The 220,223-nt window shown below is 45.6% G+C and overlaps 3 protein-coding genes and 1 pseudogene across 14 annotated transcripts; 1 reads left to right on the top strand and 3 right to left on the bottom strand.

Moving 5' to 3' along the window:
- Positions 1–22,423: 22,423 nt before the first annotated feature.
- Positions 22,424–59,681, bottom strand: Dnajc3 (DnaJ heat shock protein family (Hsp40) member C3). Its single transcript, XM_021181622.3, has 12 exons — positions 59,443–59,681; positions 45,443–45,553; positions 43,952–44,076; positions 41,053–41,127; positions 35,206–35,358; positions 33,045–33,226; positions 32,545–32,664; positions 31,015–31,120; positions 30,671–30,791; positions 28,141–28,273; positions 26,569–26,717; positions 22,424–25,381 (listed from the first exon to the last, which is right to left on the bottom strand). The coding sequence occupies exons 1-12, from the start codon at positions 59,522–59,524 to the stop codon at positions 25,224–25,226; spliced, it is 1,515 nt and encodes a 504-aa protein (XP_021037281.1). The 5' UTR covers positions 59,525–59,681; the 3' UTR covers positions 22,424–25,223.
- Positions 59,682–73,346: 13,665 nt separating this feature from the next.
- Positions 73,347–122,928, top strand: Dzip1 (DAZ interacting zinc finger protein 1). 9 transcript variants are annotated; one of them, XM_021182554.3, is made up of 23 exons: positions 73,347–73,601; positions 74,219–74,312; positions 74,642–74,840; positions 75,570–75,818; positions 75,938–76,486; positions 83,142–83,226; positions 85,843–85,967; positions 86,878–87,039; positions 88,817–88,951; positions 91,464–91,526; positions 96,110–96,250; positions 96,674–96,722; positions 98,149–98,205; positions 101,621–101,677; positions 105,747–105,809; positions 108,254–108,390; positions 110,411–110,573; positions 111,020–111,149; positions 112,004–112,057; positions 114,062–114,264; positions 117,237–117,367; positions 118,865–119,033; positions 121,914–122,927. In XM_021182554.3, the coding sequence occupies exons 4-23, from the start codon at positions 75,816–75,818 to the stop codon at positions 121,991–121,993; spliced, it is 2,556 nt and encodes an 851-aa protein (XP_021038213.1). In that variant the 5' UTR covers positions 73,347–73,601; positions 74,219–74,312; positions 74,642–74,840; positions 75,570–75,815; the 3' UTR covers positions 121,994–122,927. The 9 variants fall into 9 exon arrangements, with proteins under 9 accessions (XP_021038213.1, XP_085684966.1, XP_021038212.1 ...); XM_085828840.1 differs by having other exon boundaries at positions 74,720–74,840; positions 88,814–88,951; positions 121,914–122,926; XM_021182553.3 differs by having other exon boundaries at positions 88,814–88,951; positions 121,914–122,926.
- Positions 122,929–123,336: 408 nt separating this feature from the next.
- LOC115029352 (small nucleolar RNA U3) lies at positions 123,337–123,422 on the bottom strand (annotated as a pseudogene).
- Positions 123,423–125,134: 1,712 nt separating this feature from the next.
- Cldn10 (claudin 10) lies at positions 125,135–210,243 on the bottom strand. Of its 4 annotated transcripts, none has more exons than XM_021182088.3 (5): positions 209,793–210,243; positions 137,734–137,895; positions 137,563–137,644; positions 125,753–125,860; positions 125,135–125,263 (listed from the first exon to the last, which is right to left on the bottom strand). In XM_021182088.3, exons 1-5 carry the CDS (start codon positions 210,004–210,006, stop codon positions 125,140–125,142), a joined length of 690 nt encoding a protein of 229 aa, XP_021037747.1. In that variant the 5' UTR covers positions 210,007–210,243; the 3' UTR covers positions 125,135–125,139. The 4 variants fall into 4 exon arrangements, with proteins under 4 accessions (XP_021037747.1, XP_021037748.1, XP_021037746.1 ...); XM_021182089.3 differs by having other exon boundaries at positions 209,850–210,242; XM_021182087.3 differs by lacking the exon at positions 209,793–210,243 and adding an exon at positions 144,385–144,679.
- Between the last annotated feature and the right edge of the window lie 9,980 nt (positions 210,244–220,223).

Below are 220,223 nucleotides of genomic sequence, written 5' to 3'. Positions count from 1 at the left end.
CTGGGTTAGTTATACAGGTGGAGTTGTGTCTTAAAAGATCACGAGTGGACACTGGGCACTGGGTTAGTTATACAGGTGGAGTTGTGTCTTACAAGATCACGAGTGAACACTGGGCACTGGGTTAGTTATACAGGCCGAGTTGTGTCTTACAAGATCACGAGTGGACACTGGGCATTGGGTTAGTTATACAGGTGGAGTTGTGTCTTACAAGACCACGAGTGAACACTGGGCACTGGGTTAGTTATACAGGCCGAGTTGTGGCTTACAAGATCACGAGTGGACACTGGGCACTGGGTTAGTTATACAGGCGGAGTTGTGGCTTACATGATCACGAGTGGACACTGGGCACTGGGTTAGTTATACAGGCCGAGTTGTGTCTTACAAGATCACGAGTGGACACTGGGCACTGGGTTAGTTATACAGGTGGAGTTGTGTCTTACAAGATCACGAGTGGACACTGGGCACTGGGTTAGTTATACAGGTGGAGTTGTGTCTTACAAGATCACGAGTGGACACTGGGCATTGGGTTAGTTATACAGGCCGAGTTGTGTCTTACAAGATCACGAGTGAACACTAGGCATTGGGTTAGTTATACAGGCCGAGTTGTGTCTTACAAGATCACGAGTGGACACTGGGCACTGGGTTAGTTATACAGGTGGAGTTGTGTCTTACAAGATCACGAGTGGACACTGGGCACTGGGTTAGTTATACAGGCCGAGTTGTGTCTTACAAGATCACGAGTGGACACTGGGCATTGGGTTAGTTATACAGGTGGAGTTGTGTCTTACAAGACCACGAGTGAACACTGGGCACTGGGTTAGTTATACAGGCCGAGTTGTGGCTTACAAGATCACGAGTGGACACTGGGCACTGGGTTAGTTATACAGGTGGAGTTGTGGCTTACATGATCACGAGTGGACACTGGGCACTGGGTTAGTTATACAGGCCGAGTTGTGTCTTACAAGATCACGAGTGGACACTGGGCACTGGGTTATTTACAAAGGTGGAGTTGTGTCTTACAAGATCACGAGTGGACACTGGGCACTGGGTTAGTTATACAGGTGGAGTTGTGTCTTACAAGATCACGAGTGGACACTGGGCATTGGGTTAGTTATACAGGTGGAGTTGTGTCTTACAAGATCACGAGTGGACACTGGGCATTGGGTTAGTTATACAGGCCGAATTGTGTCTTACAAGATCACGAGTGGACACTGGGCACTGGGTTAGTTATACAGGCCGAGTTGTGTCTTACAAGATCACGAGTGGACACTGGGCACTGGGTTAGTTATACAGGTGGAGTTGTGTCTTACAAGATCACGAGTGAACACTGGGCACTGGGTTAGTTATACAGGTGGAGTTGTGTCTTACAAGATCACGAGTGAACACTGGGCACTGGGTTAGTTATACAGGTGGAGTTGTATCTTACAAGATCACGAGTGGACACTGGGCATTGGGTTAGTTATACAGGCCGAGTTGTGTCTTACAAGATCACGAGTGGACACTGGGCACTGGGTTAGTTATACAGGCCGAGTTGTGTCTTACAAGATCACGAGTGGACACTGGGCATTGGGTTAGTTATACAGGCCGAGTTGTGTCTTACAAGATCACGAGTGAACACTGGGCACTGGGTTAGTTATACAGGTGGAGTTGTGTCTTACAAGATCACGAGTGGACACTGGGCACTGGGTTAGTTATACAGGCCGAGTTGTGTCTTACAAGATCACGAGTGGACACTGGGCACTGGGTTAGTTATACAGGTGGAGTTGTGTCTTACAAGATCACGAGTGAACACTGGGCACTGGGTTAGTTATACAGGTGGAGTTGTGTCTTACAAGATCACGAGTGGACACTGGGCATTGGGTTAGTTATACAGGTGGAGTTGTGTCTTACAAGATCACGAGTGGACACTGGGCATTGGGTTAGTTATACAGGTGGAGTTGTGTCTTACAAGATCACGAGTGGACACTGGGCACTGGGTTAGTTATACAGGTGGAGTTGTGTCTTACAAGATCACGAGTGAACACTGGGCATTGGGTTAGTTATACAGGCCGAGTTGTGTCTTACAAGATCACGAGTGGACACTGGGCATTGGGTTAGTTATACAGGTGGAGTTGTGTCTTACAAGATCACGAGTGAACACTGGGCACTGGGTTAGTTATACAGGTGGAGTTGTGTCTTACAAGATCACGAGTGGACACTGGGCATTGGGTTAGTTATACAGGTGGAGTTGTGTCTTACAAGATCACGAGTGGACACTGGGCATTGGGTTAGTTATACAGGCCGAGTTGTGTCTTACAAGATCACGAGTGAACACTAGGCATTGGGTTAGTTATACAGGCCGAGTTGTGTCTTACAAGATCACGAGTGGACACTGGGCACTGGGTTAGTTATACAGGTGGAGTTGTGTCTTACAAGATCACGAGTGGACACTGGGCACTGGGTTAGTTATACAGGTGGAGTTGTGTCTTACAAGATCACGAGTGGACACTGGGCATTGGGTTAGTTATACAGGTGGAGTTGTGTCTTACAAGATCACGAGTGGACACTGGGCATTGGGTTAGTTATACAGGCCGAGTTGTGTCTTACAAGATCATGAGTGAACACTAGGCATTGGGTTAGTTATACAGGCCGAGTTGTGTCTTATAAGATCACGAGTGGACACTGGGCATTGGGTTAGTTATACAGGTGGAGTTGTGTCTTAGAAGATCACGAGTGGACACTGGGCACTGGGTTAGTTATACAGGTGGAGTTCTGGGTTAGTTATACAGGTGGAGTTGTGTCTTACAAGATCACGAGTGAACACTGGGCACTGGGTTAGTTATACAGGCCGAGTTGTGTCTTACAAGATCACGAGAGGACACTGGGCACTGGGTTAGTTATACAGGCCGAGTTGTGTCTTACAAGATCACGAGTGGACACTGGGCACTGGGTTAGTTATACAGGTGGAGTTGTGTCTTACAAGATCACGAGTGAACACTGGGCACTGGGATATTTATACAGGTGGAGTTGTGTCTTACAAGATCACGAGTGAACACTGGGCACTGGGTTAGTTATACAGGTGGAGTTGTGTCTTACAAGATCACGAGTGGACACTGGGCACTGGGTTAGTTATACAGGTGGAGTTGTGTCTTACAAGATCACGAGTGGACACTGGGCACTGGGTTAGTTATACAGGTGGAGTTGTGTCTTACAAGATCACGAGTGAACACTGGGCACTGGGTTAGTTATACAGGCCGAGTTGTGTCTTACAAGATCACGAGTGGACACTGGGCATTGGGTTAGTTATACAGGTGGAGTTGTGTCTTACAAGACCACGAGTGAACACTGGGCACTGGGTTAGTTATACAGGCCGAGTTGTGGCTTACAAGATCACGAGTGGACACTGGGCACTGGGTTAGTTATACAGGTGGAGTTGTGGCTTACATGATCACGAGTGGACACTGGGCACTGGGTTAGTTATACAGGCCGAGTTGTGTCTTACAAGATCACGAGTGGACACTGGGCACTGGGTTAGTTATACAGGTGGAGTTGTGTCTTACAAGATCACGAGTGGACACTGGGCACTGGGTTAGTTATACAGGTGGAGTTGTGTCTTACAAGATCACGAGTGGACACTGGGCATTGGGTTAGTTATACAGGTGGAGTTGTGTCTTACAAGATCACGAGTGGACACTGGGCATTGGGTTAGTTATACAGGCCGAATTGTGTCTTACAAGATCACGAGTGGACACTGGGCACTGGGTTAGTTATACAGGCCGAGTTGTGTCTTACAAGATCACGAGTGGACACTGGGCACTGGGTTAGTTATACAGGTGGAGTTGTGTCTTACAAGATCACGAGTGAACACTGGGCACTGGGTTAGTTATACAGGTGGAGTTGTGTCTTACAAGATCACGAGTGAACACTGGGCACTGGGTTAGTTATACAGGTGGAGTTGTATCTTACAAGATCACGAGTGGACACTGGGCATTGGGTTAGTTATACAGGCCGAGTTGTGTCTTACAAGATCACGAGTGGACACTGGGCACTGGGTTAGTTATACAGGCCGAGTTGTGTCTTACAAGATCACGAGTGGACACTGGGCATTGGGTTAGTTATACAGGTGGAGTTGTGTCTTACAAGATCACGAGTGGACACTGGGCATTGGGTTACTTATACAGGCCGAGTTGTGTCTTACAAGATCACGAGTGGACACTGGGCACTGGGTTAGTTATACAGGCCGAGTTGTGTCTTACAAGATCACGAGTGGACACTGGGCATTGGGTTAGTTATACAGGTGGAGTTGTGTCTTACAAGATCACGAGTGAACACTGGGCACTGGGTTAGTTATACAGGCCGAGTTGTGTCTTACAAGATCACGAGTGAACACTGGGCATTGGGTTAGTTATCCAGGTGGAGTTGTGTCTTACAAGATCACGAGTGGACACTGGGCATTGGGTTAGTTATACAGGCCGAGTTGTGTCTTACAAGATCACGAGTGGACACTGGGCATTGGGTTAGTTATACAGGCCGAGTTGTGTCTTACAAGATCACGAGTGAACACTGGGCACTGGGTTAGTTATACAGGTGGAGTTGTGTCTTACAAGATCACGAGTGGACACTGGGCACTGGTTTAGTTATACAGGTGGAGGTGTGTCTTACAAGATCACGAGTGAACACTGGGCACTGGGTTAGTTTTACAGGTGGAGTTGTGTCTTACAAGATCACGAGTGGACACTGGGCATTGAGTTAGTTATACAGGCCGAGTTGTGTCTTACAAGATCACGAGTGGACACTGGGCATTGGGTTAGTTATACAGGTGGAGTTGTGTCTTACAAGATCACGAGTGGACACTGGGCACTGGGTTAGTTATACAGGCCGAGTTGTGTCTTACAAGATCACGAGTGGACACTGGGCACTGGTTTAGTTATACAGGCCGAGTTGTGTCTTACAAGATCACGAGTGGACACTGGGCACTGGTTTAGTTATACAGGCCGAGTTGTGTCTTACAAGATCACGAGTGGACACTGGGCACTGGGTTAGTTATACAGGTGGAGTTGTGTCTTACAAGATCACGAGTGGACACTGGGCACTGGGTTAGTTATACAGGCCGAGTTGTGTCTTACAAGATCACGAGTGGACACTGGGCACTGGGTTAGTTTTACAGGTGGAGTTGTGTCTTACAAGATCACGAGTGGACACTGGGCACTGGGTTAGTTATACAGGCCGAGTTGTGTCTTACAAGATCACGAGTGGACACTGGGCACTGGGTTAGTTATACAGGTGGAGTTGTGTCTTACAAGATCACGAGTGAACACTGGGCACTGGGTTAGTTATACAGGTGGAGTTGTGTCTTACAAGATCACGAGTGGACACTGGGCATTGGGTTAGTTATACAGGTGGAGTTGTGTCTTACAAGATCACGAGTGGACACTGGGCACTGGGTTAGTTATACAGGTGGAGTTGTGTCTTACAAGATCACGAGTGAACACTGGGCATTGGGTTAGTTATACAGGCCGAGTTGTGTCTTACAAGATCACGAGTGGACACTGGGCATTGGGTTAGTTATACAGGTGGAGTTGTGTCTTACAAGATCACGAGTGAACACTGGGCACTGGGTTAGTTATACAGGTGGAGTTGTGTCTTACAAGATCACGAGTGGACACTGGGCATTGGGTTAGTTATACAGGTGGAGTTGTGTCTTACAAGATCACGAGTGGACACTGGGCATTGGGTTAGTTATACAGGCCGAGTTGTGTCTTACAAGATCACGAGTGAACACTAGGCATTGGGTTAGTTATACAGGCCGAATTGTGTCTTACAAGATCACGAGTGGACACTGGGCACTGGGTTAGTTATACAGGTGGAGTTGTGTCTTACAAGATCACGAGTGGACACTGGGCACTGGGTTAGTTATACAGGTGGAGTTGTGTCTTACAAGATCACGAGTGGACACTGGGCATTGGGTTAGTTATACAGGTGGAGTTGTGTCTTAGAAGATCACGAGTGGACACTGGGCATTGGGTTAGTTATACAGGCCGAGTTGTGTCTTACAAGATCACGAGTGGACACTGAGCACTGGGTTAGTTATACAGGTGGAGTTGTGTCTTACAAGATCATGAGTGAACACTAGGCATTGGGTTAGTTATACAGGCCCAGTTGTGTCTTATAAGATCACGAGTGGACACTGGGCATTGGGTTAGTTATACAGGTGGAGTTGTGTCTTACAAGATCACGAGTGGACACTGGGCACTGGGTTAGTTATACAGGTGGAGTTCTGGGTTAGTTATACAGGTGGAGTTGTGTCTTACAAGATCACGAGTGAACACTGGGCACTGGGTTAGTTATACAGGCCGAGTTGTGTCTTACAAGATCACGAGAGGACACTGGGCACTGGGTTAGTTATACAGGCCGAGTTGTGTCTTACAAGATCACGAGTGGACACTGGGCACTGGGTTAGTTATACAGGTGGAGTTGTGTCTTACAAGATCACAAGTGAACACTGGGCACTGGGATATTTATACAGGTGGAGTTGTGTCTTACAAGATCACGAGTGAACACTGGGCACTGGGTTAGTTATACAGGTGGAGTTGTGTCTTACAAGATCACGAGTGGACACTGGGCACTGGGTTAGTTATACAGGTGGAGTTGTGTCTTAAAAGATCACGAGTGGACACTGGGCACTGGGTTAGTTATACAGGTGGAGTTGTGTCTTACAAGATCACGAGTGAACACTGGGCACTGGGTTAGTTATACAGGCCGAGTTGTGTCTTACAAGATCACGAGTGGACACTGGGCATTGGGTTAGTTATACAGGTGGAGTTGTGTCTTACAAGACCACGAGTGAACACTGGGCACTGGGTTAGTTATACAGGCCGAGTTGTGGCTTACAAGATCACGAGTGGACACTGGGCACTGGGTTAGTTATACAGGCGGAGTTGTGGCTTACATGATCACGAGTGGACACTGGGCACTGGGTTAGTTATACAGGCCGAGTTGTGTCTTACAAGATCACGAGTGGACACTGGGCACTGGGTTAGTTATACAGGTGGAGTTGTGTCTTACAAGATCACGAGTGGACACTGGGCACTGGGTTAGTTATACAGGTGGAGTTGTGTCTTACAAGATCACGAGTGGACACTGGGCATTGGGTTAGTTATACAGGCCGAGTTGTGTCTTACAAGATCACGAGTGAACACTAGGCATTGGGTTAGTTATACAGGCCGAGTTGTGTCTTACAAGATCACGAGTGGACACTGGGCACTGGGTTAGTTATACAGGTGGAGTTGTGTCTTACAAGATCACGAGTGGACACTGGGCACTGGGTTAGTTATACAGGTTGAGTTGTGTCTTACAAGATCACGAGTGAACACTGGGCACTGGGTTAGTTATACAGGCCGAGTTGTGTCTTACAAGATCACGAGTGGACACTGGGCATTGGGTTAGTTATACAGGTGGAGTTGTGTCTTACAAGACCACGAGTGAACACTGGGCACTGGGTTAGTTATACAGGCCGAGTTGTGGCTTACAAGATCACGAGTGGACACTGGGCACTGGGTTAGTTATACAGGTGGAGTTGTGGCTTACATGATCACGAGTGGACACTGGGCACTGGGTTAGTTATACAGGCCGAGTTGTGTCTTACAAGATCACGAGTGGACACTGGGCACTGGGTTAGTTACAAAGGTGGAGTTGTGTCTTACAAGATCACGAGTGGACACTGGGCACTGGGTTAGTTATACAGGTGGAGTTGTGTCTTACAAGATCACGAGTGGACACTGGGCATTGGGTTAGTTATACAGGTGGAGTTGTGTCTTACAAGATCACGAGTGGACACTGGGCATTGGGTTAGTTATACAGGCCGAATTGTGTCTTACAAGATCACGAGTGGACACTGGGCACTGGGTTAGTTATACAGGCCGAGTTGTGTCTTACAAGATCACGAGTGGACACTGGGCACTGGGTTAGTTATACAGGTGGAGTTGTGTCTTACAAGATCACGAGTGAACACTGGGCACTGGGTTAGTTATACAGGTGGAGTTGTGTCTTACAAGATCACGAGTGAACACTGGGCACTGGGTTAGTTATACAGGTGGAGTTGTATCTTACAAGATCACGAGTGGACACTGGGCATTGGGTTAGTTATACAGGCCGAGTTGTGTCTTACAAGATCACGAGTGGACACTGGGCACTGGGTTAGTTATACTGGCCGAGTTGTGTCTTACAAGATCACGAGTGGACACTGGGCATTGGGTTAGTTATACAGGCCGAGTTGTGTCTTACAAGATCACGAGTGAACACTGGGCACTGGGTTAGTTATACAGGTGGAGTTGTGTCTTACAAGATCACGAGTGGACACTGGGCACTGGGTTAGTTATACAGGCCGAGTTGTGTCTTACAAGATCACGAGTGGACACTGGGCACTGGGTTAGTTATACAGGTGGAGTTGTGTCTTACAAGATCACGAGTGAACACTGGGCACTGGGTTAGTTATACAGGTGGAGTTGTGTCTTACAAGATCACGAGTGGACACTGGGCATTGGGTTAGTTATACAGGTGGAGTTGTGTCTTACAAGATCACGAGTGGACACTGGGCATTGGGTTAGTTATACAGGTGGAGTTGTGTCTTACAAGATCACGAGTGGACACTGGGCACTGGGTTAGTTATACAGGTGGAGTTGTGTCTTACAAGATCACGAGTGAACACTGGGCATTGGGTTAGTTATACAGGCCGAGTTGTGTCTTACAAGATCACGAGTGGACACTGGGCATTGGGTTAGTTATACAGGTGGAGTTGTGTCTTACAAGATCACGAGTGAACACTGGGCACTGGGTTAGTTATACAGGTGGAGTTGTGTCTTACAAGATCACGAGTGGACACTGGGCATTGGGTTAGTTATACAGGTGGAGTTGTGTCTTACAAGATCACGAGTGGACACTGGGCATTGGGTTAGTTATACAGGCCGAGTTGTGTCTTACAAGATCACGAGTGAACACTAGGCATTGGGTTAGTTATACAGGCCGAGTTGTGTCTTACAAGATCACGAGTGGACACTGGGCACTGGGTTAGTTATACAGGTGGAGTTGTGTCTTACAAGATCACGAGTGGACACTGGGCACTGGGTTAGTTATACAGGTGGAGTTGTGTCTTACAAGATCACGAGTGGACACTGGGCATTGGGTTAGTTATACAGGTGGAGTTGTGTCTTACAAGATCACGAGTGGACACTGGGCATTGGGTTAGTTATACAGGCCGAGTTGTGTCTTACAAGATCATGAGTGAACACTAGGCATTGGGTTAGTTATACAGGCCGAGTTGTGTCTTATAAGATCACGAGTGGACACTGGGCATTGGGTTAGTTATACAGGTGGAGTTGTGTCTTAGAAGATCACGAGTGGACACTGGGCACTGGGTTAGTTATACAGGTGGAGTTCTGGGTTAGTTATACAGGTGGAGTTGTGTCTTACAAGATCACGAGTGAACACTGGGCACTGGGTTAGTTATACAGGCCGAGTTGTGTCTTACAAGATCACGAGAGGACACTGGGCACTGGGTTAGTTATACAGGCCGAGTTGTGTCTTACAAGATCACGAGTGGACACTGGGCACTGGGTTAGTTATACAGGTGGAGTTGTGTCTTACAAGATCACGAGTGAACACTGGGCACTGGGATATTTATACAGGTGGAGTTGTGTCTTACAAGATCACGAGTGAACACTGGGCACTGGGTTAGTTATACAGGTGGAGTTGTGTCTTACAAGATCACGAGTGGACACTGGGCACTGGGTTAGTTATACAGGTGGAGTTGTGTCTTACAAGATCACGAGTGGACACTGGGCACTGGGTTAGTTATACAGGTGGAGTTGTGTCTTACAAGATCACGAGTGAACACTGGGCACTGGGTTAGTTATACAGGCCGAGTTGTGTCTTACAAGATCACGAGTGGACACTGGGCATTGGGTTAGTTATACAGGTGGAGTTGTGTCTTACAAGACCACGAGTGAACACTGGGCACTGTGTTAGTTATACAGGCCGAGTTGTGGCTTACAAGATCACGAGTGGACACTGGGCACTGGGTTAGTTATACAGGTGGAGTTGTGGCTTACATGATCACGAGTGGACACTGGGCACTGGGTTAGTTATACAGGCCGAGTTGTGTCTTACAAGATCACGAGTGGACACTGGGCACTGGGTTAGTTATACAGGTGGAGTTGTGTCTTACAAGATCACGAGTGGACACTGGGCACTGGGTTAGTTATACAGGTGGAGTTGTGTCTTACAAGATCACGAGTGGACACTGGGCATTGGGTTAGTTATACAGGTGGAGTTGTGTCTTACAAGATCACGAGTGGACACTGGGCATTGGGTTAGTTATACAGGCCGAATTGTGTCTTACAAGATCACGAGTGGACACTGGGCACTGGGTTAGTTATACAGGCCGAGTTGTGTCTTACAAGATCACGAGTGGACACTGGGCACTGGGTTAGTTATACAGGTGGAGTTGTGTCTTACAAGATCACGAGTGGACACTGGGCATTGGGTTAGTTATACAGGCCGAGTTGTGTCTTACAAGATCACGAGTGGACACTGGGCACTGGGTTAGTTATACAGGCCGAGTTGTGTCTTACAAGATCACGAGTGGACACTGGGCATTGGGTTAGTTATACAGGTGGAGTTGTGTCTTACAAGATCACGAGTGGACACTGGGCATTGGGTTACTTATACAGGCCGAGTTGTGTCTTACAAGATCACGAGTGGACACTGGGCACTGGGTTAGTTATACAGGCCGAGTTGTGTCTTACAAGATCACGAGTGGACACTGGGCATTGGGTTAGTTATACAGGTGGAGTTGTGTCTTACAAGATCACGAGTGAACACTGGGCACTGGGTTAGTTATACAGGCCGAGTTGTGTCTTACAAGATCACGAGTGAACACTGGGCATTGGGTTAGTTATCCAGGTGGAGTTGTGTCTTACAAGATCACGAGTGGACACTGGGCATTGGGTTAGTTATACAGGCCGAGTTGTGTCTTACAAGATCACGAGTGGACACTGGGCATTGGGTTAGTTATACAGGCCGAGTTGTGTCTTACAAGATCACGAGTGAACACTGGGCACTGGGTTAGTTATACAGGTGGAGTTGTGTCTTACAAGATCACGAGTGGACACTGGGCACTGGTTTAGTTATACAGGTGGAGGTGTGTCTTACAAGATCACGAGTGAACACTGGGCACTGGGTTAGTTTTACAGGTGGAGTTGTGTCTTACAAGATCACGAGTGGACACTGGGCATTGAGTTAGTTATACAGGCCGAGTTGTGTCTTACAAGATCACGAGTGGACACTGGGCATTGGGTTAGTTATACAGGTGGAGTTGTGTCTTACAAGATCACGAGTGGACACTGGGCACTGGGTTAGTTATACAGGCCGAGTTGTGTCTTACAAGATCACGAGTGGACACTGGGCACTGGTTTAGTTATACAGGCCGAGTTGTGTCTTACAAGATCACGAGTGGACACTGGGCACTGGTTTAGTTATACAGGCCGAGTTGTGTCTTACAAGATCACGAGTGGACACTGGGCACTGGGTTAGTTATACAGGTGGAGTTGTGTCTTACAAGATCACGAGTGGACACTGGGCATTGGGTTAGTTATACAGGCCGAGTTGTGTCTTACAAGATCACGAGTGGACACTGGGCATTGGGTTAGTTATACAGGCCGAGTTGTGTCTTACAAGATCACAAGGGGACACTGGGCATTGGGTTAGTTATACAGGTGGAGTTGTGTCTTACAAGATCACGAGTGGACACTGGGCACTGGGTTAGTTATACAGGCCGAGTTGTGTCTTACAAGATCACGAGTGAACACTGGGCACTGGGTTAGTTATACAGGTGGAGTTGTGTCTTACAAGATCACGAGTGGACACTGGGCACTGGGTTAGTTATACAGGTGGAGTTGTGTCTTACAAGATCACGAGTGAACACTGGGCATTGGGTTAGTTATACAGGCCGAGTTGTGTCTTACAAGATCACGAGTGGACACTGGGCACTGGGTTAGTTATACAGGTGGAGTTGTGTCTTACAAGATCACGAGTGGACACTGGGCATTGGGTTAGTTATACAGGCCGAGTTGTGTCTTACAAGATCACGAGTGGACACTGGGCACTGGGTTAGTTATACAGGTGGAGTTGTGTCTTACAAGATCACGAGTGGACACTGGGCACTGGGTTAGTTATACAGGTGGAGTTGTGTCTTACAAGATCACGAGTGGACACTGGGCACTGGGTTAGTTATACTGGCCGAGTTGTGTCTTACAAGATCACGAGTGGACACTGGGCATTGGGTTAGTTATACAGGCCGAGTTGTGTCTTACAAGATCACGAGTGAACACTGGGCACTGGGTTAGTTATACAGGTGGAGTTGTGTCTTACAAGATCACGAGTGGACACTGGGCACTGGGTTAGTTATACAGGCCGAGTTGTGTCTTACAAGATCACGAGTGGACACTGGGCACTGGGTTAGTTATACAGGTGGAGTTGTGTCTTACAAGATCACGAGTGAACACTGGGCACTGGGTTAGTTATACAGGTGGAGTTGTGTCTTACAAGATCACGAGTGGACACTGGGCATTGGGTTAGTTATACAGGTGGAGTTGTGTCTTACAAGATCACGAGTGGACACTGGGCATTGGGTTAGTTATACAGGTGGAGTTGTGTCTTACAAGATCACGAGTGGACACTGGGCACTGGGTTAGTTATACAGGTGGAGTTGTGTCTTACAAGATCACGAGTGAACACTGGGCATTGGGTTAGTTATACAGGCCGAGTTGTGTCTTACAAGATCACGAGTGGACACTGGGCATTGGGTTAGTTATACAGGTGGAGTTGTGTCTTACAAGATCACGAGTGAACACTGGGCACTGGGTTAGTTATACAGGTGGAGTTGTGTCTTACAAGATCACGAGTGGACACTGGGCATTGGGTTAGTTATACAGGTGGAGTTGTGTCTTACAAGATCACGAGTGGACACTGGGCATTGGGTTAGTTATACAGGCCGAGTTGTGTCTTACAAGATCACGAGTGAACACTAGGCATTGGGTTAGTTATACAGGCCGAGTTGTGTCTTACAAGATCACGAGTGGACACTGGGCACTGGGTTAGTTATACAGGTGGAGTTGTGTCTTACAAGATCACGAGTGGACACTGGGCACTGGGTTAGTTATACAGGTGGAGTTGTGTCTTACAAGATCACGAGTGGACACTGGGCATTGGGTTAGTTATACAGGTGGAGTTGTGTCTTACAAGATCACGAGTGGACACTGGGCATTGGGTTAGTTATACAGGCCGAGTTGTGTCTTACAAGATCATGAGTGAACACTAGGCATTGGGTTAGTTATACAGGCCGAGTTGTGTCTTATAAGATCACGAGTGGACACTGGGCATTGGGTTAGTTATACAGGTGGAGTTGTGTCTTAGAAGATCACGAGTGGACACTGGGCACTGGGTTAGTTATACAGGTGGAGTTCTGGGTTAGTTATACAGGTGGAGTTGTGTCTTACAAGATCACGAGTGAACACTGGGCACTGGGTTAGTTATACAGGCCGAGTTGTGTCTTACAAGATCACGAGAGGACACTGGGCACTGGGTTAGTTATACAGGCCGAGTTGTGTCTTACAAGATCACGAGTGGACACTGGGCACTGGGTTAGTTATACAGGTGGAGTTGTGTCTTACAAGATCACGAGTGAACACTGGGCACTGGGATATTTATACAGGTGGAGTTGTGTCTTACAAGATCACGAGTGAACACTGGGCACTGGGTTAGTTATACAGGTGGAGTTGTGTCTTACAAGATCACGAGTGGACACTGGGCACTGGGTTAGTTATACAGGTGGAGTTGTGTCTTACAAGATCACGAGTGGACACTGGGCACTGGGTTAGTTATACAGGTGGAGTTGTGTCTTACAAGATCACGAGTGAACACTGGGCACTGGGTTAGTTATACAGGCCGAGTTGTGTCTTACAAGATCACGAGTGGACACTGGGCATTGGGTTAGTTATACAGGTGGAGTTGTGTCTTACAAGACCACGAGTGAACACTGGGCACTGTGTTAGTTATACAGGCCGAGTTGTGGCTTACAAGATCACGAGTGGACACTGGGCACTGGGTTAGTTATACAGGTGGAGTTGTGGCTTACATGATCACGAGTGGACACTGGGCACTGGGTTAGTTATACAGGCCGAGTTGTGTCTTACAAGATCACGAGTGGACACTGGGCACTGGGTTAGTTATACAGGTGGAGTTGTGTCTTACAAGATCACGAGTGGACACTGGGCACTGGGTTAGTTATACAGGTGGAGTTGTGTCTTACAAGATCACGAGTGGACACTGGGCATTGGGTTAGTTATACAGGTGGAGTTGTGTCTTACAAGATCACGAGTGGACACTGGGCATTGGGTTAGTTATACAGGCCGAATTGTGTCTTACAAGATCACGAGTGGACACTGGGCACTGGGTTAGTTATACAGGCCGAGTTGTGTCTTACAAGATCACGAGTGGACACTGGGCACTGGGTTAGTTATACAGGTGGAGTTGTGTCTTACAAGATCACGAGTGGACACTGGGCATTGGGTTAGTTATACAGGCCGAGTTGTGTCTTACAAGATCACGAGTGGACACTGGGCACTGGGTTAGTTATACAGGCCGAGTTGTGTCTTACAAGATCACGAGTGGACACTGGGCATTGGGTTAGTTATACAGGTGGAGTTGTGTCTTACAAGATCACGAGTGGACACTGGGCATTGGGTTACTTATACAGGCCGAGTTGTGTCTTACAAGATCACGAGTGGACACTGGGCACTGGGTTAGTTATACAGGCCGAGTTGTGTCTTACAAGATCACGAGTGGACACTGGGCATTGGGTTAGTTATACAGGTGGAGTTGTGTCTTACAAGATCACGAGTGAACACTGGGCACTGGGTTAGTTATACAGGCCGAGTTGTGTCTTACAAGATCACGAGTGAACACTGGGCATTGGGTTAGTTATCCAGGTGGAGTTGTGTCTTACAAGATCACGAGTGGACACTGGGCATTGGGTTAGTTATACAGGCCGAGTTGTGTCTTACAAGATCACGAGTGGACACTGGGCATTGGGTTAGTTATACAGGCCGAGTTGTGTCTTACAAGATCACGAGTGAACACTGGGCACTGGGTTAGTTATACAGGTGGAGTTGTGTCTTACAAGATCACGAGTGGACACTGGGCACTGGTTTAGTTATACAGGTGGAGGTGTGTCTTACAAGATCACGAGTGAACACTGGGCACTGGGTTAGTTTTACAGGTGGAGTTGTGTCTTACAAGATCACGAGTGGACACTGGGCATTGAGTTAGTTATACAGGCCGAGTTGTGTCTTACAAGATCACGAGTGGACACTGGGCATTGGGTTAGTTATACAGGTGGAGTTGTGTCTTACAAGATCACGAGTGGACACTGGGCACTGGGTTAGTTATACAGGCCGAGTTGTGTCTTACAAGATCACGAGTGGACACTGGGCACTGGTTTAGTTATACAGGCCGAGTTGTGTCTTACAAGATCACGAGTGGACACTGGGCACTGGTTTAGTTATACAGGCCGAGTTGTGTCTTACAAGATCACGAGTGGACACTGGGCACTGGGTTAGTTATACAGGTGGAGTTGTGTCTTACAAGATCACGAGTGGACACTGGGCATTGGGTTAGTTATACAGGCCGAGTTGTGTCTTACAAGATCACGAGTGGACACTGGGCATTGGGTTAGTTATACAGGCCGAGTTGTGTCTTACAAGATCACAAGGGGACACTGGGCATTGGGTTAGTTATACAGGTGGAGTTGTGTCTTACAAGATCACGAGTGGACACTGGGCACTGGGTTAGTTATACAGGCCGAGTTGTGTCTTACAAGATCACGAGTGAACACTGGGCACTGGGTTAGTTATACAGGTGGAGTTGTGTCTTACAAGATCACGAGTGGACACTGGGCACTGGGTTAGTTATACAGGTGGAGTTGTGTCTTACAAGATCACGAGTGAACACTGGGCATTGGGTTAGTTATACAGGCCGAGTTGTGTCTTACAAGATCACGAGTGGACACTGGGCACTGGGTTAGTTATACAGGTGGAGTTGTGTCTTACAAGATCACGAGTGGACACTGGGCATTGGGTTAGTTATACAGGCCGAGTTGTGTCTTACAAGATCACGAGTGGACACTGGGCACTGGGTTAGTTATACAGGTGGAGTTGTGTCTTACAAGATCACGAGTGGACACTGGGCACTGGGTTAGTTATACAGGTGGAGTTGTGTCTTACAAGATCACGAGTGGACACTGGGCATTGGGTTAGTTATACAGGTGGAGTTGTGTCTTACAAGATCACGAGTGGACACTGGGCATTGGGTTAGTTATACAGGCCGAGTTGTGTCTTACAAGATCACGAGTGGACACTGGGCACTGGGTTAGTGATACAGGCCGAGTTGTGTCTTACAAGATCACGAGTGAACACTAGGCACTGGGTTAGTTATACAGGCCGAGTTGTGTCTTACAAGATCACGAGTGGACACTGGGCATTGGGTTAGTTATACAGGCCGAGTTGTGTCTTACAAGATCACGAGTGAACACTGGGCACTGGGTTAGTTATACAGGCCGAGTTGTGTCTTACAAGATAACGAGTGGACACTGGGCACTGGGTTAGTTATACAGGTGGAATTGTGTCTTACAAGATCACGAGTGGACACTGGGCACTGGGTTAGTCATACAGGCCGAGTTGTGTCTTACAAGATCACGAGTGGACACTGGGCATTGGGTTAGTTATACAGGCCGAGTTGTGTCTTACAAGATCACGAGTGGACACTGGGCACTGGGTTAGTTATACAGGCCGAGTTGTGTCTTACAAGATCACGAGTGGACACTGGGCATTGGTTTAGTTATACAGGTGGAGTTCTGTCTTACAAGATCACGAGTGGACACTGGGCATTGGGTTAGTTATACAGGTGGAGTTGTGTCTTACAAGATCACGAGTGAACACTGGGCACTGGGTTAGTTATACAGGTGGAGTTGTGTCTTACAAGATCACGAGTGAACACTGGGCACTGGGTTAGTTATACAGGTGGAGTTGTGTCTTACAAGATCACGAGTGAACACTGGGCATTGGGTTAGTTATACAGGCCGAGTTGTGTCTTACAAGATCACGAGTGGACACTGGGCACTGGGTTAGTTATACAGGCCGAGTTGTGTCTTACAAGATCACGAGTGGACACTGGGCACTGGGTTAGTTATACAGGTGGAGTTGTGTCTTACAAGATCACGAGTGGACACTGGGCACTGGGTTAGTTATACAGGTGGAGTTGTGTCTTACAAGATCACGAGTGAACACTGGGCATTGGGTTAGTTATACAGGCCGAGTTGTGTCTTACAAGATCACGAGTGGACACTGGGCATTGGGTTAGTTATACAGGTGGAGTTGTGTCTTACAAGATCACGAGTGAACACTGGGCATTGGGTTAGTTATACAGGCCGAGTTGTGTCTTACAAGATCACGAGTGGACACTGGGCACTGGGTTAGTTATACAGGCCGAGTTGTGTCTTACAAGATCACGAGTGAACACTGGGCACTGGGTTAGTTATACAGGTGGAGTTGTGTCTTACAAGATCACGAGTGAACACTGGGCATTGGGTTAGTTATACAGGCCGAGTTGTGTCTTACAAGATCACGAGTGGACACTGGGCATTGGGTTAGTTATACAGGTGGAGTTGTGTCTTACAAGATCACGAGTGGACACTGGGCATTGGGTTAGTTATACAGGTGGAGTTGTGTCTTACAAGATCACGAGTGGACACTGGGCATTGGGTTAGTTATACAGGTGGAGTTGTGTCTTACAAGATCACGAGTGGACACTGGGCACTGGTTTAGTTATACAGGCCGAGTTGTGTCTTACAAGATCACGAGTGGACACTGGGCATTGGGTTAGTTATACAGGTGGAGTTGTGTCTTACAAGATCACGAGTGAACACTGGGCATTGGGTTAGTTATACAGGCCCAGTTGTGTCTTACAAGATCACGAGTGGACACTGGGCATTGGGTTAGTTATACAGGTGGAGTTGTGTCTTACAAGATCACGAGTGAACACTGGGCATTGGGTTAGTTATACAGGTGGAGTTGTGTCTTACAAGATCACGAGTGGACACTGGGCATTGGGTAGTTATACAGGTGGAGTTGTGTCTTACAAGATCACGAGTGGACACTGGGCATTGTGTTAGTTATACAGGTGGAGTTGTGTCTTACAAGATCACGAGTGAACACTGGGCACTGGGTTAGTTATACAGGTGGAGTTGTGTCTTACAAGATCACGAGTGGACACTGGGCATTGGGTTAGTTATACAGGTGGAGTTGTGTCTTACAAGATCACGAGTGGACACTGGGCACTGGGTTAGTTATACAGGTGGAGTTGTGTCTTACAAGATCACGAGTGGACACTGGGCATTGGGTTAGTTATACAGGCCGAGTTGTGTCTTACAAGATCACGAGTGGACACTGGGCATTGGGTTAGTTATACAGGTGTAGTTGTGTCTTACAAGATCACGAGTGGACACTGGGCATTGGGTTAGTTATACAGGTGGAGTTGTGTCTTACAAGATCACGAGTGAACACTGGGCATTGGGTTAGTTATACCGGCCGAGTTGTGTCTTACAAGATCACGAGTGGACACTGGGCACTGGGTTAGTTATACAGGCCGAGTTGTGTCTTACAAGATCACGAGTGAACACTGGGCACTGGGTTAGTTATACAGGCCGAGTTGTGTCTTACAAGATCACGAGTGGACACTGGGCATTGGGTTAGTTATACAGGTGGAGTTGTGTCTTACAAGATCACGAGTGAACACTGGGCACTGGGTTAGTTATACAGGTGGAGTTGTGTCTTACAAGATCACGAGTGGACACTGGGCATTGGGTTAGTTATACAGGCCGAGTTGTGTCTTACAAGATCACGAGTGAACACTGTTCACTGGGTTAGTTATACAGGTGGAGTTGTGTCTTACAAGATCACGAGTGGACACTGGGCATTGGGTTAGTTATACAGGTGGAGTTGTGTTTTACAAGATCACGAGTGAACACTGGGCACTGGGTTAGTTTTACAGGTGGAGTTGTGTCTTACAAGATCACGAGTGGACACTGGGCATTGAGTTAGTTATACAGGCCGAGTTGTGTCTTACAAGATCACGAGTGAACACTGGGCATTGGGTTAGTTATACAGGCCGAGTTGTGTCTTACAAGATCACGAGTGGACACTGGGCACTGGGTTAGTTATACAGGTGGAGTTGTGTCTTACAAGATCACGAGTGGACACTGGGCATTGAGTTAGTTATACAGGCCGAGTTGTGTCTTACAAGATCACGAGTGGACACTGGGCATTGGGTTAGTTATACAGGTGGAGTTGTGTCTTACAAGATCACGAGTGAACACTGGGCACTGGGTTAGTTATACAGGCCGAGTTGTGGCTTACTTTGATCTGACTACGACTCTGCCCTGGTTCTTCCCTCTTGAAATAAGATTTTTTTTTTTTAACATTATAGGGGCCTAACTTGAAAGACTTATGATTTTAAGACTGGATTTTTTTTAAGACTGAATTTTTAAAGTGTCTGAATTTGTAAGATTATAAAATGTTTTATATTGTGATGTTTGCATTAATGTGTGATCTTGGAAGTGAACAAAAAAGGTAGTGGCTTTACAGTGATGTGCTTGTATGTCAAATTGATAAGGGGTCAATTGTACTGGATACTTTTATGTCAACTTGACAAAAGCTAAAGTTATCTGAGAGGATGGAGCTTCAACTGAGAAAATACCTCCATAAAATTATGCTGTAGACAAGCCTGTAGGGCATTTTTTAAAATTGTTGCTTGATGGGGAAGGGCCCAGCCCATTGTGGGTAGTGCCATCCCTGGGCTGATCTTCTACAAGAAAGCAGGCTGCGGAAGCCAATAAGCAGCATGCTATAGTCTCTACGTCAACTCCTGCCTCCAGGTTCCTGCCCTGTCTGAGCTCTTGTCCTGACTTTCTGCAGTGATGAGCAGTGATGTGGAAAGGTAAGACAAGGGTTGCTTAGTTATGGTGTTTCCTGGGGGGTTGGGGGGGGGCTGGGGAGACAACAGAGAACCTTTACATTCTGTAACTGAGTAATTTCTACTTTCTCCAGCCCTAAAGAACAGTATGACACATTTACCCAGGCTGAAAATTAAAACGTGAATACAGCCAGGCGGTGGTGGTGGTGCATGCCTTTATACCCAGCACTCTGGAGTCCTAGACAGGTAGATCTCTGAGGTCAAGGCCAGTCTGGTCTACCGAATGAATTCCAGGTGAGCCAGGGATTTACCAAGAAACCCCGTCTTTTAAAAAACCCAACAACATCCACTGACACTCCAGAACAACAACAACATAGACTAACGCACCAGAGTGCTGGACTCAAAGGTACTGACGACCCCGTGCGCAGAAGCGAGAACTCTGGTGCTGCCCCAGCCTTTATCTCCACCACTCTTACTGTAGTGGATTTAAGTGAAAGCAAAGCTCCAGTAAATATAGAGAGTTTGAAAGCAAACGACTTTCACAGCTTAGTTGTTTATGACCAAAGATGAAGCTGGGATGGTGGCTTGAGCTCCATCATCAGACTCTCAGGGAGCAGAGGCAGGCTTTTTGAAAGAATGATTACAAAATGGAAAAAAGAAAGAAACTGAAGAGAAGTGAGGAACTAGAACATTTCCAGTGAGAGAGGGATTTCCAAAAGGAGGTCACTGAACCTCCTTGGGTTTTGATTCTTTAGGGCCATGGCATAAAGCAGACAAAAGCAGGAAGTGTGCATGCTAAGATGCTGAGAGTCTGTTTGCTATGCACCCAGCTCCCTCCCACACAAGGATTTGCTCAAAAGGAGAGAAAAACAGTTGCTGAGGTTTAAACTGTAAGCCTTAGGATGCCTGGGAAGCCCAGAACTGAGGGCGAGCACTAACAGGAGCGTGTGTGTGTGTGTGTGTGTGTGTGTGTGTGTCTGTGTGTCTGTGTATCTGTGTCTGCTGAGGGAGAGCCAGAGGCTCTGGGAAAGAATACTACGTCCCCTCTGTTTCTCTGTCAGGCAGCGCCGGCCTCATTTACCTGCTGACTTCTCTGCTGTCATGGTATTAACACGACCACTATGGATTCGGAAGTTTCTAACCTTTCTGTAAAAGTTCTATATAAATTTAAGTATTTTGTTTTTCCTTCAATATAAAATAGATAACTGAAATTAGTAAAAGTGCCTTTTTTGTTTCCAGAAGCTATGACACCATGCATGCCCTTCCTGTAACCATGACACAGGTGAACCGTGAGGTCACATGAAGCCACCTGTTACACTTCAGAATGAAAATGAAGGAATAACCTAGTTTAAGTCCCACTTTTCTAGGGCATGGTGTTCTCTGCTCTTCCTGGCAAACTCACATAAAGGAAAGCCCTTCATCAACTCTGTCCCTGATGCTGTGTGAAATAAAGGTAGAAACAGACTTCTAAGATGGACTTTCTTAAATTTTTAAGTCAAAGGCTAAACATGAATAAGAAGCAAGCAAGTAGTGGATATGACCATAAATATTTTTATTAAATGTGAAAATACACGGGCATAAAAATATTGCCCATATTCATATTGCCCATATTGACACATGTAAGCCCAAGTTGAAATAATTTTAGTTCCTTTTTTATTAAAACACTAAATTGAGATGGATTAAGTAAGATGTGTCCCATTTAAAACAAATATAAACTTAAGAGTAATAATTTAACGTATCAAACATCTTTAATTTTTACCTCCCCTGTGCCCTGCATTTCTTTGCACAGGTATTTCAACCATAGATAGTGCAATAAAACCTGTTGTTACTATACACAAAGCCACGCAGTGGCTAAATTTTACTCTTAAATCATTCAGCAAATGAGATCATCTGTTTTTAAAAAAAAAAAAAAGTACCTCCCTTGAACATCATTTGACATTACAGAATCAACCCTGCCACTAATAGAAGAGAAACAATGCGATCTGGGAAAGATGAGCTCTTAGCGATTACCATTTCCCCTCCCTCCTCCTACGGCAAAGTCAAGTGCAGTCAAGAAAACCATCCTCACTCCCCACTTACCCACGGACGTATCTGTAAGGCAGGTCGGCACCCACAGGGCCTGCAGAGTCACAGCTACCTAGTACAGCTTGCCGTCTTCATGGCCCATGCCAGCTTCTGACCCAGGAATAGATAATGGTGACCACTGACATTTTTTACTTAGTTATCTGTAATCCTCTCTCACACTCATTTTGGGGATGTGTTTAAGTTTGGTATTTTTGAAATGGGGCCTTAAGTCACAGTGACATGCTATTGCAGCCCCACATTCTGGGATTACAGGCATGAGCCACCATGTCTGCTTATGTTTAAAAAAAAAAAAAGAATTTTAATTCCATTCATCAGTGACAAATCTGTATGCTGCTATTTAAAAACAGACTTTTAACACTACATTTTTAACTTAAGACGTTACATCCAATTCACATTAATAAACCACTGAGATGGTTTTCAGGTTTTCTTCTATTCACAGTAAGAAAGAGTAAAGTTTTAGAGCTGAGAAATAAAAGGAGTGGCGGAGCGGCCCCCGTGGCCCCACAACAGGTTCCTTTCCTTCTTCCTGAGCGATAAGCACTGGACACAGCCCAGTGACACCGCACTTAGGAAGCTCACCACAGGGGAGGGGACGTCTATGAACACAACGGAGTTCAGCCAAAGTGAACTTTGATTATATTTTTCCCAGAATTACTACACAGGTTACCTGCAGTTCCTAAACAGAGAAATTGGAATGTGGAAGTAGCTCTGCAAACAGGGGAAAGACAAAGGCAGAGAATGCTTTTTCAGTAATGTGGTTCCACAGTGTCTGCCTTCCAATGTCAGGCAGGTAGCAGAAACCACTGTTCTGACGCTGTGACTCGCCTGGGGCAGGCTGGACCCCTACCTCACTAATGAGCACAGGAGGGCTACTTCACTAACCTCCTGTGGCATCTGCCTTTGGCACCAAAATTTGCAATGACAAAGCCTAATCCTCAGTTACTTTGGGTTGTTACAAGTAGGAAAAAGAGAAAAGAAAACCTCTCCGGGAAGCAAGTTAGGAGGCAGCTAGATCTGGGACATGTGTCCAGGCAGCCCACCTTCAGCCCACACTAAGGGCAGCTGACATCGCTCTAAGTGGGAGTATAAGCACCGTGATGCCTCCTTTGTTCTGCTGGTGAACACTGGGCTTTGCAAAGCACAGAGGTGCCGTCACTCCAGTTCACAACTGTCAGTGACATCACAAAAGGAGTCAGACTGAAAGACGTCAGGTAAGTAGTTACCAAAGCACAGAGGTGCCGTCACTCCAGTTCACAACTGTCAGTGACGTCACAAAAGGAGTCAGACTGAAAGACGTCAGGTAAGTAGTTAACATAAGATTACTAAGATCTGAAAAACACACAAAAATGCTTTTTTATTTTTCATTCAATGTTTCACACTGGCTTGAACTGATTTAATATTTTGGTGGAGGCCCTGGCATGGAACTCACTATGTAAACCAAGCTGGCTCAAACTCTTAGGAATCCACCTGCCTCTGCCTGTCTCTACTGCTAGGATAAAAGCTGAGTTTTCTTGCCTGCCTTGAACTGTGAGACACTGAAGCAAAATGAAAGCTGAAAGGTATTTTGAAATGCATTGTTAAGTGTTTTGGTAAGAAATAGGCTCCTAAGTAGAGGCAAAAAGCACTAAAATGTTTTGCCCAACTCAACTTATGTAATTCATGTTCTTGCAGTTAACAAAATCTTTTTCTATATCTGCTCAAGATGATATGACTATAGGTTAACAAAATGATTTGTGCTTGGCTGCTACATTCATGCTTCCTTCCCACAATTAACTAAAATGTTTAATTTCATAAAAGCAATATATTAGACCTTTATGCTTAAAATATCTCACAATGTTTAAAAAAATTTTTTTCTAGAATAGAGGCAATAATTCTTACCAGAGTAATTCTTCTAAGTTTTCAATACAGCATCAGTAGTTCCACAAATATTCAATATTCTTGATTTAGCAACAGATTTTTAAGGCAAAAATTATACAGTATACAAATACTGACTAGTACATTTCTTAAGTATCTGCTTTAAAGTAAGAGGGACGACGGGAATGTCTCAGGAGGAAGTGCCATCTTATTAAGTGAATGATAGAAGGTACACAGCCAGAGTTGAATCGATTTGCAAGCCTCTACTTTCTTCTCACAGAATAAACAGCCAGGGAACAGCCAGTCCAAAACCCAGCAAGCAATACAACAGAGACAGCTGGACAAATGTGTGAGAGCAGGAGACGCTGCCTCACCTCACCGCACTGCTTGCTCGAGAGGCAACCATAATGCTCTGCCCATGTTGACAGAGCAACTTTCCACTTCTAACCAATTTTGTGACAGGGAATTTCTACCAAACAACTTGGAACTTCACTTTCTTAAAAAGTATTTCAAACTGACTTTCAACAGTATTGTCTAGAAAACCACAGAGCCTCTTTCATATACTTTAACTTACTCTGTTTAGTTTAACAATTAAATTCAAGTGAAATTGGTATTCTCCTATAGATATAAAATAACAACAAAAATACTTCCAGTCTATACCTGGACATACAACCTACCACCTGCTGGTAAGTTTCCTGGAAGATGGTCTCTCCCCTCCTGCAGTGAGAGCTGAGGACACTGGTACAGAAATACTTGCAAGTGAATGGACTGACCAAAGTCTAAGCATAACTGTTCCTCCAAAAATGAAGCTCAGCTGTCCACACTCCTTTAAGAATACTGAGACACAAGCCATCAAAGCTCACAGCTCCTCCTCACGGTTAATACACAAGCCTGCATAGAATCTGTCTGCTCAGGGTTATAAATGTCTATTTAATGCTTTTTTCAACACCTCCACAGGATAAGTATCCCAGACCACTTCTCCCAGAAGTCACAAATAAGTATAGGCTGCTTCATCAGAAATACAGTTAGCTCCTTGCTTCCCACCTTGACAGGCCCATCAACCTTAAGTCTACAGTAAGCACAGCTGTTTTTCTTTAAAACAACTCTTTGGTCATGGACAAACTAAAAGATTTGTTCCATTTTGTTTCCATTAGAATCCCAAACAAAATTTGTTTTTAATGTTAAAAATAATAATAAAGCAGAGGAGCAGTAAAAGAGCTGGTTTAATTGAAGTGGAACTTAAATCTGAAGGGTCCGCCTGAGCTGAAGGGGTTGAACCCCTGCCATGAGTTCCAACTCCTGTGGAAGGGGTTGCCACCACCTCCTTGTTGACTCTCTGCATCAAGAGGATCTTCTCCGTCATCAAACTTCTTTCTCATTTCTAGAAAAGAAAACAGCAAGTTAAGTCCCACATATTATCTAAGGTATGGGTATGAGGCTTTAATACTCAAATCCATACCTTCTCATTCCCATCCCGAAGAAAGCAATTGCAAAGACAACTCACAGAGCAGCTCGTCACAACTCTTACCCCCAAATGAAGTCCATCAGGCAAGAGCCTCACTGAGTCCCCTCCACAATCTAACTAAGGAGCTTCCTGGAGCTATCTGGCCCAACAGGTGGAACACAACATTCCATAAGGCTGTTTCCTCCCGAAATATAGACACATGAAGAACACAATGAGGCACTCTCAAGATTGATGGGAGGGGACAGGAAGCATTTAACACCTCCAAATTCCTAAGAAGGAGCCTGGCTCTGCTCTACCAGTACACAGCACTTCAATTTGCAATGCCCTTTGCATCTGAGAAGCAGACCAGCACCTACTGTGTTCAATAACAAAGTGCTTACTAGAGTACAACTAGGGACAAAAGGCATTTCAATGCTGTAAATGGATACACAGAAAAGATTTGCTCAAGACGCAAAACTTGATTTCCTCATTGTTGAACCTTTCTAGCTGAAATTAGAAAGCCCACCACCATGCATAGCAAAGGCAGAGAAGAGCAGTATGGACGAATTCTTAGCCTGTCTCCTTCTCATACTTGTCAACCAGAATGTCTGTTCACGTGACTTGGAGCAAGACTGCTGCTAACGTCCACGGAGGCACAACAGGCCCTGTTGATGATCTACGCTCCTCTCTTCTTTTGTAAGGCAGCTTGACATACTGGGTTCCTCATCAGGCTCCTGAGACACTTGGAAATTTAGTACCAAGAAAGCTAACAGGAGTCTAAGAAATATGTGTGTTATGTTCAGTGTTGTTCTTTCACATGATTGCAAAAATAAAAAATAAAAAACCTAAGAAGTGAGAGGAACTTGTTCAAGAAAGAAAACATATTCCATATTCACTATTCTTTCCACTACACCATTTCTCTGAGAGTTCCCACTCTGAGGCAGGAAGCGGCTGGTGAGACTGAAGCGCTCAGCAGCACCCACAGCCCTCCAGCTCGCCCATGCCGCTCCACAGCAGCACCCACAGCCCTCCAGCTCGCCCATGCCGCTCCACACAGCATTGGCCCCTGCCTGGGATGGGAACAGGCAGAGTCACTCACTGCACCTCTTCAAGAGCAAAGGTACCTGGGTCTGAGAGGACTTCTTTAGCAGCTGCTATGTCAATGAACTTTTTCTCTGCTTTTTTCTTTTCTTCTTCATTCTGGAAATTATCTGGATGCCACTGCAGTGCTAACTTTCGGTATGCTTTAATGATTTCTTGTTTTTTGGCATTTCTGAAGGATGGAGGAAATTATTTAGTTAATTGTCAAGAAAAAAGTATTCCACATTCAATATTCTTTTTACTACACCATGTACCTGAGGATTCCCAAACTCATGTAGAAGAGAAAGGGTCCAATTTCCTCTCATTAAAAAAAAAAAAAAACAAAAAAACAAAAAAAAAACACAAGAGCTGTGCTGATAGACCTGTTTGAGAACTCAGTGGTAGAGAGCTTGCCTTGCATATGTATCAACCTGAGGTTCAGCACAGCACAGCAAACAAATACTATAAGCTCTGTGTGTGTAAAGAGGAGGGAGGGAGGGAGGGAGGGAGGGAGGGAGGGAGGGAGGGAGGGAGACCTGACTGTACACAGCCTTCTTTTTTTAGAAAATCCAAAGATGTAAGTCAAAGATCAAAAACTTAGCATACTGTTCTAGATAGTCAACTTTGTTTTTCCTTCCTTTTTGGGCCATAGGGATGGGTGGGGGCAAATACTGAGAACTGTATGCAAGGCAAGTCCACTACCACTGAGCTAAAACCCAAGGCTTCCTGAGACCCTCACTCAGCATCTTAGACTACAGTACAGGTCTGTACAGCTGTCACTTTCTGAGTCTCCACACTACCATGATTTAGGTTTTTCTGCGCATTAAAAAGACTTTCACACCAGAGATGGTAGTGCAAGCTTTAATCCCAGAAGCACACAGAGGAGAGGCCCAAGAATCCCTCTGAGTTTAAGGCCATCTAGATCTTCATTGTGACTTCAGGCCAGTCAGGATTATACAGTGAGACCCTGTCAATCAGAATAAAGCACACACACACACGTACATAAACTCTATTTTGAACCCCTTACTTTAGGTTAAGTTTACTTAATACTACAAAAACTGACAGCCTATTTGGGTCTGTTGTTTTAGATATCAATTTTTATTTTATGTATATATTGCTTGCATGTGTGACCATCATGTGTGTGCAATGACAGTGAGGCAGAAGAGAAGGTCAAAACTGGAGTTAGAGATGGTTGTGAGCCTTACCATGCATACAGGTACTGAGAGCTGAACCTGGGTCCTCCCTCCACCCTGGAAAGCGGGCCTTACTGTAACAGTACAACTATGACTTCAGGCCCGGGGAGGGCTTCATTTTCCTTCCCACTCCAACCAAAATAAAGTGCAAGTCTACTTGTTAATCTTTCGTCCCAAGAGTCGGGGATAGGAACTATTGGTGCCCAGCCTTCCTTCACACCAGCTCCTCTCTATTAGAGCTCTACTAGTCTTTATAAAAAAGCTGCCTGTAACATACTGAAGACAGATCATGATGCTAAAGTTTGTTAGAATAATAAGACTGAAATAACATGGGTAAACAAAGAGAACCAGGTTAAGACAAAAAGAGCTACGTTAGTTTTAAAGCAGTTGATTAAATACAGCACGCAAGCTATAACAACTCACCTTTTTACTCCCAAGATTTTATAATAATCTCGTTTCTGTGACTGCTTCAGTAACCGCTGGGCTTTCTCTAAGCCTTCCCGAATCTGCTGGTCATTTTCGTTGTGCTCCTGAGCAGCTTCATAATCCTGAATGGCTGTCAAGATATGTTTAGAATAATGCTGTTAGGGGAAATTACTATTCAGTGCCGTTATTATTCTACCAACACAGATCTAAGTCCTCATTGTCAGCCCCTCACCCACTGCTGCTTCTAAGAGCCTAAAGAGCACCATTTTCATAATTTTGTTTAAACTTAATTCTTAATTGAGACCGGGGTTCCTGCTCCTGTCTGACAGAACTCGCTGTAGCTGCCTTACTTGTCCACCCTCCCATGTCGTCTCCCCACACCTCCTTCAAAGTAGTTTAATATTATACAGAGCAGTCACCGCCACTAAGACTTAAATGAGCACTGCATCGCAAAGAAAGTAAGACACGTTCCAATAAACTTACAGACTCTCTCCTAAACTCATAGACTCACTATCCCTGGGAGTCTGAAATCTAGGTGTGACTAGACAATGAAACTGGCCTTCAGTCACAGCCCTGGGTGCTGGGTCTCTGATGAGGCCAAGTTGTAGAACTAAATTCACTGTGTCAGTTTATAGAATCTTAGAAGTGTCCTCCAGAACTCAGTTGGTCCTTTGCACTTTTCTTCCTCCATGAAGCACATCTTAGCCCCTGAGTACAACTACAGGCTAAGTGCAGTGTGCTCTACCAAACTGGGCTTAGTCAGGAAAGCTTGGCACACATATTCTAAACAAACAAATTAAAGGATTTTGAGACCAAATTCTATTATTTGTGGAAAAATAGTAAAGAAAAAGAAATTTCTTTGGATAACATTTATTTATCTTGGCAACAGTTAACTGTATAAAGAGTGTGAGAAGAAACTTGAACAAATGATACAATGACAAGCTTAACAGACTTTAGCAACTTGTTCTACACTGAGAATGAGCCAACAGTATCACTAGACAAGCCACTGTGAGCAGCTAACCTAGAGGCTGGCTAATTTATACCCTTGTGGCATCATAGGATACTATAATTGTGATTCAGCTACAGGGAATTTTTTCCAACTTAGTTCATAAACTATCACAAATACCAGTGAGGTTTAATAACAACTAACATCCACAGCACTTACCACCCTAGCCTTGGAACAAGCACTCTCCGAGGGATGAGAGCAACGTGTTCCAAGATACACACACCTGCTATTCATACAAATTTTTAATTTAAAACACATTTACATTCAACCCCCCCCCCCGCCCCCCAAAGACATGATCTCTGTGTCGCCCTGGCTGTCCTAGAACTTGCTCTGTAGACCAGGCTGGACTCGAACTCAGAGAGATCCGCCTGCTTCTGCTTTCTGAGAACTGGGACTAACTGGTGTGCACCACCAATGCCCAGCTCACATTTTCATTCTTAAAATTAAAAACTGTTATTTCACTTTAAATTGAGGCCTGGGGGAGGTACCCCACACAGCACATGGGAGGCCAGGGAACACCTGCAGTGGTTCTCTCCCAAACTGCATTCAGGTCAGCAGGCTTGCAGCAGGCACTACCCACTGAGCCACCTTACCAACCCCATCCGCCAAGTCTTCTAAGTCGTATTTATTACATTACAGTGTGCGTATTTGTCTTACTATAAAAAGTGTAGAATTATTGGTTGTTTCCTGTATGCACATGATTAAAAACAGGGACTGATTATAACCTAAAATACTTCCCACAAGCATACAGTAGCTATGTATTTTTTGTTTTATTTCCTCAGATTCCACACTATGGGAGGTAATCTTTAAAACAGTAAACAATACATGATTCAAGTCTACCTCACATGCACATGGTCCTGCAAGGCCAATCTACTATTAAAAATAAAAGTTAAAGTGATATAAGGAGGGTGGTGTGTTGGAGAGAATGGGAGATTAATTCTGATTAAAATCCATGGGAAATCATCAAATAGTTTAAAAATTAGAAAAGAAAAAACCCTAATTAAATGTTCATATAGTACTGTTAGAAATGTGGTAAAAGACGTTACATGTAATGTGTTCCATCTTTCAACTATTGTGTATGCTTCAGGATTGCCAATTTTTGAGGTCCTCATAACATCTAGTAAGAAGGCCTCTTAGCTCAGTGTACCCTAATATTGCAGAGCTGGGAGCTCACAGAATCATCCTGCAAGACATATGTATGTGTGCTGTGTATGTAGGTAGGTAGGTAGGTATGTATGTATATGATACGATACATATTTTCATATTCCACTGACCTGGTTTCAATCAAACTCTCTCTTACTTCAGATGCTATACCTATTATGATCCACTAAGACAGAATAATTACCAATTTTTCAAATTCTTAGCCATCTGCAGATAAATGTATTCAAAATAAAATGCAACTGACATGTGCTTGTGTCATACAATTTAACCATTAAACACTGCAGGTCAAAGTCCTCTCAAGTGCTGGTGTCATACAACTTAACTGTCAGACACCGCAGGTCAAAGTCCTCTCCGGGTTACCTTCATCGTACATTTCCTCTATTAAGTAGGCCTCGGCTCGGTCTTTCAGAGCATTCACATTGTCGGGCTCCATCTGTAAAACTTCAGAACATATCCTAATGGCTTCCACAGGCTTCTCATCCTAAAAGCAAAAGAAAGAAAAGCAAAGATGGCCTGGAGGTGCGCCTCCGTGGTAGTGCTTGCCTGTCAAGCACGAGCTCCTGAGTTCAGGACTCCGTGCCAAAATAAACTAAAAACAAGCATTGTGAACCAGAGCAATGGCTCAGTAGTGTGTGCACTGAACAAGCATGCGAATTTTACGTCCATGTGGCTGCTGTCCCCTGCCTGGGAGCGTCAGCTGTTACCTTAGAGAAGCAGTGGCAGATCCTCTCCTTTGAGCGCACTGTGTACTCAGCAACACTGGGCTCTGTTTTCATGACTGATTCATATTTGCTGGTTGCATCTGTGTATCTATGAAATAAGCAACCAGTGAGTAACCAGGAGACTGTTTCCAGAGCTGCAGACCACCTCTCCTTTCTCTGTGTGGCTCAGTAAATGGAAAGAGCACAAGACCTGCCTTCAAATAAACTCTCTAGCCTTAATCCAGAGAAACCTGCTGAATACAGAGACAGAGTCTCTAAAGCATGCACGGGCTGGGGGAAAGAGCAGTGGACAACACTTGTCAACAAGACTGATGACAACCTGAGGTTAATCCAAAACTCACAGGGTGGAAAAAGCCCCAGACATATTCTCCAGGGCATGTATTTGCCTATACTCACCACTAAATAAAACCGTTTAAAGCATGTGGCTAGGGCACACAGGCAGTGGAGACTCTATGGGAACTCATTCTCCATTCTTAGGGGAACCCAGCGGTAGAGCTGCTTCAGGGCCAGCCATGCTCCTCTAACTCCAGGAAACTTGCTACTTCACCAAACTAGCTAAGTGCTCTGTCACTGGCAAACACTTGTTCACGTCTCCCCAGAAAATGTTCACAAAACAGACTGCTCACGCACACGCACGCACGCACACTGTGGGTGGCAGGGAGCAGCACTGGAGAGCAAAAGCACACACTCTGCCACTGAGCTGTCGCTCCAACCTAGATTGGAGAATAGAGGCTCATCTCAAACGTTTACATTGGTTTTGTTTCCATTTCTTTCAGACTCTTTAAAATGGCAAAACTATAGAAACAAAGACTATAGTCACTGTTACTAGAATCTAAGGATAGCTAGGGACAGGGAAGTAGTTGTGGCTATAAAAGGCAACCTAAGAGGGGCTTCAGTAGTGATAGAATTAATCAACATCTTGATCCAAGACATGAGTTTGCAAGACACTAGAGGAAATTGGGTAAAGCATTCTCCTGACAGCTACAGAGGCGTCACAGGGGTGTGGGTATCAGAGGCCACCTTCTACTAAGCAGTAGTGTGTGCAAAGTCTTCTCTCAACAGTCCTGGCCCAGCCCATCAAGCCCTACACCCCAGTGCTGGCACCTTGTAAGAGAACAATTTAACTACCTACCACCTCACTCCAGAGGTTTTCTCTGACTCCAGGCCTTCACTGCTACAGACCGGGTTAAGGGCTCTTCTGCTTCTCCTGTTAAGTTCCACTCTAGCACTTTGCTGTCAGCTCTATACGCCAGCACTGGCATTGATCGCTATGCCTCCCACACAAACCTTTAAGACTAAACACTGCAGTCACATTTCTGCTCTCAGTGTATAGTTCAGTGCCTAACGCACAAAAGACGACAAACCTGAAATAGCATACGGCTGCTAGTAAGGATGCTATGCAGTTACTGCTACTGAGGTCTCGCCGGTTTCAACGTGTGTATACAATCCTGGTGGTGTTGCTAAGCTCAGTGCATCTGGGTCCTAACCAGACAGATAAGGAAAGGCTCTTACCTGCCATCTCTGATCAGCTCTTCAGCCGACTCAATCAGCTTGTTAAGTTTCTTCACTTGCTTATAGTGTGCAAAACACCGCTTGTGATCCTGGTCAAGTTTCAGACATTCACGAACTTCACTGCTCATATAATTTTTAAAAAGAGAAATATTCCAAGTTAAGATAATTATTGAATAGTTCTCTGTATGAAGCAGAGAAATCATCATTAAAGAATTCTTCTTTGGAATGATGAAAACATGCTGACACAGTAATCAAAGTGGCACAGACTTATGCATTGCATACTCCAGTTTAGCTTCAGTAAGTAAAACAGCATCCTCATATTAGTAAGACTATTTCAGGAAGATTAACTGTAGGATGTATATATTATATATATACATAATACCCTAGGGGTAACCCAAGTGGATATTTGAGTGGATATAGGTATTTTTAAAAGCTTTAAAATTTCTATTAACATGATATGAAACCTTAGAAAGACTAGCTATGGATGTGAAGGAGCTGACCTGAGAGACAGCTCATGGTCTCCTAGCTGGTAGTAGAGTGTGCTGATTTTGTAAAACGCCTCTGTGTTGTCATTCTTCAGCTTTGAAGCAGCCTTTAAGTCACTGATGGCTTTCCTGGGCTCTCCTTCCTTTATGAAGCATTCTGCTCGCAGTTCACGCAGTTCTGCATCCCAAACACAAACCTTAAGAAACAAAAGAACTAGACTTTAAGACACATAGTTATACACATTGACTCTTGCACCCTACACATTCATGAACACACTCATACACACAAAACCCCTCAGTCCATGTGATCTGGTCACTGTTTTATAAATGGAGTCAAGAACCCTGACACACTTCCGGGAGACGATAGAGCGTGATAATCTCTTGAGTATGTCTTAAACTCTCAGCAGCGGAGGAGGTGCACATGCAGCGAAGGCCTTCATCCTCAGACTACAGAGTTTACAGCTCTGACTATCAAAAACATAGCATTGGGACACTGAGTTCCAGCCAAGCTTAGTGCACGATGAAACCTTTCTCAAGAGAGAGAAGAGGAAGAGGAGGAAGAGGAGGAGGAGGAGGAGGAGGGGAGGGGGGAGGGAGGGGAGAGAGAAAGCCTACAGCATTCACTATTAGATTATTCCCACTCAAACATTTGAAGAGAATCAATATAATTAATAAAAACTGAGTTCTTTTTTGTAAGTCTTGACTTGTCCTGTTTGCTGAGGCAGGATACCATGCATACTGCTGGCCTCCCATGCCCTATGATCCCAGATCCAGCTAATCCAATGCCAAGCCTCACACTGTGAGCACTGCAAATGCTGGGCAAACTCTACCACCTGAGCTATATCCCCAGACACCATCCTAGGGTCTCAGAAAAATGCTGACAATGCATTGATCACTACATTAAATATTTTTAAGATGTTACATCTTTCCTTCCTTGATAGTAAATCCTTAGTTTAAAAGAAGAAAAAAGGGGCTGGTGAGATGGCTCCGTGGTTAAGAGCACTGACTGCTCTTCTAGAAGTCTTGAGTTCAGTGCCCAGCAGCCACATGGTAGCTCACAACCCTCTGTAATGGGACCTAATGCCTTCTTCTGGTGTGTCTCAAGACTGCTACACTATACTCACATACATAAAAAAAATAAATAAGCCGGGCAGTGGTGGCGCACGCCTTTAATCCCAGCACTTAGGAGGCAGAGGCAGGCGGATTTCTGAGTTCGAGGCCAGCCTGGTCTACAGAGTGAGTTCCAGGACAGCCAGGGCTCCACAGAGAAACCCTGTCTTGAAAAACCCCAAAATAAATAAATAAACAAACAAACAGAATTCCTCTATGTCCTATCACATGATTTCTTCTATAAAATTATCAAGTAAGAGCCAGCAAGATATTTTAGTATGTAAGATGCTTGCATACAAGCCTAGGGACGAGTCTAACCCCCACAACCCACATAAAGATGGGAGAAGGGAGCTGACGCCACAGAATGAATCTTTGACCTCTTCAAGGGCATCATAGTACACACAACTACACACACACATCATCACACACACACAGATAACTGTTTAATTATCAAGTGAATCTATATATCACATGTTTACTGCCAATATTAAGTTAAAGAGCTGTGAAAATGGTAATTACACTGATTATTTCCATTTAGGCTTTCTTCTGAAATCCTTCTGAGGCAAGGAAATCCTAAACTTACTGCTTCCTACTAGAACCCTCCCTGTTGTAGCGTTCTCTCTCTGCCTTCTCCCTTAGAAGGTTCTTACTGTGAAAGTATTCCTCTTTGTTTTCAAACACCATCTTTCCTTCCTCTTTAAGTAACGGGTCTTTTACCCATTGTCTAACATAGTATTCTCCTAAGAGCAGAGGCAGGCAGATCTCTGTGAGTTTGAGCCAGCCTGGTCTATCTACATAGAGAGTTTTGAGTTAACTAGACCTACAAAGAAATAGAAAGACTGTCTCAAAAAACAAAACAACAACAAGATGTAATTCTCACTGGTAAGTACTAATATTTACTAAAAAAAACTTTAGTTCCACATTTATATAACCAATTTTTAAGAGCTAAAAGCCCAAAGATCACTCTGCACCCTATCTTGGTTTGGCAGTCAAAGTTTCTAACACGAGCCTTACTCTAAAAAGCAGTGCCAGACTCGTCATCGGCTGCAGGACCTGAGAAACTTACCTCTAAAATCTTATCAAGGAAGGTTATAGCAGCAGTGTAATCGGCACCGTCAAAGGCGTCGAGCGCTTGGGAGCGCAGGCGCTGCATCTCGTCAGCTTTTACAAGCTGAGACTCAGCTTCCTTCTCCTCGTGCTCACTGGGATTAGATTTGAGCTGCAGCCAAACAACAAAATACAAGAGTTAATCTTATAAATCCAGTACCTGTAACACACACACACACACAGAGATCTTACCATTCCAGATACCACGGCACAAGCCCTGCATGGAAGAGCCAATCAGACCATGCCCACAAACTGAGACAATAGGAAGGGCTGGTAATATTGGGTGATTCATTCTACACCAGCAGGGAACACACACAGGAGTAACATGGATGGAAGTTTTGCCATTTCTCACTGACAAAGTTATGAATATTTTCATACGTATTTTATAACCAGTTGGCCTGTAACATTATTTACGTATATATGTTGTATGTCATAGTATGAGTGCAGACAGCGGAAGCCCGTATGTGGGCTCCAGGGATTGGTCAGGCATAACAGCATGCGGCTACCCACTGAGCATCTCGGCAGGCCTTTTAGGATTACTTTCCAATAAAGTCTAAATCAATGAACAAGTTAGTTACCCAAATCCTGAATTAATCACTTTCCTACATGCTCTGTGCACTTCCTTAACAATGAAAAGAAGGTGACATGTATCAGGGCATGGCAAGGACTCTCAAGTGTAAGAATCAGCAGGCACTACCACAAGTACAAGTTCCCCTTCAGTGCTGGGACCTGAACCCAGGCCCTCACGCTCCCACTGAATCGTACCCCTAACACTTTCATGACTGCTCCGTGATCCATAAATTCACAATGAGGGGAGCTGTAGCTCAGAGACAGAATTCTTACAGAATGCTGTAACAACTAAAAACACAGTAATTCGTTTCCCCTTGAATTACACATCAGCCCACTTTAAAATGTGAACATTCTCTACTAAAGTTAGTTACAGCTATTAAAGTACCTAAATTTGATCCATTTGAGGTAAAAATAAAATTATAATTTAATAGAGTGGTATGTTTATTTACATAATCTGAGTTTTTAGGTTATGCAGACAAAAGGTAAAAAGGCAAATGAAATATTAGGGAGAAGATATAAACAATATTATCAGGTAAGGTTATATCAATAATTCATAGAACTCAAAAACAATACCTGCTATGAAAAAAACAGGCTAAGGCCTTTAACATAAAGAACTTGCCAGCGGGTACACAGAAACGCACGCCACACCCTTCTCATCAGGGAAAGACTGATCAGAACCACAGAGGTGCCTGCCACCCTACACTTACTGGGAGTCCCACTGCAGCACTTAGGACCTACAATGTTCCCTCCAAGGAAGGGAGGTAGGGGGGTGTGTGGGTGTGGGTGTGTGTGTGTGTGACATGTGTGTGGTGTGTGTGTGGTGTGTGTGTGTGTGGGTGTGTGTGATGTGTGTGTGTGTGACATGTGTGTGGTGTGTGTGTGTGGTGTGTGTGTGTGTGTGTGTGTGTGTGTGTGTGTGTGTGGTGTGTGTGGTGTGTGTGGTGTGTGTGTGTGTGTGTGTGTGTGTGTGTGTGTGTGTGTGTGTGTGGTGGTGGTGGTGGAGGGGGGGGGGGTCTCCTCAGGCCGCACTATGGCCGCAGTAAAATGACTGCAGCCTGAGTGACTTGGTGCTGATTCGAAGCTCCGGAGGCTGGACCAAGCCAGTTTATTTTAGACATTTAAATACAGTATGATTTCAGAAAAAAGTTTCTTAGTAACAATTATCCCAATCCCATATCAACAATAAAGCTTAAAGCATGACTGCACTAAAACTCTCACAAAGTACACGTGACCTCTACCATAAAAATGGGTTCTATAGTTTAAGAGCCTAGGATCTGGTGTGGCCTCTGACTGCGATGGGCACAGAGGGCAGCAGGCTAGAAAGGACATGTCACAGTTCCCTAAGGATGGGTTGTGTTGGCTGTGAAACAAAGCTAATGATAAAAGTCTAGGGAGAAAGAGTTTCAAGTCAACACTCTGGGTGGTTTGGGTAAGGCCTGGCTCTCCTTAGCAGGTCAGCAGGTAACTAAGGTCAGCTGCTCCAGACTCCTGGTGGAAGACAGGCCCCCACAACCGCCATTAACAGGACCTCTTGCTGTCTGCAATGCTTATGTATCTGTGTGCTCCATGCATGCGCTCTACACAAGGGCCCATCTGTTAAAGGGGCTTTTCATTAATCCTCCGCTTGATGCTATTGGGAAGTACTGGAAATCTTAAGAGGAAAGGGCCTGTAGATATTTTAGGTCATTGGAGGCAAGCTTCAAGCCTGTTTCCTGACCCTGAGGCAGACAGGCTTCCCCCTCCATGATGGATTGCCTCAGAACAGAGGTAAGAACAAGGGGTCAAATGAGCATGGACTGAAACTTCTCAAAGTATGAGCCAAAATAGGCCACTCCTTCTCAGTTACCCCATGTGCTCTGTTACAGTCAAAGAGAAAGTCGAGCTAGCAGGAAGTGGGATGTCTCGTACATAGAAGAAGAAAGCTACTGGCAGACAGGTAAACTGGTGCAGCAGTTTGGGGAAACAGCATGTAGGTCTTGAAAACACAACTACTGTATGGCCTCCTAATCTTGTCCCTGCATAGTGAGGAGGAAATCATCACTTGGCAGAGTTGTCTGCATGGAACGTCCAGGGCAGCACTGCTCGTAACAGCCCAGACACAGGACAACGTGGGTAACTACAATAGCTTAGCCTGGGGGTCCCCCAAGGTTACATTCATTATCATTTATGTAGCTCCAAGTTCCTTCCAACCAAGGATTGGGGTATTGCTGTGATAGGCCTGACCGTGTGTTTGTTTGAGAAGTAGGGACTTTGGGACTGTGATTAGAAAATCAGGGGAACGATATAAGTAGGGCTTACTAGGCCATCCCCAGTAGGACCGTGAAGGACGGTGCTGCTGAAGGTGATGTGGACTGTGGCCTGGCCTAGGAGGGTCCACAGGAGGATTTTAGTTTATAGTGTAGACACTGTTCCTGGGATATTCTAGTAAAGAACGAGACTGCTTCTGCCCTTGTCTCAAGTGTCTGACTGAGGCTGAAGTGAAGAAATTTAGATGAGCTGCATTGAGGAAGGAAATCTCTCTAAACAGCTTAGCATACACTCTATCTTGTGATTTACTCTTATGGAGAGTGTTTGATCAAGTGCAGCAAGTTTAGAAAGGAAAAACATAAGATGTATCGAATTAAAGGCACACCACAAGATAGAATAGTAAGTAAAGTTCCATGTAGTAGCTAAGTCCCTTGTTCCAGGAGATGTACAGATTAATGGAGTGGTGACCTTGGGGCAAGATCCCGCCCAGCTGAACTTACTGCTTATGTGTTTGCAGTTGAACAAGGGATGGTTATACAACGTTAGGCGCTATTATGACTGGTTAGTGTTTTCATTTGGACATAAGGAGACATAAGTGCGTGTCAAATTGACAAGGGACGGATCGTGACGGCTATGACCTATATTCTATATTCTGCTATTAATGGAGGGCTGACTAAGAGCTTACCAAAGATTTATACTTGACTTTTAAAATTAAATTGCAATTGACAGCTATTTACCAAATATCTAATTTTTACCACAATCAAAATTCAGGTTTTTCTTATACATTGTTGATAAGAATGCAAATTAGTATAGACACTGTGGAAAACAGTATTGACAAAACAGTCTTCCAAAGGCTAAAAAGTAGACCTACATCTGATCAGCAGTATACTGCCTGAGTATATCTGAAAGACAATAAATCAACATACAGAGACACCTGCATACCCATGTCTTCTGTGACACTATTCACAAAGGCCATGATTCAGAGTCAGCACTGATGCCCATCACAGAGAAACAGATTCAAAATGAATGGTATGCATACACAATGAACTATTACTCAGGCATAAAGGAGGAGGCCATGTTATTTACAGAAACAATTGGATGGAGCTAGAGATTACATGTAAAGTAGGTGGCTGGTCATCAGGCTCTGAGAGCAGCCTTTCTCACTCCCCAGCACTGAGACTCTAGGTGCACCATGCCAGTCACAGCCAGCCTGTTCCAGGGGCACTAGGTCCTCATACTTGGGCAGCAAGCACATATATTATATATATATATATGTGAACCATCTTCTCAGTCGCAATATTTCATTCTTTAAGTAAAACAAACCAGCACATATCTCATTACTGTACAGTCTGCCTTTCTTGTGAATAAATGGTAAAATTATTACGGACCCCGAAGAACTGTTTGAAAGTAAGTCCCCTCATTCTCTGTCAGTAAATGTTTGTTTCTGTGCCTGTTTTATACCCACATACCCAGGATTCTGTAACAAGCTACTGAGTGAGAGTCACAAGTGCAAATTGTTCCAGAAGCCTCCTCGACTTGAGGCTCTGTCTGCATCATGTTTTGGCCAACGTTACTAGATGGCCACATAGGCTAAGTTAAAGTGAGTGAGCCTGTAACTGACGGAGTGATCACATACATCAACTGTGGGCATAGTATCTTTCAACTGTTAAAATGATGCTTTGATGACAGTCATTAAATATTAATTTAGGAACTATGATTCCTATATACCTAAGGGTTTTTTTAGCTATAAAATTAATATTTAAATACCTTATTACAAAGAAAAAAATTGAGAGAAGCCATGTAGGAAAGGCTAGAGCAAGCAGGTGAGTTTTCTGGAGATGGCCCACTGTGTTGCACGGCTGTGATGGGTGCACTGTGGAGAGGCCCAGACCCACAGAGTTCGTCCCAGGATTGCTTCCTGCTGCTGCTGTGCCTTTCCTGCCTCTATCACTTAGCCTAAGGATTCCTGGACATCAGCCCACCCCTACTGGGAAAATTCCCCACAGATCAACACGAAGATGAATTGTCATATTCTAATGCTATTTAGATGAATTAATGACTTTACAGAATTCCTGATTTGATTCAAATAATTTTAGGAAGAAAGCTTAAAGAAATGTGTTTAGTTGTTTTATCAGAGAGATGTAATAAAGTTAGACTCAAGAACAGAATGTACCTCCTCGTAGAATAGTAAGTAAAGGCTGATAATAAGGAATACAATGGGCTTTCATGAACTGCACTCAGAAGAGAAACAGGCGTACACATACAAATCTGTAATCAAAGAAAGACATTCATTCTAGGTCAGGTCCAGGGATGAGGCCACAGGTGTGCACCATGATAAAGCAAGGCCATGTGCAACTGTTGCTGTGAACTTATACTGAGCTTAGAGAATGAAGCACTGCTCTGAACTTACTGTCTACATCCTTCTGTAATTGCCTTTTCTGTAACATTTTTATCTGTGAAGTAATTTTATAAAGAACTTTTGTCTAAGAAGCTATAAGGAGGCTGAGAAAAGAAATAAAGTATGGCTGTTAGGGCTCTGCTCCATCCACCAAACGTGTATATATATGTCTGTCTGTACAGTATGTATATATGTATGTTTGTCTACATGTATGTAGATAAAAGTGTATGTATATAACTATGCACGTGTATGTATATAAGTATGCATGTGCATTTGTGAAACTGATGACACTGGTGATCAGGCCTATCCAGAGTGAGTGTGGGAGTGAGAGAGAGAGTGAGAGAGAGAGAGAGAGAGAGAGAGAGAGAGAGAGTGTGTGTGTTAGTGAGAGTTAAACTGCCAGCACCCATCAGTTTCTGGGCCTCAAAACAGTAAGAGAGAGTTACAAGGCCAGAAGTCACCAGCCTTTGACCTTTGTCCAATGCTGTGTCCCATTTCAGTACCTGACTGTCAAGTACCTGATTGGCTCCCAGCAAAAAGTCAATTCTGTGTGTCTCTCTCACTAGTATCTTCTTGGAGCCAGGCACTTACCACTTTCTTGAAATCGTCTTCTGCTTCGTCAAGCTTCCCTTGTTTGAGCAGTAGGTGACCTCGCTGTAGTCTTGCCTGGGAGGAAAAAGAGCGACTGTGCTGAGTGCTGTGGATTTCTAAATCTTCTTTAAAAATAAAGAATAAAAATATAATCAAGTGACTAATATTTCTTTTTCCAATGTTTGTTTGCCTTATTACTGAGACAAATTTCTATAACTACAGAATATGCATAATTCTTATTGAAGTGTGTTTTCTTTAAAAACATTTTGCTCAACACAAAGGCTCTGTTTTGGGAGCTCTTTTGTTTGTCTGTGTGAGACATAAGATCTCTTTTCAGAGTGATAATAATGTCCTGGAACTAAATGACAGCGACGATGACTGTACAGCCTAAAAACATCCTGAGAGCCACCAACTCCTCAAAGTGTGAAATTAATGGTACATCAATTATATAAACTTTTTATAATTAAGCTGGGTGTCAAACACAAGGACCCATAAAGAAGATACAAGATACCTTCAAGATATATTCCAGGCCCTCTATCTTAATTTTAAAAGATACTTTCTGACATCATACTAAATGTTTCCCACAGGAAGTTGCCGTGAGAGTGTCAAAGCTCCAGAACGAGGTTTGCTGTTCACTAAGCCTTCAATCTTCCAGGTCAGTGTCTATTACTGCCAGGATGGCAGGGTCTCTGCCCTTCACTTCTGATAATCCTCCTCTTCTAGTGCACATCACCCCAGCCCTTCAACATGCATATGCCTACTCTCAGATGACTACGTTCTTCTAAAACAAAGAACAGAAACCAGAGATTGCCACGTAAGTTTATGCATCACTTTCACAGAACAGAAAATTTCCCTAACCCTCTATCAAATACACCAACACACATAAAAACAACCATTACGGCCATTTCAGCTAGTTAATGACGAATCATAATGCTAAGAAAATGGGTTATTTAACCTTTGTAAAAGGTTATACTAAGCTGTGTCCAGTAACAAAGTCAACAAAATATGATAGTTGGGAATTCTATTTTAAAATAATATTGCTGCCACATTTCAAATCAAACATGCATTACATGGCTATTAGTCAGCTTGGATCCTTCCTTCTAGGAACGTGGCAAATTATAAATAATGGTCACAAAGTTAATGTTTAGGCCAATTTGTCTGGCCCATATGTGTTGTTATGTGATCCTCCTCAGTTGGTGATGCTACTTTGGGAAGTGGTAAAAACCTTAGGAGCCAGGGCCTGGCTGAAGGAAGCAGGGCACAGAGGGTTATCCTTGGGAGCCATATCCTATCCTGGACTACGGTTATTCTCTGCCTCCTGCTAGCCACAAAGTCAGCAAGTTCCTCTTCCCTAAACTCCCACTGCCACAGTGCCTAGTGTCACCATAGGTCCACAGTCATGGAGCCTAGGACTGTGTACTGAATACTGAAAGCTCTGAATCTGTGAGTTAAAATGAATCTCTCTCGTAAGTTGTTTATGTTAGCTGTGCTGTCACATTGACAGAACTAATTAATGCAGCACCAACGGAGTCCCCATACAATGTGTGACCGCCCTCACAGGACTTACCAGCCCTCAGGATATGAGACTGTAAGCTTCTGAGCCTCTGACGCTTGTACAGTGATGCCAGGAAGAACCACGCTAACAATGCCTGGAACCCACCAAGCCCCCCTCCCCTAAAATGGGTAACTCTGTTTAATTCTTCCTAACTCATTCTTAAATGAAACTGTGGTCAGTTGGCTGAAATCCTACTCAGCCTCTTAAGTCTCTCCACATCATGTCCACATTCCTTCCTTCACATAGACTTGTCTTTCTAAACCACAAAGTTAATACTGCCAGATTTCTGAGAAGAATCACCTAGTATGCCCTGTGTGGTGGCTATTCCTGGTTGTCAACTTGACTACACCTGGAATGCTACAACCGAGAAATGGAGGGCACATCTGAGATCCAGATCATGAGGCTGGAAGACACAGGCTTTTGACCTGGATCTTGATTTGGGATGACATATGCTTTTGATTCAGATCTTGAGCATAGTGGCCATGAAAAATTTAGGCCTAGGCAAGGTAGTACACACCTTTAATCCCAGGAGACAGAGGCAAGCAGATCTGAGTTCAAGGTCATCTTGGGACAGACCAAGTTCCAAATCCAGGTGTGGTGGTACACGCCTTTAATATGGGCCACACCTTCTGCTGGAGGCCTACATAAGGATATTGGAAGAAGGAAGAGTCGCTCTTCTTCACCTGCTTGCACTTACTAGCCAGCACATCTGTTGGAACCTACTTCTTCAGGATTCTGACTTGAAATACCCAACCTCGTGAGACTGAGCAACTGCCAGATTCCTGGACTTCCCATTCCCAGCTGCCCATTGCTGGGTCAGTAGGACTGCAGACTGTAAGCCACTCCAATCATTTCCCTCAATACATAGAGACATTCCATAAATTCTGTGACTCTAGAGAACCCTGACTAGCATATTGTTACTATTCCGTTCAGACCTCTGTTTTGTTTTGTTGGGACAGGTCTCTCAACATAGCCCTGACTGTCCTGAAACTAGCTCACTGGGCGGACTAGGAAGAGATGTGCATGCCTCTGTCCCCCTGTGCCAACACAAGCAGTATCCATACAGACTGCTAATGCCGACAGCACCTTGAGTTTTGCTATTACTTGCTGCCGCTACTGAGACACAATCTGGCTACAGTTCTCAAGCTTCACAAGACCCTGAGCTCCAGGGATTCTCCCAGCTGGCTATGTATAGTTATGTGACACTGACGAACAGGTGACAAGTCTGAATCTGAAATCCTCCAGTAATGCCCCAGGTGCCAATACTCCCTTCAGGAAACAGGTTCCCCCCTGCCAGTGCCCTTGCGCTCCCCACTGAGCAAGCTTGGTAAACTCGGAACTCACTGCAGTAAAATCCATCTTCAGCTCAATCACTTTCGTCAGGTCGGGCAGCGCTGCTTTGGATTTTCCCATGGCTAAGAAGACGGTAGCTCTCCTATAGTATGCGATATAGTTATCAGGGTCACCATCTGAAAAATACAAGAATAAATATTAGCTGGTTTTGACAAAAAAACCTGAGAAAATTACAGTTTACAATTTTATTAAGAATGGCAAACAAGCAATGGTAGCACACCATTCTAATCCCAGCACTTGGGAGGCAGAGGGGAAGAAAGAGATTATTTCCGTTTACAACTCTCAGGTCACAATCAATCACTAATGGAAGTCAAGGCAGGAACCTGGAGGAACTGCAGCAGAGGCCATGCAGGGCTGCTGCTTGCTGACTTGTTCCTGATGGCTTGCTCAGCCTGCACTCTTCCCCCCCCCACCCCCCCAAGACAGGGTTTCTCTGTGTAGCCTTGGCTGTCCTAGAACTCACTCTGTAGACCAGGCTGGCCTCGAACTCAGAAATCCACCTGCCTCTGCCTCCCAAGTGCTGAGATTAAAGGCATGCGCCACAGCCTGAACTCTTATAACATCCAGGACCACCAGGCCAGGGTGGCAACCACCCACACTGAGCTGGCCCCTCCTACATCACACATCAATCAAGAAATACCTTACAAGCTTGCCCACCATCCAGCTTGTTTAACATGACTAAGCCTCAGTTACCTGGTTTTTTTTCTTAGATATTTTCTTTATTTACATTTCAAATGCTATCCCCAAAGCCTCCTATACCCTCCCCCCACCCTGCTCCCCAACCCACCCACTCCCACTTCCTGGCTCTGGTGTTCCCCTGTACTGGGGCATATGATCTTCACAAGACCAAGGGCCTCTCCTCCCTTTGATGGCCAACTAGGCCATCCTCTGCTACATATGCAGCTAGAGACACAGCCCTGGGGGTACTGGTTAGTTTATACAGTTACCTGTTTTTTATAAATGTCTTTACACTCTAAAGACTGTGTGCATGTGTGTGTATGTGTGTGTGTGCGCGCGTGCGTGCCCATATGCCTACATTTGTGTGTGTGTGTGTGTGCAGCGTGTGCGTGCCCATATGCCTACATTTGTGTGTGTGTGTGTGTGTGTGTGTGTGTGTGTGCAGCGTGTGCGTGCACATGTGCATGCAGGTACTGGAGGCCAGTACTCTGCAGCTCCAGTGACAGGTAGTTTAAGCCAACAGTCCTGGGCACTGTGACTTAACCTTAGGTCCTGTGGAAGAGCAGTACATGCTCTTGACCACTGAGCCTTCCTTCCCTCCAGCATCCTCAGTTCCCTCTTCTGTTAGAAACATGTGCATTCGTGTGTGTCTGTTTATTAATCTAATTCACCCAGAACCCCAGAACCCTGAAAATATGTTTAATGGTTTATTTAACAAGTAATAATGGTTGAAGTGTTCCAAAATGGAAGTTCTGACTAGAACTCATAAGAGAGCAACCGAGTGGTCAGGGTTACGATACCAACCAACTGCAGCGTGAAACTGCGATAAGGCGTCGGCTAGCTGTCCAGCTGCGAGTAATTTCTTCCCCAATTCAAGATGCTTCTCCACATCTGCATTTACTCCACACTCAGCGCCTGAAGAGTAACAGGATAATAAGTTAACTTTCCATGAACCAAGATGAACTCCCAATAAAAGTCACAGAAGCTGTTTCATTCTATAGTAAGTAAAAATCTCCCAAAATATACCTATATTCAACTCAGCCAACAAAAGAATAAAACCAGTCTATAGACTAAAAGAGAAATAGACTACAGTATTGGTGAAGCTATTCTGCATGATCAGTCAGTACCACTTTGTTAAAGCTGGCCGATGGCCCAGGTGTTATGCAAGCCTGAGGACCAGGGTGGATCCCCAGCTACCACAAAAACACCAGGAGGGCATGGAAGAAACAGGATCCTCCGGCAAGCTGGCTGGTAACAAACCAGAGAGAAGGCTCTGCACTCTGTGAGAACCAGCCTCAGAAAATAACATCTAAAGCAGGTTTAAGGGTAACACCTAACATTAACCTCTGGCTTGCTTCCACATGCACATGAACAGACAGACACACAAGTACACATATACACATGCCACACATGCATGTGCACCTGCATAAACGCTCATGCACAAATATGAACTCAGACACATATCGCATCATAACAAAAACTGCTTTGCTATGCTAGAACCTCTCACCTTAACGAATGAATAGAGGACAGTCCGCTATGACATTCAGGTACTTACTGAGCATCCACAACATAGCAGGCACAGTTCTGGGATGAGTGAGTCCTGCCCCTTGAGTCCCCCCAGTAGCAGACATTATAGTGGGAGACAGACACAATGAACAGTAAGCTATACAGAAAAGCAGGTAAAATGACTATGGAATAGAACAAATGACATGAAGGGTCAACAGGAAGAGGCCACCCATAGACGGAATGTCCAAGGCAGCCTTCCTTGAGAAGCTGACATGGAGAAAGTAAGAAGCCTGCCATGCAGACAGGAGAAGGAGCTTTTTCCAACAAGGCCCAGCTAAGGCAAAGGCCTCAAGTCCATGCTGCCCAGAGATGGCGAGGAGATCTGGATACCTACAGAAGAGCCACAAAATAAACAATATGAAATCAAACACAAAGCCCTGTATGCCTTGCTTTGGATTTTACTCTTGGTGAAAATGGAGCCTATCAGATACTTTAAATAGAAGAATCTGACTAAGTAGGCCAATTATCTATAAACTGTCTCTTTACTCAGAATCCCTTTTTCAAGGGTTGCACTGCCAATAATAACTAGTGAATAACTAGAGTGTTCAGGCATTTCTCCTTTACTGTGAGGACAATGTTGTGTTTGTCAGTAAAAGGAGCTAGAGAGAACTGCAAAAAGGAGACTTCCCGGTTCTCTGCCCCAGCCCCTCAGCCCTGAACCACCTCCCAACAAGGACAGTGCACACTCAAAATCGAACTTCACAACTCACAGCACCGTCCACACATCCATGCAGATAAGTTGGCTGGCATTGTAATCTGCACCTGCTGATTATTTCCTGTCCTCCCATGCCCTGTAGACCACTCTGGTCAACACTGGCTAGGCTACCACTTTGGCTGACTGTCACAACACATTGACATCTCCTACATTTGACCATAATGGCAGAAATGATGAAACAAGGGCTGCAATAAGAGATGACTCTTTTCTATGCACTCAAGTACTTAGAGAAGAATGTCTCAGCTAAGCCATCCTGTGGGTTTCCATAACAACTCTAGAATAATCACCCCACCCCCACCTCAGCACTCACAAAGCTGGGCTAGCTAAAATCAGCCATCAAAGTGTGAAGATTGCAGAGTTCAAACTGCAGTCTTACCAAGTTCACCTGTGAACACTGGGGCATGAGTGGGTGCCCGGATGCTAGCATCTGTAGTGGGAGCATATGTTTAGATCCAGTTCCTTCTCAACCTTTTACCTGAAGCCGCTTCCCGTTCTTTGTCTAAGGAAGCTCTCTCTAACATTTAAAAACTATAAAGCAGTTTTTTCTTCTCTTCTAGATTTTTACAGCATACAAGCAATCTGATATTACATATTTACGTAAACAGAATTGGAACATTCATCTTTATGCTCCCTATCTGACCTTCACAAACTCCAAAAGTACAATGAGTCATCTGATTTCATGGCAACATAGCTACTTCTGTAAATTCAATAACAATATTTCTTAACTCGACAAAGAACCTGAGTGTGAAAACTGGACATAGTACTACCAGTAAAGCCTGCAATACCTCTCCTGGGCATATACCCAGAAGATGTTCCAACTGGTAATAAGGACACATGCTCCACTATGTTCATAGCAGCCTTATTTATAATAGCCAGAAGCTGGAAAGAACCCAGATGCCCCTCAACAGAGGAATGGATACAGAAAATGTGGTACATTTACACAATGGAGTACTACTCAGCTATTAAAAAACAATGAATTTATGAAATTCTTGGGCAAATGGATGGACCTGGAGGGTATCATCCTGAGTGAGGTAACCCAATCACAAAAGAAGTCACTTGATATGCACTCACTGATAAGTGGATATTAGCTCAGAAACCTAGACTACCCAAGATACAACTTCCAAAACACAAGAAAATCAAGAAGGAAGACCAACGGTGGATACTTCATTCCTCCTTAGAATAGGGAATAAAATATCCGTGGAAGGAGTTGCAGAGACAAAGTTTGGAGCTTAGACAAAAGGATGGACCATCCAGAGACTGCCCCACCTGGGGGTCCATCCTATAATCAACCAACCAACGCAGACACTATTGCATACGACAGCAAGATTTGCATACGGCCATCAGTGGGAAGAGAGGCCCCTTGGTCTAACAAACTTCATATGCCCCAGTACAGGGGAACGCCAGGGCCAAGAAGTGGGAGTGAGTGGGTAGGGGAGTGGGGGGAGGATATGAGGGACTTTTGGGATAGCATTTGAAATGTAAATGAAGAAAATATCTAATAAAAACTGTGAAAGAAAATCTGAGTATGATACATCTAACTATAGTGTATGAGATGACACAGATCAGAAACTAAGGAAGACTTTCTGTAGGGAACCAAACCTGGGGTTTACAGTGCAAAGGTAGCATATGGTAACTAGGCTGACACCTCATGACACAGATGAATGAGGAGTGTCACACACTGGCAGGCCCAGGCAAGTTTAGCTTAGTGGACTCTGAGAAACAACATTCTACCACACTCTCTGAACTGTGCCATGGATGGACTCCAAGTACTGAGTGCTTCAAACTGTGCTAAAACATATAGAAAGTACCACAGCCAGAAAAATCACCTTTACAAAATCAGTACTCCATACTTCTGAAACATACAGACATCTATAAAGCCAATTCTTACATAGCCTAACACTTAGAAAGAAAACAAAGCTAGTAGCACATGAATCTTTTAAAATTGTTGAAAATGTATATACACAGATTCAAAAGGTCTCAAGAGCTATTTAAACTCAGCTCTAGCAGCAAGGATGCAATGGAGAACAAGAAATAAACAAGATAATTTAGTGAGTGCCAGTCTGATGCTAGGTGACAGAATGCCTGAGGAAAGGAGTCATTAGAACACACTCAAAGGCCGCTCGCTCCCCAGGGCAGAATGTCTGCGCTAAACGACAGAGTAACACTGAAGGGCACAGGCCAAAATCCCATCCAAGCAACCAAGCCATTGCAACCAGCCTCACCTCGTAGGGGAAACTCAACCTCCAGGAAACTAGATAGAGCTACAGACAGCAAGGAGGGAAGGACAGAGAACATGGACAAACAGATCAAACTGCAAGCTAGGGAGCAAAATTTAGATTTTTATGTAAGTGATAAAGGAAGCCCCTAGAATGGGTTTTAGAAGAAAGCGAAAGTCTAATATGTATTTTTAAAAGATTACTTTGACTGCAATGTGGAAGACAGACTGGAGTCAGATATGAATAGAGAGTACTGTGGCGATGTCAACCAAAGGCAGCATGCTGGATCCATTATACAGATTTTATTTATGCTTTCAAAAGATAATGCATCTGCTGTACTGATCACTTTTTACAGGAAAAGTATGTTAATATACGATTTATATTTTTTAAATTAGCAAAGTAAACTAAAGAATATGTTTTGTTTACAAGTTATTACTAGCTATAAATATTTGATGAGATGGCTTCTTTGGATAAAAGGCATTTGCCACTAACGGTAGTGACTCAAGTTTGGCTCCCACAAGTTGTTCTCTGACCATCAGAGGGCACCATGGCACATACACAACCGTACTCAAACAGATACAACTAAAAATAGATTTTAATTACTTAAAAGTCATGAAACATTATTGAACTATGGGTTGAAAGTATAATAGAAAAAAAGTATAATAGAATTATTATGTTATGTCATAATATATTACCAACAGGACATGTTGGTAATATGGTTTGTCTTTGTTGTATAGTCCTAGGCATCACACTCAAACCTTATACACACTAGGCAACTACACCACTAAACTACTCCCTAGCCTAGTTCTTACCTCTAGATTTTGATCTTTTAAAGGTAATTTCTAATATAAATTATACCCAAAAACATTTATACTTCCTACCTAAAATAAAAAAGATTGTACATCATTAATGCAAGAGAGTGGCGTGTACAAAACTGTGGTAGAGTAGACTAGAAAATGACCCAGGGTCAATCATGGTGAAAGCCCTGACTGAGCCAAAGACTATCTTTGCCTCAGGGCCCACACCAGAACCCAGATGTGAACACTGAGGACAAGCTGGGGCATGTGTCATTTACAGCAACCTTTGCATGAAGATTTCAAACATTTCCCTGTTACATTCTCTCTCTCAGAGACAGAAACAAATCAAAGTTCTCAATTTCTCAAATGAGGAAGTAAAAGTATGAGATAAACCACTAGGAAAATGAAGCCAGGCATAGTGGTGCACACTTGTAATCCCAGCCCTTGATTGGCTGAATCAAGGGGATTTCATGAGTTCAAAGCCAGCTTAGGCTATACAGTAAGAACCTGTCTCCAAAAACAGGAAAATGATTTCCTGATCCATCCAATGACCAAGAGGGAAACAAGTAACATAAGAACTAAAAGCCTAGCCGGGCGTGGTGGCTCACGCCTTTAATCCCAGCACTCTCGAGGCAGAGGCAGGCAGATTTCTGAGTTCGAGGCCAGCCTGGTCTACAAAGTGAGTTCCAGGACAGCCAGGGCTATACAGAGAAACCCTGTCTCGAAAAACCAAAACCAAAAAAACAAAACAAAACAAAAAAAACAAAACAAAAAAAACTAAAAGCCTAGCATGGACTAGGTACTTCTGTGTGCAAATAAACCTAGCATGGACTAGGTACTTCTGTGTGTTTAGCTAGTTTAATTTTCCTGTAAACATCTTTCATACTTTTATTACTGAAAAAACTGAGGCTCAAGTAAGTTGACAGTTCTGGCCAGAGTCACAATGACGCCAAACGATCCATTTCCAAAGCCCACGTCTATTCCCACACAGTGGATGAGCCTTGTCATGTAGCAGCACTTCAGCACTGCAGGTTCATTCTTAAGTCCAGTGGGAGCCAAGAATGCATTTGTAATGTTCTTTTGAACTGCTATGTCTGTCACATTATACTACATACTGCCCCTAAATATTGGATACTCTTTAAATTTCTTTTGTTTTCTACAACGGAAAGAAAACACTTAGTTTATGACCATACCACTCTGAACAAATCTAATCTCATCTGAAGGAGACATTTCTCATTTCTCCATCCCTTCAGAGTAAACCTATATTTATAATTTTATTCAATCAAATTTCTATTTGGTTATGTAACTTAGTACTCTCTCTATGCAAATTCTCATGATTCCCCTATAGCTATGCAGAGAAAACTGTAATTCCTTTGGTACACTTCAGCCACGTTTCTGTACTAGAACATGCAGCCGTCTACAGGCTGCGAGAGCTGGAGAGCCCTTTTACTCTCCAGAGGTTCCCAACTCCAGTCTTACCTTCTCCCAAGCCCTTCCTCCATGCTGCATCCAGAACAATCCTTTTGTTTTCATATTACTGGGTCATCACGACAACCCTCCAAGTTTAAAGGCAGAGAACATACTTGAGGCCCGTGTTCCCTGATGCTGGTCCCGGGTCATTATCGTCATCCTTCCTCCACTACGTGCTTTCTGCTCTTACAGCAAAGCGGATTGGTTGTACTTCACAGAACGTACGGCACGTCCTCCTGCCTCCTGCCTCCTGCGTTCACATCACTGTTCCATGGAGCAGCCCTTCCCAACTGCCCACCTCGAAAATTCTCACTCCTCAAGATTCTGTCCCGGGACTAGGGATGTAGCTTAGCCTAGGGGAAAAAGGTACTAGGTTCTATCTTCAAAACCACAGGGTACAAAGAAACAAGCAAACAAAACCAAACAGGTCCTGTACAGTGCTGCCTCCACTGTGCACCTCTGCACCTGCCTGGCAAGAGCAGGAGTCCTCTAGCTCCCCCTGTACTATGTATTCCCACACTCACAAATGCACACTTGCTTTGCAGGACACACTTGCTCTCAACACACTGCTCTTCACAGTTAGCCTGTCTCTTACAACCCTGACCCACCCTTAGCCCAGCGTTAATGAAAAGCCAGTCAGAGAGCAGAAACTATTCCTCTAAGAACATCACATAGTTCAGTGTATACATATGGTGAGCACTCAATATTTATTAAATTAAATGAATATTTGCCTTCCTACTTGAATATGTCTTCAAATTAAGTCTATAACACATATAATTACCAAGTCCAACCACTAATAACTGATCATAAATGATCCATCAAGACACTAATGTCTAAAAAAGGTTCCTTATAGGTTGTTGGCTGTCTTACAACATCTATACTCTATGCTGAGCCACAATTTTTATTACATTGCTACACGTTGTGTGAGTACTATTTTCCAAGAGATAAGACAATCAAGTATCATGTAATTTCTGAATCAGCCCTGACTGAGCAGGTTTCTCCTGTCAATCAGGGGTCAACAATGTAAAGAGGAAGAGTAGGAAAAAAGATAGACTAACTAATAATGTTATTCTCTGAGGATTGGGACAGAAGAAAACAAAGCACACACATGTTGTACAGACATATATGCAGGCAAAACACCCATACACATAAAATAAATAGAATCTTTAAAATAAATAAATAAAAGTTTATTACCAAGAGAACCAAAATACAACTCAGTAGCTGCTTCAGGGGCAAATGATGAATGTTGGAGACTAGGCAGATGCAAAGGGCGTGTTGCAATGCTGGAGGGAGAAGTGATGGCAAAGGAGAGAAACAACTTGCTCTGAAGAAAGCCCTTCCTTCTCACATGCCTCCAACCCACCAGAGGCCAAGCTAAGACAGGATGCTGAGCATGAAACCTGCCTGGGAAACGATGCAAGTGACCTAGGACTTCTCAAAATCCAAACTAGTAATCCAGCTAAAACTCCTCAGAATGGTGAGGAGTGTGGGCAGAGATGGAGATAAGTGCCAGAATTGTGTTGTGGAAAAAACAGAAAAAAGATGTTGTTCTCCTCCTCAACAAAGATGCCATCTTAGAATGACTCAAGTGGAGGCCAGCCTTCAGGCTGGCTCTGTGACTAGAGGCACTTTGCCACCAAGCCTGGTGGACTTGAACTTGATCCCTGGACCCCATACCACATGATGGAGCAAGAGACCCAGCTCTGGAAGTTTCATCTGACCTCCACACACTGTGCTAACACACAGCCCAGCTCTGCCCTGCCCTCAACCTCCTCCAACTCGGTGGTTGTTGTTGTTGTTGTTGTTGTTGTTGTTGTTGTTGTTAAGAGTGAATAAAGCCAGTTGGTGGTAACCCACAACTGTAATCCCAGCACTCAGGAGTCAAAGAGGCAGCCTGGTCTACAGAGCTCCAGGACAGCCAAGGCAACACAATGAAATCCTGTGTGTGTGTGTGTGTGTGTGTGAGGGAGTAAGAGAAAGGGAGTTAAACTTAAACTGGACTTGGACATTTAAGGGCAAGGTTTTAAAGGAACTGATTTTTCAAGAACAGACATACTGAAGAATTACAGAACAAGCAACACAGTGTGCAGTTGAGATTGAGACTCAGTAGCTTAAAAGGAGACTAACAATCAAGCTGTCTTTCTCCATCTGTGTTTATCCTTTAGGTACATAAAACAAACTTAAATTTACTGGACCTGGGGATCTGCTGGGTAAGGAAAGCCAAAGAATACAAGAGCAGAAAAACCTAAGAATGTATTTGTAATAACATGGTTGTCGTGATGGCCCACTAAGCTTGAAGAAACTAGATAAAAGGCAAGGCTCTTTTCCCAAAGCATGTCTTACGGTCCCTGTCCTGTCAACTCTAAGGTAACACACAGTTATTGTTTAAGACTTTATTTCATGTATATGAGGACACTGGAGCTGTCTGCAGACACACCAGAAGAGGGCACTGCATCCCATTACAGATGGTTGTGAGCCACCATGTGGTTGCTGGGAATTGAACTCAGGACCTTAGGAAAAGCAGTCAGTGCTCTTAACCTCTGAGCCATCTCTTAGCCTCAACATATTTATTTTGTATACCTCACCACAGCACCATATAGCTTAACCTTAGCTGACACATGACTCTTTTTTTATATTCCAAGACTCCAAACGACTAGCTCATCATATTTAGCAATGTTAAAAGAGCTAGTTTCTAAAGATACATAAAGCAAATAAATTTAAGGTTGAAAAATAAAGAATTGAGTTATGAAGGGCAAGTGATTGGGTTCCAGGGAATTTCTATGTAAACAAAGTTAAACTGTTCATTAATAAATCCCAAGAAGGCAGGTATAGTGGGGCAAGCCTGTAATGCCAGTACTCAGAAGGTGGAGGGGAGAGGATCACCACAAGTCTGAGCCAATCCTGATATACATATCAAATTCCAGAGTCCATCCAGACTAGCCTGGGCTAAAGAGTGAGACCCTGTCTCAACACAACACAACACAACACACACACACATCAAATAGTTAAAAGATCATGACAATAGAAACTGAACTTAACCACCATTAACTTCACATGAGAGGCTGGGCGTAGTGGCGCAATCCCAGCACTTGGGAGGCAGAAGCAGGCGAATTTCTGAGTTCATGGCCAGCCTGGTCTACAGAGTGAGTTCCAGGACAGTCAGGGCTACACACAGAAACCCTGTCTCAAAAACAAACAAAACAAAACAAAAACAAACAAACAAACAAAAGACTTCACATGGGAAAATAAAACCTACTTGCTCCAGGGCATCTCATCTTAGAACAAGTCTGCCCCACAGAATGGAGGCAACTGCAATCCCATCTCAGCAAACACTAGCTGGTGAGATGAGCTAAACGCTGACACTGCTGCTAACCTTAGAATCTACCTTGCGAAACAGTTCAAAATAATTTTAGGAAGTTATCTGACCATCTGATTATATAAACTATTAAAATCATGCATTTAAATTTTTCTCTTCATATTTAACTAATACCAAAGAAATCATACAAAAGGTAAAATATACTGTTAATTTATCGGTTTAAATAAAATCTATTACAACCTTTTGTTTGCAAAGACTTTCAAATCTGTTCTCATGATGGCCAAAATATATGGTTTAATCATATATTTATTCAGTGAATTAAAAACTGGGTTCCTGGTGTCCGATACACGCTGCTCTCTAACAGCGCTGCCTCTTGCTTGGCGAGCTCCGGCCGGCCACAGTGTGGGGTAAGGAGGGGTCCAAACCGTGGCTTGAGTAAAGCACACAAAGCACATAAGGCCTGCAGATCCACCGGTGCTAAAGCACTGAGGAAACAACTGGCTACAAAAGCCGAGCACCAGAGTACACCCTCTCTCTAGTAGACGGGTGAAGAAACCTCATCATACTGCGCTACAGGCCTTGTACGGTGGCACTCCGTGAAGTCAGATGCTCTCAGAAGTCCACTGAACTTCTGATTCACAGGCTCCCCTTTTAGCATCTGGTGTGAGAAATTGCTCAGGACTTCAAAACAGATCTGTGCTCCCAGCATGCAACTACTGGTGATTTGCAGGAGGCAAGTGAGGCCTATCTGGTTGGCCCTTCTGAAAAGGCCAAACTGTGCTATCCACACCAAACATGCAACAGTTATGCCAAAAGATATCCAGCTAGCCCGCCACACACGCGGAGAACATGCTTAAGAGTCTACTATGAGGGGAACATTTCATTCTCAAGAAATTGTTTTTCTTCTTGTTGTTGTCAGTAGTTCTGAATGCTAGATTCCCCACCCACCCCCAATGGGGTCAAAGGTACCTAAGTATATGATTGCGAGTGGAAACATAGGGGACAGAATCAGGTATTGGCAGTTTCTCCATGTTCATTTGTGTGTGAATTTTTAATGTACATGCAAGATGTAAAGCATTAATGCAAGCAAACTGTCCCAGTGAACACAGTTCAACAGTTCAACTTCATAGTAACTATAAATAAACCTGTTAACATTTTCTGGACAATGCCAGCATTGGGATTTTTTAAAAAATAAGTAAATTCCTTATTGGTGGCAATAAACAGTGTCTGTAGCATTGTTAGCATCCAGTAGATTCCACCACTCACTATCCTTTTCTGAGATGTCCTGCATGCAAATACATGCTTTGAATGTTGTCTGTCTTCTGTGCTGTTCCTGTAAGTTTGCTATTAAAATACATGATACTATTAAAAATAAATAAATAAAAATAAACAAACAAACAAAAAAACTGGTTCCCAGTCTACCAAGGTGGCACACACCTTTAATCCCAGCAGAGGCCGAGTTAGAGGCCAGCCTGGTCTACACAGTGAGTTCCAGGGCAGCCAGGCTGCACAGTGTGACCCTGGGGTGGGGGGTCGTTAGTTTTAACTGGGTTCATCGACCTTAGTTTTGAGGACACATGCAGGTCAGGTGGTGCCACACTGCACTTAAGGCTGGAGAGAGAAGACATAAAGGAGAGTTCTATGAGAACAGGAAATGTGATATAGGTCAAGAGAAAAAGAAAACTAAGACAACAAAATGTTTTTTGTCTGTATTCATACTCAACTCACTCACCAAGCCATTAGCAATAAAATGAAATAACCTTATTTGTAATGTGAGAATGCTAAGATGTCTTCCTCTGCTTGGATCTCATGTGTGTCTCTCTGTAGTGTGAGAGAGAAGGCACCCCAGCACCTCGGCTCCCTGGAGCTGGAGTTGTGTGATGCTGGCAGCTGAACTCATCCTCTAAGAGCAGCCAGCCTCTTAACACTGGGCCACCTCCAGTCCCTACAAGTTTCTTTCTACTCAAAAATTCTATTTCTCCTGCTCTAGCTTCCTTTCAAAACCTCTGAGAAAGGAACTTTGAAGAGTCAGTCAAGGATATATGCTTCCCTCCTCTCGATTACAACAGAAAAGCCTAGTTTAAAAGGGTCTTTTAAATCAGAAAAAAAGCAGGCCACTGAGGTGTACCACTACATCTTCTACAGTATGAAACTGTGTTTCACATTTCCTGTTCTCACAGAACTCTCCCTATGTCTTCTCTCTGCAGCCTTAAGTGTAGTGCGGCAGCACCTGACCTGCATGTGTCCTCAAGACAGAGGTGAATGGACCCAGATATAACTAAGCTATTTAAGAAAACAGAAGCTAACAATTTGCTACTTTATATCTTGATAACCTCATCACCAATTCTAGGGTGCAACAAACAGCATAACCTCTAATTCAATTCCTACATATACTTTATTACACCAGTGATTCTCAAAATGTGGTCATCTGGGATCCTCTGAGAAATGAAAATTTCACTTTCCATCAAGACCTACTGCATCAGACGTTCTGTAAGTGTGCCCAGACTCTTACAAGTGAGATTCTCTGTGAGACTGACAGACAATCAAGCTGCAGAACCACTGTTTTGGGAGGAAAAGCAGGTTTTGGTATTTGAGGATTTTTGGTTTTTGTTCTGTTTTGTTTAGGGGAGGGTTGTTTGGTCTTGGGTTTTTTGTTTTGAGTTTGTTTGTTTTTAGACAAAGTAAACAGAAGCTCAGAGTGGCCTAGCACTCTTTAATTGATGACAATCCTCCTGCCTTAGCATCTTGATTGCTGAAATCACAGGTATGAGCCAGCACACCTGGGAAGACCACTACACTGAGCCTGCCAGGAAACCACCCCCCTGTCACTTTCTATTGCTAACTTAAAAGGCTGATTTTGCTCGGCTGTCCGACTTTAAAATGCTTGAAGTGAGTGCTATGAACAATTTCCTGTTCCCACTTCATACAGAGGTAAATTTAATTTTTAAAGATTTTATTTACTCTGTGCGCACACACACACAAGGGCTCCTGTGTGTGCATGTGTTCTCTCATTCTCTCATACCCCACCTCTCTCCCTCTCTCCCCACCCCACACACACACCTCTTTGGGTGCTTGTGGAACGAAGACTCAGAGTTGTAATTACAACTAACTCACAGCATCCTGATCTGGTACTAGGATGCAACTCCAGTCTTCTGCAAGACCAACAAACACACTAAGCATTTCTCCAGTCCCAAGATAAATTTTCATTAAGCTCTTGGAACACCAGCTCCCAGATGTGTAACACGGAGACTATCAGATATCTCTGTGGAATAAGAGCTGGCTTACAGAAATGCTCTTTCCTTCTCCATCACCTGCCATTCTGCACAGGTAATACTCCTGGAAAAGCAACACTGGCTTTCCCCTGAGAGAGGCCACTGGTGCTTTCCTGACAGGAAAACTCGGAGTTTTCTTATAGAAATACCACAGTAGGGAGATGAAATGCTAAAAGTCCTAATCCTGCAAAGAACAGAAACTCGGATAAGGTGCTTGATCTACAAGCTCCTGGATAAGGTAAGGCAAACAAAAATAAGCTCTCCTATGCCTGGAGAATAAGTTAAATCGACACTCAGTATAGCATAGACAGCTTTCTCTTAAGTTACTAAATAAGTCACTAATGATAACTGGGCACGATCAATGCAGATGGAAAGAATCAGAAAATGAAAGAATGTTAGAACATATGACCCATATTAAAGTGGTCCAGGCCTTCAAATTCCAATCCCCTCACTTTTGAGGCTGGCTCCAGCATCCAATTATTGGTCTCAATATTGCCACAGTATACATTCTGATTTGGGGTTCAAAGAACGTATGGTGATCAGGAAGCCAAAACCAACAAAAACCATACCTTTAATGGTAAAAAAAAAAAACAAAAAACTAAGCATATGTCTTTTAAAAAGAGAAAGAAGGAAACCCGCATAGGCTTTTATGATGGTTTCATCATAAACTATTCCCAATTTCAGTTCCTCAATCCCTCCAAATGGAATATTCAATTGTTTACTCTTTCCTTGACAACTATCCCCAGACTTACAGGAATGAGTACAGAGCAGTGCCCAGGACAGATGTCACTACAGCACAGTAACATTGAAGTTGGGAAGTTCAGTGGGCATTTGGGGCTTCAATGTCTAACTCCTCCCCGCTCTGACACCCTAGATAGGACAGGCCTCTATTTTTTGCTATTCTGTTGGGAGTAGCCAACATTCCAGTCTGGAGCCCAGGGTGAAACGTAAGCGCTCCCTATTTTTTTAAGGAGACCTTTTTTTTGCGATGACTAGAAAAAGTAACATCAGGGGGGTAAAAGTTGAATGTCGCCTTGCTGGGAACTGTGAACCCACAGCCAGTCCAGCAAGTTAGGCGCCGGGAGCTCCGAGGCCAGAGATGGGCTTCTCCGGAGGGGCACCAGCCTAAGTTGCGCTCCGGACGCGGGGTCGTGAGGGGATGGGACTGGCTTCGGAAACGGCCCTGGCCGGCAACTTCGGAACCGGGACCCGTCCCGTGCATGCCGCCGTTTCGCCTCCTCCCGGCACCCCCGATCCAGTGTCCCCCCGAACGCCGGACTCCGGCTGCGCTGGCCCAGGCCGCCGAAACCGGCCTCGCGCGCGCGGCCCGCGAGTCCCGCCTCTCAGCCCACGGAACCGGAACCGGGCTCGGACCCAGCCTCGCGCCCCGGAGCGCCGCTCCCGGCCGGGACCCGGACCCGAAGCCCGCCCCGGGAGCAGGGCGGGACTCACCTTCGTACTGCAGGTCCACCAGGACCAGCAGGAACGGGAACACCGCGCCCAGCCGGCTGCCCACAGAGCCGGGGGCCACCATGTCCAAGGGCGCCTGAGCCGAAGAGCAGGAAGGTGCGCGGCCCAGCTGCCCGCGCGGCCAACAGCCCGCAGCGAAGCGCCCCGTCCGCTCGCTCGCTCGCTCGCTCGGTCAGCGCTCGGGCCTCAGCGGCGGCTGGCGCCCGGCGGCGGAAAACAGCGGTAGGCGGGGCCCGCGGACGCCACGCCCCGGGCGCCGCCGCCGCCCAATCGTCTTCCTCCTAGCCTCAGAGCGGCCCAGCTCGCCTGGGTCGTGGTTGGCGCTGATTGGCTGTGGTGGCTGGCGCCCCGCCCCGCCTCTGATAGGATAACGTGGAAGCACAAGACAAGGCTGCGTCCGCTGGTCGTGGAGCTGTCAGCGGGCTCCAAACCGCCGCCGAGCGCCGAGGAGGAAGAGGCTGGGGAGGCCGGGCTGCGGCCGCCGAGTCCGCATGCGCGGGCCCCAGAGCCCTTCTGGGCCGGCCTCGCGGGCTGGCTCGGCAGGGGCGGCGGGTTCCTGGAGCGAGCCCAGGTTCCTTCGGGTAGTGTTGGGGGATAAGGCGCCGCCGCCTGGGCTGGCAAGGCCAGAGAGTCTCAGGAAGTCTCCAGGGACGTCCGAGAGAGACGACTGGACTTCTTGAATGAAATGGGGAAAAAACCCAAATAGCCACTCCGTGGGTGAAAAGGGAAAAAAAAAAAAAAAGTTTATTCCAAACTGCGAAGGCTGTCTCTCGGGAAAGCAGAGAGAAAGAAGCGCTGCGCGGGCTAGGGTGATAGTGGGGATTTATCTCCTGGGTTATATGGGACCTTGACGGGCTAATAGACCCCACTGTCATAAGTTAATGGAAGAGCCAAATGTCCCTTTTCCCAGAGATAGGAGAATGCCTCCACTTAGCAAGTAGGAACTACCTTCACCCCCACCACCACCACCACCACCCCCCTGAGGGAATGCTGGCTTTTGTCTAGATGCCCTACCTGGGGGAAAGGAATTTCTTGGGGGACCTGACACTGTTGAGGTCTGCTAGTGGATCAGAGATGCAAGAGCCATTCTTGCTCAAGTCTCACAGTTGGTCTGGGTGGCTCTCTTAAAATCCGCAGTCCTCTCAGTCTCGCCAAAGAAACTTCCAGAATCACTTTTTTTTTAGGTTGGCTTAATGGTTTCTGGGGCTATTTCCTGCCCTAGACCAAGTATCTGTTGATGCGTCCTTGAAATGCTTCCAGTGCCTTTAGCTCACCCTACATAACAGAGTCCCTGCCCATTACTTGCTCAGTCTTCAGTATTAGCCCTCTGCTTTCCCAATGGCCTTAGTTTGGAATAAACTTTTCTCTTATACACCCACCGAGTGACTATTTGGGTTTCTTTACTGTGCCTATTTCATTCAAAGAGATAAGAATTTGGACAAGATTGTCGTTAAATTAATCAGGTAGGTTTGCCCATAGCTGCTCTGTTTGAACAGACACTATATGACAGCAACGTTTTACACATAGCTAAATAACGTGGGTTTGTTGTTCAAAGCTTTTGATACCTTAGTGTTACTTCATGCTTACAAGGACTTACACATTATGATGACTTTTGAATGAAAAAAAAGACGTGGCTGCTCTTAGGTATGGTGGAGGAGAAAGTTTATTGTAGGTAAAAGGGAGATAGAGACATCTGGGAGAGTGGACATGGCCCTGAGCTATGTGAGAAAAGGGGCAAGGGAACCAGGTGCAGCAGCCAAGAGGGCAAAGGTTACCAAAAAGGAAAACAAAGATGGCTGGCCAAAACGGCTGGGTTATATAGCGAAGCGCCTCTGGAGGAAGGGAAGCCCAGCCCCAAAGCTGGAGAATTCTGAGTAAAGGGCTGGACTTGCCTGCCATAGCTGCAACACATAGGGACTGAGGGAGGTTGGGAGAACTTTGCTATGTTAAATAGGACCTCAGCCATTTGTCCCAAATTTGAAACCTAACATATTTGTGATTTCCTGAAGATACACTACAAAGGGTGAAAAAAGAAAGGTCTTGTTCTGTTCCAAAGAAATAGAATGTGCCATGTGCCGGGCATGGTGGCACAGGCCTTTAATCCCAGCACTCGGGAGGCAGAGGCAGGAGGATTTCTGAGTTTGAGGCCAGCCTGGTCTACAAAGTGAGTTCCAGGACAGCCAGGGCTATACAGAGAAACCCTGTCTCTCTTTTAGATTGGCTTAATGGTTTCTGGGGCTATTTCCTGCCCTAGACCAAGTATCTGTTGATGCGTCCTTGAAATGCTTCCAGTGCCTTTAGCTCACCCTACATAACAGAGTCCCTGCCCATTACTTTCAGTATTAGCCCTCTGCTTTCCCAAGCAATGGCCTTAGTTTGGAATAAACTTTTCTCTTATACACCCACCGAAAAGAGAGAGAGAGAGAAATAGAATGTAAAGGAAATAGTTCCTGGTTGGAAGAAATGAGTCCCTTGTGAGCCTTGATGAAAAGCGCATTATTTAGATTCAGGGAATCAGGGCTATTATATCAATGTCCTCATCTGTAGACTGTAAACCCTCAACAGTGAAGTTTTATGAAGCAGGTTAATGTTCTTCTAAACTGTAGTAGTGTCCAAAGATGTTGCTAAAGAGCAACATAAAGAAGCAAATAAAGAAGCAAAATATAGGAGCAAAATAAAAAAATAATAAAATTTTTAAAAAGGAACAAAATGAAGAAGCATCAGGTGTTGTTGAAATGTGTTTGTTTGAGATACACAGAGACACATGACTCACAAGGTGAAGTGCAAAGGTGGTGGACAAGCCCACTGCCCTCAAGTGAAGACCCCACACAAGTGAGGAACTTCTGGCCAAAGGAACCAACAAAACATTGAAGTATCTTGAATGAGAAAAAAGAAAAAGTGACAACAATTGTGTATGCTCCCTCGATGTGGCTTATGCTTCTGGCCTTGAAAAGAAGAACTGGAAAGTTTCCTAAGAAGAGGAATTGTTTTTTAAAACAATATATTTGTGTTGTAGACTGTGAATAGCAAGGAGTGCTGAGAGCCTCTCAACAGTCACTGAGCAAACACCTAAAAATCCTGTATATAAGAACTACAATACACAAAGCATCCCTTGACAAAAGATGGTTTTACAAAAAATAACGTCTACTGCTGCTTTCGCGGCTGTGACCTGACAAGGAAGAAAGGCTTGATTAGCTCACAGTCGCAGAGGATATCAGTGCATCAAGCATGGAGCGCTTGGCAGCTGCGGAAATAAAAGCCTGAGGAATACCGTCCTCGGTCATCTTGTGGAATTAGGAAGCGGAGATGGGACCGGAAGCAAGGCTGCGCTGTAACTGTCAAGGCCCTAAAAGCCCTGAAAGCCTACATTAGCTAGCTAGGCCCTATGTGCCAGAGGCTCTACACCCTCCCAAAATGGCACTGCAGCAGGGGGCCAGGTGCTCAAAGTACAGTGATGTAACCTGGCCGCAAGAGGTAGAAAGCAAGCGCTACGTCCGAGGATTACGTCACATCCGGCTAAGCCCATGGAAAGGTCAAAGTACTGGGCACGAGATGCAATCAAGAGATGGAACCTAGTGAACGCAATCCAGTATGCTCAGGGGGTAGGGGGGAGGAGTAGGATGAAGAACAGGAGGAGGAGGAGGCCAAGGAGGAGGCCAGCGGAAGCTGCCCCTCTTGCCTCTGTCCAGTGTCACAGGAGCATCACATTGTCTAACTGGCATTGAAACCCAATCACAACTCAGTGTGCTCTCTGTTCCTCGCCACCGTACACAAGAACCTGTTCAAGCAAGCCATCTTGAGCTGGAGCTGTCTTATCAAGGACCTTTTAGGCTGTCAGAAGTAGTCTAAATATTATATTGAAAGCAGGAAGTTACCAAAGGGTTTCAAGCAAAGAACTTACCTCATGGGAGTGTTTGTTGACAAACTTTAGAGGTCAAGCAATGTGATTGGGAGATTATCACACTAAACTGAACAGAAGAGGAAAGACAAACACAGCAGCAGAGACTGAAGCAAGCTAAACTGCAGAACTTACACGAAGCAAATGGTAACAAATAGGGATCAGACCACTGAAAGGATCAAGAATACTACCTTAATAGGGGCTGGCTTACAGGTTCAGAGGTTCAGTCCATTATCATCAAGTTGGGAACATGGCAGCATCCAGACAGGCCTGGTGCAGGAGATGCTGAGAGTTCTATATCTTCATCGGAAGCTAAGAAGCTTCAAAGTGCTAGCAGTGCTAGCAGAGATCCTGGCTTCCAGGCAGCTAGGATGAGGGTCTTAAAGGCCACACCCAAAGTGACACACCTGCTCCAACAAGGCCACACATTCTAAAAGTGCCACTCCCTAGGCCGAGCATATACAAACCATCACAGACATCAAAGAAGAAATATAAAATAGATGGTTGTTCCGCATTTGGAGTTGGGAGAAGACAACAGAGAAGAGAAATTTTACAATCATGAAACATGAGTGGATAAGATCACCTAAAGACAAGGTATAAAGAGAACCAAACAGAACTGTGGGGGTGGGAGGGAGGGAGAGGAGTAGGGCAACAGCACCCAGGACAGAGCAAAAGATGGAGAGCCTGCAAGATGCACCCAGATTAGAAGGAAAGCCAAGGAGGGTATAGATTCCCACATAACCGAAGACTGAAGTGTGGATCTGAAAAGAGGAAGACGTGAGCTGAGAGGCTAAGACAGGAAGGGCAGGGAGACAGAGGATTGCTGACTTTGACCAAGGAGTCTCAGGGTTGAGAACAAAAGCCAACTAAGCCCAGCTGGACACAGAGCAAGAGCTGATCAGATGAATGCAGCAAACACACCTCTAAGCAGGATGTTGACAATTTGAAACTTTCCATAATAAAACCGTTGTTGCTTAAGGAGTACTAGGAGTCTGCTTCAAATGCAAACGTGGATGAGCTTATCCTGAGAGTGGGAGAGTGGGGGTGGGGGTGGGGGAGAAAATCTATTTTCTCCCTCCCCCCCCCCCCCCCGTAGATTTTATAGCATATCTTACAGTGTCTGTGATCTATCTGATAGGGATTCTCAGGGACACAGAATGAGGATTGCCCTTTCTTCAGAGTGGATCCTTGGGGGGGGGGGGGCTCATGATTAGGGAAGCTGATTGCTAGGGGAGAAGTCCTATTTCCCGTCCTGAGGCCACAGGTAAGTTACCACTACTCAAGTAAACACACCCCCAGGTGCCTGTGCACAGAAAGCCGTGAGGACAGGCAGGAAGCAGGACTAGGAGAGCACTGAGAAGACAGCTGTGGGAGTAAGATCAAACCGCCTGAGTGGTTGTGTGTGTACCCATGTGCACTCGTGTGTGTACGTGTGTGTGTGCCTGTGAGGTTGTGTGTGTGCAAGTGTGACTGCATGTGTGTGTGTGTACGTGTGTGTGTGTGTGTGTGTGCCTGTGAGGTTGTGTGTGTGCAAGTGTGACTGCGTGTGTGTGTGTGTGTGTGTGTGTGTCTGTTTGGTTGTGTGCATGCATGTGTGCCTGCGTGAGTGTGGTTGTGCAGATATGGCAAGTGGCTCCTGAAGAACTCAAAGGTGCCTATATCGTGAAAGTGAAACCCTAGATGTATTCTGGGCTATATACCCTATGGTACCCATTTAATTCTAGGCAGAGCAACCACTCTACCTCTGCATTCTCTATACCTGCATTATCACATGCTGGACACAGAGGGTAAAGGGTTGCTTGCCCAGAGCCACCCAAGGGCCACTGGAGGCCACCCGAGGCCTATTCTGCCTCTTGATTAGGCACAGTTTTGGTTTTGTTCTGTTTTTTTTTTAATTGGGCAGTGGTGGAGCACGGCTTCAATCCCAGCAGGCATCTCTGTGACTTGAGGCTAGTCCAGTCCACAAAACAACGTCCAGGACAGCCAGAGCTACACAGAGACACCCTGTATCTTGATCCTATCTACTGACTCCCTCCAACACCCCTGTTTCCTGGCTCTCACAATACAGCTCCCCCACAGCTTCATGCCTTTTCTTTTTTCTTCATAACTCACTGAGTCCAATTAACAATGCCTACATTTACATGGGCATTAGGTTATCCACCAGGGCCACAACCCCAAAGAAAAGGATCTCGTTTCCGAGGCATGAACTGCTAACAGCCTCTCAACTAGGATTGGGAGCTCTCCCCATCCCATGATTTGATTGTTGCTGGCTCTATCTTGGCAAGTCATACAGGTAACCATGCGTGTAACAGCCATGACAAATCCAAAGCATTTCACAGCGCTCCTCCCAGCCTCAGGTTCTTACAGCCTTTCTGCCTCTTCTTCCATGATGTTCCCTGCTCTGTGTGTGTGTGTGTGTGTGTGTGTGTGTGTGTGTGTGTACATGCTTATGTATCTGGGTATGCGCTTGTCTGTGTGTGTGACTGTTAGGGTATGGGTTTGTGTTTATGTTTGTGTGTGTCTATGTCTGTGTGTGTGTATATGTCTCTGTGTGTATGTCTGTGTCTGTATGAGAATGCATGAGTGTGAATGTGTGTGTGTTGTGTATGTATCTATGTGTGTGAGTGTGTATGTCTGTAAGTGTGTGTTTCTGCGAGTGTGTGTATATCTCTGTGTGTGTTTGTGTGTGTGTCTGTGACTGTATGTCTCTATGTATGTCAGTGAGGGTGTATATGTGCGTATATCTGTGTGTAGGTATGTCTGGGTGTATGCTTGTGTGTGTGTATGTCTTTGGGTGTGCTTATGTGTATGTGGTGTGCATGTGTGTGTGTGTGGCAGGTGAAAGTCGGAGGACAGCTTTTGAAAGTTGTATTCTCAAGAGTGAACTTGTCAGGCTTTGCCCAGGACCTTCTTTCCCTGTTGAGCCTTCCCAGTGTTGTCTTCCCCCTTTGGCCCTTCTGCATCAGAGACCCAAGGTGCAGGCATATCTCTGTAGAGTCTAGCTGCACACCAAAGCAAGCACAACAGCAACTCAGAGAAGGGATCTGAAGTGCTCACACAGTATAGATTCCTATCCTCCTCCTGCCATCCCCAGCAGAGAGAGCAAAGTTTGCCAACTTTGCAATGGAGAACTGATGATTCCCACCTCAAACCCCAAGCCCCATTATTGATATGGCAACCAGAATACAAATCTAGCTTGTTCCGGTAGGGTATTGAAGAATTAGGGACTCAAAGAAGATGTAGGAATTTGCTAATTTATATCCTGAAAAACAAAATGCCTTGGGGCTGGAAAGATGGCTCAGTGGTCAACAACACTTGCTTCCAGAGGACCTAGGTTCACTTGTCAGCACACACATTGTATGACTCACAACTGCCTGGAACTCCTGCTCCACCAGATCCAACTCAACCCCCCGCCCCCTTCCTGGCCTCTGCTGGTACCTGATCACATGTGGCATGCATACAAACAGATGTATAAATAAAAATTTTAAGTATTTTTAAAATGCCCCCCATGGACAGTGCTACTCTAAGAAGACATGGGTTATTAAATGAAGCCCCAGTGCAAATCATGGGTTACCGCCCTACAAGTTATTGGTCACGGAAGTCTGAGAGTCCTTCAGAACAATACAGCTATTGCCATTGTTCTTGGTTGATTATCTTAATTAAGTGGTGTGGTGGTTTGAGTCTGCCTAGTCTAGGGAGTGGCACTGTGTGGAGGTGTGGCCTTGTTGGAGCAAGTGTGTCACTGTGGGCTTGGGCTTTAACACTCTCAGGCTAGCTGCCTTTAGAACAAGAGGTGGGACTCTCAACTCCTCCAATGCCATGCCTGCCTGGACACTGCCATGCTCTCACCTTAATGATAATGGACTGAGTCTCTGAACCTGTAAGCCAGCCCCAATTACACATTGCCTTTGTAAGAGTTGCCTGGGTCACGGTGTCTGTTCACAGCAGTAAAACCCTAACAAAGACAAGTGGTAAGGTGCTGTTCCAGAGGACACCACATACTTTCCTTACAGGACATGAAATATAATCTTAACCTGACCAGGAAACAGTCTCCCTGTGGCTACTTTTCATAGTGCTGGAAAGTATTGTGTGGGCTATTGGGGGAGAAAAGACACCCAGATCTGCAGCCTGCATGCTCCATTGCTGGTCCATCCTCCGATGTGCCCACTGCCACAATACTGGCAAGGGTGTTTATTGGATTATCATAGTTATCTTCAGCTGCTGTCTGCTTCATACAAACCTAGATTCAGCTGAGAAGAGGGAATCTCAACAGAAGTATTCCCCAAATCAGATTAGCCCAAGGCCATATCTGTGAGCATTTTCTTTTCAAGACAGTATCTCACTATGTAGCTCTGGCTATCCTGGACTCAACCTATAGACCAGACTGGCCTCTATCTCACAGAGATCTGCCTGTGTGGCACTATGCCCCTATGAGGTATTTTCTTAATGACTAATTGTTGTAGTAGGAGCCTAACAGTGTGGGCAGTGCCATCTCTGGATAGAGAGACTTAGGCTGTATAAGAAAGGTGGTTGAGCCAGGCATGATGGCACATGCCTTTAATTCCAGCAGCTTTCAAGAGGTGGATCTCTGCAAGTTCGAGGCCAGCCTGGTCTACAAAGTGAGTTTCAGGACAGCCAGTGCTGTTACACAGAGACACTCTGTCTTGAAAAAGCACACACACACACACACACACACACACACACACACACACAGGTGGCTGAGCAAACCATGGGAAGCAAGCCAGTAAGCAACACTCTCCTCTGTGGTTTTTACTTCAAGCTCTTGCTTTCAGTTTCTACCTTGGGTTTCCTTGATGATGGATTAAAGCCCAAAAGCCAGAATAAGCCCTTTCCTCCCCAAGTTGCTGTAGGAAATTAAACAGAAATTAAGTTAGAACACAGAGCAGTTGACTACTCTCTTGGTTGGATTTAAGGTCTTCTTCCCAGGAGAGCTTCAATGCTGCTACTGTAAACATAGTCAAAACCCATGGCCAGGGAATTCATAGGCCACATCACAGAACCTATCAGGTATTACCTTGCTAAACGGTCATGCTCCAGAACTGACTGACACACATCGATGCTGGTACCTATACACTACATGCTCCAAAACTGACTTACACACATCGATGCTCATACCTATACACTAGTGCTGTTCTCAACCTTGCTCAAAGAAGCTTCTCATTGCAGAGGGCAGTGCTTAATGCAAAGACTCGCGATGGCCCCAAGGGCTGAGAATATGGGACTGCGAGTGCTCTGCACGACACATTTATGCATGCACACAGACACATGTGTGTACACATGCAGGCACACATAAGTGTACACCGACACACGTGCATGTGCACACACACACGGGCGCATGCACATACGTGCACACACTAAGTGATTTTTAAAACGGAAGTTTGAAACAGTGTCCCCGTGACTTAAGAGGAGCAGAAATGTCCAAGTGTGAACAGTATTATCTTCCCTGACTTCACTACCTTAGTAAATAACACTCACTAGATAACCGCTAACTTCCTTCTTTTAATTTAATTTATTTATTTATTATAGGTAAGTACACTGTAGCTGTCTTCAGACACTCCAGAAGAGGGAGTCAGATCTCGTTACGGATGGTTGTGAGCCACCATGCGGTTGCTGGGATTTGAACTCCAGACCTTCGGAAGAGCAGTCGGGTTCTCTTACCCACTGAGCCATCTCACCAGCCCTAAGGTCCTTCTAAGATGTGAAAGACTTCCCTGCAAACCTGTATGAGCAAAGTGGCCACATGCTTAGCCTTTCTCAGTTACAGTGATGCTCCCCATCCTCTGCAAGCCTTGTAAAGAGAACAGGACTTAGTGTCATTGCCAAACACAAACTTTGGTGCAACAATTAGAAAACAAACAAGGTATGTGCAAGCATCAACATCTTGATGCATCAAGCAACATCCACACGAGACTGTCAGGGACAGCATTGGGGCTACTGTCCGCCATCTTCTCTGACAGCCTATGTATAAAGTCTTCCTCATGTATTCCATTAGACTATAGTTCAGGAAAACCCCTTTGCTTGGTGTCACCTGCCTTGTTGTAACTTCTCGCAAGAACCCTAAGTCTTGGGTGAAGGAAAGAGCTCCATTGGAGGAGTACTTGGCTAGTGTTGACAAAGTCTTGGGCTTGTTATTCAACACTACATAAATTGGAGAGTGCACATGCCAGCAAGTTGAGGTCACCCTGGAATACATGAGACTTTTTCAAAACCAAACAACCCTATACCTTTAAGGGACTCTGGCCAGCTCTAGCATGGCAAGGATGGCTCTGGCAGGTCTTGCCTTCTCATTTCCTCTGCCTTGCTAAAAACTGTTAGATTATGTTTCTAAAGCTATCCCCAAAGATACAACCCTTTGGCTCACCTAATTAACATTCCCAATTAAAACTAAACACCTCATCTTAACAGGGGTGTTCCCTTGTTACCTTTATAAACTGTCATTTGCCCATGTGCCATGTCTGTCTCCTCTCTACCCAGAGGCAGTCCTTTGACCCTCCCTCCCCCAGGAAAGATAATCTGTCCCCTTCTCCCTTGTTCCCTTCCCCTTCTCACTTATCTTCTTCTTTTTTTTTATTTTATTTATTTATTATATGTAAGTACACTGTAGCTGTCTTCAGACACTCCAGAAGAGGGAGTCAGATCTCGTTACGGATGGTTGTGAGCCACCATGTGGTTGCTGGGATTTGAACTCTGGACCTTTGGAAGAGCAGTCGGGTGCTCTTAGCCACTGAGCCATCTCACCAGCCCTCTCCCTTATCTTCTATGTTCTGTTTTTGTCTCTTATTCCTTGCCCTTTGTCCCTCTGAGGGCAAATAAATCTCCTTTGTGCTCAGAACTTGGTCTTGGGGGTCCTCAGCCATCTCTTACACACCTTAACCTTTAGTTGGCTGATAACATTGCCATATTTAATCTATACATAATCTTTATATTTAAAGTGGATTTCTTTTTTTGAGGCATAGTCTCACTATGCAGCCCTGACTGTCCTGGAACTCACTATGTAGACTAGGCAGGCCTCAAACTCACGGAGATCCTCCTGTCTATGAATTCCAAGTTCTGGAATTAAAGGTGTGCACCACCATGCTTAGTTAAAATGGATTTTTTACAGATAACAAACTATGGATGTTTTTGTATAATACACACTATTAACACTTTGAAATTCTTTAATACATTTGTTTAGACATTTAAAAATGATTGTAGATCTATGTCCTGGTGTTGTGTGAAAGGCTTTCTCTGAGGAAATGCAACACGTCTACTTGTCTCAGATCAGAACACCACAGCAGACCAACCTATGATACCCCCAAAATACAACTTGGTGAACCAATGAATTTTATTAAAGTTACTTATAGGAGCAGAAATGACTCTGTTGCACCACCAAGGGCCACCCCTGCATGGGTGACAGCTCACAAAAGTGGGGAACCAGGGGCACACTGCACAGCCTGCAGGGAACTCACCAGATTGGAGAGAGCCCTTTCCAAGCGACTGTTCTAAACTTCTTCCAGGGAAAGTCTGCTGGTTTCTGCTTCTCCCCAGCTGCTGGTCTGGTCTCAGAATCTTCTTTACAGCTAGTCTCATCTGAGAGTCTTCACAGCCTAACCCTCTCTGAGAAGGACTCTCAACTTTTATTGCTTACTATGGTGGGGAGGAGCCTAGTGAATCTGATCAGTTTCAGGGACTTCTTGAAGTTCTTTTGAGTTGTCTACCTTTCTGTTTAAAGAGCTTCCCTGCAGCTTGGAATGTTTCATTCTCAGAGGTAACTGTTACATATCATGTAGTTATTTTCTTGTCGCTGAGATAACAGCTGTCTTAGTTAGGGTTTTACTGCTGTGAACAGACACCATGACCAAGGCAACTCTTATAAGGACAACACTTAATTGGGGCTGGTTTACAGGTTCAGGGGTACAGTCCATTATCATCAAGGTGGGAACATGGCAGCATCCAGGAAGGCATGGTGCAGGAGGAACTGAGAATTCTACATCTTCATCTGAAAGCTGCTAGCAGAATCCTGGCTTCCAGGCAGTTAGGATGAGGGTCTTAAAGCCCACACCCACAATGACACACCTACTCCAACAAGGCCACACCTATCCCAACAGGGCCACATCTTCTAATAGTGCCACTCCCTGGGCTGAACATATATAAACCATAACAACAGCTGTGACCAAAAGCAACCTGGGAAGGGAAGGGCTCACTTGCTTTACATTGGCTTGGTTATCAGAACACAATCTGTCAAGAAGGGAAGCCTGGGTAGTTACTTAAGAAGGAACCTGGAGGCAGAATCTGGAGCAGAGACTTCTGAGAAGTGCTTGCCTACGGGCTTACTCCTCAAGTTCAATCAGATGGCGGAGGGGGAGGGGGAGGGGGAGGGGAGGGGGAGGGGTGAATTCAGGATCACCTGCCCAAAAGTGGAACCACCACAGTGAGCTGGGCCCTCCCACATCAAACAGTAACACAGGAAATGCCCCACAGACAGGCCTTCAGGCCAATCTGATGGAGGCCATTCTTTAATTAGGTATATTCTGTATTCCTAGGTGACCATAGTTAATGTCAAGTTGATGAAAACTAACCAGCACATTATTTTGTGCTAATATCTCCCGCATTTGTGATTTCTTCTAATTCTTCGAATTGAATTTAAATAGATCTCAGTTAACTGAAAGACCAGATATAAGATAGATTTCAGGTTGCAAGGGTCCATGATTCGCTGAAGAATGATACCCTGGACTCAAATAGTATGTAAACGCAGAATGTTTTATTCTGCAGAAGTCCACCATGCTGGGGTCTCCCACTTCCAAGATGGAGAGTCAACCAAGTGAGCTCGCAGGCCTGATTTAAAGCACATTAGGGGATGCTGAGGTAGGTGACCTCCATCTGTTAGGTCCATCTCTATGGGCATTCCATTACCAGGGTATGGGAGCTGGAAACTTGCTGGGGAGGTCTGGAAACTGTTGCTGGGGAGGTCTGGAAACTGTTGCTGCCGTTGTAGCTGAGGAAATCTGGAAACTGCTGCTGACCCATTGTCCTTGCCTCAGACCAGCTGGCAGGGCAGCTTCTGAGGCCTGGACTTCTCTGGACCAATTGCCCAGTTCTTAAAAACAGAGATTTAAGCCTAGTCTCCTTAACTGCTAATCTGAAGCCTGCCATGGAATCAGCCTACCCTTCTCAAGGCAGAATATGGACTTCCATCAAGTGTGTTAAAAACCTACTTCCTGGGCTGGTGAGATGGCTCAGTGGGTAAGAGCACCTGACTGCTCTTCCGAAGGTCCAGAGTTCAAATCCCAGCAACCACATGGTGGCTCACAACCATCTGTAACGAGATCTGGCGCCCTCTTCTGGAGTGTCTGAAGACAGCTACAGTGTACTTACATATAACAAATAAATAAATCTTTAAAAAAAAAAAAAAAAAAACCTACTTCCTGCCGACTTCTGCTCTGTCATCTTGTTAGTTTCGGAATCCAACACTCATCTTGAGTGAATATCATCCCCTTAGATAGGGTGTTTTTATGAGAGGCACTATTGAGCATACGGGGATCCTTTCTCTCCAGCAGGATCATAGTTCCAACTTCAGATTAAAGAGATGTTCACACTTTTTCTTAGCTCTAGAGCACATCCGCATTAGACCCTTGAAGCTCTCTTTTATCTGCAGACATCTCCAGTTAAAATGCAACTTTTCTGAGAAGAAAAATCACACCTGCCCTTCAGAGGAATCAGCGAGCTGAAAGAGAGAATTGCTACCCTGTAGAAGAAGTGAATCTGGGTTCTTTTTGAAAAAGTCTTCCCGGGGCTAGCACCCAGAGCCAGCAACAGAGCTCAGCGTAGCATCACGTGTCTGCAGCAGCTGCGGGATTGGAGGAGCGTTTTTTAGTGCTGCGGTCTAAGCGCGGGCGGTCCCGCCCAGCTGCCAGAGGAGCCGGGTAAGCGGAGAGAAGAGGCCACCAGAAGACCGTAGAGGGGAGGGGGCGGGAGGGGGGTGGGGCAGCCTTAGCCACCCACGGCCTGGAGCCTGGGAGGACAAGGAGCGACGCTGGGCTACCCGCCTCGTCACAACTTGCCCGGACCAGACACGCTTTATCTTGCGCCCTGGAAGAAGGAGCCCGCCTGCCTCTTGCTGCTCAGTTGCTCCTCGGCCTCGGCGAGCCCCGCCTCTGCGCCAGCAGCAATCCCGGGATCTGGATCCCCCGTGACTCCCCGTGCCTTGCAGCGCCCGGCTTTCGCCCAGGAGCGCGCAGCTGGGGTGAGCCGAGGTCTAGGATGCTCCAGGCGTCCGCCGGACTTCAGCCACACAGAGCATCTTGCATCTCTGTTGGCGAAGTCGGGCCTTCTTCCCTATTCTGTCTGCTGAGATCCGCAAGACTGCAGATCTGCAGCTCCCCTCAACCCGGCTTCCCAAGCCTTTGTCTTTTCGGGTTCATCAGGCCAGCAGTACAGTGCAGTGTGCCCAGAACAGTAGGCTGCACAGGATTGGGAACCCAGTCTGGGGTGGGAGTAGGGGAACAGGAAAGTATGCCCCCTGCCTTCCTGTTCCGGCCATCTTGTGGCGGATTCGACCTAGGGGGTAAGGATGGCTAACTGCAGATGCCCTAAGCTCATGGACTGCCAAGACCTTGGGCCTGCACCGGTTCTTACTGGGTCTGCTGCGGAAGCGCGGGAGCCTCTCCCACGTTCAGCTAGAGAGCCTTTGGAACAGAGCAAAGGTTCACCCGTTTAACAAGGCAAAGGCAAAGAAAATAGAAGGGTATGAGCCTGGAGCCATTATCTTCTTTACTGAACACCTAAGTCAGTCGACCGTTTTTGATTTTTGTTTTTTAATTAACCAAGCACATTCTGAACGGCCTTTCCTTTCTGCACTAGGTGCTTGAAACACAGCGGTGAGCGACACACCTCTCCTGTTCCCGCTGATCCTGCCAGCCCAGTGGATGGAGCCCAGAATCCACAAACCTGCCAGGTCCGTAACCCACACGGGGAAACTGAGGGCTAGGGTCAGCAGATGTGTTCTAAGCTAGGCATCAAAAATATGAAAGAACCAGTCTTTAAAACGGTCTATATTCTTAGGGCTTCTGTGCTAGGTTGCAGTAAAATGTGATTTTCTTATTGCCTCAGAATCTTGTGAATGTGTGCCTTATATGAAGTGTATGTTTTATTTCCTGGACACTTTCATGTGGATGTATTTATATTACTATGGAAAGTGCTCAAAATAGTTGGTTCCAACTTTACTTCCAGATAGTTACTGTGAATTGTATTTTCCTTTCTTCTGTTCACGTATTTGGTTGTTAGGAAAGAAAAAAATTTTCCTGATGGTTGGTCCAAGCAGGGCCTCCCTGGTGGATTGAGGAATGCCTGGCTTTTCCTCAGCTCCTTGATCCCGGAGGTAACCACAGGCAGCCTCCAGAAGACCCCTACAATGAGAGGCCTGGGGTCTGCAAGTCACTGCTAGAATTTTTTAAAGAATGCAGCACCAACACAGATTTGTAAGGTAAATACTGTAGCCCGGTAAATCTTGATAGAAAGCTGAAGGTCGAAGTTCCCATCCGTTTTTAACTTCACCATTTTAAGATATGTTGAATGACATTTTTTTTTTAATTTCAAAATTGGAATGGCAAGCTATTGCATACACTGGGCGAGTTATCTGGTTTGTGACCTGACAAGTTGTCAACGCTGAGTTGCCAGCCCACAGAGGGAGAGCAAGACCTTTTAAAAGAACGTTGGAAGTAAGGCATTTAGAGAGGCTGAGGAATGAACAAGTGTAACCTTACTGTGGAGTAATGCACACAACGCACCCTTAATTTTAAAAATACAATTCCATTAAAGTTGGCAAATGTCAATGTATACATCCGCATAATTAATACCACAGTCAAAATACAGAAGGCCCCACCCCAGATTTTCTTCCGGTCCTTAAGCCCTCACTTAACTCTATACTTACTTTGTTGCTACACGTTTCCCCAACCTGTGAAAAAGAGACAAATGTGTATTTCTAATCTCAGAACCTAACGCTAGCATAGGGATGGATGGCCAGAAGACCACAGCTAGGACTTGGAGACGTGACCCCACGCATGTTTTAGGGACTCACTGGGCCCCCTCTTGAAACCAGGGAGGGTGGTGTCAGGGAAGGTGGCGGCCAAGAGATGCCCACCACACAGGTGGACGAGTCCTGTGGTGTCTCCTGCTGGTCCAAGAGGTCTTCTCTGTCTTTCTGGTCCCACAGGTCCCTGGGCGCATGCTGAACGCGCGTGGGCGGACACGCCCTGTACTCCAGGTCGGGGCAGGGCGCTGCCATAGCAACGTCCTGGACGCCCAGATCCTAGGCCGCCGCCGCCGCCGCAGCGGGGGTCTGGGCCATCTGAGGCTCACGAGGAGAGTGGCGGCGGCGGCCCCGAGGCGGCCAGGGCTGGGAAGACGACTCTGCTCCGCCCCTCCAGCGCAAGCCTAGGCGGCGGACTGGCTTGCAAGCATGGTAAGATGCACGTGGCCGGAGGTGTCTGTCCCGGGATGCAGGGCAGGGACGGTCGGGGTTCTCCTGGACTCTTAGCTCTCCATCCCCCGCCTCCCGCCGCGCTGTCTCTTCTTCCGCAGCCCTTCCAGAAACACGTCTACTACCCTCTGGCCAACAGCCCCGAGGGGCCTGACGCCTCTGCCGTAGGCGCGGCCCCCATGGCCTTTGTCCCCCCCAGCGCGGCCTCGGGCCCCCTGCCCTTCTTCCAGTTCCGGCCGCGACTGGAGAGCGTGGACTGGAGGCGGCTGAGCGCCATCGACGTGGACAAGGTTGCCGGCGCCGTGGACGTCCTGACACTGCAGGAGAACATTATGAACATCACCTTCTGCAAGCTGGAGGACGAGAAGTGCCCGCACTGCCAGTCAGGGGTAGACCCAGTGCTACTGAAGCTGATCCGCCTGGCGCAGCTCACGATCGAATACCTGATGCACTCGCAGGAGTTCCTCACCTCGCAGCTAAACCTGGTGGAGGAGAGGCTGCGCCTGAGCCTGATCGACTATGAGCAGAGCAAGCAGCTGCTCACCAAGCAGGCTGGCGAGATCAAGCTTCTTAAGGAGGAGTGTAAACGCAGGAAGAAGATGCTGTCCACGCAGCAGCTGATGATAGAGGCCAAGGCCAGCTATTACCAGGTGGGACATTGTGCAGGGCCAGTTCCCTTTAGGAACCTATCCTTTCCATTATGCACAGAGATTTTTCCCCCTCAAAGAAAACAGATTAAGGCCAAAACGGTCACTTTAATCAACAGCAAAAATATTTCATTGCCTTCTGCAGCCACCAAGGAATTAATAATTAAATATCTAATATTGTCTGCAGGGCTTATGGAGTTATCCAAATGTTGGCTGTTGAGCCTGTTTCCTCTTTACAATGGATGCTGTGAACAGTCCAGTTGTGTGCACATGGCTATTGAAGTTGGCTCCCAAAAGACCTGGAATAGGATTTAAGATGTGAGCCCCTCCCCCACCTTGAATTGAAGTGTTTTTCAAATGACAGAAAAGTGCCAAAATAGAACCTTAGTGGATCCCTCACCCAGCCCCTCTTACCTGCATTTGGCCCACTTCTGAGTCCCCTCTGTCCCTGTTTGGTTCCTGCATAGGAACCATGTCACAGTGAGTTAGACTCCTGAAGTTCTCAATGTGTACAGTTCCCCAGGACAAGAATACTAGCATTAGCACTTAAGGACTTTTTCTATTCAAATCATAATCTCCCTCTGTTATGAATTAGACATTGAGCCCAGGATCCATATTGCAATTTTGAAATCAGTGTACAGGTTGAGAAATGCTTAGGGTCAGAAATGTTTTGAAATTTGGAATATTTAATTAACATTCATCTTACAAGGTACCCGGGGCTGGGACTCAAGTTTATATATGTATATTTGTGTTTATACATATTTGCGTGAGTCTGCATGAGCGTGTGCAGGGGCCTGAGGAGGCCAGAGAGGGTCAGCTCTCCTGGACCTGGAGTTACGAGTGGTTTATGAGCACTTTAATCTGCTTGCTGAGACTCTAACCTGGGGCCTCTGCAAGAGCAGTGGGGGTTCCTCAGCCCACGAGACCCAAACCAAGACCCATCACTTGGATTGGGTGTGGAATTTTATACTTGTAGGGTGATGTCTATGCTTTGGAGCATTTGGGGTTTTAGGTGAGGAGGCTCATCTAACTTGTGAGTAGCTGAAGGAAGGACAAACTTTGATTAAAAAGATAGTAAAGGACAGGTTGACAGAATGGGTCTTATAATACATTTAGGATAAGTGCTCTTTAATTGTCCTTGGGAACGCGGGAGCCGACGACGCAGGTTTCAAGGTTGCAGAAGTGGGTGCAGGGCAGAGAAGTGCCTAAGACAAATCCCAGGAACTCTGAAAGCAGTGGATGGCATCCTGGGGAGCAGCGGCTGGGAAATCATGCTGGTAGGAAGGCCCAGGGTCTGGCCTTGGGTAGACACTAGGAGGCACTCTCTTCAAAGGATACTTGATGTCCTCAGTAGTGACTTTCTTTACAAACACCACGTGAAATTCACACACCTATAAAGAGTGCTGAGGTTGCTTTCTTCTGTATAGCGAAGAGAATCGGTTCTTAAACATTTAAAGGAAGTGTGTTGTTCCCTAGGTTGGGTCACAGTCTAGTGAAATATTAACACATCTAGCAAAATGTTATCTCTCATTCTTCCAGTCGCCATAGAAATAATTGTTAGCAAAGATTTTCACAGGCGAACCATGAGTGTGACTGAAAGCTCTCTAACAAATACGAAGTAGGATTGACGCGTGAATATGTAAAGGTAAGGACTCTATCAAACCTGTGGCGCCTGTCAACCCTTAGCACAGGTGTCTCTCTGAATGCCAGCGTTGACTCTGGTGGGGCAGGTGTGGGTTCATGTGGGACAGATGACATCACCCTTTCCTACCTAGGTGGACAGGTGTTCTGCTATCTGTGAAACGACACGCCTTTCTTTTTTTTTTCTTTTTTTTTAATTAGGTATTTTCTTTATTTACATTTCAATTGCTATCCCAAAAGTCCCTCATATCCTCCCCCCACTCCCCTACCCACCCACTCCCACTTCTTGGCCCTGGCATTTCCCTGTACTGAGGCATATAAAGTTTGCAAGACCAAGGGGCCTCTCTTTCCAATGATGGCCGACTAGGCCATCTTCTGCTACATATGCAGCTAGAGACACGAGTTCTGGGGTTACTGGTCAGTTCATATTGTTGTTTCACCTATAGGGTTGCAGACCCCTTTAGCTCCTTGGGTACTTTCTCTAGCTCCTCCATTGGGTGCCCTGTGTTCCATCCAATAGCTGACTGTGAGCATCCACTTCTGTATTTGCCAGGCCCCGGCATAGTCTCACAAGAGAGAGCTATATCTGGGTCCTTTTGGGAAAATCTTGCTGGTGTATTCAATGGTGTCAGCATTTGGAGGCTGATTATGGGATGGGTCCCCGGGTATGGCAGTCTCTAGATGGTCCATCCTTTCGTCTCAGCTCCAAACTTTGTCTCTGTAACTCCTTCCATGGGTGTTTTGTTCCCAATGCAAAGAAGGGGCAAAGTGTCCACACTTTGGTCTTCGTTCTTCTTGAGTTTCAATGACACGCCTTTCTTAGTTTCACAGTTAGACTGCATAGGTCTGAATGTGATTCCACGGCAATGTTGCAGAAATGTTTCATTCCTAAGCACACTGTCCTCTCTGGAAACAGGGCATTAGCAGCAGCAGCAGCCTGTCAGGATGAGGAGTTCCATGCGATAAGACAGGTAGCATGTGTGAGGGCCCCGTGGAGGCATGGATTCAGTTTTCCTTGCGACTTTCCAGTGCTGAGTTATGGCTTCCTGTTGTCTCTTGTGAACCCTCACACCACTTTAAGAGTTCACTGAATAGTGGAGGTGAAGAAGGCCAAGGTGGAGGTGGGGGTGCACGGGGTGATTCGGGTGTTCAAAGACTACACCTGTGAATGGAGAACGCACAGCAAGTGTTGAGACTCCAGGTGATACTTGGTCGCTAAAACATTTTACGGAAGATACTTGAGTTAGGTTAGTCATTTGACGTTAGGTTACAGTCACGGGTTTTAATTGATTAAAACTGATTAATCAACCTACTGCCAGAAAAATAATCCAACCCAGGGCTTTGTGGCATGTGTAGGTAGCCCTCTACTGGAACATGGGCAAACTACACCACGGAAGAAAACTTGACTGTCCCTCTGCCAATAACTCCTGAGCTAGTGCAGGGTCTCAGAAGCCTGTTCCTTCTCCAGGCTGTTGTGCTGACCAGTTTGATCCTGTTCAGGTCTTATGCTGGCGGCCATGGTTCACGGATGCAATGGCCTCATCATGTCTCGGAGAGACTGTCTCTAAGGAAAGTTCCTGATACCCGGCTGTTGCGATCTATCTTTCTTTTCCACGGCACCTCCCCAGCTGTTGGTTACCCCATGACATTCATGGCACTGTGGCACTAATTGGCGTATCTTTCCAGGGTGATTGCTATTATGGTTTTCAGGACTCACAGCTCAGTAAGATTGTTGATGCCCTTTCTCCCTCAGCAGCCTCTACGGCACCTTAAAGCACCGTGAAAACTAGCCAGCAGCAGAGAAACTTCCAGATTAGTGCCAGAGTGACTTACCCAAGTCCCGTACCCAAAGTGTGGGTCTTACAATCGCGCTCTAGTAGGTAACCAAGAGCACCTGCAATAAACTATTGAGGGTTTCTGGGACCCCTAGCAACTCTGTAGGGTCTCCCTGCACCTGCCCCTGGGTTTTTTGTTTGATAAGGTAAGGCTTCTTGGAGGAGCATTATCTCTCTGCATAGGGATAATTCGATGAATATCAGTTGTAGGATGGATGATAAGGCTGAGCTACATATACCTAATGGAATTTTATTTATCTGTAAGGAAAAATGAAATTGTGAACTTTGTATGCAAACTGGTCAGTATAACTTTACTAATTACTATTCTAGTTTCATGTGTTTTTTTCTACTTTTAGTAACCCAGACCCAGAAAAGAAACACATGTTCTTTCTCGTATGTCCATCCTAGCTCTGAATCTGTAGATCCAGTTTAGCATAGAGTACCTGTAGCAGCCAAGAGACTAGAACGAGGAACCCTTAGAAGAGGAGAAAGTGCATCAGGGGGGAGGACAGACAGTATGATGTGGGGGTAAGGAGGGGAGCGTACGTGGGGAGGGGCAGGGAAGAGTACAGCAGACACAAAGGAAGAGAGGTAACACTAAGGATGTGTAGAAAAGTCACATGGAAACCTACTATGTTATAAGCTTCTGGTTTGTTTGTTTGTTTGTTTGTTTTTGAGACAGGGTTTCTCTGTATAGCCCTGGCTGTCCTAGAACTCACTTGTAGACCAGGCTGGCCTCGAACTCAGAAATCTGCCTGCCTCTGCCTCCCAAGTGCTGGGATTAAAGGCGTGCACCACCACTGCCCGGCTGTATATATATGTGTATATTTTTAAAACGTACTTATTTTGATTTTATGTGTGTGGCTCTTCTGACTGCATATATGTCCATATATCACATGCATACAATACAAGCAGAGACCAGAAGAGGGAAGTCAGATTCCCTGGGGTTGTGGTGATAGACAGTTGTGATCTGCCACTTGGCAACTGGGCATCAAACTCGGGTCCTCTGTAAGAGCAGCCAGTGCTCTGAACCACGGAGCCACCTTTCCAGCACGCACTCACATGCATGCATGCACACACATGTGCGTACACACACATATTTACATTTTTTTAAATTGGAGATGTGTTCTAATGGCCAAGCATTCCTTGTGGCCTTCCATTGCCTGCCAGGAGATTATGATGTCTTGGGGATTCTGATTCCAGAGGTGTGGAATGAGGACCTCCCCTTGTTAAGAAACAGCCACACCTTTCTGATGCTGTGGTTGAGACTATCAACAGAATTAGATTCTGTAGGAAAATGTGAGTTAAATAAGTCTGTCTGTCCTCGGGCTACAAAAGGCTCCAGATGGACTGAGATGTGAGATTGAGAGTGTGTGTGTGTGTGTGTGTGTGTGTGTGTGTGTGTTCTCTCTCAATCTCTCTTCCTCCCCCCTCCCCTCCTCCTCTCCCTCTCCTCTTCCCTCCCTTTCCTTCTCTCTTTCTCTCAAACCCTTCCATACCTTCAGTCTAAGATAATTTGTTGAGGGACTGTGTGCATTTTCAGAGTATAAGAAATCCCTTGACTTAGAAGGCTGCTGTCAGGACTGAGACAGAAGATGGGCGTGTGAATCATTTATGTACTGATGGACACATTCCATCCCATGGCACCTCTCTTCTGACCTGTCTGGTAGACTTTGCTGTAAACTGAAAAGTGTGTACTACTACTGTCTCAACTGCTAGACCTTAACAAATCACCATTTGTACGTAGGTTTCTGCTCTGCGGAATGGAGATGGAATCATACCTACATCGTAGCCATTGTTAATGAGCTTTGTGTGGCCTTGCTTAACATAGTTCTTTTAGCCAAAGCCTGAGACTGCCGTACAGAGAGCCCTGTGGCACACAAGACAAGCACCAGAGCTGGCTGACTGCGAGAGGACAGAAGTCACATGACTGCCAGCATTTTAGGTTTTCTTCACCTCTCTCAATTGCAGAGGCTTTGGGTTCTCAGCAAAGAGATTGAGCAGCCCATGCAGTCAAGGACACCTTCAGACATCCCAGTCCCATTTCTGTATTCCTTCTCTTTGTCTTCATCCCTCTGCTTCAAGAAATCACAGAAATTATGTAGTAAAAATGAAACATTTAAGGACGTCTGCTTCCTGCAGGCCCTTTTCCCATTGGGAACCTGAGTGTGACGTGTTTTATGCAGTCAGAGTGTATAAAGTGGTCACAATGACAGTGTACATTGCCCTTTTTTCCTCAGCATTTTGTTGTATAAATTTTACAATATACAGAAAAATCAAAATAACCATATGCCGGATCTCCATATATAGAAGATTTTAAAAGGAAAAACCATAAGAACAAACCATGGACTGAGTAATAATAACCTAAAAAGAATGTGTAGAACGAACAGTGCAGCTGACAAGCCCCGCCTCCTGGATGCGATGTGCGCTGCTGTTTGCTCTTTTTCCATGCTCTACTTTGGGGAAAGTTTAAGAGAGAGAGAGATCTGTGCGGGACCATCCCCCGGAGTGTGAGCAACCCCCAGAACTCATACCCTTCATTTTTAAAAATAGTTTCCCTCCATCCATTTCCAGAGGAAATATTTCTGTCCCTGTGTTCTCCTTTATGTTTTTTGTATACCATTTATCTTTGAAATGTTTTTCTGAAAGTATATATTCACAGGAGAATGTTTTTAGCTTCAAAACATTTCACACACACACACACACACACCCCTACTACACCTGTATTAGCTAGTACGTCTGCCATAACAAATGCCATCAATTAGTTGGCTTCAGTAACAGAAATTTATTTCCGCAAATATTTGGAAGCTGGAAATCCTATGCCAAGGTTTAATCCTATGCAGGGCTGGTTTCTGGTGAGGTTTCTCCCCCTGCCTTGAACAAATTGGTGATAAGAAGACAGAAACCCCATGTACAAGCAACATCGCCAGGGCTTCCAGAAATTACCAGAAGGTTTGCTTCAGCTGTCAAAAAAAAATATATCCCACTGACTTATTTCAGTTTGGAAGGGCATCCCTTACATTACATAACCTTACATTTGCCCTTTGAATTAATATCATAGCCAGCATCCTGTATCTTTTAGGAAGAAAGCCACCATAAGGCATGCTTCAGAGCCCCAGTTTTAACTGTGAGCAGGTGGGGAAACTCACGGCAGACATTTGCGTTTGCTGCTTTCTTTCCAGTGCCATTTCTGTGACAAGGCCTTTATGAACCAAGCGTTCCTACAAAGCCACATCCAGCGCCGCCACACTGAAGACTCTCACCTCGGTAAGCGTGAACTCTGTGCTCAGAGTTGTTTTCATTCCGTCCTCTTCCCCTTTCTCAAGGAGACGTGGCTCAGGGCATCCCTCAGTCCTCGTGAAAGAAAGTCTCATAGGCTGGGAGTAAATATTGAGCCCCTTAGGTGCGTGTTCACAGTGCCCTACCTACCCCACGGCTGGGAGTGGACTGGAGAAGTCCAGGGTCAAGTCTTGTGTTCTAACAGAGGGCTCAAGAGACACTTAAACCCAGTATGGTGTTTTCCAAGTGCCAAATGCAAAGACAGGACAAAGGGAGAATCCCCTCAGGTTTTCTGTGAAGCTCTCTGAGGAGGCCATGTCGAACCAGCGTGAGATCCTATGAAGAAGCCACAGTCCGATGAGAATGAAGGTCCAGAGTACATGGACTTCAGTACTGAGGGGCGGGAGGAGAGGCTGGGATGTGTGTTTAAGGAACAGCAAGGAGACTGGAGGAGTGGGGTGAGTAAGGCAGAGGTGTGTAGAGGGCTGGAGGCTTGGAGGACTGATCTCAAGAGCCCATGAAGGCTCTGGCCGGTGGGCGTTACAGTACGGGGATGACGTTTGTTGCAGAGGAGAACGATGATGTGAATAGTGCCCTACAGAGACCATTCTGGCTGTCGATGATAGAAGGAGGTCGAGATAGAGATAAAGCTATGGTCTGCAAGGGCAATAGCAGAAGCTGGCAGAATAAGGCAGTGCATAGAGATCCAAGTGAGAGAAGAGAGAGTCCTGGACCAGGTGCTTCTGGGGCAGAGGGGGAGAAAAAGAACACGTTGTTGACACAAAGCCTACAGAGCTATGACTTGGGGGTCAAAGTGAGAGACCTATGAGGACCTACTCATGTTTAGAAGAATGTTTTCTGTGACAGAGGGCTAGGCTAGGGGGTAGGAGGGAGCTTAAAAGTGAGAGGAGATAGGAGAGTTTTCACTGGACACACTTACACATTTACATCTGTGAGTCACGCGGCTGGTGTTTGAAAATGGAGGCCCAGGATAGATGGATAGATAGAAGGATCTGGAAGTCACTGGAGGACTGGGCTGGCTGAAGTCATCTAGTTAGAGATCAGAAGACCCAAGGTCAATACTAGCCCCACCCCCTCACATAACTTTATTCCTCAAGAAGGACAGGAAGAGAGTGGCAATGAGGGTGACCTAGGTAGGCATTGTCTTGAGCAGTAAGGGGAGAAAGGTTCCGAAAAGGTGGCAGTGGTCAAGTGTATCAGATGTTCGAGAGGCAAAGAAGACTGGGATGCAGATGGGGAGCGTCCCGTAGCTGCACAGCAGTTGGCCTTGACATCGAAACATCAAAGAACTGATAAAGACCACATGTCAGTTTGAATGAGTTGAGTTGAGAGCCAGTGAGGAAATGCTCTTAACCAATCTATGTTCTCCATGTGTGCTGGGAAGGAAAGCCAGAGACCTGACACATCACCTCAGTTGAAATGTCGAGACAAGAGAAATTTGTCTTTTGTGGGAGTTAGCATGTTTGGGTGCTGATGGAAAATAACCAGAAGGTAGAGGTAGAAATAAAGACCCAGAAATGGGAGAGTGCTCTGTGGTTTACCCAAGGAGTCAGGCTTCCCACAGGCTCCCGTCTTCTCAAAGACTAGAGCATCCCCTCCTCCCCAAGCAGACCAGACTTTGGGCCACCGTAACCTACAGAAGCGTTTTCAACAATTGTACTGATTTTCTTCCACTGGGGCCAGTCTGTTTGTATTCCTGCCCACAATGCTTTGTAGTAGAAGCAAATCAGATGGCAGAAAGTTTCATTGTAGAACCGCGGACCACCGATGCAAGTAAGCGGTGTATTGGGAACATGGAAGTGTTTGTTGAGCGGTTTGTAAGTGGCCCACCATTCTTCGGTATGAAACTGATCTCTCTCTCTCTGTTTCAGTATCTTACCCCACCTCATACTCGTGTCAGAGAGCGCTTCCGACTCTGAAACGAGTATTGTTTCTTCAGGTCATCTTTGAGATTCTGACTTTCTGCTTTGGTTCCCATACCTTTCATGTCTACACTCACAGCACATGTATACCATTCAGTCATGTGTACATCCTCGTGTAAGTACATGTACAGACGTGTCCTTCCTTTCACCACCGCCTTTCAGTTCTTCGCTTGCGCCCTAGTTGACAGACGACTGCCCCAGCTTGCGTCTCGAATCCCCCAGCCCTCTCAGTGATCGCTGATAGGGGACTTCGGGGATCTTGGGTGGGAGTGCAAATCATGGTGACTCTATAGTTTCAGTACTGTGCTACTTGAAGGTGAAGCCCTTGCCTCTCTGCTTTGAGTGAGACGGACATCTCTGAAAAAGTCCTGAGCACTCGTGGGTCAGAACCACCGGGCTCACTCCCTGAACAAGGATCTCACGGTGACCCTGTTGAATAACCAACCTTAGTACAGTGAGTGGCGGAAAGAAGCCACTGAAACTAATGAAGTGTCTGGTCACACAAAGGGCTCCAGACAAACAGTAAAGAACAGGACTGGGCTCGTGGCAGTCCCAAGGGAGAGAGAGCGTTTTCCATTGTCTTAACCTTAGAACTGTGCCCCGTGAGTGTTCAGGTGAATTCATAAGATATCGTATTCTAACTAGATCTTCTCTTGCACAGAGTATAATACAAAGGCCCAGACCGACAGGCTCCAGAAGGAGATCGACATGTTGAAGGAACAGCTGCAGCTCACTAGGTCTCAGCTGGAGTCTGCACAGCACTCTCATGCAGTCCGCTTCTCTAAGGTAGAACACAGGGCTCTGTCCTGGAGATGGTGCAATGACAAGTACTTTAATGCAGGAAAAGAGGCATGCTGACTTCATGGTGTGTGTGTGTGTGTCAGTGTGTATGTGTCAGTGTGTGTATGTCAGTGTGTGTGTGTGTTAGTGTGTGTGTGTCAGTGTGTGTGTCTGTGTGTGTCTATGTCAGTGTGTGTGTCAGTGTGTGTGTCTGTGTGTGTCAGTGTGTGTCTATGTCAGTGTGTGTGTCAATGTGTCTGTGTCAGTGTGTGTCTATGTCAGTGTGAGTCAATGTGTCTGTGTCAGTATATGTCAGCATGTGTGTGTGAGAGAGAGTGAGTGTGTGTATCGTCTGTGTATGATATATGTGTGTATTAAGCATGATATGTGTTGCATGTATGCATACTCGTATGGGCCAGAGTCCTTATTCCTTTGAGACAATATCTCTCACTGAACCTGGTCAAGGCTGAATGCCCTCAGGCCTCAGCAGTGCTCCTGTTTGTGACTCGCACTGCACAGGGTTGTAAGCTTGTATGGGGCCATTCTGGGTGTGTACATTGGTGTCAGGGACTTGAGCGCAGATCCTCATGCTTACGCAGCAAGCACTGTTAACCACCAAGCCAGAGCTCCAGACTCCAAATGTGGTTTGCTTTTGTTTACTTGCATTTATTTATAGAGTACATGTATGTGGGTGTGCGTGTGTCCGTTACCCACTGAGCCATCTGCCTGTTCCCCATCTGCGCTTTGATATGGAAGAATCACTGGGTACAGGCCAGTGGCTTTGGAAAGTGTTACTACAGGTCTAATTCAAAGAAGAAATACTAACAGATTTGGGGTGAAGCTATGATTTGTTTGAAAAATTTGCACATGTGTTATATCCAGAGCCCCTAGTGACATCATGCTAAAAAAATTTCAGGACTACGAAATGCAGAAAACAAAAGAGGAAGACTTTCTGAAGCTGTTTGACAGATGGAAAGAGGAGGAGAAGGAGAAGTTACTCGAGGAGATGGAGAAGGTCAAGGGGATGTTTATGAGGGAGTTTAAAGAGTTAACTTCTAAGAACTCCGCATTAGAATATGTAAGTATGCAACCTAGACGCCCTCATAGGATTGCTTGCTTTAAGATGGGTGTTAGCATGGCATCATAGCCAGGGGTCAGGTCTTTTACATGCCAAGTATACACCACCCCTCCTCCTCGGGCATCCCAGGTCGCAAGAGGCGCTGAGGAGGTAGAGCAGGTGAGAGCGACTGTTTTGTTGTGAGTGGGTGGTCTGTCCCCAGACCCTAGAACACAACCCCTGTGGGAGTATCTGTTCCACCCAAGAAGAAACTTCCTTACCTGGTTAGGTTTAAATAGCCTTAAACCACAAACCCTTGAACGAATTCTAGAATGTTCCGAGTAGTGGATGGAAAGGCTGATACAGATCACCAAGGCAGGAGAAGAGGAAGAATACTTGCTAGCCCTCTCCTCGGTCCACACCTGTCCTTTGAGGAGGATCGGGTCTCTAAAGTAAGCAGGAACCGGCACGTGGGCCCTGTGCCGTGTGGGAACAGCTGTGGTCCACAGACACCTCCGCATCCTCTGTGCTGCTGCAGATCCAGTTCCTGAGGAGAAAAAGTAGGAGGGAAAGAGGTCGATCCTCGGGCTCCCTCTAGGGGCGGACGAGTTTCAGAAGCAGAACCAAACACAACACCAGAATCCTTTTATTCTCCTTTCCTGCTCAGGATCTCGTCCAAGACGCCATGTTACAGTGGGTCATTCTGACTCCTTAGGCTTTTCTGTGGTCGGGGATAGTTTGTCAGCCTTGTTGTTGTGGAAGCTAAAGATCTGAAGTGCGGGTTGTTTGTGTGGCAAGTCCCGTTGCTGGGGTTTATCTGACTAGTGTCAGGGTGTCGTGATTAGTCACCGTTTACATGGAGTGGATCTCGGAGATACTGTGTCGCTTCGTCGAATTGTACCAAGGTCACGCATGGTCTCCGTGGTCAAAGGCTTTCACTTTGGCCTTCTCCTCTGTACGGAGAAGTTTCTTTGCACTTTCAGCCGTTGCAGTGAACGTACAATGAAGTAGTGGTACACTGTTCGTGATGCTAACTTTATTGCCTGTTGTTGTCTGAGATTTTTTTTCCATAATTAACTTTAGGGAAATTAAAACATTTATATCCCTAGTGGATTTACTGGTATGGCCTCTGGGCAGTGTTCGTCTTCTATTGCAATGTGGTAACTTCTCAGAAATGTCACAGGCGTGTTGATACACCCCTTCAATCCAGCACTGGGAGGCTGAGGCGGGGTCAGCCAGAGTTCAAGTCAGTTTGGCCAAGGCAGCAAGAACTGCCTTAAAAAAACAAAAAAAAAAAAACCAAAAAAACCCAAAAAACAGAGAGAGGAGATATACCCAGTTCCTCTCACAGATGTTTCTGTCAAGAATTTAAAGACCCATCGTCAGAGGCCAGAGGTTGGCTTGGGGCGTGGGTGAGGGGGCAGAGAGATGGCCAGCGAGTAAAGCAGCTGTGTGCAAGCCGGCTTCAGTCCCCTCTCAGTCCCTGAAATGCACAGAAAGGCAGAAAGTGAGACTGGACTACGGTTGTCCTCTGACAGCCCCATGGACATGGGCATGCTCTGGCTCCCAGTAACAGACTACTTAAAAAAATGTCAGTCTCCTTCCCATTTTTTCCACATTCTGGTGGAGATATCAAAGATCAGAGACCGGTAGAAAAAGAGCAAAGCGGAGGAGACAGGCAAGGGGTGTCCGGAGGGACAGGGAGAGCTGAACGCGGCTTTGTGCTTCCGGCTTCTTCGCTGTTGCCGTTAAATCAATGCCTGACGTTTCTCTTGGTGATTCTTTTCATCCATAGCAGTTGTTAGAAATACAGAAGTCTAACATCCAGATCAAGTCCAACATAGGCACCTTAAGAGACGTTACTGAGCTGAGAGAAGACCACCTTCCGTGTCCCCAGGACTTCCAGAACATGCTGCAGCTACTTGACAGCCAGGTACAGCACGCGTGGTGACCACGGCCACAACATGTAATGCGTATCTAATTACGTGTGTGTGTCTCCATGAGCTTATGTGCACGGCATATACGCAGTGCCCATACAGGCCAGAAGGAGGGCACTGGATCCCTTGGAACTAGAATTACAGGTGGTTTTGAGCCATGGCGTGGATGTTTGAACCCAAGTCCTCTACAAGACCAGTAAGAACTCTTAATCACGGAGCCAGGTCTACATCGCCTTGGTTTTTCTCTTAATGAGTTCGTTCCCAGAAAATGTTTTTGTTCTGTTTCTTTTTTTTTTCCCTGTCTCACAACAGATGCCTAATTTATAGTAGGTGTTGACTCACAGATGTGAGTATGGGATAGTAGTTCACACTGTTTCGGTTTCCACCCACAAAAACGTCACTCTGAACTAGTCAGTTCATATTATTATTCAACGTTTTCCTGACTGCAGTTGTAGCTCTCACTTAAAAAAATGCATATTGAGCCAGGCGTGGTGGCGCACACCTTTAATCCCAGCACTCGGGAGGCAGAGGCAGGCGGATTTCTGAGTTTGAGGCTAACCTGGCCTACAAAGTGAGTTCTAGGACAGCCAGGGCTATACAGAGAAACCCTGTCTCGGAAAAAAAAATGTGTATTGAAGCATTAAGCTTCCATTTGGTTTGCATATAGCTCTGCGCTGACAAACCGGTATCTCTTATATACTTTGTTTTCATTTGGAAGTCATACTCCATAATCACTCTATAAAAGTTATTTTATCGCAATGATAAAGGGAAAGAAATTAAAAATCAAAAAGGCCAATGTATAGGTTGGTGGTATAGCCTTGTGAGGCCTGGAATCCAGTCATCCCTCTATGTTGGTAGGAGGTGGGGACTGTGACTGTGGGTATTATAACCTACACATTCAACCATGTCGGAAAAGCCTTTGAGTCAGTGAGATGGCTCACAGGGTAAAAGGTTTTGCTACCAAGCGTGATGACCTAGGTTCAACCCCTGGGACCCAACTGTGGACGGAATGAACCAACTCCCCCAGTTTATCTTCTGCCCTCCTCATGTGGTGCAGAGACAGCCTTTGGCCTTCCACGCACACACACAGATGCCTACGTGCACATACCTGGAAAGCAAGCACAGCACAATTTTTAATAAGAGTAAACCTGTGAAGTTTTTAAGCAGTAAGGGCCTTTTGAAATAGGATTGCTGTTTCTTGTTTTAATGCCACATCTTGCCAGCCTCCCTCCAATGCACCGCTTGCCTGCATGTGTGATTGTCCTGTCTAGCTTGAGTCTTTCAGTGACACAGCCCCCCTCCACTCACACACTTTTCAGACTTCTTCACGAGTAGCAAGGCCCCGTTTCCCACCCAACTGTCCTGCACAGTGATGGTGTCCCTTCAGCCTAACGTCCTCTTTTTAGAACACGGCTCCTTGTTCCCTACCGTGGTCCCACAGCTTTCTTTGCCGGCAGCGACCTCTCTGTTCTCAGAATCCTTCTCTTACACATTTCCTGGTACTACTAGAGCAAACTTCCACAAGGTCTCCCCAAATCTCCTCTCGACTAGACCGTATGGTTGGGTCACCTGAGCAGAGAACTTACACATCTTCAGTAGGAATTCTCCCGTGGTCATGTGCACCCCTGACCTCTACAGTGCACGGTGTCTTTTTGATCCTCTTCCAAGCTGCCAGTGGTTGCTCAGCCACGTGACTGCCGTGAGTAGGAGATTAGAAGCTGACATTTACCTTCTACAGACCACAGTGTCTCCCGTGCACCGAGCTGCCTGTTTTGAACCCAGGCACCCAGCAACCCTAGTTCTTTGACCCCTTAGCGTCTCACACTAGCATCTGCTTTTTTCAAATAATGTCTTACTGGAACACAGCCATACTCATTCACTGAAATCCTGTCCATGGCTCTTCTCCCCTGTGCTGGCTAGTTTCCAGTCAACTTGACACAAGGGTAACGCTGGAGAGGAGGGAGCCTCGCTTGAGAAAACAAGGTCCAGAGGCTGACAAACCCTATAGACCGATTTCTGAATCAGTGATTGATACGGAAGGGCTTAAGCCATGTGAGTGCGGCCATCCCTGGGCTGGTGGCTGAGCAGACCATGTGGAACAAGGCAGTAAGCAGTGCCCTCCATGGCCTCTGCGTCCTCCTCTGCTTGAGTTCCTGTCCTGACTTCCTGAACCTGTGTCCCTTCCCACCCCAGCTTGCCTTGGTCATGGTGTTTGAGCCCAGCAATAGTAGCCTGAATTAGGACACCTCCATACCCAGAGTGTGACAGATTCCCCCGCCCCCACTTTGTATCCTAAAATACTATCTGTGTCGTACAAACATCTACAAATCCCAGCCCCACAGTACAACCAGAGACATGGGTCTGAGCATTACGGCCACATACAGTCTAAAAATGCCAGCAGGGATTTTACTAGCTTTTCAGGTTTCATAGGCACCCAGTAAAGAACAGGCTCCAGAGTGGGATGGGTTTCTGTGTTACAGGCATATCATTTGTTTTGCTTTCCTGCAGGCAAGCAAGTGGACAGATCGATTTCAAGTTCTCAATGAAGAACACAGCAAGGAGAAGGGGCAGGTAAGACAGTTAGTCACCCACCCTGCCGCTTTGTCCCCAAGTGGAGAGTGCAACCCAGGGACGCTCAAGCACACCAATGCACACACATAGACACACACACAACACATGCATATACATATGCACACACACAAACACACAAATGCACACATGCATGCACACACACACACATGTGGTCGCACACACGTATACACACGCACTCACATGCAAACACACGCACATGCAGACACATACACAGGCACAGACACATGTGCGCACACACAGAGACACACATATATGTGCACACACATGTGATCACACAACACATGCACACATGCACAAACTGGTCTTTGAAAAGAGTTTCCAGTTTACTCGATAATAAAAGTGGTATTTTCCTACTTAACATTTCTGGAGAGAGATGTAACAAAATTATTAGAAGTATTTATAGTTTTTGCTACCAAAATTAACTGCTGCTGCTCCTTTGTAAGTTTCTCTTCAGTTTTCTTCCTATACTATAAATGTTAAAAGATTTTAAACCGTGTTATTTGTTCTTTAAGAGTTTCCTACACATATGCAGTATATATCGATCTCACCCATTCCCAGCTCTTCTCCTCCAGCTTGTTCTGGACTTGGACCTTACCAGTGTGTCCTCTCCTCCCCAATTTCATGTCTCCTTTTCAGAATATGTTTACAAAAATAAAGTCATTGATTCCAGTCAGTGCTGCCCCTAGGCACACAGGTATAGGGCATCCACTGGCAACTGTATATGTCAGAAAACTCATTGTTAATGTTTCCACTGGGGGCAGAATGTATCAAGATGGGAAATCTTGTTTATTTTTGCAACAGTTATTATCTTTTGAATACCCTTTGTGTTCTATAAAATAGCCTTCCTTTCACAGAGTTAGTGCTAAGAACGTCTTTCCTACATACAGCACTAAGCAGAACATCACATTGCTAAAGGCTTTATATCATATAACATAGAGTGTGTGCGGGCACACAAGAGCTAGGAAAAAGTAACTGGTAGGTGAGCATAGAATTGTCCAGTTTTTATTTCTTAACAACAGTGGATACAGGGAGAAGGAGGGAGGGAGGGGAAGAGGGGGGGAGGGAGGGAGGGAGGAAGGGAGAGAGGGAGGGAGGAGCAGATTGCAAACAGTATTAAAACTAAATGAAAATAAAACAAAGGAAAGACAAAAGCACATCAGTGTGCAGGCGCACTAATCTGTGGGCATGAGAGTGCCATCGCTGACGAGTGATCCCATTCGGATCTTTACTGAGCAAGAACTAGGTACTACACTCTCCAGGGCTCAAAACGGGTCAGTCCCTGTCCTAAGGGATGGACTCTCCATTGTGGAAGTTGGGACACTGGGGTCGGGAAAGGAGAGACCAGTACACAGTCGTGAGCAGAGCTTGTTCAAGTTGGGCGGCAGCCACATGTGGGTAATGCTTGTGTTGGTCGCTAAAACCCAGCTTTCTGATTTCCAGATAAGGTAGCCTGACAGCGGCTTGGGGTTATCTCTGTAACAGGCTAAAATAAAATTCTTGGGTTTGTCACAGTTGTAGTTCATGGTACACTCGTCCGACCAGACAAACATCTATCCCATGTCTCCCCCTTAACCCTATCAGCCGTCTTTAATGTCCTCTATCTCTCGTCCCTAGGCCGTATGTTTCCATTACCCCTGTCCTTCCTTACCTTAGCCTTTATCATCCTCCTAACAGCTGCAGGCCTAGTACTGATCTCTTTTTCATCCGCTGTCCACAGTGTGAACAAAATAATGTGGCAGATTCCCTCATCCTAACCCTCTCTCTTCCTGAACCTGCTTTTTCCAACCGTAATAGCTTCCTGATAATTTCCAAAATATTCCGAATTTTCAAATATATATGTGTGTGTGTGTGTGTGTGTGTGTGTGTGTGTGAACATGTATGCATGCTCACATGTGTATGGGTATGTATGTACTCATATGTGCACTGTATGTGTCGGCACAGGTTGATCATGAGTCTCTCTCCCCCAGTCAGTGTTCAGCTTATTTGCTAAGGCAGGATATCTTGCCTAACCTGGACCTTGGTGACTGGGCCAGTTAGTCTGGGTAGCTGGCTTGGCCAAGAGACCCACTGTCACCAGCTCCTGAGTACAGCTGCCTGCTGAGCTGTCATTTGGTGCTGTGTATCTGAACTCTTGGTCCTCATGCTTGTGTGTACTTTATCTGCTGATCTTTCTAGCCTCATCCTGGTCTTTTATTGGGGGTGTGTGTGTGGGTGTTCTGGAAGCCTTCCTTTTAAGCACATATTTTCAAGGGCTAACTAAGCAAGACAAGCCCAGTCAGGATAACTTCTCTATCTGTTAGCCGAAATTCAGCTGCTGTGGGTTTTAACTATGCCTGCAATGCCCCTTTTGCTGACTTCAGCTAGAAGCACAGCGTGAAGACCCAAGGCTGGGCTGTGCACAGCGTGTGCACACTCACGCCCTGCAGGTTATGCTGCCCCTTTGTCTGCCCGTTCAGCTGTTTAGAAGCTGTTTGCTTCTCTGTCTCACTTGTACCCTAACAAAGAGGTGAATTCAACCAAATGCAGTCATCTCTGCCTAATTATTCCACATGATTGGTGCCCACTTGTCCCACAGTGCACACACTGTGTTTCTCTGTTTAAGGGAAGTTGCCTGTGCCAGCTTGTTATTGCTTTACCTAGGCTCTTGGCAGCCTTTTTTTTTTTTTTTTTTTAATAACATTGGTAGGAGTTCAAAGGGAGTCACATATAAACCGTGGTGTGACCTTCTGACCCAGCCCAAGAGCCCCGGAGGCATTTTATGGTCATGCAGTGACAGAGCTGGCTGGAGTGAGAACACAGAGGACTACAGAGAACTTGAAATGATAGGTCTCTCTCTCTCTCACACACACACATACACACACACACAGGTGCAAGGATCTCAATCTGTCTGTCTGTCTGTCTGTCTGTCTCTCTCACACACACACACAGGCACAAGGACTGCTTGCTTCGTGAGCTAGTATCTGTCTTGTTTAAGCTCTCTGAATCCTCCCCATCATCTTGTCTGTACCTTTGTCACCTGTTCTTGACTCTGCTGTCACAATGATGTCACCCCGTGATTTTTTTTCCTGGGTTCCTTTGCTTCTTGGGGATTGGCAAAACTCCTCAGTTTGGTGACCTGGTCCAGGCAATTTAAAACTGCCTGTACCCAGCTCCAGACATCTCTGGCTTACTTAGATACCCACCTCGGCATACACGTATGCAACTAGTTAAAATTAAATCTTTTACATGAACCAACAAGCACAGTAGGAAGTGCCCATATGGACCCTCACATCAGGCACATTCACACCCCCACACCAGACACACTCGCACCCCCACACCAGGCACACTCGCACCCCCACACCAGGCACACTCGCACCCCCACACCAGACAACTGAAGCCTGGTTTTCCAGCCCACTCTCTCTCCACATCAGGCATTAGATGCACACTGTCCTGAGGATGCATTTCCAAGCTCAGAAGCAACATTTTTTCCTGATAATTTAGGGAATGCCCTGTTAATGCAATTTTAGTGGTGGCCAAAACAAGAGTGGCAAAGAAAAACAAAACACGGCTGAGCTTGGTATAACCTCCCTTGGCACTAAGTTTCCGTGTGACTTCGTGTGCCGTTGTGAGGAAGTGCAGCAGCTCAGGGACAGGTCGGCACCAGCTGAAAGTTTGAGGGTACAGCCTACCACGGCAGCAGGGAAGTCGGGGACGCAAGAGCTCTCTGCAGCTCATTGCATCACACCTCACAAGAGCTTGCCACACAAACAAGAGGACAGGGGGTCAGATACCTGGGACCTGCATAAATGCTTAGTGGACCTGTCAACTCACCTTGATTTCAGCCTCAGAAGGCAGCCTCGGAAGGCAGTTCAGGGTTGGACGGAGGAGCTCTGCCTGCATAAGGTGAGGAGTGACATTGAAACACTCCCAGTATCAACCTTGTCCCCCACGTAGACTTGGCACACACAAGTGTGTACTTACACGACTGTTCACCCACACACATAAACACCCAGACTGTGCACACAAGGGAAAAAGTAGAGGCTAATCCTCATAGTCTCTAAAGATGCTTTACCCCCTCCATTCATTCCTCCCTTCTTCTCCCTCTTCCTGAAGCTCCTTCCTGTATAGACCAAGGATTAGGCTGATTGTTGGGAATGTAAACTGAATACAATGAGCTCTTGGGCCCACCGTTGCCAGAACTAACGTGTTACATGTAGATGTGAGGGCAGGGGCAGGACTGTATGAAAAGCTCACCGTGGAGGTGGCACCAGGGCTCTGGGAGAGACACCTTTATTCTTAATCGCCGAGCAGCTGTATCTATTATTTTATTGAATGTGCCCCAGTTGACTGTACTGCCTACCTCGTCCCCTTTATCTGTCTCATATCATAAACTCCCTGGAAGAGGGGAAGTCTAGTACAGCCAGGGCCTTGACATAGACTGATGGAAGATTTCCTGAGTCACTTGGTGACACAGAGACCGTATAAAACCGGAAAAAAGGTTAAGATGGGCACATAAAATCTGAAGAAAAAAGAAATCATACGTACAGCTTGCAGACTAATGCTCTTCCCGGTTGTTTCGCCAGCTCCTGTCACACATAGAGAAGCTTCGAAGCTCAATGATGAAAGATTTAAGTGCAGATAATGTCTTCTACAAGAGGCGGGTAGAAGAGTTAGGCCAGAAATTGCAGGAGCAGAACGAGCTGATTATCAGTCAGAAGCAGCAGGTACAGCTGGTGGGGGTTGGGGGAGGTGGGGGGCGTGGTGGGGGGTTCTGCACGGAGGGCCCGTGAGCAGCCCGATCGCCCTAAGAACACAGGTTTAGGTCATGGCATCTGAAGTTGAGTATGACAGAAGTGGACCGTTTCCTCCGTGTGTCCTCGTGACTGCTTGCAAGAGTAGATGTGTTAAAATATATTGTTCCCATAGCTACTTTACACACTTCAGATACAAAACCGGAGGTAGATGAGGGTGCCCCGTGATCACCCGGAGAAGCAGCCTGATGCCTATGTGTGACTCTTCTGCGACGCTTGCCTCTGCTAGGAAGCATATGCTGGGGGGATTTATCGAGAAGGGTACCTGGCTGCGACCAGTCTGTCCCTCCCCAGCTTAGAATGTGAACTGCTAGCAGACTGTCTTATGTTTTGCAGATTAGAGAATTTGCCAGTAAACCATACAGCGGCATCAGTGAGCTGAAAGGTGAGTGGCCGTGATGGCCATGCCCAAGCCAAAGTGGTTTGCCTGACAGCCTCGGGTGCTGATCTCCTGGGCCTGGTGATTTCTGTTCACTAAGGTAGCATGCTACTTGGTATTTTAATCTGGGATAGCTGTCCTTTGGCTGTTTGAAGATTTGAGAGGGTTTTGGGTTCTGTTTTTGTTTTTAAAAATCTAAACTCTTATTTAAAATTTATATATTATTCAGTCATCAGTTATGTGCAATTATGTTTTGGTTAGTAGTCATTTGACTCTCTTAAAAGTTTTAAAATTGCTATATGAGTGTTTAACCTGCATGTGTGTATGTGCTCCATGTGTGCACAGTACCTACGGAGGCCAGAAGAGGGGGATGCATCCCCCTAGAACTGAAGTAACCGATGGTTGTGAGCTGCTATGTGAGACTGAGAACTAAATAAACCCAGTTCCTCTGCAAGTGTAGCAGATGCCCCTAACCACTGAGCCATCTTCCCAGTCCTGCCCTTTATCTCTTGACTTATATACATGAAACAGAGTCAGAAACAGAGGGCTTCGAAAGAGTTTGAGCTCAGCCCCTGTCCTGGCACTTCATGCCCTTTTTGCGAGTCTGTATTCAGTTTCTTCGTCTCTAAGAAATATAAAATATAATAGTAGCTGCGCTAAAGCCTTGTCACAAGGATTAAACGGAGTAACTCGTGAAGTACACTGGTTACATGCCTATCAGAATTGACGCTAAACACTTAATCCTGAAATACTATAAAGACCGGGGCTGCATCCACTCTGTGTTGTGGTTTAGGGTCATAGCTTGACTCTAAGCATCGTGGTAGCACTTGTGACATACGGGCTATAGCAGCATCTCCTGTCAGGCACAATCTAGATCAGAAGGGAGAATGGAACTAAAAGTCAGGCTTGCACCTACGCTTCTGCCTGGCCCCTGCGTGCCTCAACGCTTAAGAATCAATCCTCGCTGTGTGGGAGACACTGGCAAGGGTTTGGTAATGGGATACACAGCTGGCTTTTCTTCCGTCTCTTTATGAGAAAAATGTTTGGTAAGTGAAACAAAACCAAATAAAACATGGGAGGGGGTGAGTTCATGACTTCCTTTAATTTCTCTTAGGACAACAAGAGCTGAAGTGATAAGGAATATAAGTTAATGCTCATTTAGATATAGATAATTGACTAGAAGTCATTCCAGGGAAAAAAAACTGAACTGTGAAAGAATTTGAGTCAGGCTGGTCTTGGTAGTGAACTCCTTAATCCCAGCACTCAGGAGGCAGAGGCAGGCCATGTCTGATCTCTGTGAGTTCGAGGCCAGCCTGCTCTCTAGAGGGAGCTCTAGGACAGTCAGGGTTCCACGGAATTGACCGAAACTGCTGCTCAGTCGTGCTCCTCCGATCCTGCAGTTTTCGTTTTTAACTTTTATTTCTGTCATCAGGGACTCCTTTAACCCGACAAACACTGGAACCTAAATCGGCTGCACTGACCACACCCAGTAAGTGTCAGCGGAGGGTCGGGGGCTACACTACCTTCCTGCTCAGTTTTGCTCACTTGCCCAATTTCTTAGAGACTTTTCTTTGAGAAGCAATGTACTTGGTCACGAACAGTGATTCCTTCTCACCCCAAGCTTTGACTGAGAGTCTGGGATTTAGGTTAGTTGTGCCTGTCACGTGGTAGTTTGACTTATAAAGGAAGGGGTAAAACTTTGGCATCACACAAGTTCACATTGTGGGACTTCCCAAAGCAGCCTTGGAAGATCGTAGTTGGTGGCCACAGCACAGGGCATGACTGACACTGATGCCGAGGCGTTTAGCAGATCCTCCTGTCCAACTGGCCAGGGCCTGGATTTGTCCAGATGCAGTTGTAAACCAGCAAGATCAAATCTTGGGAGATGGCAGTAAATCCTTACTAGGCATGCATGAGGACCTGCGTTTAACCCCCATCACCCAGGAACAAGCTTGGCACAGTTAGCACATGCCCTGGAGTCCCTAGACAGGAGTCTCTGGGGCTTGTTAGCTAGCCAGTCTACTCAAATGTGCAAGCTCTAGGTCCAGTCAGAGATCCCGTCTTAAAAGATACACTGGATAGCCAGACATGGTGGCCCATGTCTTTAATCCCAGGACTCAAGGGGCAGAGGCAAGTGGATCTCTAAGTTTGAGGCGAGCCTGGTCTATGAAGTTAGTCCCAGGATAGCCAGGACTACATAGAGAGGCCCTGTCTTAAAACAAAAACAAAAACACAAAAACAAAAACAAAAACAAAAACAAAAACAAAAACAAAAACAAAAACAAAACAAAACAAAAAACACACATACACAAAACAACAAAAAATAAGCTGGAAAGATAGCTCAGAATTGGAGCTCAGGTCCTAGAACCCATAAATAAATAAATAAATAAATAAATAAATAAATAAATAAATAAATGAGTTGGTGCCCAATTGAAGAAGTCAGTTATTAAGATCTTAATGTAGTAAAGAGTTTACTCTTCAGATTTTCAAATAATTTTATGTTTGAAAATATATATAGTGCTTGTATGGTTTGTGTGTGTGTAAATTTATTTAAAGAAGTATGTGTAAATTTCACATTCTATATGGTGAGAAAAAGTAGTGATGTCCCTGGGATGAAGAGAATTGGGAGGTAGGTGGGTCCATACTCCATATGTAGGGGACCCTTAAGTAGGGGTGGCTTACTCATTCCCAATCTTTCCTCCAGTGTGGAGACAGCTCTAAAAATCCAAGATTCTAGGGGTGACAAGGAGAGTGTTTTCAGGAGAGGAGCACAGGTACCCTAAAATTTAAGATAAGAAAATCCAAATCACAAAGGAAGGAAGGGTCCGCATAAAAGGGATCTAATGCATCCATCTGATCCATTCCTGGCAAGATGGACGACCTCCAATGCCCAACACAAGGCTGATGGATGTGGGCTGCTCTGTGATGCAGACTGTGGCCAGTCATCTGGGACAGATGTTCTTCCCTGCTGTCTGCTGCTGTCAGGAGTGAGGAGTGTAGGTTAGCAAGACCCTGGCGTGATCAGAGCAGACCCTAGCCACTTTGGACCTGTGACTACCTTCCGTCATAAGGGAGGTGTTCTATAGCCTGTAGCAGCGCATTAGCAGACAATCAGTTTTAACACAGTCACGTCCTTTGGCTTTAGATCCTGACAGTACAGAGGCGGATGATTACAGTCAACCATTGGACTGAATGCAGGGTCCCCAATGGAGGAGTTGGAGAAGGGACTGAAGGAGCTGAGAGGGTTTGCTGCCCCATGGGGGGAGGGAGCAACAGTGTCAACAGGCCAGACCCCTCCCCCCCAGCTCCTGGGGACTGGACCACCAAACAAAGAAGGAATAGAAAGGGACCCGTGACTCCAGCCACATATGTGGCAGAGGGTGGATAGCCTTGTTGGATATCAGTGCAAGGAGAGGCCCTTGGGCCTGAGGGGTTCAATGCCCCAGTGTAGGGGAATCCAGGTTGGGAAGGCAGGTGCGGGTGGGTGGGGGAACACCCTCATAGAGGCAGGGGAGGAGGGATGGGATAGGGGGTTTCCGTAGGTGAGACCTGGAAAGGGAAACACAAATAAAGAAAATAAACAAAGCAAAACAAAACAAAAGGTGAAGTACCATCCAGAACCTTTCAGTTGGTTTTCCTGTAAAACGGGTAAATATCGGGATGGTCGCTACTTTATTTACATGGCAAGATGCTCGTCTGAAGCTGTCCAGCTCTGGTATAACATCACAAAGCTAGCTGTAGATGATGAAACAGTGAACTCGGCTATGTTTCAGTAACCATTTATGAAGCATCAGCCGGCTCGATGTTTCCCACGTTTGTAGCTTGCAAAACTTCAATGTAGATTTGCATGAGTTGCAAATGAACCCAGAAGTCCTATTTTCTAAGCTTCCAATCATTTATGGACAGAGAGGAGTGGAACAGTATTGTATTTATTCTAAAGAAAGAAAGTGTAACTCTTTAGAGGTTACAAGGTTAGGACCAATACTTTCAAGGTAGGATTGGGATTCAAGGTGAACTAGTGGAAGAAACCATAAACCACTAGGTAGCTGTTTAAGGGGGCTGGGGGAGGGGGGCGGTCGGGACGGCTGTGCGATCAGGCACTTCCAGGGCTCTTAGGAACAGTGAAACTCTGGAAGAAAGGCTCGGGATCTTTCGGAACTGATCAAAGCTTTCTTCCGAGATGAAAACAGCCTAAATGCCCATCATGTAATAGGCACCTGGGGTCTAGTTAAACACTGGGATGTGACTTGACCGTCAGGTAACGCCAATGGTGATGCACCACACAGCGAAATCATGCGAACTGAAAGAAGCCAGAACATAGTGTGTAGTTCTGGATGCGTGAAATGTTCAGAAGAAGTCAAGTCACAGACACACAGGGGGACAATCATTGTCGCCAGGGTCTGAAGAGATGGGTAGAGAAGGAGCTAACAAGACACACTGTCACTGAGGAGACTGACAGAAGTGCTCCAAGGGTGAGTGAGTGATTGTGCTGTCACAATCTTGTGAGTATCCCGAAAGCTACACGTACAAGTGTACGCACACACAGGCACACACACGCATGCACTCACACACACACGTAGGCTCACATATACACACACAGGCACACACATACACAAGTTATTATTTCTCAGAAAAGTTATTTTTAAAGACTCGAGGTTGTAGCTCACTGGGAGAACACTCAACAAGCGTGCACAAGAGCCCGGGTTTATCCCTGGAACCTCCAAATAATACTTTGGAAAAACTTAAGAAAAACTAGTGCGGCCAGCAGGGCGGTGTGTGCTGTGTGAGGTGTGTGCTTCTTGTGGGACGTCTGTATCTTTTTGGAGAGTGTACAGTCATGCTCACAGACAGATGCCTAAGCTGTAGTGACCGGTCCAGTGAGCTTTCTCTTCTGTTCTGTTTCAGTGACTGCCTCGGCCACACAGAATCTGGATGGTGCACCCAGCCTGACCATGGTACATGGTAGGTTTCAACAGCAGTCTTAATGTTCCATGTGCATTTTTCACCCAGAGTTAGATAATTCATTAACCCAGATTGCCAGCGGGCATGCAACTATATAAAACAGGAAACACTAGCAACTACAAAGCCGTTATTAAAACTGCTGTTTTCACCAACAACGTGACCAAAAAAAAAGGGACATACCGTCAAAGCCATAAAGCACGCAGGGTGTGTGTGTGTTGCTGGACTTACCGACAGCAGTTTTAACACCAGTACTTCATTTATTTATGATCCTTGAAGAAAGTGGTAGGGACAGAGGAAGAACAAGGTGGCTCGATACTAGACCAGCCAACCAGCACACGCCACAGGGCATGCGAGTTTGTTTTTATAACTTTCAGCGTGGTAGCTAGTCACCTTTTTAAAATAAACAGTCTCAATGATTGGTCAGGAAAATGTAGAAAAAAGATAGAAACCAAGGGCAACAAACTAGTCCAGGCCCCAGGGATGAAAATGCTGCCAGAAACTGGTCCTCAGCCAGGACTGTGGAGTATTACGCTCACACTCTGGTAGACTGATGGCTGTCTGCAGATATGGCTCTTTTCCTATTGAACTGGACTTCTTACAGGTTTTCCTCCTCTGCTCTTTGTGTTTCCCTGCGGCTGCCATACCTTACAGAGGAACCTCAAGAGGACCACCTGTTCCTGCCTCATCTACCAGTGGTTTAGAATCTAATAATTACTGTCCTCTGCTTTGGGCTTGAACCCTTTAAGGGAATAGACGTGAGCAAGGAAGTAGCTGAAGTGGCTCTGTAGATAAAGCACTTGCCATGCAAGTGTGGGGACTGGAGTTTGGATCCCCGGAACCCACATCTGTAATCCCAGCACCTCTGAGGTGAACTGGGAGATGGGAGAGTCCATGGAATCTCCCTGGCCAGCAGCCCAAGGCAGTAAAGAAGTGACTGAATGAAAACAAGGTGGGAGACGAGGACTGAGACCCAAACTGTCCTCTGACCTCCTATGCATGCCATGCCCTCACACCTATGCTTACACACGCACACACATATGCACACACACACACACACACTCACATACATACAAACACATGACATACACATTCACATGAACACATAAACTTACACATATGCACACATGAACACCCATGCACATATACACACACAGCAAACATGAGCATATGCACACAATGCACACATACAGAACACACACATGCACATACATACAAACACACACATCACACACATGCATGCACACACACATACACATATAGCACACATGAACATATGTGCACACATGCACACATTGTACACACATATGAATACCTGTGCACATACATACACAGCATACATAGACATATGCACAGATGCACATACACAGAACATATGAATACACACATGCACACACACACACTTATACACACATATGCACACAAAACCATGCAGGAACTAAAGTGCCAATTAATTGATATTTAAGAGTTAAGAGGGTAGTAGAGGCAGAGAAAGGCAGAGAGAGTAGAGAAGTAGAGGCCAGCCATGGCCATGAGCACGTGGAGAGAGAGGGGAAGGGAAGAGCCCAAGAGGGCAAGGGGGAAGAAAGAGTAAGAGAGGGAGGAGGGGGCAAGCAGCCCCTTTTATAGTGGGTCAGGCCTACATGGTTGTTGCCCGGTATTTGTGGGGTGGAGTTTAGACGAAAAACCAAAAAAAAAAAAAAAAAAAAAGACAGAATGCTAACATAGCCTGCATGTGCAAGGCCAAGGCCAGGTGCAGCAGCCTCAGGAATAAATGGAAACAAAGTCTGTCCTTGAGGAATTTGCGGTCTACAAAATAACCAAATAATTGCCATTGTGTTATTACATGGGAACAGATAAACTATGGTGATATGGGTTGTCAGTCTCTGGCAATTTGAGTCATGGAGACGAAAATGAATGTGTTGGAATGGCATCCTAGGTAGGGCAGACAATGGGCAGAATATGTAGCAGGCAAACACTGACTATAGTAGTGGCACAGCTAATCACTTAGCTGAGCACAGAAGAGACTTGAGGGAGATGTTGGTTCTGATTATTCAAGGAGGACTAAGCACAAGACTCCACTTGTCCAGGTGTTTCTGTGGACGTGCGTAGCCTTGGGATGTCCTTGAGGCTGGGCATGAACGATTGGAGAGCTGGGTTATGGAGACAGTGGCTTGGACAGAGTATGTCCAAAGAATCAAGGCTGGAAAGAGCAGCTTGGGCTATTGGTAACTATGGACCTAACAGTTCTTCCCTAAGAGCTGGGGTGACTTACAGAAGCAGAAATGATTCAGGCAACAGCTCCACCACGAGACATGGGTGCATGGGAGCATGGGCGACAGCTCGATAATGCCTGGAACCTGGAGCACACTCCACGGCCTGCAGGGAACTCATCACATGAGAGTTTTTTCCAAGTGACTGTTCTAGACTTCTGGAAAGCTCTGATGGTCTCTGGTCTGGTCTCAGAGGCTTCTTTGTAGCTTGTCTTGTCTGAGAGGGACCCTCGGTTTTTATTGCTTACTGTGGTAGGGAGGTGTTATGCCCCAACTCTGCAGGAAACCCGGGAGAGCTCAAGAACCGCGGAAGCCCCTGCAATCGTGCATAAGAGTCTTTTATTTTCGAGTCAGACTTGGATCGAAACCTTCCCACAGTGAGGAACAGGAGTGTGACCTCGAGCGTGGATGGCTTGGCACTTATATACAGCACAGTTAGAGATTCTTTGACTGCTTAGGGTGATGGGGGGAGGCGGGTGAAAGTAGAGTGTCACGAGGAAAAGTGCTCTGTGGTCTCTGAGCTGCAGGTGGGTGAGCCGTGTATCCCGTAAGCCAGCTTGATGGTTGCCTGTTGCCAGTGCCTCAATCCCGAATGCCGTCCTGGCCCCTGCCCCAGCACTTTCCCCATGTGTCTTTCATCCCTTCCCAGGATGGGGCTTGGTTTGATAGAGCTCCTGGCAGATTTCTTTGTGCAGATGGATAAAAGTCATGTCCCTGGTAAAAGTCAACCGGGCATCGTATTTCCCAGTCTCCAACTCATGTCCTAGGTGAGATGGGATAGCTCTCTCCACTTCACCCTACTGTAAGGCCAGGCTCGTCTCCAGCCTGTAGTCTCGCCCTGGGGGCTCTCTAGGACAGAGCTGGAGTTTGGGGCCTTGGATATCTGTAAGATTGTGTCTCCGTGTGGCTGCTTACCCGCCCTTGCTTCACACTCGAGTTTTACTCACTCTTTTCATCTTTGCCAGCTTCTCTTAGCCAAAAGTTAAGAGTTCCAGCAGGTGGCCAGGCATAGGTGTGAGCTATGAAGTTCTAATACGTCCCTCTTGGACGTACGGTCTGGCTTCTACTTGGCTTTATCTCTGCTGTTGTATTTTAAGCAGATGGCTCGTGGGAAAGAACTTTTTAAGTTGTATCTCATGTGTCAGCGAGAGATTAATGCATGAGAGGCTTGGGTCCTCGAAATATGTAATTTAAAAATAATTGAAGTTAATAGAGAATACCTAGAAATCGGGAGAGTTCCTGAAAAAGTGGCCAGTTGTCACCACCTCAGCCAGGCATGGTGGATCATGCTCACAACCCAACTGTGTAGGAGGTGGAAGCAGGATCTAGGTTAAAGGTCACTGTTCACTATAAAGAGAGTTCAAGGCCAGCCTCAGCTATATAAGACCCTACCTTTAAAAAAAAGAATAAATAGCCGGTCGTGGTGGTGCACGCCTTTAATCCCAGCACTCGGGAGGCATAGGCAGGTGGATTTCTGAGTTCGAGGCCAGCCTGGTCTACAAAGTGAGTTCCAGGACAGCCAGGGCTATACAGAGAAACCCTGTCTCAAAAAACCAAAAAAAAAAAAAAAAAACAAAAAAAAAAACAAAAAAACAAAAAAAAAGAATAAATAAATAAACTAAAATAATAAAATCAGAAGTTACTGCCTTAGTATTTTCCCAATAGATCTTTGCTATTTAGGCAAAATATATCGGTGGATATGTGCATAAAGTAGTTTGTATATACCTAGGTATGTCTGTATAAATTATTTGGAAGCAAACAAATGTATTCGTGTAACTCCTTTTCTTCTTCATTGACAGAGCAAGTGTTCTCTTCACACATACTGGAACCAATAGAAGAACTTTCTTCAGAGGAGGAAAAAGGTAACGAAGCTTTGGGGTTTCCTTGTTCACTCAGATCTGGACCTCGGTAGTGCACGTCTGCGCTGTATAGTGCACCATACCGAAAGCGGGAGCTACTTTTAGATGTGGATTGTGTGTTTTGACCTGTGTGATGTACAGCATTTTGTTATTTTGGTCCCCTAATCTTCTGCTTGATTGAATTTTCTGCGGGTAAGTTAATGAGAGATGGCTTATGTCAGGAAACGTAAAAGCAGAAATCCTTTATTTCCATACAGATACTCTCTGACCCGGTGACAAAGGGGCTCGTGTATCGTATCCCTGACAACGGGACACCGTGTGTCCCAGAGTGGCCTCTCACAGTGTTAGCCTGAAATGAATGAGAACGTTTCCATTTCCAGATTTCTGTAACAGTGCTGGGGCTAGAACTCAGGGCTTGCACATGCTAGACCAGGGCTCTGCCTGGGAGCCATAGCCCTTGTCCACCAATCACTCTTAACGTCAAAAATGAACCCAGGATGTAAGCACCCGGTACGAAATAGAGCAAATAATATCCACAGTGTGCGACGTGGGAGCTGTCAGAGGTCTGAGAGAAACGATTTTGCTTGCATATTTCTTTTGGCATTCCTTAAAATTAACTTATATATTTTTAAAGCTTATGAAAAATTGTGTAATTATCTTTTCTTATTACAAAAATCTGTTTTTGAGGTAGGATTTTGTGTATTCCAGCTGTGCTTGAAGTCTGCTTCATCCCGCTCCTCCCTCCCTCCCTCCCAAGGGCGGTGACCACCGGTGTCTGCCGCAAACACTCTGGGTTCTTTTGGGAGTGTGTTTTGTTTTGTTGTTTTCTTTTTTCTTTCTTTCTTTTTTTTTTTCTAGACAGGGTCTCATTGTATAGCCCTGGCTCAGGAAGAGAGGTGAAAAAATAAGTATTCCAATATGTAGACCTTGAAACATTTCCTATTTTTTAATTGTGTGTATGTGTGTGTGTGTGTTTGCAGAGTTTTCTAAAGCATTGGCAGTTAATCAGCCTCACAAATGTTGAAAGTGTAAGATTTAAGGCAACCTCTGACTTGTAATAACATTACCATATATACTTTATATTTCCAGCTGAGCGATCAAGAATAGCAAAATATTAAAAATGTGTCTTCATGTAGGATTTCTTTTTTTTGCTATTTAATATGCAAACTAATTTGGCTAATTTTATTTTTAGTGAAACTTAATTAATAGGTGAACATTTTGGCTCACACTTGTAATCTTACCATTCCGTCACTGGTTTTGAGGCTAGCCTGGGTTACAGTGAGACCTTGCCTCAAAAAAAAAAAAAAGAAGAAGAAGAAGAAGAAGAAGAAGAAGAAGAAGAAGAAGAAGAAGAAGAAGAAGAAGAAGAAGAAAGAAAGAAAAAACCATTAATTTAACAGAATATGATTTAGTACTATGATCAGATGGGTATCTGGAGAACATGTTAAGCAAGAGACACTTTGTGTAAGATCTTGCACAGATCCACGTCCCATCTGCTAAGGCAGATGAGTACTGGAAGATGGGGGCGTTTCTTGCAGCCAGCCTGAAAGAAGAAGCATGTCTTGCAGGCGTGAGGAAGGCATTTGTTCAGTGCCTTTGAAGGAAATGAACCTTCTTGGAGGTAGAATCCAGAATGATAGTTTATTTGACAGACTTCTTCCAAATCTGGCTTTGGACAGTTCCTAAGGTTCTCACCTGACAGATATTGGCTCTCTTTAGTCAGGTCTTAAGCTCCCTTGTACAGACTGGCCTTCATTGTGCAGGGCCATGCCTTTAGGCTCAGGTTTCAGCCTCCCTTGAAATAGACATGTTTTCCATGGGCGGTAAAGTAGACTAGAGTGAGCTGGGGCTGGCATCGCCGGGCTCTGTTCCGGTATGGTAAAGAGGAGATACAGGCAGATTGGACATGGCAAGTAGAGTATTACCTGGCCTTTTGTTTGTTTGCTTCTTTGTTTAGCTTTTGTTTGTTTTAAATTATATGTCGTTTCCCTTTCTAAGGCTTTGTTAACCTGTTTGAGGTTTGGTAAAGACTCTGAAAGGGGAGAATAAACACAAACTTTGATAAGTACTTAGGATTCACTAAGTTATCTCTTTAACACTTAAAGAAATTTTAAATAAATTGGACTCTTTTTTCATCATAAGATAAATTGTAACTAATCTTAGAGACATCTTGGGAAATACTCTCACTGATAAAACAGTAAAGAAATCTGTATTATATCTCCTACTTAACCCAGTTAACTCTAACTCAGCTAAGCAGTCAGGAGTCTGAAACCACTGAAGTTCTGACACAGATTTAAAACAGTTACAGAAGCTAAGCTACCTAGGCATTATAAAACATCCCGGACCTTAAAGTCTTTCTGACTTAAAGTTGTGAGTTTTCATTTTCCACTTGGAATGGGTTTGTATAATCCTTTTTAAATCTGCTTTCTAATAAAACCATATTTCAGGTCGAGAAAATGAGCAGAAATTAAATAAAAAGACGTCCTTAAGGAAATCGTCGAGCACCAACCCATCCCCCCAGGAGCTGAGGACCAACCTGGAGCGGGAGCTGGGGAATAGACTAAGAAGCTTTGGGATTGGCGCGGTACGTGCGTCCTTCACTCCCCGAACGTTTGCTCCTGAGGCTCCGTTCTCTAAATCAGAACCCAACTCTGTCTGATCTAGAGATGAGGAGACGCCAAGATGACTCGGGTTAGCAGAACCCTGGGTGGCATCTGCTAGAACCTGGCGCACTTCTAAGACCTTAACAAATACAAATGTGTTTATAAACGGAGGGGATAAGACTTGGAGTAAATGTCATTATTACTTCTGTTGTATAGAAAGATCAGGTGACTTTACTAGGTTCACGTAGCTAGCTAGTAAGGAGGAAGCCAGAGTGTGCGCCTGCACGCTGTACAGTATTCTCCGTCTTCCTCCTTTGCTGATGCTTCTTGTCTGTTTTGTGCACCAGCGGTTCCTTTGCAGACGCTCTTGAGACTAGAGTTCTGTTTTTGCTGTTCGCATGGGTTTCTGGGGTTTAGTTTTGATCAGAGCCTTACCCGTGGTTTTTCTCCTAGTGCTTGGAGACATTTTTTGCTTGTTTCCAAGAACTGCAGGTTTGACTTTATTTCCAGTCGAAGGAGTTGATATTATGGCTTGTGTGACCCAGCTTTCCCGTTCATCCCATTCATTTGAAATCATGCTTTTATCATGTGGAAACCCTTGTGTGCGTCTGGATCCTCTTTCTTAGTCCTTCGGTGGATTTCCCCTGCTTACTCTTTTTTTTTTTAAAGATTTATTTATTATTATATGTATGTACACTGTTGCTGTCTGCAGACACACCAGAAGAGTGCATCAGATTCCATTACAGATGGTTGTGAGCCACCATGTGGTTGCTGGGATTTGAACTCAAGACCTTCAGAAGAGCAGTCAGTGCTCTTAACTGCTGAGCCATCTCACCAGCCTACCTCTCCTCCCCCACTTGCTTACTCTTTATTCACTTGCTGACTTGCAAGTCACCTGACTCCACTTTATTCACACTGACTTGCTCGTAGGAGCCGCACATTCTCCTGCCTTGATGGGCCTTGCTTGTGTTTTGTTAGTCTTACTACTTCAAATAATTGCCAGTTCTTCCATCTCTTGTTCCTGTTGAACTTTAGAAAAAGTGCTCCCACTTCTAGATCAGCCATGGTTGACTTCTGATGGAAACTGTTTGCTATTCCGGGTGTCAGTTAGGAAAGACTTGACAGCTGTATAGCATCAGGCCCTCCCCTCCTAACTACAAGGTGTAGGAAGACAGACATTAACCCTGATGATCACAGAAAGTATTGGAAGTCTTTGACCCTCTTAACAGACCAGAAGGTGTTAGACAGATCAGATGAATGGTGGAGGACAGAGGAAACGTGGACATGACATTTATCTGATGACAGACATTTCCCTCCTGGGCACCGGTGTGGGGTCGTGATGGGGAACACAGAAGAGAGGGGAGGTGAAGGGAGATTGGGGAGAGGATGCGCTCCTGAGTCAGGCACTAACTAGTGCAGAACCAACCATGTGAGTAAGTGTACCTTCCCTTCTGACTGCATCCCCATCAGCTGCAGCGTCCCTGGGTCACCTCTGTAACCACACTAATACACTTCAACTGTACAGGACATACACATAACTCTACAGGACGCTCCTCTGCGTGCGGGGTGAGCGCCGAGCTCTCCCGGATGGCATTCAGTTTCTCACGAGGTGTCCTCAGTGCCTGAGCATCTGGAAATGGCCAGTTGCCAGGTTTTGTCTCCACCATTCATGAGAGCGCAGCTGAGCCCCCTCCCCCCTTCCCCTTCACCCTTCTCTGCAGTCCAGGGCCTCTGATGGCTTTTCTTATTGGGAGTCCTCTAGTCTTGGTGGCTTCATTTGCTACTTACCGCACAGCATTCTGTTGTGGTTTAGCCAGCCGTAAACAGGCACAGCTGTATTGCAAGCTCCTTATAGAGCCCGGAGAGTTTGTTCCGTGCTGGATTCCCCTACCTAAAATGACCCTGGGTCCCCAAAGAACAGAGTTAATGCCGAGGCATGCCCAGGAGTGAAAACACCCAAGGATGATGACAAGGGATTGACACGGCATCTCGTTCCTTCAGAATATCCAAGGTATTCCGTGTGAGATCTTGAATAGATCGCTTAAAGCCATGCAAGTTGCCAGACATGACCTAGCAAAACAAATGCCTGACATCCAGCAAATCCGAGAATCCCTCGAGCACCAGCTGATCTGTAAGATGGAGGAGAAAGTGTCACTCTCTTCAGGTAGGCCCGCCGCTACAGCCTGGCACTCCACAGCCACAAACGAGAGCTGAGTTTGACAACCTCTTTATAAGTTTAAATGGCCGCGGACTCTGGCACTGGCAGCTCTCTACTGTCTGGACTGGAAGTGCTGGCTCTGACTCCCACTTTGGGGTGGATGAGTACGTGTCAACTTAGGACTCGGGAGGGGAGGGCAAGTAGATCGAAAGTTCAAAGTCACTCATGGATGAATAGCACATTCAAGGCCAGGCTGGGCTATGAGAGACCTGTCTCAAAAGAAAGGGAAAACAAACAAACAAACAATAATAATGAAGCCCTTGGTGTGGACCCCAGAGCCGAGAGGAGCCTTGTCCTCTTCTGTAACACATGGGTAGCGCCAGGCTATCTGGTCAGGCTTTTCACTTTACCGTAAAGGCAGTGGAGACTCATGAAGGATGCTTCTCTTCCAGACAGGCACCATGTCCCTTCCATGACCACCTTTCTACCAGAAGAAGTACCCAAGGCAACCCAGCCTCCTCACAAAGGCAGGCCGTTGGTCAGACAGAGAACTGTGTTTACTGATAAAGTGTCTGCCCCAAAGTGAGTATTTTCAGCTGTAAGAAAAATAAGAAAATAAAAGTATTGTTTGTCTTACTGTAACATGAAGTTACTGTAATAAGGCATCATGGACTGGATCAGCGAAACAGCTGGAATTTGTTTTGGAGGCTGGAAGTTCAGAATCAGGGTATCAGAGGTCAAGTTCTATAGTCAGAGCTAATATCTCGTGTGTGTGTGTGTGTGTGTGTATATATATATATATATGGAACAAGCTCTGGTCTCCTCTTTTAAAGGCAGTGCCTTTGTTACTTTTCAGTTGCTGTGACAAAGCACTATGACCAAAGTAACTTATAAAGAAAGTGTCTGATTTGGGACTCATGGGTCCAGAGAGTTAGAGTCAGAGGCCATCCCAGAGGGCACTGTGGCAGCAGGAAGGCAGGTAGGCATGGCACTGGAGCAGCCAATGAGAGTTTGCTTATATCCCAGTCCACAAGCCGAAGGCCGAGAAAGCTAACTGAGAAGGGGTGGGTCATTGAAACCTCAAAGCCTGTCTCCAGTGACACGCCTCCTGCTCTTCCCTGTTTACCAACTGGGGACTAAGCAGTCAAGCATTTGCACTTTGGGGGGGGCCATTTTCATTCAAGCAACCACAGATAGCAATGCCATCATGGGGAGGCAACACTGTGACTCCATTTGGTCCAAGAGTCCTGGCCCTGGATGTCATCACACTGTAAGTCAGTGAGTGACTACAGGCCTTGAGTCTGCAGTGATGAGTCACGTTCCCTCGTAGTTGTTGATCGATAACCAAAGATAGTCTGTGTTTTTCCATAGACATTTGCAGTAACTGTATCACTCACTTGTCTACCTCCCTCTTATTCATTTATTTTTTATTTTAGACTTAAGAAAAATACCAAAGAAAGTCATTTTCTCAGAAGGTTTCCATCCACCAAGTGAGTACTGGGAGAGGTGCCAGGGCTGGGTGGGATGGATATAAAGTTTTCACGTGTTGCTCTCGTGGTGAAGTAGGGGCCCACTGTGGTTAAGGAAAGCCACAGTGATCATTCATCATGGTTATTCTTTGTAACTCCCTCGGTCACCACATCACTCAGTAGCTTTTCCACATGATGGCATCCATTAACAAACAGGAGCACCCCGAGTTATTTGGGTGCAGCCTCTCCCAGCATACTTTCTTAATAAGCACATTTAAGTAGTGTAGATGGCGTTTTGGTGTCAGCTGGATTTGACATTCTGGCTCCTGTAAGGGCCGATGAGGATCTATGCTGACTCCTGTTGAGGTCTCTTCGATGCTAAGAATCTCTGTTCATTCATCAGCTGATATCTCCCTGGTGCCTGTTTTGAGCCCAGTTTAAGAAACAATTCTGTGATGTGTGACAATGCTTTCTTTTTTACAAATTTGAGGAGAAGGCAGCGTTGGTTTGTTTTTTAGACATGGTCTTACTATGTGGCTCTGGCTGACCTAGAACTCTCTTTAACTATGCTGGCCTTAAAGCCACAGAGATGCTCCTGCCTCTGCCTCCTGTGTACCAGAGTAAAAGGTGTTGGATGCCATCCCTGGCTTAGGGTCACTTTACAGATTAAATGAGAACAAATCAGAGGGAGCTGATACTCGCAGGCATCCGGTAACTTGCCAGGATGTTCTGAGTAACACTCGTGGTTCAATGCCATCGTTGCCTGAGTCCAGGGATAGCAACACCATCAAACCCCTCTTTTCTGGGTACCACAAAGGTAGTGATAAACAATGGTTTACCTTTTTTGAACATAACCTTATGGAGAGAGCTTGGTTTCGTGGGACGTGTGTGGCCTAACCAACATGCACAGGCAGATGTGGTGTACAGAATTTAGACATTCTACAAATGTCCTTCAAATGGACACTCTAAACTTATATTTCGCTTTCAGATACAGGTGGGTGGTAGTCCCCAAGTCAGAAGTAATGACATTTAAAAATATAAAACAGTGTAGGTGTAGAAATCTTTTTCACTAAGAAGTGTTTTCCTTTGGCATTTAAGAGCTAAGAATATCCAGGCTGTGCACGCTTGCGTTTCAGGGTTGAGATTGGGGTACACATCTGGGTTTAGGGGAACCTCAGTCCATTTAACAGCTCTGCTTCGTGATTGGCAGATCTGGCTAACCCCCTCCGTCTTGCACGTGGCTTTGACTTCACTGCCTCATTGTCTGTGGGTACATGGTGTTCCCTTTATCATAGTTTCTGGGGACTATCTGAGTTGGTCTGTAATATAGAAGATTCTCGAAAAACTAAAATTAGAATTGCCATATGACCCAGCTGTTCCATTTCTGGGCAAACGCCCAGAGGACTCTTTAAGTCCCACCACACAAAGTGTATTCAAATACACGCGTTTCTTTCTTCACTGTGTAACATAGCTATAAAAATGTCCATTCACCAAGAGATAAGTGACAAGGAAAGTGTGGCACAGAGACACAACGGAGTTTTGTTCAGGAAAACTGTTAGAACTGGAAATTACTCTTAGGCAAAGTATTCCATATGCAGGCAGACAAATCCTGAGCGCTGTCTCTCGTGGGCAGATCCTGGGTTTTAATATTTATGTATGCAGATATATGTGTGTGTGTAGGGGGGTGATGTATCAGTCATAAAACTAGAGAAGAGGCCACAGATGGGGAAAAGCGGTGTTAAGGAATGTTGTGGAGGGGAAAGAGAGAGAGATAAGAAGTAGGGGACAGGATGTGTGCTACATGAAAGGGGGGAGGGGTTCTGGTGTAGGGGGGGAGGGGTCCAGGAGTGCGAGCTGAAGGAGAGGATGCAAAAAAAAACAAAACCAAAACAATCCCCCAATACAGCCAGCTGTGTGGTCACTAAAAGAACCAGATTTTTAAAAGGAAGAAAAAACAGACACTGGCTGTGAGTTCTGACTGAGGGAACAGCGCTCTTACTCCTGGTTTGACTCCGACTCACACAGGACGCCTCCCTTCAGCTCGGAAGAGGAGCCAGATGAAGAGGACCCTCTCCATGCTTACCTCTCCCCAGACTCACTCACCGCCGCCTCTGCGCAGCCACCTAAAAGCAGCATGAGTCACTTTGGAAAGAGCGCTGTCAAAAGTGACACGGACTGGACGGAGGGAAGTGAAATGGACGACTCGGACTTCTCTCCGAAGCTGACAGGTGAACCCTGACCCCCGGAAACCCTTCTGAAGTGTATGTAGCGCAGTGGTCTCCTCTCCCAGGGGCACTAGGCCCTGGGCATCTGAGCTGGGATTGTCCCAAAGGCACAGCGGAGACCCACCCACCTTCAAGTGGAAGGGGAAGAACCAGTTAGGGAGGTCTGAGTGTATGGGTTTCCGATAGCTGCTGTAACAAAATACCATAAGCCGAGCGAGTTAAAGAGCAGAAAGGTATTGTGCCCATATTCTACAGACTGCATAAACCATACTCAGGGTCCTTGGAACAGAACCCTTTGCCTTGCGGTGGCTCTCGTCTCTGTCTATCTTCCTATCTTCTTCCAGCTGAGTCCATGTCTGCGCTGGTTTCCAGGTTTTGCAACAACTGGTGACATAGATCACGGACCACCCCTTTTTTAATTCTGTGAGCCCGTATGTGTGTTTGGTGCATGCATGTGTATATGTGTGTGCAAGTGTGTATTTGCTCACATACACATGGGCACACATGTACCAAGGGCCAAGGTCAATGTTGGGTATCTTGTTTTTTGAGGCACAGTCTCTTACTGAGCCCAGAGCTCGCTGATTTGGCTGGCTGTTGAGCTCCAAGGATGCCCTTGTGTCCACTTCCCCCGGCCCTGGGATTCCAGGCACATCCCCACACACCTGGCTTTTATGTGGGTGACAGGGATTGAACTCAGGTCTTCATGAATGTATGCAAGGACTTTACTGATTAAGCCATCTCCCCCAGCCCTGTGGGACCACTGTCAACGACTTCAGTTTAACTTAATTACCTCTGTACTTCCAACTAAGATCACATTCTGAGCTAGTGGGGGGTGAGAGCCTCAGCGTATGTTTTGAGAGAACAAACTTCAATCCATTAATCTGGGATGGCCGAAAATGGCTGCCCTAATGCACCGAGTTTGACAGGGTAATTTGAAAGAAAGACAAGCTTCCAGTGTGCGATTTCTGATAGGTTGCCAAGGAAGTAGAGCCAATGGATAGTCTTTTAAAATAGATTTTTAAAAATATGCTTTTAAAATTACAGATATTTAAACACAACAGGTTTAATTATATTACACATAACTTTTATATACTGTGTAATTATATAACTTTGGAGAATATAATGGATACATTTAAAAATAACACCCGACATTGGAAAGTAGTACATTGGAAAATACCCATTGAGTAACAGTTTCTGTCACATAGTTGAATGAGATCACCCATCTGTGATTTCTGAGTGGAAACTATATAGCTTCATGCCTGGGCAATTGTGATTTCTTCTTTTAAGGGAATTATATATTTACCCTTTAATTTTATGTGTGTGTGTGTTTATGCACCATGTGCATTCAGATGCTTGCAGAGGTCAGAAGAGGGCATCAGATGCCCTGGGACAGGAGTCACAGGTGGTTGTGTGCTCTGTGCTGTGGGTGCTGGGAACTATACCAGGTTATCTGCAGGAACTGCCCCAGGTTGTCTGCAGGAACTGCCCCAGGTTATCTGCAGGAACTGCCCCAGGTTATCTGCAGGAACTGCCCCTGGTTATCTGCAGGAACTGCCACAGGTTATCTGCAGGAACTGCCCCTGGTTATCTGCAGGAACTGCCCCAGGTTATCTGCAGGAACTGCCCCAGGTTATCTGCAGGAACTGCCCCAGGTTATCTGCAGGAACTGCCCCAGGTTATCTGCAGGAACTGCCACAGGTTATCTGCAGGAACTGCCACAGGTTATCTGCAGGAACTGCCCCAGGCAGTTATCTGCAGGAACTGCCCCAGGTTATCTGCAGGAACTGCCCCTGGTAATCTGCAGGAACTGTCCCTGGTAATCTGCAGGAACTGCCCCTGGTAATCTGCAGGAACTGCCCCTGGTTATCTGCAGGAACTGCCCCAGGTTATCTGCAGGAACTGCCCCTGGTTATCTGCAGGAACTGCCCCTGGTTATCTGCAGGAACTGCCACAGGTTATCTGCAGGAACTGCCCCAGGTTATCTGCAGGAACTGCCCCAGGTTATCTGCAGGAACTGCCCCAGGTTATCTGCAGGAACTGCCCCAGGTTATCTGCAGGAACTGCCCCAGGCAGTTATCTGCAGGAACTGCCCCAGGTTATCTGCAGGAACTGCCCCAGGCAGTTATCTGCAGGAACTGCCCCAGGTTATCTGCAGGAACTGCCCCAGGCAGTTATCTGCAGGAACTGCCCCAGGTTATCTGCAGGAACTGCCCCTGGTTATCTGCAGGAACTGCCCCTGGTTATCTGCAGGAACTGCCCCAGGTTATCTGCAGGAACTGCCCCAGGTTATCTGCAGGAACTGCCCCAGGTTATCTGCAGGAACTGCCCCTGGTTATCTGCAGGAACTGCCCCTGGTTATCTGCAGGAACTGCCACAGGTTATCTGCAGGAACTGCCCCAGGTTATCTGCAGGAACTGCCCCAGGTTATCTGCAGGAACTGTCCCAGATTATCTGCAGGAACTGCCCCAGGCAGTTATCTGCAGGAACTGCCCCAGGTTATCTGCAGGAACTGCCCCAGGTTATCTGCAGGAACTGCCCCAGGTTATCTGCAGGAACTGCCCCTGGTTATCTGCAGGAACTGCCCCTGGTTATCTGCAGGAACTGCCACAGGTTATCTGCAGGAACTGCCCCAGGTTATCTGCAGGAACTGCCCCTAGTTATCTGCAGGAACTGCCCCTGGTTATCTGCAGGAACTGCCCCAGGCAGTTATCTGCAGGAACTGCCCCAGGTTATCTGCAGAAACTGCCCCAGGTTATCTGCAGGAACTGCCCCAGGTTATCTGCAGGAACTGCAAGCTCTTTTAGTCCCTGAACCTTTTCTCTCCAACCATATTTTCCCCAAACCCAAAATATATCAGTTAGTCCATTTGAATAATAAATAGTTATGGGTAAAGCTGAGACTCCTTTAGAGCTTTGGGGCTGGGGATAGATACAAGTGTTCAACGCCTTTCTTGACAGTATCTGTTGCTCCTCTAGGAACCTCCATTAAGATACAGACTGACAATGTGGAGACCATGGCTTTACCCCAAGGAAGTGGGAATAAAGCAGTCCCGGGAATGAACCCTGCTGACACAGTTATCAAAAAGGAACCGTTGCAAGAGTTAAAGGTGAGACTGCTGGCTAAGGAATGGATCCGTCCTTGGAGGGACTAGTTAGTGAATGCATTCTGTAGCAAAGTAAAAGCCAATGCGGTAAAGGGAGATGCTCGCCGTCTTTTGTTTCAGGATTGCCTTTTTTTCACAGTTCGGTTCTGTAGGTGGACAATTGTGGAGTCCGCTGTCTGACAGCAGATGTGGACTGAACAATGTGAGATCTGAAATTTCAGCCCCAAAGTGCTAAACTTTGTAAACCCTGGCGTCCACTAAAAGTTCCCAGATTTTGAGATCTTGGATGTAGCTGAGCCTGCAGGAGCAAGAGGTTCAATCTGAAGCACACACAAGAAAGTTGCCAGGGGTGGTGGGGCGGCCCATGCAGCACTCGGGAGGCAGAGGCAGGCAGATCTCTCTGAGTTCTAGGCCAGCCTGGTCTACAGGAAGAGTTCCAGTACAGCCAGGGCTGCACAGAGAAACCCTGTCTTGAAAACAAACAAAGAAACAAAAAACCCAAAGCAACCACAAAGAAAGTTTCTGAGTTTGGATAATATTGGATTTGGAATTTTCAGATTAAGGATGCTCATAGCCCATAAAATGTCTGCAAATATTCCCATCCCCCAACCCTATCTAATTTGAAACACGTGTGGCCCATGAATGTCAGGGAGGGCTGTGTGGCCTACAACATGCTATCTGTGTCTCACACTGCACGTGGGTCCACAGCTCCGTCACGTGTGTAGTTTGACGCCTGCAGATGTTAGATGTTTTGGAACTACAATCTGGAGCCTCCACGTGTTGCTCAAGGATTCTTCTGACACCTGAAAGAAGATAGGGGCTTTTAAGGGTTGTCGGCACCTGGGAGGCAGAGTCCTTGGAGAAGAGGGATGGAAGGTTCTGGGACATTTCTAACCCCAGTGGAGCTCGGCTGTTGCTGCCCTGGTCAGCTCCTGTGTAGACTGTGTCCTCCAATGAGAGTCATTCTCCTTAATTCTGTTGATGACCCCACCCTCTTCTGTTCATTCCCGGGACACCGAGCGCCTTGCTGTGCTTCCTTCTTTAGTTACTGCTTTGTTTGTGTGCTAACAGGAACCAAGAAAACGACAAAATGCTGCATCGGTCAAGACAGCAGGTCACTCTTTGGAAAGGGGTTGGTAGAAATGTGTTTCATGGTTCTTCTAGTCGGAGGCAGGGGAGTCACTCTCTGCAGGGCTCCTTGGTGACCTATCTCACCCTGACTTTCAGAGTTACCTCCCCCTACAATCCTTGTGGTCTAGGACTTTCTAAATTCAGAATTGATTTTTTTTCTTTAAAGAAAAATCAACAGCATTTTTAAAAAGTGATTTTTGTAGCTTTCAGGATGTGTTTTCAAATCCTCATCATGGCTCAGAGAAGCTGCCTCCGTTTGGGCACCATGTGTCCTTCCCAACTCATCCTCTGGCATCATCAGCTGCTCAGCCTAAACCATGAGGGGCACTGTTCCTTTAGGAAGCTCACCTTCTTCTCTGTCTCTTTCAGTGCACAGATGCTGACGACGAGGACTGGGACATATCGTCCTTAGAGGAAGAGAAGTCTCTGGGGAGTAAAATAGAGCAGAGGGAGCCCCCTCCTGCAAAGCGGGATCTCAGCTGCACCCAGGTGCAGAGGGCCTGGGGCCCAGTGAACCCTCGGGAATTCAAGGAAGAAGGTTGGTGGGTTTCGCCCTCACACGTCGATGGGTGTGTGTGTGTTTCCCTGTAGATGCCCATTTCTGCACACACACACACACACACACACACACACACACACACACACGGCGGTCGCAGTCAGGCTTGGTATTGCTCCCGAGAAGCCATGCACCTTGTGTTTAGAGACATGGTCTCTCGTCGGCCTGGTACTCACCAAGTAGGCTTCTCATCCCTGCTCTCCCAGTGCTGGGGAAGCAGTGTGCTCTAACTCATGGTGAAAACGTGAGCTCCGTGAATCCAATCCAAGTCCTCGCGATTGACTGGCAGACACTGTACCTCTAACTCTCCGGCCCGAAGTGTTTCAGCTCTGTAAGTGTCTGCTCTCGTTACCCTTTTATCCTATCAGATGGAAGCATGATCAGATCACAGTCACAGCACTGACCCGGTCAGAGTGGAGCACAAAGACAGAACAGAGCCCAATGACACACCATTACAACTCAGAAAGGATGCTGTTCCCTATGTTATTGGGTACATCTTATACTGGTACCTTTATTCATAGGTGCACAGCTCATTCTAACTGTGCTCTACCATCTCACTGAACGCCCTGATGTTATTTTTTTTTCCTTACAATGTCTACACATAGTCTCTTCACACAGATACCCCCCAGAGATTAGAATTTTGGGCTTCCTCGTGGGTGAGAATATCCTTCTTAGAATCTTCCAGGTCTCCTCTGTTTCCTATTAAGTATCCTTCCTGGTTTTCTTCCACCACTGTAGCCAGTGGGGTGGATCAGAAGTGAAATCGTAAGTTGAAATACTTCCTGTCCATCAGAGCCTGGATATAACTCTCAGACAGTCCTATGACTCTCAATAGGCTTAGTTTGTAAATTCAAAAATCATAACATACATGTGTGTGTCTGTGCATGCGTGCATGTCTGTATACACATATACATACTTTGTTTATTTTGCTTGGATGATGTTTTGAGACAAGATCTCAACTATGTCACTATATAGTCCAGAGCTGGCCTTGAGCTTGCAGCACCTCCCCACACTACACACACACATACTCATCAACATCTCGAATACCAAGATTACAGGTGTTCCACCTTAGTCAAGTTTGGGGTGGTCACAACCTGTGCCCCAAGTGAGATCCAGCCACCCATCGTCAGTAAGCCAAAGAAAGGAGCCAAATCCAAAGTGGGAGCAGAAAAAGTAGATTTATTCCATGTGACTAAATTGGGAAGAGGGACAAAGTGATGCAGTGACACCCCACCCCCTACACACACACACACACATATACACACACATACACACACACACTCTCTCACACACACACATACATACACATACACACACATATACACACGCACACACACATACACACATACATATACACACATATACACATACACACACATACACACATACACACACATACATGCACACACATACACACATACACACACATACATGCACACACATACACACATACACATGCACACACACACACACACACACACACACACACGTCAAAGTTTAAATAGAGGGCCAAGAACACACAGCTGAGGAATTGAGTACGGTGTGGTCCTACCTACCACTCATCCATTATTGTCTGGGATCTCATCAGGCAACATGGGCTGGCAGGTTGTAAGACCTAAATAACATCTCTTCCTGGGGCACCGTGAGATTCCTGGGGAAATTAACAGTTCTTTGAAGTCCATTGTTTCAACAGTGATTGTCAGATTGAATAACACAAGCAGCTGTTTAGAATATCTCCACTTGTGCTACACCACCATAGCCAGCTTGATAGACAGACAGACAGACAGACAGACAGGCAGACAGATAATCAGAGTGACCTTAGTACGTGGTAAATGCGAAGACGGAGAGAAAGTCTCCTCCATGGTATTCCCCATCATCTTTAGCATCTGGTGAGCCATTCCCATCTCTCTCAGTAATAGGCTCAAGCCTGGCTCTTGATTTGACAGCTTGGGGTATTAGGTCCTGATGTCCTACTAAGACGGAGAGAGTTCATTACCACCGTCCCTCGCAGATCTTGTGTTCACTGGATGAATTCTGTGCCCTTACTTGTAATTTTCTGCCAGTGTCTATAGATTCCATAGTCATGTCTCCTGTCTTCAGCAGGCTCTCTGGGTCCCACTTTGTCCCCACTCTCCCCTCCAGAGCGTCAGCTCTGCAGTTATTCTCACACTGTCACCTGATAACATGGCTGCAAACCACTGCCATTATGAAGTTATCTCTGCCAAGGATCCATTGCAGTTAAAAAACAAGATGATGTTTGGGCTACAGTGCCTTGTAAGGAACAGAACCAAGAGGCTGCCTCAATGACAGGACCCTGCATTCCTCAGAGAACATTCTAGATTCAAACTAGAATGGAGTTCCCCACAGCATGCTATTCCCATGGCTCTTTTTTAATTAACTTCAAATTAAGTTCTTCTACCCCAGCAAAACCTATGTATAACATTTACCTCTAGATATTAAACTAGAGGTTGACCTTGATGTGTAGGGTTTTATGTTCCTTTCCTGCACAGTCTTTATTTGCCCACAGTTAATAACACAATACAGATGTGCTGAGAACCCTCAACATCCAGGCTCTGTGCTGAACTCCAGGGGGAGAGGAACAGAGCACAGGACACAGGCCCTGCCACCCAGGAGCTTGTGTGCTTCAGGACGAGTGGTCACAGGTCACGTCCTGTGAGGAGATGTAGAAATGTGGCCGACTCGTGGGTGTGTTTTCTATCAGCCTTCCCCCAAAGCCTGTAGGGACTTGGGGGACAAAGCTTGAACAAGATTCAGACCCTAGGTGAGAAACGGCTGAAGTGGGGATTAAAAATGTCCTAATTTAACTTCAGATCCCCCCTCTTCCTCCTCTTCCCTACCCAGGACTTCATGAAAACGAACCGAGCACACTCAAGAGCAGCTTAGTCACTGTGACTGACTGGAGTGATGTCCTGGATGTCTAAGCACAGCCTCGCACATTGGAAGACTGTGCCGAAGCCGCCAGCATCAGAGCAGTCAACAACCTATAGGACTCTAGTGCTCTTTAGTGTTTCCAACCATAGCAAGGAAGCCGGTTCAGAACAAGGGTGTCTCTTATGACATGTAACACAGTATCGAGAACAAACGGTCAGCTGTCCACTGTGTAAAAACAACGTATCCTTTAAGTCATAAAAACTCTTTTCTTCAGTACAGAACTCTCTAGTGTTAAATGTATTTTTTTTCAACTAACTTTTAAGTCTTTTTTTTTTTTGGACTGATAGCAGGCTTCAGTTTGAATTACTATAGCTCTTTAAAATATATATGTACTGTCCCATTGGTAGTTCTTATGTTAAAACAATCCTGTCGTCTCTTCAAACTGAATTAGCGAACTCAATGATCCCATGAATGGTAACAGTTAGCTAGGCCCATGGTAAATACATTTCCTTAAAAGTCCCTTTGATCCCACTGAGCTCTGAGGCCCTGTCAGCATGCCGTTACTAACGAGTTCTTTTCTGCAGTGTAACCTTCATCTTGGATGTTTTATGAATACTGTGCAACTGTTGTAACTGCCAATTGATTCCTGTGAGATGGTCACTAGAAAAAGATGAGCCGTTATTAAGTCACCCACATGTCATTTTCCTGTGTTCAGTCCCCAGCCCATAGTATAAAATACCTCAGAACTAATTTATATTCTTGAATAATGATCTTGGCAATGATCAGAAAGTTTATATAGAAATTGTTTGCTTTTTTTCTTTTTAAATTTTTTTCCTTTTTTAAAAAAATATTTTTTTATACTTTGTAGAACTATTAGGACTATCTCAAAAAAAAAAAAAAAAGAGAAACATATTAATGGCTTGTTGATTTGGGGTCTCCTGTCATTCATCCACTGTGCCAGTAAAGTCCTCCATCACACACCGTGACTGTGGCTGGTTATTAAGAAGACTTCTTGGCTAGATTTATAAGAGGGCTTGTGCAAAGCCCTGGCATCTAACACACCCTGACCTCGAAATATATCTCTGTGACGATTGTGGCTACCATCTAGAAACGTATGTGTGCCCATTCCAAACCATGAAAAAAGATTCTCCCACCTCCCTGCGGGGAGCTGTTGTGTGCAAATAGGCTCACTTTATGTGTAAGCTTCTTTTTTTTTTTTTTTTCATATTGTTTTTTTGGTTTTTTTTTTCATTTTTTATTAGGTATTTTCCTCATTTACATTTCCAATGCTATCCCAAAAGTTTCCCATACCCACCCCCCTACTCCCCTACCCACCTACTCCCCCTTTTTGGCCCTGGCATTCCCCTGTACTGGGGCATATAAAGTTTGCAAGTCCAATGGGCCTCTCTTTCCAGTGATGGCCTCAGAGAAACTTCTCTAGTAACGAACTATAGAAATGATCCCTGAAAGTATAGTCTTTATGTGTAAGCTTCTAAAAGCTTCAGGAAGCGAGAATCAGGCTATGAGTTGTGGACAGAGACCAACAGCCTTCCCATCTCTCACGTCAACAGGTTTTTATTGTCATTATGGGTTTGGGTAGAAATCAAGAGTAGTGTTCCAGACTCTGTGTCTGCCACAGTTCCCCACCCCCACCCTCACCCCCAGACCCCAGGACAGGTAAGGACCTGGTCAAACCCAACATTTAAATCCAATTGGTGTTTGTAGGTCACAAAGCCCAGTCCTTTAACTTATCTGTGTTTAGGGTTTTTCCCCTCTTGTCCTCATTCAGTTTTATTCCTTTTCCTTGACAGAGCTTAGGCGGCCCCTCCCTGACCACCCATGCCTTCATGCCCCACTCTCTCTACATTCTCAGTCTAGCTGCTGTCTTCACCAGCCCATCTGAAATTTAAAAAAAATCATTTTAAATGTGTGCCTACACAGCACTGTTCCCACGCTGGTCTGCGGTTCCTAACCTGTCTTTATGGAAGCAAAATATATGACATTGGAAAATGTTTTAATTTTTTTTTTTTACTTTTTTTAAAAAAAGTTTCCTTTCCTTTTCGTTGAATCCCTGCAAACAGTGTGCTCTATTTCCTTTTCAGTCTTTTACCCTCTGGGAAAGTCATGTAGTCAGCCATGTGACTCGTTCTGGGTGATTTATAGCATATGACAGAAGTACCAGTTCTTACAACTTGAAACCATGTATTTTACCCTAGACCAGCTCACGCCCTGCTTCTGACACTACAGGGCTCATTCCGCTCCCTACTCTACGTTTCTTCACTGCACACGCAGGAAAATGTAAGCACCAACGGTTGAGGGGGTGTGTAAGGGTGAATGTGCTATGACCTATAAGCTGTGTGCTAGTGGGAACAATTACTGCCTTTGTGGGTAAGTGACATGCAGGGCTGGCCTCAGGAATTCACCTGCATCTTTGTTCCCAAACCACCTGATCAAATTCCATGCCTTGAAAAATGGCCAGTGTCTCAGTGACCTAATGAGTATTGGGTGCAGACCCGTGGGACACAGGAAATGAGACAGGCAGGCCCACACAGGCCCCAGAGCTTCCTTAGCTGGTTTTAGATTCAGCCGCCACCAGTGGCCAGCTCAGCTAGTGGTCACATGCTCTCGCTCAGACAAGCCCGTGTGGTTTATGGTCCACATACAGGGCAAAGGCACCTTGGCCTCACCAGCCCTTTCTTTAGCCATCATGACAAATGACAGCCCTGACGGACAGAACCAAGAAACTAGAAATCAACGACATGGCAGATTGATTGTGGGATTGTTTGACTTGGATACTGGATGAGGGGTCTGAGATCATCGCTGTCCCCTTCACACAACACCATCCATCGTCTGCACACTTGTGTTTGATCTATGGGTGGAATGAGGGAAGTTCTCAGTACATTAAGGATCCAAGTGGCTGTCATTCCCTGAGTCTTATGAACTAAGGGTAGCCATGTCTTCTATGTGTATAAAATATACAAATCCTGTAAATAACCTGTTTATTTTCCTTACAGAAAGGCACAACAGAAAATGATTAGTGTATAACTATAAGAACATTTACATCCAATCAACAGTCTTCGAATTTCTATTTTTAAAAAAACAGCTTAAGCAGTAATTACAGGAGAGCCTTGGAAGGACTATTGTGAGAACAGTTCTCTTGCACAACAAAACTCAGGAGGCAGCTTGCCAGCGCTCTTTAGACATAGGCATTTTTATCAAACTGTTTTGAAGGGCCTGTGGTTTTAAAATCTCCTTCTCCGCCTTGATACTTGGTCCGAGAAGACATGACAGACGTGGGTCCGTTGTATGTGTAGCCCATTCTGAAAGGTAAAGCACACTGGGGTTGGTTCTGTTCTACATGCAGAGCAAAGGAGAAATGGATAGAACCATTGCTGACAGCAGCCCAGAGTTAACTCTTCCTCTGGTCAGCTCTCGTCCCTCTTCTGCCTGCACGATGAAGGGACGCAGGATGTTCTCATGTGTTCTAATATTCTTTCTCAGAACTCTTTTTTAAAGATCATCTCTTTCCTGACACTCAGAAGGCATTGTGGAGGCTTAAACAATTCCTGCCTCTGTGAGATTTCAGTGAGGCCAACTTGAAGACCACACTTTTCCACTTGGGCTTGGACCTCCCAGTCACAGAGCCAGCTGTTAGAACACAGCCATGGGAATCTTTAAACAATAGCAACTGTATCCCTACCCTTCTTCAATTGTTACTTTTAATTCTAAGCGTCCCACGAATTGTCCCATATGTAACGATTGAGAATAGTGCGGGTTTTTAACAGGGCAGTTTTGTTTCTCATTCCTACCTGGGTGTCTTGTTGTTGTCGGATATTGAAAAGCAAAATATGACTCCCCCAATGATGCAGAGAGAAGCTCCTGCCCATCCAATGAAGAGAGCAGCCCCTAATTCATACCTGTGAGAGAAGGACAGGAGCGTCACAGCCAGCCCACCTGCTAGCTAAGGTTCCCACCCGCCCTTTCCCAGTCTAAGCTTACAAAGGACGCAGTAACACGTTCCAGGCACTAGGATGCTTCCCACGCTTACTGAAACTTTCTAGCCTCTCCAACTTCCTGACCAGAAGCCAGGGTGATGAGGCCAGGTAAGGTCTAAGCCTGGGCCTCCTGACCCATCAGCATGTATCCTCTGCCTTCTTTCTGCCTTTACTTTTCCAAACTCTCCATTCCTTTCTTGTGTTCCACTGGCCAAATTATTTAGACATACTGTAGTAAGGAAAAGGAAGCCTGCCTCCATGTGTGTTCCAGTTAGTTCAATAACTATCAAGTGCCTGCTGAGTGTGAGTACGTGAAGGTGCAAGGAGTCTATGCAGAGAGGCTTAGGGACAGATGAGAGCAGCGTCTCTGCAGTCTAGTGGGGACGCTCATCTAGACGTAACCAGCGACGAAGCTTCTAGGTGGCAGGACACGAAGTAAATGTAGACATGACCCAGACAGCCCTTCTCCAGATAAGAAGCCCAGCATCTAAAGTCACAAAGATGAAGTCACTTGTAGACAGAAGAAATCCCTTCAGGTAAGGAGCAGCCACACACAACGTGTATACATACATGAACACACATGTTCACACACACACACACACCAAATAAACAAGGAATAAGAATAGAGAATAGCAAAACCCTAGGGCATCCTCTTTCTGTGGAGTTAGGATGCCACACACACATACACACACACACACACACACACACACACTGCAAAACTGGGTGGTAGAGGGACTGGTGTTTCAGTATAAAATGAGCCCAGAGTGTGTATTGGTCACACAGATCCATGCAGAAATAATCTTTGGAGAGTTCAAGGTAATGAGAAGTCAGGGCTCCAGGTTGCCACCTTCTATATTGCTCCTGACATGGGTTGGGCATGTACTGAGAACCTGGCTCTGCCTCTGGTGTGGAGGCGACACAGCTGCTGAGAGCAGCTGACGGGAGCTCTCTAGGGTTCTTGGCCCATTGATCCTTCCCACTTGGCTGTGTAGGAGGGATCTCTGCTCCCCTAAACCCAGCATGGGTTTTCTGTAGCTGTCTGTGCAGCAGTGGGCATTTCTGTAGCCCAGAGCCAGTAGCAGGCAGGCAGTGGTGCTTAAAAGCTTCAGGGACTTTTTTCCCCTCACCTAGGATGGAGTTATGCATCTCTGCCCTGTGACCTTCTCTTGTACTTCCTTCCTTGGGAAACCAGGTGACAGCTGGGGGCAAGGAACAGCTGTGACAGAACAGGTGGGCATTAGCACTACAGCTGCTTCTGGAAGCCTACAGACTTTTTCAAGGGTCCCCATGTGGCAATGACAGAAACTGAAAGTTGATGTAAAGAGAGAAAAGGCACTTCCAGGCTGCACATATGCACCAAGAGTGGAGTACACATCACTGGAAAAGAGAGCTACCCAGATCAACAACAGGGAAATGTCTTAGAAAGGAAACTGACAAACTACCATGCTATACATATAAAATTTCATTGGCCCAGATCTCTAAGGTAAGCCACCTTTTTTATGTTGTCTTAATGAGATTGTACACATAAAAGATGCAGAGCTATGACACATAGCATGCCATTTGACTCCTGTAAACCCTTAAAGTCCTAAAATGACCTGGCTTCAGATCCTTCCAGACGCATCCTGAGCCAGCACGCAGAGGACAATACTCTCTGTGGAGGCCATTCCCATAGGACCTGAAACCTCATCCCACTACCTTTCTCTGCTTGCTCTAGAGGTCACCTCTCCAACTATGCTGCCGTGGATACACGCTTTCAAAAAGTCTCAGGTTCTCTTTGAGTTACGAGCTTTCCTGGAGGAGCGTCCCAGTAGTAGGAGCCATGGCTACTCCTTTGAGTGTCCAGTGTTGTAGTCAAGTCCAGGTTCTACCTCCTAGCTCCATGCTCCCAGAAATAAAGCTTAGACTCATACTATATTGTCAAATACCTTGGCCATATGGCTAGACTCTACTCTGACCAGATCATATCTAAAGATAACCACTTACTTTATCCTACATTCTGGCACATGGCTTGGTTATCCTGAACTCAGGTACCCTGAGTCTGTCTCCTCATCCCTTTCCCAGCCTCCTCCTCTCCCAGAATTCTTTCTCCTCCCGGATGTCCCACCTCTATTTTCTGCCTAAGCCATAAGGCCATAGGCATTTTAGCTGACAGGCGAGGCATCTGTACAATACACAGAAGAGCCCACATCACAGGCTGGCCTCGAATCACAGAGATCTGCCTGCCTCTGTTGGGATTAAAAGGCGTCTTCCACCACCGCTAAGAGGGTCTCCACTTTTTAGGAATGGTCAGTGAGGAGCAAACATGATAGAAGTCAGGAACTGCACGGCTCAGCACCAAGACCTCTCAGAAGGGAATGTTGCCAGTGGCCTGCCTGTGTTGTCATGAGTTCAGTCCATCTCGAAACTTACTGAAGGGACTTGGAATGACGATCTTTGTTTGTAATAACAACTAGCTTTTTGACTCCAGTTTCTAAATTTTGAGTCAGGGAAGGACAGGGAACTAATAGATCTCAGGAGAACTTCATATTGTTGTGTAGAGAAGGTGACCTTGAACTTCTGATCTTCAGCCTCTGCCTCTGGAGTGCCAGGATTACAGGCAGGCCACCTTGGTTTATGTGGTGTACTGGATAAAACCAGGGCCTCCTGCCTGCTAAACCAGTACTTGATGGACCGAGCCGCACGCCCAGACGCTCGTTCCACTTTTTAAATATATTTTACTTTTTACATAAGCAGGATCACTTTTGAGTGAATTATTTCTACCTAATTTCCATTGTAAATCTTGACAAATACTTCGAAGTAGTATCTCTTTGGAGTTGAATCTAGAGACCCCACGTCATCCCCTCTTTATTTTTAACTCCGATGTGATGGCTTTTGTGATTGGTTCTTCCTCTCTCAGACTTTTTCTTTTTTTTTTTTTTTTTTTTTTTTTTTTTTTTATAAGTTTTTTTTTTTTTTTTTTTTTTTAAGATTTATTTATTTATTATATGTAAGTACACTGTAGCTGTCTTCAGACACTCCAGAAGAGGGAGGGAGTCAGATCTTGTTACGGATGGTTGTGAGCCACCATGTGGTTGCTGGGATTTGAACTCCGGACCTTCGGAAGAGCAGTCGGGTGCTCTTACCCACTGAGCCATCTCACCAGCCCCCAGACTTTTTCTTTATTCTGCTGAGAGACCTGTGTCTGAGTCTCCCTCAGCAGGGTGACTTCAGTCCACACCCATCCCTGCCTGTTCCATGGCAAACAGTGACTGGTTCCATTCAAAGGCAGCCTGGAGAGAAGGGACAATAAAGCTCACAGCAATCGGTTTCCAAGGCACGTCTCCCTCACCTCTGCCTGGAACTCTCGGTAATGCTAAGAAACTGATTTCAACACTTCAGGAAGGTTATCCAGACTTCAAATTATCTGCTGCATTTTTTTTTTATGAGCAATATCCTCTTGTCCCTAAGCCAGCTTTTCACTCCCATTGTGGTCTCTATGGTCCCATCACCTCACCTCAGCTTCTTCCCTATGGTGGAAGAATAACTAGCTCCACACCAGACTGACCCTTAACTGTGTGGACAGAGACTGGCTTAGACTTGAAACATTTTAGCATACACCAAAAACGCGTCACTCTGGATCAGAGGGCTGCCCCCTCGTAGCTTTGACACGTTTGTATCAGAGCACATGACTCTAGCACACCAAGACTGGGGGATGAGGTTACTTCTTATCAGAAAAATTGAAACATGGATTAACTGCTCTAAAGTATCCTCCCAAATAAACCAGAAAGATCTGAAGCATTTCAAATGTGCTTTCAAGTACGAGTTAGTCCTGCTGTATCTACAGCTAGATAAGACTCTTGCTCACACCCATCATTTCTGAAGAGGACAAGAGCTGCGTGGTGGTGCTGACTCAGCACAATGCACCAGCCCTTTCATTTTGTCACCACAGACATGCCAAGCCACTCACTGTATCCCGGATTGACAAGATATGTCAGCCCGACAGCTCCTCCCACAGATCCTATAGTTCTGGTGGGACTAGTGAGACATTAAGCAAATAATTACAGTACGGGTGTGATGGAGCCTAACAATAGAACTCAAAGAGCATGTCTGTGCAAACAGAATGACTGACCTCAGCTTTCCCACATACATACAAATGTGGTCTGAGGACCAGGAACGGCAAGCCCTGGCTCTTAGACTGTCCTGTGCATCTGAACACACATCGACGTTCAACCCTCATTACAATTCTGAGATATGGGTATATGTATCCTCAGTTTGCAGAAGAGGAAACTGAGGCTCAGGGAGATTAAATGACTTGCCTCACATTTGAGCTAAGTAAAGGGTAGAGCTGAGAGTTTAAGCCTGTAACTGTGATCCCAAACCTGGATGCCTAACCGTTGTTCTCACAATAAATGAGTTATAAGTGCTTTTGAATGCCACTCCATCTACTCTGAGTTCCCATTTCAGGTTTTTCTCCCTCTTTGGCTCATTGAGTTCTCAGTGGCTCCAGAACCACAGGGTGTGGAATTTTTTCCAAACGCCCGGAGGCTGATCTTTTACCCAATGCCACCAGAGGAGCCACTAAAGCCAGGGTGTGCTGAACAGCCCCTCCAAAAGTAAGGCTACAGCAAATGAAAAGACCGAAAGAATACTGAAGGGACCTTAATGAAGGTCACAGGCCTTTTTAGAGTACAATGTCCTTGCTTTAATTAAAAATGGTAATCACACACACACCAGTTACCTTAATGCAAAACAGTATGTTTTGGGAAGAAAGTAAAAAAAAAAATCTAGAATGTACATTTATATGTTATCCACATGAGCTCTTTAAAACTGAATTCCTTAGTTCCATTGGTAAGCCAGCCTTTTGGACATCATTGCTGTCTGATGTAGATAGCCCTTTAATCTAAGGCGGTGTAACTGCAAGGATGAGTCTATATAAATGGATATTCTATAAGGACATAAGCACATCTGTTCCTAACACTGCAAATTCCAAGTTGCTGACATAGAGTGGGCCATTGAGAGCTTGCCAAAGTCCACCTGCCTTCTGCGTGATGCCCACCGCCAATCTCCTCTGCGAACAGTCCCTCCCACAGTCTGGTATCCCGGACCACTTACAAAACAGTGCTGGAGGCTCCCAGTCAGGAGCCAAAGCAAGACAAAAGTCTAAATCCCATGTTGGGAGATCTGCATATGGAATTCTCAAATTTGAGAAACCAAAGCAAGGCTGCACTTTTTAAATTTCCTCCTCTGGTGCCAGTTCTCAATTTCGAATTATAACAAGCATGCATGCATTGTCTTGCAGCATGTGTGTGACTTACTACAAGCTGGCTCAGAAGTCCACAAGCAATGTGTTAATGGCAGGAGCCTTGTTTGACTTCTCCCTGTGTGCTATAGAAGGAGCTGTTCTCACATTTATTTTTAAAATTAACATGTTGCAAATATTTTTATTTAACTCATTAAAGAATAAAAAAAACACAGACAGGTATCAGAAATGATCCCAAGGTACATTCAAAACAACAAAAACAAACAAACAAACAAACAAACAAAAAAACCAAAACAAAACAGAAAAATGAGCAGCCCTCGGGCTGAACTCACAAACCAATGTAAAACCGATCTTTCTACTGTTTCTATGCAGTAGCCTTTGACCAACATTTTCCTGGTATGTTATTTTCTTTAATCTTCGTAACACTGCCCATCTGTGTTACTGTGATGAAGCAACTGAGTGACTACAAGGTCAGGGCCCAGATTAGCCTCTCACAACTGACCTGACTCCAGCACCTTCCCGGCTGTCACTGCACCAGGTGACCGGTGAGGTCTTCCGAGGAGTAACCTTACAAGTTACTGGAAACTTAGAAGCCATTCACAGTGGAACTAAATGTCATGTTAGCCAAGGTAAATTATAATTTAGTAGAAATATTTCGTGTGTCCCAAGTTACTCCGTTTGTTGCAAAAATAAATCCATTACTTAGCAACATTGGTGCCATTGATCTTGTCTAGCGGGGTGGATAATTGGGGGGAGGGGGTTCCCTGGTCTTGATCTGGAGCAGGAATGGTGTGCTGAGTCACAATGCTCACGGAGATTCAATGATGTGTTTGCAAGGCAATTCTGAAGTCTGAATAAACTGACCCTGCTGAAGTTCCTAACAGCAAATACTGCCCTGAGACCTTTCAGAGGACTCTGTGTGGCTAAGCCTGTGCTGAAGTCGCTGTGAGGGTGGACAGGGGAGTTCCTTCATACGGAAGTATGTATGTACAGATGGACTCCAGGCCAAAAGCTAATCCCGAACAATTAAAATGCTTCCAGCGTTCATTCAGAATCCCCAGCAGTCCACAGGAAAACAATTGAACACCAACCAAAGCAGGAGACCCTGTGGGGTTCGTTCTGATATAAACAATCCCCCAGTATCTTAGTAACTGACGGATACTACAGCAGCTTGCTTGTATGTAACTCAGTTCAAGGATAAGGTAACCAGAAATTAACAAATTATGGCTACTTGTGCGGGTTCTCCTAATGGTTGCACGTTAGACCCCCTTTGAAATTTCCTTTTATTTGAGAGCTGTACTGGCTGGTATTGTGTGTCAACTTGACACAGCTGGAGTTATCACAGAGAAAGGAGCTTCAGGTGAGGAAATGCCTCCATGAGATCCAGCTGTAAGGCATTTTCTCAATTAGTGATCAATAGGGGAGGGTCCATTGTTGGTGGTGCCATCCCTGGGCTGGTAGTCTTGGGTTCTATAAGAACCCAAGCAAGCCAGGGGAAGCAACCCAGTAAGGAACATCCCTCCATGGCCTCTACATCAGCTCCTGCTTCCTGACCTGCTTGAGTTTCAGTCCTGACTTCCTTGGTGATGAACAGCAGTGTGGAAGTGTAAGCTGAATAAACCCTTTCCTCCTCAACTTGCTTCTTGGTCATGATGCTTTGTGCAGGAATAGAAACCCTGACTAAGACAAGAGCCAAGTGTCATAAAACAATTATTCCTTCTGTTAGGTCTCTAGCATTTCTCTATTGCTAATCTCAAAAATACTGTAAAAGGTGAGGTGGTGTGGTGTGGATACGTGTGTAAGGATCTTTTGAAATAAGAGCTAACATTTTTCTGTAGTGTTTGTTATGCACTTTCAGATATGACTTTAAACTCTGAGCTCTGCCATCCCGCCTGACCATCACAACCACTTATCCTCATTCTGTAGACTCAGATCACAGAGCGTGGGAAGGACACGAAACTAGGAAGCAGCAGGGCTGAGTTACTCCAGGCAGCTTGGACCCAGGTCTTTCCTGACATTTTGGTTGTGAGCCTTCCTAGCCTTTGAAGGCTGAGCCATCTCTCTAGGCTCAGGATGCTCTCATCTGATTACCCTTATCTCATAAGCAAAGGTCTTCCACTTACAGAGAGACACAGACCCGTCGAGGCTGATATCACCCCTGTTGTATCCTGAAGCGTGGACTAGCTACACGGTTACAAGAAGTCCAACAAATTAACATGCGCTCTCTGTTTCACGATGCTCCCTGTCTGGTCTGGGAGACTGATAAACCAGCAAGTGTGAACTACCAGTAGGGTGATAATGTGGGCGAGAGGAACAAAAGGAACCCCTCAGAAGCTACATCTCCCAGGAAGCAAGTGGGGAAGGTTGATCAGAGGTCTGACCAGAGTGTACAGGGATAGGAGCTAAGTTGTCAGACCCAACTACACTGACAGGAATCATCTCGCCACAGGCTAATCAGTAAAATGGAATGGAGTTGGCAAACATTTGCTATCCCGGTTGATTTTTAAAAGGCTCAGTAGCCGAATGGACGCATCTGGAGACTCCCTGTAAGCAGAGGTGACCCACGAGGCTTCTAAACAAAGCGAGGTTCCAGGCTCATGCCTTCTTACTGTTGAGTTCCAATTATTCCCGGTGTTTAAGGCTTCCGTGTGATCAATCTCCCACCCAAAACTCTATGGCCAGTGCAAAAACCTCAGTTCACTTTCCAAAGAACCTAGTGAGCATTCATATCGCAGCATTTGATGGCAAAGGTGGGAGAGAAAAGGTAAATAGCCTGGCTAGGTCACTTGTGCACCTGTAAGGTTGGGTCTCAACCAGAAACTAGAATGAAAGAACTCATCTGAAAGTAGCTCTTCCCTCGTCCACCTCACCCCTGCCCCTCCCTACCCTCTTCTTTCTTTCTGCCTTCCACCCCATGTATGCCTTTCTTTCTATGCTGAGGACTGGACCTGGGCCTCCATCTACATTGTCCCACATCCCCAGTCTGGCAAGCATTAATTTCTAACTACTAAAACCTACAATATTGAAAAGATTTTACCTAAGTATAGTCTAAATCCTAAAGTATTGAATCAAATATGCCAGGAATGAAGAGTAAAAAAATTCCACAGTAAAATGGAAAACAGAAAAGCCTCGAGGCCAAGACCCAAGTGTGAGGCTCAGAGGCCCAGCATCACTGGTACACAGTGGAGTTGCAGACAACATGGTTCTGTTTCTTTAAATGGGTCGTGGTGGCAGGCTTCTACTTTGCTTGTTTTGAAAAGCACTTTTTTTTTCTGCTGATCAATTGTGACTTGGAACAGTTTAAGAAAGCAAAACAAGACATTCAGGAAGTTAGTGGTTTGGGCAACAAAGCCAGGGTAAGAATAATGTTATCATGTGGGTTGTGAATCTTGCTTTGGGGTGCCTATTAGCATAAGCTTGTAGGTGGGTAGATTTTTTTCTTTTGGATTTATTGGATCCTGTTTTAATAAAAAGGAGGAAGTTGGTTTGGAATAGCCTAAGGGGAAGAGAAGAGGTTGTTTTCATGTCTCTGTAAATGCCTGTGTTGGAGTTTTTCAAGCAGAGTCACCACCTAGATGAAAACTCACAAAGAGGGGAAACAGCAGAAAACACAAACACAGGGAGCTGTCTAAGTTCTGTGATTCTGCTAGATGTAAGTCGGAAGAGAATTCTTCTACTATATGATGGGGGTAAAAAGCATTTTAGAATAAAAAGCCACTGAAGCTATCGCACGGCAACATGACAGCTAGAATCTCAACTGCAGCTCTACCCTCGTTTTACTCAGGAATAACTGAGGAACAACTGGGTTCCCTTGCACACAGTAGGAATTTGTTGATAAGCCTAGTTGTGTTTTCCTAGCTTAGACAGCCAAGGCGTATATGCTAGAGGGATAGGGTGGAGCTCTGCAAAGGTCTAATGCTGGAGAGATGAGATGCATTAGAATTCAACAGCATCAACAAAACAACAAGAGGAAAGTGGAACACATGTTTCAAGGCCTGAACGATCTTCATTTTAGGGTTCGGGCACAAGAGTGCAATTCAAACCAAAGCTTGTGGCAAACAGCAGCCTTCCGGTGCTTTGCTAAGGACCCAGATACGTGGACTCATGCTACTGACAGTCACAGCTTCTGAGGCCACCACCAGGGAGAAAACACTTAGAGGTAACTTGGTATAGCCTAATGTGTGCCATTTGTGGGAAAAGGAACAGGGCTATGCCTCCCAGATCCATCCGCAAAGTCTTGCCTCCTCAGACTGTCAACATAGCAGGAAGCTTTGCACAGGTCTGGAAGGACCAGATTCTCTACAGTAACAGAGTCACTTGGGAGCACTCTGGTAGGTAGATAGAACTGAAGGAGATGCTTTCTGACCTCAAGAAAGTTACAGAGTCCTCATGCCGGTCTAGCAAGACATCAAAGAAACATCTAGAACCTTCTTCCAGCACCTTCTCCAAACCTCTGCTCACCTGGGTTGGCAGAGTCATCAATTGAGTCTCACACATGTTCAAGCTCAGATGAATTTGAAATCAGACAGCAGTTAGTAAATTCTAGCAAAGCCAGTCGAGAACACACTCTTCCACAAATAACCCTGGTCAAAGATTTGCTTTAACGATGACTTCTCAAGATCTGTAGAGCCAGGTTAACTCTGTACTGGAAGCCAATGCATATGTAGCTTCAGATTTTCTGATTTCTATTGCCCACCCTCTCCAAGAAGGTGTTAATTTAGAAAGTAAAACATCAGATGAAACCACTGCTATCGATGGATCGGTTTGAAGGAGCCCTTGGTTTACCTGAAGCCTGGGTTCCTGCCATGCCTCTCTAACTAGAATGCACGAGGACATTGACCACCCTCCAGTCTAATCATTCCCTGATCCAACCAGAGTTTATTGAGATTTTGAAGTCTCAATCATCACCTCCGAGTTTGGTTTCCTGTACATCTGTACAAATCTAATTTTCAAAAATAAACAAGAAGCTGAGCCTATCATCCTTGCTTTCAGGATGCTGAGGCAAAAAGATCATAGTTCATGTCTAGCCTGGGCTACCCAGCAAGACTGTATCTCAAAAACATGAAACACAACAAAAAGAAAGAGAAGTAAGGAGAATACTTACAAATTAGGATATATTTTTCTACCATGGGTAAAGAGTAAAAATTAGATTGGATCTAAGGACAATGTTTGTTTGCTTGTTTCTTAATTTTAAAATGTCTGAATGGACACTATTTTAAAATAAATGTATGACAGAAGCTCTGGGGAAAAAGTAGCATGTAGTTTCTTAGTAGCAAAAGTTTCATGTAATTATGAAATTAGTATTGCACAGTTATTGTTAGCATCATAAGTCTCACAGTTTAGAGCATGTGTTCTACAGAACTCCACCTCCTGGTTTGAGATGTGGATTAGTTTAGTCCAAGAGACTCTCAGGAGAGAGTCCCACTTGATGAGGGTATTATAAATGTGAAGCAATTTGATAGAATCCAGCAATGTTGTGCCTGGCATGTGAAGGGACCCATATGTGTTCATATAATCCTCATTACGTACAACTCCACTACTCTGGCTTACTGAAGAGAGAACTAGAAAAACAATGCCCTGAAGACTTTTAAATGTACTAGGAAAACATAATGCTCACTTGACCAATTATGTCTATACTTGACCTTTAAAATTTTTACATTACTTATCTCAAGTCTGAAATATAATTGCCAGCTTGATTGATGTCAAAACACCCCCACCCCCATGTCACCCCACAAATGTGCACACACAGTTTCCTAGAGAAGTATGCGAGCTTCATGGGAGTTTCATGAAGACAAAAGATTTGATATACGGTTGGGTGTTTCTCATGTGGTGTCCCTGGGATTTTTACAATCCAAAGAAGTAATCCCAGGGACCCTATCAAAAAGCCAGCATCCTTAAACTCAGAAACAACAACCCACCAACAAGCTGATTAAGTCAGTCCTAAGGCACTCAGCTGCAGATACTAGCAGTCACCCGAGGGAGGGCTAGATGCCCCACAGCACTTCACTGTGTGTAGTTTTTACATAAAGGCTGGGAAGGTAGAGAGACCAGCATTTGCAAAGATTGTTTTGAATGAACTACCAAGGCAAGTTTTATCTTCAGAACTTAGCATCTTACATCACCCCGACTTTTCCTGAATTTCCCTTCAATTTGGTCATGTAAATGGATGGGTTTACTTCTCCACATCCTCTGCTCTGAGCTATTTAAAGATGATGTATGATGTTATTAACTGTCACCAAACGCATCCTTCATCAAGACGATTCATAAACCTAATGTCAGATTTACTAACAAACTTCATTTTCAAAAGCTATACAGGAAATCCACGACACCCAGCTCTCTCATTTTTCTATGAGCTAGACACATCTCGACTGAAGACAACACTTACTTTTGCTCCATATAGAGAGGATCAAAGAATTCCGTTGTGATTTTGTTTGCATACAGGGAACAGCCTGTCATGGAACACAGACCTGCAAAACACCAGCGGACAAGCACACCAGTCAGCGTTTCGTCATTTACACCCCGAGGTTCCTTGTTTGGTAGGAATTCAACTGTTTACCTGACAGTATGAATACAATCCCGGCCAAGCAAGCAATTTTAGCTTTGGCTTGATCTGAGCCTCCCACTTTGGTACACTTCATTCCAAAGAGTGCAAAAATGGATCCAAAAAATCCCAGGCTGACCGCAGCGATCATGAGTCCTCTACATGCCTGGATGTAACCTGTAATTAGAGCAAGTCGTTGTTCATGTTAACACAGAAATGCACAGCTCTCCAGAAAGAAAACCTCGCTAGCATTGTCGCTTGGGATGGCTGTCAGACTGTCTTGGTGGAAAACCAGCAACACAACGGAAGGAAAGCAATCCCAGCACTTGGAGGCAGAGGCAGGCAGATTTCTGAGTTCGAGGCCAGCCTGGTCTACAAAGTGAGTTCCAGGACAGCCAGGGCTATACAGTGAAACCCTGTCTCGAAAACAAAACAAAACAAGACAAAAGAAAAGGATAAGAAGAAAAGAAAGGAAAGCAAGCAAGTCTACCTGAAAAGCCCGTTCTGGGCCTCACTCTTGAAGGGCCACCTTATGCATAGCCTCTGGCTAAATTTATGTTATTCCTGTATTTACCAAGGCATGCGAAGGTACTGTGATTTGCCACGATGAGCTAGTAATCAGTAGAAGGGATCACACCCTGGAAAAGATTATGAAGTACATGCCTCATTGTCTCTCATTCTAACTCCTTAGCGTAGCAACCTTCTCAATAGATACCATACTGACTCTGGCACTGCAAAACTAGAACATTTACACGGGCAGCAAGATCTCCCGACGGGTAAAATCTCCTGATGTCAATGGAAGTTTATGAGTAAGACTAGCCAGCGTCCATTCGTGACCCATGTCGAATCTAAGAATTATTTTAGAGACACTGTGCTATTGTTAGTTAGAGTGCATATAATAAAGTTGGGCTTTAGAAAATATTGCCTAATAGGAGAGTAAATTATAATTCAGCCAAGTGTTTGGGTGCAAGCGAGTTTCTTTCGTGAGCCTGATAGCTTGTTCCCACTGAACCATCTATGCTCTCAGTCACGTATCTTATTTGCATAGCTGGGGTAATGACAAACTTTAGCAGGGCATTTGGCCAGGCACGGACTCACTCTAAATTAATAAAATTCAAAATAACATACCATTCCCATATAAGCCACTTAATTTCAGCAGGAAACAACACTGTTCGGACTGATGTGAGAGAGGGGCGTATAGCAGGTGTAGGCAAATAAACACACAGCAGGCTTGCTTTGGGAACTAGGCCTTCTAATAAAAACAAAAGAACAAAACCCTCTTAAGTGCCACCTATCATTATTTAGTACTCAAGCAAAGCCAATGATAATCCATACTAGTAAGCTAATAATTATAAATTTGTGGAGTAAATGTTGGTGGTCTCCTGTCCCACACTTCTCTGGAAAAGGATGGAAATTAAAGGTTGAACCCTGTCCCTGGGGAACAGTTCTTTCTGCTTAATGTCCTGTTTGCTCAGCCCCTGTAAACACAGGCTGCTGTGGCAGTGCAGCCGGAGTTCATTTCATTGATGAGGATGCTGTCAAAGACAGCAAAAGAAACTTGGTTTGGTGATTTGGGACAGTGGAGGCTCTTTTTGTTAACAGTCATTGGTGCTGCAAAGCTGTCTGGGTCTCTGCTACTAAACACTGAACCAACTCTCTATTTCAAACTTTAGCCCACAGCACAGGAGCAGCAGCAACACCAGGAGAAGGTCTCTCACCACCTCACGAAGCCCAGGGGTCTGCAAGGGGATCGCAAGGGGCTCCCTGCTCACCACAAAAGCACAGGCAGCAAACAGGTAGCAATTAGCTTGCTCTGAATGCAAACATTAAACAATAAAAGTAGAAGGATAGATACATACATATGGGGACCTACACAAAGATGCACATATAGACACACACAGACACACAGAGAGTTATACACTCACACACAGACAGACCTACACTCACACACATACACACACAGACATATACATACACAGACATATACACAGAAATATATTCACACAGAGAGATGCATGCACACACACAGACATACACACAGAGACATACACAGACATACAGAGAGAGAGAGAGATACACAGAGATACATGCACAGACACAGACATACTGACACACAGAGACACATACCCACACAACATATATATAGTCACACGCATGCAAACACACACACACACAAATGCAGTAGTACCCTTGATCAGCCTAGGGTATGTTTTGTTTAGAAACTCCCATGAAACCACAAATAATACTGAATTTTATGTATACACCAGTTTTGCTAAAATATATGATAAAAATTACAGATTAAGTACAGAAAGAGTTAACAGCATCTATAAAGCTGGGCTTGGGAAACTCAGGCCTGCAGCCCCAGAACTCTGACAATGTTCAGAGCTAGCCTGGGCTCCATAGTGAGGCACTGTTAAAAAAAAAAAAGTACTAATTAAGTAAAATAGAATAAAATGTATTCAAAACCTATAGATTATTTAATTTTTTAATTTTTCATTTACTATTAATGGCCTTTAGTTGACCACAGGCCATTGAGACCCAGGAAAGGAAAACCATGGGAAAGAGGAGACTTCTGTGTGTGACACATATTTAGAAAAAGACAGGAACACACATTCCTTTATTATGCACCATAATCTGCAGTTCCTTATGGGCTTCATCACAGGCAGATGGATGGTCTGGAATTTACCAAGGGCTACGTTCTACAGTCTGGTCACTTAGAACAGGGAATGAGTTTCCCTACATGGTAAACACTGGTTAAAATGCTGTCCAAGCCAGTCAGCCTGCAAGGCAGGGGAAATAACAGTAGTATTTACACTTCAGAGAGAGAGAGAAAAAGTTTTCCCAAATCTCTCATTCTAAAGTCTCCTCTCTCTGACCTTCCCAGGTCTCCAGGCCCAGACCCAGGAAGGAAGGGGGTCTAGGCCAACTCTCAGTCTGTCTAGCTCTGCTCCTCCTTCTGTGCTACCAAGAAATGTGTGTGCAGAGCAGTACGCTCCACTCTGGCTCAAGAACACCAAGGATAATTTGCTAACTTCTGCACGCTCTAAGTACAATAGTTGGCCTGATTTTTCAGTAATGGGGAACCAAGACCAGGGATAAACTACCCTGCCAGCCTTCAGAGGAATGGCTTGTGGTGTTAATTAGCCTGAGGTTTGTAAACTCGGGCCTTTTGGTCCTTAAAGCATACAGAATCTCAGGCCTTTCGTGAGTCCCAGCAGACTTTCAGAGTTTATATTTTGCAAGGCAGACCTCTACCTACCCTAGCTTTTTAACAGGTCCGGAGGGCAAACTTAGAAGTTACACCATCAAGAGAAGTGGGAGCAAAAGCCTAGTCAAGGAGCCCATTATTTCTGACAGGTCTAATTTACTGACACCGTTAATAGCTAATTAACACATTAAAGTGCTGAGGCATGAACGTATTTACTTAGAAGTTCTCAAGGTATAATTTATCGTTAGTTCTCCTGCAAGAAATGGCAAACACCCCCATTAGCGAAAATGGATGGCACACGGTAAAAAAAAAACCAACCAGGCAGAAAAGAAGTTCAAGTGTGCTTTGAAAGAAATATGGGCTAGCAGTAAACAGAATCTACCAGTTCCTTCAACTGTGAAATGTTCAAACAGTAACTCGGACCAAGTGAATCCTTTTGCAGAAGCCTTCAAGGTAACCCTTGAAAGTTTCACGTCTGTCTTCTTAATGGTGCACCCTTTACTTCCACTTGCAAATCAGCAGCGGAGTAAGCTGCCGTGTTTAACTGGGAAGAATACAATCTTTTGTTATAGTGGATTCTGAAGGCAGGGCACTGTCCCATCTGCAGACACTGTATCCTTGACTACCTAACGATCTCTCTGCATCTCCGCTTCTCATCTGGAAAACAGGGGTAGCCACAGGGTGAATGGCATGGGAGACAAGAAACTGCCAGAGTCCCTTCTACAACTAAGATAGAATTCTATGCAAATGTCAGGTGCCTGCCAACCTGACATAGTCCCTAGTCTAGGCGTTAGCTTTGCCACACCTCATCTTTCCCAAAGGGAAGTTGGGAGACAACACTGATTCCTCCAGAGGATGAGAAATCATATTGCAAATAGGACATTCTGTTTCCCACAACACAAGATAGCAAAAGTCACTAGCCGTCTCTCTTGGCATTTCTAATTTGGAGCCTATGTCTGGCTGAAGCAGGGGAGACACAGGATTGTTCTGGCCTGTGGCCGATAGAGATGAAAAAGAGGTGGCTTTCTTCTACCACTTCAAATATCAGACCCAGCTCCCAACGTCCCTGCCTTGGAAATCCAAGGTAAAGAGAAGGCAGAGTTGGGGTTTGGAGGGGGAGGTGCTGCTCTGGAAAGTTCCACCTGCAGTGGGGGAGAGGGAATCACCTCCCTTTCACGTGGAGGAGTAGCTGTGGCTGAACCCTTGTCTTTTGTAGTTGAAAAGGTGCCAGGGTAGCCGGGCGTGGTGGCGCACGCCTTTAATCCCAGCACTTGGGAGGCAGAGGCAGGTGGATTTCTGAGTTTGAGGCCAGCCTGGTCTACAAAGTGAGTTCCAGGACAGCCAGGGCTACACAGAGAAACCCTGTCTCGAAAAACCAAAAAGAAAAAAGAAAAAAAGAAAAGGTGCCAGGGTACCACAGAGGGTGAAGTCAGCAAGGGAAAGCCTGGTAACTATAATCACATCACCTTTTTCTAAGTTCAGTATGGAAAAATGACATCACACACACAAGCAATGGGCTCAGATTGCACCAAGAAACAACACAAGTATTGTTGTGAGACATACATAGGAAAAGGGAGAAACGGTCAACAAACAAGTCTAAACGGTCAGACTCACAGGGAGTTAAGGGAACAAACGCAGACCAAAAATAACAGTAGCCTCACAGCTCTAACGTGCGATTCTGAATGGCAACGGCAAAGAGAAAGCATCCAGGCAGCTGTCCCTGCACTCTGGTAGAATGCAGTTTGTCAGTGTGAACTGGACATTCAAACACATGCTTTTCCAGCCTGGTGGTAGAACAGTGCACAGAAACACACATGTGCACGGAGAGGAGAAGATAAAGAATTTCAGTGACCACCAGGGGTCAACAGTGTCCGTGGGTCATCCTGTCCAGATTACCGAGAGCTAAGATGTTTTTTCTATCTGCACCGATTACAAAGACGTAATTAATTTTAAAACTATGTGGAATATATCATTTCTGGTTTTAAAAACATGTTTTCTAGTCACATCAGCATGCCCATTTTGCATATATGCATTTGTGAGTGGCATAACTCTGTTCAGTGCCTGATAATGAGGACTGTGTCCCAGTTCCTCCTCATTACCCAGCCTGTCCAAACCACAGAACACCTCCACCCTCTCAGCAGACATACGAAGGAAACCCCCACGGTCCTGTACTCAAAGCTTGAAGAAGTGTTTCTTTCTTTCTCTCTCCTCTTCCTTGAACCCCAAAACTCCTGAAGAAGGAAGCAGACTTATCTAGCAGGCTATCCCTGGCTACAATAGCATTACAAACAGAACAGTTCTAGAACATAGTGTGAATCCTGTGTTCCTGAATATAAACCGCAGAAACAAGAGCTTGTCTGTTGTCTCCCGAATGAGCGCTTCGATGAATGCAGGAAACTCAGCAACAACGCGCGCAGTCAACAGTGTTCCAGCTTCTTATTTTATACGACAGGGCCCAGCCCAGGCTGCCGCCTTGTAAAGGCAGCACCTATTCCCATAGACCAGCTTCCACAGAACACGGGGAATTGAGCAACAGTTTGCTCTTTGTGGCAAGCACTGTCTTAGGGGAATCAAGTCTTCTATTTACCCAGCTATGCAAATAAAAATGGCAAGAGGAATAATAAAGAAAAGGAAAACGCCTCACATCTAGAAGTGGTGCAAGCTGCTCTTCTTATGTTTCTGCCAGAATCCATTTAGTCATTTGTAAAACCCTGGAAGAGTCTAGACCACGAACGAGCATTATGCTGTATTGACTATACTCTGGAAACTAAACGGTCAGTTTCCTATGTTAATATCTATCTCCAATATATATATACATATACATCAAGCGAAGAAGACTCAGAATGCTTGCACAAAGCCTGGAAGAGCGGTCACTCATCCTGTTGATCTCTGCCGTCCAACGTCCCCTGCCCTCTGAGCCACTTCACCCCCGTATGAGCAAGGGCTACTTATTTTCCTGAAACTGAGAAAAAGAATGAAGCTCAAGCCCTCAAGTTTGTAGGAGGGATTTTTAAGGAAAACACCAACAAACTTCAATATGGTTCTTTTCCCTCTCCTCTGTGCCTGGCTTTTCAAAGACTCAATGAACCGGCTAAAGCGATATCAAGGCGAGCATTCATGGATCTCGGTGGTGTCATTTTAATGAGTATCAGATTTTGGTCGTGGGGTGGCCAGCCTCTGCTGCCCTACACTCAGTCCCAGACAGACGCGGGACCAGCCTTGTGCTCCACAACTACCTGAATTGATCCTACTCGTCACCACCAGGGGTTCCCAGGCTCAGAAGACGCCCCACCGGACAGCCATCTGTAGACAGCGGGCATTGCAGACCCTCCCGGGGCAGAGTATAAGGCCCAGCCTCCCCCACCCGGGGATCCCACGGCCGGTCCATAAGAGGACGCGCCCGCTTGGAAAGCCAGCAAGGGGCATGGATGGGGATGGGGTCCCAAAGGGATGCAGACCATCCAACGCCAGCATGGAGGGGAACTCCTTGCAGTTGGCGACACCGGTGGAATCGGTAACGCAGATCTTCCATAGGTTGGCAAAATAAGTGGCCGTGGTGATGACAGTGCCATCGATGGTGGAGACCTTCCAGTAGTCGGTGGGCAGTGTGGAAGACACTAGCACCCAGCCCGAGATGGAGACTACGAAGGCGACGATTTCCAAGGCCGTGCTAGCCATGCTGGGCTGCAGCGGCGCTCTCGCTGGTTCCCGATCCCGCTGCGGCGACCCCCGCGCGCCCAGCCCCGAGGCTCCGCCCCCGGTCACCGCCTCCGTCCCGCCCACTGGGCACTTGAGGGCACTGGAGGACCCGCACTCACACTACTGTCAGGGCACCCAGAGCGCGCGGGGAGGTCTGGGGGTACCTCCTGGGTCCCCCGCCCCCAGCAGCTGGCCCGTCGTCTGCAATCGCAAAGCCCTCAGACCAGTGCTCCCCCCTGAGCCTGAGGTTCCCAAATCTCCCACAGGCGAGCCGCGGAAACCGGCTCTTTTATTGGTGCTGTCCAGGGACAACCAGATGTGGACAGCCTGCTGCGCCTCCCACCGAGCCACCCCCGACTCAGCCCTACCCGCGGCAAATAGCTTGGCTCACTGGGTGCCTTGCAAAAGCAGAACAGAAACAACTTTGGTGTGCCCTGAAAAGAAACGGTATGGTAACGCAGCCTCGCTTTGCTGAATGCAAACGGCCAGTGTGCCACGCTTGTTTGCGTGACCCTGTTTGGCTAGTGAAGAAGGGCGTACTGGGACTGAAACTGGCCTTCCCCTTAAAATTCAGTTCTCTTCCGCCTAGTGGTATGTGGAAAGTATTAATCAGGAAGCTCGGGCCTAATTGGGAGGTAGCCGATGAGCCCGGCTCAAGTTCCAGGGAGCCCCGTGAGGGTCTTGGCTAATTACGGCATTAGATATTGGGCTGTCATTTGACTCATTTTCCCCCCAGAGCTACACACTTTCAGTTTGGGGAGTCTGGTCTGGGAGGGTTCTGAAGCAAGAGAGAGATGTCTATGAATCTTTGCTCAGTTGTGTGTGCGTGTGTATGTGTGCGTGTGTGTGTGTGTGTGTGTGTGTGTGTGTGTGTGTAGACCAGAGAGCAGCCCCTGGTGCCGTCTACTTTGTTTAGTGAGACATGGTCCTTCTCACTGCGACTTGTCTTTCAGATTGGCCTAGGCCCCTTCCGCAAGTCTCAGGGATTCATTCCCTTTCTTTGCCTCCCTCCCCAGCTGTACACAGCGGTCTGGCCTTTTACAGAGGGGCTGGGGATCCAAACTCAGGCTTTACTGATTGTGTATCTCCCCAGCCCTTCTCGACTTTTGTTTTTATCTTGTTTGTGTGAGTGAGAGAGAGTATTATGAGTGTGTGCATAGTGTTTGTGCATGTGTGTGAGTGTGTGCACAAGTAGGTGAGAGTGTGTGGGCATGTGTGTGCGGCTTGTGTGTGTGTCTGTATGCATGAGTGTGTGAGAATATGTGTGTGTGTGTGCTGTGCGAGTGTGTGTGTGCTGTGCGAGTGTGTGTGTGCTGTGCGAGTGTGTGTGTGTGTGCAGATCAGAGTTAGACATTAAATATCAACCTTTATGGCTGTTCACCCTATTTTCTGAGACAGGGTCCTTCACCAAACTAGGAGCTCAGCATTCTAGCACACTGCCTGGCTAGTGAGCTCTGAGGTTGCTGTCATGATCAGCTTTTACAGAGGTGCTGAGAAGCTGAGTCCAGGCCCTGCTCTGACTGAGCTCTCTCCCCAGCCCCCACCAGCTTAAAACAAACAAACAAAACCCACTCTAACTTTCCCGCCTAACTGAAGAATAAACTTATCCATTCATCTTTTCTCTGCTGTCTCAAGATAAACACAAAGATCAAGGTGTCCTTCCAGCTCCTGAGGTCACAAATCTGGGCATCAATGAGAGGACAAAGACACTGGCTTCATTATGGGCTTATTATATTGTCCATTAAAGTTCTTGCAGTTCTTGGTGTGACCTTTCAGGATCTGCTTCTTGCCAAAAGTAACCAGAGGTCTACAACACATAAATAAGCCAGCTACAAAGAAGCAGGTTCCTAGTGGAGGCTCACAATCTCCTGCAGAGCTCCCATGACCATTTGTGAAGAATGTAGCTGCTTGTTGCCTTTCTTTAACCGAGTGAAACACAGTGAGACCTGAAATGACTGTGTGGCCATGAAGTGGGCGGGCGCAAAGCTGGACGCTGAATTACTAGAACCTGGGCTTGGGAAGGACCAGAGGAAGGAGATGAGTTCTACTAGTCCTTGTCAGTCTATTTACAGAATAATATTGAGAGAATGCTCCACACTCCAGGGCCCAGGGTTTAACAAGGTATCTATTATTGTTTTGTTTTAATGACCCCTTTGGACACATTTTCAATATTGAACTCAAATCCATCCCTGCCTGATTTCTACCCAATGCTGCAATCTGAGCTATGAGGAAACATCAGACTCTTTTTCTTGGCTGTGCAGCCTCAGGTAGGTGATGTGCTTGTGTGTGCAGTCTCATGGCTGTGGAAGGAATGTGAGGGTGAGCATGGTTTGGTCAGTCGGCAGCAGACATAGGTACCTCCTGTTCTGGCCTTAAGCTCAACTTGACCCAATGTGTTACTCGGGGTTCACTGGTGGGTCAAGCTTCAGAGCAAAGTTTGTCATCTCCTGTTTACTCACATCAGCCCCCCTGGAGTAGTGACTGCAAAGTGTCCTCTGTTCTTTTTTTTATGATCTCCCATGAAACACTCCCATCTCTGGGTTCCTGCCCTTTGTCATAGTTTCATGTCAAATTTCTTCCTGAACCCCATTCCTGATCTAATTTTGTATTTTGAGCCTGGATATTCTCTGTGACGTTGGTTAAAATTAGTATTATCCAAATTACTTTTTTGTCCTTGATCACAGGCTTTTTGCTCTGTCTTGATAATTTGTTAACCATCTCTTGTTTTTACTTGACAGAACAATGGCACAAAAATATTTTGATAAGAAAAAATGTTTAGCGTTGTGGTTATACCTCTCCTAGGTTCATGTTTACCAAGTGGTTGGTTGTAAATTCCACTATTTGGCTCCAGAGGCACACTGTTTTAAAGTTATAACTGTGGAAATTGTTTCTTGTTCTCTCTCTCTGAAAGTTAAAAATGTACTATATTTCTGTCTATTGCACTTGAGAGAAACAACCCACCAATCACAAGCTATGCAAACAAAGCTTCCAGAGGCAAGGAGTTGTGAATTTCAAGGGAGAACTCCACGTACTCCTGGCCCTGCCTTACCACATTACTCACTAATGAAGCCAAAACCTCCAGGGTAGCCCAACTCTCCAAGCTCCCGGTAGAAGCTAGTTCGGGGACCTCAGCTCCAAGAGGCAGAGACTAGTGAATATGTGTACAAACAGTTTAACATAACAGATGGTGTGGTGTGTATTAGGGAGAGAAAGAAGATTAATCTCCTTGTTGAAAACTTAAAAATAGAAATAGTCTATTACTGTAGAGATTGCGACATAGTTTTAACTTAAAACAAGTGGGAAGTGCCACAAACAATCCATAAATTACATCAGGACAGCAGTGCTGTTAGTTCCTGAGCCAGGGTCGTCACGCCTGTGGACTTGACTGATGTTTTTTTCGCTTTTATTCTTTGCCCTTGCTGTGAGATTGGACAATGTTAAGCTCCCTAGACTACATTACAGATGTACTGTAAAAAGTTACAATTTTTTTGAGCCCACAAAAATGGAAAAATACTTTTTCTAATGGCTAAAGACCAGTATGTAATGAGTCAAGCATTCAGTTTAAATGTTTTATACCTAAACGTTCAAAACAATGTAGTCAGAATGTTGTTGATGGCATTACAGAGAACTGTGTAATCTAACATAAAAATATGCAGAAAATGAAAATGGACCACACAGAGGGTATTTAAGAAGAAAGATAAATGTCGCTTTAAGATTATGTAGTTCCAAATAACCTTTGTATTTTCACTAGGATTCAGCTCTCTGACACCTTCATTTCACCATTCTTAAGTGTAAACATGATTTTATCAAGAAAATCGCCTTTTCTAGTGAATTCAGTGTAACATCTTAATCATAACGTTCTCGTTAGAAAGTATCCTTGTCTACTCCAAGGAGCTCTAATTGATGTATAAATCACACATTCTGCTTGAAGCTATTTTACCCACTGAAACACAACATCTTTCCCGCTCCCGAGGCCTTAGTATTAAAAGTGATTGGTGTGGTATTATTGTGGTCATTAAGGAAAAATAGAGGGTTCCCCCCACCCCCAAACTCCAGTTGTTCAATGGGAGTGAAAACCTGTTTGGCCAACTGAACGAGAGATTTGCAGAAATTCTTGACTTGAGATTCAGTTCACCTGCCAGAGAACACAGCTGTGCCTTTCACCACAGCTCAAGGATTTTCTAAGCATCAAGTTTGGTTTCAGTATACATTAGCGCCTTCCTAGATTCCAGTGAGGTTGCATGCTGTTAATCAGCTGGAAAGAAACGGAAGCCCCAAATGAAAGTGTGAGCTAAACAGCTATTTAGCAACCAAGTGTTGTTACAAAGACCTGGTAACAAAGGGACTAAAGCCACAACTATCATTAGAATAGTGTATCTGTGTTCTTCTCCCTCACGTGAGTCACCCTTGGTGTTCTATGTAAGTTCTGTGATGCTTGGAGTCTACTTAGTGTAAAGACTCAGTGACAAGAGCGCTCAGGGAGTAAACACTTCTATCCATGCACCGATACACACTCATACACATATGTAGTCACGTGTACACCACTGCACATGCAGGGACATACACATACATCTGCTCTCGTTTTTACTTTGCTGCAACTTGGGAGCACACCAACCGCTTTTGCTTTCTTTTTTCTTTTTTCTTTTTTCTTTTCTTTTTTTTTTTTGCCTCTGAGGCCAGACCCACTCATGAATTGCTTCCTGGACCTGTTACAGTTGATGTTTTTATCTCGAGATTTGCTTTTCGGGCGTCCATTTGAAACACACATTTCCATTCATGACACACCTTGGGAACATTTGGATTCAGCAGCTCCCAGCTGAACACTCTTCCCGTTTGAAGTGCCTCTCACTCTGGGGTACTAGAAACTCCCGACCTTGTAGGACAGGATGACTTCCTGCTGTTGGCCAATGAGCATAGGATGTTCTAACTCAGTTCACTCACCCAGGTAGGGCCAGCAATTAAGTGTTTATGTTTCTGAACAAGTCATTTTTTCTGATTATTTACAGCTTCTTTATTTATAAAATGAAGGAGTTTCTATGATCACTCCCTCACCCCTTTGAATGTTGATCACCCCCTTTTAGTGTTGGAGCGCCCGAACACTTCCAACACTAAAAGGCTCCCAGGTTTCCATCCAATTATCCATGGATAATATCAACAAGAAAAGGACCAGGAGCTTCCATTGGTACCCTCACCACATCACTCTGTAGCCCCACCCACACTCTCACACTCACTCTAGCCCCACCCCCACCTTCACTCTAGCCCTACCCCCACCCTCACATGTCACTCTCTACTCCACTCCCACTCCTCACCACATCACTTTATAGTCCCTCCCCCTCACCACAACATTCTAGCCCCATCCCCACCCTCACATATCACTTTCTAGCCTCATCCCCACTGTCATACATCACTCTCTAGCCCCACCCCAGTGTAAAGGAAGCTGTTGTTATAGATGGGGGGTGTATGGACAAGAATCTTAAAAAGAAAACCTATGTATGTATCTAGTCCTACGTTCTTTTTTCTTAATATTAGAAACATGGTAAAGCATGGTAGTGCAATGTACTTATAAAAGTATGTGATGAGGATGGATGGAGGGCAGACTATGGACATAAGCAGAAATTCCGTCTCTTGCTGTATCTTCATCAGCATCACTTCTTTATATCACAGTAAAGAAAATGGCTTCCTTCAAGGTCTTGTGAAGATTAAACACAATGTAGCCAAAGGTCTGGGATGTGATAGATAAAAACAAGGGATGCACGTCTATGTTCACCCCACTCTGAGTCTGCCTGATCTTGTCTGGATGCTGATTGGTTTGCTCATAGAGCTTCTCTCTGAAAGTATATGATTACATCTTCTGTCAGGATGGTGTTGCTCGGAGCTGGAGATGAGGATCAGTGGGTAGAGGGATTGCCCCGCATGCAGGAGTCGCCAGTGTCACAAAAATCCTGGCATGAGGCCAAGACTGCCTCCAGACTCCGTCTCAAAAAATACAAAAAGAAAATAATATTGATTAGATATACACCAACAGTAGGTGGACGTGGATGGATTATTTTGCAAATTTTAAACTAAAAAAAGGCAAAAAGTGTTGAACTGCCAACAAAAAAGAGGTTGATGCCAAGAGCTAGAGAAGAAAGATACCAGGAAGCAGATGGGCAGGGCCAAAGGGAGGGGCCAAAGGAAGTTAGGAGAAGGGAGGAGAAAAACTAAGCTCAAATGAGCGTGGAAATCATTTAGATTGATAGGAAGAAGGGAGAACTCTTCACAGCCCTGGGTTTTCTGTATTATAGATGATTCTTTTCAGGGTGTGTGTGTGTGTGTGTGTGTTTGTGTGTGACAGAGACACACACAGAGACACTGACAGAGACAGAGAGATTACTCCTGGGCAGCAGTAGCTGGATAAATAGCCAGGTTTATTCTACAGTCTACACCCTTTATTGAGAAATTGCCTCCTACCATGACAGCTCCCTGTAACTCACGCAGTAACTCATTCTATGCATACTAAGTGTAAGAACAAACACACAAACCTGAGTTAAATCAATTCCAGCTAACCCAACTTAGATTAATTTTTTTTTTCAGGAAAATCGTTTTCATAAGTAGAAGTATTTGAACAGGTGCCCAGCGTCCTTACTTAATTTCAGCACATTGAGTTGATTTTGCAACAGGTGAATTGAAGTTCACCAGTGTGCCTCACTGTAAGTGATGCTTCTTCACTATGTCAGGAGCAGTTTTATGAGTGTACACACACACACACACACACATACACACACACACACACACACACATACACACACATACACACATACACACACGCACGCACATACACACACGCACACACACACATGCACACACACAAACACACACATGCATACACACACACACACATGCACACACACATGCACACATACACGCGCACACACACATGCACACACACAAACACACACACGCATACACACACACACATATGAACTTTTCTTCAGCTACTCTGTGGCACCCAGGTCTCTCTGCTTTGAGTTCTGGCCACCCTCTCAGCTAACACAGCTGACCTGAAGAGGTTTGCTTAGCCACTGAGCCCTCCCTCCTGCCCCTGGCTCTCCTGAAGGCACGACTCTGTAGCAGGTCTTGTTCACTGTGCTATAAAAGCTCCCCTCTTCACATTGCTTTCTGGTGATTATTGGTTTGATTTGGTTTCTGAGACAGGATTTCTCTGTGTAGCTTTGGTTGCTCTGTAGATCAGACTGGCCTAGAACTTGGAGATCCACCTGCCTCAGCCTCCCAAGTGCTTAGACTAAAGGTGTGCCGTGCCACAGCGTGGCTGAAATTTTGACGTTTTTAAACCAGCTGACCAAGACACACTAAAATCTAAGAGGAAAGGTCGTATTAGATGTTAGGTGCCTTTTTGCTTGCCTATTTATTTTTGTTAGTGCCTGATCTATAGTCTCCTTTCAGTTAAGTGCAGCTGCCCTAAATGTGCTAGACACACTTTACAGAAATGGTTCATTGAGAAGATAAGGCCATGAGAGACTGGTGAACTTCACTGGCCCTGGGGCGGGTCAGCTAGCTGGGCAGGGGAGGACGGCGGCATGAGATGTGTAGTCCGGTGGTGACTGCTGGAGACTAAGGACGTTGGAATTCCTCTCATGGAGGACAGCGTTCTAACAATCTGAAGTTCACTTCACTTTGCCCTCACTTTGGAAATAGCATCAGTCATCCACTGAACAAATCCAGCATGCGTTTATTGTGTGCCTACAGCTCCAGCACCCTTCCACACTAGGGCGGGGAACCAGACAACCCCCTGCCCATGTGTACCTCATGTTCCACTGGGGAAGCCAGAGATGGTTAAAAACAAAGCTCATTCTATTCAGACTATTAGGTCATATATGCCAGAGAGAAGGGAAGATGGGGGGGAGGGAGAGACAGAGAGAGAGAGAGAGAGAGAGAGAAAGAGAAAGAGAGAGCGCTGTGGGAACAGAGCTATGAACTGTGTGTATAGAGAAGGAGCGTGGTGACTATAAAAGTCTCCAGTGGCCATGGAAGCCATCCCTGATGACGTTGAGTAAAGAAGTGATGACCAAATGTGTCTGTAGACTCTTCAGGAGGAACATTCTGGACAGGGGAGCTTACTGCACTTGCCTGAATAATTCTGGATTTGCCACTGGAGCGTCTACAATAAGGAGAACAGAGGATGAATGGGAGGGGTGGAAGACGGGGCCAGTGAAGAGACAAATATGAGGTGCTGGCAGCATGTCTGTGCATCTGCATATCCTCGGTCTGACGATGTGTCTGTTTGTGGGTGATAAGAATGCATCATGTATGTGCATGCATCTGTATGCATGTGTGTCCACGTCTGTGTTGTTCTTATGGTGTCTGCCTGTTTGTCTATGTATCCATGTCTCTGTGTGGCTATGTGCAGATACCGGCTTGTACTGCTTGTGCCCAGCTCTATAATCACCAAGCACACCATTCACTCTCACTCAGGGTGTCACGGGCAGACTTTGATTACCTCTGAGATGAGGTGTCTAGTGCGTTTTGGAACTAACCTGGAGTTGCCAGAAGGGGGCAGGATAGACCCAGGGGCAGAGGGACCGATTAGGGGAGTGGGATGGGAACGAAGGGTCTAATCTTGAGTTTTGATGTCCTTTGAGGGTTGAGATGACTGAATTTGCTAAGCCGTTGGCTGAGGTGCATGAAGGAGGATGGTAGAATCGTGTCAGCCTCAGGAGGGATGGTGATGTTGGCTAAGAGGAGGGAGCCTCTAGAGAAGCAGGACTGAGTGACATCAGGAATTTAGTCTCAGAAACACAGACTGTGAGACCCCAGGAGACATGAGAGGAAACACCAAGAAGCGGGGTGACCCTCCACATACACATCTGGAAAGAGCTTGGGTGAGCAAGGCACATTTGTGGTTGTCTGGGTTCGGTAAAAATCCACAGGACAAGCCAGATCCTCTAGGGCTGCATAAAGCAGAGAAGGGCCAGGTCCATCTCCCATCTCACAGCCAAGACGAGAGAACTGACAGAAAACACTGTCAGGCCAGAGTATATGAGCAAGAGAAAGCCCAGGGTAAGAACTTGTGACCGTGTGAGGAAGATGATCTACGGGGGATCACATGGGGCCATTGATATGGCCAGGCATGTGGAGAAGGACACACAGCTGGGACTAAAGAGGACACCATCTAGGTCCCAATTAACCTTGACTAAAGCTGCCTCAAGAGAGAGGTTGGGGTGGTCCCTTTTTGAGTAGCTCAGAGGGATGGAGCACATAGGAGGAAATGAGTCTCTTTTAAGGGAAGAGGTAAAAAGGGTTGGAGTGTAGGGGTCATGGAGAGCTTGTGTGTGTGGTGAGTGTGTGTGGTGAGTGTGTGTGGGTGTGAGTGTGTGTGTTTGTGTGGGTGTGAGTGTGTGTGGGTGTGAGTGTGTGTGTGGTGTGAGTGTGTGTGGTGAGTATATGTGTGTTTGTGTGTGTGAGTGTGTGTGTGTGGTGTGAGTGTGTGTGGGTGTGTGTGGTGAGTGTGTGAGGGTGTGTGTAAGTGTGTGTGGGTTTTAGTGGGGGTGAGTGTGTGTGTTTGGGTGAGGGCCTTCTGCTTTTCAATGATGTTTTCAGATAATTTTTTTTTTTAAGATGTTCTTTATCTATGCAGCTGGGATCCTGCCCCAGGGTATACATTCCTTGGAGGTTCCTAAGGGCAGGGGCCACAGTTGGCCATAATCATGGAACCGGTCCATTTAGTCTGCCACAGAGAACGGCCGGACACACAGCCCAGCTCCTGGTGGAGAACAGTTCAGATGCAGCTTTTTCTTCCCAATTCCCACCCACTGCACTTTGCACGATGATACTTTAATTTGGAGTCATTTAAAACATAATAAGATGGGAATTTGATTGCTCTAGAATGCTAGAGTTAGAAAGAACTCTTCAAGGTTGTTTAATTTAGTATTTTCAGGTGAGGAAACCAGAATCCACAGGCGACTTCTTAATGCATATTATGTCATCAACTATATATTGGAATCGACTGGATTGACATTTACATATGTCCATTCTTTCAAAAAGTGTGAACTTGAAAACTTATCTGAGCTCAGTGCTGGAAAAAAGTCAGACTCACCGTAAGCAAGATTTAAATAACATTTGAACGTTGAAGGCTGTCATTCCCCTCCCAGATATAATCCTGCTGGTAAAATCTTTGTAAGCATGGGCTTACGCCATGGTTCAGCGAGTAAAGAGACTGAGGCAGAAGTGGGAGGATCTGAATCTGGACCCCCCCACCCCACAACCTATGTGAAGCCAGGTGGAGCCTGGTTACTTTTATGGCAACGCTACACAAATTAAAGTCTTCAGAGAGGAGGGGACTTCAATTGAGAAAATGCCTGCATAAGATCCAGCTGTAGACAAACATGTAAGGCAGTTTCTTACTTTAGTTATTGATGGTGGAGGGCCCAGCCCATGTTAGGTAGTGCCACAACCCTGAGCAGGCGGCCCTGGTTCTGTAGAAAGCAGGCTGAGCAAGCCAGAGGAAGCAAGCCAGTAAGCAGAACCCCTCTATGGCCTCTGCATCAGCTCCTGCCTCCAGGTTCCTGCTCTGTTTGAGTTCCTATCCTGACTTCTTTCAGTGATGAACAGTGATGAGGAAGCATAAGCCAGTTGAACCCTTCACTACTGTGATGGTTTGTATATGCTTGGTCCAGGGCGTGGCACCATCAGGAGGTGTGGCCTTGTTGGAATAGGTGTGCCACTGTGGGCATGGGTTTTAAAACCCTAGTCCTAGCTGCCTGGAAACCTTCAGATAAAGATGTAGAACTCTCAGCTCCCCCTGCACCATGCCTGCCTGGATGCTGTCATGCCTTGATGATAATGGACAGAACTTCTCAATCTGTAAGCAAGTCCCAATTAAATGTTTTCCTTATAAGAGTTGCCTTGGTCGTGGTGTCTGTTCACAGCTGTAAAACCCTAACTGAGACACCTCTGGTCTGATACCTCCCCAAGTTGCTTTGCTCATGGTGTTTCATCACAGCAACAGTGATCCTAACTATGGAAGTACCTATGGCAAAATGGGAGGCCAAGTCTGGAACGCTGGGAAGCTCATGAGCCAGCTAGCCTAGCAAACACAGCATCGAACAAGAGACTGTTTCAAACAAGAACGACATCAGAGGTCCCTAGGAGGATGCGTGGCCCCTTGGTGCAGAGCCAGCCGACTCTGGATGACTGAACAGTAACCCGGAAAAGGAAACAGCTATGGGCTGAATGCCTATGACGCGGTAGAAAAGAGATGTGCCCCTCTGTGGTTCCGAGCAATGGCTGTTTCTGTTTGATTTAGGGTTGTGAGGGTTAAGAGCTGAAGAAGAAAGGGAACGTAGAGTTTTACCTGTGATTATTATGAACGCCACGCCCCTAGGACGCGGTGGTGGCTGGGGCTGGGATGAATCTTCCTAGCAAGAAATATGCCCGACGCCAGCAACTTCCCCACACAATTTGTCTGTCTGTGTAATCCTCTGGTGTTTACAATGGCTTTTTCGCACCACCAAGAACACAATATGAAAGGTTATATTGTAATTCATTTGGCACAGTCTATACAGCAGCCCACGAAATTTGGTTAAGCAGCCTGAATGCAGATCTGTGTGCCCTCCAGACTCTCGAGTCCCCATACTGTGCGGGAGAAAAGCAAAGGACAGCACTCTGCTATATAACCTACTTGCTTCCAGATGTGACTAAGAGGAGCAAAAAATTAAAATATGGATACCAGATAAATGGGATATTATAACACGCGATAGTAACTGAACTGAGTTTTATTAGTCAAAATGATAAATGACTTAAAATATTGGACGGAACATTAAGTGTAAACTTTCAAAATACCTCCTGTCATTGTCTAATTTGTGTTCTTTGTAAATAATATTCTATGAATAAACACTTTCTATCTATAATCTTGTTATGAATATGATGTCATTTATATTTTAAATATACTTCTAACTCAGAAATTACAGCTTTTTCTTTTGAAAAAAAAATTGTTTTTTGAGACAGGGTTTCTCTGTGTAGCCCTGGCTGTCCTGGAACTCACTCTGTAGACCAGGCTGTCCTTGAACTCAGAAATTCACCTGCCTCTGCTTCCTGAGTGCTGGGATTAAAAGCATGTGCCGCCACGGCTAGGCTTTTGAAAAAAAAAATCCTTACATTTATTTGTTTATTCATTTATCATGGGCACATACACAGGATAGAGTTCAGAGGACGGCCTCTGGGAGTCATTTCTTTCCTTCTGCCATGTGCTGTTTCCCACGGACGGGAATCAGACAGCGGATCTTGGCAGCCCAGAAAAGTGACACTTCTTTTTCCTCTTTATATCTGTTTTTACAACATGGATATAAGTCCTAAGCCTGCTTGCCCAGACCTCTGGAAATTCTCTCTCTGGCCTTCTCTTCTAGGAGACACGGAGTTTGTGCTCACACACACACACACACACACACACACACACCACATATACACACATACACACACTCACACACCACATACCACACACACACACCACACACATACCACTACCACACACACACACACACACACACACAAACACACACACACACTCAAGTACTCATACGCACAGGTATACGTGTGCTCACTGTTGAGTGTACCAGCTTTCTTACCTCGGTTTCAGACACCATGGCTCTCTGACTTCCTCTTACCCATCTCCTCCTCAAATTGGCTGCCGAGAGCTCCGTCTTGCCTGCTCTGTCAGCCTGTCTCTCAAGTTCCCATAAAATTTCCTTGAGTTTCCACCTGAGTCTGTTTTGTTGTTGTTTGGTTTGCTTTTATTATTATTTTTTTTAATAACAAGAATAGGGAATCTACAGGAGGGGGCCTGTGCCCTCAGGTGACAATTCTGGAATCACACGATGAATTTAGTGCTTTGGAATTGGCTGCTTAGAATCTGCCAGAACAGCTATGTGGGAGCATCTCCTACAGGTGAGGGTTGAGGTACCAAGGTGGCAGTTTCTTGTACCTCTTTTTCTATGAGCCAGTGATTTCTAACTTTCAAGGAATTTATGTATCGTGTATAAGAAAAGAAAGTCAGTTACACCTACTTAAATGACATAGATCTTAAATGACATTTATCTTAAATGGCATTGATCTGTTCTTCAGAGCACTTGGAAAGTTCTGGATGCCTCTTGGTCTCAAGGCAGGGTCTCACATAGTTCTTCCCGGCCTCAAACCCACTCTATAGATGAAGACAAACTTACACTTCAAATCCTCCTGCTTCCCCACCCTGAATGCTAGGATCGTGAGCATACACAAGCTTGTCTGGTCTGGGTGGTGTTGGGGCCTGAGCCAGGCTTTGCAAACGAACGCTAGGCAAGCACTCTGCAGACCAAGTGTGTTTCCTGAAGGATGGGTTTCAGAGTCTATGCATGCTAATATTTGCCTTGCCTGCTCCTGAACAAACATGACCATGGCCCTTCATTGCCATAGCTATGACTATGACTGTGACCTTGGCCTCGAGATTCATGTATTGGTTAATGAATGCATCCCACACGCTTCCAGTGCAGTATTTAGCTTCTAGGAAAACCGTGGGGAAGATGAGCCGTACGTTTGACTGTTTTGAAATCACACTGCTTTTTAATTGTGCGCATTCTAATGTAAATAGTCCCTGCATAGATGAAATAGTGGCTTTTTCTATACCATCACATTTACCATGTGCCCTGACTACTATGATTGTAAAGAGACAAGCATGAGTCCCATTTTTACATATGAGAAATATAAAAGAAGCGGTAATACTTCTCAATCACTGAACTTTGGCATTCTGAGTGGAAATAGCATGGCCCAGCATTATTTTCTCTTTGGGGGTGTGTGTTGGGAGGGGGTGGGGATGTTTTATGGACACGTTCATGTGGGCGTTGTGGCAGACAGCGGTTGATCCCAGAGGCATCTTCTGCAATCGCTCACCTTTTCTTTTTTGAGGTAAGGGTCTATCACTGAACCTGGAACTCATTAATTTGACTGGGGTGGTTGGCCACTGTGCTCTCTGCATGTCTCTGACCTTGAGTTCCGGGTTATATGCAGGTGATGGCACCTGGGATTTCAGTGGGCCATGGGGACCTGACTTAGGTCTTCATGCTGTGTTCTCCCGTAGTTCCTTCTCTTGCTGCTGTGGTAAAATGCTAGGGCAAGAGCAACTTTCCAGAGAAAGGGTCTGTTTGGCTCATGATTCCAGGCTGTAGCCGGTTGTAACAGGGAATCACAGTGGCAGGAACTAGAAGGAGCACCATATTACATCCAAAGGAAGAAAAGGCATGGGTCTCTGCATGCTATCTCCATTTTATGCAGCTCAGAGAACGGTCCCGGCCACGGTGAAGATGGGTCCCCCTCATCAATTAACTTAATCACTCAAAAACATTGTCAGAAACAAAGCTTAATCTAGACAATCCTTCCCAGGACTGGGATTTAATGAACCTGAAATTTATCTTCTCTCTTTCCCTGCCTCGTTATTAGGAGTTTAGAGCTCTGGCATGCCTAACTGTGGAGGGGGAAATAAAGACAGTGAGAGGGCATGGCTTCCTTCTGCTCTTCAGTGACAACAAAGGAAAACCAATATGGAAAGGGGGGAGAAAAGGGAAAGATGAAGAGGAGGGAAGAAGGCTCAGTCTGATGCAGAGCCAAGATGGTGAAAAGATGACAGAGTGTGAGCACACATAACAGAGTGTGAGCACACATGACAGAGAGTGAGCACACATGATGGAGTGTGACCACACATGACAGGACAGAGTGTGAGCACACATGACAGAGTATGAGTACACAGGACAGAGTGTGAGCACACATGACAGAGAGTGAGCACACATGATGGAGTGTGACCACACATGACAGGACAGAGTGTGAGTACACATGACAGAGTGTGACCACACATAACATAGTGTGACCACACATGACAGGACAGAGTGTGAGTACACATGACAGAGTGTGAGCACACATGACAGAGAGTGAGCACACATGACAGAGTGTGACCATACATGACAGGACAGAGTGTGAGTACACATGATGGAGTGTGAGCACACATGACTGACAGGACAGAGTGTGAGCACACATGATGGCATGTAAGCAGACATGATGGTGAGTACACGTTACAAAGGGTGAACACACACAATGGTGTATGCACACATGACAAGGTGTGAGTACACAGGACAAAAGGTGAGTACACATAATGGTGTATGCATGTACACATGATGGCATGTGAGCATACATGACAGAGTGTGAGCACACATGAAGGAGTATAAGCACATATAATGGTGTGTGTACATAGGATGGTGTATGAGCATACATGACGTAGTGTGACCACACATGATGGAGTGTGACCACACATGACAGGACAGAGTGTGAGTACACATGACAGAGTATGAGTACACAGGAGAGAGTGTGAGCACACATGACAGAATGTGAGCACACATGAAGGAGTATAAGCACATATAATGGTGTGTGTACATAAGATGGTGTATGAGCACACATGACAGAGTGTGACCACACATGACAGAATGTGACCACACATGACAGAATGTGACCACACATGACAGAGTGTGAGCACACATGAAGGAGTATAAGCACATATAATGGTGTGTGTACATAAGATGGTGTATGAGCACATATGACAGAGTGTGACCACACATGACAGAATGTGACCACACATGACAGAATGTGACCACACATGACAGAGTGTGAGCACACATGAAGGAGTATAAGCACATATAATGGTGTGTGTACATAAGATGGTGTATGAGCATACATGACATAGTGTGACCACACATGACAGAGTGTGACCACACATGACAGAGTGTGAGCACACATGAAGGAGTATAAGCACATATAATGGTGTGTGTACATAAGGTGGTGTATGAGCATACATGACGTAGTGTGACCACACATGAGCAGACAGGAGAGTTGGAGTCCTGAAGAAACCTCACAGTGCTATAGAGTTTGCGCCCCTACACACACTGGCTGTTCCCCCCACTGATGTCCATTCACTCATATTGGCCTTTTGAAAACTAAGGCAGGAGCCTACGATGTGTCACTCCAAAGCCCCCGTCTCTCTAACAAGAAGGAAAGGAGACACAGAGTGCAGGGAGCTTGGTTTACTTTGGGCACACAGCCCGGTTTTCTTTAGCTCTATTGTAGAGCCGTGGCACCTATGTTTATTTTCATGGCTGGAATCAAGCACTTTTTAGAAGGTCCCTCAGCAGGTTAATAACAGAGCTCAATTTAGCATGCACAGCTGCTGACTTCTCAGTTGTGGCCCTGGGCCACTGGGCCACGTGGCCAATGTGCCTGGTGTTCCAGGTCACACACTTGTCAACAGCAGGGTGCTTCCTAAGCCCATTGTTGTGAAGAAGTTTTATTAAGCATAACTTGTAAGAAAGACTGAACTCCCAAGCCTTGAAACCTTCAAAAACTACTGCCTAACTCCCTCAGTTCCAAGTGAGCAAGTATCACATAGGAGTAAGAAACTGGTGGTGTTGATGTCAGTAGACAAACCCGATACCTACCTCCCACGCCTGCAGCCAAACTTTGCCCCACTGTCACTGGCATCTAAAGCATGTATTTCATAAAGTAAATAATCCAGACATACATGAAGTAGTGGTGTTAAGACCATAGGTGTGGCATGATTGTATCTTCCCAGATAAGAAAAGCAACCACCTTTAAGAATGAAGCCCCGCCTCCACCCCACCCCCAACCCCGCTTCTACTTCTCTATACAACAAGCGCACTCTATAACTAAGGATAAAGTTGAACTTCTGATTCTCCTGTTTCCTCCTTCTGAGTTGAGACACCATGCCTGGTTTTATTTTGTGCTAGCCAAGCACCAACCAGGAGCTCCATTCTTGGGCCCCTACCTTTGTACTTTTTAATTTAACTCTTATTTTTTAGAGGCAGGGTCTGACTGTGTACTCATGGCTGGGACGACGCTCTGCATGAAGCTCAGGCTCCTGAGCGTGGGGACTGCAGCTGTGTGCCACCACACCCAGCACTGTCTCCCATTTATCAGGGTCACTCTCCAGCATGTCAGCTCTGTGTATCCTTTTTCTTATATTTCAGAGGATGTGGCTTAAATGTGAAGTGTCTCCACGGAGTTACACCTCTACTTGGTGACTACTGTGTTACAAGGTTGCTGTCCTGTTAATTTCTGCCTGAATGGTATCCATACCTTGCTGTCATTATAGGCCTATATATGGAGCAGAGGCTCACATCCTGTGCTTTTTTTGTGGGGAGAAGTTCAGGGCAGCAACGCAAATCAGTCAACAGACAATGTTTTGGCAAAATCCTACATACAGTTACTTTCATTGACTGGAGTGAGAAATCAATCAAAATGGCTTATTCCCCTAGGTGAGGGTCCATTGTATCCATGTGCCAGGCAGGCATGAGTGCCAGGTGGAGAAGCCTGAGTTCAGAATTTAACCCAGTCACAGAAAGAAGAATCAGGCAAGCAAAATAAAATACTACAAAAACAGCAACAAAACAACAAAAAACACGGGACCTTTCTATTTGGAGCTGCCATTCTGGGGAGTGAATTTTTTTAAACCCTAATTCCTAAGTTTTACCTTAATTCAGACCTTTTGTGTATAGGATTTGGTGAGATGAATTTCTGCTGAGTAAGGGATAGTTCAAACACGTTGCTGTAGTGTAGCATGGCTCCCCTTTGTCTGTCCTCCCATCTCCACAATGTGCATTTATGTCATGCCATCCCCTTCACTAAATGCACACAAGTCATGAGAAGACACAGGCACCACAGAGACTAGAGACGGAAATCTACGTACCCCTCCCTTTTATCAGCCAATGCTCCCTATGTGAGGACAGAGCTCTACATACTGTGTGTGTGTGTGTGTGTGTGTGTAAGAGAGAGAGAGAGACAGACAGACAGACAGACACAGACACAGACAGACAGACAGAGCCTGAGATGTGAGCAATCTTAGTGATGGGTGTGTGTGTCTGCATGTGAGTGTGAGAGACAGAGAGACAGAGTCAGAGACAGGGACACAGAGACACAGACACAGAGATCTGTAAGCCCTCCTATGAAAACCCTGATTAAACTTTAACTACCTTATACAAAGTCTGAACTTGATCAGTTCATGGAACATCCTATGAGCTGTGTTAGAGTAGAAGCAACCTCGAGTTAGGCGACTGTACACACACATTTGGTGTTTCATTTAAAGTATCCTATCTTAGTTTGATTTGGTTACCCCAAACAGAAACCCCTTATCTTAAGCCTATTTCTCTACCTCAGTTCCTTTCTGAGTCTGCTCTAAAGAAGCAAAGGGCTTTTAACTCGGCCTCACAGACAGGAATGATTTCACACACGTGTCACACGCAAAGTTATAGCAACTACACGATTTAAACATTGGCATGAGCAACAAAATTTCATAAGTTACTGATATTATCTCTTCATGAGAAATGTGCACCCTCTTTTGGGTAAAAACCTCTAAGATGTTTAAAAGCGGTCTTTAAAAGAATGAATTAAGGGCTTAAAATAAACATGGTTTGGTTTCAGAGGCCGTGGGAAAGGTGGAGAAGTGGCAGATAGGGCAGTGAGGAGCCGGGGTTCACGGGGCTGCCAGGCAAAGCCAGGACTGTAAGCAAAAGGAGCAGTGTGAAGGGGTCCAATCACAGCTCTGTGGTTTCGATTAAAAGACTTTAGGGAATAGTATCCAGCGCTAAATTATAGTGTTCACTGGGACCAACATGTTCTAGAAAACAATGGTTTAAAAGCACCACAATGAAATCTCCCAAATGTCTCTGCATCTCCAGACTGTGATTTCTGCCAGGGAAGGAAGAGACTGCCACTCGGTGATCTTTCTGGATGGATAAAGCAGGTGGGATGAACCGGTGTCTTTGGGGTTTAGGACAATACACAGATGCATTTAGAATATCTTGCGGAACCTCACAAAGAAAGTTCTCTGTGGTTCCTTTCCAAGAGTGATGAAGTTATCTGTAACAGGACCTCCCTCCAGCCTGCTCGGCACACAAGACCCCCATCCAGCCTGCTCTGCACACGGCCCGCTACTGTTAGCAGAACCGCCCTCCAGCCTGCTCTGCACACGGTCCACTACTGTTAGCAGGACCGCCCTCCAGCCTGCTCTGCACACGGCCCACTACTGTCTGGGTCCTGGTTGCTCTCTTTGCATTGGCATACCACACACATGACAGCAGCATGGTGCTATCTGTCAGTGGGCTTTCCCACTTTATCTTAGGTGTCCTTGCTGCACCGGCCCCTCTATTTCTCCTTTATATAAAAAAATACTTCCAGCAGTTCCCATGGCCCTATTAATATTTTCTTAATTAAAATATTAATATTAATATTTTCATAATTAAAACATTAATATTAATATAATTAAAATATTAACATTAGTATTTTCTTAATTAAAATATTAATATTAATATTTTCTTGTATATCTGTTTATTTTGTAAGTTCATAAAGTCTTTAAATGCTTGAATTTTTACTGTATTTATTTTTACTTATCTTTTGGAAATGGGGTTCTGTTAACCCAGGCTGGCCTTAAGCTTGCCTTTTTATGTATCCTAGGATGATCTTGAATTCCTGACCCTCCTGCCTCCATCTCCCAGGTGGGAACGGTTACAGGTACGTATCCTATCCCTGACCAGCTCTACAAACACTATCTTTAATGCTGACATGAAAACACAGGCAAGGGATGTGAACAGAAACCAATGCTAGGAAAATAGCTAAAGCCTACTGACTAAAGACTGCCGGAGAAGCACCGTGCCCAAGTGCTCCCTCTGGGTGACAAGTCATTATGGACTGGTTCTACTGCTCTCACAGAATAGCCCTACTGTGCTGCGCAGCCGTGGAACAAAGGACCCTGTCTACTCTTGTTTCCAGTGTATGTCCATGAGGAAGCAGACTGGCGCTGGGGCTGCCACTTCAGTGTAGTGCAGGAGAAGAGAGTCTGCTACGCTGAATCAATAGTTAGGGAGGGATCTGCGGAGGCAGTAAGAGGATGAGGAGAGGTTAGACCTGGGCTAGCTGCTGGCGCTTCGCTCATAGCCTGAGTTGTGCTTCGCTTCTCTGTTTGTTTGCTTGTTTGTTTGTTTTTGTAGCTATTCAATGAGAGTGTGGTCTCTTTAGTGAGAATATGGCTGAAATGTCTCATCTCCTACAGGCAAATCATACATACAGTGCCTGGCTAGTGATACTTTCTTTCTTCCTTTGTTTTGTTTTGTTGAGACACAGTTTCCCTGTGTTATATTGGGTGTCCAAGAACTTACTATGTAGACCAGGCTGGCCTCAAACGTACTGAGACCCTCTTGCCCCTGCCTCCTGAGTGCTGGGATTAAAGTCGTGTGCCACCATGGCCAGCCATGACCGTTTCTTAATTCATATGACCTAGGGATTTTTTTCCTACCTTTTTGTGCTGCTAGAAGAAAAACACTAGCTTAATGTATCCTTCAGTGAAAGCAGAAAATTAAAGATTTGTTGCCAAGCCTCAGTAAAAAGCAATTCTGTATCATGCACAGGAGAGTGTGTATCCAAAGAAATCAGTTATTGCTCTCTCTCTTTCTCTCTCTCTCCCTCTCTCTCTCTGTCTCTCTCTCTCTCTCTCTCTCTCTCTCTCTCTCTCACACACACACACACACACACACACTCTGTCCTTTTCCTTTGTGTGTGTTACTTTTCTGATACTATAATAAAATACCACGACTAAGGCTACTTATAGACAAAAAGACTTTCCTTTGGCTTACAGGTCCCGAGAGACGAGTCTGTCATGGTGAGGAGGAGACTTGACAACAAGCAACAAGTCTAAAAGCAGCTGGAGGAAAATGCTAAGAGCCCACATCCTACACCACAGGCCCAGTCAGAGAGAGCAACTGTCTCGTTGTCTCCCAGAGACATCGAGCATCTGTAGCTCTAAAATATGAAAGATTTCTATTTTAGGAATTCAGCTTCCATATTGCTAGTTAACCACACTGTAATCCTATTTTGAAAGGGGGGGGACTAAAATGCAAAATAGCTACATCACTGCTAGTGTATTTAAATTCTCTATATTTTGAAAGATGGCCCATTTCCTCTTACTGATGCCTGATACAGTTGAGTAGGTGAAGACCTTTTCCAAGAACATAGCGTATGAACTTAGGTAAGTAGCTTCCTTTATATTTCATTTGAGAAGACAGAAGAACAATCCTGTGACCCTTCCCTACTATAAGAGACCATTGTAAAGTTCAGTGTATGTCAAGGAAATATTTCAATGGATAAAATAATACTAAAAACATATGCAGGAGACAGTTGATCTACCCAAGGGTTTTTTTTTAAAATGCGTGGGTAGCAGGCGTCATCTTCTTTGTAAACGCTCATTCTCCTTTATGCAACGTCTGAGTCCTATTTGCTAGAATGAAGTCCTAGAGCAACAGTCTTCCTTGGCCCAGGGACTCAGGCTGATAGATGGGAGGGAAGAAGTGGCTGAGGCCACCTAGGTGGCTGCCCCACCACGCCCTCCCTTTCAGGTGGATTTGCAGCTTGACTCTCTGGTAATTCAACACCCTGTTTCCTTCCCGTAGAGATCGCATGACTGCCTAAAACGTGCCCCGAGTCTTTGTCTCATGCCATTCATAAATATTGTGGCTTAAACAAAGACCTTTCACATCTCACAAGTCCCCAAATAAACAGCAGCTCTGGAAATGTCAGAGAGCATTCAGAGCACAGGAAGTGGGTTCTGTAAAGGGGATTGGAACCATTCACGCCTTGTTCCGTGACAACTTCCGGCAGCGCCCACCCATCCTCCCACCCTCTTCCCCTCCCCCCTATACCCCCATCCTACAAACTGAGAAGAAACAACTACAGGTGCCTGGCATCATGAACCTGTTGGTGTGGGTGAGGACTAAACATCGTTTTATGCAGATAGCTGGATGGCCTACTAAGCAGGATTTATTCACTGTTAAGTCCTCTCAAGTTAACGATGTTCAATTCCAGGTTTGAGGCTAGGATAATTAATAAGATTTTCTTTACTATCTTTTTTTTTTCTTTAAACTATTTTTCTGAGACAAGTACCCTTTTCGTTTTCCAGCCTGGCCTCAAACTTGTGATCCTCCTGCCTCCACCCCTTGAATGCATGAGCCACTAAGTCCCACTCCTGCCATCATTATTAAAAGCAATACCGGAACAAGGGTATTAAAAAATTTATTTGCATATTTGTGTGTGCACACAGACAACTACACACCACTACAGTATGTAGTTCAGAGAACAATATGCAGGGATCGCTTTTCTCCTTCCACCTTGTGGGGTCCTCGGGTCAGTCGATATGACACGGTGCTGGCGGCAAGTGTCTTTACATACTGAGCCATTTCCCTGCCCAAATCACTTCTATGCATAAGCTAGTCCTGAGCGAGAGATAAGAACTACCAAGTCAAGGAGCAATATTAAACTCAAAGTCACTTGAAACTATTGTAGAATTGTGCTGTAGTTAGAATGGATTATTTGTCTATAAACTCTAGAGGTGCCCTGTGCTTTCTTCAAAAAGAATTAGTGTGGTGTCACAGAGAAGTTGTGTAAGAAATTAGTGTCCTACAAAGGGCTTTTGGGAAATGGGAAAGGACCCATGTGTGCATGAATGCACCTCCTGAAGCCAAAAATAAAAAAAGTTACAGGAAAGTCAGGTGACTAAGTTATTCCAGCCTAGAGGCAGACTCGTGAGGATGCTAAGAGCCTCAAAGGAGTGGAGTCCCCGATGCCCTTGACCGCGCATACAAAACTGCATGTTAATAAGGCCAGTGGGTCTTAATTCCTTCCAAACCCTGTTTTCTAAGTTACATGGCACATTCTTTTGAAGGAATTCTCTTTAGTCATTTCAGTTAGTTGGAAGTCCCACTTCCTCTGAGAAATATTCCATGAGATCTGGTGGAAACTATTCATAAAGGGAAAGAAAGCCCTGATAACTTACTGGCCAGGGAAGTCAGTCAGCAAAAGCAAGAAGAGATCTGGGGAACTCCTGTAAGTTTTTCTTTTGATCTTTTCAAGATGGGGGGGGGGTGTCTCATCTTACCTCCAACTCCTACCGAGCCAAGGGTGACCTGAAACTCCTGCTCCCTTTGCTCTATCTCTTCAGTGCTGGGACTTCAGGCCTGTGACGCCATGGCTACTTTACATCAGGCTGAGCTGGCCAGGGCTTTGTGTACACTAGGCAAGTAGAGACTGACAGTCCCGCATCCCTAGCCCTGCCTCAATATTTTATGGACTTACTTTTTAATTATAATTTTATAGGAAATGGTGTGCATCTCTCTGATCATTGTAGGAAGCATTGTAGGAGTCATTGTCGACTCCCAACTTAATATTAGTATAGGTCCATATCCCTGGTGGCTTTCTTGTGGCATCAGCCCTTGGTTCTGCTTCCACAAGCTCCACCCTTGACTGATGGGGATGGTCTCCCTGTCCTCAGTTAGCATCCTTCGATATCACTGTCAGTCTTTTGGGAAGAGGAAACCAACACACGTGTCTCTGTTTGGTTTTTGCCTATTGTTAATTTCTTCTTTGAAATTTGTTTTTGGCCGTTGATTAGTTCACTGGCCCAGTTTTTGCTTCCTCCAGCCAGCATCGACATCTTTGCTTGCCACGTCCTGCGTGTGAAAGGCCGCATTCTTCGACACCTCTGTAATGTGACCCACTTGCAAATGTTGGCATTGAAGAGATACAGTCACACAGAGAATGGTTTGATTAAAATATGGAATAAATTAACCGGGAAGCCTTCTGCAAGGTGCCCAGCAGGTATTATGACCTTCAGGTTACTGTGGCTCTTACTAGTCAGTAGCTTAGGCTATGTCCATCAACTACAGCAGAGAGATAGTCTCTAAAGATTTCTTTTACGTTTTGTTTTTACGTTTGTGAGTATGTACGCACAGGTCTCAGTGTGGACATGCGCAAATGAGATTTGCCAGGTCCTCTGGCAGTCGGAAGCATCAGCTCACCCTGATCTGGAGTTACAGGGTGTGAGACACTGGGTACGGGTAGGGGGAACCAAACTCAGGTCCCCTACCATAGCAGTGTGCACCCTCGACTGCTGAGCAGCCTCTCCAGCCCCATCATTTAGATATGTTAATGCATGGTACTTTTTGAAATTATAAGACATCTTCATTATGAAATATCTGCTATACAGCAGTGATTAAGGATATCCTTACACGACAGGTGGGAAAGTCCCTGTTGTTATTCTTAATGGAAAAAAAAAAACTTACAAAAGCGCCAGTGCAGAAATTCCCCTCAGAGAGCCTGTCAAAACCACTCTTGAAGCAAACAGAATTATACGTCTTCCTCCACAAATGTTCCCTGGTGAGGTCAATATTTCTTTTTTTTTTTTTTTGGTTTTTCGAGACAGGGTTTCTCTGTGTAGCCCTGGCTGTCCTGGCACTCACTTTGTAGACCAGGCTGGCCTCGAACTCAGAAATCTGCCTGCCTCTGCCTCCCGAGTGCTGGGATTAAAGGCGTGCGTCACCACGCCCGGCGGGTCAATATTTCTTAAACATGTCACATGACACTTGTGGATCTATTGTCTGAGTGTGGTAATTAGAAACTAAAAGCGTTAAATTGCCGAATTACTTTGGTTATCATTCTAAGAAACATATACTTTTTTTTTTTCAGGGAAGTTCCCTCAATGTGGAGAATTTGCAACACCCAATCCTATAGCTTCGGTTTCTAAGGAAGACAGAACTGACCTCTGTCCTCAAGCCTGCCATATTCTGGGGTTTCAGCAGGTGGCTCTCTGTCCCCTGGAGTGGCCCTGACCCGGGGCCTGAACAGAACCAAGCCCACACTTGCCATTTGCGGGGTGTTTCACTAGTGCTGAAGTGAATTGAGTTGAGTTCCATAGTCTTGCTTAGGACTCACAGCCCTCCTACAGTGGAGACTCACACCAGAGTCGCTCTGTTTGTTTATAGCACTTTTCTTTGTTGAAAACTATTCGTAATGACTGCAGGCTGTAACCCTGTCTCCTGTCACATCATCCTTCAGAGAGCAAGTATCTCAGTCTGTCCCCTCTTCCTTCTCCAAAGCCATATTCATACATGACCAAGGGGAATCATCTCACACTTGAGATAAGACGGTGACCCTAGAATGGCCTTAAATTCATTCCCGACACAGTAGCCAAAGTGGGTGTCCACCTAGCAACAATGTAACTATGTAACACTTTCTCCTTCCCAGTGACTTTGTCTCTTTGTTACCCTCTTTAAAAGGTCACCTACACAAATGATTTTACCTATTGGCTTTAGGGGTAGGACTGGGGGGTGGGCATTCCTGACTGCTAACAAGAGCTTGTTTCTATGGTGTAAATAAGCTACCAACTTGAAGGCCACTTTGTGGCAGGATTTGTGACGTATGGCCATCTACTCCTGAGACCTGTAACAAGGCAGTACTTGAACCCAAGTGTGACTCTCCACACAGGACTTCTCAATCTCTGTGGCTCCCACAGAGTCATCTGTGTACTTAGGCCCTTGTCTCTAATGCACATAAGAGGGAAGATTATTTTTTGTCAATGTATTAGTTATCCAATAAACATCTACCTATTAGTGTTAACAGCATATTCCACGGACAGCCTTTTCATTTTCTTAGCTTCCTTAAGAGGGGGGAAAAGATCTTATTTCTGAGAGTGGGGCTGTCATGGTTTGTATATGCTTGGCCCAGGGAGTGGTACTATTAGAAGGTGTGACCCTGTTGGAGTAGGTGTGTCATTGTGGGCACGGGCTTTAAGAACCTCATCCTAGCTGCCTAGAAGCCAGTATTCTGCTAGCAGCCTTCAAATGAAGATGCAGAACTCTCAGCTCCTCCTGCACCATGCCTGTTTGGTTGCTGCCATGCTCCTACCTTGATAATAATGGACTGAACCTCTGAACCTGTAAGCCAGCCCCAATTAAATGTCCTTATAAGACTTGCCTTGGTCATGGTCTGTTCACAGCAGTAAAACCCTATCTAAGACAGGGGGAATTGCTGTATTTTACTGCTTTTAAAAGCCAAAGAGTCAAACAAGAAAGGAGAGAACCTTATAAGAAGGCTGTGGGGGTGGGGGTGCTAGAAATACGTATGGTAGAGAGAGCGGCATATGCTGCGTGGTAGAATGAGCTTGAAGTTTGAATCCTGCAAAAGGAATTATTTGTGCCTTTATTCATGCGAGCACACATCCTAACTTTTGCTAGAAAAAATGTGAAATTTTCCTTCTTCCCTGAGCCTGACAGAGAGGACAGATGAACACAAATTATTTGCTGAAGGTTACCTCTAGTGTAGAGGAACCTTGGCTGTAAACTGTAAAGGCCAATCCAAAATGGCAGCACAGCTCCAAATTTAGGTTTATAAACATCGGATGTTTGCGAGTGTGCGAGACAGTTTTACATCACCTTGTCACAGGCGAGAGTCACTGAAACTCAATTGAAAGGAAACTTCAACTGAGAAAATGCCTCCATAAGATCCAGCTGTAGGTCATTTTCTTAACGAGTGATTGATTGGGGAGGGTCCAGCCTATTGTGAGTGGTGCCATCTCTGGGCTGGTGGTTCTGTTCCATAAGAAAACAGGCTGACCAAGCCATGAGGAGCAAGCCAGTAAGCAGCACCCTTCCATGCCCTCTGTATCAGCATCTGCCTACAGGTCCCTGCCCTGTATGAGGTCCTGTCCTGACTTCCTTCAGTGATAAATAGTGATATGGAAGAATAAACCAAATTTCCTCCCCAAGTTGCTTTTGGTCTTGGTTAATCATTGGAGCAATAGAAATCCTAACTAGTGCAAGTAGGTACCAGTATAGTAGGGTATTGCTGTGACAGACCTGACTGTGTTTTGGGAAAGATTGTGGAAGGACTTTGGAATTTTGTGCAAGAAAAGCCATTGAGTGCTAGTGCTTAGTGGGTTGTTCTGCAGGATCGAGACTCTAAGAATGTCGAGGACAGTGCAGAAGATGAGGCTAGGCTTGTAAACTTTCAGAGACTAAAGACTTTATCAGGGCCTCTTGTCCCTGAGGTTCTGGTTATCTGGGGAATCAGCTGGGGCCAAGAGGACAAGCTGTGTGTTCTGCAGACAGCAGAGCTAGAGACCTGACCAAGCTACATGGAGGATCCCAGAAGATCTGGAGTGAATCTTAGACATCGAGCTATTTATACTGTTGGAATTTGGTTTTGCTTTAATTTGATTGTGACTATGCCCTGGTTCTTCCCTCTTGAAGGAACAAAGGACTGGATTTATTTTTGACTTTACAGTGGCCCACAGTTGAGAGACTAAACTAGAGAGAGAGAGAGAGAGAGAGAGAGAGAGAGAGAGAGAGAGAGAGAGAGAGAGATTTGGGTTTACAGAAAATTTGAATTTTAAAATGGACTGGGTATTTTAAAGAGACAACTTTTAAAGTGTTAATTTGCAAGGCTGTGGGACTTTTTAAGTCTCTACAATGTTTATATCGTGATGTCTTTATTAATGTGTGATCTTGGGGATGAGCAAGAAAGGAAAGGTTTTGGCTTAACAGAGATGGCGTGTGTCAAGTTGACAAGGTGACAACTGGGCTGGATAATTCAACCTGACACACGGTAGAACTATCTGAAATGAGGGAACCTCAGCTGAGACAAACCCACCATAAGATCCAGCTGTAAGGCATTTTCTTAGTTGATGGGGAGAGCCCATCCGTGGGCTGATGGTCTTATAGATGGGATTTTCAGAAAGCAGGTTGAACAAGCCTTGGGGAGCAAGGCGGGAAGCAGCCCCCCTCCATGGCTTCTGCATCAGCTCCTGCCTCTGGATCCCAGCCCTGGCCTCCTTCAGTGGTGGTCTACAATGTGGAAGTCTTAGCTGAATACACCCATTCCTCCCCACCGTGCTTTTGACCATGGCGTTTCATCGAGGCAGTGGTAACCCTGACTAAGTCAGTGGGGTGTTAATTTAGAGAACCACAAAGGTTAGGTCAGTGACGCATCTGTTGCACAAGCGAAAGCCTGAGTTCTCAATTGCCACCTAGCCCCCCACCCCACATACACCTTTCTAACAGTCTCTCATTTTACCAACTCAAGCTGGCCAAAATCCACTTATCTCCACATCCCAGGGCTGGGATTACAAATAGCCACGCTCACCCCAGCCCAATCCAATCTTTTCATAGTTTAGGGGAGTGAACCCAGGCCTTCCTGCTTGGACAGCAAGCACTTTACCAACTGAGCTACCTCAGCAGCCTGAAGAACAGTCTTGACATAGGACTTCTCTAGCTACCTGTGGGCCTCCTTCTGAAGTACTAAGAGGAGGCCCCGCCCTTTGCCCCTCCCCTCTGCCCATTGTAGAACAGTCTTCCACAAAGAAACCAAAGAAGCTCTTGTGTGGAAGCAGCTCGGGTCACATCAGAAACCCTGGCGACTGCTGTCGATGAGCAGGCATGGGGTTGCTTGTGGCGTTGCTTTCTTTCTTCCCTTTGTTCTCTGCTATTCTATCACAGGTTTTGTTTTTTCCCCTAGAGGAAATCCCACAGGGGCCTCAGCAAATGATACTAATCTATGTTTACAGTGTCTGCCTCTACTTAATGCGGGATTTGGCCGACTGTTGAATGTGAGAAAATATTGGACAAGGTTCTTGTAAAACTGGTTGTCAAATCTTAAGTTCTGTAGATGTTCCAAGAATCTTTGAGATTAAAAAAAAAAAAAAAGACTCCAGCAATGAAAATGCTTATTTTCTAGAAAAATTCCTATGCCTGACAAATATATTTACTCATAGTATTTTTTAATGTTTAGGTACTTTACATTATCCAGGTCTTTTTAGCACACCAATAGCTGTCTTACTACCGTTGATTTGAACATGGGGGACTTAAGCCTGACTAATTTGCTTCAGGTAGCGGGGCAGTCAAAAATACAGGTAGGTCTCTCACAAGTCACCATCATATCTTTCTCAACACAATTTACATCTATGGCCATAGCACTTGAATGCACCTGCTCCCATCTGATCTCAGAAGCCAAGCAGAGCTGGGCCTGGTTGGCACTTGGATGGGAGACAGTACTTTTATGAGTTACCAGCCCTTAAAGATTCCTTTGCTGTGCAACAGACACTTCACATGATAGTAAACACGGTTCTAATAGTAGACAAAGGGTAGGTTTTTACATATATATATGTGTGTATATATATACATATATATGTGTGTGTGTATATATATGTACATGTATGTATATGTGTGTGTGTGTATATATATGTACATGTATATATATATGTGTGTGTGTATAGTCACACCAAAGTATGCAGAACCCAGAAAAGACATAGGAAAACTGAGCAAGCTTCCAATAAGCTAACAACAACCAAATCACTTGAAGGCTAGTCATGGTGACCTGCGACGCTGCCAGCACTAGGAAGGCAGGAGTGGAGAGATTGTTGCAAGCTCCAGGCCAGAAGGGAGTTCTCGTGTGTGTGTGTGTGTGTGTGTGTGTGTGTGTGTGTGGTCAAGTGAGATAATCCTCTTAACTAAACACTGTAATTTGCACTGGTCTAGAGGCCAAGTACAAAGGTTTGCAAAGGGGGAAGTACGGGATGTATCCTCAAACACTGACGTGCACTCAGAGGGTTCAGGGCACCCACAGGGCACCCACAGGCTTCCTGAGAGGAGCTATGCTAAGTGTGACGCTGGTGACTGTGTACGGCTTGACCGGCAAGGGGAAGACCGACCATGTGAACCTCACAGGTAAAGATGCCCAAATGTCCCCCATTGCAAACTGTCCTAGGTTGTAAGTCAGTGGGTAGGAAGGACACTGTCGTCATCAAATGCGGTGCCTCTCCCTTTCAGAACTAGTCACGTGCCACAACCTGCTTGCAGAAGAGCTTAGGAGTCTCTCTACTGTCAGGTCAATGATGCAATCAGTATGGTGGCAGATTGGAAACACGGAAGTAGAAGTGTTCACCCTAGAGACACCGGCAACACAAACGTGAGGAGTCTCTCTCCCCTCGACCACCCCAGCCCCCCACCCCCACCCCCGTCACACACTTACTAGTCACAAAACATTTTCCAGCTCACCTGGAAGATGGGCACTTGACAATAATGGAACCATGCCGACCGTTGCATGTGCATGTGAGAAAGGTCGATTATACATGGGGAGAAGAGCGGATAACAAGACAGAAAGCAGTAGGGGCAAAGCCGATAAACAGCGATGACCATCAGAAAGGCCGCCCAGGACCCTCTGTGAGGAAGGCTGGTGGAGAGGCCCCCAATCACCTCATTTGTAGCTTTAGGAGAAAGTAGAGTTGCTTAGAGCTATCTGAGACCAAATTAAATTAGAAACTGTCTGGTTACTGGGGCTAAAGAGAAGGTTCAGGGGTTGAGAGTGCTTGCTGCACTTACAGAGGACCTGGGTTTGAGTCCTAGCACCCACACAATGGAAATTCTCGAGCATGAATGTAGTATATATTCATACATATACAGTAAATCTAGAAGAATCAGGCTCTCTCTTTACATTATCATCAAGCTAAAGTGATCATAGTTCTGCTATTTGATCAATCTCTTCTTTCTTTGTTTGGAGCAGGTCTAAAATGACTCTGATAGAATTTTGGCCCAGATGGAAGACACTTTTACCTTTTACTTAGACTATCAACGATGACTTCTTTATAATCTAATTTTGTGGTGGGTGCCCGGTCCAGTCTCCTAGCCCAGTTCTCTGCCAAGGTATGATGGTTCCCCTTTAACTGGTGGTCGAATTTCATATACCTGTGTCTTAGGGTTTCTTTTGCTGCGACAAAACACCATGACCAAAAAGCAAGTTGGGGAGGAAAGGGTTTATTCAGCTTATATCTCCATATTGTTCATCATTGTCAGGAAATTAACAGGGCAGGATCCTGGAGGCAGGAGCTAATGCAGAAGCCATGGAGGGGTGCTGCTTACTGGCTTGCTTTCCCTGCTTGCTCAGCTTGCTATCTTATAGAACCCAGGACCACCAGCCCAGGAATGGCACCACCCACAATGGGCTAGGACCTCCCCCACTGATCACTAATTGAGAAATTTATACACACACACACACACACATTAATATCTGGGCAATTGCTTGTTATGGACTTGATTGTCCCTATAGCTGGGGTCTCTTATAGCTTGAGATCACAGCATTACATACAATATGGAAGTTATGCAGTATGTGTTTGTCTTTCTAATGTGTGTCTCCAAAGATGTAGAGACTTGGATGATGAAGATGAAATGGTTTGTGTCCGGCCATCCTAACAGCACTGTGGTGAAGAGAGATGGTGTAGCGTAAAGGCGCGGTGGCTGCTCTCTGCAAGGATGCTGATGGAGGCCGCAGCTCAGGCAGCTTCAGAACAGTCACGTGACAGGGGTAGAGCGGTAGGAAGATGTCAGCAAGGCTAACGAGCATTTGTTAGTTCAGATGTGCTGGACACTTTGCACATGCAACCCACTTCATTTCCATTATTACTAAACTACTACTCAATTAAATGGGATTATCTCCTCTAAAAGGACAACTAAAGTAGTCACTGACAAGACAGATGAAAATCTACCTTTGGGATATCTTGAAAGGGGCAAAATATTCCAATATACTAATGGTTAACAGTGGTGTATGCAGATCCTATCTTCTGTGCTAGCCAAACAGAAGAGGTCTCAAAATTGTTGATTGTGACTGGTGACATACTTTTATAAACATACAGTACAGATTCCCAAAGAGTTTTTAATTTTTTTTAGTTTATATTACTACAAGTGGATATTTTGCTTGCATGTATGTGTGTGTACCATTTATATGCCTGGTGCCCACGGTCCTCCAGAATTAGAGTCACAGACAGTTGTGAGCTGTCATGTGGACACTGGGAATTGAACCTGGGACCTCTGGAAGAGTAGCCAGTACTCTTAACCATTAAGCCATCTGTCTAGTCCATACTAGAGACTTCTTAAATTGTACAACCTAGCACTCATAGGTTAAGGATAAACCAAATGTGGTATCTGCCTACCGTGAACTATTAAAGAGAAAAAAAGAAAAACAAAACAAAACAAAAAACTTCTGACATCTGATACAACTCTGGTGACCCTTGAGGACCTTATGCTATGTGAAAAGCCATTTGCAGCAAGACAGATCCTGTGTGGTTTTGCCGTAAATGTGGTGTAACCAGGCTAGGAAACTCATGATGGCAGAAAGAGAAATGGGAGTGGATATGGGGAGGTTTTCATGGGAGCAGTTTCTGTTTTGCGAGGTAAAAACTTGCAGAGCCTGGCTGGACAACAGTCTGAAATCCTTCCCAGTCTAAGCTCCAGCTTGGTTACTATGATGCACTAGCTGCTTTGCTTGTTGCAATAACCAAACACCTGGTGAGAAACATTGCAAGGAAAGGAATTCAAGGGTAAAGTTCAGCCGGAGCGTGGTGACCCACGCCTTTAATCCCAGCACTCGGGAGGCAGCGGCAGGTGGATTTCTGAGTTCGAGGCCAGCCTGGTCTACAGAGTGAGTTCCAGGACAGCCAAGGTTACACAGAGAAACCCTATCTCAAAAAAAATAAATAAATAAATAAAATAAATTCAAGGGTAAATTTCACTCTGGCAGGAAGTGTGAGTCACGTTGTATCCACAAAGCAGAGACAGAGAGTGTTCAGCTCACAGCTCCTTTTCATTCACTGTGAGACCATAACAAGCGGATGCTACTACCTACACTCAGGGTGGGTCTCTTTTTCTGGAAACACCCTCAGAAGCTTGGCTCCTGGCTGACTCCAAATGCAGTCAAATTCACAACGAAGCCACTATAGATCATTTCTACATCTATTTTCCTATTTAATTACAACTGATTTTTTTTTATAGAAAGATTTAAAAAAAATTTTTTTCATGCCACCCTCTAACACTGTGTCTCTTCCACCTGTTCTGCACTCTCCAGTTTTTATTCTCCTGATGTATTTTCTACTGAGTAGCTGTTGGAAGAGAATTTGAGGTAAGGAGGATGTTGAGTCTCTGAGGTAATGAGAAGATGGATTTTGGCACTGTTGCTCCCGGGCGGATTTCCTAACAATGCGCTGGCGATTCTGGGAACAAGAGCTGGAGGGTACACTCCAGGGCAGGACTGCCTCTGGCTGTGGCTTCACCCTTTCAATTTCTCAGTAAATACCTACCTTCATCTCTCTTCAAGTGCTCTAAGGATCAGCACAAAGGAGCTGGGGTTTTTGAAGTTAATAGACTGAAAAGTGTTGGCCCTGAATGGCGTTTAAAATCATCTTGAATCCTAGTTCTTTCTCTCCTGGCTTTAAAAATACATTCATTCATATTTCATCAACTCAGTTTTCTTAATCTTGAGGAACAATGTCATCATCATCATTATTAAAGATTTCCTTCTCTCCTGATTGATTTTGTTTTCTTCAGAGTCCCTCTCCTAGTACTCAGCTGACTGGCTTCTTTTGAGAGAAAACCAATTGGCAACTTGTTCTTTGGTTGTGAAAGTACTGGGCAGATTTTAAGCCCTTGGATTTCCTGGCTGGCCCTGGTCCCTTGCTGCCTAAACAAAGGGACCCTTCCAACCCTTAAGCGTGCAGGGGACATTGCATTGAGTGTTCACTGCCCTGGGATTAGTTGGAGAGGCAGACACAGGTGGGTCCTCTCCACGGTCACTCAAAGAGGCTCTTTCAGGAGTCTCAATGTGCAAACAGAACAGGGAAGGTGGGCCAGTCGGCTAGTCTCCTGTGCAGTCAGCGATTGTCCCTTCCACAATGACAGCTCTTCTCTCTGCAGGCCTGTGGGGCTGGCACGGTGGTTTGTTTGGTCCTGAGAGCAGTGGCCCCTTGCTCCTTCAGCCCATCCACACTGCTTCCAATCTCTGGTACACATTTGCTACGCCTGTCAAGTTTGCCCACCCTCTAGAAGCCTCTGACTTAAAATCAGGCTCCACAGTGGCATGAATGTAGCATCCACTATGCCACTCACGGAAAGTAAACCTTACAGGTTACTGTCACTCATGATCAATGTTACCATTTTCTGATATTCACCAGCAATTGATATAGTGGGTTGTTTAACTAAACAGTTACTAAATAACAACAGTTCACAATTACAGCTCACTGCTCAGAGCTAGCTCTGCTTTACATTGTGTTACTCTGTTCCCATGCGTACAATATCTGCATGTGACTCTGTAAGGTGGGAGCTGATGTTATCCTGTTTTCCTGCTGAGGGGGAGGGCCAGGCATGCAGAAACAGAAGCCCGAAGAGGGGAGCAGGGAGATGGAGTTTGGTATTCTGTTTTTTGGTTTGTTTGGTTTTTTGGTTTTAATTCTTCACCTGAATTCAGTTAGCATCTATAAATGTCGGCGCCTCACCAGCAGCCAGCCTGAATCATGTGACCGAGTTCTTGCTTTCTGGTGGGATGAAAGTGTCCAGCAGAGTTAGTTAAAGATAAAAAGGGTTGGTAGCTGAGACCAAGAGGAGAGAGAGATGTCTACAGTTCCAGGAAAGACAGACATAGTCTTCGTCAATAGGCTAGACAAACAACATCAAAGGGAAGAGCCCAGGATGTGTGCTGGCTGAGGAGGTAGGCAGGTAAACTGAAAGCTATCAGGAAGCTGTGCTTAGACTGAGACCGCCGAGAGTTACTTAACTCTAGAGTTTAGGGCTCTCTCTAGATGCCTGGAGGAGCTCATTCTAAGAGCAGAAAGGGGGCTGGAGAGATGGCTCCGGGTCTAAGAGCCCATATTGCTCTGACCAAAAACCCGAGTTTGGTTCCCAGTTCACAAACACCTGAGGACACTTGGGGACCTGTACCGGTTTGTTTATTTTTGTCAACTTGACCCAAGTTGGGGGTCATTTGAAGAGGAAACCTCAATTGAGACATTCTCTCCATAAGACTGGTCTGTGGGCAAGCCTGAAGGGGCATTTTCTTGATTAATGATTGCCCATGGGGTGGAGGTTGGGCACTCACTGTGGGTGGTCCTATCTCTGGGCACATGTTGCTGATCGGTGTAAGAAGGGCAGCTGAAGGTGAACCCACGAGCAAGCCAGTAAGCTGCATTTCTTGTGGTTTCTGCTTCTGTTCTGTCCGCAGCTCCTGCCCTGACTGGCTGTCTGCAGCTCTGTCTGCAGCTCCTGCCCTGACTGGCTGTCTGCAGCTCTGTCCGCAGCTCCTGCCCTGACTGGCTGTCTGCAGCTCTGTCTGCAGCTCTGTCTGCAGCTCCGGCCCTGACTGGTTGTAAGTTGCAAGATGAAGTAAACCCTTTCCACTCCAAATTGCTTCTGGTTGTGTTTGTTACAGCAGTAGAAAGCAAACTGTAAACAGTTTCCAACACCTTTTGCTGGGCTCTGCTGTCACCAATGCCCACACACCCTTGCACATGGGCATGCATACGTGTGCACACACACACACACACACACCTGTCACACACACACACACCTGTCACACACACACATACTCACAGAATTCAAAATAATAAAAATAAATCTTTAAAAGAAATCCCAACCACATCTGCTGCCCTAAGATTCTTTGTTTGTGCTAGAGGAAGTTTGGGGGAATTTATGTGTTATTTAAACAATACATTTGCCGTGGGCGTTTAGCCTATAAATCCCTTACACAGTTATCCATGCTCAGGCAAAGAACACACAAGCATTAAGTCTCAATCACTCAACGCTGATAGTGTGGATCTTTCCAGAAAAACCTCCATAGGAGAAAAAACTTCTAGTGCTTTCTATTTTATACAAATCGCAAGCTTGCTTGATACCAATAACTATCCATTCAAATTGAAACGCACCCAGGCTTTGTGCGTGTCACCCAGCTCAGACAGCACATCTCACCCACCAGTAATTGCCAACAGCATACAAAACAAATGGTGTTGTCTTAGTGCCAAGCCGATTTAGCAGTTGATCACTACTGCCATCTATAGGTAACATGTAGCATGACACCGTGGCATCGATTGTGGGCAAGATACAGCTGCTGTGCTGGAGGAGAATGCTAAGACCAGGGTAAATTTTTAAGTTTTTTGTATTTGTTTATGTCCTTGTGCCATGCATGGTTCCCGTGTGGAGGTGAGGGGACAAATTGTGGGAGTCAGTGGTTCTCTTCCACAACGTGGGTCCTGGGAATCTGGCCATCCGGCTTTATGGCAAGGCAGGGTAAACAATGGGGTTAATGGAGGATGGTAGGAACTAGGTGTAGGAGCTGCGCTGGTTAGTAGCTACAAAGTTTCCATTTTTCAAGAGGAAAAGAGTCCTAGGGATATGTGATGGTGGTTATAAACAGTGAGTGTTCAGTCCTTTTATTTATTTGTTTGTTTGCTTGTTTTTCGAGACAGAGTTTCTCTGTGTAGCCCTGGCTGTCCTGGAACTCACTCTGTAGACCAGGCTGGCCTCGAACTCAGAAATCCGCCTGCCTCTGCCTCCCAAGTGCTGGGATTAAAGTTGTGCGCCGCCACTGCCCGACCAGTTTAAAATGGAAAGTGTTTTGCATATGCTATGGCAATGAAAGATCACCGTCACAGCGGCTTGGAGTACAGATAGCACAAGACTGGTCACAAACACACAAAAGCTTATATTCATCATCGTATTTCTATCTTTAAAATTCCGAGGCCCGAGGGGTGGTTCTCTGGGACAAGGTGCATTTGCTGCCAATGGGGAAGACCCCGTGCTCAAGCCCCAGGATCCTCGGGTGGAGAGGTAGAACTGACTCTCACAAGCTGTCTTTGGGCTCCGGAGAGAAGCCCCGGGCAGGCGGAGTCCTGTCTGTATGAGGAAATTTACTCTGCTGTGACCTCTCCATCAAAGGAGCTACAAAGGATGTCTGGGTTAAGATGTTGCACATTGTCTAAAAGGGACAGGAACAGCAGCCGAGACAACTCCTCTGTGTTTTGTTACTGCACTCATCGTTCATTTTTACAGACCAAGGGCGAGGGGCTGCTAGGTTGCTGAAACCACAGCTCTTCACCTTGGAGCTGATCCCCTGCTGTGGGAGAACTCTGCTAACTAGAAGTCCACCATTGACCAGATAGCCTTCTGGTGCTAGTCTGGTAATGAAGGACTCCCTTTGTTAACAGACTTTCTCCTTCTCTGACCTTGTCTGGAGAATTCCAAGCCCCCACATTCACCTCTGCCTGAGGAATGTCACATAGCCTCCATTAGTTTATAGGGTCAATTTCCTTTCTCCTGACAACACCTGTTCAGCCAGCACCCGAAATTCCTGAAATTCATTAGCTTCCCCATGCTAATGAGGAACGCCAGGTACCCTAAGCCCCCAGCCAATGATCTTTGCCCATCCCGGATGTCCCTGCCCTCAGTCCCCCCAAACTTTATAAGCCTTCAGTCATCCTAAGTAAAGTTGAGCCGCCTATCAGCAAGCGGTCCTGGTGTGGTTGCTCATCACATGTACTCACGGGACTTAAGAACCCCCTGTTCAACATCTCTGCTCCCACTCGCTGCCCTTGTGGACTGTATTGGCTGAGAATCCACGAGAGCAGGGAGACCCACACCCTGGCTCAGCACAAGTGGGACGAGAAGGGAGCAAGGCACGATGTCAGCTCACTCTGTCCTATACCTCTTGGTTGGAGTACCACAAGAGTCCAAGGATCCTTGCCTGTCAGGTAGGCCTGTAGTACGTGTGGCCCTTCTTTTACGGCCTGCTTCATAGCTTTGGAATGTTTAAACTTAGGCTAGAGCCTTCATTCATATTCCTGGTCCAGATTTAAGAACGCTAGTAGCAGGGCTACTGGATGATGAAGACCGCCTGAAGCACAAACTCACAGATCCTGCGTGCTATCTCTTGGAATCGGAATTTGCATCCCAGCATCTCTCCTGGCAGGCTTGAGCCACTTCAGAAATTTCAGGAACACGTGTAAGAGGTTGTGGTGGTTTGAATGAGAGTGCCACCCCCCGCCCCGCCCCACCCCGCCCTGCCCCACCCCGAGCCCGCCCTGCCCTGCCCCGCCCTGCCCCGCCCCGCCCCGCCCCACCCCGCCCTGCCCCGCCCTGCCCCTAGGCTTATAGGTTTGAATATTTGGTTCCCGGTTGGTGGAACTGTTTGGGAAGGATTTGGAGGCGTGACTTTGTGGGAGGAGGTGTGTCGCTGGGAACAGGCTTTGGGACTTGGAAAGACTCTGAGGTGTGTTCTCTGCATCTTCCTGACTGTGCACCCACATGGAGCTGCTCCTGCTTCCATGTGTTTGCTTTACCATCATGGACTCTAACTAACCCTACGAAGCCGTAAGTCCAAATTAAACACTTTCGTTTATAATCCTTCTCAGTCTCCGTGTCTTATCACAGCAATGGAAAGGGAACTAAAACTCGGAGGTAGAGCAAACAGAGGTAAACGTTCCACAGTGGCCAGGGAGCCCCGGGGAAGAGGCCCGGGAGCCTGCTAGGCAAGCGGTGGAGGCTGGGAACCGGCTTCAAATGCAGCTATCTGGGCTCAGCCTAGCCTGGGAACTGACTGCTTAGAAACTTTTTGCCTGAACAAAAATAAGGCAACTGGACCAAGGCACCCTTCCACCAAGTGTGGCTTTTGTGGGCTGCCCTGCGGATAGGTGTGTCTGAGCCACGGTGAAACAGAGAGCACAATTAACAACGGGGAGCTGGAGGGACCACAGAAGCTCAATAGGTGGGCATAAACTGTGCTGCCTCATAGCTCTGAGTTTAAAACTTGCATTGGTAGCCAGCTTGTGAATCTCGGGCTAGGACCTCTAGGGTGGTTATCAAATCAGTAAGATGGGCTTTCTAGCACAGTCTAGGTTTCCGTTAGAATAAAGCAGGAGGGGCAAGCGATAGGCAGCCTTGCTATTTCTCGTCGCTTCATTTCATAGGAAGCGAGACAAAATGGATATCCTCAACCCTCAGTGCGAGAAACCACTTAGGCTGCAGCTGTGACTGTGGCTCGCTGTCAGAGCCATGCTCAGCTGGTGAGTTTTAAGCCCCCCTGAAGCATCTGCAGAGGTGCAGCTCCAGAAGTCACAGGGCCCTACTGTGCCTGGCACATTTCTAAGGATGTCCCCCACCTGGATCTCCATAAAGTTAAACTTGAAAAAAGAAAGAAAGAAAAGAAGAGAAGAGGAGAGGAGAGAGAAGAGAGAAGAGAGAAGAGAGAAGAGAGAAGAGAGAAGAGAGGAGAAGAGAGAAGAGAGAAGAGAGAAGAGGAAGGAAAGGAAAAGAAAGGAAAGGAAAGGAAAGGAAAGGAAAGGAAAGGAAAGGAAAGGAAAGGAAAGAAAAGAAAAGAAAAGAAAAGAAAAGAAAAGAAAAGAAAAGAAAAGAAAAGAAAAGAAAAGAAAAGAAAAGAAAAGAAAAAACAGAAACCTCCTGGGACAGTCATGCCATACTGAAAACCACCAGTAGGGGGCAGCAGAATACAAGTATCCTTGTGAAACCGCAGAAAAGGTTGAGCGTGGAGCTCTCTCTCTCTCTTGCGCGCGCGCTCTCTCTCTCTCACTACCTGGTGGCTCTTCTACTCTGTTCCTGGGTCTTACATATCTCCCCCAGACAAACCCCAGTATTCTCACACTTGGCCGCGTGTTCTCCTGGACTGTTCCGCTGGGTTCAACACTTTACCCAGGCGATTCCCACCTACGCTTTAAGGAAAGCGTCTCCTTTCTCCCTTAACTGGGGCTGTCTTTCATTGCTAGGCGATTCCTCTAAGAAACCTCCCTCACTGGTAGTGCCGTCTTCCTCTTTCCAGCTCCATTCCTGTATTATCTACCCACAGACCTCCTGCTGGCGTTCCTCATACAGGAGTTTGAACCTAGTGGGCTGGGGCAGGGCGAAGTCTCTATATTTGGGTCACAGATGATACACAAGCAGGATGTGGGGTGTTGTGCTGCCTTTGTATCTCATTGTCACCATTCTATGGCTTCTTTGAATTTAATGTCACTGTGTTTCCAGATGTTGAAAATGAAGGCCCTACCATCTGCCCTGAAGGTGACCTTTCATCTTCATGGCTCATCTCTCTTTGGGAGTCCTCCCCGCTCCGGCGGAAGCTTTTCAAATACAAGCAAACAACATGACTGACTGCACACCCCCGGTACCTCAACTTATTTGCTTTTTCTTTTGGGGCCATTAATGGCTGCCTTTAGTAACCTCGGATGCCAGGTGGCTGTGCCTAATGAAATGATGCCAACCAGCCTATCCTATGTCTGTTTGTCTCACCCTCGGCTTCCCATGTGTGCTGCTTGGCTTTAGCTGTCATTGACAAAAACCTAGAATCACTTGCGAAGAGTTTTAATAAGAAGTTATCTAGATGAGGTTGGCCCGTGGGCATATCTGTAGGGGATTATCTTGACCGTTAGTTGGTCTAGGAAGTCCCAGCCCACTGTGGGCAGCACCATTCCTTAGACTAGGCCCTGAGTGGTGTGAGTAATGAAAGCTAGGAAGCAAATTAGCAGGCAGCGTGGGTGTGTTTGTTCATCTCTGCTCTTGGCTATGAATGGAATACTTCAGTTCCTACCTTTATTTCCCACAGTAATGGGCTGTAAACCAGTGAGCCCTTCCTCTTCTAAGTCAATTTTCATTGGGGTATTTTTATCACAGCCACAGAAATGGAACTAGGACCCTGGACAGCAATAATGGTGCTTGCTGTGCTCTGGCTTCTGCTTTTATGACTAGAGAGACAGCTTTCCTACTGCCATGGGAAGAGTGGCTGACGACTCCTCTGCACCCCGAGTTTCAGTGCCCCCCAGTCCCGCCCAGTAACTACGACACACAAGAGAGAGCACAGCCAGGGTTGATGAGTGGGAAAGTGAGTGAATGCTCAGAGAACACGTCCTCCGAATTTGGAATCCAGCCCCAGTTCTGCCCTCTCCCACGGTGAGGACCTGATCCAGCGACGAGCCCTGAGCTCGCAGCCACATTACCGTGACTTCTGTTATGAGCTGGCAGAAATCACAACCCTGTTCATGACCACAGCAGCACCTTCCTCTACCTGCTTGTCTTCTGTTCTAGGGTCCCACCTTGTGCCCACACACCTGTCCAGTCCCCTTCAATCTGCAGACTTCAGATCTCATGCTCTATCCTCTGTGGTCTGAATGTTTTTATCCCATCAAATTCTTACACCGACATCCCAACTTGAAATATGCTAGTATTGTTAGACAGGGCCTTTGGAGATTATTATCATAATCCCCACGAAGACGGAACTCTTATGAAAAGATCAGTGTCCTTAGGAAGAGGGCTCCAGAGAGCTGCCCTTCTCTCTCCACCTGGTGCACAGGATACAGTGGGCAGGTGCCTCTATGAGGGCAAGAACGAGGGCCACACCATTCACAGTCTACTCGTAACCTGTCTTGGGCTTCCACACTATGATAAATGCATTCCCATTATTTATGCTAATATTTTGTTAGAACGTCCTGAACAGACTGAGAAACCAGCCGAGATGCCCCCCTGAGCTCCAGATAGACCTGATTAAATGCTTATAGGACATCTTCAACCTAGCCAAGATCATATCTAACACGCCAACAGTCAAGGTCATCGTATCTTACACCTCCCAGGCCAGCTGTTTCCTTCATCTTTTCTATTGCCATAGCTGCCATGAGGAAGACAGCACGGGAGGAGGGAAGAGGTGATTTCAGGGACAGTGTGGACCACAGTAGCAGAGATCTGAGACAAGCAGAGGGGACCATTGGCATTCTCCAGGGAGAGCTCTTCCGGGCCCTGCCATAGAAGAGCCACAGGGTTCCAATCCTGAACAAAGGCAGCGGGATTCGGGGGACTCTGGCTTGCCCAGGTGGCCTTGAAGCCTGGGAAACAAGAGGACCAGCCCTCGCACGGCTGGCTGCCTGAGGTGCCACACTGCTCACTTCCCGAGATAGACTCCTTATAGATCCTGCATTCTAATGCTTTCACCTTAGAACCATAGCCATTTCTCCTACCTGAGCGCTTCCACACTCGGGGCTGTTTCCTGTCTCTCCTCCCTACAACTATGTAGAGCATGGGGAGCAGGGGTGAGGGTCTTAAACGCTGGGCGTGAGCAGTTTTTATTCAGATTTAAGCTGTGCGTCATGTGTGTGCCTACTGCCTCTGGCGCACGTGAGTCCTTTGCTCTGTGACGTCAGCACTGTGTGACGTCAGCCTCGATGCCTTCACAGATAGAGCCTACTTCACTGTTTCTGAAGCCAAATCCCAAGTCGGCCCCAAGCATTATGATTTACACTCGGATCCCCAGGACCCTCTGAACCTCACCTCTATTCCTCCAGCCTGGCGCTGGCGAGCTCAAGGGGACCTCAGCTCTCACTTGAATCACTGCTGGTCCTGCCATCCACCCAACCCCTGTGTTCCCTTCTATCCCCGGAAGACCACTCAGAAGACAAATCCAAATCGCCTCTGCCTCCAGCTCCCGCCCCTCGGCCATGCTCGGCTCTTCTGTCCTCAGACACCCTCTGTCGTTTGCTGCATGTGACATTCTCCCTACTCTCAGAGACACAGGAGTCTCCCTGCCTGTTCTGCACAGATGGCTTCTTTCTCTTGGGTTATTCCCCTTCCTCAAGTGCTAATGTAGGTCACTAGGCTTTTCTTCCTCTCTATTCTTGAGTGTCCTCTTCTAGCTGTTAGATCCTTGTTCCTCTGTGGTGCTTCCTCTGTGCTTTGCTTCTTGTCTCTGTTCTCACCACTAGTGGGTGAGCCCTTTCGGGGTGTGGGTGGGCCCTCCTGTGAGGGTGTGGGTGAGCCCTGTGGGGGTGGGGATCAGCCCTGTGAGGGTGTGGGTGAGCTCTGTGGGGGTGTGGATGAGTCCTGTAAGAGTGTGGGTCAGCCCTGTGGGGGTGTGAGTGAGCCCTGTGGGGGTGAGCCCCGTGGGGGTGTGGGTCAGCCCTGTGGGGGTATGGGTCAGTCCTTGACCATCTTTGTGTTTGTGTTGATTTGTATATTCTTGGACCAGGGAGTGGCACCATTTGGAGGTATGGCCTTGTTGGAATAGGTGTGACCTGGTTGGAGTAGGTGTGTCACTGTGGGTGTGGGCTTAAGACTCTCACCCCAGTTGCCTGGAAGTCAGTATTCCACTAACAGCCTTTGGATGAAGACGTAGAACTCTCAGCTCTGTCTGCACCATGCCTGCCTGGATGCTGCCATGCTCCCACCTTGATGATAATGGACTGAATCTCTGAACCTATAAGCCAGCCCCAATTAAATGTTGCTTTTTATAAGACTTGCCTTGGTCATGGTGTCTGTTCACAGCAGTAAAACCCTGACTAAGACAGTGTTCATCAATACTTTTCCAGGTCTGATCCCTGGACCACCCATTTCAGTGTCACCTGGGAAACTTATGGCCCCAGCCCAGCCCCACCTAGTCAGAGCTCTAGGATCAAAGCAAGAGACCGTTCTTCCAAGCACTGTAGGCAATCTTGATGTATGTTCAAAGATTGGCTGACAAAAACAAATGAGAACTGGATAAATGTGACAGAATGGGATTTGCTGTTTTTCGCCATGAGCTGAATTACTGAATTACAGGGTTGGTTATCTGCTGAGACGAGAGCACTAGTCTGGCGCCTGACCTCGTCACTGTGTGTGCAGGCTGCCTGGGGTGCACAGCATCTGTCCTTTCCTCAGCTCCTATTGTACAATCATTGATATGAAAGTTTCAGATATAACTTGAGAAACCCGATAACCCAAGAGAGACCTTGGTTTTCCACGTGCCGCCACATTGGGCACTCGGGAGGTTGCGATGCCTGCTTCCCGTCCCACACTCTTGAGCTGGAATCAGTTGCTGAGGGGATTCTAACCCCTGAATGCTTAGAGTCATCGTCCTGTGGTGACAAATGTCCTACTCTCAGGTTCAGTCTGAAGGTGTCAGTGACAGACACTGCAGCCTTCCATTGTTGTTTTGGGCCTCAGTTCTTGGATGTGTTCATTGATGAGGGGACCTAGTGTCTCAAAAAGACAACAGAATTGTGGAGGCAAGAATCTCTGAGTTCAAGGCCAGCCTGGTCTAATGAGTTCTAGACCAGCTAGGACTACCCAGTGACCCTGTGTCTGGAAAGAAGGAAGAAGAGGAGGAAGAGAAAGAGAAAGAGGAGGAAGAGGAAGAGGAGAAGGAAGAAGAGAAGGAAAGACAGCCTTATTTGGTGAGCTTCCTAAAGGTCACTTGGAAATAATGATTTTTTTTTTATCTGATTTTACCATGTCTTCTCCACTGCCACTCAACAAGTGATGGGTTTTGTTCACCCACAGACAAAACCCTAAATGGCCATTGAAGAAGCCAGCATTTGTCTCCTTCAGGACCGAAGGCTGCATACCTTCATGTCATATCAAAAGTCCTTGTAAGCATGAGTAGAGGGTACTTTGACAAGCTAGTCACCCTGATTCCTGCCTCTCTCCTGCTTCATCTGAGATACCTTATCTTCAGCCTGTGTTTCAGCATGTCTGTATCTCTTTCTTGCTCTCAGTTTTATTCTCTATTGGCTTAGACCTTTTGACCCGTCTTCCCCAGCCTGAAGTTTTCATGCCTGACTGACTCACCAGCCAAGGCTTCAGTGAAGGCTACTTTTGAGGGCATAATCCTCCTTCTGCCTGAGGTTAAGGCTTTATCCTGTTCTTCCTCTGACTGCCTTGGCCACTGCCTTCTCTGCTTTAACCAAGAACTCTGACCCGTCTGCTCTCCAGCACCCTTCTCAGAGGCTGGTCCACACAGGGCTCACGTACCCACCAGCTGGCTTTGGATGAATCACCTCACCAAACGGAAGTGAACAACTTTCCAAATGTGATGTCTTGCTTCTCTTTTGTCCTTGGACGAAGAGCTCGGTACATTGAATGGGAACAGTGCACCAACAAGAAATGAGACATTTCAGAGAGTGTGGCCACACAGAGATAAAAGGAAGGGAAAGGAAAGAACAGGGCACATGGAGAAGTGCGTAGCCAATGGGAAGTTGTAATTGAGAGTCTGTCTCTCTGTCTGTTCGGGAGGAGGATCGCTGAACTAACAGCACTGTGGAAACTTCCTGCTCTGACTCATTCTCTGCTGTGCTGGGCCTCTGGAGCAAGGTTATAAATAGAAGCTGAGCCCAGATTTGTCAGACAGAGGGATTATAGATTGCCTTTCTTCATATAAGAATATTTAGTGGCAGCTCTGCCCCAAACATTAAATGGAACATCACACAAATTATGGAACCAACTTCTCTTCCCCTCTCAGGATTGCAAAGCACAGTGATGACTTGGAGCTCATCTCCCAGCCTCTGCAGGGTTCTCCTCCGCAGATTTCCCGTCAGCACTGTCTTTAGTGTCCCCTCTACTAACTTGGGAGGCAGCCACCTCCACACCCACTGGAGACATGATTGTTGGAAAAGCCCCTGTGCCAGCTAGTTCTATGTCAACTTGATAGACGCTGAGTGATTTGAAAGGTGGGCATATCAGCGGAGAAATCGCTGCAGTAAGACTGGACAGCAGGCAAACCTTTGGCAATGGTGGGGCTTTTCCTTTATTAGGGATTGATGGGGGAATCCCAGCCCACTGTGGCTGGCTCCACCCCTGGGCTGGTGGTCCTGGCTTCTGTAAGAAAGCAGACTGATGACGTCACCATGCAAGCCAGGAAGCAGCTCCCTCCATGGCCTCGGTTTCAGCTCCTTCCTCCAGTTTCCTGCCTACCTGAATTCCTTCCTGCCTTGGCTTCCCTCAGGGAACTATGTTTAGGAAGTGTAAACCAAATATACCCTTTGCTCCCCAAGTTGCTTTTAGCTGTGATATTTTATCCCATAAAGGAAAAGAAACTCTAGCTAAGGCATCGCCTGTAGGGCAGTGTCTCGTGTGACGCACTGGTTTCCTGAATTAGAAGAACTGACATAGGTGACATTAATGATCAGGAGACTGTGGCCGTTATTTTAAATAAGAGATTATTATGTGGTTGCTTTAAATGTCTAGAGAAGAGTCTCCGATTACACATCCCTACTTGTGTTTTACCTGGATCTTAAAAGGACAATAAAAGCATCTTTCTGTACACTCAACCAATGACTAAATACTTGCCAAATGACTGACCAAACGTCCCATATGAATTTGTGATGGTTTGTATATGTCCAGCCTAGGGAGTGGCACTATTTGGAGGTGTGGCCCTGTTGGAGTAGGTGTGTCACTGTGGGCGTGGGCTTTAGTACCCTAGTCCTAGCTGCCTGGAAGCCAGTGTTCTGCTAGCAGCCTTCAGATGAAGATGTAGAACTCTCAGCTCCTCCTGCACCATGCCTGCCTGGATGCCGCCATGTTCCTGCCTTGATGATAATGGACTGAACCTCTGAACCTGTAAGCCAGGGCCAATTAAATGTTGTCCTTATAAGAGTTGCCTTGGTCATGGTGTCTGTTCACAGCAGTAAAACCCTAAGACAGAACTTAAGTCAGCGGAGTGCTGAGATTAATGTTTCAGATTCTGGCCCCTTGCCACTGAAACATGCCATGCCCTTCAGTGTTGACACCAAGCAGAGGTGGTCAGAGCAGGTGGCCGCCAAGATCCAGGTCCCCGTTACCCATCCATAACTCCAGCACTTTGTACTTTCCTCCTACATATCAAAGCTTCGTGAGTGAAATGCCCTCCTGGCCAGCCGGGTAACTGATCATTAGCAAGGGAGAAGCTCTAAATATAGAAGGTCAAGTTAAAGTCCACACTGCAAGACAGCTATGCATTTACACATCCCTGGATTAGCAGAAACAGCAGTTAGTGAGTAGCTACTTACAATGCTAGCTATGCTTGGTCATAACCTTGCTTGGTGCCACTGCTTTCTAAGTTGGCTGAAGTTTCCCAGTATCATCTGACTCTGGATTTTTTTTATATGCTTCTATTTTTAAAGCACATAATAGTTTTGGATGGTCAAAATGGGGTCTATGCCAAGGTAGAGGTGGATAAAAGGAAAGAAAATGAATATTTAAAAGCTGCAATAAATAGTTTGTTTGTTTTTTAGTAATTATCTTTTTGCATGAACTTCCCCTGATATATTTTTGAGTGTGCATGAACCACGATATCTTTATCAGAAAGAGACCCTAAGAGATAAAAAGTATCACATCAAAGAACACACCCACTCCACCTGACATCATAAAAGTGTTTCACAAATTCTATTCCCCACTAACAGGGTCAGGGCTCCTCACAGAAACATCTGCTTCAAGAGTAGGGATGAGACTGGACCAGCTGTCACGTGAACAAGCTGTTGCTGTAACAGATGCCCTGACAGAAAACAAACCTAGAGACAAAAGGTTTTATTATGATGATTATCTCCAGGTGGCAGGGCAACACTGAGGTCAAGGTGGGGACTCAAGCAGCCTGCAACATCACACCCAAGAACATAGGCAGATCCTTAGTTCATATACACACACACAGACACACACACACATACAGATACACACAGACACACAGACAGACACATACACATGCAGACATACACACACACACACACATACACACACATACATACAGACACACAGATACAGACACACACACACACAGAGATACACACAGACATACACACACATACAGACAGACACACAGATACATACAGACACACACACGCAGACACACACATACACACACATACATACACACACACATATACACACATATACACACATACATACAGATATACACAGACACACAGACAGACACATATACATGCAGACATACACACACACACACATATACACACACATACAAACAGACACACAGATACATACAGACACACACATACACAGACACACACACATACACACACATACATACACACACACACATACACAGACACACACACACACATACACACACATACATACACACACAGACACATACACACACAGAGGGAGACACATATACACACACAGAGAGACACACAGAGAGACACCTACAGACATACAGACACACACACACGCAGACACACACATACACACACATACACACACACACACATATACACACATACATACAGATATACACAGACACACAGACAGACACATATACATGCAGACATACACACACACACACACATATACACACACATACAAACAGACACACAGATACATACAGACACACACATACACAGACACACACACATACACACACATACATACACACACACACATACACAGACACACACACACACATACACACACATACATACACACACAGACACATACACACACAGAGGGAGACACAGAGAGACACCTACAGACATACAGACACACACGGAGACACACAGACAGACAGACACACACATACAGTAGGTTGCTTATACTCAGCTAGCTAGTTTCACCTTTAAATAGTTCAGAGCCCAGCCATAAAAGGCTGGGTCAATTAACAACCGAAGGAATCCCCACAGACATACACATCTGCTAGAGAACTCCTCAGCTGAGACTCTCTTTACAGGTGACTCTAGATTGTGTGGCAAGTTGACATTTAAAACTAACCTAAACACCTGCCTATCGAAGACAGGAGCACAAAATGAATAGGAACTTCGAAGAAGATTGAAATGTATTGAAAAATATTTTAAATATTATCTGTAATGTGGTGGTGGTGCATGCTTACATAGCAGCACGTGGAAAGCTGAGGCAGGAGAATCATGGGTTTCCATTCAGTTAGGCTACACCATGAGTTTCAGGTAGCCTTGGCTATAGCATGAGTCTTTGTCTCAAGAACAAAAGAAAACAAACAAAAGGCCTTAAACGAAAATCCATGAGATCCTAAATTTCCTCCAACAATTAAATCATACCTCCGTATGATATGCATGGTGTGGGTGTTGGAACATACGTGTGTGAGTACGTGTCCGTGTCCATGTGTGCACCTGTATGAGGAGGTCAGAGGTTGGTGGTGTCTTCCTCATTGCTCTCCACTTGATTGACAAGGTCAGGATCTCTTGCTGCATCTGACTAGGAGAGCTAGCCGGTGTCCCTTGGGTGGTGTTTCTGCATCCATGGGATGGCAGAGGGGCCACCGTGCTCACAGGGCTTTCTGTGTGGGTTTGGAGAAACCACACTCTGGTTGTATAGGAACTGCCCCCCACACACACACACACAGACCTTCACACCACCCGAGGTGTTTGAAGGAAGCTAGGATCCATCTCAGAATTCTGAAAACTGGGAGGGAAACATAAAGAATTTATGTTCCTCCTGCCCGCTGTAGAACTGTACTGGAATTATTATTTAATGGTAGCCAGTAGTTTATGAAACAAATTTCTATCTTTAAAAGAATTCAAGAGAGGAAATGCAGAAGGAGCGGCAGAATGAGAATAACACACTCTTACAACATCTAATAACATAATCAATCGAGACGAGTGGGTTTTAGTGACTGCTAAAAGATTAAACGCTGATGGAATTTTATAACAAATGAAGACGGCTGGGCCTTCCCAACTGGCCAATGACTTTTTTTTTCCTTTTTTCATTAATTTTATTTATCCACTTTGCATCCTGATCAAAGTCCCCCTTCCTGGCCCCTCCCCTCAGAGGGCCTCTCTCCCTATTCCCCTCCCCTTCTCATCTGAGTTTCCCCCCACCCAGCACATCAAGTCCCTGCAGAACTAGGTGTGCCCTCTCCCACTGAGGCCAGACAAGGCAGCTCCATTAAAGGAATGGGATCCACAGTCACCAAACCAATGACTTTTAATGAAAAACAAAACAAAACAAAACAAAACAAAAACCAACCTCATAAGCCTTCTGAGGTGTACACACCACCCATAAACAATCCAAGCTACCACGCCAATATTGCCCTGAGATGAAAACCAGACAGACATTGCAGAAAAAGAAAATTATAGATACACTGACTGTGTGCTGCCTTCCTTTGGAAGGCTCCTAATCACCTTTGCCGAAGGATACAAATGCGCCTAAACTGGCCTAGATGTTGAGACTTAATTTGTCTTATATATGTACATACACATACATACATACATAGCAGGCATATACAGTGTGTATAAATGTGCATATACGAGCATAATCTATTCTTCTGACTTCTATGCTTCTATCCTGATTCCAAATTGAAATTTTCCAAAACAACAACAACAACAACCCAGAAACAATGACTCTCTCTTCAGTGATCGACACCCCAAACAAGAAGATTTAATGCATATAGAAGATGCCTAATAGGCATTTGTCGTAGGAATAGATGGACGGGCTGTTCGGCTGCTCACGTGCATGACATCATGAGGCTTGTTAAAGTGCAGCAGGACATAAAAGAGCAGGAGCAGAGGAGTTAGGGGTTCCGTACGAGTGAAGGACAGGTACCCAAGGCAGTAGAGAGCCTCGCAGTGGAGTAAGAGAAGAAAGAAGGAAGAGGAGACAAGACAGCAAGTTAGTCTGCCTGGAGTGGCCATGGCAGTGTAGTTTATATTTAAAGGGCGCAGAATTAAACTTTAACCCTCAAGGCAGGTGAGACGGCTCAGTGGGTAAAGGTGCTTACTGCACAAGCTGGGTCACGTGAGTCTGATCCCTTGAGCCCAGGGTGGGAGAGTGCCCACTACACAAACCTGCCCTCTGATTTCCATACATGTGCCCTGGCATACACGCCCACACAGACATCACCTGCACAACAGAATAATAGCTTTTAAATTTTAATGATTTGTTTAGTTTTATTTAGTGTCACATGAGTGCAGTACCCACGGAGGCCAGAAGAGGGCGTGAGAATCCCCCTGGAACTGGAGTTAACAGTCAGTAGTGAGCCATCATGTGGTGTTGGGAATGGAACCTGGGTCCCCTGCAGGAGAAGCCGGCGCACTGAGCCATCTCCCCCTCCCACCCTGACCCCCAAATAAAAAGTGTAGCCCTCAGTACACACTTTTATTGTTTCTGTTATCACACTAAATAGAAACCTCTGTCAGCTTGTTTGCACCCATCCCCATTTGGCCCATTGCAATCTTTTCATTGGGCTGGGCAGTCTTTGTTTTTACGGTCAAACCAGAGACATTCCGCTAAGTCATCTTGAAACCAAACTTTGCTTGCTCTGCATGTTGTTTAGTAATTTAATTAAAATCCCGGGAAGCTTTGGATTAGAGGAATCTTCCTTTAAGCAAATCCAGGTTAGTAAAACGCTGTGACCTGTCTGGGACAGAATTCCCTCATCCAAAACATCCGGAGCATTGCCTGGATTAATTTGCAACTCACTGGGAGATTTTTTCGGTTCAATCTGCTAGAGATTTTCTGTCTGCTTCTATTTCTCTTTTCAATTCGGGCCAATATGCATTTATTCAACTCTTTTATTGAAAAACGATACAAGAAGTGTTACTAAGTCCAAAGAATAAAGAAAATGGCAGATAAAATTCAAGAGGAAGAAGAGGTGTAATGAGTGAATAAATATGTTCACTCATGAATAAAAAATTTATTCATGAATAAATAAATTCACCCATCCAACAAATGAACCCACAGAGCCCTTATTTTTACTAGACACTGGGTTATTATGCAATATAGAGAGGAACACAGATCAGCATTTCTGTTTTTTGGGGGATTTTGAATTTAATTTATTTTTATATAAAATACCAATTAAACTCTATGAATTCAATTTACATCATCAAACACTTCTAAAAGAGAGAAGCCAAGAACAATCTCTTTGCACCTCAAGAAGATATAGAATGGGGCTGGTGAGGTGGTTCAGCGAGTAAACATATTTGCACCGTGAATGGTGACCTAAGATTGATCCTTCGTGATGGTTTCTGACCTCCACACACATGAGCTGTGTACAAGCATGTGCACTGGACACACATGAGCTGTGTACAGCATGCGCACTGGAGAACACACACACAATTTATCTATTTGTTTGTTTGTTTGTTTTCTTGGGGCAGGGTCTCTCCCTCTCCCCCTCTCCCTCCCCTCCCCCTTCCCCTCCCCCTCCCTCTCCCTCTCCCTCTCCCTTTCTCTCTCTCTCCCTCCCTCCCTTTCCCTCTCTCTATGGCCCTGACAGTCCTAGAACTTGCTACGTAGAGCAAACTGGCCTTGAAGCTACAGATATCTGCCTGCCTCTGCCTCTCAAGTGGCAGGATTAAAAGCATGCGCCACCATGCCCAGCTAAAGCATTTTTAGAGAGAAGATATGAACTATTTTCTTTGGGAAATGCTAATAAAATCATGCTGCAGTGATGAACACACTTGAACATGTGGTCAGACAGAGTCCTGTGGTCACGACCATTAGGCTGCAGAAAAATAATATTTTAATTAAAGTTCCTGTTAGGGGCTATGGGAAACATCCCATGCAGTATGTTAGGTGTGTATTTAGTATGTTAGGTGTTTATTTAGTATATTAAGTGTATATTTATTATATTAGGTGTGTATTTAGAATATTAGGAGTATAATTAGTATGTTAGGTGTATATTTGGTATGTTAGGTATATATTTATTATATTAGGTGTGTATTTAGTATATTTGGTGTGTATTTCATATGTTAGGTGTGTATTTAGTATGTTAGGTGTGTATTTAGTATGTTAGGTGTGTTTTTCTCTTTGAGCAGTCTGTAAAGTTTTGTAGCTTCAGAGATACTAGTCATTAAAAGTAATTGAAGATATGGAATGGGAATTCTGTAGGAAAACCAAACATAATTAGAGGTCAGATTCTGTCCTAGACTTGTGGTCTATCAGAGGACATAAGTGTGTGCATCCACATACAGTGTGTGTCCACATATAGTATGTGTGTCCACATACAGTGTGTTCAGTCTACATACAGTGTGTCCACATACACCATGTGTGTCCACATACAATGTGTGCATCCACATACAGTGTGTGCATCCACATACAGTGTGTGTGTGTTCACATACAGTGTGTGTCCAGAGCTAGTGATGCTGAGACTAGTTTGTCCAGCTCATCCCAGATAGACTTTGAAATGCAGCCAACAGAAGAAATGATCTTATCCCTGCTTAGATTTTTATCTCTGCACCAAAGGTGTTTGAGCTTATTATATCTAGGCACTGGGTTACTCCTGTCTATTTCTTCCTAAGGCTAATTAGTGTCTTGTGACATAACATTGGTTGCTTAAGCCATCATGCAGGGCTATTCACACCATAGAAACTGGCCAATCCCACAAACCAGCACTTGTTCTCCCCTTTTGTTTCCTAGATTTAAGAAGTAGAGAGAGGCGCTAGAAAGATAGTCCTTAAAGCTTTCAGAATTGGAAGGTTCGTCTGCAGCATGCCAGCATCTGGGTCATTACAGAACCCAACATAGTGGGCACAGAGAGACACGATCGACTGCGTGAGGATTCCTTCAAAAAGCCTTTAATTTACTGGACTCAAAGCCTTCAACTTAGAACTGACTTGGGAAGGGGACTGGGACTGCGCTTCACACCTCCACAGAATGTTTTGCATTGTTTAAACCTCACACGCTGCTCATGGAGTCCAACAGTGCTTTCCCATTAGTGTTGCTTCAGATTCACACATTTTCATGAGTCAGATCATTTCCTGAAAGGGTCACGATGCTGACACTACCCCCACCCCTGCCTTCCCTCCATTCTGATTACCACCATCCCCCATGAACGTCCAAGCTGAGGTCAAAGGGTAGACAACATTATCCTTCAGACCATGCATAAGATGAGGAGAGAGGGGGAAGTAGCCTGCATCACTGACCAGTTCCACCCCAGCACTGAGCCCCACTAAATGTCTGGGGTGAAGAAAGCACATACAGGCTTCTGACCCAACATTGTACCTACCTGTCCTGACTTGGTCATCATGGCCGTGGCTAACACCTTATGGGAAATGCCTACTCACATACGAGGCAAGCTTGTTACCACTCTTAGGACCCTCGAGAAAAGTCTGTCTGTAGTCAACACTGTAGAGGAACAAGGGAGGGATAGGGGACAGGAAAAAGAAGATGGCACAGGGGGAGGGGGCAGGCAGAGGGAGAGGCAGGGGATGGAGAGACAATCAGAGGCCAGCAGGTTAGAAGAAGACTTTGAGGGGACAATGTGTCATGTGGATCTCAATGGGAAGATCTTGCACACAACAGTGTTGTTGGGAGAGGTGTGCCGGGGACTTCTCAGACACAGATCTACAGTTCAACTGGGAAGAACCTGGCTCCGGCTCTGTAGATATATGGAGCCACAAGGAGCTGTAGAGGAGCTGTTTCCAGGGAAGCTCAGACATGGGGGACCTCTGGAGAAGCCTGCAGCTTCAGCCTGGACCCCATCAGAACTGGGACACAGCCGTGAAATGACAACATTGCTTCCAGAGAATACTCACACTCTTGTGCACAGGAAAAAAAAAAGGACGAGAGGTTAAAAGGTCAAAAAAGCATGGTGGTACCCAGATTAAGAATCGGTGTTTGTAAGCAAGCAGAGATGACCTAGGAATTTAAGTTAATCCTGAAAGCTATTTACAGGTCTTCTACAATGCTGAAGCAAAAGAATCTAGTTGGTGAATCTGTGTAATTAAGGAAGGGAGAGAGTAGCTAAGAATATCCTGATGGGAAGCTACTCCAGAGAGGAAGTAGCTTATTGTTGGGAAATTGTTTCCTCTTCCCATCTCACCCACCAGAGCCGGGAAGCCAGACTCAAAAGAGGACCATTTCCAAGGCAATCACGCTGAGCCGCATGCTGTGACAGAGATAACAGAGATGGTCCCAGCTATCACAGAAGGCTGCAGCTAGCAATTTGGTCTGTGCGTGGTGAATGGCTCCATGTGTTCCCCTTGCACTTTGCTGATGTGGTCTTAAGCATTCAGAAACCGAAGCCCACGTGGCCTGGCCCAGCCTGAAGTCCTGCAGATGAGAAGTCGGGGAACCCATTTTCTGCTGATGGTGGTCACGCGTGGCTGGGTGATTTATGGACAAGATCAACCACCCCATCCACATTTGAGAGTCATTAATTAGCAAGAGGGGACTTAGCCCAGAGTCACTCGGAAGACAGGAAAGTCCTCAGACTCCCTCTGGCCAAACAATCAGCATGAGTCTAGCTAGCTACCTTCCTCGTCTTTAGAATTACTCTCAGGGTTCCAGGAGGTTGTTTTCTCCCAGAAGGAGCAGTGGGGGATGTCTTTACCTAAGATCATTGGAGGTTCTACCCTTGTTAAGATTGGTCTGGTAGACTGTGTTGAGCCTCCAAGGAGGGGGCTGGTTGTTATAAAAAGAACAAACCTGGCCCCTCTCTGATCTCTGGTTTCCATCTTTACGTTCACATCTGAATGCAAACTCCCATGAAATGAAGACCTTCTAGGAGAGCAGGGGTCAAGACTCACAGGGCACATTTCAGAGATTGCTGTCGGAAGCAAACCCCAGATGTGTTCTAGAACAGATGGTTAAAGAGATGGTGTTTGAACCCCCAGAATGAAAAGCCCCACTGAGGAACATGTGCGCAGGACATTTCCTCTCCCACTCAGTGGACCTGAGTGTCTCTCATCTACCACGCTATGGTTTTGCACAGAGAAAGTGGATGTGGAGTTGGTTCTGTCTGGAAAGATTCAATAATACCTCCAAAGGAGCTGTGGTTTGGATGAGGTTTGAGTGTGTCCACAGAGATGCTTGGGTTCCTGTGGGGTGGTACTGACACTTTGGGGGAGGGAGTAATGAAAGGCCATTAGATCATTGGAGGTTCTACCCTTGTTAAGATTGGTCTGGTAGACTGTGTTGGGCCTCCAAGGAGGGGGCTGGTTGTTATAAAAAGAACAAACCTGGCCCCTCTCTGATCTCTGGTTTCCATCTCCACTGTGTGAACTTTTCTGGTAGAGCCGGCTCCATTTCTGCTTTTCCATCAATTACAAGGTCACCCTCACCGGAGGCTCTTTGCTGGGCTGCCTGGCTGAATGTGGTGGCTCACAAGTATAAGCTCAGTACTCCAGAGGCTGAGGCAGGAGGACTGCTGCAAGTTGAAGGACAGAGCAGACAACATGTTGAAGAAAAAGTTCATCTGTTTCACCTGGGTTTTAGCCTCTCAGGTTGTAAGGTAACTGAATGTATGGGGCATGGGCTTTCGTCTGCCTGGGGTGGCCCGTGACCCCAGGAAGTGTGGGGGTAGAGGCAGGAGGATTGCTGCAAATCTGAGGGCATCTCGGGCTATGTAGTGAGTGCAAGGCACCCAAGTCTACAGAGTTAGACTCTGTGTCAAAAACAGGAGCGTCGATTTTGTGCAGAGTGGTTTAGGTAAGGCCAGACAGAAATTGTTAAACGCTGTTCTCACGGGGCTGCCATGCAGTGCTGAGAGGCAGGAGGTACGCAGGTCGCCAATGGAGAAGCCAGATTAGTAAAACCATAAAGCAAGAACCAAGAGATATGGGGCAGGGATGGCGGGGAAGGGATCAAGATGGAAGATAATAAAAGGCTGTGAGTGAGACCCTGCGTTGGGGGTGGGGACTGGTGCGGGAGGGAGGGAGGGAAGGAAGAAGGGACAGAGGGAGGGAAGTCGGGAGGTGATGAAGTAGGGCTGAGCAGCATAGTCTGATCTTGCTTGTTGAGAATTAGCCACCTCTGGGGAGTCCTTGATGGGTGGACCATGAGGGCTGGAGCTCAGTTGTGAATACAAACTCACCGGTGGGTCATCATGTCTCTTCACTACACTTGAGCTACTGGGCCTGTGACAAGCTCCATAGCACCCAACATGAAAAGTCAGTGTAGGGGGGACCAGGGAGACAATCTGTGCCAGAGCTGCTCCCCACAGCAGCTGAATGAACCCCAGGGTTGAAAAAAACAAAATCTCCCTAGCATTTCATCCAAATCTAGGTCCACAGAGAGAACCCTGAGGCTTTGCCTATGTGGGGAGTCACCCATGCCTGAGACACGGTGAATCTTCTTCTGGGGGAATGGAAGGGACCATCAGGCAAAGTCTGTGGCTGTGGTATGGTCAGACATCAGCCTGGAAAGGAACAAGGCATTGTGGGAAACCAGGTCTGCAGAACCAGGGGAGTTGAGAAGCAGGGAAGTCAGAGGGGTGAGTGGCTGTATGGAAGATACACAGCAAAGAGGCCAGGATAAAGAGGGAAGTGTGGCAGGGCCCGGAGTCAGCAGGATGGGCAAGCTGACAAGGAGAGATACAGAATCGTGGTTACAGGCAGGGAAATCAGGGTACAGAGATGGGGATGCAGGAAGAGTCCCACAGTGGCCACATATGTAGAAGGTCTTACACAATCCTAAATGGAAAGATTTGCTGAGCTGAAGGTAAATGAGCCCCGTGTGGAGCAGTCCTGGAAGGCTAGAATTGTGTGTTGGGACAAAGAGCGACAACAGTAACTAACTCTTATTGTCTCAGTCCTTCTGGTAAGGAGGAAGCTAAGCAAGTGACAGAGTCACACAGCGAGTGGTCGCAGACCAGGAAGGAGAGGCGGCAGGGAGGAGGATGTCACCAAAGATAACACCGAGGATTCTGAGGACCCAGGGGAGGCAAAGTGATTTCAAGTATGTCCTGGTATGTCCCAGGAGGTCAGGAAGACGGTGTGATGGATGGTCACGGCGACAAAGCGGGAAGCTGTGTACTCCGTCCCAATCCTGTTCCGTGTGAATTACTGTCCAGGGTGCGTAGCTAGCTCCAGCATTACCTCTGATTTCTAACTCTTTCTATCTGAGGTTAATTATATAACTAACGTGTGAAAGATGATACATGACAATTGGGCTACATGGAAGACCACATACAGGATGTGAATGTGCCCGGTGGAAAGGCGATAGTACATTTGTGTTTGCTCATAATTCTAAATGGAATTGGAACAAAAGCCAGACAGGCCACACCAGGGTGAGGGCAACCCACTCCCACCATTCCCTGCTGGGGTCACCAAAGACACAGGATGTAGAGGCACAGACGCTGGAAGAGCAATAAAGGATGTGCAGCTGTGGGGACTCTGAGAACTCGGGAGCTGGCTCTGCAGGTCAGTTTTACACTCACCACAGGCCTGGCAAGATCATCAGGGCATCTCACTAGTACCCAGGCTGTCCCTGGCAACCAGGACTAACTCGGCACAAGACATCACTAGGAGCTCACGAGTACTTTTTAAACGAAACAAACGGCTCACATTCATGGCTAGCACTCGTGCCCATACAGACGCACACACTTGGAGTGTTCTCCCCTCCCCTACTTCCTCCAATGTTCTCCCCACTTACACACATCCTCTAATAGCTATTCTCAAGGCACCAGGGGGTGGGGGAATAATGGGGTGACCAGCAGGTTGGTTAAGCACAGAGTTCAGAGAGGGCACTGGGTCAGGAGGCAGCCACCAGGCAAGCTGGTATCGGGGAATTTGACAGTCACGTGAAGGATCTCCTGCCTGAAACCTAGACAGATACCGCAGAGGTCTGAGGCCAGGGTCAGACAGAAGGATGAGCATCGGCCGATCTCCTAGGTCTTAACCGTGCTGCTGAGTCAGTTCTGTGCAGACACTTCCGAGTCTCATAGAGCAACAGACATCTTAAGACAGGAGCTGTTGTGCTTGCTATAGTTGCAGAACAGAACAGCTGGCTGGAGTTAGATAAGAAAACACCTCTCACCCCACCCCCACCCGCAATGCCCCATCTGCTCCACCCAAACACTACAGTTCATGTTCTGGAGAAAACCATTCTCCTTATAGGATAGCTGGTCTGGTTTTATTCATGGTTTATATTTGGCACATGTAAATAAAAAATGTCAACCAACAGCAGTTCATCAAAAAGCGGGACTCAGCTGGTTGTATCCCCCCACCCCATGCCCTGTGCCTGGATTTGGACACAGTTATTCTGTTCCCCAGCAACAGTCATGTGACACATGCTGTGGATGTCTTAGGAACCCCACCATGCCAAATTACACCTTGAGAACTATCATTTCTTACACTGACCCTGACATGTATTAACACCTGAATTTAAACAGAACATCAGCACACCACGTATATATTACAATAGATGGTTAGCAGCCGTTCCTCTGGGCATCTGTAGCCATTTCCTTGTGCAGCAACCTAGCCACTGTGGGGCACTCTGGTAGAAATTACTTCCCCGGGTGATCCTAAATCCAGCTTCACTGTAACATGTACCCCAAATTCCACTTTCCTTCTTTCCACACCCTTATGCTTTTTATGTTTTGTCTTTCCCTGTATGGAACACTAAATGCACCCCCACCCACCCCCTGAGGTTACTGCAAGGCCCTACCCTATCCTGCTGTTACATCCTCCTGTGAGTGAACCCAGTTTGCCTTGTTCAAATCTCTTAAGGTAGTATGCGGCTCCCTGGGGAGCATGGTTACTTTGTTTCTCTCTTAATTTTGCTAACTGCTCCACTAGTGGCGCCCAAAGTTGCATCCATTTCTTTTGCTGCTCACTCCATCCCCCCCCCCCCGGTTTGTATTAAATTTCTAAAATGTACAGTCTTTTACGTAAAAATTAAATCCACTCAAGCTATTCTGATTCATCCCACACATTTCCTAAACGTGAGGTTAGGAATGTGTTTTTGTAATGGGTGGTGATAGTGGAGACTCACAGTTCCACAGTTCGTCAAAGTTTTGAGAACAGCTGGCTGGAGGGTGCTCATCCCTATGTGCTCATCCGTAAAGCCTCCCTCAAGGCCCAAGGAACATATGGGAGGTGGGGGTGGGAGACAGGAATTATGGGAACACTTGAGGATGGGGAGGATACGATGTAGCAATCATGCATGCTAGGTGCCTGCACAGCCCCTACATGAGATAGGGCCAGCCAACAGTCCATCACTGATGGGGGAGGGGCTTGAGCAGTGAAAAGTTTTTACAGTGGTATAGCCATGCCCCTGTGGATAACCTGCCTGTGGTTACATAGTGTCTTAGATTCTTCTATTGCTCCATTGAAGCACCATGACCAAAAAGCAAGGTGGGAAGGGAAGGCTTTATTTGGGTGTATACTTCTGCATTGTGTTCCTTATCAAAGAAAGTCAGGACAGGATCTCAAACAGGACAGGAACCTAGAGGCAAAAGACTGATGCAGAGGCCATGGAGGGGTGCTGCCTACTGGCTTGCTCCTCATGGCTTGCTCAGCCTGCTCTCTTATAGAACCCAAGACTACCAGCCCAGGGATGGCATCACCCACAATGAGCCCTTGATCACTAATGGAGAAAATGCCTTACAGCTGGATCTCATGGAGGCACTTCCTCAACTGAGGCTGCTTTCTTTCTGAAAGATTTCAGGTTTTGTCAAGTTGACACACAACAAGCAACCCGCCCTCCCCCCCCCCATTAACCTCAGGAGGTCATCCACAAAATAGAATTGAAAGTAGCAAGGGAAGTCATTGAGAAGAAGGAATCTAGGAGTGTGGTGGCTTGAATGAGATGCTCACTTATGCCTTGGGTATTTGAATACTTGGTCCCAAGCTGGTTGTGCTGTTTGGGGAGGTCTAGGAGGCATGGCCTTGGGAGGCGTGGCCTTGTAATAGGAGGTGTGGCCCTGTAGGAGGCCTGTTACTGGAGGTGGGCTTTGACACTCATGCTATTTCCAGTGTGCTCTCTTGTGAGCCCTCAGCTTCCTTGCTCCAATGGCCTTAAGGTTTCTACTGCTATGGTGGGAGGAGCTAATATAGTCAAAATACATTATGCACATGTAGGCAGTTGTCACGAATAAATTAAAATATGTCACAAGGAAGAAAGAATTAGAGAACTTGAAACTATGGCATGTGCTGGAAAGTACTGTACAAAGAAGAGGGACAAGAACTTAGATTGGGGATAGATGTGACCACCTTTCTCTCTGGTCAGTCACCAAGCTCCCAGCAGGAATCCTTCCATCTCTCATAAGCCTCTGACACTCCTCCTCAGTTCCACTCCCAGAAGTCTTTGTCTAGGTTCCCACTGCTACTTATGCTCAGGTTCGAATAGGAAGCCCTGACAATCCTCACACGTGACAAGTGCTGTCAGACACCCAAAGCTTACCACGTTCTTGACGCTTCTAACTCTTTCAAGCTGAAATCCAATCCTGCCTTAGAGGTTATAAGGCCTCTAGCAGTTTCCTCTTTGTCTGCAGCCAGTCGTCGTCCCATGTGAGTGCTCTGGCCTGTTCCCTGGTGTATGTGGCTCTTTTCGGCTTTAGGTCTCCCTTTGCTTGCAGGTGCCAGCTGCATGCTAGCCACACATTTACTCACCACCAATCCTGAAACAGGCAACACTCCCTGTCTACAGTCCAGGGAGCCCAAGTCTTCATCATTCTCCCCCAAGCCATGCAGTTAATAAGTTGCAGAGCTAGGTAGGTTCTTTAGTCTGAGATGCCCTCTCTCTTGCCCTCCCTTGGCATATTTCTGCCATCTTGCCAGACAATTTCAGCATCAGCTCTTCTGGGAATTCTGTGTCCCTTGTACTTAATCATCAAATATCTCTAAGCATGATAGGCTGATATTTGCTGAATATCTGCCTCACTGTCAGCTACCTGTCCTTAGACAGGACCATGTCCTGTTCCCCTTCTCTGACAGGAATCTAGGGATTGCTTTGATGACAGAACACATTAATGAATCAACACACTAGAGCCCACAAGCTCCCTTCGCATCTGAAGAATGGCAGCACAGCCACTTGCCAATCGTCAACGTTTGGTAATCAAATTAGCTGATAATACAAAAAACAAAAAAAACCCAAAAATCTGACAAAGGCTTAATTGTAGACCAGATGGCTAATTACCACGAGCTCAATTAAGAACATTCAGCTTTCAGTAATGTGCATTATCTCAAAACACACAAGTGAAAGACATTTAAAGACATTTAAGGTGCGTTAAGGCTTATGGAAGGATGGGACAGCAAGGCCCCGCCCAGATGACCAAAAAGACCCAGGGGCTGGTGCTGATTATATTCTCTTTAACTATACTTCTCATTTTCTGTGTTCTCTCTATACTGTAGTTACTCAAATTCTCTGCTGACTAGGTAGCAAACACCCTCCTTCCCCAGAGCTAACTAACCCCAGACACAATGCACGGTCTCTGCAGGCATGACTTTCAGATGGGACCTAGCCAATCAAAAACTATTTCCCCAACTGCTCCTATCCAGCCCGCGTACCCCAAGCTTCTAGTTGCTAGGAACTAGACAACCCAACAACCTATGGCCCTGAGAGCTTGCTAAAATTGTTTAAGCTGCTCAATACAAAATTTGTCCGAGCCTGTGACTCTGTCCAGCACAGTTCTTTCTGAAAAGGCACAGGTCCCTGCTTCTCTCTTCTCTCTGCCTGCTCATCAGCCTGGTGTTCTCTGTGGGGCCTCGCAGGGATGCTTGCCTCGTGCTTTCTCAGGGTTTGTGAGTATGAAAACTTCCTTTACTACACACTAGAGGCATCTGTGTGTCATGTGTCTTACCACAGCAGATTAAAACACTCCTGGGACATTTAAAAGTTCATTACACAACCGTGTCACATGATAGGAATCCTTGCTTCAGTATTCCCCAGAAAGATGTGCAGCAGGAACCAGAGGCATGCTACCAGGTGGCTTTGAGGTCTACAAAAGCAGCCACTAAGGCTTTGATTGGAAACACCTTCTTACAGTTGACATGTGGGGTTTCAGAGATGGAAGAGATATTCATAATAGTAATTTCCACAACTCCTAGAGAACCCACTTGGTGTCAGTCAGGGTAATAGTGCACTTTGCCTGTGTTTTGCCAAGTAGTTGCCACATAACAAGACTACTGAAGACTGAGAAGATGGTCCAGTGAGACCTGAGCTTGATTCCCCAGAACCTATGTAGAAGCCAGAGGCATTGTGCTTGTGTCTATAATCCCAACACTCCTATGAGGCATCGGGAAACAGAGACAGGGGCTCCCTGGAGGCCCAGGAGCAAGCTTGCCTAGCGTGCACAGGAGAAAATCCATAGCAAGAGCTTTTCTCAAGGTAGGAGGTGAGGATTGACACCTGAGGCTCTCCTTTGACCACCGCGTGCATGCCATGGTACATGCATGTCTGCACTCACACCCAAGAATGTACACACACATGAAAACGGCTTCCTAAGCACTTCCATGGGAGCCTCGCCTTTGAAACCTTGGTAGCATGAACAGATTCCTGCTGCACAGATGGAATGTTGGAAATTTCACTCAGTACGCATGCATGTATTTTCCTGCTTCTCTACTGCGTGATGTAGTAGAAACAAAGGAAAGGCAGCCAGCTCTGCTAGCCACAGCCCTGATATCCGTAGGAAACTGAAAGCTTCTTAGAAATAAGAGTCAATGCTGAACTCTGAGAATGCACATAGCCCTTATATAAAGTGGCATAGCATTTGCAGGTGGCATGTACGCGTCTTCCTGTGAACTTCAGATCACACCTGTAGATGATAAGCCTGGCGTTAAAAGTAGTTTTAATGTCTACTGAGTCCATTTAGTGCTACCTGAATGTTCATGGGTGTGACCACCTACTGGAACATGTGAAAACTCTCAGGCCTTCATCCTTGAAGAAAACCGATCATCTCTTTCCCATCAATACCAATAACTCCTCAGACAGTGGTGGGGCCTCCTGAGTCCTCCCACCCTCAGTCAGTGGTGGGGCCTCACAGTCCCTCCCATCCATGCTGGGATTTTGACACATTGGTCCTTGCATGCAGTCCCAGGCATTGTTCATTCATGTGTGCACTAAGCTGTTGTGTCCAGGAAATACTGTTTCCATGTAGATATCCACTACTTCAGGCGCCTGCAATCTTCCATCTCCCCTTTTCTGTGATCATCCCTGAGCCCTGAGGTACCATGAGTGACAGAGAGGTCCTATTTAGAGCTGAGCACTTAACAGTCTCTTGCTCTCTCTATACTCACCTGTTACTGGTCTCTGAATTTATCATCATCTCCTACAAAAAGAAGCTTCCCAGGGAGGACTGAGAGTTGCAGTGGTCTATGGCTATAAAGAACTAAAATTTTGAGACATTACATCACTCTGCAGCCTAAGAGGACCTTAAACAGTGACAATCTTCCTGTCTCAGTCCCCTAAGTGCTGGGATTACAGGCATGAGCCACCATACCTGACTATTTTACGTGTTCTGACAAAAACACTGTAAGCCAAAAACTTTTCAAACTACCGCTTATGCAAAGGGTGTACAGAAGATTTTGAATATATTGTTTTCATTATCAAGATGATCGACTTAAAAAATAAACTTTTAGGGGCCAGTGAGAAGTCCTGGCAGGTAACATTGTTTGACATAGAAGTTTGATAACCTAAGTTGGGCCTCTGAAGCCAACATAAAAGAGGAAGAAGTGAAGAGATTCTATAAAGAATTCTGTGACTTCCACATATATGCTTTGGCATGTGAGTACCTACACACACACACACACACACACACACACACCACTCATACACACACACATACCCCACACTCATATAAATATATATTGGATGTACACATCATCATCATCATCATAATAATAATAATAGTTTTAAATTTTTAAAAAAACTTAAGTTTGAAGGGTAAATTATTATTTGGATCTGTATAATCCTGTAAGATGCACTGGGAAGCAGGCATAGGTCACATGAAAATCTCTCACAGTTCTTTAAGCCACTTGGAGCCAAGGTTGAACATGCATTTTTCTCAATAGTTAGGTTTCATTGAAGGATATAGAATAAGGCCCAATAAGATGAGATATTTGTTTAAAAATATGTATCCAGTTAAGAAGAAAGAAACAGGCCTACCCACATCTGCCCAAGGTAGAGATGGGCTAAGAAGAATCATGGGAAAGAATGACCCGTGGAGGTGTGCAGAGCAAACTCCCAGACCTGACATAAAGTCCCGTGAAATATTACTCTTTAGTAACTTCTAGTTACATTTCTCTTTCTTTCTTTTTAACTGGGGCCAAGGTACAGTCTTGTCTGTTGGTTATGAAAAGTCTATCTTGACAAGTCTTAGGGAGAGCTTTAACATGCTAAGCCTACATCACTCAGTGTGTTTACAGAAATGCATACTCTTCAGCAATGGAGGGTAGACGAAGATTATTAAGTTATAAAGCAAATGACAGTTGTTTCTCAGGAGGTTTCTAAAGTATGCAAACATCTTTAAAGTCAACAAAACTGCCCTTGTTAAGATCCAGAGTTTGGAAGAGGAAAGATTACTCACAAATGAAGAGCAAACAGAAAGCCCAAAGGACCATTCATGGCACTTCCTTTCAACTGACTAACATTTAAGGCACTGTTATTTTATCACCAAACATGGCTATAAAAAAAGGAAACATGGAGACTACATTGACTCATTCAGAGTTTTCCTTCAAGAGGGAGATTCTAAATCAATGAAAGACCTTTCAGCCTAGGATAGAACACCCATAAAAATTTCTCTGTGACTCATTGAATATTAAAATCAGGTCTTAAGCCAATACACTTCCTACACTTTGCTTTGGAGTATGTTCCTGGCATCAGTCAGGTCTACGAGACCCCAAGGTTACTCTTAACTTTTCTTTATCCAAAAAAATAATTTAATTATTTAAGCCAATAGAGACCCCCATCCATCATAGGCAAAATGTGGCGCTTTAGCACACTCGGAGTGAGTAGCCAACTGCCAACGGCCTGTTGACACAGCACAGGAAGGGAAGGTGACATTTTGCTCTATCCTCAAACACAGCTCTCATATTTACCTTCTACTTTGAAGATAGTGAAATGTGGCCGGCAGTGGAAGGAGCCCAGAGCGTTACCTGCGCAGTTCATCCACAGACCCTGGTAAACCCAGGTGGCGGTTATCACAGACGACGCTCGGGTGGTCACTTTCCATTCGTTGGATGTGGTGGCAGCAACGAGAGCACCAAACCCTCCAACACCACACACCAGAGCTGAGATCTGTGCCCTGGACATGTCGCTCAGCCTTGCCTGCTGCCACAGTCCACACAGAATGCTTTGGTGGCCTAGGCATGCAGACACTGGACAGAACTTCCACAAATGTTAAAGCCAGCCCATGAGGGTAAGTGACAATTCTTCATACTCTCATGGCTTGAAGTGAGGGAAATTAGAATAAAGTATATCACACTAAGGGCATCTTAGAGATAGCCTAGAATAATCTTTCTAATTCCCTACTAAAATACCAAAACTTTGTAGAGGAATCTTGAAGGTGTTGGTACTGCAGATATTTTTTTTCTCTTGTTAGCAGCATAGTTAATGCTTAATTTCCTGTTAGCTTGAAAGTTAGCGAACCATGCAATGATCAAATATTACAAAGTACAGATTATACAGTAACATTTAAAGGCTCCTTATTTGACCAATTTCTTTACGTTTCCACGTTGTTGAGGCTTTACATAAGTGGAGTCATGCTGTAAGCATTCTCCTGTAACCTCTTTAATTAGTCTCGTGTGTGTGTGGATTTATCTGTGTCCACAAGTGTGGCTATCAATCATCTGACAGCTGGATATGTTATTTCAGTAAAGGCTTACACCACAATGCATTCATTTTTTTGAGATGAATATTGGTCCTGTTTCTCTCCTCAGTTTCAAGTAGCCACGCTCAAACATGACTGTGAATTTTCTCTTGTGGCCCCAAGAGAGGGGTCCCCGGGATGTAGCTTAGAAGGTGACTTGCCAGTGTGCTGGAAACACATCTTCATAGATGATTCTGGGTTACCCTCTGTAAACCCAGCACACATCCAGTCATCATAATGAGTGAGTTCTCATGGTTCTGATTCCTAATTCTTGGCGTGGTGGAGCTAACAGAATTTTAACATTCTAGCCAACTTGATTACAGTTTCAGAGATTGTATTATGTTCACTGATTCATATTTGTCATTATAAATGAGGCTGGAGTACCTGTTTTGTGCAATCGCTGATTTAACCATGGGTTTTTTTTTTATCTGTCGTGAAGGGTGACATATTTTGCTTGTTAATCTGGTGCACTGTTTAAGTTGTTCAATTTGTTTTTAATTTAATAAATTTGGGATAATTATCTTTCAGTGTTATGCTGTAAATTTCTTTGTGGTTTGTCTGTAGGTGGCCTTTTGAGAAAATCTTTACTTTTAAAATCTCTCCCTCTCTCTCCCTCTCTCTCTCTCTCTCTCTCTCTCTCTCTCTCTCTCTCTCTCTCTCTCTCTCTCTCGGGGTTGGGGGGGGCACACATGTACTACATGTGGAGGTCAGAGGACGGCTATAGTGATCGTCTTCATTTTCCACTTTGTAGGATTGGTGCTTTGCCACAGAATTCCCCAGACCAGCTTGCCTGTGAGTTCACAGGGATTTTTCCTGTCTCTGCCTGTGAGCTCACAGGAGTCTCCTGTCTCCGTCTCCTTCCTCTGTACCTTTAAAGTTCTAGTTTTCACATCTCATTCTTACTTAATCCAGGGTTGATTGTTTCCTGTGTCGTGACATGTGATGTGTTTTACTTCTTGATAAAGAAAGGAGAATTCTAAACGTCTTTATCTTTACCTCGTTTCTCTATGGATTTTCCACGTTTCCTCCCTCCGATCTGGTTCCGATATTTGTATGGCCTGTTTTTGTATTCTTCTTTTTTCTCTCCTTTGGTCTCCCCAAATCATTCAATATGCCTATTTAAGTATGCAAATTTTATAAATATACTTAAAAGGTTTTTTTTTTTGTTTTTGTTTTTGTTTTTTTTTTTTGGTGAATCTTGCTTTACTTTTCCCCCAAATGTTCTCTGCTATTCTTTTTGTAAAATGAAGTAGTAAGTTATGTGTGTAATGCATCCTCGAATGATCATCGTACTTAATTTTCTCTTCTGCATCCGTTCATCAATGTGAAGAAGACAGGACAAATTTGGATCTGTTCTTCATAAACAACATGTATAACACTATGCATCTGTTCATATATTTATCCATCATTTTTCTTTAAAGATGTGTTATTCTTCATTTACGTGTGTGGTGTGTGTGTGCTTGTGTGTGTGTGTGCATAATAGTGTATGTGTGTTCATGTCACTTCCTGTGAACAGAGGTCAGAGGATTACTTTGTTTTGCAGGCAGAGCCTCTCATTATTTCTGTTGCTTTGTTGATGACAGAAATTCATTTTTCCTCATTATTCTATTTGTGTGTGTGTGTATACATGTGTGTATATGTGTGTATATATGTTTGTTTATACATATGAACATATATGTGTTATACATATTAAGAATAGGAGATCCAATTTTGTATATGTGTATACGTGTGTGCATATATGTGTATCTGTGTACATGTGCGTATGTGTGTGTACTTGTATGTATGTGTGTACCTGTGTGTATGTGTGTACATGCTTGCTTCTTAGTGCATGTCCACAGGTATACGCATGCATAGAGAGGTCAGAGGACAGCTCTTAGGAGGTGGTGCTCTCTACGGATCCAGCTAGATAGTGAGGCCCAGATGTATGGGCTCCTGCCTGAGTTGTCTTGCCAGCTCTTATTTTTTTTTTTTTAAATTGGAGATTTTTTTTTTTACTTCTATTTGAATTAATCAGAAATTACATATTACTTGAATGGTGTAATGGTGAGACAGTTTTGATGTATTTAGCTTAATATATGTAATTAATTTATGTCATCATTCACCATTGGAAGGTGACCTTGAAAGGCTTAAACATTATTAATACCCCATCATATGTTATTATTTTATTTCTATCTTATTTGACTTTCAGCCCCAGGAATTGGAGTTTTAGCCTCACAAATGTCAACCTGCAATATTGCCTGCTGCCCCATGAATCCTCAGTGCTGCCGCTACCCTAGCAGCCCACAATGCTGCTGCTGCCCGTGAGTGTACGTGTGTGTGTGGGGAGTGAATGTGTGTGGTGTGCTATGGTGTTTTGTTAGTGTGGTGTTTATGTGTGAGTATGTGTGTGAAAGAATGTGTGTGTGTGACATATGTAAGTGTATGCAAGTGTGTGGTGTATATGTGTATGTAGTTTGCTATGGTGTGGTACATGCGCATGTATGTGTATGGTGTTTGTGTGGGAGTGTATGTATGTGTGGTATGCTATAGTGTTGTGTATGTGGTGATTGTGTGTATGTGTGGTGTATGTGAGTGTGTGTGGTATGTGTGTATATAGTGTGCTGTAGTGAGTGTGTGCATATATGTGTGTGTGTGGTGTGTAGGGGGAGTGTATGTGTGTATGGTATGCTATGCTATTGTGTGTGTGGTGTTAGAGTGTATGTGTGTATGGTATGCTGTGTGGTGTGTGTGCATGCGTGTGTGGTATGTGTGTATGTAGTGTGGTGTGTGTATGTGTGTATGTGTGTGTGGTGTGTGTATGTGTGTGGTGTGTGTATGTGTGTGTGGTGTGTATGTGTATGTGTGTGTGTGGTGTGTGTATGTGTGTGTGGTGTGTGTATGTGTATGTGTGGTGTGTGTATGTGTGTGTGGTGTGTGTATGTGTGTATGTGTATGTGGTGTGTGTATGTGTATGTGGTGTGTGTATGTGTGTATGTGTGTGTGTGGTGTGTGTATGTGTGTATGTGTGTATGTTGTGTGGTGTGTGTATGTGTATGTGTGTGTGGTGTGCTGGGGAGGTTTGTGTAGAATCACTTCTCTCATAGTATTCAGCCAGACTTTGCTTACCATCTCAGGGTGAAAATTACTAAGATATCAAATTTTAAATGTATTTCTGATGCCCTATCCAGTTTCCTGGAAATCAGAAGGTAATTGTATCAATTGGTGTTTAATCACAGGAAAAAAAAAAGAGAGAAAAGAATTAAGCACAGAAATAACATTAAATTTTAATGTCTAAATTACAGAACACAGTGCTTTGAGTTCTCAGCGTGGGGCTGGAGGGTGCTGTAATTTAATTACAGGCTTCCTCTGAAGGACAGGGAAGCCGGTGAGGTTTTCTGGGTTAGTACATTTTATTGTATCACAAAAAAGAAATCATGAATGTCAGAGGTGGAGGAAATGCCAATTACCCTAATCTAATTCTCCCCATCGTCACGCTGTGCCCTGCAAACACACGCAACCTCTCTGCGTTAAAAATAAAAAGAAACTCCAGGTGGAGAGGCACACACCTGGGATACTTCCACTTGGACACACAGGCAGGAGGGTCAAGGGTTTAAGACCACCCTCAGCTACCGAGCAAGCTTGAGGCCAGCCCAGGATTCAGGCAGCAGAAGCCGAAGCTAGCTCTCGGTAGGTAGTAATGGAAAGGAGCCCATAGTGAGACCTGCAGCCATAGTGAGACCTGCAGCCATAGTGAGACCTGCAGCCATAGTGAGACCTGCAGCCATAGTGAGACCTGCAGCCATAGTGAGACCTGCAGCCATAGTGAGACCTGCAAGTTGCTCAGATACTTTAGAGTGAGAACAGATTTAAAGGGTTAAAAAGAATGTTAGAGTTAAAGTGGAAGACCAGGAGCGCTTGGAGTAACAAAAAACCCAGACTCCAAGCCAAAGACATCAAGACTGGGCTCTGACCACAGCCCTTGAACACACACACACACACACACACACACACACACTCACACACTCACACGCACACACGCACACATGTAAGGCCCTGCCCCCTTCCTATGTCCTTGCTCCTAGTGCAGCTCATAATGAACAGAGCGAAGGCAGTGTCGAAGAAAGCCTGGCCTGTTTTAGGAAAGAGACCCCAGACCACGCCCCAGACAAGGAGTTAATTAACGAAAACTAAAGCTACTTCTCAGTAGCTGTGGAATCAGAGAGAGTCTAGTTAATTAGTACTACTGAGACGCTGGCAGGGTCAGAGGCTGGCCAAGTCACTAACAGCGAGCAGACAGTCAAAGTCAATAACTAACAAAGCTAGAGGCAGAGATGGGGCAGAGCTTCAGCCACCCCCCGGGTGAGCGGCACGAAGACAGAGTGTGGTCATCTTCCTGGGTACTCAAGAAAGCCATGGACACAGGGTGTGGGCCCTCGGTTGGTTTGGTTCACAAGAGCACAGTGAAAGAACGTGTCTCATGGCTGTCACCTCAGCCTCTGTCTAGTTTCTGCCAGTGCTGTGCTAAACCTCTAGACAAGAAAGTTCAAAGCCTTCCCCTCCCTCCTCTGGAAGCCCTTGACCTCCTCGGGAGCTCCCCTCACTGTCTCACAGGTCTTGCTTTCTGTCCTTCTCCTCTGAAAAGCTTGCTTCTGCTTTGGTTACTTCAACAAATGGTCACATTTTTACTTTCTGGTACGAGACTATGAACTTGAGACCCACTGTCCCAGGTTGATCTTTAGTGACTCTGAGTGTCCAGTATCTTAGTTAGGTCAACCACAACTAGAGCAAGAAAGATCCACCTCACATACTCACATGCACACAGACACACAAGCAAACACACACACTCACACATACAAACACACAAACTCTCTGTGTCTCTGTCTCTGTCTCTCTCTCTCCTATATAAAATTATTTCAGGGACAGGGGATATAGCTCAGTTGGTAGAGTGCACCTAGAACTAAGGAAGCCCTGGGTGCAATCTCAGTCAGCACTGAATAAACTGGGGGGAGGGGTACACACCTGTAATCCTAGCACTCAGGAGGTGGAGGCAGGAGGATTAGGAGGCTGAAGTCATTGCTGTAGGTTCAAGGACAGTTTGGGCTGCATGAGGCACCATCTCAACAAAAGGGTTTCTTTTTCCCTTTGCTTTGTTTTGTAATTATGTATAGGTGTGCTGTGGAGCTTGTGTGTGTGAATACAGGCACATGTGGAGACCAGAAGGGTCTCCTGCAACTGCAGTTACAATGGTCGTGAGCTGCCTGATGTGCAGGTGCTGGGAACCAAATTTAGGACCTCTGTAGGAGCCGTATGCTCTCCTAACTGCTAAGCCATCTCTCCTGTCTCTCAAAAATAAACAAAAGACATTTGATGATGTCACAAATATCTCCTTTCAATAGGAATTATAATTACATATTAACCCATGGAGCACAGAAAGCAACTAAATCAATATCATACAGTCCAGATTTCACTAGAGTGATCTTCTCACACAGGTAGACAAGAGGCCCCCACCTTTTCAGTTTCTCAGGGTTGGCGGAAAGTGAAGGAAACTGGCCGTGTGTCTTGTCTTACAACCACACCTCCTGGTCGGTCACAGGTTCAGCAAGGGTCATGCTTCTGTCCTGAAGGTCATGCTGCCACCTGCCTGTGCACAAGAGCCAGTGGGCCCTGGGAAGCCAGGACAGTGGGATAGATGGGATAGCACAGGCCAACACTGGGTAAGACATCATCAATGCTCAGAGGTTAACAAGAGAGGGCATGCTCCAAGCTTCCCTGGTCAGCCCTGTACTCAGATGTCCCTCTCCGGATCCATACTACCCTGCTTTGCAGCGTTAGTGCACTGTCTTTCTGAACTATGTGCATCCCTCCTTCTCTTTGTCTTTCTCCTTCCTTCTTTCCCTCCTTCCTTCCTCCTTTCCTTCCTCCTTTCCTTCCTTCTTTCCTTTTTTCTATTGACCTGCTCTGAGATGTTGGGGATGCCTCATCTGCATGTAGAAGGGCTTCAGCCATTGCCCTTCTGTGACTGATTGCCACAGTCCTCTCAACGGGGTGTCGTGGTCACGCACAGGCCAGGTATCTGGACAGGAGTAGATTTAACTGTCTACCATTCTCAATTATGAGAATTGCCAGGGTTTCTGTATCTGCCCGACCTTACCAGGTTTTCTGTCTGGTGGCACGGTTCACTGCCACACATTGGACTCTCAGTTTGAGGGGACATGGTTCGTCATGGCAGAGGGAGAAGCCAGGGTGTCAGGGCTGTGAAGGAGCCGGTCACACTGTGTCCATGGCCAGGGCACAGCGAGAGGTGGACAGTGGTGCTCAGCCTGCTTCCCCCACCTTTCCTTTTCATCTAGTCTGAGCCCAAGCCCAAAGCACAGGTTGGTGCCACCCACCACCATCACACATCTTCCCTCCTTAGAGGAACGTTTCTGAGAACAACTTCACAGACAAGCCTGGAGCTGCATCTCTGTGGGAATTTTAAACCCTGACAAACTGACAGTGAGCACTGACTGCCACACCTGAATTCATGGGAAACATGCGTGCTCACTTGATGGGTGCCCATGTTTTATTCATTTATAAAAATGATATTATGCCACATGTCTCATTCTGTCTTGTGTTTTCTTGGCTTTATATGCTCTTAAGACTTTTCTATGCTACTCTGTGCTCAGGTAATGAGTCTAATCTACTGTGCTAGAAGATACAATACGTTCCATGGTGAACACCCACCGGTTTTTCTACATATATCCTCTATGACAGATGTAGGAATGATTCTAACTTCCCCGTCCATGAACTCTCCAAATATATATACATATATATTGAATATATATTTATTCATATATATTCAATATAAATGATTCACATATATATGTGTACACACATATACACACATACACATATATTCACATATGTACATGTATACACATATACATTTATATATTCACATATACATGTACACACACACATATATATATGTATATATATATATATGTATATATATGTGTGTGTGTGTGTGTATGAATTTCTGGGTCTCAGGTCTCCATTCCCTGCATCTAACTCACCACACTCCACTGCACTGCTCTTGTGTCACCCCATCCATCCACACTCCAGCCCCAGAGCACGGACATTTCTCTGTAGTCACAGATCTCTACCAACACTTAGGATTAAGCAAATTTTCAGCTTTTTGTCACTCTAATAGATGTAAAGGAATATTGCTGCTTGAGTCCACATTCATCTGAAGGCTGGAGCTGAGTGTCTGTTGTGTTTTAACCCTTTAGTTTATGTCCTCTCCTTTTGTCCATTTTCTTCAGCTGCATTTCTTGCTGCAGGTATTCTTTGAGCATCCTGAGTATCTGCCGTGTAATACCCTGATCAGCTTTGGCTGTTCCAGGTCTCCTCCTCCAAACTTGTGCCTGGCTCTGGGGATCTTTAATTCTGATGGAGCCAAATTCTTCGGTGTTCTGTGCTTCTCAAAATCCTTCAATAGTAGTTTCAGCTGCCTCGCTCCTTCCGGTCACTCTGTGAAGGACTGTACCCTGGAACCATGAGCCCAATAAACCTTCCTTCCTTCCTTCCTTCCTTCCTTCCTTCCTTCCTTCCTTCCTTCCTTCCTTCCTTAAGTGGCTGTACTCATGTACTTTGTCACAGAGCTGAGACAAGTAGCTAACTCACTAGCACAACCCCCAAAGTCATTTGTGGTGAAAGTGGCTACAGCGCTGAGCTGAACGCATATTCTTTGCTTTATTTACTGCAGAAACGTCGAGGGTTAGGACAGGCTGCCAAAGACCCCCTTGAAGTATGTGTAATATGGATGCCACAGAGACCATATTCACTTTCCCCTAATTTGGAAGTTTCAATTTCCAAAAGACAGCTGGCTCCATACATGCCAGGTGTGCGGCTGCGCACACACACTTTCACGTGTTCTTAAGTTTACTGCAGCATGTCCCTGTGTGATGTGTGCTAAAGGTGCCATTTTATTTGTGGTCATTCAGTGGTCCAGTTTGCTCTACAATGCCTAAAACTCAACCCTCCCTCTCTCAGATACTCACTCTCGGATTTTTAGGCATTGAGGAGGAAACTGAATGAGTATCTGATTTCCATCCTCCATTAAGCTACCATGGGCTTGTCTTTCTAGTTTATTTCTCTAATCTGTTCGTTTATTTAACTGCCAATAACATACGATTTTTTTTAGCTGTAACTTTCGCTACTCAAGATTCCCTAATATCTGAAAAATCAACCCCACCTTTGTTGTTTTTTATGTAAAATGTTTTATTGCTGGCTTTAGCAGAAAGACTTTGCTATAAGATATAAGGTTTTTTAATGAAAAGTTTCACAGAAGGCGATGGCTCTTATGGAAACTGTTAATGGAACTAGTGTGTCTTAGGATGCTGTACTGCAGGTAAGGAACATAATTTCTGTTTTCTGTGTGGAAAAGATGATCTATGGTATTAATAACATTTGTACTACAGCCGGCACATGCATGGCCTTGTGTTCTGTCATTAATGGAGTCTGAAACCACAGCACCAATCTTTTCCCTGACTGAATCTCTTGTGTTTACTTCACTGTCTTCTGTCTGTCTGTCTGTCTGTCTGTCTTCTATCTATCTCTACCATCTATCTATTATTTATCTCCTGTATGTCACCTATGAGACTATCATCTGTCATCTGTCTCCTCCCAGTCTATTACTTCTTATGCTCCCTGTGCCCTGTCCTCCACCCTCACCAGAGCCTGCCACACTCCAGCTTCCTGAGACGAACCCCTCTCATCCCTTCCAAGCCATCCTCTTACATATGCTGTACAGTGAAAAGAAAACAAAAACAAACCGCTAGGCCTGTGGTTTTCCTGTATGTGGGGTGCGTGTGTGTGTGTGTGTGTGTGTCTGTGTGTGTGTCTCTGTGTGTGTGCCCGTGTCCGTGGAGGCCAGAAGAGGGTGTCAGATCACCTGGGTTAGAGTTATAGTGGTTGTAAACTGCTGGACCATGGTGTTGGGAAATAAACTCAGGTCCTCTGGAAGATCTGCAAACACTTTCAATACTGAGTCATCTTTCTAGCCTGAAAGTTGATCTTTTTATTATACACAGACTTAGATTTAAAAAAAAAAACCCTCACCTTAAGCCCTTTGTTCAAGATACATACAGCATGGTCTCTGAGATGGTTCAGTGTGGAAAACTGCTTGTTGCACAAGCCTAGCAACTTGAGTCCTATCCCCAAGACCAGAACCAATGTAAAAAAACAAAAACAAAAACAAAACAAAAACAAAAACAAAATTCCCAAACCACCTTAGACACAGAGGCTCACACACCTTTAATCTAAACATCCTTGGTGGGAGATGGGGGTGGAGTCAGAATTGTCTAGTAGATCATACACAGCACAGCAACAGAAATAAGAAGAGACCCTGCGTGGACAATGCTATCTTCCAACTGCCATGACACACTGTATCGCATGTGCACCTGCCCACTAAATTAAAAAATACACAAATAATATTACATCATCGGCTTCACGTGAGTCAAGAACTCTGACTGAGACAAGACACAGCCCAGCACAGTTGGTAGAGTGCCAGCACAATCAGGAGTGTCTATGTGTTCCTATAGTCTTCTCAGGAAGTGGGGGCACGCGGAACCAGAAGTCCAAGGTCATTACTGAGTGAGTTAGAGGCCAGTCTGTCTTTAAAGAAAGACATCTGCCTAGG

The sequence above is a fragment of the Mus caroli genome, unplaced genomic scaffold (genome assembly GCF_978045245.1).
Source record: "Mus caroli unplaced genomic scaffold, Mus_caroli_1 scaffold_12, whole genome shotgun sequence".
Classification (NCBI taxonomy): Eukaryota; Metazoa; Chordata; class Mammalia; order Rodentia; family Muridae; genus Mus; species Mus caroli.
The sequence above is the reverse complement of the archived record's forward strand: the minus strand, read 5'-3'. Positions and strand labels throughout refer to the sequence as shown.

Bases quoted from the DNA above. Each gene is read 5' to 3' on its own strand.
- Dnajc3 (XM_021181622.3), bottom strand. From the start codon at position 59,524: ATGGTGGCCCCCGGCTCTGTGGGCAGCCGGCTGGGCGCGGTGTTCCCG. The intron at 32,665-33,044 runs GTCAGCTCCTTC...TTATATGAGCAG, and splicing joins GACCATGAGCTGTCTCTCAG to TGAAGTTCGTGAATGTCTGA. The intron at 28,274-30,670 runs GTAACCCGGAGA...ATATCTTGACAG, and splicing joins AGAGGAAATGTACGATGAAG to CCATTCAGGATTATGAAGCT.
- Dzip1 (XM_085828839.1), top strand. From the start codon at position 75,824: ATGCACGTGGCCGGAGGTGTCTGTCCCGGGATGCAGGGCAGGGACGGT. The intron at 85,968-86,877 runs GTAGAACACAGG...AAAAAATTTCAG, and splicing joins ATGCAGTCCGCTTCTCTAAG to GACTACGAAATGCAGAAAAC. The intron at 111,150-112,003 runs GTGAGTATTTTC...TTTTTATTTTAG, and splicing joins GATAAAGTGTCTGCCCCAAA to ACTTAAGAAAAATACCAAAG.
- Cldn10 (XM_021182087.3), bottom strand. From the start codon at position 144,604: ATGGCTAGCACGGCCTTGGAAATCGTCGCCTTCGTAGTCTCCATCTCG. The intron at 137,645-137,733 runs GTAAACAGTTGA...GGTGTTTTGCAG, and splicing joins GATTGTATTCATACTGTCAG to GTCTGTGTTCCATGACAGGC. The intron at 125,861-137,562 runs GTAAGTGTTGTC...CTTCTCTCACAG, and splicing joins CCTCTCTATATGGAGCAAAA to GTATGAATTAGGGGCTGCTC.